The 243793-nt window shown below is 42.4% G+C and overlaps 4 protein-coding genes and 2 long non-coding RNA genes across 8 annotated transcripts; 4 read left to right on the forward strand and 2 right to left on the reverse strand.

The window, feature by feature from the left end:
- Positions 1–722: 722 nt before the first annotated feature.
- LOC129204103 (uncharacterized) lies at positions 723–211221 on the reverse strand. The gene is made up of 4 exons (XR_008576279.1): positions 210723–211221; positions 169369–169463; positions 75391–75505; positions 723–803 (listed from the first exon to the last, which is right to left on the reverse strand). It is a non-coding gene; the product is annotated as an uncharacterized LOC129204103 (long non-coding RNA).
- On the forward strand, positions 171617–193636 carry FERMT1 (FERM domain containing kindlin 1). Its single transcript, XM_054819417.1, has 15 exons — positions 171617–171873; positions 175783–175955; positions 178565–178798; positions 180244–180390; positions 180980–181193; positions 182210–182312; positions 183869–183976; positions 184859–184990; positions 185137–185186; positions 187757–187881; positions 189003–189109; positions 189657–189878; positions 190557–190681; positions 192278–192419; positions 193177–193636. Exons 2-15 carry the CDS (start codon positions 175805–175807, stop codon positions 193348–193350), a joined length of 2034 nt encoding a protein of 677 aa, XP_054675392.1. The 5' UTR covers positions 171617–171873; positions 175783–175804; the 3' UTR covers positions 193351–193636.
- Positions 198631–208297, forward strand: LRRN4 (leucine rich repeat neuronal 4). Of its 2 annotated transcripts, XM_054819415.1 has the most exons (6): positions 198664–199046; positions 199592–199829; positions 200296–201019; positions 202546–202750; positions 204342–204479; positions 205651–208297. In XM_054819415.1, exons 3-6 carry the CDS (start codon positions 200332–200334, stop codon positions 206981–206983), a joined length of 2364 nt encoding a protein of 787 aa, XP_054675390.1. In that variant the 5' UTR covers positions 198664–199046; positions 199592–199829; positions 200296–200331; the 3' UTR covers positions 206984–208297. The 2 variants fall into 2 exon arrangements, with proteins under 2 accessions (XP_054675391.1, XP_054675390.1); XM_054819416.1 differs by lacking the exon at positions 199592–199829 and having other exon boundaries at positions 198631–199046.
- An 8108-nt stretch (positions 211222–219329) lies between the features above and the next one.
- On the forward strand, positions 219330–227016 carry CCT4 (chaperonin containing TCP1 subunit 4). 2 transcript variants are annotated; one of them, XM_054821752.1, is made up of 14 exons: positions 219330–219589; positions 220286–220338; positions 220573–220662; positions 221438–221546; positions 222761–222903; positions 223611–223732; positions 223815–223947; positions 224318–224457; positions 224747–224843; positions 225165–225275; positions 225532–225662; positions 225749–225983; positions 226517–226630; positions 226808–227016. In XM_054821752.1, the coding sequence occupies exons 1-14, from the start codon at positions 219472–219474 to the stop codon at positions 226820–226822; spliced, it is 1611 nt and encodes a 536-aa protein (XP_054677727.1). In that variant the 5' UTR covers positions 219330–219471; the 3' UTR covers positions 226823–227016. The 2 variants fall into 2 exon arrangements, with proteins under 2 accessions (XP_054677727.1, XP_054677726.1); XM_054821751.1 differs by having other exon boundaries at positions 219345–219589; positions 226517–227016.
- A 1800-nt stretch (positions 227017–228816) lies between these two features.
- On the forward strand, positions 228817–238101 carry FAM161A (FAM161 centrosomal protein A). The gene is made up of 6 exons (XM_054821678.1): positions 228817–229026; positions 230289–230536; positions 230979–232163; positions 235695–235794; positions 236370–236521; positions 237137–238101. Exons 1-6 carry the CDS (start codon positions 228907–228909, stop codon positions 237618–237620), a joined length of 2289 nt encoding a protein of 762 aa, XP_054677653.1. The 5' UTR covers positions 228817–228906; the 3' UTR covers positions 237621–238101.
- Positions 230553–242900, reverse strand: LOC129204900 (uncharacterized). Its single transcript, XR_008576528.1, has 5 exons — positions 242648–242900; positions 234291–234471; positions 232450–232592; positions 231212–231307; positions 230553–230643 (listed from the first exon to the last, which is right to left on the reverse strand). It is a non-coding gene; the product is annotated as an uncharacterized LOC129204900 (long non-coding RNA).
- Positions 242901–243793: the final 893 nt, after the last annotated feature.

Consider the following 243793-nt stretch of genomic DNA (forward strand, 5'->3'; position numbering starts at 1 on the left):
TGGGATTTAGGAGTCTGGGGGTTTTAATTGCTATTTTTTCTGAATATTTAATCAACATTTTCCACTGAGGGAGAAAAAATATTCCAGCCAAGTGTAGGTTTCCTTGCAAGGTTGAGAAGGGCAACGGGGAGGAGGGGTCGCTGTATTTTTCCTTAAAGACACAAACATTCTCTTATAACTTAAGTCACCACTGCACTTGTGAGCCTGACAAATTTAGAGAACTTAAAATCAATCAATAAAAAAAGAGCTTGACCACAAAGGAAGTTCTGGTCAACCCTTCAACTTTACATCATAGACAACATTTATTTTATCACAGCCTTACAAAAATTAAAATAGAAAAATGCATCTTCTTGGAAAACAGCAGTTATTTTCTTCCACTGCTCAGATATTTTTATAAGCCCAGTTCCACCAGCCTCACTCATGTTGAGAATCACCTTACCCTGCAGGGCAGACCATTTATTTAGAGGCAAGATATTATGTCCCAAGCAGGACACTAAGATGCCTCCACCCAACAAAAACTCTACTGTGCAGCTGAGCTGGACCAACCTACATCCCAGGTCCAAGTCTGGTTTGAAGCATTACCCATACTGTCTGGATACTGGCCTCTATAAATAAACAGGCAAGAAGGTTTGGAGAAGAGGTGAAGCCCTTCTCATTAGTTGTGAGCAAGGAAGGAAGTTGTACCTTACCAAAGACTGCGGGAATTCACAACTCCCTCCTTCCTTTAATAGCACTGCTGGAGGCAGAGAGGAGCAGGGCAGAGCGGCATTGCAGGGATGGTCCGGCAAAATAGCCAAGACGTCCTGTGAAATGAAATACTGCACATGAGTAAGGGTGGCAGAACTTGCCTGACAGATACCTTTCTTGCTGGCTAATTACAACCACAATTTATAGCTCTTTCCATTAAATCTTAGCAAAAGGACACAATGGCACAGAGACTGTGCAAACGCGTCTTAACCCATATTTGTTCGGAGAATTGGTTCTGATAGTTTATCCCCCCCCAACAAATTTTTTGGTTGTTTATACATATCAGCTTCAGCAAAACTTCCACTGGGAAAAGGTTACTCTGGTCCAGGAGGAAACTTCTGGTCAAAACACACATAAACAAGCCTGCTTAGAGCAGTCAACGGTTTCAGCATTCAGCTGGAGCGCAGAAGATGTACTTTTGAAGGCCTGATAGATCAGGGAGTTGAACTTGGATCTCCTAAATCCAAGAACGGTATCTTAACCCCCAGACAAGAGGCCATTCTTGGATGTTGCTTCCTGTACGAGTCATTTCATATTGGATCTAAGTCATTAAATATTTGCTGGTAACAGCAAGACCAATTCTGCAGCCCAGAGGCCAGAACACAGGAACATGACGCTGGGTCTCCCCTACGCCAAGCGAGTGACTTGGCTATCTACTGGTTTATTGTGGTAATAGGAAAAAAACAAGCCCTTTATGGATCCCGTGTCTTCCAAGCGGAATGGAAAAAACTCACAACATCTTGTGCAACAGGAGAACCATTTCCTACCCGCTGTTACAGGGGGTAGATCTGCAGCGTTTATCACCTCTTGTTGCCAAAGTCAGAATCTGGCCTGCTGCCTTCCACCCTAATTCAGAATGCACTTTCATCTCTAGTATAAACACCGAGAAATATCAAAAGCCCTGTTGACAGTACTGCTCTCATTTTCTGCTTTAAGAAGTTGCCAAAATGTACAAAATTAAACTCTCCGAGTCACAGTAGGCTGTTTTGTCAGTTTATCCAATCGGTAACGTAATACTGTCGTAACCTCTATCATTCTTGCTCTTTTCTTTTTTTTCTTCCCCCACCCCCTTCCTTTCTTTCTTAAACAAGAATTTCCCCTGGAAAGGAACACAGTTCATCCAAAAATTAAATCACAGCATCAAATTTCAAACCCGCAAATATAAATCAAATATCGTTCTGTTGACACTGAGAAATATTACTTTGTGCGACGCATGCTGCTGAAGCATTGTCCAGGCCACGGTAGGTAGACTATGGATATTACCATGCTAAAGGAGCTTCTCTGGGAATTTTCTCTGAAATTGCAGGAGTCAGAAAGAGGAATGCTTCACTGTCTCTTACCTACTACCTCAAAGAGCATATCTGAGGACTGACCCTGTACTTTTTTTCTTTTCTTCCTTGTTCCTTTCATAACTAATAGGAAATTATAGGCCTCAAAAAAATATAGAATTAGGTCCTCTCTTATTTCCTTAACAAGAGCAAAATAAGTAGCACCATTTAACAAACAGCAATTCTGTGGAAAACTTCTAGGAAAACAGGAGCAATGCCAAACGTTTCTCTAGCACCAGAGTTCCTAAGCTGGGAAATGCGTCCCCACAGTAAGGCATGCGTGACATTTGCAAATGACCTTCACTTGAAATCAAAGTATAACGTACATTACCTCAGTACATAATTCATTTTTAATCTATTAATGATATGACTCATTAGCATATTAGTAGCAGTAGCGGTGTTAATAGGAGTAATACTAACGCCATGGCACTGCTAACAGGTTTCAACATACTAGTCCTTCTACAAGCATATAACAAAATGATTTGTGACCCAGCATCACAGAGGTGGTGAGACGAGAAGTTTGATAGCCCTACCAGCTACTCCATGTGATGTATGCTATTATCTCTTGTTATCTCCCCAAGGAATCACAGAAGATCTAAACATGCAGTCATAAGGATTGTTCAGGTGTAAGATCCCTGATGGTATCTTTGCTGGACATGAGATGAAACCCTAAAGAATGAGTTTTTTAATATTCCTTAAATGTTTCTGTTAGTACTCAATCAGGTGTGAAATGCCTTGTAGGACCTACTGAGCTCTTGTAGAGACTCCTGCTTCTCCAGGTTGCAAAAATACTGTCACCTCAGGGAAATGATTTATGAAGTCATTTTCAAAACTTGTCAAGAACTACCAGGGAGGAATAACACACAGACTAAGAAAAGCCGTGTATGTCTCATTTTCTACCCTTAATTTCCTTGCTTGGAAATCTCACCTGAAAGAACTTGAGGAATCGATCTGTTAGGTTGGGATTTCCAGAAGCACAGCTCTCCTGATGTTGAGGGAAGGTCTCCACACAGCTGAGCCCATCTGCAAGGCTCAGCCAGCACTACCATGCACCCAGCAAACCCACAGAGCCCAACAAAAGCACCCTGACCTACAGCCCAGCTCTTCCAGAGAAGCATCAGACTCATGGTGGTTGTATTCTGTAAAGGGAAGATGTTTGCACAGGGCAGTCAAAAGTTACGGTGTGATTTCTGATCATATAGTGCAGATCTGATTTATCATTAAGTGCAAACACTGCTCACAAGATCTGGGGTGACATCCAGGTGCAGGTTTCAAGTATCGTTAAAAATCTGCTGCTTTAAGAATCTAGCTTTGGGGTCAGGCCCTTCCTTGGTTCTAGAAAACTATGAAAAGAAAACTGGACAGTATCCCTGGCTTCACGCACAGACAAAATCTGCAAGCAGAGGTCTGCCTCTGCACCTCCATGGTCATGGCGCATGGGAAAAGGAGCCATTCTGTGATGTCTTGCCACATATCCCTGAATCTGTGGGATCCAAAATCCACACCACAATGGAAAGTAAGACTGGGCAGGCTGGGAGCCACAGCTGGGGTGGAAAATATCCACAGTAGCATTATACAGGAACAATAAAAAAAGCAAGACTGTAATTACCTTCCTGCTCACCCTCACCATGCTGCAATGAAGTCGCTGCCATTAACATCTTATCTACATACAAAGGTAGTACATCTTTGAGTACCTCAGAATAGTGAAAGCACTGCAGCTCTCACCAGAAAAAAAAGCTGTATGATATAACCCGCTTTGACACCAAAATAACTGCATTCACATGAGGTCTCGTCTCACTATAACCAGTGGTAAAAAAATTAATACAGAATTATTTCCTAACCAAAAAAAAAATTGTATCAAGGCAATTTTTCATGTAAGCCAGGCCTAAAAATGGTTCTTAGAGTAGCTGCCAGGAAAATTGCCTAATATTCCAACTCTTCCCCAAGTCTCATGGTACCCAGCACAGCTTTTAAAACCCCCGTCCCTGAAACAGCACCAGCTACCCAGAGACGCTCGAAAACAGCAACGCCGAAGGTGCAAAACCAGGGAACCGATGTGGGCTCCAAATCCAGAATTTCAAAACAAGGAAAACACCGTAATCATAGCCTATTCAGCACTCAGGTGAGCGACTAAAGGACACCCGTTGAGGTCAATGATGACGGTATTGCTCTGGTGCTGCCTCAAGGGAGCTCTCTGGCCCCAGAGAGCAGCTGGAGACGGATCTCCAGCCCCACAGCCGAGGCTGCCACAGCCTTGCTGGAGATGGCTGGGGCCGTCCGAGGAGTTGCCAGTGTTTACCTTCGCAACTGGTTTATCTGGCTCCCACCTGCTGGCTTTTTGGAGCCCCCAAACTATTATTATCAAGAAAATTGTATTAACTACTACGTGCCCAAGTGAGTAAGTAGACAGGCTCACCCACTGGGAATGGGAAAATAAATTCTCAAAGGCAGATCTCTCCTCCTCCCTTTCCTCAGGCTTACCTTTATTTTTAAAGGCAGAATCAAAACCAGCCCAGGTCACCCCATGCCAGGCGGGAGGGACAAGGCCCCAGGATCCTCCTTGCCTGTTTTTAGCCTCTTTCATAGCTTTGTCCAGATCACCCAGATAACGGCCAGAAACCTGCCAACTGTGCGCTTGCTGGAGTAACCTTGCAACCTTGCCATAGCTGTCCGTCTTCCTCCTCCAAGTTAAACGACCCCCTGCAATCTCCACTGGGGTGAAAGATAGCAAGCGGGTTCCTCCTTTCTCACCATCTCAAAAAGAGGAAAAGCTCCCGGATGCCTCTCTCCCCCACTGTACTGCCGACTCTTGATAATCTGTCCTGTGCAAAGAATACACGAAAGGCCCGTGTCTCGGCAGGGGAAATACACCACTTGGATCACACGGTATCACACAGTCACTCCAACAACTTTCTTGTGAGATCTGCAGAGGTATGAACTTTACCTTTGCAAGCACTTTTGTGGAGCCTCTGCTGCTGAATCCTACTCCTCTCTAGAGGTGGGGAAAGTCCTCCCAACGCTTCTGCGCTGTCAGAACATCGGCCTTTATATTCAGGCTGCTTTTATGGAAGCTTTTGAGAGGAGAGCTCCTAAATTGAAACCACATTGCCCAGCCTGAGCCAGAGCCTGCTGCTCCCCGAGTCTTTCCAGTGCTGATCGCTTCCCGGCGAGAGCACGAAACAGTGGGGCTTACAACTCCCGGGAATCTGCCAGCATGGAAACAGTGCTTGGCTAACAGCTTACAAACCTCCACCAGAGCTCTGGGACGCTCTTTCGTCTTTCCAGGGTCTTGGTGGGTGCAAAGTGGTCTGAACAGCTCTTTGTGCCTGTAGCTGCTACAAAAGAAACACCTTTCCTCTTTTTTTTTGTTTTTGGTTTTTTTGTGGTTTTTTTTCAAAAGAGAAGCCGTTGGGACGTGCTCACCATCTCGCTCTCTTCTTATATCCCTTTCGGCATCCTTCCATTTTCTGGTTATTCATTTGTTACCCCTGAAATCTGATTCCTGATCTCAGGCCTCTCTTATCAGCCCCTTTCGCTGAGGAGTTCCAAAGCAACGGGTTAGTTTTAATCTTTGCGCTCTCCCTCTGTCCCCGAGGCCTCGTTTTGCTGGGGGAGGAGGTGAGTGATAGGACTGACGTTTGTGGGGGGAAGGGGCTGCCATCCATTAACTCGCTGTTATCTATCTATTCATCTGCCCGGCAAAACAAAGGTATGATTGTTGCTCCAGCTGACAGACCTGTGCTGGCTTCACTCCAGCTACCGTGGGTCATAGGAGCAGAGGAGATATGGAGACATGGCCCGAGCACAGCCCAGCAACCAGAATGTAAGGCCTCCTGTATGGGCTCTGTGCCGAGGTCTATACAAACACGTCCTTTGCGACAACTGGTACCCAAGCTGCGCTGCTGAAGCGAGCGGGAGGTGAGCCCGTCTTGGCCATAGGCTTCCTCCATTTGGGTGTATAAACCTGCCTGTAAAACACGGGATTGATTCTGCACCACCCCGGCATCTGGCAAACCCGTTTTGGGCTGTGCTCTCATTTAAGCAATTATATAGGATATAGGGTGCTAGAACATGACTTCCCTTATCTCTGTTTCCCACATTACACCCTTTCCTAAGGCAAATTGATGCAGCCCCATTGAAGCCGAGGCACTGATTGACACTAGCTGAAGATTTGGCCCCGATTCTGCCGTGCTTTGCCTCTGGGTAGTCATTTACACCTGTTCGGAGTGCAAAAGGCGACCAGCAGCAACTGCCGGAGCTGCAAAGCAGCGAAATCCCATCCCATCGCCTTCGGAGCCTGACGTGCCACGCACTGATCAGTGGCACAGGGCCCAGTTCCCCTTGCATCGAAGTTGGTTTTGGCGTTGCACATAGGCATCCTCTCTTCAGCTTCTAGTAAACCTCGAGATTGCTGCCAAGTCTCATGAAAGAAAAAGTTGTGACCCAGTTCCTGGAGGGTGACTTAGTGTAAATAACTTTCAGTGGCATGATGACACCCTCATGAAATCTAGCAGTGCGCTTGTCAGTCCATGAAACATGGAGCCAAGAACCAGTCCTGATCCAGCGTTACATGGCGAGTATCTTTTTCTTTCCTTGCACACGCAAAATCCCTGGCAATTTCCGGAAGAACTGTGGTTGTGCAAGCCAAACAGGGCTTGGCTTATTTTCTGAATCATCAAAATAGTGCCAGTTTGCATGGACAACATCAGCTTTTGAGCAAAGCTTGCCAATACTGAAAAAAACCTTTATGCCTGAATTAGACCCCAGTGCACTGCAGTTAGATGACTTTCCTGGGTTGTCTCTTCAGCCAGCTTTAACTTTGTGGCCAAACAGTCCTCCAGGGACTAAGCAGGCCAATCTCCATTCACTGCTTGCAATACACCTGCAGGAATCGAGAGTGAACTTTTCCCTGTCATTTGATCTCAGTGACACCCTGTCTACCTTGGCACTCTTTGGTGGCCTCAGAAGATCCTGTGCAAACGATGGTGAAGCTGGACAGCCACCAACACACATCTTCATGACCTCCATTTTTCTTGGAGACTCCCAGGCATGACAGTCACTCTGCTTTTTTTCTATGGCCATCCAAAATCCAGTGAAATTACCGGAAGGCCTCCGGAACCGATTTCAAACGAAATGGATCCAGCATTTAGATCTAAGGCACGATGTTTAGATCTGCGGGTTGCTTTGGGCTTCTAATTTCCATGGGGATTTGCATAATAAAATACAGTAATAGGCTGGGCAAGTACATCGAGCAGTGGCTGTGAGCCAGGAACTAATGAGCTCCATTGCAGACTGTTTAGCTCTGGACAAGTCACTTGACCTTCCAAAGTCACATCATCCCCATTTGTGAAATGGGGATAGTAATACTTGCCTCACAGGGGTGTTGTGAGGATTAATTAGTTGCTGCTTGTACATTGCTTTGATGATGTTAAGCACTACATGCCTGCTAAGTATTGTTATTGTATCATGGCTGGGAAGATACTGCAGTTAGGGCTAAATCCTGCCCTTGGAAAAAGATGCGTCTTTCCCCACATCTTGTAAAATCAGCTGCTAGGCTTGCGCAAGTAGCATTTATATAATGTTGGTACCAAACATCAATATGCACCTTGTACCTTTGACGTTGCCAAATCCCCAGAACAATAGCCTGCCGGGAGTCACGTGATGCACCATCCCGGTGCAAAGAGCTTTGGGCAGGAGCCCAACTGCAAACTCTTTCTTTTTCTTCCCCCACAAATTGAAGTTAGTAAATGTTTCCACCAGGCATTTCAGCGGTGACCTCAGGTCTAGAGCTCGGTGTGCCATACAAAGCCCACGGGCACACCAGCCCAGGCAACACATGCTACACACTGCCGAGAGGACAGCCCGCGTGGGACGGGGCGCCTGGGACACCCCAAGCACGCTCCTGCACACGGCAAAGCCACGAGGGCTGCAGTGAGATGGGATGGCTGCAGGAAGACGTGGATACATGCAGGAGCACAGCCGGAAAAGGTAAGATCCCCTTGCCTAAACTCTAACCCGTAGGTGGGCGCGTGCTCTCCCATATGCTGCCCTGAAAGCAAAGCCCTTTCGCCTCCTGAGCATTTGGGCCTAAATAATACAAAATAGCGCGCAAAGAAAAGAATTCCATCGACTGCAACGGGCTACAGCTTAGAATCATTAATAGAGCTCAAACCACAGTATCCCGCCTCCTCAAGCAACACATAGGAGTTATGCATCCAAATTTCAGTGACATTTAGTGGAAGTCGGCCAAATGGCTCCCTTTGATTCCTTTGAAATTTGAGCCATAACTGTCATTGTATCTGAGACGTGTGAACTGCTCTGAGAAGTCTCCCATATAGATTAGACTGCGATCAAAGAGTTCCACTAAACTGAATTTTATGAAGACGGAGGGTTGAGGTGAGGCTGATCGGCAGCAATGTTATCTGAAAAAAAATCCCAAACCAGCAAGTTTCAAAGGGTTAAAGAAGAAAGTTGTTTGGGTAGATGGTGTACATTAACTATCATTTTCAGTCAGCATGCAATGACTAGTTAGCAGGGCTTATCATCCCCAGCTATGTGAGGAATTACAATAAATGCCTGAAATGCAAGCAGGTTTCCGGCTTAGGTAGGTAAATAATGGAAGTCACTATTTTTGTCTGAGTTGCAAGAATTCCCCGCACACAGGCTCCCCACCCCCTCCCCAGTGTAACATGGCTAACTCTACTCCCTGCTGTTTGGCAAAATGAAGTCCTTTCATGCATCCTTGGGACTTTTGCTTTGTCTGCAGAAGTAGCCAACTCATGATTTCCTTTTTGGTGGAAAGCGAAAGGTTACATTTTCTGCATTCATTTCTTTTAAATATTTCCAGAATGCGATGACCTAAGGATGAGTGGAAGGAGATACGAGCTGTTCTGAGACAGGGACTGCGTGATTTGCAGGGCAAAAGTACCAAAACAAGCAACCGGAGCATTATTCTGGCACTGTCAAAGCCTGGTAGTAATCCTCCTGTTGCCTTCAGTGACATGAGGCTTCCCTCTGCAGCACCACCCTGCGCAGAAAATACTCTCAGCATTCAGTGATTTGGCTGCTATTCGAACAGCCACTGGAGAAAAACTCTGGCTGCCTCTGAAGGATAGAAACAGGGTAAACTTTGGATAGCACTTAGTAGTAAATAGGGAATAAAGTCATTACAGTCGGAGAGTTTATTCTCATTTAGCCCAAGGCCCTTTTCCCTGCCCTGGCATCCCCAGGCACGTGCCTGACCTGGCCTCTCTCGGAGGCCCCTTTGAGGTTTGTGCGACGCAGCCTTCACACGCCGCTCAAGAAAACATGGGGCTCCCGCCACGGGAGGGGAATCCGGGTGGGATCCTGAGCCTTGTGAAGTCCCTCGTCGATTTGGCCAGGCTCCAGGTAAGCCCATGAGAGCCTCAGCCCCTTCTGCCAGTGAATGCACAAATTGTTTGTGAACCACGGCTGGGGGAAGCCCGGCAGAGGCACGGAGACAATGGTGCCGGGGAAGGGTTAACCAGTGCCACGGCTGGGAGAGCGTCCTCCCTCGCTGCTTCACACATGCCGTATTTCTTAGCAAAGTGAACATATTAACACTGGCATGCTCCCACACACCGCCTTGGCTCTCCTCCAGGAAATCATAACCCAGCTATTTGGCACACAAGGCCGCAATTTTATTTACACAATCAACTTCTTGATAAACATAAAACTTACAAAATATACCACACCCTTAAAATATAAAAGGAAAACGGTGGGGGGGGGGGGGGGGAAGAACTGCAGTAACCTGACCTTCTCGGCCAGGAGGGCCAACCTGCTTTGATTTGACACCCCCATGCCCAACGACATCTGCGGATGCGCAAGGGTTTGCCCTGGCTTTAAGGAAGGGTCCTGCTTGGGGGGAGATACGGGGGGGACTCTGCGGGGCTGGGAGCTGCCACAGTGATTTGGGCTGCCTCAGGCAGGTTTCCTTAGCTGGTCTAACCAACTGCAAGTGGAAGCTGTAGGTTTCATTTTGGGAGGAAAACATTGCCGATTTCATGTGACAACCAGATTTTCTGGAGACACACTCCACTTTGCCAGAGCACGAGTCGATTCAGCCGGGAAGCAGGGAAGCTGGGGAGCATAAACCTTCAGCAGCCCCCCAGGGCACCCGCTGCCTTGGGTGAAGTTCTGCCTAAACATCAGATAAAACTGCATCAGCCTTGCAGTGAACTGAGAGGCACACATATGCATGCTGCTTGTATCTGGGGTCACCTGAACTCAGCTCCGCCACCTTCTCCTTCACCTTTTGAGCTCACATTTCTCCACTGACCCTTTAAAGCAATTGTCTTGCTTGGCTACTTGACAAAAGGCTCACAGCCTCAGTCCATCATCTCTGTAGACACTGGAGACCAGGGTGGCAAAGGGTGCAAGCTCTCCAAGAGCTGGGGCTGATGGTTGTTCTGCTAAGCTTCAAACTGGACACATGAAGACAAGGAGATGCTTAAACATAGCTTAAATCCCACTTGAGACAAACTGCATGAGAAAAAATAATGGGCCAAGGGCATTAAACTGATTTATACTGGCTGAGGATCTGGACAAATCTGCTTTATTCTGTGCAGATAAAAAGATCTGCCTGAGGCTAATAAGCTTTTGATAGTTTGGGAAACAAAGATTGATTCTTTTTTTTTTTTTTTTCTTTTTCCCACAAATAGGAAGAACCACCTTCAAATACCTGAGACACACTGCAATCACTTAGACAGATAAACATCTTGATTCCTAGAGATAATAGGAGCTGAATGGTTGGCCTCAAAACCAAGCATTCGTGACAATTCTTGAAACAAGAACGTTATTACTCTCCATTTCCACAACAATTTACATACAACTGCAAAGAAAACCTTTCTCCCTTTGCAGCTGGAAAATGTACTGTAAACACGCTACCCCGAAGCCTTGCCGTAGTTCCTGCATGCCTGGAGGTGGGTGGGTGAGCAGGTCCCCTGGGCCATTCTCCTGGGTGCAGGTCAGGGTCTGCGTCGGAGCCCAACACACTGTCTGCTTTGGATGAATACCTGGCCAACCTCGGTATAAACATCAGAGATGTGAAAGAAGGCCCGCTCCCAGGAAAGGACAAGAACACTGGAAACTAGAGCTGAGGCCAAGGAAAGAAAGTCTGTGGGACGGGGTAGTCTTGTAGCACGGCAAAAACCACTTCCTTGAAAGGAGAGGAGACCAGGAAGTTTTTGAAATAATCTAGTTGTTGCCTGCCAGACATCTTGCTTCTTTTCGCAGGCTGGGAAGGGAGAACACGGGTCCACCTAAGCAGATTGCAACTGTGATGGAAATTTCTCATGCTATCCATTACAAAACAACTACTGCGCATTCACTCCTCTCTCTCCCTCTCCAAAAAGTAGCAGCTGAAATGAAAGCCACCAAGATCTGTCAAGAGATCTTGCCCTTCGGGGACCGCACCTTGGCTCATGTGGTCGAGTCACAGAGGGATTCTGGGGAGGCTGCAGGAGGCTGCTCCAGCCAGAGAGCTTGGGAGCGCTCTCATTTTTGCGGCATCCATCCCGTAAGAGTTTTGCACCCACCACAATAACAAAACATTTGCAAAGAGTAATTTAGATCTGTCTGCTACATATTCAGCTGCACACGAACAAAAGGCTCTCCTTGGATTGTGAATAATTTCTTCAAATACCAGGTGTTGCCTGATTTCTCCAGAATGGCCAACTCCTACAATTTTATAGTGAGTAGTACTACATATAGTGACTTTCCACTAAAATGATTTTTGTACCTAAGAACCTCATCTCTGATTTAAAGTCAGTTTTTATCCTCTGTGAATGCAGGGACCTGAGTGCCCCTGACGCAAAAACCAGAAGGCAACCTGCGCCCTGCTCTAGGTACTAAAATCTCAGGATTTCTAAAGCCAATCTCAAGATTACACTTTTTTGGATGCTAACATGACTACTGTCATATAAAAAAGAAACAGCTGTCAGTATGCAGGCGGTTCATATAAGAAGTGCTATAAACCGACAAACCAACTGAACTGGTTTGCTGAAAGTATGTTCTACAAAGAGCTTCTTTAGTCCATCTGTTAATCTTACACAGCATACATTACCTCCAAAAACTAAATGTCTTGTCAGGAGTGACACTTAGATACCAAGTATTTCCAGTTGCATGTAACCACTTAGAATACTGTTGTCACTGCTGTCCTGGCCCTGGCACGTAGAAGTGTGCTCCATCCGTAGAGACAACAGCTCACGGTCTATCCTGTTGGCTGTGTGCAGACTCCTGTGTAGCTGCAACAGCATCAGCAGCTTTTCTACAGGGAAAAGGTGGGCTGACGAGAGCCTACAGCTAACAGTCAAACCACCTCACCTAATGCAACCCATCCCAAAAGGATTATACCACCGGCCAACAGCCTAGACCGGCTCCTGCACCACAGCTCTATCTGTTGTTAAACATAGGGAGACAACACTGGCAGGATCAAAAGCAGCGAGCAGTCAGAGCTCCCTTGAGACCTCCCATGTCCTTGCTACCGTTTGCAAAGTTAAAGAGCTTTGCAAAACTGAGCAACCATCGGGAGAAGATAATTTGGACCAGCAACCACTGCCCCTGCAGAGTAATGCTGGGAGAAGTGATCGTCTCGCCACCTCACCTTCACACCTCACAACTCACGCTGTGTTTGCCCCCCTCTCCTCCTGCACTTCTGCCCTCTAAGACTGAGAAGCAAAGACCAGGGGGAGTCAGGGCCCAAACCAGAGGTATCGCAGTTCTGCAAGAAAGGACAGGGACCTTCAAGTTGAGGGATGTTTCCAACAGAAGCACTGATAATTTCTCAGAAACGGGCTCCAAATTAGCCTCGTCAAGCCTATTTCAGAGGGCAAGATGTGGAGGAGGACTTCAAGGGTGCTTTCAAACGAACTGAATCAGAGGTTTACCCAACCCCGCTCTTTCAGAAGTTTCTGAATAACGCACCAGCTTGAACCACTGGAAAGAAACAAATAAATGAGCTGGCAACTTTCACAGGGAGGAGCCTTGAAGCCCAGTTCCCAAGACCACGCCAACCAGCTCGGTGTGACAGCATACAGGAATGAAAATAGGTAGGTAACATTAACAGAAATACACTGAAACTTAATAACAGCAGCTTGTCAGGACATGCACTGAAGAGAAATGGCTCATAATAGCTACAGCCTGTATTATGAATGTTTCATAGCCATCTGGCTAACAGAGCTGCCTAAACTCCACTGATGTTTTGTGTGTGCTGTGGTAATCCGCGGTGCATGCTCTGGAAGGAGACTGTCAAGCCGAAGTCCTAACATCTGTATTAAAAAGAGACACCGTTCCTCTCGTCAGATGAAAATGCCTTAGAATAACAACGCAGCGATGAACAGAGCCCCTAATGAGCTAAGGCTGTGTCCTCCTTTGGCGCAAATTGGGAAGGTTCACTCGGGGCAAATGGACTTATCCCGATTTACACCAAGTATAAGGTCCAGCCCCATCGTATTAACCTCTTCTTGGTTCAGTCACAACTCGCATGTGTCTATTGGTAGTTTAAAGCAAAGGCACAGTTTAAAAGAAAAAGTAATCCCCCTGCCTTTCCTCTCCTGATCTGATTCGCATACAAAATGGGCTTATGAACTCAAAAATTATGGGAGGGATTCAGGGAGGAGGAAAGGGAGACACAAGAGCCCTTTTATTTTGCGTCTTATTCACAATGAAAATTGGCACAGAAGCCAACCACATACATTAACATAGTTTGGGCAAGTTTAACTCTCATGAATACATTTCTGTGGAAAAACTATGTGACTATGGAAAAATCCCCTCTTTTTTGCCACTTGAAAAGATAACAGGCTTCTATGTGGAACGTACCCAGAACCTGCCTGATTCAGAGACATGGAAATACAAAGATGAATAAGGCTGAGTTTCCCATGCTAGGGGCCCATGGAAACTGAGAGGGGAGGAAGAAGTAAGGAGGCCCATTGACTCAGGAGAAGGACTTTCATCCTACAGGTGAAGGAAGTATTTGAAGGCACTAGTAACATTGCAGGCCTGTTCCAGAGCCCATTTAAGTCACTGGCAAACATCTCATTGACTTCACTGGGATGTGGGTCAGGGCTCAACAGTTTTAAAATATAATCCAAGGCTATTTCTACATCACTGTGTAATGAGTGGGATTCAAAACAGTTCAAGTGTGCCCAGCCCTGTGTCTTACCTGTTTTCTGTCCACATTTCTGGCTGTTAGCCTGGCTGCTGCTTGGACTCAATATCGCACTGAGGAAAAGCTGAGCTCAGGACATTTTTGGAGGATTGTCTTGGACTGAAGTGCACACTAGACTGCACCCATGCCTAAGTCAAGCAACCTGGAGGAAGGAGAATTTTGGCCAATTGTACTGGGGCATCAACCGCACTTCTCTGCTCTCTTCCCCTCCTGTATCTCTGGTGCGCCTCTCCACACTCAAGCTGAGGAGGGCTCTCAGTGTGAGCTGGAGGGTTTGCAGAGAGCAGTAGACGTTCCTGTGTTTGATGATGTAAGTGCACCTGGCACCCAAAATCTGGAATTTAAAGCTAGCCCAGCCAGAGCGACTTGCGCTGGGATCCTCTGACCCAACCGCAGTCCAGATGCAGCCTTAAGAGTTCTGCAGAATTTCACAGTTACCCAAAAATAGTGACCCTGCTTCATACATCCCTAACTACAACCTACACGCCATTGCGATTCCCATAAAATAACCTTTCCCCTTTGCTCACTGACATCATATAGTGCTACCCTGCTACAGTGACACATTTATGGCAGAGGATGGTAACCTCAGAATGACTATTTTCTTTTGAATAAACCAGTTTGCTTTATTATTGGCCTATCTGATATGATAGTTTGCATTACAAGTCCTTCATCAGATCACTTGAGAAGGACGTCATTGTGCTAGGCTTTTAATAACTTGTTAATTGGTTTCATAAATTACTAATTGAACTTTTTAAATTACTCATATTGGGATGGTGAGTCTCACCATACAGAAAACTCAGTGATCTCAGAAGAGGATACATCATAGAGTCATCCCATCCTGCTAGGTAACACAAAATTAAACAGTGGGGTAGGAGCAGGACGGGGAATTTTCCTCCACGATTAGCAGTTCAGAGCCCTTATCACTGCAATGCATCTAAGTACCGCGTATTTTGCACCTGCCTAAACGTGGAGTTTCCACTGATGTCAGTGTGTGGAAGAAGCGAGGTGTATAGATCCACACATCGAGGGCAAAGGATCTGCAGAGCAGATCAAAAGGGAACGTTCTCCCTCTGGGACAAGTCCATCCATAGTGCTAGCTCTGTTGCTTTAATGACACTTAATGCACATCGCCACTGATGTCATTGCTAAATTTGGCCCCGCTGGAGAGATGGGGTTTGGCAGGGACCAGCGAACAGGATTTTTTGCGAACTGTCCAATGCTGACCACTTCCAGCAATGCCAAGAAGCTGTCTCTGCCTTTCCCAACACAACTCTCTCCAAACACAGCCTAGGAACAATGTCACACCTGGCACTCGCTTGGCAGCTGGCAAAAGGTAACTGAGCATTTCAGGACCAGTTCTCCGAATGCACAATTCTCTGTTACTTACTGGGCTAGGCTGGCGAGAGGTCAGCAGGGCTTCAAGCAGATTTGTCTGACTGACCCTTCACTCATTGACCTGCTGTTTTTCCCTAGGAGCCAGCCTGACCACCACTTGCCTTGCAGCAAAGGATGGGTTTTTTCTCACCTAACTCCCAACAATGTTAGTATCTACATCTGCTCAGCCACAATCACCTCCCACCAGAGTTAATGGAGTGAGTAGGCGCTTCTGGGGAATAAATCACCTGGCCTACAGCAGATGCATCCCTTAGGATGAGATCAGTATCGCTCCCCGACAGCTGTGAAGAGCATTTAGCTCTAGATCAGCTCTACATGTCCACATAGAGCCGGAGGAATCCCATCCCAAGTGAGTGGTCAGATGCTGAGCTCCTGCTGCAACGAATTAAAAGCACGGTTGTTTTACACACACAACTGGCCTTGCGTGCATCCTATGCTCCTTGCCCACCTATTTTGCCTTGCTCTAATCTGCCTTTTATGACTGACCCTAGGACAGGGAACCCGCTGCTGTTCCTACACCTCCAAAAAGCAACAAAAACATGAAGACCACCACGTGTGCACAGGTGGTGCTGCTCTAACACAAAGGCTTGAAGCAGAACTGGTTAGCCAAGTTCTTACATGTAGACATAAAGCCCCAACAGGGACCTTTGCAAACATCTCTGCTGGTCTCCTGCATTACTGGTCAGTGTTTCGCCCACCAGATTTCTGAACTTAGAAAGCTATACGGTTCCCCGGTATAATTACAGGTGTATTCCCATTGGATTTGGCACCACTGGTTACCCAAACATCATGCATTAGCTCCTAAGAGAAAGACGTTATTTATTTTACCCACACAAGGTTTATCTTGTAGTAGCCATCAACTTTCCATGGAAAGATCACGCTCTACTACTATACATCAGTCATTAAAGGCAGCTCCTAAACTTTAATATCTCCAAAGGAACAATAATTGCGACCCTTTCAATATTTTATATTTGCAGACAAGCGGAATGAACTCACTGGAATCAGCAGGTGGTGTATGTTCAGCTGCTCAGAGCAATATTCGGCTTGCCTATTCCCAGTGAGGGCAGCTGACATCAGAGAAGCAGTGCCCTGTGAATGTACCATTCAGCGGATAGGAGAGCCTCGAGTTTGTATGGTAGACATCAAAGTGTTTTGTAACATGCAGATGTTTTCCATGCAGAGGCTGAGAAAAGCGATGGACAAGATTTTGTAAATCCTGTGCTGTGGTTTTTTCTTCATTTTCTCCCTCACATATCCCCATTTCCTTGCCTTTTCTTATATGGAAGAATGATACCATTAAAAATGATAGGTTATATCATAGCTGATATAATTTGGTGTGACTCCACTGACTTCACAGAGCTATGCCTGTTTACACAAGTTGCAAATTTCTCCCATCAATTTAAATCTATACAGATTTACATCATGGGGAACAGTGCTACATTTTTTTCCATAGCTAATAAGCTTCTCAAAAAAAAAAAAAAAAAAAAGACCCTTGACATCTATTAAACTTGTATTTGGAGATAAAGATTTCAGAGGATGCCTTCTCCTACCCTTTCTCATGTCCTTTATCCTGCTCCTCTGTTTATTGGATGGTCCTCCCAGTGCCAGGTGAGCCAGAGCTGAGCTGAGTTGCTGAGGATAGTGCCCATGGATAAACCTGTGGATGTGCTTGCTGACATGTGGCTCCGTTCCTTTGCCATCTTCCCAGGTAATGCTGTGAATACAACCTGTCCCAAACGTCCCTGAGTCCTCCTGCCACCCAGGTTCACACACGGGAAGTAGGTAAAAATTCCTGCTCTGTTTAATAGAGGGCAGCAAGTTCAATGCACAGCTCCCTCTGCCCAGGTGAATTCCCTAACCAGCAAGGTAACAGCTATTTTTAAAAAGTTCTCCTTTCCTTTCATTTTCATTTCGTGAAACATTTCAAGAGGCCTTGCTTTCATCTTCCTATGGGATAAAAACACATTTCGAAACCTCACCATTTTCTATTAAATTAAATTCTTGTGTTCCCACTTGCCCTAACGAGAAGCACTGTACCACCACGTTTGCAAAACATGTTGTATTGTGCTATGATCATGTGCCCTTCTGCACAGAAACACAATGAGGTTTCACACGACATTACTAACTGACCTCACTCAAAACATCCCTCCCATAAATAAGTGCCAATCTATACATACAGCACACATGAAGACAGACACTTCCCATTAGGAAGCAGTTTGCTGAGCAGGCTGGAGAGCTTATAATGCTTCTGAAAACTCAACAGCAACAACTCTTCTGCTGGACAATATGCTGACTGAGACTGATTTTGGGATACACTGAATTACGCTGAAGAACCAGGTGACTTAAGTGCCAAATTCCTTACCACATTTACTGATTTAATTTGACCACTGAAATTCTCCAGGCTTTTTTGGAAGCCCCAGTTGTGATTTCAGGAACCAGTAAGTCCAAGACAATCCCACAGGTTGAACACTGTCATTAAAAGCATGACCTGTTCCTGCTGGAGGCAAATGATGGAGTCCCTGCAGGAGTGGTAGTGAATTAAGTGGCTGTATCATCCATCTCAGCAGTGGCTCTGTAAGATGAAGCAAGACCCAAGACCACTGGAGATGTCTGAGGCCGTGGTAGAAGTCTTACATTTCTTCCAATAAAAGTTGAGCTCGATACTGCCTAGTGACCTGCAAGACACGTGGGGATACATTTTCTGGATGAATCGAGGAGAGAGCAACTAAGATGATCAAGAGCTGGAGCTCATGATGACCAAGGACAGGCTTAGAGAATTAGATTTGTTCGGCCTCTAGGAGAGAAGATGAAGGAGAGACATTATGTCTGTCTCAGCTACCTCAGAGACAGTACCAAGAAGGCAGAGTCTGGCTCTTCTTGAAGGTGCATAGCTCTGCTGGTCATTGCACTGACAACACGCGTCTCCTAGAAAACCTCCTCCGGCATTATGCGTACGTGTTGCTCTGTATGCTGCTTTCCATACGATCTCCAGCTCTGAGATCAACATTTCCATCCTGTTCCTCTTTCCCTGAGACTGCTAACTTGCTAGAGGTTAAGCTGCGTCTCAAACAGCCCCCATCCCACTTAGCCTACATCCCAGGATTTTCTTTCATGAAAAAGGCACTGTAAAGGCTCCGGACCCTGTGCTATGATTTACACTTTTTCATCTCCTGTAGAAAGCCTGCCGTGTATGTGATGATACCATTCAGCTCCGTTTACCTGAGAACTTAAAAAAATACCATCGGAGGTTGTTTTTTCCATATGGGTAAATAGTAGGGGTGGGAGTATTCCTTATGGGAAACCTGGAACAGTCGCACTCTGTCGGCCTGACATTTCCTGCCGTAATTGAAACCTTTGATGTTAAAAATTCCATTTACACAGTGTCTCTCTAAGCCAGGCGGGGAGAAGGGCAGAGGTGGGCGCAGCATTAGCACACAGTTTCCCCAACTCCCCCACTGCAGCCAGTTAAACTATAGCAGGTGAGATGCATAGATGTAAGGGAAGGAATATGAGGAAGGAAATACCAGCTGAGTTAGGTAATTTGGGTCAGAGGAAGCCAGGCGTAGTTACAGAGGCAGGTACAGATTAAATCAACGTGAGGCTCTAGGTCTCTGCATCTGCCCATACCCCTGCCCAGGAGGGCAAGGAGAGGTGCACCCACATGGTGCGGTGCTCTCAAGGGGTGTGTACCCTGGATGTCTGCGCTCTGCCTTGAGAGGACAGAAAAATATCTCTCTCAGAAGTTACGGGCACCAATGGGTTATTTCTCCCCACCAATGGGGAGAAATAACTTTGACCTCTTGCAAGTTAAAGAACATTTAGCTGAGTGTCTTTTAAAATCCCACCCAATGCTATGCAACCTAATCCTCAACCAAATCAGCCAAACGGCCAAATTCTAATTCCAATCCCGGCCGGCCTCAGGTGGAAATCCAGACAGAAGGGCCCCCTGCCGCCAAACGTAAGCTTATCCCAGCACCAATTCCAGACCCCACTATAACCTTATGCCTGAGAACCAGCACAAACCTGCTCCCCACTCAAGCTAGCCCAGCAGCCGCAGCCAGCATGGATTCAGTTTATCCACAGGGCTCCTTCCCGCTGGGGAAACAGCTCATGGGTCCATAGGGGTTTCACCCAGCACGACTCGCCCGGCCTCTGCCTCAGCTCTGCCACAGCCACCTGCTCAAACCCTACCTCTACCTCCAGCTCTACCCCACCCCGGGAGCTCCTGTCATTCCCAGCCCTCAAGCGAGCCAGATGCCTATCCTCCTCCTCAAAACCTCCGGCAGACTCTTCAGGGGTGAACAGCAGCAGCAAGAAACATCTGAATGCTGGTATCAACACTGGCCCCAGCTCCCGCTAGCAGTACATACACTAATAAGACAAAGTACAGGACAAAGTGGAATCCTTGTAATGGACATAATTACATTAGCTAGTCAAAGTAACTTTATGTTAAGAAATATTTTTGGCATGCCATGAAAAGTTTAAATCCTGTCACACCCCAACAGTTACAAAAGTCAAAGGCAACATAACATGAGCTTTAACTGTTAAGTACATTTGCATAAAAATGCTTCTTCAGAATGATAATGCAACCGTGCTTCCCTGTTTTGTTTTTTACTGTTTTCCCTTTTGATGCAACTTTCTTGCACCCTCAAAGGCACAGAGCAGAACAAGAAACAGTTCTGCCTGCGACTCTTTTCTCAGGCACCTTAAAAAATTCAGGCTCAATGCTTTGAATTTCTTTCACACATCCAAAGACAAGACAGTGAAAAAACCCCAAGTACCTAGACTCACCAATCATTTCTGAAAATTTGGATTTTCATTGTCAAATATGCATCTGACCCTCCAGGCATGACAGTGGCAGCCACAATAACAAGCAAATTGCATTAATCATTATTCGTCCTAGCAATCCTTACAAGCGATGGGCAGCATGGGGTGAGAAAACCAAAGCTGGATCTACAGAAACAGACATTTCAGAAAGGAAACAAATGAGTTATTTGAACAGCCGTTCAGATTAATTCTCATTTCTAACCCTGTAACTTAAATGACAACTAGTACTATAAACTCAATCTACTCCTTGGAGTTCCACAAAAAGTTCATTCAGCAACAGAGGTAGGGAAAACTTTCAGGTCTCAAAAATACTAAAATGCATTTTATGCTGCTGACTTTCTCAAACTCTGTCACCAAAGTAGGCAAAACTAAAACGTAAAGTTAACAGCTGTTACATTTTGATGCTAAATCTAATATACAGATGCTCATTTAAATTTAATTATTTAATTTAGATATTTCTGGGAAACAAGTCTGAATTTCTCCATTCAAAAAGTTGCTTTACTTTTAAATTCACTTTGTTTTTTGAAATAAATAAATTAAAAAGTTTTGAAAACTAATAAATGAAATATTTTGTTTCAGATTGCACAATACATTTTATTTGAGACGAAATGAATCTCTTTTTTTCGTTGTTCTAGTTTTTGACAGAATGAATATCTTGGGGAAAAATTCATTTAGGAAGACCTAAAAAAACCAGAATTGCCAGTGATCCCAGTGCCTACCAGTTGTTCTTTTATGTCCCACCAAGGAATTTTTCATAAGAAAACTCATAGTACACATTCTGGTTTTCCCAGGCAAAGTTGGGATGATGAATTGCACAAAAATGATAATTTTTTCTACTACAGCGGCATCAAGAAGCCTCCTAAGACTGTGGCTCATGGGAGCCCCATTACGCAAAAGGCTGCCCCTTGCTTGAGGGGCTCACAATTAAAAGAGAAACAAAGATGCAAACCAAAAATAAAATTACTTGCCCTCTGTCATACAGCACACTGATGGCAGTGGGGCAAAAAGAGTCTGGTTCACCTCGACTTTTCCTTCAGTGACCTATCTGATAGGACTGTAGGTCAGACTCGCTGGATAAAGCCTTTATTTTGGCTTCTCCCACCTTGTTTCTGCTTCACAGACTGGCAGAGGGTTGCAGAACTTCAGCAAGTACAAACATAATGGTCTTCAGCAGATACCTAGGGGGAACCAAGGAAGATCTTTATCTTGATCTTATATTGATCTTGATTTTCGTCCACATGGAAGAAAGGAGAACTCCCAGTGCGCCACTAGCAGCAGCCACATACCTCAAATTATCGACTGTGAGATAAAGAAAAAAACTGAGGAGGAAAAAAAGATACCAGGTAAATACAAAAAGAAAAATGCTGTCAGGAACTGATGGCAATACTTAGCACGAGAGTTGTGGGAGTCTCTGGTCTACTGCTATAGGTAAACATTTGTCCGAATGACAGCACATGGTGGAAAATTATGTGAGATGGGCCAGAACTAAGTCATGATTGATGAGCCTTGGAAGAGCAGGACCTGGCTCTCCAATGTTGGTTTTGCAACCTTTGATCTTTATAGCCACGCATTATAAAGCGGTTTCAACTTGTAACTAAATTCCTAACATACTCAGCTGTAAAATCCAGACATATCCTGAGTAATAAAACAAATACATAAACTGGAACTTAGGTGAGAGTCATCTTTTACTGTCACTTAATGCTGGGAACACCTAGAGCTTGTTATACTAGATTCAATAGGAAAACATAATTTTAAGAGCAGCATGAAGGGATTTTGGCTGGAAACAAATTAATTGGGCTGTGCAGACTACATCATTAATCCTATCTGGATCACCAGTTTACAGTGCTTCTGAAGAGCATCACAGAAGAGGCACCTTTCAAACTGTTATACATACTGTAACTACATCGCATGATGTTCACGAAATACAGCTTCTATCGCTAGGTGTATCAGAGCCACGGGCCTTCTGCAAAAACGTCATTCTGCGAACTGTGGATATAACCAATAAATCAAGGCAGTTGCACAAGCTACAACTTAGGTGGCATTAATTAGATCAGTGGAAGTTATGATCCAACATAATTATCATTGCTACCCCACCTACGTTTAATTTCAGTGTTTCTTCCTATCTTTCCCCCAGAGGGTCAATAGAAGAGTTAAAGTACATGCTTCAACAGTGTCAGTCTCCAGAGGCAGCACGAAAGAGCAATGTTTGGTAATTATACGAGTGCAAGTAAGGGGAAGGGGACTATCATGAGATGTGATCAGATACCATACAACAAGGGGAAAAAGAAAGAAATTCACCCTTTGCCCCTTACACACCTCGTAGCTTTGCAACCGTACAAGAGGTCGAGGTTTTGGGCTGCCCGATCTGACCCCCCGGGCCCTATTCAGCAAGGTATTTACACACAGAAATCACTGTAAGCATTTGGAGAGTCTCATCAAAGTGAACCCGATTTCCCAAAGTCTTACATACATACTGAAAATGGCCTGAATGGCAAGGCCCAGAGGAGGGGAAGGAGGGTCAATGTACTGAGATGGGGCTCACGGCATCTCTGACCACATCTACAACAGCAAGTAGTGCAGAACAAGAGGAATGGGTACACAGAGAGAAACAATTGGTGCCGAGGACCTGACACCCACACTGTGCATTTCCATTCCGTACGTGCTTTATTTCAGCCTAGCTGCAGTCCAGTGCCAGTAACAACCAGCATGAGCTGTCCCAAAGCACATCTACCAACTTAGTGTCATCCCAGAGGAATCCAGCTCGTGTCCTCCATGGCTGCTCTGCGACATAAATGTGCAGCTATGTGGGGATCACCAGGAGACTCATTTCAGAAGCAGACTGTTGATCTCAAATAAAATGCTAATGCCAGTCCCCCCCTCCTTAGAGGCAATTCCCTGCTGGGCATGGACAAGTGTCCGGGGATACACACGTGCTGCTGACCACCCAATGCTTCAGAGATTTCTGAGCAAACATCTCCTGAGGTAGCTGCAGAGCGAGAGCCGCAGCAGTATAACCAAGTCAGCGTGGCACTGTCGCCGGGCTGTTTCATCCTGCTGAAATAGCGCAGCATAACCCAACCCCGATGTAGGTTTGCACTGGACCAACACAAGTGTCCCCAGGCAGCGCTGCACTGTGTGGCTGTACCGACACACGGGCAGCCAGCTCCCCTGCGCGGTGCGTGTGTGCTCTTCGTCTCCGTCACTCCCTCTGTCAATAGGGACAATTTTACAAGCCTGTGTCTCTGAGGACTGTGCTGCAGGAAGTGAGAGTCATACAAATACAAATACAAATGGGAAACCAAGTGTTTGCAGGGCTGAGCCCTGAATCACAGTCCAGGAAAGACTTGTAATGACAGTACATGGCTGAAGAACTACTGCCTTTGAACTGACTGGAAGGACTTTATACAAAAAGGTGTCATATCTTTCAGGTCACAGCAGTTCTTTCTGATTGAAGGTTGCACCATCACAGTGGTTGGAAGACAAAGAGGTTTTCTGCTAAAAATCCCCAAAGATGCTGTTTTAGCAGGTCAATTGGTTCTCTTCTTCTTTGACCTTTCTTCGATGCATCTGCTCTTCCCTACACTTACAACAAAACATTTTCCTTTGACACTGTGCAGGGCTCTGCTTAAAAAGCTTGGTGTAATCAGGTGTGTTCCTAGTGAACTGCAGCCCGCAGTACAAAGACACCACTGTTTTTCAGAAGGCTGTTCAGTAATGTTCACTCAACAGAAGAGACCAACAGTATGGCAAGATCCATCAACCCCCTGCATTTGCTTGTAATTAAAGAAAGGTGAGTAAGCTGTGCCTTTCTGAGAATCACGCTTACCTTCGCACAGTCAAAAACCAAACATATACGAATTTCACAACGGAAACTTTTGTTGACATCCAGAAACGTGAAACCTGAGACATGAAAAATATTAAACAGCCAACTGTGCTAATCTAATAAGGTTTGTGAAACCAATTTGCCCCCATGGTCGGTTACAGAACTGTTGAGATAATATTTGGTACCTAAGAGCAAACGCTGTTGTGTTCCAGTTTTTTCATGCCTCGCTGCTACAGAAAGGCCCTGATTCACACCACTTCATTATCTTTCCTCATTTTTATAGGCAGCCAGAGGGCATGCTGGATCCTCAGTTTGTTTGTCTGGATCCACTCATTAGTAAATTACATGTAGTGAGCAATGACATGCACCTGGACATTTAGTCTGAGTAGATTCTTTAACATTCAAATTGGTTGTGCTACTTCGGTGAAAAAACCCAACAGATCTTTCTGAAATGTCATTTTTTTCTTTATGCTTCTGTATTTCTAGGAGCCATATCATCAGTGGAGCAGAAGTACCAAAAAGCAAGAACGACAGAGAAGAAAGAAAAGCACAAGACTGCTCCCTATGAAGAGAATCAGTTTGCTGTGAACACAAGGATCCTGCGGCCAAGACCACAGCCACACGATGGTGGCCATCTCGGTGGCAGCATTTAAATTTTTGCTGTATAGTTAGACAAGAAAGACTAAAGAGGAACACAGATATGTCGAGATTCAGCTGGGAAATTTGCAGCAATGTTGAGCGCAAGCCTGACATGTTGCTCTGGAAAGCTGGAAACGACCTAGAAATCTACTTTTAGGGACCAAGCCTTTAACCCTTCCCTGGTTCTCTTGGTGGTATCGCCACGTATAATTTGCTGTTGTAATGAAGGGAACTGGGACAAGGCATGAGGTATTCCAGCAAATTCCTTCTGACACACAACTCTCGGAGACCATGGACAACTGGTGCGAGAATCACAGAGACACAATCCAACACAATCCCCTGCTCTACTTTTCCCATCATTAGCTGGGTACTGCAGGGAACGTAGTTAAAAATGTCTTCTCAAATAGCTTTAAGGATTGGAAATCTGATAAGGCAAATACAAGTGGCAAAGCTCCACTGACGTCAGTGAGACTTATATAAGGGAAGATTTTGTAATGGTAAAAGTAATACTGGAACTGAAAAGTCCTGCACACTGAACAAGGAAGTTTTTCAGGTTAACCTCAACACAAGCCACAGACTTGTCCTCAAAACAGTTTTCTCCCCTCCCCCGCAAATAAAAACTGAACTTGGACTATTTCTGCAAAAATTGTCACTTTGTGTGTACAATCACACAAGCATAATTTACTGCAAAGCTACTCAGTAATAAGCAACTGAGATATTAATATTGAAAGATATTTTTAAAGGTAAATTTTGAATTTATACATATGAGAATTTTAATGAAAAGATATGACTGTAAAACGCAGTACATTTAGCCAGTCCTGGGACAATATGGTGTGGGAGTCATTCTTCCCTCGTACAATTCTTCTTTTCAGGACCATCAAATAAGTTGGTGTGAATTAACACTGGTCATTTGAAATCAATTGAAAAAAATGGAGCTATGCCAAATTACATCAGTGAAGCATCCAGCATTTTGACTTCAAGTTATCCTCAGTTAACACTGGCGTAATCAGAAAAAGGCGACATTTACTTCTCTGCCCAATGAAAATAGCCTGGGTATTGGCTACTTTCAGAGAACTGCCTGAAAACATTCCACAAACCATGAATTATTCACAGTATTAAACAAATAATTGTGACTAGTAAATAAATATTTGAAAGTAATGGCTGGTTCATACACCATTCAAACATAGCGTAAGGGGCAGATATTCATCATATGAATTACCCATTAAGAATTATTGGCTCAGCTCTACTTATAACTGATAAACAGTCATGTGGATAACAAGGCAAGTGTTTGGCAAGTCTTCGGCTTTCATTCTCAGCAATATGGCTTCCTTTTCAACAGACACATAAGCTCAACTATTTATCCCCTTCTACCAGAGAAACGAACTGCCTTCAGTGCACCTGAAAGGCGAGAGCTGGCGCACAGTTTCCCCAAGCCCTACTTGTCTGGTTAAATTCCAGGTCAGGCAACAGCCCTCTGACAGAACCACATTCCTGCTGTAGTTTCAATTACCTAAATTATTCTTCACCTCCTGTCCTAAGCATGGGCATATTTTTGATGGCCCGAGCTGGGAAATGTGAATGCAAACTGCTACCAGATGTAGAGAGGAAGAATGATTTCGTATCGGAGGCGCTAGCCTCTCAGTCAAAATATCTGAGTCTCCGCTGTGCCACAGGCTTTCTGTAAGCCACTTAGGCCCAAATCCCCAAAGGTATTTAGGCTTTTAACTCCTGTTCATTTCAGTGAGAGTTAAAAGCCTAAATACCTCGATGGATCTGGGTTTTAGCCTCTGTGGTTATGTCTACACAGCACGAGGGTATCCATAGTACCGTGTAGGCACATCAGAGCTAACTCTTTAACAACCTGGCTCCGGTGGAAGAGCAATATCCTGGTGTTGGTCTACTATTCAGCCAAGAGTGGAATATAATCTGATTGCGGATAGCTTTCACCACAGCATTCCCGGCTACAGCGTGCTTAGAGCTAGCCTGGATATCTCCACACTGCGTTCTGCTGGGCGGGTACAACCCACATGCCTCAAAACTACACTGCAATTCGGATAACAGCCTGCCTTGTCAGGATCCAGGGAGAATGAGCGCATCCCAGAAGATACGCACGGTGCCGGGGCGTTCTGCTGGTGGGCAGCACGTAAAGCACAGGGAGCCAGCAGGCTTGGTTCGACTGAACGATCCTGCAAATTCCATCTGAATCCAGCTGTTCAGAAAGCAGCTTCCACTGGCCACAGAAAGGCAGCAGGGGGCCGTGCAACATGCTCCCATTTAAGTATCTGGCATCTTTCACTTAGAACACCAGTACAATATCTGACTGCGTCTCCAAAAAGAATCAGAGCAAATGGTTAATGTGCAGTTATGGTAGTTAAAAAAAGAAATGCTTTGCTGCTATTCTATTGTCAGTTTTGGCAAGCAGTGCTGGGGAAGCGAAACACTGATAACATTGCTTTATTGTTCATGTAGGTCCCAACCTTAACATGCTACATCTGTATCTTCTGTCTCAAGAAGTTGCTTTCTTTTCATCAAACACATTCCAGAAGTCAACAGTAAAAGCACTGACAAGAGACAGCAGATTGATCCATTAACTCTCACTCACTGCTAACAGTTCCTTGGCTGAAACCGGACCCTGCATTCCACTTGGGAAGATTTGGTAAGTTCAAAATGTAAACACGCTTGCAGGATTTGGTTACTGCTCTCATACACTGCAGCTCCTGCCTCAGCTTAACAGGAGGTGCTGGGAATCTCTACAGGTGCTGTGCCTCTTACTTTATACATGCGTAATTAAGTAACAAACAGGACAGGCCAAACGAGTCCTATGTGCCTCGTGTTAATATTATACTACATTCTCAGTTAGTGCTAATCAATGTGGTTGCAATGAAGGATATTACAGCATATACCTCTTTCTAATATGTATAATAATAATAATAATAATAATAATAATAATAATAATGTACCCTCCCTTTGCCAGAAAAGATGCAATTAAATGAGCACATATTTTCTCTTTGGAGACAGGCCCTTAAGCATCTTCCTTTTAGCAGCAGATAAAATGAAAAGTCTTGCTTGTCGTGGCTTCGAATTTGCTTTGCAAAACCAGCCTTTGTTTTAAGGTAGATTTATCTACCAATGCTCCTTTGTTGAGCTATTATTCTCCATCTGTATTACCAAAGCATACGGGGTCTCTGCTCACAGACCAACACCCCACTGCATCAGTCACTGTAAAAATGCAAGACAAAATGCCATTTCTTACATCTGCTAACAAAGCTGCAAAGCCCAGTACGTCTCCGAGTGTGGCTCTCTGTCCCCCTCTACTGACTACAACAGTCGGTCCTGGGTCCAATTCCTGCATCCAGGGACACAGCCTGGGGTGCTGTTACCCTTGGAGAGGTGACAATACACCTTCTGAGGGGTGGCAAGATGCTGGCTTATCCTGGGAAGAAGCTGATTTTTCCTGTGCAGCAGCTGGACAAACAGGGTTTTGTCCAAGCAGGCCTCTGAGTTTGGCGTCTGCATTGCTCACGAAACAGAACGGGGGTTTGTGCTGAAAATTTTGATGTGGAGGTAAAACATCGCTGCAGTATTCCAGCCAATCCCTTAACATTGAGATTTGAGATGGTGTCTTTGGTGTCCATCGGAAATGAAATCGTGCTTCTCTTTGACTCTATGGGTCAGGTTCTTGAGATGAATGACATTTTCCAGGATGGTCATCTACTTCAGCTGAAAACTTACTGCTTTTCATGAGTTTCATTTTTGTGACGTGACAGTGACACTTCCCAAAGAAAGCGAGCACTTTTTGAAAGAAACACACCTAATCAAAAAGCCATGCTTCTGGACAAACATGCTTTCAGTGCACACATGAATCTACCTACTACTAGCGTTTGCTTTTCATGCAGACTCCAGTACCATGTACAGTCCTGCAGCTCTTGAGCAGAACCAGTAGAGATTGCTATGGGTAAATGCCAGGAACTGCTCCGTTGACATCACTGGGAGTTTTGCCGCTGATTTCAGTAGAGTCATGATTTCATGCAGGACTCTGCTGCCATTGGACTTGAGGTTTAATTACACAGCTCTTACTAACTGGCTCTCTAGGTTTCTACAATGCTGATTTTCCTCCAGTCTTGCTCCAAGGGTTAGTTCTGACTTGTTACCTGTTTCAAAGCCTGTTTGAAAGCTTCATGTTCCTTATGCTTCTCTTCTTCCTTTGCTATTGTACAATCACAGACAGAGTTCCCTATTCCAAGCATATCTGTGTGCACATCATCCATATTTATATCTTAACACTTCAGGTTTCTCTCCTTTGTTGTCTCAAGTTTCACATGTGTTTTGCCCTTGCCCTGCTCTTCTCTTCTCCATGATCAGGTCTTTAACACCCTTTTGTGACATAGGTCTATGAATAGATCCTATCTGTCAGTGAATGATCTAGTGAAAATGCTTTGTTGTTATTATTATGGCTCTGGATTGGCAATTTGGTCTAAGTTTCCAGATCATTTTGGCCTTCTGGTGTGACCATTAAGTCATTCCACTGTCAGACCCATCTCTGCCTGTACAGAGAGACATCCTGCACATTCGGACTGCAAATCCTTCGGGAACTAGTGCTGATTCTGCTGTCTGTCTGCACAGCAGTGAGAGCGATTGGACCTGAGGTTTGTACAGAACTGAGAGCATCTCCATAATAATTCTTGATAGAGAATACCTATTGCACAAGTTAACTTACAACATCTTAATTCACAGTCACGAGTTTGTCCACCTTGCAGTCAAAGGCACGACAGCAACACATTGACCAGATGCAACCTAGCTACTTTGGATACCTTAAGCGGTGGAGACACAGTGTTCAGGCACCAGCTCTTGAATATGCACGTCGCATCCTGGGCAGGCTTGTCCAGCCTGCCCTAAACCCTGTGAAGATTAAAGCTAGTCCTTATTTGATTATCTGTGCTGCAATCACACCTCCCAGTTGCAATGTAGGTGCAGAGTCGGTGACCAGGGGACCGTTCCTCTCTCTCTGCTGTATTGGCAGAAGCATGCACTACCTGTGCAAGAAGCAAGGGGGCTGGCAGGCTGTACTCAGCTGGTCCTCCCTGCCTGCAGCCTGCCTGGTTTGTTCCAGAGCAGCTCTAGTTTTGTTAGCAGCTCACAAACACTGTGATATTTCAGTCTTCCCCTTTCCTCCCCACACTCTGGAAAAGAAGATAGCCTTAGGACTGGGATAGCTTGAATTTATTTTAGCTGGTTTCTCAACAAGTGATCTGTTAAAGGGAGAGAAAAACACTACTGTATGAAGTTGCTATTTGCATTATGTATTTTAAATCCTGGAATGAGCATGAGATGAGCTATCACGGAGATTTACAGAAATTGAATTACCACCTTTCTTATACCAGTTCAGAGTTTATAACTTGTTTCCACTTACAGAAGAGATGCAAACATCTTTATAGTGACTTTGTCTTCTGACAGGTTTGCTTCACTGAGTGTTTTACTTGTCTCAGATCCTGTGGAGGATGCTGGAAGTCCTGGAACGAGATGCTGAAAATCACTGCACTGCGCTGCTATCTGATGTGAAGAAAAATGCCACCAGCTGCAGCTGAGTTATGCGTGAGCATAACTAATGTGAAATAAGAATAAAGTCTGTGAGTTCCTAAGTCTGCAACTATAGTCTAGCATAGCTAGAGCACCTGCAAATTCAGATCCGTAGATATGGTTATGTACCTTACCTGTACACAGAAGTGCAATAAGAAGTAAGAGAAAAGTAAGAGCAATTTGGACTCTTCAGTTTTTAGGGGCTACACTGAAAGGGCCTCTGAAAGCTAGAGCCTTTGAGGAAGTCTCAAGTCCAAGACAGAGAACTTCAAATTGCAAACCGCTTCTCATAATCTTTGCCTTAATTTGCAAAAGTCAAGACAGGGCTATAGCTGACAGAAAACCAGCTTCCCTGGTCTGGACCTGATTATTCAGACACATTTTCAAAAAGAGAAATACGAAAAAATTAAGCCCAAGCACTTGTGAATTCCTGCTGACCTGCTACATAACTGCTTAGTGTCACACATTCAAAATGGTCCAACAATGTACGCGTTAGCAGGGCTGCATCAAAAGCTTCAGTGTCTGAGTTTGGCTAAGCAAGCGTAAGTTTGGATACTTATTTAAAACTTTTTTGTATCCCTTAGTCCATGAAGCCAGGGTGAAAATTTTGTTGGAATAATCCTTCTCATGAGGTCTCCAATAATACCTGCATCCAGCTGGGCTAGAAAAACACTCGGAGCAACCTTTCAGAAACTTTCCTCGTTTTGCCTTCCAGTTCCAGCTGAGACCCGGAAGAGCAAAGTTTTGTAAGCCCGACCAGCAGTGGGGGAAAGAAAAGTTTGCAAAGTCTCGGTAAACATGTCCGTATGAGCCAGTGTCGAGTGCCTGCATCCGCGCATACCCAAAGTCCAGCATATGGGAGAACCACAAACAAGTGTAACTGGCTATACGAATCATATATTCTCTTGCTAGAAAAATACAACTGCGCATGTGCTTGAGCTTCTGCACTTAAGTAATTGAGGAAAATAAGTCACTTTTAATTTTAAAAAGCTCTCAGCTGTGTCGTTAGTAATTAAGATAGCATGGATGCAATAAATCAGTCCATGTGCCAACCCACAGAGGTCAAATATAACCAGGCAGCAAATTATAGTAAACATTTATGAATCCCTTGTATACGGCACATGACCCCACCCACTCTTTCTGGCACAGAAGTTTGCTGTTGATTGCACTGGTCCTTCTGGCATTTCATGTCCTCATACAAGTCATACCAAGTAGCCTCCCTGAAATATTGTACTTGAACATGATCAGACTCATTTTAATCATTGTGTGTATTTTAAATGATGACTAACACTCCCAGAGGATGAGAGAAACCAAAATGGTCAGGGAGCTTTTTTTAAAAGAGGAACAAGGAAAATGTAAATTGAGATTTCTATTTAAGCAACAAGAAACTCAATGCATCCTTCTGCAGAGGAAGGATGGCCTTGTGGTGAAGGACAGGGCTAGGGTGTAAGACCCTACTAACCCACAGCATGTCTCCAGGTTACAACAGAAACCCCACAGCTGAGTCCCCGTGTGACCAGAGTTCCTCAGCTCCCTCTCTGTGAAATGGGGATAATTATGTTTTCTTACTCTCATCCTTTATCTGTCTTGCCCATCTATACCAAAAACACTTCATTGAAAGGGACTGTCTTTAATTAGGTGTCTGTGTGTGCTTAGCACAATAAGGTGCCCATTTTAGCTGAGGTCCCTGAGTGCTCCTACCTGGCAAATGAAACAGGCATTTACTGCAGGGTTAATGACCAACTCAGATTACTTGATATTATTATTATTTCATTTGTACTGCTGTCACACCTAAGAGCACCAGCCACAGACCTGAACCTGTTCTGTGTTTGCATTTAATGTATACAGAACATAATGACAGTGCCTCTCCCAAACAGCTTAAAATTAAGTTTTACTCTCCCTTCCCCCAGCACCAGCTTGCACTGAGTTTGTTCTAGGGAATGCTTTTCAAATACATCTGCCAGCGTGACAGCTTCAAGTATCTCCTCTGTCTGTTCAGATTAGATACAGGTAACACCTGAGAAGTGCAGATGAGATTCTGATCACAACTAGAATGAAAGTGAGAAATATTTTCTACCAAAAGGTTTAAAGAAACAAAACCATTTCCTGTGTTTTTAAATGCTGATAATTTTTTTTGACAAAAGGAAAAAGAAAATCCAAATAAGAAAGACCTAGGAAGCAATCTGATGTTTTGTCTTCAGAAAAGCAATGCATTTTCATGGAATTTCAGAGTTTTCACAGAGGGCTGTCTTGAAAAACACCATTCCTACTTTGTTTCCCTGTAGAAAGCTTTGACTCCAAAATGTCCATCTGCTGCTGTTCTCAGTCCTGCTAGCAAAACAGAGGCTTCTACACACAAGTTGAGTTTGGGGTATGATATTCACCACCTAACCGCTATCCTGATTTCAGTCTAAAGCCCTTGAAGCTTCTCTTGCATGTTCCAGTATCTTGCGAAGCCTAATACAAGATCGTACATGCTGCGTTTGAGGATACTTGAGGTGCTGAGGTACAGAAGAGCTTCTGGTAGGGGATGAAAGAGATGGAGATGTGAGATGTCTTGCAGTATGAGCCATTTCCTTGCCCTGTGGTGGCACTGATGCTTGACAGAGACTTTCTTTCTTCTAGTAAAAAAGCTTTTCAAAGGAGTCCTTACCAACTTCAGATGAAAAGGCAGGAGCTGGCGTGAATATCTCTTCAGCATCAGTGCCTGCTTTATACTTTGCACGCACCTGGAGAGTCCTGCAATACAAGAGAAACCACCTGCACATCTTTGGTTACCAGAGAAGTTCCTAGAGCAAGTCTGGGACTCTTAAAAACTGCCATTTTACCAATAAGTCACAGGCAGTAGGAATTAAGTACTTTCTCCCTTGCCTTCTTTAAACCGAGCTCGCAGCTTCCTTTGGTTTATGTAGGCTCCTCATCTCGTGCAGAGGTGCACAATGGGGAGAATGGGGACTGAAGAGGAGCCTCATCCCAATACTATTCAGCTTTTCATAATTATCAAATAATGATACTTTCTGAAAAGGAAATCCCTTTTATTTAAACAGTCAGCAACAAAAAGAGAAAGTAACGACATGGCCTTCCATTCTGCCCTGCATTAGTATCTCCCTACTATAAAAACTGCCTTTCAGGCAGAACACCTTCCTGAATATCAAAGCGGATATAAAGCTGGGAAAAAAAGACAACCTGTGATGAAAGCAAAGAATCCCTTTTAGGAGGGACATCATAGCGCCTATTATAGCACAGGATGTTCTCCTACAGGTATCACCACTTGCTATTCCTCACCCAAGGCTCTGACTGAGAATATTAGAAAACATCCAATATGTTCTTAACACGGATTGCTCAAAGTTGCTCATCTAAAATATGTATCTGTAGATATGCAGCAAATTCTCTAACAAAGATGCTGGACATGAGGATTCACATTCTCCTCATTGCCTCAATGGGAGCACGATGGGCCAGTATCTGACATACATTTGAAGAAAGCATGGCAGGCTTTATTGGCACACTGAAGATGAATGATACTCACACTGGACCATATAATCTTCACAAGATTATGCAATTTCCTAGATTGTAATCTCTATCTCATGCCATGTAAGACAAGTTAGAATGATAAAGAATCACCAGCCCCATAATCTGGAAATGTCTAAACCAAGTATCTTCCAAATCATCTCAGATGTTTGTCTTTAAAGTTTTCAGGGCAAGTTATGCTTGAGTTCAGGAGTAAAATTTGAGAGGCCAAAAGCCTCTCTGACAATTTTATTTTTAAGACCTTTATGAAGACCCTATGAATACAGACATGGGTGTGACAATCCAGGGGGTGATGGTCAGAGCTGCTCTGTTAGAAAAAACAAAATAAGTAAAACTCTAATTCCCACAGCTGCATAAAATTAAATACAGAAACATGAACCTGAATAATCACCAGTCGAATAAAACCCCAGAAGACATCATTTACAAACCTCATCATTTTTAACCAGTGGTATGATTTGAGAGGCTTGACTCATGACTTCTTAATGCTTTGAGTTAGCAACGCTAGTTGACAGTTCTAGTGGCTGAAGTGCGCTGTACTTACTATAAAGTCAATCATGTGTCTGCCTGGCAATTAGCCAGGAATCCTAAAATTAACAGCTCATTAGAAACCTGTCTGTGACATATTATTCACATGGACAAGCCCTTGCTCAGGAGCAATCCCTCTGAACCCAGCTCAGGGAACAAGGGAGAGGACCAGTATGCAGCACACATGCTTCCACAACAGGGCCTGCTTCTTCCAGTAGGCTGGACAGCAGCATTTCAGTGGGCAAATACATTGGAAATGGGTCCCACTCATCCTACAGCTCTCTCCTCCAAAGGACAACTAGATTCAGGGTTTGCAAAATGCTTCTCAGTTGTCCTGGGATGTTTTTCTGGAAATCAGCCTCGTGTCTGCAGACGTTACTGTTACAAACATTGGCTCTGCCCCATCAATGCTAAAATGGACCACTGGCAATTTCGACCCCACATTGAAGAACGTTTGTTCTCAGCAGGATCGTTTGATAGAGCAGAAGCAATGTTGGCCACAGTTACATAAACAGAAGCCAGTCCAGAGCTGATTATGTCTTTTCATTGATTGAAGGGGACTTCTGCAGGATCCAATAGTTTTTCCAGCATTGCTGATTAGAACTGGGCAACATTTTTCTGTTGAAGGATGTTGGCTTCTTCAACTAACTCAATTTAACTGTTGACAAAATTTTGGAGTTTTCGTTGAAAACTCAATTTCAATGAAAATCCCAAACTAAACGCTTTGATTGTGGATCGGAAAGTATCTTTGATTAAAAAACAAAACATTATTTCAGATGTTGAAATTCCCCTTTGTATTAGTTCTTGCTTTGTTTCTTGTTGCAACCCTACCACAAAAAATAAGAAAAAATTGGTTAAAACATACATCAAAAATAGCGCAGGAAGGGATTTTTGAATTGTATTTTTCCATGTGGAAAAGAAATCTCTAAAGCAGACCTATTGCTAATACATGTGGAGACAAAGCAGCATTAGTAACATTGCTAACATTTAGGAGACACAGGTATCATTCATCTTGGGCTCTTGGAGAATATCCTTTTTAAAGATATTCAAAGAACTTCAGATGTGGGACAGCAATCTTTGGAACATATCCATGAAAACTAGATGAAAATTAAAGAAGGCAAGCACTGAAAAAGTAATACTGAATTAAAATCCATTGGACTTGACTCAGGGGCTCAGTTCGAATATTCTTACCCACACGGAATGGCATTTTGATTTCAAGCCACTCCACTAGTGAACTGTGGGTGCTATTTAGGAAGTGTAAAGGCATTACAGCCTGGCCCACTGTTATTTAGAAATAGAATTGTAATTGTGTATTGAGTTCTTATCTTAGTATGAGGTAATCTACAGTATGCTGATGAACATTTATCAACTGGGCTGGTAAAGCCCCAGGGAATGACAAAGGGGAGAAAGAATGGGAAGGAGACACATTGGCTATGAAACACTCCTTGCTAGAACAAGAAACAATAGTGCGCTGCAACTGAAAAAGAGAGAGACTTCCTGGGACAAGATACCTTGCTGAGGTACATTACTAAAAAGAGATAAGCGTATTTTCAATGACAGGTTGGGGCATCGAAAACACAGTAATTCTTGCAGCAAGACAGAAGGTCTAAGGTTTATGTTTAAGGTTTCTAAGGTCAAGTGACTCTTGCTCCAGATCAGAAAAGTATTTGTTTCTCAGGTAAAAATGTTTAAAACAACTTGTTATAGAAAGTAAGTACTGAGCAACTCTTGAATACCAGAGACCTGCAAAATCTCTTAAAATAGACACCCAAAATAGCACATCACTTCAGATTTCTCCATGTTTTTCCCATATAGTTGAATCAGTAATTTTCCAGCCAGAAGCTTATCAAAGCATCACACCTCAACATTTTAGTTCTTATTTTCTAGCTACTCTTAACTGACTAATGATAATCTCAATATTAAAAACCAAATTTATTTCAGACCTGCTGCTGGAGTCGAGCTCTCCATAGGAAGGGAGTCCAAATTCCAAACTCAGAGAAGGAATAAATGCTATTCCCACTTAAACATCCCCAGAAGGGGCTTGGGATGGAAAGAGCTGCAAAGCCACAGGAAGAACATGCTAGAACTACAGGGAGATGTTAAAAGGAAGGCAAGAAGAGCTTCATACTCAAAGCATTTCTTTTTTAAAAAACTTTGGCCAGTGCTGGTTAGATTTTTCAGGAAGCATCACAGCGCAGAACAAGAACTCTGACAGCACCTAGAAAGTACATGTCCTGCTTGTACTGCTGCCCATCTTCTTTCAGAAGGAATTTTGCACACCACTCCCACTACCAAATTTGAAAATCTTTGCTTTAAATCCTTAATATAATTTCTATAACTTCTATACAGCCTTCCCATTGACTCAAATAAACACCAGCATCCCGGTATATATTCCAAAGAGGAATACAGACATCACATGAATTAAAGCACATGAAATGAAGATGCAAAGAATGCTTTCCGCACCTTTACCTACATAGCAGCATGCTGTCATATTGGATTAAGGCTCTTTATTGGTGGCATCACACATGGTGCAAAAAGCATACATAGTGCCATTATGCTATCCATGATAAGAGGAAAACCCTCAGCCAACCTCTTGCTGCAAATCCTGCCCTTAAGCAGGGGTGAGGTTCGCTGAGAACTCACTTGCTGAAGTACTACGAATTTCAATTCTTTGGTGTCTGACACAACACAGTTTAAAGGGGTCTGAGTTTTTATAATCCAGTTATCCTGCATTGGGCATCCAGACCCAAGACCCACTATTTCACCAGTGATAATCTTGTTCAGAAGTATGTTCCCTCATTTCCAGCCCTATTTTTTTTGTCAGAGAGCAGGCTACAAAACCAACATCAGCCTCTGCCAGCTGGTTGAGTAACCCTACAGAAATGTGTACACAAAGTTCTCCCAAATCCCATACCTCACAACAAATAACTGATTCCCCTGGTGATGTTTAGGACTCTTTGTCAATCTTGACAGCTCTTTCACAGGCCTAACAAGAAGGAAAATAAAGAGTAACTTCAGCAGAACTTGTGCTTCTTGTTCATGCAGGTCACCACCGTGGCAGTCACCCAGCCACAGACAAACTCCTGCACACATTAGCAGCCCTTCCTACTGCTGAGCTGGACTGCCAGCTAGTGACAAAGAGAGCTACACTGGCACTCAAAGAACTTGCTGAATATCACCATCTACTGGCATAAAATGTGGAGGAAGGAAAGGACAGGACTGGGGACAGCAGGGAAGCAAGGAGGGGAAAGTGAACATGGCTGAAAAAAGCTGGCTGTGAGTGCTGGGCAGGAGCCTGCAGACACAGCACCAGAGCTTGGCTACTGGGAACCATCGCAGCTCTACTGCACGAGGTGCAGGCAGGCCAGCCCGTACCAAGCAGGCTTCTCCACACACCTTCGATCATGCCAGGTGATGTCCTGTGTATCACGGGCCATTACATCTCAAAATCCTTCTTTATTTTAGCCCCAAATCTTCTGTTTGCTTCAGGTACCTAAAAGGGTGTCTGGCCTTAAATGAAAGCCACCAAGAGAAGTTTGGAGTTTGTTTGAACGGCTGGTCACCTCCTGCTTGATGCAGTTCCCGTCCATGCCAGTATCTCAACAGGAGGCTGTTGCCCACAAAGTCTAATCGCTCAGGCCTGGCTTTCTTCCTTGAGATGCTCCTGGACCTGGCAGGGCTGTGGCCAGCATCTCCCGACATATCACAGCCTCTGGATGTCTCTCCACAAGCAATAATGCTCACCTCACTATTGATCTGAGCTAGATAGGAATTTGTCTCCAAGATAGGGAAGGCTCCATATGTCATTACCATACTGCTCAAGTCATCCACCCACTTCGATCTGTAAGGCTGTTATCACACTGATTGCTGTATGTACACCTTCCAGGAGTGACTTTACAGAGTCATCTACTCAGCCAGAGTCATAATTAGAGACAGGAATGTACTATTGCAAAAAGAGATTTAATATTCATTTGAATCCTTAACATTAATTTGATTCAGCTGTATGCCAGCCCCCTTTCCATATTTGCTTTCAACGAATATTTTAAGAAATTAATTTTCTGGCAGGAATATTTGTGGAAATGGTATGCTTTAAATCAGTACTGGGGAATGCTCCTGGGAAAGAAATTTAGTGTTCATAATTGTGCGTATTCTCAACAGAAACCCAATATGAAGTGTTCTGCTTATCCAATCCCACGCGCTGGGCTGCAGTTCAAGAGGCCTCCACTCAGTCCCTGTCTTTGCCAGACTCCTCGTCTGATCCTGGGCAACTCGAGCAATCTCTCCAGCTCAGTCTGCTCCTGGGCCAGCACAGCGACGCACAAGAGCTCAGGGCTTGCAGCACAGCCAAAGCCTAACCCTCCAACGGTGACCGTACAGAGATGTTTCCCAGAGCCAGTAAGAACATGGGTATGGCTGCCTAGCACAGGGCAAGTCTACAAACATGCGCTTTTAATTGGGGCTGGCTAATTCAGGTTAAAATAACAGTGAGGGCTCTCAAGTTGCTTTGGTTTATCTGATTTGATCTGAATTATCTAGCTCAGGTTAGCAAATCCAAATTAAGAACACACCTGCATTTTTTGCTATGGAAATATCTATCAACCCTAATCTTTCCCACCACATTCAAGTCATAGAGGCTATAGGAAAGCCTTTACCTTTCCTCCTCATCCCTAATTACACCATAATCTATTCCCTTTCTAGATCATAATCAGCCCTGAAAGTCTACCTCTTCCCCTACAAAAGACCAAATGCTAAATTAAAAAAAGATATCTCAAATCCCTGGTTTACAGCTCCCTTTGCAAGAAAAGGGCTCAGCCAGGCAAATCAGTGATTTCATCAGTTCTATTTGCAAATGCTGTTTTTTTCCTCTAGATGGGAAAGGTTGGAGAATTAAGGAAATCATATTCCACTTAAACTTTCTGCTGCTGTGACTCTTTCTTCTCTCTCTCTTTTATTTTACCTCTTTCCTCATTCAGCCTAGCAGCATATCCTTTCCTTTATTTTCTACATTAGCCTATTCCTTTTTTTCCCTGTGTTTCCCTCACTAATTTCTACCTCCTTTTTCAGTCTGCACTGTGTCATTCTCAGAGCAATGCAAGAAGAGATGGTAGTGCATTATCCAATTATTTCTGTCCTTTCTCTCTCTGTGGTCATCGCTCTCTCTGGTTTTCCCACTTCAGTCAGACTCTTCCTCTCTCCTCCTTATTTCTCTTTTGTCACCCTGGGCTGTAAGCCAAATGCCTCAGGTCTGATAGTAAAAAAAAAAAAAAGAGAGCGAGAGAGGGAAAAAAAGAAAAAATCCAACTCTAAAGGTCTGCATAGGATTAAACCCCATTTACCCCAGATGGTTTTGAGACAAGAAAAAAAGAATTCAGCCACAGCAAGGACTAGATAGTCAGATTTTCCAAGTAAGCAAGTAACACCAGAAAACATACCAGGCTAATTTCATTCACACCGTACCAATGCAAATTACTGGTGGTAGGGATCAAGGCTGGGATTTTCAAAAGGGCTAAAGCTCATGTTTTTAAAAGCTCTTTACTGACTTTGGAGTCAAAGTCCCATTTTCAAGAGGAAGTTAAGAGCAAAAACCCCCTTCTGAAGCCAGTCCTAATTCTACCCGTCAGACTGGCATTCCCAGATCCTGACTTCACCACCACCTCGCTTTCATTGGGAAAGTCCCCAAGATCTCTCTCAGTGGGTAGGCACAGGTTGTGTCTGGGCAGCAGCTCGGTGCCCACCTCCTGCCTAAATCCCAGGCTGAATCAGAAATCGGGTGATCGCTCACTGACTGGCTCTGGTTAGTGCACAACGAACACACATAAGCTTCACCGTATCCTGTGCTTAGTGTTGCCCCCCCATGACAGGGCTTAGTGGTACCAGTTAGCTGTCCCTTGAACACCTCGTTCAAAGTCTATCATCAGCCAAACCCGGAGCAAGATTTAAATGTGGAGTCTCCCACTTTTAGGAAAGCTTATGCCACTGGCTGCAAGGCATACTGAAGGGTCTTGCCGTGCTCTTCCTGCTGAAGATCCTTTGCTTTGTGTAAAATATTGAAAGATTCACCGGGGCCAAGAGAAACCCAGAATATTCCATAGCCTAGAGATCAACGTTTCCCCAGCGGTGGGAAGCTGGTTTTCAAAGCCCAGCCTTCAGACTCGAAGAATGTTTTGGGAGAGGAAAATGCGTCAGATCTCTTCTGGTTTTCTTGTGGTTTGTTTCATTTTGTTTGCTTTTTTTATATAAGATAAGACTTAAACCTTAATTCTAAGAGAGGATTAACGGCAAGGTGAGGGAAAAGTCATATCCAGAGATAGACACCTACCTCACTTTGGCAATGCAAGGCAGGATAGGGAAGTCCTGTCTTTCCCTCTCACCATGTATTTGTTGGTCTGGGCATGCAAGAGATAACTTAAGAACTCTGGTGGCCGTGTATACTGTTCTGTAACTGCCTACATCCCCCTCACCAAAAGTCAGCGGTACTTGCCATCTCCTAAGTCATTTAGGGTACACATCTCAGAGGTATCTTAGGGCCAGATGTTTGCAGATACTTGCATCTCCAAATGGCACTTACATAAAATATTCCTCAGTGAATTAGGAACAGTCTACTAATTTTCAATTGTCCTAGCGACACTTTTTGAAAATTCTAGTCTTGCAAGTAGAGTTAGCAATAAGCACCAAAAGGCTGATTTTGAAATAGTTCAATCATCCACACTCGAGGACACATTCTCACATGCGCTGTTTCCTGGCTGATACATCAATGAAATGCCCAGATTTTCAAATATGCCAATCACACCTAACCATTCTTCACCACCCTGTATTCCCTTTGCGAAGGGGAGAACTCACCACTGCTTTTCTGAAGTGAGTGTGGTGTTGAGTTCTTTTGAAAATCAGGCTCTACTATTTACTAGTCCTCTGAACAGCTCCAATCTTTTAATACTTACTGGCAGAAACTATGCCTTTGTCTTCAAGGCAGCCTGATCTTCCTTCCCAGCTATCCTTTCTGACCTCAGTAGCAGTAAAGGTAGATCAATCAGTTATTTTGAAAATCCCACCTTCTACACCGTGTCACAGTAACTCAACACCAATTAAAATTTGGATCTTGAATCTTTCCAACAAACTGGCAGTTAATGATCTATAGGCAAAGACTGGTTGACAAGCATGGCTGAAATGAAAAGCTGTATGTGAAAATCACCATCTTTTCACATACAACTTGTGAAGAGAAAGACGAAAATATGAATCAAATTAGCTACCATTACAAATAGTGGTCTGGAAATGAATCACAGATGTTTTGATGGAGAATGTTTTTTTTCGTAACACAATTCTTCTGAAAAGTGCCCATTCTGCATGAAAAGGATCCTTTTTTCCCCCTGAAAAAACTGATTGTTCAAAATATTAAAGTATTCCAACCATGCACAAAGACATTTCTGCATGCCTTTGCAATGTTCCATGGGAGCTGGATTTTGTTCTATGGTGTTCATCTAAGCCAAACTCCTTAAATGAATTACATTTCAAATGTCATATATCTATCATCTTTAAGGGAGGAGACCACAGAGGATCTGTCCAAATAGAAGCCAGGTTTAAAGAAGCTTAAAGAAAGAAGTTTAAAGCCAGGTACTATGGCAGCTTTTCCAAACAGAAATATTCTGGTCTTTCACCTTACATTTTCTTGTTATTCACCACTGTTTTTTTTTCTTCGCTGTAGTTACAATTCTTTTCCTTACTCAGTGTTTATGCTATACATGAGTCAGTAACAGTCATGCAATAAGCAGAAAAGTAATTCGATAAAAGTCCGCTATAATACATATATTTGGCCAGCAGCACTTGGACCCCTGTCCATCTCCATGGCATAATCCTCTTATCCCTGCACAATTCAAATAAGAGCTAAGAGTAGGTGAAATTTCCAGCATGCATCCATATCTCCACAAATACAAATCTCCCTCTAGACAAGTGCTTTCTTCCTTCTCCTAAAAGATAGAGGTTTTTCACTTTTGTGCCCCATTCCTCCCACACCTGCCTCCTTCACAAAGCCACAGCTACTCTCCGAGAAGAATCACACTAACCTGAGATTCAGGACCAGTATGTTCTGCACCTACAACCACTAAGTCTACTAGCTTGTCTCTCATCCAAGCCAGCAAGATGTGGTTTGTAGGTGGCAGGAATTTGCCTTATTAGACCAACTAGTATCATTTGAAAAAGCAGTCGAGCTTTCAGGACAGCTCACAGGCCTTTCTTCCAGATCTAAAACATAAGCAGCAGAATTCAAAACTAAATGCAAACTGAAAAAAAAAAAAAATGCCCAGAGTTTAAGTCACCATGTACCAGTGAGGCCATCTATTTAAGAAACATAACTGGTATATGTGGAGGGTGTTAGCAGCATAAAATTAAGAGTGGCAAGGTGATAATCTTTGCAGGATTGGGGAGAAGAAATAATTTATAGCCAGTGGAATATGAAGGTGCTGTAGGTAGGGTAGGAAATTCAAGTGTACCTTAAAACCTTTGATATTGAACACTTACAGATTTTAGTTCCTAGACATGACAATAGAAAGTGTGGTTGTTTCAGTACAAAACCACTTTGATGATTGAGCTGGGAAGGCTCCACAAGATAAATTATCAGACTGGACCAGTAAATTTGCATGTCTCATTTTGTGGGAACACACAGAGGGACTCTGAACTCCAGGCATCGGTAAAGTCAATAGCAGAGTGCCGGCTTGTCCAGATTCCCTTGTTGACCTGTGGAAGAAGATGCCTGCTCTTCTTTGACACGCCACACGGCTACAGCATGAAAAATCTTTGCGGTTCCTGATCCCTCCAAATGAGGAATGCTATCTGTACAGCCACTCCAAACGGAGAACCAGAACAGTGCATAATGTGGCATGATTCCTTCTGAAAATTTTCTAAATCAAGTAAAACGGAAAAGTGGTCAAGTCCAGAATAGAGCTAGGCTTAATAACTTTTAATAAGAAACAAAGAAAGTACTGTTTTGCACTGTATTGTTCAGGCTTGCCTTTAGGCAGATGTGGAAAAATGTTTACTAAATAACTGAAATACTTAGCAGTGAGATGCATTTTATTTCAAACTGACTTTTCTGCAAGTGTACACATGCCAAAAGGGAAGTAAAAGGTCATCAAATTATTCCAGGTACCAAGTTGTCGGTGCTGTTCTGCAGACGCAAACCCCTCCATTTCACCAAGAATGAACCACATAAAACCCCAAACCAAACAGATTCCTCTCTCCAAAACAAAAACAGAAACAAAAAAAGTGTACCATCCTGCACTGGAATGGCATGGAGGGGACTCATGACTTCATGAGTCATGTGTGTTGTAACCATGCATAAGGGGATTGCCTTTAATACGTGACTAGGGGCCATGATCCGAGTTCAATCCTCACTCTGCCAGGTGAGTAAATGCATTTGAAAAGTGCCTGACTAGAAGAACTAGATGAAGAATACCTCCCTCTGGCCTCAATTAATTTTCTTGACATACTTCAAGCAACACGATTCAGCACACTAAACTCTTAAGCCAGTCCCCAAAACAAATGAAAAACAAGATGCAAATGCCCTCCCATCTCCTTCCCAGTCCTTGACAAATTAATTGTGGTGTTTATAGCTGACTTAATAGAGTTTTCTTTTAAGAAAATATAAAAGATTACATAAAACAATACATCAAAACTGACTCATTACTGCAAAAAGATTTTCACTTCAAGTAAAGGTCTCGTTCTTTGGGAAAAAACGCCTCTCAAAAAAATGTCTGATCTCCTTTGCATAGGACTCTGCATCTTGCCAATCTGACTGAAATACCTGCATCTCTAAGTCACTTCAGAAAATAGAAGTAAGGTGCTTTTTTAGACGTTGTTCTTGCATATCAGATCCCCCACCATCATAATGACATGGTTGAAGTTTGAAACTAACTCCAGGCAAACCTCAGGCAGGGCTGAAAACATCTATAAGGTACAACATGTACCTGCCAGCAGCACTATTTCCAGCTGAAGTCTACAGCCATTTTATCTACTGCCTTAGTCATCTACTACCTGTACTTTCCCATTTTTCTACCAGCCATAGCTAAATCTCAAAGCCTTTATTTAAAAAAGGTAGTACTTACAGCACACTCAACCTTTAAACTATACATTGCTGAACAACTTGCTACCATTTTAAGTAGAATGATCAAAGATACTAATTCCTAAGATAAACACAAGCATGCTGAAGTGACATATTTGAAAATCTTCTGTTGTTTGGAATAATCACCTTTTGAGAAGAAAGCAGTGATCCGAATCCCTGTTAGTAATATTCAGGAATGCTGCCTGAGTATTATCAGTGATCCTGCAGTTACCATCCTAAGATGTCTATAATTAACTACTGCCAAAAACAACACCACTTACCCATTCACAGAATATTCCCACCAACTGCAAGTTTGTTCCTGACTTCAATATCCTTTTTAGTCTGAAAAGAAATTACCACACTGATTTATTCAAAAGATGTGCTTCCTGTGGGTAATCAAAGTCTTTTATAAGCATCTGTAGTTTCAATTGCTTAATTTCTACTGCTGTTAGCACTGGAGAACGCACACGTATATAAAGGAGCCAGCTGGATTCTTCTGGTTGTTTGGGCATCCTCATCAAGAATCATTCCCATCAGTTACACCTCAACTGATCTATACTGTGGTAGGCCCTAGGGGTACCAGGCAAGACCAGAGCACTGTACAAGCATGCAGCAAAAGACAGTCCCTGCCCTGAAGAGCTTACAGTCTACATGCACAAGGAATGGCGGATGCAGCAAGACACAGTGACTCATGAAACATCTGGCAGTAGCAAGTCGAGAATGAAGATTTTCTCGCGAGGGAGTTTTGTAATCTTTGTCGACTTCAAATAGCCTCTTCCCCAGGCAGGTTGAAAGCCACTGCTCTAGATCCTAGGATTTCTCCTTTTGTGTAAATCATTGCAAACCACGATGACGCTTGGGGAATATTGCAAGGGAAAATCCAAAGTAAGATTAGTTGCTACTGGCAGAGCAAGGACATCCAGCTGACGAGCAGCTCCTGTAGGACTCCCCCTTCTAGTTGGAACTAGACAATCTAATGGTTCAGCCCTTTAGAAGATGCAAAGCAAAAGGACTGCTTTTGCATAAGTGGTTTGCAAAGCCAGGACACTCTTACACAATAAAGCTGCCCTCGTTCATGTGGACTAGATTCAAAGAAAAACGTCAGTGAAAGCCACTCCGTTTCTTCAGTGGATTTGAATTAGAAGAACAATTTAGAAAGGTCTTTTGCTTTTCTCCAGTCACCAGACTACATAATGTATTTTAATGCCACTTCCCTTAATTTTTCTTTAAAAGCTGCTACTTTTTCTGAGTTAACAGGAGCTGTGCACTCAGCTGCTTTTCTGTACATGAAACTTGGCTCTAAATCGAATGGGAAGACGTTTGCATTTGAGCTCCTAGGAGGCAGTATTTGCCATTCTCATTTTCCGTCTTTTGAAGAAAAATGGATTTATCCACAAACCAGAGAAAACAGCACTTTGCATATATTTGTACAGAACAATTCAAACACTGAGGAAAAGGGAGAAGTTTTTTAACAGTCTAGAGGCAGAACTAATGTCCTTTGGATACAATGGCATCTGAGGGACGCTGTCAGCTGCTCAGTGTTTAATATGAGACTCTGTCTGGTAGCTGCTTATGGCTTTTAATGCTCAGGCTTGCAATCAAAGACATCAGCTACCTGCCAATCTTGAACAGTAAAAATTCCTCTATTTTTCATTTAAGTATCTATGGAAGGTTTTTTCCACCGTTTGACTTTGAAGGAGAGATGGATTTGTTTCTCAAATATGAGATGGTTTTGTATTTCTAGGAGCACATACTCAAGCTTCTGGTGAGGATGGGAGCTTAGGACATCATCACTACCTCTGGTGAGCAGGACCTGAGTTAGTTAAGCCTAGATGTGAGCAACCACACCACAAATCAAGTGTATCCTAATGATCCTACATCCCCCAACAGTTGCTGAGCCTTCAGGGAGCGCAACCCATGGGTCTCTACAGCACCCAGCAGCTCTCACCCAGGGAGTCACAGGGGAATTGGTATCCCCTTTTAGATGCAGGTTGGGAGCTGTAAAAAGGCACTGAAGGACAAAACAGGCTGGATGACTTACCTTCCGCCCTAAGTGTGACTACTCCAAATAAAATCAATGCCCATACTGTAACTCTCACTCTCAGTAAGGTCTGTCCCTGTTGACAGAAGTGCTAAGCTCACTGCAGGGTTTTGCATGGGACAGAGAGAAGATAAAGTACAACAGCCTACTAAAAGCCCAACCTGACTGTGCAGTGAAGGCACAAGGTGTAGATCAAAGATGCCATCATAAAAGAGAGTTTGAACATTTCAGGGCTTGCAAAGTGACACTTGATGTTTTTAGAAAGTTAAATCTGACAAAAGCGTATCAGTTTTCCAACAGTAACATCACTGAGAACGCAGCTGCAAATGGATGTCCTACAAGGAAACAATCAACTGTGGATCTCCACAAAAAGGAAGCTCTGAGCTTCTCAGATCTCTCTTCAACTTCTAATGAACTATAAAGAACAACAAAATTACAGAAGCAGGAAATCATGCTTCCTATTCTTTCATGAAAATCCTTTGAAACTCCTCCACTACATGAAGATTTAAATAGTTTCCTAGTTACAAAATAATCTCTGCTTGTTTTCATCAGCATGCCAGTTTCAGCCTCTCGGAAAACTCTTCTCTCACCTCAAGCAAATACATACCCACATACAGTTACTGAGATTCATTAGCTAGTTACTTAGATTCATTAGCTTTTGTTTGCTACAGGAAGCCCTTCTAGTGCTGCCCAGATGGGTAGAAAAGGAAGGGCATCTCTGGAGATCTGAGTCAATCAGTGAAATAAGACTCAGGAGATGCAAATGTGGGTTTTGATTCTGTCTCAGGGTACCTGTGTAATCCAGCACAGGTCATGGAGAACCTTGCTCTGCCTTAGTTCTCCAGCTGCAAAATGGAGTGGTAATTCTCTGCCTCAAAGGAATCCTACAGTGCTGAAATCATGAAGGCTCAGCTATTATGGGGCTGCAACACTCATAAATATTTAAAGAGAATGAAATCAGGAGGGAGGAAAAGACAGGGGGGTTTAGTCCACTTCAAATTTACTTTTTTCACTATAAGTACAAGTATGGAATTGGTAAAACCAAGTAATCTGATCTTACTGCAATGATGCCACGACAGGCAATGCTAATCATAACATAAAGGCAGCTGCATGTAGAAATGTGTTTCTTTTTGGCACTGTCTGTTCAGTTGGTTGTCACACACCCCCAGGAGTTGAATGAGTCAAGACATGGAAAAAAAAAATCCCATCAACACGACAACACTCAGTTTGCCTGCTACTTTCATGAACTCTTCAGCTAAGCCTCAGGTTTTCTAACTCTTCAAGGTGTGGACATAACATGTTTGCAGATAGTGCCTCTTTGCTCACACTAGAGTTGGAACTTGTCATCTGGTGGCATAAGTAATAGGGGGTCAGAAATAACTGAAATGAAGCTTAATACTCAAATGTATCAGTACTGACTACATGACACACTCCATCCCATAATGGACCCTGAAAAGGATCACACCTTCCATTTCTAGCACTGAAATTAGCAGCACAGCCTGCCTCTAACGTGATCCAGATGTTTTGGGAAGCCAGTTGCAGGCGTGGACAGGTACTCACCTTATGTCACATCCTCAAGTGATGTGAACTAGTGCTGAACTTCCAGGAGGCTGCAGCCCTTAGCCATGGAGTGCCCAGGAAGCATTTCCATGCAGGAAAGGGTGGGAGTGGGGGACACTAATTGTCACAGGCAGTTCAAGCCAAGGCTAGTATCGATCTTACTGACCAGGCATCATTCCCATGTGCCTTGTGGCAGCAGATTTCTCTTTGGTGATGGCAACCTGACGAAGGATAATAAATCTGCAACTACCTGTCACTGAAGTGCGATCTGGAAGGACACTCACAGACATGTATCCAAGACTGTCTTCTTTCCATTGGCTTTCTGGGAGATTACACAGTACCATGTCAAAGAGCAAAGACTAATCTTTTCTCTTGCAACAAAAGAAAAAAGTTTAGTGCATATAAGCATTCATAGGGTAACAGTGAAGACTAGTGAGCAATTTGGCCAAAAAATCAAGTGACCAGTGGTAATGACAACAGGAGAAAGACTTTTACTTACTTACTGGGACCAGGACTCCTAGTGCCTTGAAAGATAGCAGTGTTCAGTAATTTGAAATACAAGACTTCCAATGGTTAAATTGAGATTTGGTAGCAACACTGCACATGTGTTTTTAAGGACATTAAAACATTCCACAACTTAAGGAGTCATCTTCTGAATTTCCTTCTTTACCGCAGAAACGCAAACACAAACCAGCTTGATACAAGGTCAAGTTGATGTAACTGCTGGCACTCCAGCTTCTGCATTTCCCCAGACCGAGTGGCTCTTCCAAGTAAAATCTCCTTAGGAGAGCGCACACAACTCTAGCAAGAGCGAATTCATTAACCTGATGCACAGTCATACAAAGTGCCTGGCTGCACACAACAAATGCAGCCTTTGTGGCCGTTCAATATGACAAGATCCACGCCACTTCAGCGGCAGGCACTCGATGCCGAATGCTCACATAGGTCTGCTTAGTAGTTATTAAGCACGTGTTGTCTTGCAGAAAGCACAAAGCTAACAAACATAACGGATATTTTTGAGAGAGATGTGCCATGACTGCTTTTTCACCTAATGCCATATGTGCAGAGCTGTGCTTTTTGGCAGTACAATACCCAGCATTTCAAGCCCACAAAGTCACAATGTTTATTGTCTGCCAGATGGACTGTGAAATGTTCATAATGGGATTATGCAAGTTGTCTATTGTGTGAAAAATAATCTGAGCATTATCCTCTGTACCCTTTTAACGGGTTTCCCTTTTATATAAATTAGGAAGTCCAATTTTTCTTTTTAAATACTTGTTGTAGATATCTGCTTTCAACTTTACAAATGATGTTGTATGCAGGCACATACTTCAACAGTATTAAGGGAAACCAAGATTTTTTTGCATGAACAGAAGCACAAAGAACATATTATTGTATGAAACTATACATATTAACTCTGATCATGTACCTGTATTTCTCAGTGTCCCAGAAATAATAAACAATATATGATGGTGCAATTGCTATGAGTTATAGCTGTTAGCCCCAGTGCAAGAAACAATTACCTTTCTGGAAAACACCTAACTTTGGGTATATGCTTGCAGTTCCTGAAGCCAATAAAATTGTGCTTAAATGATTATCTGAACTGAAAATTGTGCAGCTCGCCTAATCTTCACATTATGAATTCTTTATAGTTATTGACACTCCCAAGGATTTGATGGGTTTTAAATACAGACAGCCTTCCAAATTAGGCGATTCCTCATCGCTTGACGGGCAATGCTGTATCAGATTTTCAACTCTTTTGCCAGTCACCAAGAAACTGCACAAATTAAACCACATACCTTAAAAAACAAGACTCAGCATGACTACTGCTGTTCCTTGAGTTATATCCACTGATGTCACCCACCTATCAAAGTCACCCATTTCACAGTCATCCGTTGCTCATCCTCCTCACTGAATCTGGACAGGACGAGCCTTTGAAATCCATTCACACCTCATTCAGCAGTGAATATGGACCATGCACTGGGATACATCTTCAGTGCCCTGAGTGCCAAGCAGGGCATATCTATGTCTTCCACTGCACTCCCGGACTTCCTATGGGATCAAACGGTTTATGTGATTAAGCTCTGGGGCTGGTTTTAACTTATGAAATTTAGTGTTGTTTGGGCATCAGTGCTTTGGAGGACCTTCAAAGCTCACAGAAGAAAAGATTAAAAGTCCTGTTGATTCCCATTTGGTTTGGACCAAGTCTTCTGGAACCATTTATCTTCTTACACTGCCACCATTACAGATATTAGCTAGTTCTCTTGCTACAAGTTCCCAGATTCAAGCTCTGTCCTCTGCAGACACTAGTGGGAACACCTGCAACATATCCTTTCAGTATGAAAAGGCCCTCAAGCTCCGACCTTCAAGGCATGCCAGAAGTAAAGGATACCGGTTGCAACTTTCACCTGTCGAGTCTGCTATATTACTTTTTTATTATCTATAGCTTGAACTAAGGTTATGAACACTAATGCAGCATCAATCTGAAGGTCAAAGGGTGGAATGCCACTGTCACACACATAACTAATGTGACATCCCTAAATAAGCATGAATGAGTTTTGAAACGGTACAAACCAGACATTTTTCTCACTAACTCACAATCAAACCAGCAATATAAACTCTTCCCTTTCCCCTCACCCTGCCATGAAGAATCACAACTGGGAATCACCCACAGGTGGCAGTACTTCAGTGGCAAACACTATCACGCGATAACCACGTCGGGATCCTGCAGAGCAAAATCAGTTGCGAAAGAACATATGTACTTATATTGGTGTTAATCTGGTTCCTTAGTCAAAGCAGCTGTAAAATGAGTGTTAAAAGAGAGTTTTTCTGGTGTAAAGATACTACAAGGGAGAACAAGAATGAATAGTGGCCTGTAGCCACATTTAGCAAGGTAAAAAGTAGAATATTACCTGATTTAAAATCATGAAATTGAAGAGAATTAACTGATAGACATTTTTCAGTTCCTCTCCAACTAAGAGGAACGAAAGGATTTGATAAGCTATGGAAACTCACTTACAGAAAACCACAGCATTAATTCTTGCGATAAGCAAGCAGTTATTTTTCTTGAAAGAGTTCATTGTTCGTAAGTAATTTAAGGACAAATTCCAATTCAGGAAAATACATTTGATATCAAAATTTAATACAACATCCAAGAGTGACAGGAAATTCAGGGCAGCAGGATTTATTTAATTTTTTTTTAGGTCTAATTCTTGAGGTCTGTTTTTAATGTTGATTCATAAAAATGTTGCTTTAGTCAAACATTTTTGAAACTGTGACTTGCTAGCGGTTTGCTTCTTTTGGGGAGGGGAGAACTTGAAAACATTCTTGGTTTGGCCAGAAGTTATGAACTTGTTCTTGCATTTGACCTCCTCTGTACAGCACGGACTCAAATATTGGAGCAAGGCTCTGCTGTGTTAGATGTTGCATAATGGTGATGAGTACTTTGTGTTGGCAATAATCTGCACATCTCCATCTTTTTTCCTCTCCCACTTTCCCCATATAGTGCTCAGGACTTTTTAAGGCATTGACTGTGTGTCTTTTTATTTCCTTCTGAGCCAGCTTTAAAAAGTCTTGTGTTTTCCAGATTTCCTCTACAATCATTTAAAATTGGAAAGTTAAATTCTCCTGTAATTCCTGGAGTTCACGTGTTAAGACAGACCATGACAACTGGTAAAATGCAAAATAAGAAACATATGGCAGACGCATCCCTGTTTTATTATAATCTGCATGCTAAAGAATTGCTTGGGTCCTAGTCAGTTGGAGGCAGCTGAAAGAGGGAACCTGCAACATGGTGGAATCACAATTCCCAGTTGCAGAGCAGGACTGGCACTGCCAGGAGAAGAAAACTCACCGTGCTCAGCCCAGTGCAGAAAGCACTTCCTTTATACAGGATGACAACACCCTAAGAAATGACTGCCACCAGCTCAGGTTCTGCCCGTTGCACTGCAGTTTGGCAGGGTCCTCTTGGAGCTACATAATCAAGCCCTTATTTTCCTGCTAGCTTCATGATGACTATACTTCTCCCAGACCACTCCTTCACTTTCTCATTTTGCCTCTCCATTTTCTACCATTCCTTTAGTAAAGGTTAAGCCAATTTAGAGCTTTCAATAGGCAGCATTCAGTCATCCAGGAGCCTGATCGTGTCTGCTTGTCATCAGAATGAGCACAGAAAAGGCAACAGCAGTGGAAGCTTTTCCATGCACTGTCCCACCCAGGATGCCGAGTACCTTGACCTGCAGGTCTTCTCCCATAAGGACATGAGGATACTTCATTATCTTGTAGCATCATTAGGTTGCTCGGTGTGAGCTACAGTGTCGAACAAGGGTGGGTCTGTCAAATGCTGCCAGTTGGGATGACCATTTGCTTTTACCTAGACTTCAAAGACCACATCGCTTCCAGCCAATAACCAACGTCTACTTGATTCACGCAAATGACCTACAGACGAGGTACTTCACATTTCATTATTGAACCTCTGACCCACCCATTGTCCAGTCCCTATTTTTCCCCTCAGCTGTCCAACTGGATACCCCAAATAAGTTAAAGCACAGTGCCCGAGAGTCATACAGTGCTGACTTTCCACTGCTCTAAAAGGCAAATCCTGCACTCGTATAAATATTTCTAAGCTCCAACTCAATAAACAGGCCCTTCATGAGAGTATAAAAATAACTGAGCCATGCTCCAAACCTTTCACATTGCTGGAGAGGCGCAAAGGGTGTGCAGTGTAAATAAGAATCAGGTTCACAATTTCTATGCATGCTCTTGTTTTCAATTACACTTAGATTTGTTTCAGCTTTAAAATCAAGTTTGAACTGATGCCAGAATTATTTTTTTTCCTTAAATCTCAACACATTGAGGATTAGCTGTGAACAACACTTACTCTTTTCCATTCTCAGCCTACCACAGAAGAGGAGCTCAGATTTAGGCTCTGGTCTAGTGGAGAGGACCTGATCTCTTACAATGAGCACAGGTGCTTCTGTATTGAAGTATTAATCAACCAAAGTCCCATATGACCTTTTTATTATGTCGGTATGGCAAGCAGTCAGCTGTGGGGTTTCTTCAGAAGCTCATGAGATCACTCCGTCTCTTTAAAGCAAAAATAATGACTCTCCAGCAAATAGTAAGAGTTGGCAGCTGTGATGTTGAGATGATGTAATTGTACACAGTGGTGATGTGAGATTTTTCTTGGTTCCTAGAAGCCAATACTGCAGAGGTAACAATAATAACAACAGTATTTGCTTAAAATTTTTAGACAAGAAAGGAGACCAAGTTTCTTGCAAAAACGAACAGTGATCATAGAGAGTGAAAGGTCAGAAACTGGCTGTCAGAATTGGAATCAGTTAGGGCCAGGCTCTGGCGCTGAAAATGCAAGGTAGCAAGCAGCGCAAAGAGCTGACTATTTCTCCTGCACTAACACACATATCTTTATATTCTGAGCACCCCTGGCTACTTCCTTCTCCACACCTCCTCTGTTAACAGCTGGTTATCTTCTTAGTTTTGCCACGGAGAAAATGATGGTATGGAATTATTTACTATTAGTAGGCTCCCCTAGAGTAAATATATGGCACTGTATACCTTGGCAAAATGGGATGGACACTTAACACTGAATCAGTGACTCAAAGAAGCTGCTTTCTCCATTTTATTGGTGTTGGTGAATTTGCTGGAAAACAACTACTAAAAAAAGAGCTATGTTTCTTTTTTCTATAGCTAAAGAGAATGGACTGGAAAGCTTAGGCAGGTTGAACAACTGGATAATGAAAATATCTGGTCACCTTAGTTCTGGGAGGCTTCAGGAGTTTTGCATCTTGTAGTACCCCCCATCCTTCTTTACTTCTTAGGTTTGAAACATAAGAAGAATGCCACTTAACTGAATCAGCTAATGACTGTATGAAAATGCTGGGCCACACTAGTCTGGCCAAGCTACTTTCGCAACGTGGCCCATTCCATTACAGCTCCTAATTACTGCTGCACAGATGCTGCTATTTATAAGCAGGAATAGCAGGCGCACTGCAGCTCCGCTGTAAGTTTCCCAGTCTGCTCTGCTGGTGGAGTTTGAATTTGGAATAGTTAGAGATGGACTCAGCAACCCGGCAAACTAAAAAAAAAAATAAAAAATAAAAAAATAAAGTAAATAGAGGTTACTTTACTAACCCTTAATAAAGTAACCAGGAAATTGCTGTATTTTCTGCAATGATGGCTACTCTGAGTGGCAAATAAAACTTTTGCACTGTGTCACTGTCTCTCACTGGCTTTTGTGCTTTAATGGTTTCTGAGGGCAAAACGTCATGTAGGTATATATAATTTGGGTCACTTTAAACTCCTCCAAGATTCACAGGGACTGAAAGCTGTGCCTTATGTCATCCAAGAGGTAAAAACCCTCAATCCAAAACAAGGCTGGGGTGTGACCTACCAGTACGATTTAACATCACAGGGAACAATTAAACACTGTAGAAAGGGGGAAAAAAAGTTGGCAAACTTTCTTTGCTGCAGATTAGGAAGAACTGTATTCATTAGAAAGTTCTAGTTTTGTTTAAAATCTGAGAGATTACCTGCAAATGATGGTAAGAATGCTCTTACTTGTTTCAAATTTGCTTCAAGTTGTTTTTAGATGTTGTGTGATTTTTTTCCCCAACATTAAAGTTAGCTTAATGAGTGCCAAAGTTAGCTCTAATTACTGTAGAAGTATGAAATGTAGATAATGTAACTACTAAGAGGAGAAGGAAACTTAAAAACTTTTGGATTTGGTTTACTTTTATTGACAGGGCTGGTTAGCATTTCTGATAAAGGAGGTCTGTTAAAGATTTAGGGTTTTTTCCTTTCAGTTGCCTTATCAAGAGCTCTTGACATATATGTGTAACTATATATTTATAAATATATATAGTATATCCCCTGCCTGTGTTTCAAAGCTGGAGGATATAAGGATTAAATATTTGTAAAGTAAAAAAAAGCAAAAATCACACTTGAAAGTAATCTTTCCAGCTATCTCTAAACATCACTCAGAAGCAAAGATGACACAACTCATTTTTTGCAGGAGGAGCTTTTAAAAAAAACCAGTTGGCTGTTGAACTGGCTTTCAGTTTTGATGGGACTATTCTGGCCAAAATTTCAACTCTTTTTGTTTGAAAACATTAGCTGAAGAGAAGTTCTGCTTTAGTTGCCTAGTGTCCCCGTTCTCCCCTCTGGGCCAGGCTCTGCTGCATTTCCCAGGAGATGGCAGGACCCTGGTGCCCACAGCCGTCCCCACCTTCACTCCAAGGGTGAAACAGTGCAGGAGATTCTGGTTCGGATAGAGGAAGACATTCAAACTATTCAGAGGGCAAAGTAGCATCTTTGCATAATCCTAATTATTTTAGTCTAATTATTCTAACAAATTTTACTGTTGACACAAGTATTTATTCCGAAAATTGAGCAAAGCCAACGGACGTGGCAGGTGAATCAGCTACAAAAATACAATAAAATATAAGAGTGAAAGAACAACCATTCAGGGTTGAGAACCTGACTCTAGCAATCGCCATTCTCACTCCCATCTGTCACATAGATGGGGCATGGCAGCACCTCTCCCTTCAGAAGGGGGAAATCCAGAGTTCACATTAGCTGTGCTCTTAAGATTACTAAACAAAGAGTGCTGGAAAAACCCAATATATGTAGATATTTCATATTAGAGCTCAGGACACTGACACTGCGTTGCTGTGCCACATAAATAGAAGTAAGAGTTATGTGGGTTATTGACCACTGTATATTTTCCCACTGAATCATAATTATAGATTCTCTTTTACTGTTGCTGCTAAGTAATTCTGTGATGAATCTGATTCACTGTGCAAACGCAGCATTCACCAGACCTCAAAGTGTCTTGTGTCTTAATAGTGCCAGGCTAGGGCACATGCTAGCTTGTAGTAACCCAGGGCACAGGTCTGAGACTCACAAAACTCCCTGCAAGGTTCACCTCTGAGAAGCAGGCTGCATCAGATGTGTCTTCACATCATGAACAGCTACAGAAATCTCTCATATACTGGTTCCCACATAGGTTGTGTGAATGAGAAGATACTGCCCTGATACCACAGGACTATCAAAATAGTGAGTACCAACGACTAAAGCACTGTCTGAAAGGGAGTACCACTTACCCAGCTCAAAGTGCACAGCATGCTGACAGATGCCTCTCCGGGGGCACGCACAGGGAGCCCACGCTCCTAAACTGAGGCTGCAGACACACAAGTCCTTTTCCGAACTCAAGTTCCTCAATAAAATTTTCCCATTACTTCACAAGCTAAATCAAATGAATGAATATGCCTCACAGTTGCTTTTCTCCAGTTTCCCTCCCCACCACAGAGACTCCTGAGCTGGCACAGGCCAGTGTCATTCCACTGAGGTCAATGGAATGATGCCCATTTATATCAGCTGATGATTTAAACCTCTAGACTTTCGCTCTGGCGCACACTTCTTTTCCACCGAGCCTGGATATAAAGCAGAGTCTAGAACATATGGAGGTGAAGACACCCATAGCTCGTTTAAACTCACACTTCCAGTCTCACAGCTGCATCACAACAGTAGGAGTTTTGCAGAAACTACTTCAATGTAGACACTTCTTCAAAGGGAAGAAGAACAACCCAGCACATACGTCAATGCTAAATAGATAACAGCAAGCAGCGACAGCACAACTGGCATCGAGGTGAGGTTCTGCCTACCACCCAACTTTTCCAACTTTACTTTTTTGCACAAGTAAGCACTAGAACAGCTACAAGGAAGATTCGGCATGCAGAAGTGGGGAAGAGACTGTCTGGGGGGACCTTCCTTGTAAAGAGGAGCTACACTATGAAAAACTCATGAGAACTGTTGGCTGAGGTAACTGTGTAATGCTGTAGCATGTTTGTGGAGGAATTCCAGCTTGACTTCTGCAATGATTGTCTTATGCCCTCAAGCATGAGCTTTTATTACCCTTATCTTGGCAAGTACAACATTTTCTTATTGGCCACAGCCTTACTGTAGAGAAGAAGGACTGGCTTGCTACCATTCCCAACTGGGTGGCTGCTAAACCAGCTGTCCCAAAAATTGGAGGGAACAGAGAGAATGTTAATGAGATCATGCCTCAGCCCATCTACTTCCAGCTGAAGTCACGAAGGAACACAATACAAAAGGAAATAATTACCCAGGGAACCCAAGTGACCAGGCATCTCCTGCGTTTGGAAACCAGAGTCACCTGGCTGGTACACAACTGAAGATGGATGTTCCCACCAAAAGGAGCCATCCAAAGCCAATTCTGAGATCCTGTTTCTGGAAGATTGAACATCTGAAGTCTTTAACAAACTGGAAAGTGCATCATGGCCTGCTGCTCAATAAATGCTGCTTCAACCACATTTGAACGTGGAGCGATAGTGACATAAAGTGGCCCGGTGGGTTAATCACAGGTAGAAGGTGGAAGCATTTCCCAGGAGACCAGGCAGTACCTTACAATGTTATTCTAGCGTGGCATGCTGTAAGAAAAACAAGCCCCAAGTGCTACCTTATTCTTTATAGAAGGGACACCAGAGCCCTCCACATCTGGTAATGGTAAATAGCACAGGATCGCCTGGGAGGAGTTATTTAAAACACTCCATTTCATAGGAGAGGCTTGCAAAACAAGAGAGGCAAGTAGAAAAGCACAAGTATAAGTACATGTGAAAATGTGAAAGGTTGTGACAATATTATATTCCACCCAGATGTCTGATTCTCTGAAAATAAACAATATGAACAATAATAACAAAAACTCAGTATCATTTCAGACCATATGCCCACAACCTGAGAGCCAACTGCCACTGTGGAGATCGGCACGTGTAAAGTGTAGCTGCAGAGCAAGACCAAAAGGAAGGAAAACATGAAAAGATCATGCAACTGTCTGACCTTCCTGTCAGGACCATCTGATCAGTTTAAATTGTCTGCAAATATCGATCAATATCTCAATATTAAATGACATTATTAAATGTCAGCAGAGACGTGCCAATTTTTCACCAGAGTCCTTTGCTGACTATTGTATCTCCATATGCTTATTATTTGTGTGGGCTTTATTCTAATTCTTACAGGAAGAGATTTGTCCCCAGGCGCCATACAGTGCACAGGACAGAATGATCCCCATGTCAATTAAGGTTTCCTCAGGATAATTTGACACACATTTTCTTAGTTAACAGCATTGTAAGTATTAGATCTAATTACAGGGAAAGCCATGTACATTATAAAACATAAATTAAGGTTTGTTTTATAGATTAAAAGCAAATCAATATTTAGCAATAACATTCTCAAAAATATTTTCTGTAATTACAGTATGACACTGATTAGTAATTCAGGCTGGGATTATGGGTCTTGGATTTATTATCCAGTAAACTGATAGGGAAACGCCTACCCTATTAAACCAGAGTTCTTTGGGTGTTTCCTCTCTGGCCATAAAAGATCACAGCTGGGCCCTCGATGGCTTCAGGACAGCTCAGTGCAAGTAGTATCACTTGTGTCCTAACAGCACCAGGAGAGTTCACTGCTGATGCTGTCACTGTTAGAACTATATAATAGCTGGCAACTTCAAAGATTTGGAGAAGGTTATTTTAGAAAAATTAGAATATTTTAATATGTTTTGCTTGTAAGAGCTAAACTTTGTTTACTTCTTTACAAATTTGTACCGTATTATATATTGTCGAGGTAGCACATAGTACAATTCTAAGCATACATACAAGGAAGCATGTCTTACTGGTATCAAGTAAGCATAAATTATTTTTAGCTAATCACAAGTACATGTGCTGTCAGAAATGCCTGTTAAAGTGCTCGTTGTTTGCTTCTGGATATCCCTAGATTTAAAAAACAAAGAAAAATGTCAAAAATAGAAATCAACAATTAATATTCGTGACTTGTAACTAAAAAGCAAAATTATAATTACAACAACCAGAAGTGGAACATAAAGAAATAACCACTGAGAGAAGCTGTTTCACAAAAAATATTGTTTGGGTTTTTTTCTTCTGAAATGTCCAAATTGGTAGGGGTTAAAACAGAAAGCACAAAAATAAAACCAATTTTTTTAGAAGTTTCTTTTTGTTTGGTTGGGTTTTGTTTGGTTGGTTTTTGGGTTTTTTTTTTCCCTGGAGAAGAAAGACTCCATTTCTTTGCTCAAAAAGACTCTTCCATTTCCTTGGACTCTGAAGTGTTAAGCTAGTTACTCTGCTATGCTATCTATTCACACTGTCAAGAATTCCCTAAAATAAATCCAGTGTAAACAGGGTCCATAGGTCCTGATGGGTGGAAATGGTACGTGTGTAGGAGAGCAACATGAGTGAGACAGAGCTTTGAGGTGGATCTGCCTCAACCTTCCGTTCTAAGAATCTCCCCAAGTAAGACTCAAAGAGTCAAGTTTGACTTCAGCAGCAACTATTTCTTTTCATAGTGAAAGCTCATGGCAAGTAGAAGATGAGAAAAAAGGATGTATAACTCCTGATATGAGAGTTATAACTGTAACTCCCTGCCTCTGTCTCTTCTTCCTTGGCTTCAACAGCCTTCTGAGCTGCAGCAAATTGTGCCTCGCTGACTCTAAGGACTCTCCCCAGCCCCCTCCGTTCCCTTGGAGCCTGACTGACAGCTCCCTGCTCCCCAGAGTATCCTCTCCTTCTCCCACCTACTCCTCTACCAATGTTTCCCTCTGAGCGTGCATCTGAGGACACCGTGAGCAAATGTAGCACATAGCATATGTCACAACGCGCAAACAACTTGCGGCATACTAGTGCCCCAACAGGACTTGCTAGAGCTGTTCCAAAAAAACCCCCCCCAAAAAAACCAAAAAAAGAAAAAAAAACCCCACACCAAAAAAACCCCCCACCCAAACACGAGAAGGAGCAGAACTTAGGATCCTCGTGGTGTAAAAGCACCAAGACCAAGGCGATGAAAAATCATCTACATTTTTTCTACTACATCAACTACGGAACATGGACATAAAGATATAAGTGTGGAAAGATGTCTCACGCCCCTGGTCCTGGGCAGATCCCTTTCCAACAGAAAAGGACTTAATTTCAGAGACTACTCACCCACTGAGGCTATGAAAGCAAGCTGACCCCTCAAATACGCATATATGCAGAGAAGCTATTAAACAAGATTGGATAACAATAGAGATCACTGCTGTGATCCATAGCCTTAAAGGCACAAACTGGTTGCAGTTAGAGGCTTGACGCAGTTTTGACCAGAGAAATGATTACGTCACAGCGAAGCAGGAAAAATCCACAAGGCACAACATCTCGCTAACCAAAACCCCATCCATTTTTTCCTGTTTCCTGAGCAGAACATCCAAAATACCTTGTTCTACATTGCAACAAGCCTAACTCCAAAGAGTTTGGACAGCAGAAATAATGACACAGGTTTAAGGAGGTAAAAAATCCTTCCTGCTCTTTGATTAACTGGGCTTCTTGATGGAGTTAAGTGCAAACAGCTGCCTGGACTTCAACTGAAAAGCCTAAATCTAAACACTCAGTGTTTACATAACCCAAACTTCTAATCAGGCAGCTGGATAATCCACCCATTTAAAGTATCCCTAAGAGTTTCAGGGAAATGTGATTTTCTTACAGCTAAGCCAATCAACAACCACTTTAAAAAACTCTAGCTACCGAGTTACTACTTTGGAACAGCAGTCTCAGCGGGATGGGGTCACGACCCCACAGTGAATCACAAAGCAATTTTGGTGGGATCCTTCCCCCTTTCTTTTTCTTTTTTCTTTCTTTTTTCTTTCTCTCTCTCTTTTTTTTTTTCCCCTCTCTTTGAGAAGTACAAATCTGAATCTCTAATTTCCTCTGTATTCAGATGCTGCAAGGTAATAAAGAGAAAAGCATACAGCAGTGCTTACATGCATGCTGGTATTTGCTCACAGGACCTTAATCTAAAATCTCATGAAATCCTGACCACATCCATCCGGAACCAAGAAACTTGGGAAAGGTAAAGTACAATCACCACCAACAGAGTCCTTAATTTCTTAGGGGGAGAAAAGGGGCAGGATCTAGGAACGAGAAGATTTCATGGAAGAAGACAGTATAGATATTTACAGGACCACTTACAGGATTCGATATTCCTTAAATTGACAGACACATTCGTAGGGACTTTAACTGGCCACAGCCCTCCACGTTCACAGCCCTATCTCATCTCACGGTAGTGTTTTACCACCATAACTCGTTATACAGTCAGGCTCTCAGTTTTGTTTTTATGTTTGGCTGAAATATTTTCACCTTCTTGCAGTTTATGATTACTTACCAGATATCCCAATGTTTGTCTGTCTTTTCCTAAGTTAGCAAAGTCCCTATGCTAAATCACATCCAGTCACATCGGTCAGATAATGGGAGGCTGAACACAAATATTTTCCCTGGCCAATACCACAGTTGTTAATAATCTGCTCATCCACGCAATCACTAACAAGATATCTTATAATTCAACTAAATTTTAAGTGTCCCAAAAAAAGGTGATGCTTCTTGGTCTAAGTATAAAAACATGGGGTTTACTTCTGAGTCTACTGCTGAGCGACAGGGTGATCCTGGACAACTAACTGGATACTTCTGCGCCTCCATATCCCTAGCTGTAAAATGTGGCTGGTGATGTTTAGCTTTCAATTTGAGACATGGCGAAGCAAATTACTGTTTTAGTAATGAACTATAATGCTCAAGACTGTAAGTAAAGCTGTATTTTAAAACTAGTGAAATAAATTTAAAACAAGAAAAATATTTCACTTTTTCCAAGCAGAAGTGATCCTTTTAGAACGCATGGTAATAAAAATAAAAGGACATGCTTTTAGACAGAGCTGATACAATCTGGCCATAGAGGAAATAAACTTCATTCAGCATTTCTTCATTTTACCAAGACCCCAGCAGAGCAGCAGAGATACACCACTTGAGATCCAACACTGGAGAAACAGCATTACATGATCCCTTTCAGATTATAGGCCAAATATTTCAATTCGTAGCCAAAGAGGTTGAAAGGTTTGGGGCCAAAGCTGAGAAAGAGCTTTTTTTATTTTAAACTTTCAAGAACTGTAAATAAATACTGCAATGTAGGAAGAAATCTGGCAAATTTTGATCCGGATCTGAATACACAGATGAAAATTTCTTGTGCTTTTCAGTGATAGTAGAGGTCCCTTTCAAATAACTTGAATATACTGGTAGAAAAATGAGCAGCAAAAGCTTGGCTTAACTTTTTATTATTCAGGTTTCCAAGAATTTCTCCTGTTTATGGATAAGTGTCCTTTCCACCAAGAAGCCCAGCAGAGAGCTTTCGTATTAATATCCAGTAACTCCTGCTGTACTAGACAATCACTGTAACAGACACACACTGCTCATGAATCCCTCAGCCAGCCTCTCTTGTCTTTACTGAATGATCTAATAGCTGTTAGTGGACAGCAGTGAGAATAAAAATATTTGACAGAAAAATTTCACGTCCTTCACCTTCATATTAAGAAGCCAGTTGTCGTATCTGCTCTGTTCTTAGCTCTGCCTGGTTCCTATTGGGACTATGTGGCAAATTAGGTGCCCCCAACTGAATTGCACAGTCCACTCCTACCTGCATCCCTAGCAAATTCCTATGCCTTTTTTTAGGAGTCTATAGCTCCTTTCATCTTTCCAGCTTCTTTTCCACTCCTGTGGCTGATCAGCACAGAAAGCAGAAAGTCTGGCAAAAAGAGTAGCAGAGTCCAGCGCTAACCCCACGAGAGATGAAGTGGCAAGTGATAGGAAATTGGAAGATTATTTATAAAACACCAAAATAACTTCAGTTCCCCCCAGTTCTAATCCTGTTTTTCATCTTTGGGATGAGACCACCTCTATTTGCTTTTTTGGAGATGTGTTTGAGTTTAAGGTTCCCATTTAATTATTTTTAAAAGGCTGAGGGGAAGGTTGGAGAGCTCTGAGCTACAGAGACAAAAGCGGTCTATATTTTCCTCTCTGTGTGAGGCTTTAATGCTACACACGCTATGAGGTGAGCAAGAGGCACGTAACTCAGTCTGGCTGTTGTGTTGAGAAGGCATGGCAGAAGGTGACATCTAACTCACCGACTAGTCAGTAAAACACAGCATCAAACGCCGCTTTTCAGCCTTTGCGGGGAACACATCCTGCACTGAAAGGCCAGGACGCAAGGCAAGCGCACACAGCACAACACAACGGAGGATACCTGGAAGTCATAGTCCCAATCCGTCTCCTCAGCCTCTAGTCCATCACCACTGTGCGTTACCCTTCGGCCACAGACCTTCTAGCAATGCCGTCAGGGAGCTCTGTATTCATTACCTTCACAGACTGCAGCACTTCCTTCCTTCGCTGAACAGCACAAAATATTTTCATGAAGAACACCTACAGCATTTGTGGTCCAACTTCCCTCTTGAACATCTTTTTAATTATGTGGCTTTTAAGATAAAATGTCTCAGGCAACTATTTATTTTCATTAAGAGTTCTGTTTGGCTTGCTTCCCAGCAACTTTCTGGACAGCCAAAATAATAGATGTATAGTAATTCAAATAACTGTGTCCTAAAAATAGATACATTTAGAGTATTTGCTGTTGAACAAGCAGCCAAGCCCAAATATTATCTCATTATTTTGAGAAATAAAAAAAAAAATGTAACAAGTTTCAACCTAAATACCCCTTCTACACTCACATCTTTCCACAGTCTCCATTTTCTGTATCTTGAAAATGCAAATAAAGTTTTATAACAAGATGCAAATATAACTTTTTCAGCAACAAATATATCACATCAGACTCATGTAGCCATACACTTAGATTGCAATACACTCTCTGCGGATCCTGAACCTCCTGTTGTATGTGAGAATCTGAGCAATAAAGCCCATTCAAAATGAACCCACTTGCATCTTTTCTAAACCTTATTTAAACCCGTAAAAGACAAGGTAGAACAGCAATGTTAGTCTGTATGTGAGAACGCCGTTACAACTGTTTATATGTATTCACCAATTTCCATTGAGTGGTGTCATGGCAGGCAGTGTAGTTTGGGTTTTTCTCCTTGTCCTGCTATTTCTTAGCTGTGTTAACCTTGGACAACACATTTCACTTTTCCCTTGTCTGGTGAGCAATAATTTACTACCAAAAAAAAAAAAAAAGGGCATCTTGCTTATGTTTCTGTACAATATCTACCCACAAACAGCTCTAGCTAAGACTGCAAATTTAGATGCCAATGTGAGAAGTAATATCAGTAGCTCGGTGTGCGCAAAATGAGGTGCAGGATATCTGGGTGTTTTAAGACAGAAGCTTTCCAGCTCTCAAACTGGCAGGCTCAGCCCTGCCAGCCAACACACAGCGTTGCAGTGTGCTTACAGCTGCTTCAGCCTCAGTTAAATCAAGTTGTTCATACACAGCTCCAAACCCTTTTTAACTTCAATGTATATCTCTGTATTCACACCAACGTGTAAAGGGCTCCCAGCCAGGGGCACGGTGCAGAACCAGATCCTATCTGCTCACTGACTTGATGCGGCACTATCCACAGCTGCAATGTAAATACTGCTTTCATTCTGTAGGGGTTTCTAAGAAAGTTTATTTGAAGTCTGAAAGTGATAAAGGGCAGCTATTCTGTATAGTAAACAATTTTCTATAGCAAACAATTACATATTCAGCATCTGCTTGTCTTGTTCAAAAAAGAGTTTTGTTTTTTTTAAATAAAACCAGTAAGAACTATATTTAAAGATTCGACACTCAGAATTTTTTTAACAAGGTCTGCTTACAGAATGACAGAATGCTAAGGGTTGGAAGGGACCTCTGGAGATCATCTAGTCAAACTTCCCTGCTAAAGCAGGATCACCTAGAAGATTGCACAGGATCGCGTCCAGGCGGGTTTTGAGTATCTTCAGAGAAGGAGACTCCACAACCTCTCTGGGCAGCCTGGTCCAGTACTCTGTCACCCTCACAGTGAAGAAGTTTTTCCTCATGTTCAGGTGGAACTTCCTGTTTCCAGTTTGTGCCCATTGCCCCTTCTCCTGTCACTGGGCACCACTGAGAAGAGTCTGGCCCCATCCTCTTGACACCCGCCCTTTAGATATTTATAAGCATTGATGAGATCCCCTCTCAGTCTTCTCTTCTCCAGACTAAACAGACACAGCTCTCTCAGCCTTTGCTCGTATCATCTTCGTATGAAATTGGAAAGCTTTTTTTTTTTTGTAAAAGGACTATATAGTTTTATCGAATTGCAAGCATCTCTACTAAATGTTTGGCTGTATTTCTGTGCAACTGAAAAGAAAACAGTTACAAAAGAACTACCTCACAAACGCAGAATCACGCTGCCAAGATTAGGTACGGCTTGCTCATAGCTTCAATGGGTGCCCTGTAGTACTTCTGGGGATCACGAAACGTGCTCTGACCCAGACCTTGAAAACCGAGCAAGTGTGTCAAGCCACAAAAAATGAAAAAAAAAACAAAAACCCAATGCAGAATTTTTAGAACAATCAAAAATACCATCAAACTATTTCACATGTGCAACAATGTCCATGATGGAGTATTCCAAGTAACTAGTAGCAACAGGAAAATGAAAAGAAAAACATAAACTGATGTGCATAAAATGGGTTTTCACAAAATAGGAAAAACCAGGTTTCTCACAGGGATTCAAAGTTAAGCTATCTACTATCCAAAAGGAGAACTAGCTACTGTCTGTCATCGGTGCCCTACTAACAGTTTATTAGTCTGCTGACATCTCCATCTAGAAAAAAAACTGGTAAATTGTCTCGGGATGAGAGGCCACAGTGAGTGAAAAGGACTTGCTGTGATGTGGTGGTGGCAAGCAGGATTTTTTAGACATCTACACTTACTTTGTGATAAAATGCCTCTAAGATGGTGTCACTTCCCTCCCAGACAGCCCAGCTTTTCTTAGCGCCTGATACTGAATCAGTGACCTTCTGTGAATCGGAGCTAATCTCAGGATATGTCACATCTGCAGCAGGAGGAACAGCTGAGCAACACTTGTCCAGGCATAATTGAGCCTCAAGATTGCAGAGCAGTGCGTGATTAATTGGCTGAAGGATTCCTGATAAAGAGGAAGAGGATAATGACCTGCCTGGGTCAATGGGTGGTGCTCTGCTTATCTGGAAGCATAACAGGCATTACAAGAAATGCTCCTGATCAAGGTCACAGGGAACGGTGACAGATTCTGCGTGAGTGTGAATTTGAGGCATTTCAAAATCACATTCCATAGATGCGCATGGGGTAAGTGTACTTCAGAAGAGTATTCTAATGCCTTTTATGGTTCTGGTTCCACAATCATTATTCACAAAAGTACTGCCAGGAGCCTAAACTTGAAGGCATCTACAGCTTTGCGAGTACTTCCACACAGACTTGGAAAAGGTAAGCCTAAATCAAGGCAATTCTCACTTGATTTTCATGTGGATATTCTAACTTGTTCCAAGGTCCTCTTAGAAGCAAACAGGCAACGTTCCCACACTGGAAAAGGGGAAAGAGCCACCTGGAACAACTTCTGTGAGCAACGGCCGTGGTGACACACACATATGACTTGTGGCTTAGGAACTACTTTGGCTTCCTAGGATGGCTCAGCTAAGCTGAAAAGAGCAGGTTTCATTTCTAGTCTATACATTTGCTTCTCAGCAACCACGACAACCTCCTTAGTGCACCCTCAGGGAAGGCAAGCCTTGAACATTTCTAAGGATGGACTTTAGAGCAAGTACTTATTGTAAGTCCAACACAGTCTTGTGCTTCAGTCCACCAGGATGCCTTATGCAGATCAACTACATCTTGTGCAGTAAGTTTGCAGCAGCAAAGCTGCTGTAAATATCAGCTGGGTAAGTTCAGGTAAATTTAACAAAAGATGCTAAACATTCATTTAAAAAAATAAAGACAACACCAAACAAAAGATACCTTTCTATAACATAGCAGCAGTCTGTTCTGTCATCCAGAGGAGTCCCTGTGTCTTATGGACAGTGCATCTTCCGATACCTCTCCCTCAACAGCCGAAACAAATTTGACTGTCCAGATGGAAATACCCCAGGGGGTTCACAGTTGGCTGATCTAGCCAGACCTCTTCACAGGGAAGGCTAGGTCTTCCCTTCCTTACTCTTTGGATGAACAACAATTTGTTTACTCAAACAGCTCTCCCTCTTCCCTGGGTTGATAAGAACTCCACCTCCAACAAACAGTTGAACAGTTTTTTCTCTTAAACTCTAAATATTCATAAAAGAGATTATAGGGGAGCTGAGCCCTTTACACTTCATGACTGCACTCCAGCTGCCTCTAGTCTAATGATGTTTTTTTCATCTGCCGCACAGATTTTCATACACTGAGGTTACTGCTCAATTACACTGTTGCTTGTGGAAAATTGAGAGGATGGCAGTTTATTGGAAATAAGTGTGAGGTAGAGTCCTACAGGGAGGAAAGTCACTCTTTGAAGCTTCACTCGGCATCGGTTTATAGAGGCCACACAAGGGAAGGTGTGGTGGGTCACCAGCTGACATATGCTCAGAAGAAATGAAAAGTCATACTGTTTTTGGCACAAATACAAATGGGCAAAGCATCAACTAGAACAGGATTTTCAGTCCTTAATGGAAAGTTTTCCACTTCAAACAACCACAACAAGTAGGAAAAATGAGCTTAAAAGTCATTCAGGACTGAAATAGAGCACGAAAAATAACAACGAAGAGTCTGCAACCTACAGCATTTTCACACTTTTTCTACTCCCTCTCAGGGCAAATGTGCCCATTCCAAGAAATTAACTGTAAGCTGCTAATTGTATAAGCCAGACAAATGGGAGTTGATGGTTTCACACAGTTGCCCCATCCCTTGACAGGCCCATCTGGCAGCATGTATCTTCTGAGCAAACTGGAAACGGCCAAATTGCCATGGGCAATCCATAGCCTTATCCTGAGGAAAAAAAGCAGAATTCAAACTGGGCTGCCCTTGAACAATGTCATGGGTATTGCCCATCTCCAGAGCAGAAAGGATTTGGCTACTTCCTGTTTTGCTCAAAGAAGATTTATAGCTGATCATCATACAATAAGTGCTGGGTAAGGGTTATTAATCCTTCCAAACCCACTTCACATTAGTGACTAATTCAAACTTATTTGGTGCATAAATCACAGGGTACTAAAGCATTATGTTTTCCCTCCTCTTTGGCTGTAATTCTGAATCCTTGAGGGTGTTCTTTTACAAACCCCTAATCTATTCATATGGCTCCAAACATGCTGAGCTGAATTCTAATTTATAATCTCATTTCTTGCTCATGCAGCACTTTCCCTCTCCCCAGCACCTAGCTTTCAAGTGTCCCGCTTGTAGTGCGCTGCTCTCCAATGAGTTCTCAATAATAGAGCTCAAATCCAGCCCTAAAAGCAGCTTCTCTGCCAAAGCTCACTTAGTGCTGTAGAGCATTACAGGGCCCTCATATGCTGCTGAAGCACAGAAGTGAGAATGTTAACTAAGGGAATTTGCAAGGTGTGACACAAACAGAAAAGCTCACCAATGTTTCTGTCTGGGCTTCCTTCTCATACAAATAGTTCGGATGCATTAAAAATACAGAACAGGTTATGGAGGGCATTTTTCTTCAGCCTCGGAGGATTACGGTGTTCTCTAAAATAGAAAGTGATGAATGCATAGAAGTGGTCTTCTCCCTTAGACATGGATGTTCCCTTTCATACTGAAACAACTCACATGGCCAGAGCCATCCGTAAGAGTGAAACACTTTTCCCAATGAGTGTTTTCAATGTTTGCACAGCAGCAGATGTCTGTTGCTGCTCATTTGCACAGCAGTATGCACAGTGGTCCCTGATTTTGTTTGGTGAATCTAGTGCTGCTTTAATGTAGTTTCTTAAAACCTTATTATGTTTTTATGTCTTTTCTTACATGTTTCCTGAATTTCTGTTGAGAAACCTAGTCTGGCCAAAACAGCATGTGTAAAACATAGGAGTTTCATGTTCTCAGAGTTAATCAAGCTTTTACATGAAGACATGCAGATTGCTAATGTTCTGATGCTGCTATTTAAATTCATGGCAACCTATGCATAAACTGCACTGCCGTGAGTGAGGTCCTTCTTCCTGCAGCAACTAGCTGCCACTCTTACAAACTCGTAAAAACACACCAAGAAGGGCACTAATATAAAAATTTTTCTCCCTACCTCACTATCTTTCCATTTTCTTTTAGACAAATCAAAGTAAGTTAAAATCTATCTGCAAAAGCAACTCCCAGTTTTTCACCACATCTCACCAGTAAAAAGTCAACTGCTGCTGCTCACTGCCAGCCAGCGAGGGCAGCTATTTTCTGACGCAGCAGTGTGAAACACACACTAGCAGCTTTTGTTAAGACTCCATGGCAGGATCCAGGTAGTCACAGTAAACTCCCTTTGTGAGCACTGGAGAGAACAGATATTGAAGACAAAAGTAATCTCATCCTAAAACTGACATCCAAAATAGGTCACTTGAATTCATCCTCTAAAATCGTTTTTGCTTATTATAACAGGAGCCCAGGATAAGTAGCACAGATGGAGATACCAGAATTGTAGCAATTTCCAGCAGTTTCTATCCAGGCACTGTATGTATATACCATCTACAGTCTTCATTTGTTTAGAATAAAGACACAAAGCCACAGCCTACCCCGGGTTTGAGAACTGGGAAGACACCTGCACCGGGAGAAGGGACACGCTGGTCTTCCTAACACTTCAAATGAGAAGCATCCGGGAAAAGTCTGGCTTTAGACTAACACCTCTCTCTTCTCTGGTATTTTTCATCTGTGGATCTCAAAGTATCTCACAAAGCAAATCAATGTTATTAATCCTGCTTTACTTGTCCAAGGTCATCCAGCATAGACACAAGCTGAACTCTAGTGCTCTGAAATGGCTCGGTACCACACAAGCCATGCACTCTCCCCTAAAAAAGCATTAATGTTATCTCCAGCAATATGGAAATTTGGGATTCACAGTATGAATCTGAAACTAAGTTTCTAAGATAAATGAAAATAAAATAAAAGCAATTATAAGTGCAAATTAGACAAGAAGCAACTTATCTGGACTGTTTTTTTAGGCATCTGTCTTAAGATTTGCAGTGCAGAAATAACATCTGACATCACAAGTATGTACTCTTGTGCATTGAGAATATCCTGCTGTTTATTTGGATCTTTTGAAGTCTAGTATCAATATAGCTTCTTATTCCCCAGAGCGTCCTCAGGGTTTGAGATGTGTATTTTTAACTTCTGTACTTACTGACATTTCATTCACACTATTTGGCTGTTCTCCCCATCAGGGCTTCATCAGCTATCGCTCTGATTTTGGCACCACAGGCCTTGTTTGCTTTACCGTTTCCTAAATGTCTGTGTGAAGAGGTGTGGCCTGCTATGCCAATTAGTTCACCCACACAAAAACTGTGTTAACTTCAGAGCTAAAGCTCTTTGAGGGCATTTTCCTGGCAATGCAATCAGCGTAAACCAAGGAAATCATCGGTTAAGGCAGGACTGATGCTCAGGCCAGTTGTACACACCATGTTTTACATGCCTTGCTGCCCACACGCTGTAATACCTACTAGCTCTCACTGACCCCACTTCCACACGACAAGCTCACCCTCACCTCCAGGATTTGGCCACCCACAGTGCATCTACTCAGTCCCTGAAGCAAACACACTCACCGTGGTAGGAGGTAGAAGTGGCAGGACAGAGAAAGCCCGTGGGGCCAGCATGAAGCAGTAGCTCAGCATCAGCGGGCACAGGGAGGAGTAGCACTCTGCCATTCGTTTGCAGCGTATTGTATCTCTCTCTCTGAGACATACTGCTGCAGAGCTCAGAGTACACACAGACCACTGTTTGATTCCACTTTAAACAATTTTAGTTGTACTCAAACAACAGATTCACCTAAAGCTTCAAGAATTCCTTTAAAAAATCCTTTGCATCTGCTGCATTTTTCAAATCATGTTGCCAAAAAAGAAAAAAAAAAAAGAGTCATGGAATTTGATGGTTCTAAAAGCCTACATTTTTTTAGTCTGAATTCAGAATATTTTAGAAAGGGTGATGCAGGAAGAGGATAGAAAGTGCTTCATTCATGATTTATACTAATGTTGGATTTCAAGGGTGTCATTGGGGAAGTACAGGTAGTGCCTGTCAAATAAAATGTCACCTTCAAGGCCTGGTATTTGATGCTACCATCGGAAATCAAAGGCAGCCAGCAGTCCTCAAGATAGCACTACTTGAGTCCTCTGTGTTTCACACCTTGATGGTGCATTGCACAGGAAGATTATAACCACGTGAAATTTGAATTCAGTCTCATTGGTAACAGTCTTGATGACAAATAACTATTTTCCCAGCAAAATTCTTCCTTCTGTATGACCTCACTTACAATATACCCATCCTAAAGTACCAGACACAAGTCAGGTCTCGGTGGGGGTAGCTAACTAAGAATAAACACAGTTTGGAAGTCAGCACTGCCCAAGGCATTGCACGTTGTCCTTACAGAGCAAAACGCAAAGAAGAAAAGCAAGCTGGACGCACCAACCAAGTTGGCGGGAGCACAGCGATTTTTTTTTTAGCTGCCATAAAGGCCTACTGAAACAAGAGCTTCCCAAATCTCTGCAGGTATGTCTGTGACTTTTCCATCATCAGTAGCCTGCTGCTTAGGGGAGCAGAGCATTAGGCTTTCTTTAAAGGAGTTTTAAAAGCCCCTCTGTTCACTTTCAACTATTCATCACAGTCATTTGAAGTTCTCTTTTGCACCCCTCCTTCTTCTTACTCACATCTGGTGCTGCATGTTACTATGCTGCAACCATAAATAATGAAGGAACGATACGGAGATAGTGGATGCTCTGTCCTGGTGTCCTCCCAGCCAAGCATTCAATAAAGTTCTTACGTTTCCAGTACAATAAATATATAGGAGAAGGGGGTGAAGGTACAAAGTTCCCCATTCTAGAATACAGCTTTTAAATAGCACTTTATTATAGCAGGGTCAGCAAGGCTAAAAAATAAATAGCATTTTTAAAAAAGAGGATTTTCTCCCTGAGTGAGTACATTCACATTGAAAACTACAGAACAGACAAGATTTAGCAAAAGCATTTCAGGAAGGAATGATCTCTGTCAGTAGTTGGGCCAGTGTCGATGGGTTTTGGCCAGTGGTCATTAAATCGTTCTTTAAATGCACAATTATGGAAGATGGCGCTTCCAGTGGTGTAGGTAAACTGTGCAAGTAGGAGCACTTCAAAGTCTAGAATGGAGCTGCGATAACTATGGTAATCTCCTTTCAAAACTCTCCTTCCCGTATACTTACAGTGAAAAAATCTCCTGAGAATAAATACATTAGGGCCTATTTTCTCTGTAAAAGCTATTTTTGGTTTATCAGCAAGGGTACATATATTCATTCTGGGTATTTTCTAAAGCTGTTTTTGAGTTCTAGTGTCTTGAGGACAAGCACCACTGTAGTATTTATGTACTGGTGAGAAGTGACCACAGAAAAAAATGTTCCAGTTCTATGATGCACAACCCCATACAACCCAGGTCTCGCACACAGGTTAAAAGAAATGAATCTCAAGAGCTTGTCATCACCTCTACAGCTCCCAGGGAAATCACAGGAAATCTTTTTAACTGTCTCAGTGGACATTAGGTCCTTACCTTTCTTGACTGCCCATCTTAATTTCTCAGCTTTGTTTTACTGAATATTGATTTAAAAAAATTACTTGCATCCACATATATAGAAAGTTGCCTGCACACTCGGACAGCAAATGGAATACATGAAACTCAAGAAAAAGGCAAAACTGTAGTAATGCAGGGCAGTAAAGCATTTGGAGTGCCTCCTAGCAGGGAGGCACTCAGGGGTTAAACTGGACTACCGTGAAGGAAATCACTGGTGAAGGGTTCATTTATTTACACTCCCATTAGAGGAGTCTACAAAGACATACATCAACAGAAACAAACCATTTTAGTACATTCATTGACTGAACATCCATCAGTGAACGTGATCTATGCCAGCATGTCTTAGGAGTGACAAGATATTATTATTGTAGTGCCAAAGGAGGAGGGGGGCAGGGGAACGAACAAAAGGGAGCGCTGATCCTCGCCTTAACAATGAGTCCCTATTCTCTTTCACTGCACCTGAGCTCCGAGGCTTCAAAACCAATGAACTTTTTCATTGGCCACTAACAGACACGCTGTGGTTTGCTTCACGCCTGCTAGTATACTAGTCCTCGGTGGTATACTACCTATTTCCTTAAAAGGAGCCCTTCCTCTCTTAGCATCTCTTGCTACTGTATCACCTCTGCTAAATAAAGGACATCATCTCGCCCATCAACCACATGCAGCTTTCCTCCTTCCCCCTTCCCTCCCACTGTTTGCACTCACTGTTTATTTTTTTAAGCACCTAACCCCCTATTAATCCACCAGACAGTACAAAAGATCCATTTGTGAGAGACAGAGATTAGAGCTGTAAGCACTCAATCTTTCTGTGAAACACCTGCTTCATTCAAATAACCAGAGGGAAAAAAGGCAGAAAGCAGGACAAACTGCTGGTGGAAACGAAGCTGGGAGAAAACTCCTTCTGTGATGAGAGCTACCAAACTTTGGACGGCGGTCTTCTTCAATCAGTAGTGCAGAAAACACACACAGCGTCTACAATACCAAACTCACGTGCCTGTCACACTGGTACGGTCCTTATCGACCGCATCTCTGCTCTTCCAACTCTCAGCAGAGTGGAGAAATGTGCAAACTACTTAACTGAAATATTTTATGCAGTTATTTTCTTTATTATTTTTCCCTTTGCCTGAAATTTAAATAAAAAGGGCTTACACCATCTTAAAATATTTCAACCAGCTCCATTTCTGAAATGTCCTCAGCATCAAAACTGGACTTTTCCATTGTCCCAGGTTTTGTGTTTTTTCTTCCAACAGTACCAAACATTTGTCCCAATTTTGAAAAACGAGTACTTTAAGAGAGCAAGAACATGGCTTTGACCTTTCATAGTCATTTTGGTCAGTCATATAAATGTAACAGCAGCCTTCGTATACATAAACACGTACAGAAAGGATCAGTAACTAGATGGCTGTTGGATTTATCTTCTTTGAATACAAAGGTGACAATATACAAACAAAAATACCAAGTGGCATAGCATTGCTCTGAGTCATTCTCTCTCTTTCATGATATGAAAGAAAATTATATACCAAACAGATTGTATAAGCACCACAGGCAATAACTAAAGCTGGAAGAAGGCCAGGCTACATTAATAGCTGCTATTTGATCTAGTTCAAGATCCCTAAACACTCAATACCTGATGAAGTCAGTGGAAAGGCTCCTATGAATTTCAAGAGGTGCTGTATTGAACCCAAAATGGTTGGCAAACAACAGTGCATGGAACAAGGAACAGAGCGGACGCTATAGCAATTAAGCTCATCACCATACTGGAAAGTGGGCTGTGGTAACCCTCTCAGTAACCATATTTCAAGCCTGATCAGCTTTTCCCCTTTCCAGAGTAACCTGTCCTCTTGAGTACTTTCAAGCCTCTGAAATCAATGGGATTACTTAAGGAATAATGCCCCACAGAACCTGAATATTTATGGTAAATCTACCGCAGCCATTTCTAATGTACTGTGATCCAAGAATTCTGAATAAAACATCAACAATGCAAAGACAGATCTTCAACTGATATAAATCAGCTGTTTCCCTTTCAAAGCAATGGAGCTGCAACAATTTGCAACTAACAAAACCACAGCTTACCATTTTAAAAATTTAAATAAATTTTGCAGTATTTACAGCTAAGAGCAGACCCTTGTGTTTATTTTCTTACTGTATAATAATAGCTCATTTCTTGTAAAATAATAGATCATTTCGGTTGCCTCAAAGTGTAATTTTTTTTTTTCCTTATTGCAAAACTGTAGGCATTGTAAGAAACTATTTAGATTTCAGTTGGTTTCTTTTAGGTTGCACTGCTTACACATTAGTAACTTCTTTAAGAAGTCCCCAGAGGAAATGAAGCATGTAATACATAAGCAAGTGTGTACACAGGAATAATACACAACACACGTTTTCTCCTCTTTTCAGAACTCTTTTTGGAACTGATTCTGTTAACATAACATTAAAACAAATACACATACATGTGTGTAACGAGTATATGTGTACGCAGATACATAGGTGTATCTATCTACATGTATTGTTGTAGTAATAGTCATCCTTTCATATGGCTCATCAATAGCAGGCTTTACTCACCTGATGGGCAGTTTGCCATCGGGTCCATCCTGTCTGTCAGCACACCTTATCTGCTATCGTGCCTTTCTTCAGATCCGTAGTTACAAGTAAGAAAAGGTTGGATATCTGTCTCCTCCTAAACACAATAAAATTAAAGCTGTAATTAGCAGCCTGCCCTGGACAACCAGGTTACATTCCACTCCACATGTAGAGGCCGGGTAGAAGCGACAGGCCCCTGGGTCAATACGCAAACCAAAAGGAGAAAGCCCCGATGCGTTCTAACTTAGAACCAGACTAAAAATAAATGAGAGCTAAGCTCATCTTTCCTTCAGGAGGCAGAATTATAGAAAGCAGTTCACCTTGGATGGCACCAGGATTCCCACAAAGTCAGCCGGTATGAAGAAATTTGGTTTCAGAAAAAAGAACTCGCATAAAGTATTTTCCTCTTGATACGGACTAGTTCCGTCAAGGTAAAAATGATGAACAAACATAAAACCAACAAAATATTATTACCTTTCTGAAGGAGGAGATTTCAATAATTTCCCCCAAATTGAAGGAATTAATTAAAAGTACTTCAAATGTTATTAATTCTGCATATATGCTGCATACAGCTGTGCCCTGCGAGGGGCCGCTGGAGCTGGCCGGAACCGGCTGGAACTGGCTGTGCTTGGCGGGAACAGCCCAGCCTCCTCTCCTCACAGCACGGCCCATGCCCGGGCACCCACAGCCGGACAGGGAGCAGCAGCGCTGCCGTTCAGAAATAATGAGAAATTAGCCACAAATGGGTCCTGAAGATTTTTCAGAGAACCGGGGGCTCCCAGCAGTGAGTGAAAACCGCCTGGTTCCGCGTTATCCCTGATCATCTCACCTCTGCTACACAGACCCCGGTCTGGCACTCTGAGGATACTCCTGACACCTAGCAGCCCAGGTAACACTGCAATCTTAAACTTCTAGCAGAAATTTGGGGTTAGCGATGCCACTTCTCAGCCAACAGAGATCATCCATCTTCGTTAACCAAACTCAAGCAAGCAGCTATGTCAAATGAATTAGCAACACGCACACAATCCCATCATGTATATTCTCGTTAGACTATCTGCGCTTCAGCTGACGGATCTGTCATTAATGCAAACATACTTTAGCTCTGCTTATAATTGAAACCTTACTTCTGGCCAGCCATTTGGCTGGGAGAGCCAGGAGAACTACTTTTTCCATGTTCACAAACATCTCCGCTAGTCCTTGGTGTCACCACCTGATTAGATCTCTGGCACCGCCGGCTCCTCTTTGGCAACGAGGAGCGCGTCGTCTCACAAAGCCCGCGAGCCTGCGTTAAAACTTGGACTTGAGGTTGAAGGCAGAACAGAAAGAATGGCAGATGTCCCACGAAACAAACTCGCTTTTCTGCACATCAGCTGGGTTTTTCCTTAGTAAAAAGGAATAATTAACTAATGAGATCAATCAAGAACACAGGGTACCTGAAGCTACTGTTCCTTCTAAACCTTACCTACGTATTTGAACAGTAAATGTGATATAAAAAAACCCCCAGATATGAGTCCCTGGTTCCACCAAACCCTCCTTGAGCAGAGAGAGTTTAGCTGTTGAGCTCTAACACAGAGAATGCATGAACACTACACAAGTTCACACCTTGGCCCAACCAGGGCAGACATGTGGGATACAAAAAGTCCATCCCAGCATCCTGATTTCCAGTCATTTTTAAGGCTCTTCTCTGAAATGGCTGTAACGTATTTTAATGTAAGCAAAATAACGTATTCTTCCCTGTGCTCAGTCGCGGAAACTGCTGAAACATTTCTGCCGATCGTTTCCAAAGAAATTCAGCCCGAAGCAGACCTCAGCATGTACGATTTCAGCATGCATGGTAAAAGTTTAACAACATTAGAGGCTGCCACAATGGAAATTGTTGGGCATCACTGGTTTCACTTATAATAATGAAACTCGGTTGAAAGCTAGGAGCAGTTTGATGCAGTAGTTTTACATAATAAATACCATTTTTTTGAAACCAAATTGTTTTACAGAAACTGACTTCAGCTAAATGTTTTAACTTTCTGAGTTAATCTTGACTCATACATTTTATTCTCACCATATTACTGTATTTCATTGTTTCAACTTCTACATACATTACATGAAAACAAATGATAATATATACCACGTGTGCATACTGTTATACCCTATTCACTATTACACTGTTATACTATACGATAGCATAAAATCAGTATTAACAAATGTCGTATTTTCAAATTTCAGAATCAAAATGTTTTGACACCTTCAAAGCGAAGCTTCTCAGAACATCCACTGCACAGCCAGTGCCCAACTCACTCTAAGCTCAGTGAGTTCCTCATATCCTGATAAGGTACACAAACTCATTTTGAAACTCCAAATTTTACTTCAGTAGAGAAAGTTCTGGTTTCCAACTAATTCTACCAAAACCATGTAACACCTAAATGACCACTTAGAGACTCCAAAGTGCTTGACTAAACAGAAGGTCAGCATCTGTGAGAGACAAATCTAGTCAATGAGAAAAAATTGGGCTTTCTTCCTCTTAACATTTAAAATTGTGAGGTTTTTGTTTGTTTTTCTTTAATACTGAACAATGTTGGCCGGGGAAAAAAAAGATTTAATTATCAATGCTACCTTTGGGCAGTTTGTACCTGTCATTCACCTGGATGTTTTGCAGAGTTCAAGTATTGAAGCTTTGCAACTTATGTAACTCGTTCCACACAAAAAAGGAGCAATAATAACAGTAATCTGGAAAGATTTTCATCTTTTGTTGTTAAACACTAGTAGATCCAACATATCCATGTCCTTCTCTGAGGTTCTCATCACTGACTCTATCCCCGTTACCAATCTCCATCATCTAAGAAATAAGATTCATAAAACACAAACCATGACCACAAAACTAAGACCCAAAGCTTGTGATGAGACATGCAGGGTTCAGCTGAAAATCAAACGTCCTCAGAGGAGCAGCCAGAAACCTGGTCTTGTGAAGCACGTCTGGAGGTCATATTGGCATGGCAGGAGGCCGTGGCTGGAGTTGCCCGAGAGCCTCAATCTATGGACAGCAGAAATTGCCCTGGCTTTATCTTGTCCTTTTGTTCCAACAAGTTCTTGGTTCTTTTCCCACATCTGTCACCCACATTGCATGGACAAGTCTGCTCCTCCCTGCCCATTCCTTACCCAAGGTGTCAATGGCAAGAATGCAAGGCAGGAACCACGTCTAACTGATTTTTTGAACACAGTGAGTATCTTGGGGCATTTCGCTACTATAAGCCACAGCTAATGGAAAGCACCCTGCTATCTTCAGCATGCTGTTGATCAGGCCTTAATACCACATTTAATTCAACCCCGTAAAGATGCATTTTGATTCAAACTCATAATGAAATACAGAGCCCATGTTTGAGTATTAGTGTAAGGTAATAACGCACATATAAATGTACATAAATACATTTATTACTTTAATATTTTACAGACGTCTCCTTTATGTAAATATACATTGGAAGTTCTGTGCAGTTTATTCATGGCAGGTCATTCCATACGCAGCTCCATGCAGTGCCTGCTGGTAACATTCCACTGCTTCTGCTAACAATTCATGAACCAAACAACTATCTGCATATTCTCCATGGGGCTGCTAACAAGGTCCTCCGGTTCTCATTCTTCCATTATTACCACACAGCCAGTTCCCTTTAGACTTTAAAAAAAAAAAAAATAATAATAATCTGGGAGAAAATAAAAGCCATATGGGACAGCTCTGCTGCTGGCATAGATCATCCTAACTCCACTGCAGTCAGTGGGACAGATCTTGACATCGTGTAAAGGGTCACAGTGCCAATGAAACCAAATCTCTTCTCCAGGTTCCAACCTACAAGCACCCTACTTCCCTGCTCAAACGCCCTTTTTTCATCTGATATCAAGAACTAGAGTCCCTCCAGACCACTTGGCTGGCAATTATGGTTATTAGCACGATGCAGGTCATCTTCGAATAAACTTCTATCTGCAATTGCTTTTGTAAACACTTCCTTGGAGGTGCAGCTTCTCCTTCCTGCTTTTTAGCTAGATGAGAAGTGTCTATTCTAAGCTACTTCTGCTCCAACAGCAACAAATAGCGACACAGAGATCTACAGCTCTCTTGGACACCTGTGTTAGGTGGCTTCTCCCTTCCAGGTAAATAGCTCAATACTCAAATCTCCTTTTCATCACTTCCTACGTGATTGCTACACGTCTCCTTGTTAGGCTCTAAGGCTTTCCACAGGCAGACCTGTTGTCCACTTCTGCTGGAGAATGGTTTGTATTAGCAACTCCCTATGTATTGGGGTGGTAGACGGTGTCTTAACTTGTCATAGGCTGCTCTTTCAGAAAGCTTAATAAACTCGACTGAACAACAGTCTAAAAAAGGAAATAAAAGATTTAACAGGCTGGTATTTCTACCCCCTTCTGCTTTCTAAGAAAGACAAAATAAAAAACAAACAAGCAGTGGCCCAAACTGGAGCACGCGCATAGCTTTCCCCAAGAATGCTTCCCCATTAACTCAGTGTTTGTCTGTAGTACCTATGAACCAACGTGGTTTCAATTTAGCTTCTTATTAATCTTGCGCATTTCTTTCAACTGCTATTTTAAAAATAGAAAGTTCATGTTGAACATTTTAATAGCTTTAAGTTTCAAAGGCAACAAGCTGCTGTACTGATTTTTTTTTCCAAAAACTTTATTGCCAGATGTAAGTACGTGTGATTATTGATATTCTTTGTTTTCCCACAGGTTTCTCTTTTCCTTATTAAACAACATATCTGTAGTTAAGCAGCTCCATGAAAGTTTAGTGAGGTCCATGAGAAATCACTAGTCACCAGCCCACAAATCCATCTCACCTGACTTCAGGCACTTCGCTAAACTGCTTAAATTAGGAGTTCACCTCCACTGAACTCCCCCTACAGTCAGTAGAAACAACTAGAGGATCATGAAGACTTTAGGTACTTGCATCCTGTCTAAATTTCTGAATTGTTTTCTGGAAGTAACTATATTTTCTTCACTGACTGCAGAGAGCTCCCAGGCCCACAGAGGGATTAGGTCTCCAACTTAAGCAATTAACTAAGAATCTAATGCAAACTGGGATGAATCCAGACTCTCGGGTCCTCAGCAGTGCCAGCAAACAAGCAGAGGACCTGCCAGGAGCACGTTTTGGTTTCTAGCCCATGTATATAATTTTAAATAAAGGTAACAACTATACTGCAGTTGCAGTAGACTACCTCATCTAAATGACAGTTTCGGTGGTCTTTGGGTAAGATCAAAAGCCTAATACAGTCAACAAATACAACTAAAGTTTTGGTAGGTTTTGGTGCACATCAGCTTTGTGTTCAGCTCTGCTCATCCTTCTCCCTCCCTCCCTCACAGAAAAAACCTAACAAAACCATGCCACAGAAGCCGCTGGTAACTTAGCCAGTGATTTCATAAAGAACAGGATCAACTTCTTTGTCAGTGGAGACAAGTCTGCTAAGAAAAATGGGTATTAGCTCACATGGGGAAATACGGGATGGGAAAAAAAGCAGTGAATTCCCACCCATCACTTTTGCAGTCTGGGGAGATGGGAGTGGATAGTACTGACCCTGGGGAACAAAAGGAAACCTTCACATACAGCTGTTAAATACTAACTGGTTGATCAGTGATGACACTAATTATTTTTTTATAAATTATTATTTTATTAGCAGTTGAAGAGATTCCTTCCCATCCACATCTGATAGTTCCTATCTCTTCCAAGAGGCTGCAGCCACACAAACAGTGGATTCAGCACCCAGCACAGCTTCTTCCACTGGCAGTAGCTCTGCTCCGAGGCTCTGGTGCTTCCCCCATCACCCCCAATAACTCATTCCCACCACCCTGCCAGGCGTTTCCGTTCCTTCCCTTGTGCTAAATGCCAAATCGGCTGTTTATGTAGCTGTGCTCTGAGGGAGCAGAAATTTCTAGTGCTGAGATGGGAGCAATAACCTTGGTTTCTATCAGTGTTTTCCAACAGTTGCCAGGGGTTCTTACAAGGTAAAATAAACAACCCTAATCTCAAACTGTACGGCTTCCCTAATACACAACCGGGACAGGTAAAGGGAGCGTTAAAAGACAGAACTATTCTTTCCAGTGTACAGGAAAAAAGCACCTAATGGGGCTGATCCAAAGTCTGCTGGAAATCAGTAAGTGGACTCCCACTGACTTCAGTGAGCTTTGGATCTGCTCTACAAAGCCAGCCAGCTGCAAAAGCTGCTAGAGTCAAAGGAAAATATGCTACGAAGGAACAGTGGCCTTGTGGTTGAGCTACTGGCGTGGTTTCAAGAGACTTGGATCCAGTCTTCAACTCTACCGTTCCTGACCCTGTGCAAATCATTTCATTTCTCTGCACATCAGCTTCCCTTTCGCAATCTAGGTATGTAAGCTAATGAGCTCAAGTGCGGAGAAATTCAGGGACGTCTGTGAGACAGGAGACAAATGCAAGGAGACACTCACCAGCACCATCTCAGCAGGTGTAACTCTTCCTCTACCCCTCTATGGCCCCAACAGGGTCTGTTACCCCCACAGCAGGGTACAAAAGTGAGTGTCAAACCAGTATCCTTGTTTACTACAGGCTCGCTGAGCACACCTGGAAGCTGTGACTACAGCTTTTGTTGGCATATCCTTTACCCAGCTGGCTGGACGCTGAGATGCATGGCTAACGCAGCATGGAGCTCAGTGCAGGTTTGCCAGATCCCAGTACCACACGCTGAGCTCCAAGATGAGCATGTAACTATCTCTTGAGTGTGTGAACAGACCTACAAAAGTCAAGGCAATACAAATATAATTGCTTTGCTAAACTAGAGGCCTGGGTAAGCTGTTTTCGTGGAGATTCAAGGAAGTCTGTCGGTCTTAACATTATTTACACACTTGCTCAGAATGTCCTCCTACCAACAGCTGGGGCTTCTGGCAGCCAAATGGAAACCATCTATTGTAATATTATTCTTCTGTTGCAGGAAACAAACTCATCCAAGCAGAAGAAATTCTTTAAAAATCAGTCCAAGCAAAGGCACAAATTAAGCCCCAGAAATTAAATACTGAAATAATTTTTACAGCATAGAAAGATCAAACTGCAAACAAGCTGCAAAAGCCATTACTAATTTAACATTCCATTATTCCTTTTTTCCAAAGTGTGATTCTTTTCTTCAAGCCAAGCATACTTTGCTGGGACCAAACCTTCACATTAGATTTCCTGTGCTGTAGACTTGATGAGATAAAGCAGTTACTTAGGACCAACAAATCACTTCATTAAAGAAGCCCGTTTGTAAATATTCTCAACAGCAATTAATGTCCTGGCGTAAGGAACTCATTTTGTGCCGCATTCCTCGCTCAGGCAAGACCTCCCCTCCAATGCCATGACTGCAGGAGAGGGTCCTAATTTTGAAGGCAAGAAAGAAGCCATCCTGGCTCTCGCCATTGCCTCCATGCTAGCTATTTCGGTTCTTCTAGGCAGGAAAAAGCAGCTAAAGGTTGGACAGAGCTGCTCCCTCTCAGTTCTCAAGCCACATGAAAAACGCACCATCCAGTGGTTTTCCAGCTGTCTCTCTCAGGACTCTGGGAACCAGGATAACTTACAGCTTTTCTTCTCAGCAGAGCAAACAGAATTGCTGGTGTCACCCAGGATCCAGGCTGCTCATCTTTGCAGTACCAGCAACTTATAAGAAAGGTATTCCCACTCCTGATAGATTGGAGGAGGTAGAAAGTCTAGTTAAAAAAATTGAAATGGAAAAGGTTTTTTTCACCTCCCTTCGCCTCAGGTAAGGGCCTGTCTAGGGAGCGTAACAGTACACTGACTGGTAGTGTATTAGTCAGCCCCAATACAGCTCTCAAGGCCGTACAATATCCCAGAGTCAGTGTGGTCCCTGGTGAACAAAGATCTAAAGCAGAAACTCAAGATGTATTAAAGCAGGTTACGTTGTGGTTTTGTCTGCAGATATTAAACAAATATATCCCATTAAGATGCAGTATAATTCTCTCTGTTTTGACAGGAATACACAGGCACCATTTTGAAATGGTTACATTAAAAGACAATATGTAATATTCTTCAAAAAAAAAAAAACCCCAGCTTTAGTCCTGCTCTTGTTGAAACAAGCATTCTCATCTTGAGTAACCCACTATTACAATGCACTAAAAAAGACAATATGCTAGAACAGAAAATGAACAAAGCATCGGGATTCAGCAATTTATTCCAAGCCAGTGTTAGCTTACCAATTAAATTACTTCTGAATACTTTATGGGGCTCTAACCTTATAAACAAATCTATGAGTAATCATAAGTGTGCAATTCTTTAAGATATTTCCATCTCTGAAAAGACCCTCCATTTCTGTAGGGGAAATCATCTCCTTGCCATTCAGAAGAAGGAGCTAAATAAATGTGAGTATATGAACTGATTATAAAAAGCCTACTGAACTGGAGTAACAATAATGCCTCAGTCTTGAAAACATACAGAGTAAATGCGATTTTACATTAAAAATCTGAAAACAAACTCAAGGCTAATATTTTCAGGGGAAAAAAAAACTTTGATCTCTTTTTCTTTCCGGGGGGGAGCCAATATCAACATGAGTGATTTTGTACTATATTCAGGAGTCTTTATGTGGGTTAATAATGTTAAAGTTATTCCACTGCTTTTTCAAACTTTTCTGGAATCAGCTCCTTGGTGAAACAGGGCCCTATTGAAGACTCTTGAATTTGCATAGCATGTGCAAGACATTTAGATTTATATTCCATGTTAGGCTTGTGTGTTTAGAGTTTACCCAGGCATATGCAATTCATTGGCTGTATTGTTATCTTCACAATGAACAAGCACACTCACTTCATCTGTAAGAAATACAGCTTTAAATGTAGAAAATTAAATTTCCATGAGAAAATGTGTTCCATGAAAATTTCCATCAATAAAGGCTTCGCTCAAATGTACTGAGATCGCAATACTTTGATTTGAGCCTACCTGGGTACTGTATGACTTACAGAGCAAAACCATAAAATTGTTTGAAAATTACTACTTTGTAATGACAATTACTCACGTTACAGTTCTCTCTCTAAAAGCCTTCAGTTGTCACAATACTGTTGTGTTCAGTGATGAAGTTGCCCACAGAAACTGGCAGATTCTGCCTTGAAAACTTTACAAATTCAGTAGGTAAAGGAATCATAATTATCTTGAGAACACAGAGAATGATGACCTTAGCGATGAAAAATGGAGCCCACTGAAATACAGACACCAGTAACCACAGAAGAGAGCCATCCACTCATCTTCCACTCAAACCAGATCCCGAGCCCTGTGTCAGTGGTGTGGCCCACAATCAGCCTTCTTGCTGGCTGGGAGAGCAACTCCATCCATTACACAAACCATCGTGTGCAGCAGCAACGTACCTCACAATGTCTGTGTTGGCAGGGTTTCCCCAGAAATTTTAGTGCTGAACGCAAAAAGTCATCTAAATACATACGTAGTGGATGGGTTTGGTTTGCTATTTGTGAGACACCATAGTTCATTTCACACTTGCCGCTGTTGGGGGTGGTTTCCAAAGTGACACTAACATTGGTGTTACCTTATGTGGTTTAGTCTTCAGACTAAGTAGGAATTCTGGGAGAGGAAGAGAGCAAAGGTGCAAGCACAATTAAAGCACCGTCCCACAGCAGATGACTGGAAGAGCTTGGCTGTTGTGGCGGACAATGAAAGGCAGAGGGAGTGTAGCTGCTGTCACCATGCATGTCAGAGGGATGCACAGCAGAAAGGAGATCCATGCAAGCTAAAGAACAACTTTGGCTCAGGAACAAAGCGGCATCTATATCCATGAATTAATTTGGGCAAAAAATGAGAAGAAGGTGAGTCACTAGAAAAGCATGCCAAGGGGAGCTGTGAGGACAAAGAAATCTGACAAGCAGTGATGGAGGTTTGAAAAGTTTATGGAAGTGATTTTATGGTGCAGAGCCCATGACAGCAGAAGGCTGGATTTCTGTCTCAGCAGGTCTCATCTGCTGCTTGTGTTCCCAGTTTCCTTCCCAAATCCCTGATCCTGCACCCTTACATTGAACAAAAGATTTACCAACAGGATCAGCCCAACTACTGCAGAACACATGTGCTTTCTGCAGGGCAGGAGAAAGGAATTCATGGATCATAAAGTACTGACTACTGTGTGCTTTTCATTTTCATTTCTTTCATTAAGAACTTAATATTTGTTTTCTTACTGTTTCATTAAACCATAAAACTTTCCTTCAGGCCATTGGCCTTTTCTTCTCAAAGAGGTGGCTAATTTGGCAGTGGAGATGGTGGTCCAGAGGAGAATAAAATTCATCTCTTAAGAAGCTATGGGAGATGTGCATTGCAGCATGCTTTGTAACCGCTTCTGTCTTTACTGAGAAGTTGTATCCACCAAATCAGATTAGAAGACTGGATCAAAATGGATATATATGGATCTACATCATGATGGGATATGTAACATATGAATTTAAAACAAGGGTAATGCGCCTGTTCTGAACTACCGCTATTTTGGATCCAAATGAAACTGTGCTTGCTCAGATGGAGCAGTCAGAGATTTGAATACCATAAGCATTTCAGATGTTCAGCTCCCAATAGGAAATCAGGAAGCAGGTTTACCTTTAAAACCACAGTCTCTCATCAATATAAACAACAACATTAAAGACTCAGGGGGCTTACTGCAAAATCACTCCAGATCCGTTATTTGTGTGTCAGCCACCTGCATCACACCGAGCAGTTCTTCTGTGAATAAAAGACTTGGTGATTATTTTCTAGCTATGCAAAATAAATCAAAAGGGAGGTTATGGGAATAGATATGCCTGTTCTGACAGCTTTGGACTACAGGAGGAAAAGGTGGTAGCTCTGCATCCAAGGGGGCTGCCACCATGCCATGTACCTGTTTATTTTTTAATATAAAATAGTTCACTGACTTCAGCTTTTAGATGCATCTCAGACAGAAGTCTATAAGAAGTCTGGGGGAGTTTTGTTCTGAAAGAATAAAGCTAATAACCTTTAGCACAAGTATTCCCCAGCCCAACTCACTCCCTCCACATTTGTGGAAAGTGGCTACCCCAACATTAGCTGTGGGTGACATCCATATGCAGGTTACAAAAATAAACAATGAAATCCTACAATTACATTATAATGAACCAAAATGCCTGGTTTGCCTTGGTGTAGAGACAGAGGTCACCAGCAAAGTGTAATTACGGACACCTAATAAAGAATATACAAAATATCACCATAGCACCCACATCACAAAATCTGGTGACTATCTCCGTAATGACTAATAGCTTACTGTAAATTTGATTTCATATAATTGAAGCATGTACTAATCTCTTTGGTCTTTGAATAGAAAGTGTATGCCAATCGTAAGATATATGCTATTTTCCTGCAGATCATTAATGAAGAAATTATACATATCCAGGCACCCTGACACATGGCTCACTGCTATCAATCCAAAAGGAGACCTTGTCATGCAAAAATTATATTTATCCACTAGACTTGTTCTTTTTTTGTGATTTGTGCTGCCCTAAACTTTTGTAAATACGGTTTCAGTAACTATATCATGAATGTGCCAAAGACTCTATACATAATGAAATGGATTGGAGATGCAGAGAGGAAAAGAACTGAAAACAGCAAAGGAAGAGAAATTATACCATAGGACTCAGCTGAGAAACACTGGAAGAAAATAACTAGCAAGAATACAAGAAATGCATCTAAAATAAAATAACCAGTAATATAGAGAGTTGATGGATATAGGAAATTGCAGCAAAATCCTATCCCTATAGAACCAGCGAGAATTTTCCACTCAATTCATTTAGGTTGGGATTCCTCCTTTAGAAAGCAACAATTCCAAAGTACACTTAATGTTAATGAGAAGTAAATAAGAAAATGCAGCCCAGCAACCTAAACTGCCAATGAACTGAAAGGAATCACCATAAAGGGGGGGTTCATTGCTGTAGTCACAAAAGCAGCGTTGCTTGGAGCCCTCACAACAGGAGCATATCCGGGATGAAGCTGCTGTCGGTGTCACGATTCTCAGAGAAGACACCTTGCCCCGATTTCAAATGCACACAACGTGAGCCATAATGCCCCGTGCAGCAGAAAGCACTGCTGAAAAAAAGCTCGTGTACGAGCTGCATCATACTAGTTTAGCCCAGTGATGCGAGATTCAGGGACAGATGATAACTGTTAATGTTAGGTTATATCTATATGAGTAAATTAAGTGCGCCTGGGAACATTCCTGGGCATGGAGGCCAGCTGGCACAGAACAGCCTGAGCCTCCGCCAGTAAACACCCTTAACCTTCAAAACAGGGAGGCTGCATGCAAACAGCCAACTGGGGACGGTCCCAGGAACACGCTCAACTGCCAAACCATACGCGAAAACTACCCGGGGCAGCGCTGGTTGGCGCATGCCAAAACCTCGCCAGGGGCTGTTCTAACAGTTTACCAGGGCGGGCAGTCACGCTCCCGGCCCAGGAACATTCCTGCGCATTGTTTAATTTATTAGCAGAGATAGAGCTAGCTCCCTCCTTCCTTCTTCTTGCCTAGGTGAAGCGTTGCTTTTGCGTAGAACACATTTTAGGAGCCTTTCTCACTGATCCACCCCTTCTCCCATCTCAAACCATCTCCCCTCCTGTTCCCACATGCAAAACATACATGGGAAGGGCTGGTTAAAGCACTGGGAATGGTCCGACTTGAACTGCTGGTGGCTTGCCTGCTCTCTGGTTCACAAAGAGGGCTGAAGGGTATACCCACATCACGAGTAAGGAACGGTTATGCAGGAGGCTACGAGCATGGCGTCTTTCCAAACCTGTCCCACCTCCTGTCCACACTAGGACCTCACTGCCCAAAGGTGTCCAGGGTTATCTCATGATTTTTTAAATCATTTAAGTACTATTAATATCAGTAGCACTCCAAAACACAGCCTACCTCATGCTCTTGGAGCTATGGATAGGCTGCTCCATCAGCCTCACTACCTGGATGGTTCTTCGAAAGACAAAGAAATGGTCCAGAATTCTTGTTTTTCTAATGGTCATTACCTTGATGTTCAAAACCAGTTATGCTCAAATAATTGTGCTTGAAAATGCATTTTGATTAATAAAAAGTAATCCATTCCTTTCACTGATTCACTAGAAAAGATAGTAATATTGCCTTATACAGAAGAGGGCAAGAACTTGAATGACAACCTTTACAAACATGTGTGTGCACACATGTGTGTTTATACAACACCCTTATTAGTTTAAATCGTATTTTCTGTTAAGAAGATCATTTACCTTCTAATAAATCCTAATTAGATCATAAGTTCCAAGCCTAGTGAGAATAAATGCGTATTGACAAGTATATTGAGTGCTGGGAATTCACAAGACTCCTACTTACAGTTTGGGATATGTTGATACATGTTGCATGTGTAGGTTAACAATACAAGTGGTGCCTAACCTTTCACTGGTTTGCTGCAATATACAGCGAGTTGCTAGAATTCATTACCAGGAAGTTTTTGGAAATGGGAGAGGAACCCAAGCTGACATGTGCTGGTGACTCACGGATGAAAACTACCCGTTTCAGAGCTGTTCTTGGTGCCTTGAATTTAAAGGAGCCCTCTCCTCTGCAGGAAGTCTTTGGACATCTTTGTCTTAGGGATTCCTGTCCACCCACAGTCATACAGATGGTCAGCCCATTTTGTGCAGGCTCCCTGTATTGCAGGACTGAAGTTGGGTAAAATCCCTGACGTAAAGACAGAATAATCAGAGGTACCTAGACCCCCCAAGATGACTCTGACACGGATCCAAGACACATTTGCTGGACATTCACCTATTTGTGAAAGACTTGCTAAAATCACCCTAGTTCTCTGCAAGGGTTGCAGGCTCGCAGTGCGGGTGCCCTCTCTAAAGTCTTGCTGCCCTCTTGAGGAGACATGAACCTACCAGCCCAAAATGGTGCAGAGACCTGGGATCAAGGCAAGGGTTCGATGCGCTGTCCTGCATGAGACAGTGCCCTGCATCCCCCAAGGAAAAATCTCCCCAGGCCACCTCCCTGATAGCCACTGAGATTCACCATACCCTGCAGGAACATACCTGTTTATATCACCACAAGCCCAGGGGCAGGTGCTACCGCTGTGGCTTGGCAATGTGTGTATGCTGGTGTGAAACAACACGCATGGTGCAAGAGAGGGGAGGGGTGAATCTGGTATCTCTGAGTCATTCAGGTCATTCATTGCTTTCCAGTTTTGTGAAGATTTCTCAGTTTATGACAGGCGACGTTGGTTTGGAGTACACCTGAAAACAGGCCATATTTTTAAAAGAACTCTAGGCATTAGGAAACACTGCCGCCTGAGAGCCATCCTTAAGACCAGCCTAAGGCTACGTTTACATCAGCAGATACTGTGGAGCAATAGAAGAGGATCTAGAAATAAAAAAACCTACCCTACCCCTAAACCTAACCTATGAACTGAATGCCTGTCAGCATTTAGACTATGTTATGTGCACATGTTCTGGCTTAGCCTCATCCAAAAGCAGTCCAGGACCATTCTGTGATGTTAACCAAAGTGTGGCAGTAGAAAGATTCACTTCAAAAGCTCAAGCATGATCCAAACTGAAGCATGGAAGCAGGTTTCCTCTTAGCACCTGTGCAGAAGGCCCCTGGCAGAGCTTGTGGGCAGGCTCCATTTGCACAGCCAGGTGTGCTGAAGAGATTACCTGCATGCCCAAAAAGCAGAGGGGAGCTTCTAGAGTCAAGATCCTGAGTCTAGAACCGTAGCTCGGAGTTGCAGCGATCCACTGGTGATTGCACAGGAGGAAGAGGATGCACAGGCCCAGGAGCGAGCTAACCGGGCTGCCGTTTCCCATCAGTCTGGATGATCAGCACGCCTGCAACTGCCGCGGAGACATAGCTTACGTGACAATCGCCTACGTCCCACAGACAAGCAAGGGGATGTGTGGGGCTCAGGCAGAAGCTGGCAGAGCAGCGAAGGTAGCACAGCCAGTAACAGTCGGGCTGGCACATAAAAATAAGCCAAGAAAGCAGGCTGCAGGTAAACCTGAATGTGCCAGGCTGTAAACGGTGACAGTTCCCAAGCTGGTCAGACATCGCTGTCTCAGGGCAATGATGGCCATCGGAGGGGCAGGGCAGAGACCCGTGGGCAGTAATAACTTCGGCTGCCTCGTTTTAACTGACTGTCATACATCAGTCAGAACCTATACACTGCCAAATCATGCAGATGCTTTTAAAATACTTTCCCTCAAGTGCCCGTGCCAGCACAGTGTGCAAAGGGTTCCTACCCTCTAAGAAAACAGAGTTAGCCATACCAGAACGGCCCCTGGGCTTTGATAATGTCATACCTCATTTCCACGTCTGTCCAGAATTGGACACTTTGGGGTTAAAATATTACCAGGACACAACTTGGGGTCAAACCGTGAGCTTTGCGTTTCCTCTGCTATGCAGTTACTTTCACAGTGGTCCCACTGACTTCTTCCATACTACCCAGGAGAATAACTCAGTCATCATCAACAAAGGTTGATGGTTGATACCCCTGAGGGAGACCAGTCTCTCAGACGTAGGTCTGTGTAACAGTCTCTTTGAACTTTTAAGTCATTCACACAAGAAAGCAAGTCTGACAAAAGCTGCGGAGTCTTCTGAACACCTCTTCAGACAGCAAAGCTGAAAGACAGACTTCGTTTCCTGTGTCATTACGCATACACACACACACACCCTGCCCCAGAATCTGAGTTTAAATCGAGTTCTTTGACACACATCAGAAACCTTCAGTGTAGAATTTCTGAGACACCAAAATCCTTAAAGACAGACCTAACGCTGACAACCATCTTCAAATTGTTTAATTGCTTTCATCAATTGAAAGTATCTTTTGATTCAAGAACAAATGCTTAGCAAGAACTTGGTGAAAGTAGACATAACCTTAGGGCTGGAAAGCAGAGCAACATCTATAATTTTTTTTCCTTTACAGATAAACAGAACTGCTTTTTAAGTAGCTCCTGAGAAGGACATCTAAGCATTGCTCCTGTGAATAAAACAGACAGTTCACATAACGACCAGTTCCTGCCTGCACGCAAAAGCCGCACGCCAGCAAATCTAATTGAAAATAATCTGTGATCTACACAACATTCTTCAGGAAAGTGCTTTTATCCCATCTTTTCCCATCTCTCCTCCTCCCCTCCAATCTTAAATGAATCACATATTGAATCACCGCAGCATGGCTGTATTTGATCATGATTTATAGGGCACTGTCTGCCTTACTCAGTATGCAGTCTTCGTAGGGAGGAGGTATTTTGGACAGAAAAGAACAGGCTGTCAGCACTCAATAAATTATTAGTAACAGCCACTTCCTGAAGTAAAGACCGATATAAGACCAGCCTTCTAAGTGGACAGGTGCACGGAGGTGTCTTACACCAACAACTTGCCCAGCACATAATCCAAATTCTTAGTAACTACACTAAAATGTGGCACTGAGAAGAGCAAGATTTCACTGACAGTTGTTAATAAATAAACGGAGAAGCTATAGGCACTGCAGAACCCATTCAGGGACCAGACCCCACTGCGCTGGGTTGTGCTGCACCACTGTAGGTAGCACAGATTGGCGTCTCTAGTTTCCTGGAGGCAAATACACAAGGCAGGCCTCTTAAAATAAATTTTCTGTCCTCGTTTGACAGAAGTGTGCAACATTATGAGCAGTGAAAACTTCCAAATCTGCAAACTCAACGTAAATCTGCATGCAAGAAACATGAATGTAATTTTTTTATCGTCTCTTCTCAATCATCAGCATTGTTTCCCTGCTTTCAACCTTCAGCTATCACGAACAAGTCTATGAGCAGCAGCATGCACGGACTTCATTGTACGCTAATGTATTGATACTTGTACATACTGATCTGAAGCAGTCATGCTTAATTTGGTCGTGCACCATAAGAAAGAAATAGTTGAAGGAAACTGTCCCCAGATAGGACTAGATAAGGATTATTTAGCTGTATCTTACCAAAAAGAAGGGCAGTTAATATATTTTGTTTATTCACACTCTATTAGAGTGAAGCGGTGACAGCAGACCAAATAGGGCTAAGAAGCAACTACATGGCAGCTATGTCACAACTGCAAAGCTCTTAAAAAGATTTTTTTTTTAAATATACCAAATAAGGAACATTGATTAGGAGACGGGAAACAACGGGTTTGTTTTCTCTCCCTCACTACAGCTTTCCTATGCCTACGCTATTGTTCCAGTTACACGGAAGTAGCGCACCCAGGTGCTTCCAGGCACAAGAGAAGGCTGGTTTTTCACCTCTCTCCAAGAGGGACAATTCATTCCTGATGCATCCTGAATAGCTTCAAGGCTGTTACGCCAGAGATTAATTTGGCTGACTCTTACAAAGACTCTGCACCGTGGTTTTTGTTTGCGGAACACCACCAGAGGGCTCAGCACTGTACAATACACAAAAATAAAGGTCTTGACCTGAAAAACCCTACACCCAGAAACGGTGATTTGTTGGCAAACCCTCTGTAAATATGTTTACAAATTATTGTTCTTTTTAAAATATGCTCAATTTTCAAGACAAGTTACTGGTTTCATGGCAGAATCACCTGGGAAAAATTATTCCTTATTGCTATTTAGGACGTCAAAGCAGACTATCAAAGGGCCTTAAACTATTTATAAAGTAATAGTAAAAATACATGTAACATGCTTCTAAGAAATACATTTTCCATCAGAACACAATGACTGAGAGCTGGTAACTCTTGCAAATTACTGAAAAAACCACAGTCCGTCTACTTCTACTATATACGGTCAATGTATACGGACTAAGATCTTCCTCCCTGGAGCTATACCTCTGGCCACTACTTACTGGTACTGTCTCCAATTCCATCTATTCCATTGCATCTATGATTTCTGATAAATCTTTCTTATAAGTGAATTTTTCATCTTGACTTCTGAGTACTGTGTGATGTATCTGACACTAACAAGACAAAAGTTGGCCCCTTGGGGTCTTGTCAAAAAGCTAATGTAAGACAAAATACTTGTAAGCTTTGATTGAAATACTTCCTCTCTCCCAGCACCAGCTAATGATTCAGAACGATTTTGTTAAGTGTATATTTCACTACCTTGAAACAGATATTGTGTCAAGTAGGATTTATAGGTGATTTAACTCAATCATGCCTTCAAAGCAGCTTCAGCAAGCAACCAACACTGTTATAAAGAGCAGGGAATATTCAGAGGCTGAGCCAGGGTTAAAGAGAGCATCTCTGATCACCAAAGTGATGAAAAGTGGTCAAGAATGGAAATCACTGCAACTACTTGTCCTAAGCTATTGTCTTTCATATTGGAACTGCCAGAACATGTAGGATTTAGGGATGGAAATGACAGCTTACTATTCTGATTCATCACCTGGTGCTTGGAGAGAGGAAGTATTTGAATCAAAGCTTTTAAATGTCTTTGTTTTACAACAGCATTTTCCTGAAAGGATGTTGAGGGGTGGAGGAATTGCCCACCGCACAGGACAACAGGCTAAGGCTAAAAAAAAACCCCACCGGAATTCCATGCTTGGCCGTGCCAAGAACTGCTTTGTGGCAGCAGGTAAAGCCCTTCACTCCTGTTTTTATTTGTTTTCCTTTCCCACTGTACATCTGCCTTGTCTATTGGGAAAGACAGATTTATGAGTCTCTTAGGGATTTAGTGGAGCAAGCACTTCTCCTCTCAAATCTTCAAATGAAGACGAAAACCCCACCCTTTGGCTCAAAGCCTGTTGTTGCAGAGACTTGTACAGCACCTGGTATGGACCTCAGTGGGGACTGCAGGGGCAGATCATAAAAGTAAAAATAATGACCATAACACTATCATCACCATCTATATACAAGCATTTATGGGAAACCAGAGTACCATGACTGTCCACTCAAAGTCAATGTGGAGGTTGAAGCAGATTTCAGTATAAGAACAGTGTAACAAGTCCCAGCAAAAAGTCCATCTAGCCCCTGATTCTGTCTCTGACCACTAGCAGGTACCTAGAGAACAATAAAATAGCCAGGGTACATACGCAGTGATATTTAGCCAGAATCTGTGGATTTGCGACTTATGAATTTCCTGAGCCACAGATGATGTCTTTGCATTAAACAGTCTTGGTGGATTTTTATTCTTGAATTTTCCAGTCTCGAGGCAAGTTAACATGACTTCTTCTAAAGAAAGTACTGAAACATAACCTAGTGAGGTAATGTAATGCAGTACAAACCAGGGGCCAGGACAACAGATGGCATTTTCTGACAATCAAGCATTCAAGGTGATGTTTCAACATCTTTGCGTGAAATGTGAGTAAAAGAATCAGCTTCTGGAAGCTGAAGGTACTTAACTCCTTTAGAAAGCACTCGGAAGTTCCTAGGTATCACAGCCCACCAGTACCAGCCATTTGAATTCACCAGAACAGTTCTGTTCCCAACATGATTTCTCTGAAGCCAGTATGGAACTTGGCACAACCGAATAAAAAGGAGAACAAAAGCCCTCTCCCTTTCCTGACACGAAGCATTTATTCTCATGGATTTTTAAGCAGATACTCTCCTTAGACAATAGCATCCACAAGTACTAAGAGCTGTAAGAGGTATGCATATCACCTCAGAGCCCCTTTTTTTATACCTTCATTCTTTTATGTATTGCACAGACAGACTGCGAGAGATCAGCTACTCTGTCCAAAACAGCTACCAAAATTCGTAGGTGTGGCAGACAATTTCTCCTGAATTTTAACAGGATTTGGGCCAGGTTAACATCTCTTGTGTCACCGGGGAAGTTTAGACAGAAACAAAATTTGAATTTTAAACGCCATTAGAAAAACCTTATATCACCAACCCTGTGCCTGCGTTCAGTAATACCACGCCGGAGCCAACATCCGCATTAGATTCACAGAGTGCAGACCACGCAGTGTCATGCCTCATTACACCTTTTAACAACCCCGTCTTAGTTACCATGCTTCTGCCCCTTATTTAACAAGTATGCTTCCAGGAGTAGATTTCTTTCTCTAAAAAATATAGATAGTAAGACCAACAACTCGTGTGGTCTAAACCATGCTCGGTAAGACGCTGTATTTACCTCCTCGGCATTCCTGGAGAATGAAGACAACATTCTATCAGCGTTCATCCTCCTAATCATAAGCCAAGATGAAATGTTAAGCCCTGAAGTAATAAATTTCATCCAAACTGAGAGGCATCCAATTTAATGTATGCTGTACTTAACAGTCATCTAGGAGATAAAGGACAGAGTTATCATCACCAGAAAGAGATGAGGAAACATTAGCTTCAGCGAGGAGACTCTGAAAGGCACAAGTAGGAGTGTCACGACCACAGACTTGTCTACATGGAGACAACTTGAGGAAATTAATTTGAAGTATACTTTGAACACAGGAAGGATTTTTTTAAACTGTGCTAAATCCTTATGAGAATAGACTGGTCTGACCTCAAAAGGATTTTTCTTCTTTCACTTCCAAACTTAAGGTGAACTGAATTCAAGCATCTTTTATTTCTGAAATAGATTGTTCACCAATAGTTTAAAGCAAGCTACCTTCCTCATTTTTAATTTGTACCTAACAACTAATATGAAGAAATGTTTCTGCATTCTTATGTATGGAGACAAACTTTCACTTTCCAAATTTATTACAGTGTATTTCTGTTAATAATAATTATTATACCAAAGTCACAGCTGAGCTCAAGAACTCATTGTGCCAGGACTTTATATAAACACGTAGTAAGATTCCTAGGCCAGATTAATGGCCAGAAGAGATGATTTAGATCATTTAGTCCTCACCTTTTGTTTAACACAGGCCAGTTTTTCTACATGATTCCACTAGCTTATGTCTGGCTTGAGTATATTTAAAAAAAAAAAGAAAATGCGTTCATTCTTGAAGAAGAAATGATTTCACATGGAGAATCCACTCCTCCCCTTGACAGTTTGCTATACCTCCCTCTAGCTAACATTATATTTTAACAATATTCTACTTCTCATTTGAATTTGCTGAGGTCAGTTCTAAATCCCAGTGGTTCCCTGTTACGCTTTCTTTTCAGAAATTAAAACACTTTCAACACCGGTATTTTCTGCTTAAGAAGTCTCTACGCTGAGCAGCTTTAACTATTCCCACCCCCTGTAATTTATTTTAGGTTCTTATCAAAACATAAAACACAGCAGGGCTTGTGCTGTAAATAGAAACAGTCCACCCTCAGCTAAAATTCATCACTGAATTTAATGGCTATCACTGATTTACATCATGTGGAACTCGGGCCTATATAAACATACGTATCTAGAGACGGACGGGGTCTGATACACTGCATTTCTTTCTATAAACTAAAGCTACTGCTACCAGGCAAGAGAGGCTTACAAGGCTTACATAAGCGTGTGTGTGTATAAAAATATATACGTGTGTGCATGCCATTTAAATGAAGATCTAGTAAACTGGGATATTGTCATATATATTAATTCATACCTGCTGGCCACTGCACGATCCAGTCTGGATCCCATTGCAATTCATAGGAGTTCTATCATTCGCTGCACGTTTTCGAACAGAAATCTTTTCTCCGTATTCCTTCTCCTGCGGTCATTAGGATTGCATCCACCAGCGTGGAAGCTCTTCGACCTCAGACACATTGTGAGCGTTAGCCATCGGTAACTGAGCTCAAACTAAGTGGGAAGTGGGTCTCGCAGACACACAGTGAGACCTTGGTGAGGCAGCACACATACATACACCCACAAATATAAATTAAATAAATCCCATGCAGATCAACTAAAATGCATAGTTGTGAAAAACGCATAGTTGCCAAAATTATCAGGGCTGCTGACACTGACCCTAGAACCCAGAAAGCACTCAGCTTCGGCTCGCGGCATTCTCCAGCGCATGTCCCGTCATTCCCACAGCTGGGACAATGAGCATCCAGACAGCAAAACCTATTCAACTGCAAGATGCTCACCTTGAAATGTCTCCTGAACTTAGGATTCATAGAAGGTTGTTAGTTGAAATGGTGGCATAGTACACCCCCAGATTAGGCTGAGGTGTTTAAAAAGCTACTCGCACAGTGAGTGGGGAATTTTGGTTGGCAGAATTCCCAGAACGAGCTGAGGGCAAGCACGGAAAGGCTGCGCGAGGCCAAAGCAGCAATGCGCTAGACCCAAAGGCCTCCCTTTTGTGCTCAGCATCATCACAGATCCCTGCCTTTGCCGCATTAATCAGAGGGCGTTTGAATCTTGACCTTGGCTTGCAGGCCCTGGAATTGGACTCCATCCTTCTGACCCGGGTGAGGGCAACCATGCGTTATATTCCACTTCTCTTTCTTGCATGTGGACGTAAATATTTTCAGACCTTGATGCAGTATTCCAGGTATACACAATCTCCAGTGAAGAAGCAGAGAGGTTTAAAAAGCCACCAGATGTTAAATTGCAAGGCTTGCTACCAGGCTCCTGAAATGAGTTTTCCTGCAAGGGGCTGGAAAAGGTTGTGTAGTGAACAAAACACGGGTTTTTCAGAAAATCGCTGTACTTGCTGTGGGCCCTGTCCTGGAACAACCCTCACCATCTGGCTCTGTCCTCTAATCATCACCAGCAATGAGCTCTGCTTCCAAAGCTGGGTACAGTGGGCACTTTCACCCAAATTTCTTCTTTTTTTAAGTACTCCTTGCCATGTTGTGGTTTTAGTTGCTGTGGTGATTGATTTGTGTTTAATGAGCTCATGTTATTGGTTGAGATTTTTCTAGGGTGAGTCATGCAGGTTTCATTTGGTAAAATTCACATGGAGATATTGCCATCTAGATCTGCACCAGATTAGCTGAGAACTCCAGCTTCAACTCACCTATTTTAACATTCCCAGGTGAAGTCAACTTTCTGATGAGGAAGATAATTGTCTGCAAAGTAAATATTCAGTTAATAATGTACCTATTGTGCTGTTGATTGTGATGACACGGCAGCAGCAGCCAGTTTTAATTTAACATGACTTAACTATCAAGCGATTCCAATGATATTACAGGAGCTTGTTAAATGAAAATAACACCATTCACATTTGCATGTACATGTGCAAGGGGGAAAAAAAAAAAAAAACCACCAGCTTCTCCTGGGCTGACAGCAACTGGAATGATGTCTTGTTTGAATTGGTGACATTTAAATTGCACCAGTTGAGTTACTATACCGTGAAAATGCAAAGACTCCACTGAGTGCAAACCAATGGTTCTGGTCCAAAGGACAGAACATTTGATTGGGAAATCAAAATACCTATTTCTGAGCCCAGACTTTATCACTCTTCTGGCAAACCACTTTGCTTTGTGCTTCAGTCTCTCCTTCTGTTGGAAGGGGCTAACAATACTGAACTGCTTTGCATAGCACTTTGAAAACTGGTCAGGAAGGGAAATACACGAGCTAGATTTTGTTATATTTTTGCTTAGAGCTTTTCAAAACTTCAACTTTACTTTCAGCGTCTGGGTCACATTAGCAGCTTGTCCTATTTCTATGAGTTAGGTATTGTTTTAAGTAAACAAAAAAGCTCAAACTGCAGGGGAGGCAGAACGTGGTTCCACGTTAAAACATCATTAAGTTAAGCAGATTCTTGATTGACCAAGGTTTCCACAGAGAACAAACCACATATTCAAGGACACCTGTCACTAAAAGCAGTTACTCCTTTTGTAGCAAGGTTCGCCTGTCCATTTGGTGACAAAAGCAGTTACTCCTTTTGTAGCAAGGTTCGCCTGTCCATTTGGTGACCCCATCTTACTATCTTACACTACAGCCTGCAATAGGCCTTCTCAAAATCCATTTTCTGTCTGAGTTTTGGATGTTACAATCCCTGTCCTGAAAAGTTGACAGTCTGAACAAAGCAGAGGAAGAGTAAAAGAAGTGACATTTATTGCAGTTAGACAGATGATTAAAAGTATGCCCAGGGAGTTCGAAGCATCCCTGCTGAGTGCCCTGTTATCTGCTGTGGTCAAATTTCTATCAGATCCCACCAGAGATGCAACAAACTTAAAAAACAAACAAAAAAAAAATTAAAAAATGCAGCATTTGATTTGTTACCTAAATAAGAAAACATCCTAGCTGGCTTGACCTATAGGCCCTATAGGAAGCTTGTGGCAGAGCGAGGACTTAAAACCAGATCCCCTGGGTATCTCTTTCTCTGGCCAGCTTTCCTCATGGAGTTGTGAACCACAACTCTTAAGGGCATAGCAGATGCTCTTGTAATTGCTGAAGCAGCTTGTTTCTAGTCACATTTTTCAGTACTTTTTTTTTTTCTTTAATCACATTGTGAGCCGAATCATAGATTAGTGCCAAAGAGCTTCTAATTACATAGTAACAGTAGCAATTGCATAACCCTCTTCCAGCTCCCTGCAACAGCTCAGCTCCACGTTCGCCAATGGAATGTCACATTTTTCCATGGTTTAAGCATCTCTTTTCACTAACGCTGCAGCCAATTGCTTCTAATATTGCAGAAAAGAACGAAAAATGCTGGGATTAAACCTCTACAAACCCTAATAGTGTGTTTACAATAGTCTTCAGGTTCATTCTTAACCACTAGGTCTATGACCTTCTAGTAAATTATACTATACTGGAAGGTTTTAGCTGCTGTTCCAGCTCCACTGTAAACATGTAAACTTGAGCCATCTGTGCTTTTTTAATATTTCCTGTAAAGCCTATCACTACACCAATCTGCTGTTTCAATTGGCGGCACAAGAAGTCATTGTGTGCTAATTTTTCCCAAGGGCACTTGATGCACTTTATTAAATAGGGGTTTTTTCTTCCTCATTAAGGCCTTTCCCCAACAATAAAACTATATTTTGGATACCCAGGCCAGCAGGCATTGTGCTGTTTTGTATGAAAAACCGATCCCAGCCATGCTATGCTTTTACCAAAGAACAATATGGAGGGAAAGAAAGATTTAAAGACGTTGCAACCTTTTCTTTCAGGGCGCCTGCAGGGAAAGCGTCTTGAAGGCAATACAACAAACGATGGGAAGAATTTGGCCGAACATCCCAGAAACAGACAAAGGATCAGATTCTTTCAGAGGCATCGAAGTTTTGCTGGGTCATACGCTTCTCACACACCTCAAATTGCTGTTGACGGCTGGAGTTTGGCGTGTGCAAGGGGGAACTGAAATGCCAAACTGGATCAGATCCATGGTTCATCTAGTTCAGTATCTTGTTTCTGGGAGTCACACACCAGATGCTGCAGAGGAAAGCACAAGAAACCCTACCACAGAAGCACAAAGGTTTTGGGCCTTTATAAAGATTTTATTTCATTATACCCACTACTACACTGCCCTGACCTTTACTAAGCCTAATTTCTCCTCCTGTCTGTTGTCATAAAACCTGTTAAAATATTGCTCTCATTGTAGAAGCTGTTTCAAAAGACAAAGGCAGGCATTGAGTATGGAAGGAAAAAAAGTGGGATTTTTTGGTAGTTTTAAACTATATTTAAAGAACAGAGTATCAGAATAAGTGACTGAAAAAACAGTGTGGGATAAATGCAAAGTATATATAGGATAGTCTTTGTCGAAGATTTCATATTAATTCATTTCAAAATCTTTGCCTGCATTTAAAATATGCAGAGTATATCTTTTTATTTACTTCTCAGTGATTTGACCTATAATCATGGTAAAACAGTTCACTAATAAACACAGGGGATTTTTGGCCATGTTAGTTTAAGCAGATTCCTAGAGTTTAAGGTCAGAAAGGACAATTGTGATCCTGGAGTTTGACCAGCTGCCTCACACAAAAGAACTGTTTATCATTTTTTTTTCCAAAAGCCATCTTTATTTTCCTTAAAAAAATATTGCAGACCCACACTACACACTTACTATCTGTGACTTTAACATACCTCTGCTCAAAAAAGCCATGCCAGAAGAGGACGTTGAAGCAGGTGTTCAAATACTAAGCACTAGTCGACTGCCCATAAATTTAATCTGACATGCTGATCGGCAAATGCTGGGCAAAACAATTGAACCAAGTCCGGACACTTTGAAGCTGCTGCTACAAAAATCACAGCTGAAAGGGGAGGGAGGGAGCTTCCTAGCAACAAAAAATGTGCCCAAGCCTTGCAGCTGAAGTGTGTGTGTGTGTCACAGAACACCTCGTGGATGCACAGGGTGGGTTTTGGTTGGGGGGGCAGGGGGGAGGCTTAAAGCTTTGAATTTGTCATTTCTTTCTCAACTGGCTTTTAGTTCTGATCCTGAGCGAGAAGAAAAGGGTCCTTGTTTGATAAGAAGGGATGATAACCTGCACCCAAGCCAATAAAAGGGATTAACCCGAGACTGAAGGCTCAATACTGGGTTCTTGCCGATGCATGGTTCAATTAGACTAAAAGCTGTCCTACAGCATTAAGGCAAGTTACCTTCATTTTCAGCTTCAGTGAAACAGACCCCAGATGACAGGATAGGCAAACAAGGACTTTTTCACTTTTCACAATTGCTTTCATCCTGCATTGCCAATATTATTAGACTTTAAAGAAACTGGAAAATCAGAGGAGTGTTCAAAGTAGGTGGTCTCTGCGTATTCATTACATCCGGGCACATCGGGCTGGACAACGCATTTTGTAAGCGCAGCAATGTGGCTTGCAGTTCATTTCTTCAGTTCATTTTCATTTTCACCTAATAAAATCAATTTTCAACCCAAAGTGATGGCCTACAGATATTACTTTAGAAGTCCAGGATGTAAACACTTCAGACAGACATGCACCTCCAGCAACACCGAGCTCCCCAAAGAAGGGAGCCTGTTCCTCCAAGGCAGCCTGCTTTTATCCCATGCACCTGGGTAAATCATGAAGAGGAGTGTCTGGCTCTTTTCAGCAGCAGGGGTCAAAATACTTTCAAAAAAAGAGAAGAAAAAAAAAAAAAAGCCAGGATCATGACTAACTTTTTACACACATGGAAACAGAGGCACAGAGCTATGGTCATCCCCGGTGGGATGGCAGAGCTGGGAATAGCCAGGCACAGGTCCGAAGCACCGCTCTGTGCTCTCTCATCCTGCTACCCAGGTCTGAACACAGCAAGCAAGACTCATCAGCTGATTTATATCTTAGACTTTCATTTTTGTTTTAACCGCGGTGTAAACAGAACAAACGAACATACGTCAGTCTGAAGCACCGGAAGCCTGTTTATGGGCAATATGAACAACTCTTTTGCTATTTCCCTGGTAAATAAAGTTTGGAGACGATTCCTGGAACTATAATCTCTCCATAGATGCTACCAAAGAGTGTCTGTTGACATATCCCAAAACTCAAAAAAAAAAAAAAAATTGTAATGTTTTTCTCCCACATTTCCCACGGAAGCTAGCTACGAGGTTGTTTTCTTTTTTTAATCACTTCTTCCCTCTTCAGGCAATGATAACACCCTGTCTTCAACACAGAGAAGGTCACAGACAGGAATTTTGATCAGCCCCATAAAGAAAGTAAAACAAAAACCTTGAACTGCCCCAGAAGCCATGAAAGAGCACACAGGGCTGGGGTGGGAAGGGCAGAGAGGGAGGACTTGCTCAGGGCAACCAATATAAATTGCCTTATCCCAAACAAGCTGGAAATAGGCCTTTAATTTTAACATAGCAGCAACAACAAAAAGAAAGCCTGAAAAGCTGTGACAATACTCCCACAGCACAAGCATGACATGAAAGACAACCAAAAGACTTTTTCCCAAGCGTGTCCTTGAGATACTTGCATTGAGGCCGTAGCAGGAGTGGGGACAGGGTGGGTGAGATATACAGACACGGGACCCAACCTTGCCTACAAGTAAGCAAGCCCTCCAAGACAGGGACCACTGTACATACACCCAGCACTACTGGGTCCTACGACATTGATGGAAATTGGTTTTCTTTTTCTTTTCACCAGTCTGGGTCTGTGACTAATGGTAAAAGAGAAAGCAAGCTGCAGATTTCAGCTTTCATTGTCTGTGTTACCGTGGATGGAAGATCTCTTCAGAGTGCTCCACTATTCCCCTACTTTTATTTCAGCTTCGTCTGATTCAGTCAAAGCTAATTTTCCTCAATCCCGGTCACCCCGGATGCGATGTGTTTTACAGGGGAGAAAACAGTGTAGTATTCTCAATGTTCATTCACAACCCTGGGGATGTTATTCCAGAAATTTGCTCCAGAATTCAGAAATCCAGAATGAGTCAACAAACTACTAGGCATTAACTGGATGGGCACGCAGCAATACTGAGATGCTGGAGGAATTGCATTGAAAGGACTCGTGCGTCTCTGCTGAACGACACCGAGGGCAATGAAAACTGCTAGTACCATCGCAGTATCTAGCCTTATCGTTGCTATATAATTATACAGAAGTAAGGTAGCATGGATTAAATTAATACAACAGCATTGTAAGCACTAAAAACAGGTCAGAAGGGGCAGTTGTTTGTAAAGAATTAGATCAAGAAAGGACACATTTAGAGGTATTTCATTAGATAGGGGGCTGCACTGACCATTCCTGGAAAAGCAGTAGTTGGAGAACTTAGAAAACAAACTGACCACAACTGGAGTGCTTTCCACTCACGGTTCTGTAAAATGATTGCATGGCAAAGATCCAAACTTTTGATATGCAGGAAAAATATGTTGGAAACTTAAGTCATCCTGATAGCCCAGGGCAGCCTGTTTGCTTGAATTTTCTTGGTGTAAATAGAACAACCGCACAACAGCTCAAGGACTGTCCAAGCGAGACTGCCAAAAGAAACAATTATTTTTTACCCAGATCATTCCAGAAATTCCTTTTTCCTTGGCCTACAAGTGGAACAAACATCCTATCTGCAGGAGCATCCCTACCGCTACAGGCAGGACTCGGGTCTTCCATATTAATCAGTGGTCATCCTGCCCTGGGCAAAAGTTGCTGATTGCGATGTGTGGGAAACAGGAAAAGCAGCTTAAAATAAAATTGTGGGACTGCTCATTTTGTTCAGGCAGACCTGTCTGTGAGAAAAAGAATTTATGAAATGTTGATTTTTTTTTTTTTTCCCCTAACTCTTAAATTGAAGTGTGAAAAATTGCTGGAGCAACATTAGGTTTATAGCCTATCATGTAAACACCCCTGAGATTCTATCAATACAGCTGAACTTTAAGCTGGGCAGTGGTCAGAGCAGAAAGGTCACGACACCCAGAGCTGTCCCTGCCCGGCACTCTGACTGAAAACTGTTTTGGTAACTTTGACTTTCTCCTTCCAAAGCCTTACAACAAACCACAGCTTAACCCCTGGAAGGTGGTTTGATTTCATACATCCATCACCACCAGCAACAGGACTCTTGCCAGCAAATCGCTCACCAAGAGCAGCGTTTTGACTCCAAGAGTGCAGTGACACCGCATTGAGCGAGGCCCTCCAATTTTCATCTCTATCCCACCGTGGCAGACAGCGACGGGGCAGATGTCACCAGGCAGCTCTGCTCCTGGCTGCCGGCAGACCTGTGTCCTAGCGGTGCGCAAACTGTAAAGAAGCCCTGGGCTGTTGTGTAAAGCTCATGAGGACGTTGAAAGATAGATGCCTAGCAAGCGAGCCCGATGTAGAAGACACGACCGTACTCTGCCTGGAAAGTTGATCTACAAAGCCACAAAGAGATGCTGCTGTTCAGCCTTGGCAGCACCCTGCCCAACGCCAGCATCAAGATGCAAAAGTAGAATACAGAGTATAATTAAAAGACAGTCATTAGTCGCATTTCCAAGGAGCAGAGGTTAATCTCAACCTACAAAGCTGCAATTCTATCTTTTTGATGAATACCTTTGAGTCCTGGTTAGAGATGCCCTGGCTCTGTTAGCAGTTTGGGCTAACGTCGTACTGCGCCACCCACCGCTGCCTTCAGGTTCCTTCAGGTTGAACTATTTTTTTTTAACTAAATATCTAAAGCATCTCATACTGTGTAGCCTTTGATCACGAATTTGAGTCTTGCACATTGTTAAAAATAGTAATGACTTTTAATTACATTTTGCTGGCTAAACCTCAATATAACACTAACGTTTGCATGGTGCCTGAGATACCACTCTAACTGGGAATAAATTGATGCTTTTCACATGACTTACCTAAGGATTAATCTTTCAGAAAGGTAAAGTAGGTACACGAGCCAGTGGAGGGTGCTACACTAACAATGTACACTACAGAAATACTGTAAAGTGCTTCAGAGCAACTTACTATACAGAAACACAGGTCTTGAACACAAATGAATCAACCTGATTGCTGCAACCACCAAATCAACCTGGGAACAAGAGAAGCAGCTACTTAAATGACCATCCAACAGCCAAAAGCCCCGTGCAACTGGTAGTGAGCAGGAAAAGTCTAATCATCCTTTTTAATTTCACAATCTATGACCTGCGGCCACAGCAACGTGCTCCAACAGTATTTTAGTGGCAAGGACCTGAATAATAACATGACCTTCACGTTCACAGCCTTCTGGCTGATCATATAACCTGAAGCAAAGGTACAAAGGTTAAGTGCAACGATGCTACGGACATACGATCTTGGGTCTCAGTGGACACCCCCAGAAATACTCCAGTCTTTTACTCTCTCTCATGGATTTCCGCCCCCCCTGAAGTTTGGACCTTCCCTAGTAGCTTTAAGTTCCTGCCATTATCAAAAATGGCAACTTTTTCGTCCAACAAGAAACTGCTGAATTAATTTGGGCTCTCTAAAACATCTCCCCATTTTAAGAATCTGGCCTGGGTCTTGTTTGTGAAAAGAGCCTGTTCAGTGCTAGATTTGTATTGCAGTGACATCTAAATAGGAATAAGCATGCCTGATTTCAAGATGCAAATCTGTTCTCTCATTTTGATTTTAAATTAAGGCTAGTTAGTGTTTTAGTGTTGTTACTGCCTGGCCTGCTGTCATGCAGCCTAATTCTTCAATCCCCTAAAGGGCTGTTGCATGAAATCACCCATGTCATAAATACTGTACTTAAGTGCAAACACTAGGATGACCTTTAATACAAGAGTCAGAGCTGACCTCTACATTTCTTCACGTTGTCAAATATTCAGAAGATACAGGACTAATAGGCACGCTAATGCCCAAGGAAGAAAGTGAGAACTTCAAACTCTTCTTAATGGAGTTAAAACACATTCTTTAAAAAAAAAAAAAAAAAAAAGTCTCTGAGAATGTGGCCTTTCACTAACATAAACAGTTTCAAAGAATGGTTGTGGCACAGGAGCAGTGACTAGAAAATCAGAAAATCTGTATAAGAACTGTTGTCATAGTGGATTTCCCATAGGGATTATTTTAATCTAGGGAAGCCATTAAAGACATTGGTTTCACTGGAGGATCTCAACTTTTTTTTTCTTCCCCCTCTCCAGACACATACATCAAACTCCATTGGGCTGTCATGTTATCTCCAGTGCTCGCTGAAAAATCTGTGGCAGTGTTAAAAAGAAAACATTTGATGGTCTTGTGAACTGCTAAGAGTTATCAGTATTAAGGCGTTAATAACGCCATAATCTGAGGCTGATAATTATTCCCCCCATTGGTAATGCAATTTAGCTGCTTAGCACATGGCAGGTATGATGCATGCCAGATTCATCGCAAAGGTCTTGGAGGAAATTGTCCTAAGAAAAATAAAAAAAAAACCCAGGATTTCAAAGCCCGGGCATGCATGACATAGAGGGTAATAGAAATGCAAGGAAGGGAAGGTGTTATGTAAAAAAATTTTAAAGGAACAGATCTGCTGAGAAGGAAGCAATACAGGCATTGGTTTAAAAAAAAAACAAAAACAAACCAGTCCAAATGTTCACTGTGTTTTAAGTCTCTCAGTGGCTGACATTTGCGTATTCTTTATTTAGAATTTTTTTTAAATCAGTTGTTATTGTAACAAAATTTCAGATTTTTCCTTCTACTGTATACATGGAATTAGTCAATTAATGCGGGAGGTCCCTTCCCAAAACTGATCCTTCTGATCATTTTTCTAACTGCCCTTGAACTGATCCAAAGGAAGGGTTTGACCAGTCCCACCAGAGCTGGCAGGAAACCTTCCATCATCCGTTCAGTGGCCACCAGACAGATTTAAGAGAGATGTACATTAACATTCATTCTGGACCAGGGGAGCCAGAATCAACGAAGCCTTCATGTTGAACTTGCTTCCAGTGAGTAAAATGAAGCTGACCCTCATCACCCGCAAATCAGGGAGAAAACAAAAGAACCGAATACAGTCAAAGGCTCATTCAGCTAATTCAGTTAGGAGCAGCAGTTGTGGGGTGGGGGGGTGAGAGGAGAACTACTTCCCGCTGGTCCCAGGGCAGGCACTCCAAAAAATGCATTTCAAGCCATTCAATTCTTCTGCATGTGATACAGATGAAAATGTAAAAGTTGTCACTAAATCCAGGTTAAAAAAAAAAAAAGGCCAGAAATGCAAAAAAAAAATTCCAAAAATGAACTTTCCAGCCACAGTATTAACTCAGCCACGTTATATATCCTGTATATTGTAAAGCATAGATTAAATAATAAATGGTAACACATTACATTTAACAAGGAAAACTGAACTGGAAAATGCCTGCTAGTCTCACTCTGTATGTGTACCATGGCTGAGTTAGCGATACAAACCACATATTTCAGACTCTCCTCGCTCTGAACTTTGGACTCCTCAGCTTTCATATTATTCTAGCATTGATTTTTGCAATTACTTAAAGCATAGGGGGATTTCCAAGAACTGCAAAATCTCAATGACTTCTTTCATTCATTGTAAAGGTACAACGTTTTAGGAATCAACGCCTAATGCAGCTCTGATGGAGGCACCAGTAAATGAAACATTTTTAACTCTAGGAGCCTTCACCTAGGCATCATTAAGAGACCAAGGCATCTTACAATTGGTAGCCAAGTTCCTTGGTGGAAATTCAGCTCCTCTAAGAACATTCACCAACAGACCTCTACTGGAAAAGCACTTACACAAAATGAGGATAGTGAATAACAGTAGAAGACGCAGGCAAGTAAATCTACTCAGCCACAAATTTGTTCCTGTAACATGGAAAAGGCTTTTCAGATCTTGCCAATAGCAATGGAAAGTCCATAGGAGCCACTGAAGCAGCACTTTTTGTGCTTCTGGTATTGGTGGCATCCAAGAGCTTTAATATACAAAGTCAAGTGGAGTTCAGGTGAAGACCTTTAAGGTATCATTGAAATGAAAAACAAATTGTGTTTAATGGTATACATAGACTAAAGTCAGATACAGGTTGTAACACTTCCCCACGTAAAGACTTGCTTAAAAGTATTTTTCTTTTACTCCGCACATTTCAGATTAACGTTTCTAACCTCTGACTCAGAGGTATAGATCGGACCAATGTGGCTCAACTTTTTTGTAAGGAACACAGAACATTTCAAACTGAGTCTACTCAACCCTACGGCCCCTAAAGCACACGAGCCTCACAGGAATTGTAGCTGAGGACTCCCATCCCCGCACAGAGGGTAATCCCTCACTACACATTTCCAGTGTTCCACCATGGTCTTCTATATGACTTAGCTGTGTGGCACATCATGGACTGTACTGTATTAGTAGGTTCCTGATCCAACTCGGGGATCAAAATAACCCCACACTTCATAAAAAGAGAAATGTTCCTTGCCTAGCTCTATTAAAACAGCCTTTTACTTTCAAGAGTGGCAGGTATGCAGGTGCCTTGATCCTACGAGATTCTAGGACATTTAATCTCCTAAATGTCAGTGTTGCTTTTGAAATGGGCCTAAATCATTAGATACTTTTGAGGATGTCATCCGTCATCTTTAAAGTTGCTGTGACCACACACAGTCACCACAACTCTCGCAGTTCCGTGAACCAGGATATTCTGCAGACATCAATTACGCTGCTTTCTTTCCTTACTCAGGGCTACAAAACAAATTTGAAGTTTCTAGCTTCAGAGACTTTTCAGAATGCAAAGGTTTCATTAAAACACAAGGAGGGAAAAATGTATTTTATTCATGCTCTCATAATTCAAAATCCTCTCAGACTTTCCAAAAAATTCACCTGAGGGCTAACACCAAGCACGGAAAATTTCAGAGCAAAAAGAATTTGAGAAAGTTATTAGCAAAAAGTTATTAGCCAAGAGTGGGGATTAGAACTCAGCCTTAACAACTGCGTTTGCTATTGCAACTACTATAATAATTTTTACACAGGGGCTGCGCAGCAAATTAATTTTCCTAAGGCATTACAGTCAAACTTAGCAACACTATGTTTGTGTGCGCCGACTTACATATTGCCACCTCATCCCCGTCTAACGCAGCGCTGCTTTGGCACACAACACAAACAAATGACTCTTATATGGGCTGCTACGCGTTGGGCTTAGCTCTTTGTTCTCCTTCCCAAACATGTGTGAAATAAATAATTTAGCTCTAAGGCAGTTTACAGAAGCTTTGCTGGTTCTAATGGGTATTATCTGTTTTGCAGCACAACCACAATAAAACAACGCTGCCGTGTACCAACGACACAGTGAATTGTGGCAATGCTGCTTGAAAGACGACCTTGGTTAAAGGAACACAGCGTGTGTCCACGTAGACCATGGACATCCTCGAAAAGCATCCCCGCTGATGTCAGCACGCATCTAGGAGCGGCCTATAATCACTGTTCCAGAGGAAGGTACGATGGGTGGTCCAGAAGTCTGGGTGCTACACGGGGGCTCAGAAAAGCTCTGCTCAGTTCTCCACTTCGCCACATTTCTATGTCACGTTGGGCAAGTCACTTCTGCCCGAAAGGTTTGAAGTATGCAGGTACCCACAAATGCATAGGGATCTGTGCCTTAGTTCCCTACCTGTAAAGTTAAGAAATTATATTTGCCCGACATTTGAAAGGTTTGGGGGAAATAAATATACCGACAATCATGAGCTCCCACGGACCTTCACATGGGTAAAACCCACCACTGGTGCCTGGAATTTCTGCCCAGACCCTGTTACTCAGATATTGCGTTTGTGCCCTGAAGCACAAGGATTTCTATATCTTTCAAAACTTGAAAGGATTTTTTTTTTCCTCTTAACATCATTACTGATGATTCAAAAAGTATCAGATATAACACCCTACCATAGATAATGAAAAATTCTGCAAGAATACATCAAGTTTGGGGTTAATTTGGTCTCAGACCTCACTAGCCTGAATCTATGCAGTAGAAATTTAAGGATAAAGTTCACGAGTCCCTGTGAATTCATTGTACCTCACCTGTAATATCAGCATCTCCAAAATTACACGCTTCGGCGAGAAAAACATGCCTCTCTCCATGGGTATTACTTAATGGTCACGTCTATTTATTTTGTATTTCTTTCTGTTTTCCTGCATTGTTATAAAAGTGTAAATCCTACTTGAAAAATCTCCTTTTACAAGTTAAAAATCTCCAAAGACTTATAAGCTGATGTGAAAGATTGACTTAATTGAGCAGTATATTTTTGATTTACTAAAGAAGCCTTAATCCTTTGACTAAACTGATGTATAGATTTTAGAGAGATTAACAAATCTAAAATGCATTAAATTCCAGGGCAATAAAACCATTCTGACTGTCTTAACATACATAAATGTAAAACTATGCAAAATGCAGCTAGTGTTGCTGGTTACTGTGAGCTCTGATTATCTTTGGGTTCTCAATTAAATTTTTGATTTTGCATAAAACAGATACAGCATTTATTTTACTGTAATTGTTATACGGTACAGTAGAAGTACTTACAGAAATGATTATAAACCTATTGACATCAGTACTGGGAACCCATCATGCTAGCCATTAACCAGCACAAAGAGAGATTCCCTTTCCTGCAAAATTTCCATCAGAAGTTTTGAGCTACAGATACAATGAAGCAACTCATGAAAAAAATAAAAATTAAAAAAAAAATCACAGGATACATTACCAGCACCAAGTTTTGTATGTGCCACTACCAAGCCACACAGAAAAGCAGCTTTAATTAACAGTTATGATGGCAAGGGGATGGAAGTGGAAGCAAAACCCATGAAAACTGGAGGGCTGCCAGCTTTCCGGAGGTCAAAAAAGTCTGGGGAACCTGTGTTTTAGTTTACAGCTAATATCACTAGAGAAACTAGAGGTTTTCTTAAGGCTTGATCTCGAACGCAGCCAAGAGGACCAGTAGACCCTGTGAACGCCTCAGGCTGTGCTGGTGGCCTCGCCGGAGGATGCTTCTAGGTGCCTGACCGCAAGCCAGCGCTGGGCTGCCTGGCTCTCGCGCTCTGACAGATTTTGGGCAAACGGGGCGGCAGCTCGCTCCGGCTGACACCACCGGCAGCACTCAGCCTCCTCGCCGGAGCGCCCTGGGGATAAGCACGCTGATGATTGCAAGGGTGCTCACATCCCACTGTAATGGCAGTCACGCACATACCTCAGATAGATGCTGTCCAAGAGCCAGATAACATTCCCATCTACAAACCCTCCCCAAAACACCAAATAACTCACCCTGGGGTTATTTTTAAAAGGTATGTTTTTGCATCTGGAGCTGCTGGCTGCTTTAGTTAGCATTCTCTGCTGTGACAACGGCTATAGGAAGTCAAGGTGACTCAAGGATCAATAACTTATTCCCCAAGGTTGCCAGCTCAAAAATGGGTCGCTTGCTGATGCAAGGTAGTTACTTCATAGCAAGTTTGTGATCTTCATGTCATCCCTAAGGTAAAATATACCACCTTAGTAGTACATCTAACTAGGCACACCACAACAATTACATGTTAGCTTGCAGAAAAAGAAAGATTAAAAAACCACACACACCCAGATACTTTTGTATTCAAGCTCTCTTTCTATCACACTAAGTCTTCAATTATCTTTCCCTCACCATTACAGCACGAGGAGAAGCAAATCAGCACTGCTTCTTTGGGTATAAATACAACACATAAAATACAATATTAGTAGATCCACTGTGCTACCTTTGGCAAAAAAAAAAAAAATTCTGAAGAGGCTTTTCAGAAGAAAGCATTGGCAAGAAGAGTCGCATTCCCAACACTTGCATGGCCAATACCAGGACACCTCACGTTGGAAAGCAGTGTTATTTGGAGGGTAAAGCACTGGCCCTACACCTTCTGCATGACCTTGGGACTCCCAAGTCTTTTTCCTCCTCTCCTGTCTCATGGCCGCTTGGTTTCTTCAACGCAGAAACTGGCTGTCACTACATAGACAGCACCATGAATTCCTAATACCAGCGAGGGCCCCTCTATTCCACTGGAATGTAAATAAAACGCAGCACTTCTCCTGGACTTCTGCAAGTTAAATAAAGTAATCGCACAGCCCTACCACCAAAACACATGAAAATGCAGTAAGGGATTGATTCCGGTTTGTCTTTGAACTTCCTGTACCCTCATCATAACCTTCCAATCCCTTATTTATTTTTCTTTTAATCTTTTCACCAAAACCCATGTCGGAATACAGAGCAACCAGAAAAGAGGTACTAAAGAAAAGCAAATGAATAGACTAAAAATACTCTTGCCAAACATGCAGAAAAATAAATAGGTGGAAAATAAGCCCAGCTCTCTTGAGGCCAGAGCAAGGCAGCATATACTGACGGGTCACAGGGATAGCTGCAGTAATTACATTTTACATTGCTTTAGGTTTCATTTATGCTGTCAAAACTGTTTTGTCACACTGGATATTTTTTTAATGCATTTCAGATTTTGCTAATCTCTAGAAAATCTATATATCAGTCTAATCAGAGGATTGGGGGGCTCCTTGCTGTATCAAAAATATACTGCTCCATTAAGTCAATCTTTCACGCTGGCTTATAAGTCTTTGGAGATTTCCAATTTGTCGAAGGAAAGGTTTGGGGTTTTTTTCCTGTTCATGTAGTTAAGTTTTTCTAACGATGAATCTTAAAAAAAAAAAAAGTAGACTAAAAGTCACAGTCATTAAAAATGCCTGCATTAACCAAAACTTAGCACATGAGTGCCTGAAATCCCAAATATTTGCACCAAGAACAGAAAATAATTAAGGAATGGTTATCACGGACAAACTCTTGGTTCCTCTTACACGGCATCAGACTGTTTATCTTCATTTTCAGGTTCCTCTTGGCCCATTCTTACCTGCATTACCATATATCACGGACTCCCAGACAGGTTCCAACACCCATTAGCCAGTGGGAACAGCCTCGTGCCCACTTACGACTGCTCCAAACAAGCACCTTCATGCTTTCTTGCAAAGTGCTTCTCAAGCATGGAAGGGATTCATTGTAAACAAGACAAATCCATTCCACTCTCAGCTTTCAAATCCCTCCCTTTAAACTCTCTTCTGCTCCAGTGACTACAGAAACACTTGACTTTGACTAGGCAGCTTGTGGCCCCAAGGTGTAGGAGGGAGCACTTGGCAGACCTTTGGTCTGAAAAGAGTTTGGCAAACAGCAGAAGATGGTGATCATCTCTTCCTCTTCAGCGTCCACCATCATCTCTCCTAAAGGTCGCAACCTCCACAGTGGTGTTGCTCACACGAACACTTCTTAAACCACTACATTCAAAATGAACCAGATTAGTGAAGATAAACTAAACTGGCTCATGTGGATTGAGCCAGATTAGGGTTTGCTCACATGAGTCTTCCTCTGCTGTGGGATCGGTAGCTCCAGCAGAGAGGCAGCAATCAGAAGTTGGGACAGGCTGTGAGCAGTGACTTCTACCGCAACCCAACTGAATACAGAAGAGAGGATCTACTCATAGCCATGGGCAGCCTGTAGACCAAGCAATAAAGTACCAACTCCAGGAGAAATGAAGGTGCAGAGCAAGTGTCACCATTTAAGAAAGCCTCCAGGATAAGAGGAGGTACACCAGTGTTCAAACAGAAACTCACACTGATTTTTCTTGCCACTTTTTGTGACTTACTCGCATCGGGGGAACAGCCAAAAACAACTCAGGATTTTCCTGCGTTAGACGTTATCGGAAAGAGCTAGCATTATTCCTCTTCTAGGAGAAGTTGCAAGGACTGGAGGGCAATAGGTAAAAGACTGGAGACTGGGAGAGAAGAAGGAGAAAGCTGTAGAGGGATGATTTTCTATAACAGTTATATTAATATATCCAAGACATATGAATGTTTTCACTGCAGAATTTTTAAAAGATATTTCCAACTTTTCACTATCCTTTGCTGTATTCACTTTAAGCATAATCCTGCACAGCAACCTGAAACTTCCCTTTACAGTCCCCTATTTTAATGCTAGTTCCTTTCTGCTCCTAGAATAACATCTGTCATACGTACTTCTTTGTTAACACAAATAGACCAGAATCTCTTTAGACTCTCCTGGTATGTTTGTAAAACGCCAAGAAATAGGAAGCATAGTATAGGATTGTCTAATTGAATCCGAGCACAGGAAATAAAAGAATTACAATACTTTACCATCATACTTGGGCACAAACTGCCTACTGGTCTGCCTTGAGTTTAGCTCTCATGCTTAATATCCCTGAAAGTTAGTGATACACAAGCGTAAATTAATTACTGCCAGTTGTTAAGTGCTCTGTCACTGCAAGGTCAATACATTAGCACAGATACAGGATTCCAGCTATACTCTATGGCAAATCCCAGTCCTATGTTCAAAAACTTTAGCCCCAGACTCTTTCAAACAGGATTTCAACTAAAGTCCTGTGAAAATCAACAGAAAATTCCCCCAGCTTTGTTATCAGCTCAGGTCCTCAAAGGACAAACAACGGAAAACCAAACCACACCGTACAGCTAAAAGGACAGTCGGCATCACTGAGCGGTAACGAAACGCTTGCAGCCACAGCGGATGAAACATTAGCCTCTCAGTCAGTTCTTGCAAACCAAAATCCATTGAAAGCAAAAGGATGAAAGTCCACCTGGTGGATTTACAGGGCTTTGTGCTGATATGAGACGATTTAGTCATGAGAGGCGGCCTTTTGACATGATTCAGTTGACTGCCCATGGCATTTGACACACACCTAAGGAGTCTAAGTGGTTACTGCTATTAGCAAAGACTTGAAAAAAGACACTTGTCACATTAGGTCAGCTATCTCTTAACTTCATCCTGTGAAATGTCACTAGTACCCCCGGGCTTCACATTTCTTATCAGTCTTTCAGATATATGTAGTTATTGTTTTAAAGCAGTAAGAAACAGAGAGAGAGAAACAAAGAAAGAAAAGTGCAAGTGGTTTATTGTCTCTTTGATACATGACAAATCAGTTCATGAACCTTTAAGAAAAGAACAGACCATGCTGCATTTGTGCACTATACTTTTATAGGGACCTTTGAACTGCCACAGCTTCTCTCCTGCAGCAAATCTCCTGTTTGGCCTCTTTGCTGAAGACTCCTGCTGTGGTGGGGCTGGCACTGAGACCAAGGGGTGGAGGTCCACAGACCTCCTGTGATGGTCTGAAGACCACAGACCTTAAACTGATGTCTTTGTGCTTAAACAAGCATCATCACTGACATAGTTTAGAGCAGTCTTGAGGGTGCTCTAGTGTAGAGCAACGTCCAGACTGCCCAAGAGCACTTAAAGGAGCATGGAGCACTTTAGCCCTTCTTCCCCGTGGTGGCATAAGGGGCATTTGTCAGGCGCAAGGAGGGAGCCAGGCATAGGAAGCGTTAGCGGACTGATGATGTGCTTCACGCAGATATAAACAAGTACACTGGCAAACAGCAACAGAGTTGTCCTGACTGCTCTGTTTTCATCACTTGTGCTAACCAAAATCAATTCCCCTGAGCCTCCGAAGGGTTTCCTTTTTCTGCATAGGTTATACACACGGTATGCCTCATTTTAAACAAGTATTAACTTGCTTTGCTAATTCAGAGCTAAGGTGCTCAGCCCCTTGCAGAACCAAACTCTAACAGAGAATTACATCCCGTACGCCAAACCCTCACCCGTTACCGTTACTCACTGGAGCGACAGCTACAGCAAAGGCTTATCCAACAGTTCATTGTTAAGACACTGATACCCTACTCACAGACGTGGCTACGCTCAGAGGACATTTTGGGAATCACGTATTATTTTAAGATGTTGCAGAACCTAGCTTTTCTGCCTCGTTTAAGGCCTAGATAATCTAAAGCCTTGAATTCCTGCCTTGCCACACGCTGAACCTCTAAATTGCAATGGGAGATGGATAGATGCGTGCAAAAAAGGAAAGAAATACAGAAGAGGGAGACATAGTTGAAAGTCTTTTATAATATCTTGGTTGCACAAGTTAGTGTTTGACAGCTTGAATTTATGTGAACATTAACAGAATTGATAAGTCAGGGTCTTGCTGACCTTGGTAATATTCCAGAAGTAATATTTTCACTAAGGTGAACTATTTCTGGAGATTTCTCCAATGTACTGAACACAAACAATTTTTTTTTTCTGACATTGGAGTGAGCACAGCTCCTTGTTTCTGTTCTCTGTTGAATGGGAACAATATATTCTTATTGCAGCCAAGGTCATCTAAATTCTTGCCCCTTGGCAGAGATTCACATTTTTCCTGCTAAATACTTTAATAAATGGATCTTGCTTTTCTCTCCTTAAACAGGTTGCATCTACCCCCCAAGACCTCGACCAGTAAAGCCAGGCTTCTCAAAGGTGTGGTCCTGCCCGCAGGAGCCTCAACTTTCCAATAAAACTTTACTTTCTCTTTTTTACCTCGTTGTGTCCATAAGTTGTTTTCCTCAAGCGGCACAAACCACAGCTTCGTTGCGACTATTTATCAGCACTCCTCACCAACTAAAGCACTCCAAACACAAATCATTTTCCTTGGGCTGGGAATGAGTTCCTCAAGCAGGGCAATAAAAGGGATGGAGTTGAAACCAAGATTTCCTGAGACGCAGACCATCTATTTTGCTTTTGAATGTTTTAATGAGCAAATGAACATTATTTCTCTTCAGCATGATTGACACCCGGAAAGCACATAGTACCAAAACCCCAAGGAAAATAAGTGCCTTTTCCTCTCCGTTCTCAAGTGCCGAGGGGCACAGTCTCTTGGCCTGATCACACTCCACTGACTGACAATAAAAGATCACAACATCCAGAAAACCCCAGTGAATGCAGCTCTCCCTGGTGTGAATCAGCCCAGCTCCCTGGCCTCGAGTGACATTGATTTATAGCAATTGAGAATGTCGGCAGTTAAATTCATTTAATAAGCAACCGCAAAACACATTGTATGCAATCATCTCAAATAATCTATAACAACAAAACCTGTATGCTCAAGAAAATTGCTTGATGATACCGCAGATATATACATTTATAGAAGCTAATTAAAAGAGAGCTACTGAAGCGGTAGAGAACATATCTTTAATTACTGGCAATACTCTGAATGGCCCATGGCCCACAAATGTATCTCTATCATAATCATACTCAACCCTTCTCCTCTTCAAAGTGTATCATAATTGTTTACTAATTAATCTTTAAGCTCTTATACCACACAGCATGTTTAGCCTTCTGTAAGCACTGAGTGCGCAGTTCTGGAGAAGAAAAGGAGGGGATGATGTGTTAAAGAAATTACTACATTTCCTGAAAGACTCGCTACTTAGCATTTATTTTTATTAACATCTGTAGAATCCTGAGAGCCAACAGGGATCCATCTTAGTTCTATTCATACAGCTAAAAATCCTGATTTTTAGTCAAGTTCTAGACAGCACTTTAACATAATACCTACAGTCGCAGTCACTGTCTACCTTACTAGATCGCACTCGGGCAAAACACTTCAGGCTCATGGATCACTGAATCCTGCCTCTACTCAAAATAAACTGTACTTAAGTCTTTTTTCTTGAGCAGAGTCTTAAAACTCTACTTGCTCTCATTACAAGCAGTGATATCTTTACTGCTGACATCAACAGGAAATGGAGTAAGCCTTTTATTTTAAAGGTAACAGTAGGTAATGCTACCTAGCACATCCTTGTTTAGGACAGGGTATGACTGAAACAGTTGCAGCTGTTAAGGCGGATTATTTCCAAGTTTTATGTTGATTTCAGGCTGAATTTGTCAGAGAGATCGTTAAGTCATTTCTGTAAATAAGAATACAGAATGAAGTAATTTTGCTGCCAGGTCAAATAACTCTATCATGGTCATGGTCAGAAATAACTTGAAATTGCGCAAAAGAAGTAATGTTCTTTTGGGGAAATTTGAATATGGCTGAGTTACCAAACAAGTATATAGTTTGAAACTAAATTTTAGGGTTTCCGTGTCACCTCCAACATATACTCCATCTTAAGTCAACATTCAACATCAAACAACTTCAGTTAGGAAATGCTGAATTTCAGGTTGTTTGGGCAAGTTCTGCTTAGTTGCATTGTGAGTTTGCACTAGGATGAATAAATGGAGATCATCTCGCATTCTGCCCGCCCCATGTTGCTGCACCAGGTATAGGCAAAAGGAAGTGTCATGTCTTTCTCCCTCTTTCTGAAATCAGACACAAATAAATTAAATAAAATAAAGCAAGGGTTAGGAGAAAGAAGTCACAGTCCTCGCTATCCTTCTCTTTGGTGTAGAGGGAAGCAAGGCAAACGAACAGAAATCACACAGAGCCTGAATGAGCTCTGTACATTGCAGCAGTCACCCTACACAAATAAAATCACACTATTACACGGTGACTAATGGAGTGGGGCTTTAGGAGACAAAAAAAAGACCAATTCTGATGGGAGGGTGAATTTTACTTCTATGAATAGGACTTTTCAAGGGCATACAGCTGCTTGGGCAGGTACGTGTCTTCACGCATGCGTGTATGCAAGAAAAGAGAAAAGTTTCAGTAACCCAACTGCAGCTTTTTGGACCATTTGTGTTCATGTGTTGCTGAAGCTGATGATGTGCCAGTATGAACCAGCTCATCAGATGGGCACAAGCTCTCTCTGTTCTTTCCTACGAAGGTGGCAGATAAAAGACAAGGCATTCAAGTAGCTGACAGGGTAACCTGTAAGTGCCTGTCCTGAGCAATCTACTTGTCAGCTTTCCTGGCTAAGAGAGGAGACGTGTGCCATAGCTGTCAGCTTTGTGTCATCTTTCTTCTTTGCCTTTCATCGTCCTTCATCCCATGAATGGAGGTTTTATTTGACTTTCTTTTTTTGGCCCAGCTCACAGGAGGAGCTCCTTTGTCCTGCTGCCCTAGTGCATCTTGCGAGTGTGCAAATCTGGCCAGTTCCAGGAACGGCTAAACGAAAAACAGGACAGAAGCCACAAGGAAGCCGTCGTCATTCAACAGGCACACTGAGGCCTGGAGGTGTAAATTCACACGCCACTCCGTAGGTGAACTAACGCAGAGTCTGCCCTTTGGGGCACTACAATACACTGGCCATCATACAGGAAGCAGCGTAAAAAAGACAGGGCTCGCCTTTTTTCCTCTGGGTGATTCCAGCAAGCACTTCTTCATCACAGCAGGTATAAATGCCTGCAAAAACAGGGAATCTCAAAGCTGCTTTTATTTAACAATGGCATCAATAACAGACGAAACTAGCTTCCAAGTCTGACACGGAAAATCTCTGTACCTGGTCCATTTCCATAAGTCTCCCCAGGAGAAGCCATCTAGCCCAGGCACTCTTGTTGTTGGAGATTCTTGTGGGAGCAATGAGCACTTAAACATCCACCTTCTCATGAAAGACCAAGGGCTAACTCCTCGACACTTGTTCCATTCACCACAATTATCTAACAGAAGATGTAGGAACAGCTTATCAAAGTCTCTGGCTTTGAGCAGCAAAGTCTATCTAAAATAATGGTCATGTTCTCTAGGCAAAGGGCAACTCCTTGATTCCCCAGAATTGCCAACACGCACACGCATGCAGGAAGGAGACTATGGAGCTCCTGTGCGATTTTAGAAGAGCCATGAAAGATCAAAGATGAAAGTAGCACTAGAGACTCGAAAGAGCACGTATTTAATTTTGGAAAAATAGTATAGCTATGGCTGGAAGACATGAGGAAAAGGAAGAGGAACATTATCATCAGCATGGCACACTGGGAGAAAAAGTATCAGCAGCTGGAACTACAACTCTGATAAGAGGCCATGGTATCGCAAGCAGATGCATTTTATTGTCAAACAGATTCTAATGAAGTGTCTCAATTTAGACATGTCAACAATATTCTACTTTGATCAAGAATACTTCATCATCCCTGGCTCAAAGGTTTTTTCCCCTGAACTTTTTACTCCCTTCCTTTTATAGATATAAAACATGAGATTTAAAGGTATATAAACTTTGAGTCTTCACTCTGACTTAGAATGGAAAAGATCTAACTGTGAAAGCAGCCCTCCTCTGAGCACAGGGGTGGACCCGATGACGTGCAGAGGCTGCTTCCAACCTGCAGTAGCCTTCGATTCTGTGAAGGCAAATGTCAAAGTAAATACTGAAATGTAGCCCTGGATGGAAATTCCAGTTTCTGCTCATATCTCCTGCTGCTTTCTGGGAGGCAACAGGTAGAAGTACATTAAGTTCTCCTCTCCTTTTCAGTTATCCACTAGCTCACTGACCTTTGCTTCAGTGTTAAGTCTGAGCCTGCTCTGTGTTCAAGTGTGGACAAACTACAAGAATAGAAAAAGGAGAATTGAATGAGAGAAAGCATTTACAATATCCCTTGGAAAGGCAAGTGTTCAGGTGGCAAACAGCTCTCAGTTTTCAAGAGCTAGTTGTCAAAAATGCAAGTTCCTGCATGCTGGGCTCTGGGCTTTTTTAAACTATCCATTAGAAAGATGAATTTTTAGATAACTAACGTGACATTTGCTAGGTTCACACTGGTCATTCTGCTTGGGTGTTCCACCCCTCCTCTCATCCCACATCGGCCCGGCCGCCTCTGCCTGTACCTGCTGCCCTTCTCTCCAGGTGAACTCTGCGGGTGTTTTTCACAGTGACGTGCGCAACACAGCATCACTCTTGGTACCTTCTAACCACCACTACAGCCATCATGGCCATCACAAAGTTCAGAAGCAACAAGAAAGTAAAGTAAAAAGCACATTTAACCTATCTTAGGTATAATTACGATTTCCACCTGCAAAACTTATACTACCTGGCCACCTCATAAACTTACCTAGACAGGGAAGTTAGGAGCAGAGATGTTGACCAATCCAAGAGGTGTTTATAGTCCCTGAAATGCCCTTTGGAACTGTCACAGATTCATCCAGTGTCCTAGAGGAAGTCTGTTATTGGGTAGGTAAAGAAGTATTAACATTTTCTAAACTTCCTAAATTTCTAGAGGGAAAACATTTAGGGGAAAGAAAAATTCTGGTTTTGAAAATAACTCTAAAGGACTCCTGCAGCAAGGGTCATGTTGGCTCTGGCTGGAGAGAATGATTTCTAACTGAGTAAAAAGCATATTATGGTTGATGGCTTTTTAACATATAAAATATTGCTTTATGTAAAGTATAAGTTATTGCTTTTATTTAGCAAAGTAAGATAATTCAAAAATCAAGAGAAAGTGAAACTGAAATGTTATAACTTAACTGATTTTCACAGATACCCGCTCACTGTTTTAAACAATAAAGGCCATAGCTAGACCATAGCTGAAAAATGCAAAACATTCTCAAAAGATAATATAATCCTACTTAATACATCATTATTATTTGGCAAGAAAACAAACAAATGCAGCGGTTTTATCACAGCACTTGCATTTGATCAAGAGCACAATAATCTCATTCAAATCAACACCATAATTAGAAAGTAATTGCTGTATAATCAGACATCAAACAGACAAAATCACCCTGGGTGTTTCTAACAAAATCATTTGGTGTCAATTTAATTCTACTCCCTTTGGAGGCTTTACTCAAAAGGTGACACTGCTGAGACTTCCTGAACCCCCCTTCCTAATTCTTTCCTTACAGCAAGAGGGGAGATACACAAATCCAGTGTCAGACAGCTTCTGACCCACAAACCGGAATCGACGGACCACAGCGCGTCGCTGCTTCCTGCTGCAGTACCAGAAATGCACGCACGTCCAGCTCAGCACACTTTAACCCCAGATTTAGAGACTGGCAGACTGCAGCACTGTACTGAGAAGCAGAAAGTATGAGCTAATGAGGGAAAAGGATTGAAGCCTCTTCCCAGGTGATGAGGTGGACATGGTATGGAAGCTCAGGCTTCCTAGCATCCTAGCTGTCGCTGCGTGCTCTCAGTGCAGGACCCAGCGCCAGCAAGTTTATTGTGACACATGGTATGCAAAAGCTTTACCAGTACTCCAACTGCTTCTTCCCTCTCTGAGGAAGGTGCTAGTAGGCAGCAAAACACTTGTGTAGAGCCAGCTTTTATCCACGGTCTCTTATTCTTGAGATCAACACAATCTCAGCCTGGAAGCCCTTTCCTTGGTTTCCGTCAGGCTGATCAGAGGAGTGGAAATCACGGTAGGTGCCAATACGAGCTCCAGTCAATTGCTATACACAAAGGGACAGTTCTACGTGAATATTCTTTTGTACTGTGCATCAAATAGCCTTGTAATAATCGTATCTTTTTCTCTGAAGAGCCTCAAAGCAAACTATTTCAAAGGCAGGAAGAAGCGAATACCTGAAGCTCTCTAATTACAGAGTTTGAGATATGCATGGCAAAGTATTAAAATAAATGATATAGATGAATTATCAGAGAAGAGAGTGAGGCTGATAAACTGTATTTAGTATACTAATCCTGAATGTTTGTTTTGCATTCTTTGAGCCTTTTAAGATGACAGGTTCTGATCAACTGCTTCCCTTAGAGGTTGGCAGCTTTCCTGCTCTAGCATTTAATTTCTGTTTGATGTTCTCAACTTTGTGTCAATGTACAAACTACTGTTAAGATATATAGCAGCGATTAAAATAATTCATCCATCTGGTTATAATTAAAGACCTAGTTAAACGTAATGACAACTTGATCTAGCAAATCCAGCTCTCATCTTTTAAAAGGGCTGTGTACATTCAAAAAATAATGCTGTAAATGGGTGACACACTACTGCAAGGTGGCCATTAAATTCAAGTGAATTAATTAAACTTGTTTCATAAAAAAGTCTTAATGACATTTACTGGCAAGACAAGTAAGGCAGAAATTGCAAGTAGCCGCAATTGCTCCCTATGGTATCTCGCTGCCTCCAGAAGGCCTCGGCAGGCTCCTCCGAGCACCATGGCAGATACTTGAATTGAGGTAAAAGAGGTTTACGAATTTTTTTTATCCCATAAGGGTGGTAACTGCTTAAGTAATAACCGAACAGTATTCTCTGCAAGACAACAGGATGGCTAGTGTTATATGCAAACCAATCCTTACTCTGGCGACCTCAATGACAAACTGCAAATTTAAGTCAATACTGGCTGGTACCCATCTAAGGAACATAAACACAGGGAGAGTACAAATGTATATACGTGACTACTCTGGGCATCACAAACACCGATCTTCTTGAATGAGAAATAATTGTGAGTATCAGAAAACAGATCAGAACCACAGAGCTAGATAAAGATTTATTCATTGAATGAGCTAAAGCAAGGACATTCCCAATAAGCTGGAAGAGTTGGCGTTCCACTTCATGGCTTTGCTTGCAGGCAACAGGAAATCTGTACTACCTATGTAAAACATTGTCTGTTGTGGCAGAAAAAGCACAGAGGACTTCCATCAACTTATGTCAGAGAAAGGATTTCTGTTGTTTTGAATAACACCAGGATCATACTCCGAAGCTGAACTGTATAAATAGCTGATTTTGACTTTGCAGCAGTCTCTGAAAACTGGAGAGCATTGCTTTGGACCTACCCAGTCCAAATGTCTTTCAAAAATTTTAGCAAAGTAGAAAACTGTAATTACTTAGTTTGAGTCCAAACTAAACATTAACTTGATCTGAAGGGATTACTTTATTTCAATTTTGAAGTGTTTTAAAGAAGCAATTTTGAAACATAAGCCCCCTTGAATTGTTAGATTTCAAGACCTACCTGATTTGGGTGACTTTTTTTTTCTTTATAATAGAACAACAATTTGGCAAAAGTGACATCTATTTGTAAAACTATTACTGCAGCTAAATCTGCATTTTTTGCTGAAAAACCTTGTTTACACTGAAAAACTTTCACCCAAGCCAGGAATTGGGAATATTTTTCAGGTTTCAGCACTCACACAGAAATTCTTGCCTGATTCCATTATACCCTTGTCAATTAAATCTGGAACTATAAAAATGCACGGTCTTCACGGAAAACCGAGGCAGCAAAAGAACCTAATCAAATCTTACATGCTTATCTTTGTGATGCTGTTTTAACAGGTGAGTGCAGTGAAGCCTCCTCTAATCCCCACCTTCACTTCTCATTCCAGGTGTAAAACAAGATATTGCTGAAATTTTCACCCGTGTTTAAAGCTTTTTCCTCTTTTGTCCTGCTTGCAATTCAAAAAAAATAGCCATACATAAAGCTCTAATTTCAGCCTCTGTCTTGACTTTCTGATCTTCAAATCAATATATTACCGACTGATTAGTCGGCAATACCTAATTGATAAAGCCACCAATGCATAGTAGAAATAGCGATCTTTTTACATTCTCACAATAAGCTGCTGATTCTACTCTTAATTTGCTTTAAAGTCTCTTGCCAACTGATTTTATTTTAGGACAAGACTCTCAAGCGGGTCCAGGTTTTGGGTTTTTTCTGTGTCTTACATATTTTAATTCTTTTCTCTTGAACTAGCGGACCATGAACAACCTGTCCTCTTTTTCTTCCTTAATAGATGCTGAAGTTTTCTCACTTCCACTCATCTTTTGCAGTTGCAACTCCCAGCAAAATGCCTAATATTATGAGATAAAATTGGCAAACCACAATCTTTTTCTCACTCCAATTCACTCTATGGATCATACACTACAATTACCATGTTCTGCAGCACACAGGCCTCTGTTTCTATGTCTGGTCTAGGTCCAGAAGTAGTGAAACAAAGGCAGCTGTTAACATTTCCAACCGGCCAAGTGAAAACCTGAAGGATAAGACATCTCCTGAGAAGACCTAGAGTCGTGAGATTTCCAGTTAGATAGCCAGACCAACTTTCAATGACCTTTGAGAGAACTGAAAACGTCTGGCTGCTTGTCAAAACTGAACATCCAACCCTATCGCTGAAGGAAACCCATAATAAGAGATAGCCAAAGCAATATCAAAGGCACGAAATCCAGGAGATATAATATAGTTGTTTTGGGAATAGCTTTTTCTGCACTGCACGCTCCATACTGCTTCATAATTATATGCAGACACACAAGTTCCTGTTCTGCCCTAATCATAGAATCGCAATACTTACTGCCTTGAACATACAACCTCAGCGTCCCCTTTCGGACATCTCTTAATGGGCTAAAACTGATCCAAAATGTCAAAACATTACAGGAGAAACCAAAAGGAGAATTGCCAATATTAAGACAGAGCAGTTCTTCCATCAATCCCACTCTTGCCGCTCTCTACATTACAGCCACAACCTCCACCCCCCAAAATTATTTCATACTATTGAACATGAGCAAGGATATCAAAATCTAGCTCCTAATCCTTCCAGACGGGTGGTTCATAGCCTGTATAACCATTCCTAGCAGCATAAGCCCTTTTTTAAGCTGTGAACCAGCATATCCAACCCCTGGCAACCACAGGGCACCTGGATTTGGGATCTAGAGTGAATTGATAGTATAGACAGCTCTGGAGGACCATCCAGAAATGGGAGAGAGCTAAGGAAGGAGGACAAGGTGGTAGGTTCATTAGAAGAGCAACACTAGGGAAAAGAAACAGGGTTTATGGGCATACCGGTCTGAATTTCTATACTTCTGTGACACTGTACCAGTAGCATTGATGCTTTAAGCGCAGAGACAAATTATCTGCTACGGGAACTAGATTCAGAGCTCGCTGCTGTCAGCTCTCCAAAAATAGACACCCCCATTGCCTGTATTGCTCTCGGAGTCCAGAGAAGCAGCTGGGCTTCGACCTGTCTCTCGCTGGTAAACATTCCATTCTTCAAAGATCCAAAGTCCAGGGCACCACGCTCCTGACCCTGCGTAAATCTCTCCCCAAAGACTGATGCTGACACAAATCAGATATCATTAGAAAGTGACGTCAGGTGAGAGGAGTTGTATTTAATTCTGGGGGTTAGCATACTTCAAAAGGTGAATTCTCATTTAGCCTGGAGTTTTGTAGGAAACGGGCTTTCCTGCAATCACACCATCTGACTCCAGACTCCCAGGGTAAGGTTCATGTCTCCCTACGTTGAGACGTGCCAGCTATGGGACTCCAATCCAATCTGCTCTCTGATTCCTTGTGATCCTTATTATTTATGGCAAAGCAACAAATAGAGGTGAATGGACAGATAATCAGAGGTAAGCGATACAACTAAACGATAGCAATGCCTCAGCAGGGAACAGGCAACTGCTACAAAACACTGGCTGTTACTCCGAACACCCTACCTTCTGCCATGCAACAGACCTGCATTCAGAGGACTCTCCAAAAACCAACTTTCAGCCATGAATACAAATGCTCTGGGGACCTGACTCCTTTCAGCCATTCCAGGACCAGCTGGTTTTAATTTATCTCGCTATTCAGAAATGCACCACTTGAATTTGTAATTTTTAGTCCAAACAAAAGGCTCTATATTTTGGGGCTGGGGTGGAGGGAGGAGGGGAAATCTGGCTCACCCTCAGCTGCTGCAGAATTGACCAGCACAGAAGTCAGGGTTAACGTGCAGCAGGAAACAGGGAACCTCAGCTGCAAAGCAAGACCCAAGTCCCCTGTGGCAGCTGCTGTACACCCTCCTCCTTGGATGAGAAGGTCCACCACAAGCTTCCATTGCAAACCTTTCTTGACAGTTGTTTCTCCTATCTCTTTGAGTCCAGCACTATTCTGCTTCACATGAGGTGCCATCTAAATTATCTTTCTTAGGTTACTGTCTGGGACAATGAAAAATATTCCATCTGCTAATTTCTATTACAGCAAATCGAAACCAGTCATTAGGATTTATCAAATCTAAAGGGAACAGATATTTCCAGGAAGTTTCTTTACTGGCAGTCTCGATGTAATTAAAAATTAATTATCTTTGGGAAGTAGGAGATAGAGTGTCAGGACAACATGGAAACGTACACCATGTTCCTAGAATCCTACCAAAGACGAAGACGACGTGACCCAAGCACGCCTGCAGAAAGGCTGACTCTTCAGCAAAGCTTGAAAAATCTGTGGCACCTCTCAGTTCTCCCACCACTGAGCTGCCCCAGCGCACACAGACTGGCACCCTGGGGAGACAGGGCTATGGCATCCAGTAGATCCATCTGCCTTCCTTTCTCAGTGCGACGCCAGGGAACTGCCATCTGAAGTAATTCACCAACACCTCCACCAGACCCTATCGCTGAGAGAAATTCAGCTGAACTATTACCCTAACACCCCTTCCTTTACGCAATTCCTAACTCTTTCTTCACAGGACCTCCTCATCAAAATCTCCTTGGCGCAACCCATGTTGGTCTTCTACCGCCACAGGAAGAAAAAGCTCAGCGTAGAGGCAATTTGTCCTGCGGAGCATACATCATTTCTCTAGTCAACGCATGCATGTGGCCAGGGTTTCTTGGACTGCTTTACAGAGCAGTGGACGCTGTCCAGAGCTCTCTGCTCAGTGTCCCTGACAAGATGGCCATCAAAGACTGGGTTAGGGGTCAGTCACCCAAAGCCATTAGCACTCCAAAGTGATTGATTATCATCATGTGTGGTCTCAATCAAGAACCGGTAATGAGCTGCATTCATTAATCCCATTTATATGTTTGCATAGTCCAGTCTTGAATTTCAGAGAATAAAAAGGCTTCATACTGACATCGACACATTGCACTACCTGGCAAGGACAAGGAGGTCACACAATGGATCAAGGATTTGCATATAATTCTGTATTTTGAGAATTTCAGCCCAGGTATTTCTAAATATCAAGCAGATCGGCTCTCCTGCATGATCTGCACACCTCCAAGCAGCACCAAGTCGCAGGCTCTCTTCCACAGCTCTGTGCTGCAGTTTCATCTGTACTTACTTATTTTTACATTTTCCTTGCACTTTTAAAATCACTTTTTTATGAACAGAGCTATATCCCGTGTTACATCCACTCCAAGTTTCTGTTCCTTTTTAGACCATTGTGGGTTTTCTATAATTTTGTTTTTGATGACCCCTTATTTTCTTCCTATAATCTACATCAAAAACCTTATGTTCTGAATATGCCACCGCCACCACCTTCTTGATTGTCCTGTCTTCCTTAAGCCGTTCCCTTCCGAAAACCTTCTGCAGGGAGCCCCATCAGCAAGTAACTTGACTCCATGCCCTACCCTCAGACAGCATTTTGAATGGGCCAGACTTCCATCATCTGCTGAGCCCTACACGTGAATCCAGGCTCCTTTCGCTAGCATTAGAGCCATGCTTTCCTGCCTCCCCTCCCCAAAGATCCCCTTAAGGAATTATAAAAATAAAGGGTGAAATTCTGGCTTCGCTGAAGTCAATGGGAACGTTGCCACTGACTTTAATAAGGCCAGGACTGACCTCAGCACTCAGAGCTCCAGCACAAGGCTCTGTGTTTCACACAGAAGGATGAGGGGGTTTTCAGCTTCGCCACTTTTGAAAATAATCCACAGATTCTCAGTGAGGACACCTTCAATTTATTTAACTCTGTCAGAAGACGTTCGTATTGATAAACTCATTGACCAGAAGAGAAGAAACGTGCCGGATCTCAAATCCCTTGCAAAACACATTAAATTTGAACCAGTTAACTCTCAAGTAGAAACCATATTATCTGAGAAGATGACTGTGTTGGAAACTGCACCCGCCTTAGACAGCTCAAGGAATTAGCTAATTGCACGGGTGGCTGTCCAGAAGCTGTCACAACTTTTCCCAGAATAAATTTAATACATGATGTAAAAAATAAAGTTTGAAAAAGTTAAGAGGAGCTTTTTTCGGTTTCTTTTTTAAAAGGTTATTAGTTGGTTAAAAATAGATCGGAATAATAAATGCCTTTAAGTGTTCCCAGGCCCCCTTTTGTAGAAAAGATTTTAGCATTTCATGTGGGGGAAAAAATATATGTACCAGTGAAAAGTAATGATATTTAGCCTCTCAACTGAAAAAAAAAAAAAAAGTAGTATGTTAAAGGTGACCATCAAATAATTAAGCAATTAAAAGACTTCACAATTATGCGCTGAAACCTAAAACAAACAAGGTAAAGGTGACATTGACTGCACAGTAAATTTAAACACACCTTTATTTTTCTTTTGCAAAACCTTTAAAGACCAGTCTCACAAGCTCTCCTTCCACATGATGCCACAACGTATGTTGTGCTGATGCTCTACACCACAACGCCCTGCTGGAAGCAATCTGTTGGGGTAGGCAAATGCCATACCCAACACTTAATATCCTTATTTCACACCCATAACCCAGCATAAGGAATTATTTGTTTCTTCAAAGGAAAGACCACCTCTGCTGAACAGTCTTTGACTAACAGCAGAAAGCTAGGAGATGCCTGGGTAATGCCCAATGGATGCCAGGATGAAAAAGCACTCGATGATGGCCCTGCAAAGCGCTGTTCTGTTAGTAGAAGGAGCAAGAGGAACCAAGCTGCTGGAAATGCTACTCTAATAATCTCTAGAAAGGTAAGATCAGGCACAGGCATGATCCATAGAGTTTCTTATAGGGCAGGAAAGGAATTTGAAAGTTTCCAGAGTTGTAAAGTAAAAATACCGATGGGGGGGGGGGGGGAAGACACTGCAATTGCTCCACAGAGAGACAACGACGAAGGAGATAGAACTAGTCTTCCGAGGAGTTTTTTCCACTGGGATTCAGTGACTCAGGAAATCACCCAGTACAAGGTTTTATGGAGTGAGCTACCTGCCTCTTTGGACACATGGGGATAATTGGTCATTCTTCAGAAAAAGCCAGGTGCTGACAATCAGCTGTTGCCTTCAAACCCATCTTCTCAATGAAAAGAGCTAAAAACTTAGAGCTGGACTTAGCCTTGGCATTCAGGAAAGGTCAAACAGGGTAAGGTGAACACAGCAGTTGCAGGCGTACACCATGCCACAGCCTGGCTGTATGACTTCAGGCAAACTGTTTTCTCTTCCTTCTTGCTTCTTCTAGTTTAAATTGTTTAAACTAGCAGCAGGACTACCTTTCCTCTCTGACCACTGCCCTCTAAACTCAGTTTTAGAGACAGTTACAGGGAAAGCAGTGCTGAAACTGTGTTGGTATGGCTGAGAGGGTTTTGCCTATGTCTTGCCTGACCATCTCAGTTCCACAAATGAGTTTAACAGGTACATGTGAGTATACAAATAAACAAGTCTTTCCAAACATACATCCTTATTTCATTAACGCAGAGAGGCTAAAGGAACTGTAGCTTTCCCCTCTCCCCAAGCCCACACAGCAGTCGCTGATTAAAACATAAATACGCAGCCGATCCCAGGACTCGAGAACTATACACCCTCCGTCTGGCTGGTCTGCCTACCAGTGATGTCCCTTCACCTGGGGACACGCTTGCAAGACCCCAGGTTACAGCTATCCCATACCAGATTAGTACAAAATTTACTCTGACTTTTAACATTTAAAGAGCTGTGATGACTTAGTGCTCCATTTATCGGCAAGTGAGCAAATAAGGAGATGGACAAAAAATTCATACGCAACCCTTCTTCAAAAATAGGAAGAAGAGAGTGCTACTAAAAACCATACAAACAAAAAGTCTTAACTGCAACGCTATAGCAGTTTAATGAATAAATCTGTGTAAGAATTCACTACTCACTGGCTCATGTCTGGAAAAATATCTATCATGCTCCTCTAAGTGCAATCCAGTTGATTCTTTAAAAACTCATACGGTGAGAAAACGCTCCAGGCAGCACGAACTCCCAGTCACTTTGGAGAAGAGCACTTGTGTGCACTCACATCACTGAGTTAGGAGTTCATAGAGCTGTTCTAACTTATAAAAAAAAAAATCACAACTGACACTTACAAAGCATGAGATTTTAAATACCCACACAAAGTTTTTTTGTGTTTTCTCAAACCCAGGTCACAGCACCCCCAAGGAGATAGCTGCTTGCAGGCTTTACCTTCAGCAGCACCCAAACGCCCTGGCATGTGTCACTTCAACTATCGGCAGAAGAAAAAGCTCGTAAGAAGACAGTTTTGCTGCTTCGAAGTTAAGCGGGAACCAGAGAAATTGCTCAGAATCACCCCCTCACATCATTCAAAGGACTGAGAGGAAAAATTAAAGGCCCAGTGGAGAGTACATGATAATAAAACTTTGACACCTTTTTACTGCAATAGAGAACCTCAGCCATACAGCAGCTCAGATGTTACGGGTAGGTTTCAGGAAAGGAACAAATTCAGCACAGGAAGGTTCAGGTCTCACGTCTGGTTGTTTCTTTCATCTTTCTCAGCACCCACAACTTGCTCCTCAGCAATCAGTCAACAGCTCCGGCAGTGGAAAGACAGACCATCAGCTTCCAAATTCAGGAAAATTCAGCAGACAAAAATCAATTTTCAACCTCTGTAGTTTCAATTTTACCCTAAAACCACCAGTCTGCAGTTGAAAGAAACCTGGTTAATTATAGAGATGACTGAAAAGAAGCTACTTTGCCGTTTCCAACTAATTTGTGTGTGCCGATGCTAGCATTTTAATGCTAATCAGCAAGTATCTTCCTGAAACAAATCTTTCGGTCATCTTCATTTGCTGTGCTTTGGTTCCCATCACAAAGCAGACTCGGAGCACAAGAGCTGAATTCTTTCTCATGAAACAAACCCAAAAGATGTGCTCCAACTATTAAAGGACGTGAAGTCTACAGGTCCATACTATGTCCGCAGTGAAACCCTCAAGCCGCGTACACTGCGGACATCTGTTCTTCGGCATCAATTTGTCTCCAGATGCTCTCCTGCACCCTTTAACACAGACATAACCGTCAAGGCTAAGAGACAAGCATGCTATAATTTAAACACCGAACAGTAAACAGAGTAAGACCCTCTTCCTGATGTAAATTTACATAGTGATTTTTATATGCCAAAGTTCTGAGATTCTATTTAATTTGGCTTTTTCTTCTTTAAACGGTCTTGTAAACGGCTCCACTGGTGTCCAACTAAGTCTACAGAGTTTAAGTTTGTGCAAAGCTGAAAAGATGGAAGTTTGTAAACATGATTATTTTGATAGACATTCATCTATCTCATCTTCTAAAAAAAAAAAAAAAAAAAACACTCAGGAATCTTCTGTTTCTCAAAGATACAAGAAAATGAAACATAAGACAGAAGGTTCCCAAGTTGTGGAACTTACAAAATGGTTCCTACAAGTTATATTGTTCACCAGAGTTCAGAGAATTCCAGCAGGACATGGGGTGAAAATGAGTCTTATTTGGTTCCAAGAATTCAAAGAACCTACAAAATTTATAATGCTGCAATTAAAAATGAAAACAAAACAAAAAACCCAAAACAAACAAACAAAACCCAACCCCAAGCCCAGATTTGGGTTAACAAATAAAAAGACATAAAAGGCTAAGATGCTCTCCCTAGTTAAACACTGATCTTTTGAGTCCTGACTAAAAGGCGTTTGAAGTCTACAGTATACAAAATTTCTCGATAGATACTGGTGATTCTGAAGCAATTTTTATTCCACAATGGAATTAATTCATGTTTAAAAGATTTACAAAGCAACATTTCTTAGAAAAATTAAATGTTAATATAAAATGCTTACAATTTTTAAAAATCATCTTTTTAAAGACATGGAAAGCTGTTACTTTTTTGTCCCTTCTTACTGTTTCAAATTATATCTAGCATCACTGTTGCTAATCTTTTGTGTTTTACTTTTCTTTATCAGCTTTTTCTTAATATTTTTGTTTAAGTTTTCTAGACTTTCATTTTCTGAAACTTTTTAATGCCCTTATTCAATTGCATCCAGTATCAATAAAGGAAAGGAGGTAGAACTAAAATATCAAAATTCTACAAGATTAACATTTCTGTTTTTAATAAAAAAGCAAAAAGTGTTGTTTCTAATCTAGTAAGAAGGCTGTCTTTCATCACAAATGTTTGGAACGGGAAATGTGAATAAGATATACCGACAACATTTACTTCTATCTTATCTAGCTTTAGTTAACATAATGCTTAACATATTACAAGAAAACAGTTTATACAAGAATTATTAGTGTCGGAAGAATTAAACTACCGCTAGCCATTTTAGGAATAAAAAACCCCCAAAATAATAATAATTAAAAAGATACCTGTTTATATAAGGTGTTTCTACAGACTTATTTACCAGTTAAATATTTCACAGGCCTAAAAAGTATATTACAAAATGAAGCTCTTCCTACTCTTTGATAAGACGTATCATTGGAGAAACATCTAAACTGAACTGCTAAGAATTTGGAGAAGAAAGCTATAGCAGGGCATTGACCTCTTAAGAAAATGCAGAAGTAAAACATAAGGATCATGTTTACTCTGTATGAGTTTCCTGTCGACACTGTTTATTATTGAGCAATAAACACACTTGGATTGTAGAGATATATCTTTAGAAGAGGTATTAAGAATCAAACAGTTTCTGTAAATCTTCTGAGTGGTATTAACATTCAGATTTAAACAAGGTTCCACACATAACACGCATTTGATCATTTAACAGGTCCATGTCCAAAATATTTCTGGCTGCAGATGTACAGTTAGTATCTGATTCTTCCACTTAGCTTAGCCAAAATGCTGAGATTTAGTCTTATTTTAACTAAACATATCCTAAGTTATTTTTATATGTGTCTCTTGGGTCTCGTTTTCACCGAGGCAAATTTCTGCTGTGGTGATGGGCTGTAAATGTTTCTTTCTTCCATTTCCCCTCATTTATTCCGCTTCGTGGCATTATCTGATAAAAATGCTGTGGACACCCTCACTCCCTCATGCAAAACATAAACAAATGGGACATCAAGAAAACGCACCACCACATCACTGTCCCAGCACCACCGTTACAACTGGTTGGAGTCTTGAGCATGATTTATGACACTAAGCTGGTGACATTGAGATAGTTGGGACTAGATAACATTGCTTCCTCAGCACAAAGCAAGCCCCCACAAAACCTGACCCGTTAGCATCAGCACATGTGCGTGACCGACCAGAGCCTGGCCCAGGGAATATTCCTCCACGTTATTCATTCTAATTGTTTATGGTCATTCTAAAAATCAAAACATCTTGGTTTTCTTGTCAAAAGGAAAACTTGGGAGAAAAAGCATTTCAGACTAAAAGAAATGTTTCATTATGTTCACAACTAGCAAGTTGGTTTTTTTCGATTTGAGGGCGCTTCTTTACTTTTAGAGGTTTTTTAATTTATTTATTTATTTTACATTTAATTGAACCTGATCTTGGAACCCCATTTCAAAACAAAGCCTAAACATTTCATGTAGAAAACACTGAAGTGACAGCTTTCACTTCACTCATTTTTTCCAGGGTGGGAAAGTTTGGCCGAAATTGTTTGCCAAGTTTGACAAGGTTGACTGCAAACAGTTTCAGTTGAACTGAGTCTAATTTTTCAGCAAATAAACCAGAGGAATGACTATTTGTTTTGCCTATCTGTAAAAATAATATTGGCAATTTCACCATAAACTTTTTGTCAATAGCTGATAAAACATAACATCTGCGAAGACATGATGGACACAGCCTTGCTTCGACAAGGGCATTGGCCATATGAGAGTGCATGCGGACCGGTGCTAGTGAGAGGTCTAAATACTTATTAACCCCTCCGTGGTGTTGTGCTTGTGCTCGTCCCCTACAACACACGCCAGTCAGCCTACCTCTACTCAACTCTACCCTGGCTCCAGGTCCTCACTATCTGTTACGACTATCGGTTACAGCGCCCAGATACCGCAGAAGTGGACCCTTCAAACCAGTTACATATGTAAGAATAGTATCTAGCAAGTGCGTGTATACAGCCAACCTTCTCCCGCTCCTCAGAAAGTCAATGTTCGGAGCAAACCCCTCCTCTGACTTGTCAACACACACTGCCTCACCGCTTGCCCTTTTGAGATTCCAGGCCTGACGGAAGGTGATGGGAATTGAACTTCGGCTCTCAAGAGCACCTGGCTTTGTTATCTCTAAGGGCCCAGGAAGATTTCAGGCGCTATCACTCCGTGCCATGTCCTGACACTTGACTCACAAAGTGGCACTGGTGTTGGCTTACCTCCAGGCTGTAGATAGCGACTGTCAGCAGCGAGGTGAAAACGAATGGGAATGGAACAGAAGCAGAGACCCTGCTGCTTCTTTTAGGAAAACACTGCATCCAAGATTGCTGAGGAGTCCTCTCTCAGAACATCAAGATCTTCACTACAAAGAGCCCAGGAGGTTGAGTTCACAAATGCTTTTTTAGTTCCTTATCTCTATCTGTGTTGGTGGCCACAGCAAAAAATAATAATAATAATAATAATATTGGTCAATACTAAATAAAACTTGATGGATTTCCTAACAAGACTCCAGGTGGATCCCAGAAACACAGCAGAGGTTGGAGCTATGGCACATGTTCCACGTATCGGTGAAAGCAGGGAAGTTCCCCATTTTCCCCATGCGAATTGTCTCTTCATCCAGAAGATAAATATACTTATTATGTACAGATATATTCTGTATTTACTATTCAGAATGAAGAGACCAAAAGTCCATAACCCTAGACAATGTAACAAATCATAACTGATAATTTGATTTGTTTTGAATACACTTGAGCCAGAAGCTATAGCCTAAAGATAATAGCATGACATCTCTCTGGAAACAGATACCAGACTACTAAACTGATCTTCTCCCCATTGTTGATACTTGCCTGTGTTACGTGCATAAGACAGATGTAGGAATGCCCTAGGAAGGAGGGAGATACTGCTTTGAATGAGAAACCAGATAACAGTGAAGAAAGCAGCTGCTTTAGAGAAACTTCATTGCTTCTAAAGCATTCAGAACTGTAGAGGCATTTAGTGTTTGCTCTTTTATCAGTGCAGCTGCAAGTGATAATTCAACCTCCAAGTGGTCTGCGCTTTTGTTCCATTTGAATTGAAAAATGCCCTAACAAAAATCCCTGCTTTGTATCGGGATTATATGCTTGAAAAGAACCGAACAAATTGCATTTAGAATGATCAAAATGATCCATTTTCCTTACCATGTTGCTAGCAGACAAAGGTTGATATTTGTGAAACAAATTTCACCACTATCAATATTACTGCCTGATGTGAGTGTAGTGATATAGCTTTATCAGTCAAATTCCAAGCCAGATTTACCCAAAAGACAGTTATCTTTATTATCCTCATCTCACAAACAGCAGTTGCCAGTGTCACACACTGACAACACTTCACTAGACATCCTAAGCATCTTTATCATCTCAAGATCCCAAAATAGAATGCCTTTTGTACACTGATGTCTCCACAAGACCACACTTGTAAATGCTGTTTCTCCTTTACCAAAAAAAAAAAAAAAATTAAAAGAATCACTCTTCCAAACTACTGCACCATGAGCATTACTTCTCTCACAGCCTCACTCCTTGTAACATCGAGGTGCCTTACAGAGCAGCTAGCGAGGCAGTAAGGAGCTCCACGCTGGAGAGACAGACTAAGGCCCAGCTTCTTGTATATTTAGGAACCTCATTCCCACTAAAAATCAAGCCTTTATCCTAGTTTGAATTAAATCTCACCTTTCGTGAAAGTGGTACCACTGCATATAGAGCCAAGCGCTCTCCTGCTGAAGAAATCTATATGCGCAACATAAGGTTGGTACTGTATCTCGTGATGTAGTGATCTGAACTCGTTGCCCACCCCAACGAAACAGCATAGCTAGTGTTAGGAAGCTGTATTTAGACAGGTATTTGAGTCCACGGAGAGACTCAGCAGGAAAAACATACCGACAGACACGCCTACTGGATGCTCCCCATTTCCCAAACAACAATTTCCCCCCCAACAGAAATGTTGATTTAAACTATTCATGCTAACATGAGTGCAGGATAAGGTTATGTGATTTTTGGAGCCGCCACATCGGGTCATGAATGATGTAGTAATGAAAAGAAAATTCCTTGCTCATTGCACGGCAAATAAAGACAGGATTGTGAAACCGCTCGCTGCCGTGCTGAGCTCTGCCCCTGCGTATGCACGGAGTCAGATTCTCAGAAAAGCCCAGCGCAGAGGATGAAGGAGACTTTTGAACATCATCTCACAGTCATTCCTCTACAACCTACTGAGTGCTAAGCACTATGAAAATCTGATTATGAGTGTGAGTTCTGATACTTACACCCCTGCTTCAAAATCCAGGCACCTTACCTGTTCCCAGAAACTGATGTCCCCTCGGAGTCAGAAGCTACCAAACCCTGGTGGGAATTACCCCGGGGCATGATGAAATACCTTCCCCACAGCCTGGCAAGCTTTAACTCTCCTAACCCCTAAACAGAGATGAATCCAAAGAGGTTACCAGATAACCCCAGGATTTCCCTGCTTAGCTACTGTACTAAAATCTCTGCCGTGGAAGAAACAGTGACCACACGGGAACAAACGACTTTTTGAGCCTGAATTTCAGGAGTACTGCATACCCACAGTTCCCACTGACTTTGCTTAGAACTAAAGGTGCTCAACAGCTCTAAAACTCATAATAAAGGGTCACCTCCTATGTAGAGTTAAGATTATTTAGATTCTGCAATTCCTCATATTACCATGTCAAGAGGGTTTTTTTCAGGATGTCATTATCTCAAATTTCCCAGGCTTTCAGTGTTTTTTCTAGGGTTAATCCCCTACAATGCGGGGGTTTTTTGATACACACACTGAACAAACTCTTGACTAGGTAGTTTTTATACATGCAATATAGATTGCTTTTTACATAAACTTTCTAAAAAATGCAAAACTCTTCAGTTTCAGCTTGACCTTTAGAGAAGTTGAAAAGCTTTGGTGGAGTGAGGGTGTATTTTTAAAAAGGGGAGCATTAGAAAGAATTGATTTTTTTTTTCTTGGCTTAACTGACCCCAGACTGTAATCTCAGCCAAGCTGATAATTGAGAAAGTAAACTAATTACCACATATGTCCAGAGCCTGCCCTGCCACAACTTCACTGATCCAGCATTCTCACACTGCACCTTCTTTTCCACGCTTTCTCAAAATTCAGTTCAATGAATCAAAGATGCTCCCAGGCTGTGTCATCTGCTACCTTTAGGCATAGCAACCATCACCCCACCACATCTCTGTGCAGCGGTTTTAGAGTATCCGTTGTCTTTGCTAAACAAGCATTTTCATGACAAAAGTCAAGAAATAAATAACAATTTCAAGAAGTTCCTGAAGCCTCTATTTAAAGTCCCTTAAGTTGTAAGTCCAAGGAAGGCAACGCCTTTGTGACAGCACAGCTGTAGATTAAAAAGATTCCCAGGGCCTCCTAGCTATTCTGACTCTTGGTCTTTAGAATTATATGAATATAGGCTTAAGACCACCCAAATTCTTTTTTTTTCTTTTTTTCTTTTTGAGAGGGGGAGAGAAAGAGCATGCACACAAGTACATGAAAAAAAAAAAAAAAAAAGAGACCATTACCCTCATGTTGGACAACTGTAGTTTTACAGTAACAAAGATCTGACAGGCAGTATTGACCTGTGACAGCAGCTGTATTTACATTATAGCCTAAAAGGGAAAGTGTGCTAGAGGGGATGGTATATACACTGCATGATACGGTGGCCTTTAGAGAGATACTTTCACCCACATGTGCAAAATCCAGTTGCAGGAATTTAAGTTCCCTTCCAAAGCACAGCCAGGGAGTAAATGGCTTTTGCTTAGTAAGTATGTGGCTGATTTTGCGCCTAAATCTCAACTCTCTGCTAGGAAACATTCACATAGTAGTAGGATATGTTCTTCTGGAGAGCCAGTATTTGTTCGTGACCAGACAATCCTAGTTGCCGCCTATTTTGTTAGGACCATCGGCATGACTTGATGTGCTGGAAGGAAACAGGACAACGGCACACAAGCTAAGCAGCCTCTGGTCTGCACGGCAAGTTTGGAAAATGGAAAAATAAGAGCTTAAAACCCCAATTCATTCCAAAAAGCTAAACAAACTAGTCTCTTTTCTTAGCAGACAGGAAGGAGGTAGAAGTATTTCAAACACCGCCATTTAGCACCTTATTGAAGCTGATCTCCCTAGACTCCCTGGCAGTCGATGGAGAGAGAAGAGGAGGTTCCTCTGAAGATGATCCAGAGCTGGAGCCCCCAGCTCCTCACTGATGCTACCGTGAATGTAGGGACCCGAGATAAGCACCTGAGAGAGGCAGGGGATGTGCCCCTTTTAGACCAGGCTGAAAAGCTCTATTTCAAACTGAAATTCATTATACAACCTTTTGACAACACTGCTTTGTTTTCTAATTGATTCAGGCTTTCTTAGGCTGATCTCTCAATACAGATTCTAAACAAAGAGAAACATAATCAAACGCTTGCTTTTCCAGTGGGGACCAAAAAAAAAAAAAATCGCGAACATTGCTCTGTCTCACACTGTAGCTTTCCTGTGCTGCTCCCATCTTTATTTATTGTTCTTCCTTCACACCATGGGTTCTTGGATAGCAAAGAAAAACAGTCCCTGTCTTCAAGAACAAAGGTTGGCAGGGAAATCAAATTAAAAACGGCAATCACATTTGCAGCAGTGTAGTCAGCTAAAATAATCAACATTGTTATTTATACCGTGGCTTCACTTCAGGTATCAAGTAGCTCAGAGCCCTATTATGCCAGCACCCTGCAAATGGAAACAGCGCGCTCAAGCATATGGAAAGCATACCTGGCCAGTATCTTCAGGTGCTGAAGCTTTAAGCATATGCACATGTCCCACTGATTCCTTTATTACCAGCTGCTTTTAATCACCTGCCAAAAGCAGGTGCTTGTATACCTCCCTGAATAACAGATGTACTATGCATTTCATGAACCAGGGTGCAAGAGTCAAGATGCGATGGGCAGATGGGACAGGCTGGTGGAGAAGGAAGAGAGGACAAAGTTCAAAGGCACAGGAAGATGTAGTATAAACTTGTCACGTGGAAGACTCCTGCAGACAGTTCTCAGTAGCAGCAAATCCAAACCGCAACGTGTTTGGACATAAGTTTTCAGGCAAGGGAAGTATTCCAGTCTGCAGGACCTGAGTAAAGGCATTGCTGTAGTCAGAGCAGGAATGTGCGGCAAGCTGGGTTCAAGTTTGTTCTCTGCCACAAGCTTTCGTATCGCTTGGGTCCAGTCACTTAGCCTCTGCCTGCATCAGCCCCACAAGAGGGAGACCATGCCAACACTGAGCTCTTGCTTGGATCAGTAAAGGCAGCATGGACAACCAGGAGGTACTCAGATCACCCAGCACTCGAGGTTGTATAGCTTCCTTAGAACCAGCTATCCTCACAAGCCTCTGGGAAAGAGGATAATTACTCCAAAACACCGTTAAAGCCTCCTCATTGATTTGTGAGCTTTTTATTGCTTCTAGGTGAGGCACTTCAGGCCAGTCCCACAGAGCCAGGTAGGCACTAAGCTCTCATATGTAATTTAAGAAATGATATTCTGCTTCCTATCTTGCACGTCATGTACCTTCAAGTACCCGTGGAAAATTTTCCACTCATTCAACAACATACAGCCCCATCACACTGGTCCTGGCTTAGGTACCTGTGGCATAACCAAATCTTGCGCTTCTAGTAAAATAAATTAGAAATGCAGGTTAAGATGGCAGTAATGGTGTGTGAGCTCAAGGGCCCAATTTTGGTTTCACGTACAGTATTAGCAAAAGCCAGCGAGTCAGTGGATACCGACTCACAATTGCCGTTCCTCCTATCTACACTCTCCTCATATACGTGGGGTTGGCTGTGTAGAAGGGAGCAAGACAACCGCAGCTGACACAAGGACCCTCCAGACAACAAGAGCAGTCTTCCAGCAGGGTTCTACCCATCCTCATCACCTGGACAAACAGTGCCCACAGTCTATAAACCCAGAACAGGCTCAGAGAGGAGAGCAGGGAAACTGCTGCAGCTCGGTCACTGACGTAGGTAAACCCACCGCCCCTGCTGCCAGAAAGAACCGTTTCAGGGACTCCTTTCCACGATATTGGGAATTCCTGCAAAACTCCCATTTCTCACGTGCTGCTCTTATGTGAAATATCCGCAGTGTTTGCAAAGAAGTGATTATGAATGACTAACCAACCGTGCATATATTTCAAGAAAACTTGGAAACAACCTTGTTATTTTTGGAAACACGTACACTTGTTCAGGGCAAGCTGGCAAGGAGGAATTACTGTGGAAAGTTACCGAAAGAACAGAGAGTCTGTAGTGCCACCTACTGCTTTACACCGGATTTTAACTTCTGATTTCAAAAAAACCCAACAGAGACAGTAAGTGCCACCCTGGCGTAGGCCCAAGCTCAGACAGTCGCACAGACCTGATTCCTCACCAGAAGATGCAAGAACGCTGTCATGGACAACGCAAGAGCTAATCCCACCTGTGAGCTTTGCAGCCCAAACGCGACAGCCCTTCAAAAAGCACTATTAATTTTTGTTATAATCATGCTGCATATTCTTGCTATGCTCACCAATACTAAAGCTGAATTGGAATCAATACATCCTCAACTTCACCACAGATCACAGCAGTAAGTTCCAAATATACTCCAAAAGGTATTCCAAAGATATTCCAAAGGTATATTGTATGAAAATGTGGTTCATTTATTTAAATATTTGAATTTTTTGCATAATTTAACTTTTTAATGTAATTATAAGCCTTCTGATACACAAGACAGAACGATTTCCTGGTCTCCAGTCTGCTGGTCAGTCATTACTGTATAAACTTTCACTAGGTTCACAGCTTCTCAGCTATTTGCATGGAATTTAAAAAAAAAAAAAAAAAAAGAAATCCAAAAGTGAAGCCCCTTCATGTTTATTTTGAACTGCCCGGTCAAATATAGGACTATTCCTTGAATACATTTCAATTTCCTAACCACAAATTCACAAAACATAGATGATACCACAAAGAAAACAGATACTTCTTTTGGATTATGAATTACAAACCAGAAAACAAAACATGCAAAAATACAAGGGGAAAGTTGCTTTTCCCCCCCCCCAGCTAACAGAGAGTATCAAAGAACCGTAATTAGAATTTGCTACTCAGTACAACATATTATCAAAATCACCAAAGAGAACATATCCATTTATTCATAAATGTGGTTTGGATTATACAGGCATTATAGATACTTGGTTGTATGTGTGTCTGGTCTGTTTTGTGTTGGGTTTGGAATCTATTAATTTAGTCCTTAATTTGCCATTAAGGAACTGATACAGCAAGTGTGCACATTAAACATTTAAATACGGGTGCCCAGAGGCATATATAGTTAAACAACTGCAAGTGGTTATCGCTGAAAGTTTAAACGAGTGATTTTCCTTCCTCTACAAAGAGGAGGTTAAAGGTTGGATGAGGCGACCTCCAGAGATCCCTTCCAACCTAAGTTGTTCTAGCACTCAAGCACGCGCAAGTGCAGGGATACACCACCACCAAGTAGGCACGATGTAGAATATAATGCTCCGGAACATCACTTCCCATTTCTGACCAGGACTGGACAGAGTTCATACTAAGAATTCTTCATACGTACAGGTATTAGGAGACTTCAGTCCACATCTTCAAAAGTATTTCAGTGAGAAACCACCACTGACATCAGTAGGACTTGAGCTCCTCCGTACCTGGGGGGAGGCAGGACCCAGGGTCTCGTACAAGCTTCCAAACTATTGACAGAGCTCAGAGACATCAAGTTCACCATAGTCTCATGAATTTAAGACTTCTCAGTCACCTGGAGCATTAAACACCACCACCAACATACAGTCCCAAGATCTCCGAAAAGCCTGCAACTGCCACAGTATCCTATTTGCTGAAGAAGGGTTAAATCCACTGGAGGGGATGGGAATAGCTGGTTTGCAGAAACTCACTAGTTATGTTTGATTATATTGTATCTGTAGCCTGTAAAAAAACTGACCTGAATCCCTCTTGTGCCAAATGAAAAAGTCTATCTACACAGATTAAAGGGATTTCATTCCATGGCCGATAGGAAGTTTTCTCCATTTATCTTAGCTAAAAGAAGTTCTACATGGATTTTAATAAACATTGAATACTGTCGCACTACTTAGAGCAACATTTTGGTGGAATATAGCAATAGGAAAATGCATCACATTTCTAGTCTGTCCTTCCAGAAACTCCTACAATTTGGCTTTTTTTTTTAAAAAAAAAGCCTGCTTCAGCAACACCAAGCTTTTAATGGCGTCCCAAAGCAACACAGCTTAGAACAGAGACTAAAGAATATCATATCAATACAAGAGAAGAGCTGGGACAAAAGACGTTAACTATCTGTAATGGAAAGAGGACAGCGTCAAAGAATCATCAGGAACATTTCCCCCCTACTCAGCACTGGTGAGGCCGCATCTGGAGTATGTACCCAGCTCTGGGCTCCCCAGTACACAAAGACTACTACAAGCCCAGTGAAGTGCCACAAAGATAGTTAAGGGATTGGAGCACCTTTCACATGAGGGGAGACAGAGAACCAGGACCGTTCAGCCTAGAAAAGAGAAGGTTTAAGGAGATCTTATCACCTGGGATAAATACCTGATGGGAACAAATGAAGAAGAGGGAGCCAGACCCTTCTCACTGGTGCCCAGTGACAGAAAAAGAGGCAACAGGCACAAGTTGAAACACATGAAACTTCATCTGATCAGAAGAAAAATACTTTTTTTTTTTTTTTTTTTTTTTTTTTTACCATGAGAGTGGTCAAACACTGGAATAGGTTGTCCACAGAAGTTGTGGAGTCTCTGTTCTCAAAACCAGAATTCCTGAAACTCCTCAGTTTTCCTTGGTTCTTTTTAAAAGTGCTGATAGAGATCAAATTCTACTCAATTAGGTCACGTCAGAATCATTAAACTGCAATAAAGATGAACAAAAATGCAGAACTCCAGACCAGATGTAGTATATGCTGAAGTACCATGACTGTTTGCATACTTAAGACTGTTCTCCACCTGATCCCTTAGTACATATAGAAGAAACTTTAAGAGGGGGATTCAGACTGAATAAACCCCCACTAAAGTGTTATTGCATAAACTGGACTTATTCACCTATCTCAATGGCAGGTACACATACAAACAGATATCACAGACTAAAAAGACTTGCTTTTACCTCCATGTCTGAATCAGAAGGAATGAGACAACTGTCATCAAATACCGACACAAACTCCTCAGTTTAATTCCATTTGCATTGTTCTTTGGTACAAAATGCCTCAATTTAATAGCAAAGCTTCTAGAATAGAACATATATGTAAGAGTGTCTTGCTCCTACACAGGAACTAGATCTGATCCTGCATCTATTTAAGAAATTGGCAGGATATATTAATTATGTCCCCAAGAACAAGGTTTGGCCAACTATCTTTAGTGCCTCTGTATAACTAAGCTTTAAATAAGTCTGCAGTACGTAGGCAACAGCGTGCAGAAGTCAGCAAGTGGCACTTAAAAAGCACAGCACCAATTCACAGTACTTAGCAAACAGCCATGGTTTCCGTGGTGGTTATAAGGAATTTGCCTTTGAATCTGCATTAAATAGCCAAATTTTCTACATCCTGTTTGATGCATTTAGAAAACATCTGTTTTGATTAACTTGAAATCAGTGCAGCACGTTAACATCTTGAAGGAAATTAGGTTCATTTAATATGGATTTTAAGGCTGTGTTCCCCTTGCTCTAGTGGTATCAGAAAGGGCTTTATACTTCGAAGTTGTGCTTCTGCAATGCCTAGCGATGGTGAAAACTGTACTCAGATACACTGAGCCAAGATACGCCTTGATTTACTTCCGTGGGTGGTGGGGGAAATGGGCCAGATGAGAGTTAAATCCTGTGGGATCCAGATGTCTAAATGGGATCCTAAGTGGTGTAGTTTCTCCTTTCCTGGTTTCCCTTACACAGGCAGAAAACAGTGGGAACTTTCACGAGCCGATCTTCTTGGTTTCAGGCACTCAAGGAAGAGGGGTGACACCAAACAATTCTGAGAAGAAAAGGAAACAAACTGAAGCAAGCTGCCACCACCTTGCGGGTAAGAATCACTCCCAGAGGAAAAGAGCTTTCCAAACGCATCTGTTGGGGTGCAGCAAGCTGAAAGATGGGCTGTCTTCACAGAAAAGGTAATTTTCTTCTGGAGAAGGGGAAAAAAAAAAGCCAAAGCCAGCAGTAAATCCATTTGAAAATGCCATTCCAGTATTACAGGTGGTGTAATTCAGTTGCCTCACATTCCAATACTCTTTTATAGGCAGCTGTCTCTGGTTTGATGATACTCTCAATACAAATCGCTGTCTCCTCCCAAGGAAAAGGACGGCACAGGCATCTTGGGAATCTTTGAGTCTGGTTAACTATGGACATCTAGTTAGGCAAGCCTGCTCAATAGGACCACATGGGCACTGAAACAGGCTTTTGAGGTACCTAGGTTAGTAAAATCAAAATAGTATAGATGTACCATTGCTGGCATCTACAGAAAACCTTCAGAAGGCTGTGATTAAAATATAATGAAAATACAGCGTTAAGCGTACTGCAGGCACAGTTTGGAATGTAGGGTCTAAAGCAAATGCCCGAGGATGTCCATTTGTAGCTAAAGTACATTTTGATTTCCCATTTTCTCAAACCACTTTCATTTTTATCTACTGGATGTTATCAGACATCTGCAGCTAAGATTTTTTTCAAAGCAGCTTAAAATTACGAATGAGTTTCAATAAGTTTTGGGTAACAAAGCTCCCCCGAGCCGACTTGAAAAGCTCTCCTGTGCCTGTTCAGCCTTCTGAGATGAGGACTAATCTATTGTGTTTTTCTTCACACAAGGTCTAGCTCAAAGAGGGCTTCAACTGAGAAGTTGTACCTGTTGCTGTGGTAATGATGGCTAGTCTGAGTTCTCTGATGAAGCTTAGCAGTTGGTGAAGTTTCTAGGGTTTAAGCTTCTTCCTATGGCAATCACAGTAAGGCAATTTTGCAGACCTTAGTTTCATATTTCCCCTTTCATTTCAAGAAAGCATCTAGTTTTCAACACAGCTCTAATGATAACTTCACAAAACTCTGTGGTTTTGCTTTGTAGATCATGTAAGTGTTTTGTCTCAAGTTGCTCCACAGCTCTACTGTGTCAGCTCCAAATGAATCAAAGAAATCTCAGAGCAAAAACTGTTTGAAACTGGTAATATTCTTCTGGATTCTCAGTGTAACCACCAATTTTGTCTGATGAGGTTCACTCGAAAGACTTCATTGACTTAAGCAAATCTTTCAACATGCATGGCAGGAGTTTAAAGTTTCTAATGAACCATGAAACCATAGGAGCTTTTTGAGAACGCTTTTCTTAATTCTAGCTCTGCATCACCTAACAATTTTGCCACCGATCTCATGATGCACAAGACCCGTGGGAGAGTTGTACAAGCTGTTGAGGAAAGCTATGACAACCCTATTAGAACATACAGTAGGCCCAGGGAGACCAGAAGCTATTCACCATCTTGTAGGCCGGAGTTCCAAAGGCCAGTCAGAGAGCAAGATAATTACTGTTCAGAGCAACACTGATCTCCCGTAACAAAGAACTACATTTTTTTTTCTCCTCTTTTTAAACAGGGACTTGTAGAATGCTGACTCATCGATACTAACAATGACACACTTGGATCCAGGATGCAATTTCTGCTTGGAGAGAGGGACTCTGAGTTGCCATGTATTCTCTGGCATGCTTCTGAAGTGGCTTTTAATCTTTCTTTAAAAAAGTGAGCTTAAAAGTTACCGAAAACAATTTGGCTGCTGAAATCCAGGTCAGTGTTTTGCTCTGTCACAGTGTTCCTACACAAATTCATTCCTCTGTGTTCCGTCTCCTCATTTTCCAAGCAACTGAGACTTCTTACTTCATGGAAGTCACGTAAAGATAAAAGCATTAAAGACTTTTCAGTGTTTAGCTGTAACAAGGACCAGGAACATGAATACTTCACGTACCTTACCAAGAAGGTATAAAGTTCACACTGAGTCTCACCGATGCTATCAAAACATACTACTGGCCACTGGTCAACACAGGCATTTTGAGTGAAGTTGAAGGCTTGACGAAGTGGAAGCCAGGATTTAGTTTTTGTCTGTGCTCCACCCTAGAACGATGCTAAACATAAGCAGAGTGGTAATAGTTTTATGTTCATTTTGAAATCCAGATTATGCATCAGCATATGGCAGTTACCTCCAAGCAATGAAAGAACAATCATTTTTATTTCTAATTTAATTGAGGAATTCACATGCAGATTCTTCCACAACAGAGCTTGGAGAGGTCTGTTCAGCAGCAGACCTCCTACAGATCTGCTACTTAGCCACATCTGCTCAGCGTGCAAATACGAGTTTGCTACAGCTCCTACCAGCAACTGCATTTATCTCTTTGGTTACAGAAGCAGGAGCTCCACCAAATTCCAGTTCCCCTTTGCTAGTCAACTCTGGACTGATCTTATACTCCCTTTTACTTCAGCTTAAACGTTGTGATCTGTATTTTCTTTACTTGTTTCTCAAAATTCTTCTAAATCCGTATAGGAAAAGATATGTGAAAGAGAGAGAGAAGCCTTCTGTTCTTTTTAACATATTAACTTAGAGGACAACGATTAGAAACCTCTTGGTGACACAGACTGGAGTCAATTAAGACAAAATATTCCGAGTGCATACTCTCCTCAAGGCAATATCTGCAGCTAGTATGTAATGCAAACCATGTTAAGCAGCTACGTCTAGCCTGATTTCTGTCCAGCTACCAAGGATTCTGACTGAATTTCACCAGACAGAAATGTGCGATTTTTTTGTCATTAGAGAGCACCCAGGGAAGTAGCACAACAAAATGCTTCCTGCTGCCGTTAAACACAGGAGGCTGCAATTTCAGCTCAGTCATCTGCTCTCACATGGAGTAATCCACAAATATTTGAGCTTTCTGGCAGCATAAACCCCCCCCGCCCCAGTAGCAGAGTCTTTTTCTCTAAATGGTCCGAGGCATTTCCATGTCTGCCTTCTAAGGCTATTAAGCAGTTTACTATCAATAGGAGAGGGCATCTGTGATGCTTTTCCTGATTATCGATAACATCTAGAAGGCTTAAACATGGCCTTTCCTGCTTCAGTTTTTAAAGGAGGTTAATTGAGATCATGTACTTAAAGCTGAACTTTACAGCAGAGCAAGTGCACAGTCCAGGCTATGGAAAAAAACCCCATGTTAAAAATATTTGGAGTAGTTAAATATATCCAGATCAGCCACCCATGACAGCTTTAGAGTACTTAAGAAGCAAAATGAAGGACCCTGAGCCATTCCTGGTTATCTGTAGAGTACTCACTGAAGAACTCCAGGAGAACAGAAAGCATAATTTTATTGATTTTTAAGAGATAGGGAAAAGTTTGGGAACATTTAGCCCAGTTGATATACCTGATTATAACCACTACCATACAAATAAAACAGTAAGAAATACCTTGCATACATGCAACAGAAGAAATGAAAATTTCTCCCTTTACAAGAGAGCTGGCCTACAGTATTATAAGGAGATTATACAGAGGCAGGCAAGGCTTTGAGTATAACCCTCAACACAGCTCCCCTAAGAAAACAAGGAAAAAATATCGTTTCACAATGATGTGAAATGATTATAAAGTGGCAAAACAAGTGGTTGAAAAGTTGCGTTCAACAAGTCTTTGTTAACTGTTCACTAGGAGACTGAGAGAACATGTTCACCAGGGTCTTCATCTTACACACATCTATTGCGGTACAATAGCATTCAGAAGTCTTTAAAGTGTTTTTTTTTTTAATTAAAAAAACAACCCAAAACCAAACAACTGGAAAACACCAAAGCAGGAGAGAGTGCAAGTACTTTGGAGGACAAAAAATCAGAATTCAAAGTTACACTGGTCAGCTGGAAAAGCCAGCAGAAAAAAAAAGTTCAGAGACCTGTTAGATACCTTTGGAAAACAGTAAATCGACAGGAATAACAGCAAATTTTAGCAAATCAGAAGATTTAGAGAGCAGGGAGAGGGAAAAGGGGACATCTTGCAGGACACCAAATTTGGGGTGGGGGAGTGTGTCAATTATTTGTTCTCTTTTTCCCCCATGGACAGGAACAAGCGTAAAGGGCTGAATTTTAAAAACAAAAGAAATTCAGTTGAGACGTTAAAAAGATTTTTAAAAGTTAAGGAACAGTTACTTGGAGAGATTGTGAAATCACCTGTCACAGATGTCTAGAACATGTCAGGGTGGTTTAGGCTAATTATTTATTTGATTACAGGTATACCTTCCAGTCCCCCATACCTCCCTTCTGTCCCAGCGCCTCCTCTTGCTCCTTCTTGTCCCCGACATCCCACTTCATTTCTCCTTGCCTCACAATCTCTTCCTTGCACCACTTGTTCCCCTCTTCCCCCAGGGACGGGGAGAGGGAAATCAGACTTTAAGGAATTCCGCCTCAAATGACTAATGAATTAAGTTAGAATTAGTGTCACTAACGAGAACATCTTTCAGCATTTATTAGACCAGTGGCTACAGTGACCTCTTATGCTAGGGTTATACACTCGCTTCCATTCCAGCATCCCTAATTTCAAGAGTCATGAATAACTTGAAAAAACACATACATTTTGGCTGAAATTTTCTAGACATGAGGTAGAATTCGTAGGGACATCAATGGCTCCTGCATTGTGCAGCTTCCAAGCTTTTTCCAGTTCAGAAAAAATATTGTGTCACTGGAGAAATAACCTGTGATCCTAGAGTTAGTCTATAGGATAATAATGCATGTGCGCAAGGCAGCAGAATCATGACTACACGCCTGACTGTAGCATTTCTTACCTCTGAGTGCTTAACTGTGTAACTTTAACGTTGTATTACCGTCAGCTCTTTCTATGGGATCTATTTTACAATGAACTTACAAATGGCATGTGTAACAAATGATATCTATTGCATTTTATTATTCATCTTTCTCCACATATTGACATTTGAGATGTAACCAGGGACTTTGCACAGAATATGTCTGGCAGAAGTGGTGTGTACTGATTAATGTCCTTTCGGTGCTGATATGAAACACATGGGTTATATTAGCAAAGCGATGTATGAAATGATACATTGGAAATTACTTACCTATTCCATGAACATGACTTACCAAAGTCAGGAATGTTCTAGCGATTAACTCTTACCAACGCATGTGAATTAAATGACTTCTTTCTGGGAAAAGGGTTGCATTATCAGCTACCAATAGGCTGCAAAGGGTCAGCCCTAAAATCTTCTGAAGTAAATACCTTTGACAGTACAGTAGTAAAATTAGATATTCAGACAACTAGTAAATTGAAACAAAGGGCTGTTATCATCCCTGTTTACTTTGACAATTTGAAGTTATTTCTTCTTCAAGTTCAGGCCATGGCTGAAAAAAGAATCCTTATACAAGTCCTTAGGCATATACTTAACTCCTATTAAAATCAACATCCCACTGAAATTGTTAAAGTTAAGCATGTGCTTAAATATTTTCCTGAATCTGGCCAGTGGGTACTTATTTGCCAAAGTTTTTATTTTCTTTATTGCTACAATCTTAACTCCAAAATACTGTGGACACATAAATATTAGCCAAAATTATTAACTTTTTCTGGATTTCTTGGCCTTTTAAAAAAAAATCTGGTCTGGCTAGAAGACTGCCTTATCATTAAACCAACATATTAAGTTTCTCTGACAGTAAAATCTATCTATAGACATACAGTAACAACAAATTAACCTCAATCTGACATGAATGAAAACAGTTTCTAAGTGGTTATAGTTCCTAAAACAGAATCTATATGCAATAAATATAATTATTTCACTGAAATTGTTAGCACATGTTTTTTCTTTTGCAACAGACATGTTCACCGTACCATCTTTGGTGTATTGATATGTTCTTTAGTAGCCCGCTCTGTGCCTTCATCCTTGATTTAAATTTATCGTGACACATTTTTAAACAATAGCAGGAAACCTCACTTATGACTTTAATTATAAAATGGTGTTATAAAATTATATCCACATTTCACTTTTGGCAGTTGGCAATCCTCATTTAACATAAATAACCCTTCTTGGCCTCAGCAGCTCTCTTTGGTTGATTTCAATGCTTACTGTATGTAATTGATATAAAAACACAAGGCTTAGGAAGCAGTTATTGGAACTTGTTAAAAGAAGTAGTCAAGTTCATAAACGCAGTCATTTTGCTATGTTACATGCCAAGAGAATTAATAATGCACGTTTGGGAATAAGGGAGAAATTCTGGCTTTTTAAAGAAAGACTGATGTAACTACAGTATTCCACTCCTATGTTAATTGTTTGGCTCACAAACCCACGGCTTTGTTTCTCTTCCACCCACAGCTGCTTCCAATAATCTTCTAAAAACCGACACATACATCCACATTATATGCAGACATCCACTTTTAACTACACATATGCACTAATACCAAAATAATTCTGTTGTTCTATATTAAAGAACAAGAGCAAATATCTTAACCTTGCTGTATAAATGAAAAGACAATCACAGCAGAAGAGGCTGTCCTCAGGAGACTGAAGTTCAGCAATATTAGAGATGAAGCCACTTCAAGTCATTTCCCAAAGCGAATTCCCAAGCAGTTCACAAAAAGGGGCTGATTTTCAACTGAAGACCCCCAAATCTTTGCCTATCTTACTTTTGCACACTGACAGCACTGGTCTGTGAACACGCAAGAGTTACTTCCCTGCGTGAGCAACTAAGTAACTCCAAAATTGAATCCTCTGATGCACAATGGCCATGCAAGTGTATGAAAAGTCCCCTGTACATAGCGCAGGGATAGACCAACATTTGACAAACTGAAGCCTAACATTAAAATGCAACACCTTAACTTGTATTTCACCATCACATAGCATTACTCAAAGGATTAAAGATAAGAATGTACTTAAAAGACTGTTGATGAAATGGAGACAGCCCGATTCTCAGTAGTGCTGGGCCCTCCCCGACCTTCACCAAGCTGACAGGAGCTACTAATCGTCCCTCCCTTTTGAAAACAAATCACTCGGGCCCTACTTAAAGTTTTTCCATCTGCCATTTTAAGGATCCAGCTTCAAAAATTCTAACTTAAAGCTAATTTATGAGAAAGAATGCAAAAACATCAAGAATGTTACTTTTAAGCTTCCATTTCGCTGGGTTTTATCTCATACCTCAAATAAAACACCAGTTTAAGAAGCAAGAAGGGGGCTTTGCACTTTTTACATCAGGATCCACCACCTCAGATAAGAAGGATGTGTCCTACAAGCCAAGTCACACAACAGGACATAGCCACAGCACAGGGCTGCGTTTGTGGGCAGCCAGAGATCTGCGATGCCATAGATGGTCACTAACAAACGCCAGATGTGGATGGCTGGAAGCAGAGGCAGCTGGGGAATTCAGAGGAAAGCTGAGATGCTTAAAACGTACGTGCTGTCAGTAGTACGATGGGAGAGCAGGACGGAGGGGCCCAATGTGCGAGTCTCACATGGAAAGAAAGAGACTAGGCAGACCTGCAAAACAAAGCTAAAGAAAATAACTAAGTAAATGAATGTTTCAGTTATGGGCCATTACCTTGGAGTAAAGACTCTGCTTTAGGAATATGGAAGGGACAAAGACTTTTTCTGCCTCCTCTGACATACCCACATAGTCAGCTGGTTTTATACATCCAAAATGTAACGTAGCTGGTATTTGCTCAGTCAAGGGCATAAATAGCTATCGGTCATATGTAAACCAGCCTCTTAAGCTCAATGAGGTACCAACGTGCCTCCTGCCCCTTTCCAGTGAACAAGAAGAACACACCAATACCATCAACCCTTACAAGAAATGTCTCTCATCTCTAACTTGCCACTTCCAACCAGTGCTGGAAAAAAGAGCCAGCCTGTGCCTTTGGCCACTCATTAAATCACTCAGCCAGGAAAGCTCGAGGACACTTGGATTTCAAAACCTTCTTGTGTCCTCCCTTCTTAGCCATGCAAGGATGGACATGACCCAGTTTCTGTGACATAATAAAGCTCACTAAGTAAATCAGTCTTGGGAGTTTTAATTATTCTCCATCACTGAACTATAACATCCATTTCAACCTCTCAAAACTCATCCTAATTAGCTGAGACCTACTGACTTTAACTGAGGCTCTGCCCAAGAGAGGTGCCAGATCAGCCCTGCTACTTGTAGAAGACCAGAGGTCCCAAAGCCAGCAGCTCCCACGCTAAAAGCAGCACAAGGGCAGCTGCCGACTCCTCAGTTTAAGTAGCCTAGACTGCCCTCTTTCTTCCTTGGGCATCGCCAGGTTTGTGCAAATGTTAAAAGCAAACCTGGAAAAACAGTTGCTTTTTCCCCCGACTGCCAGGCCCTGAGGTTCAGCCAAGGAGGCCATACATACATACTAGCATGTCTCTCTCCCCCACAGATGTTACAGTGTTTCTGAATAAATAGGAAGCTGACTACCTAGCAGTGGAAGAAATTACTTCAGAGGACGCTGAAACTCATGGGACTTCCACATTTCCTAATATAAACTTCGATTTTGCTATTTTTATTGAAAAGGGGGTGTTCAGCAAAGGAGGTGGTGCTTCCTCCTCACACTTCCTATTGCTATATGCAATATTAGTACTTTAACCTTATAATTAGGGATGGTCATATTTTGTGGAACCTGAGGTTTTGCAGACCTCTTGAACTTCTGTGGGGGGAGTAGGAAAGGGAAGTTACAAAGAATGAAGCTCACCACATCTTTCCTTATAAGCCTGTGATTTTCTTTTCCCCTGTGAAAGGAAATTCCATTTTTTTCTTTTTAGCCATCATATTTTTCTGCTTAAAGACCTATCTGCAACACTTGGTCTAGATATACTTTTGAGGCCAAGCCCTAAATTACTGCAAACTGTCAGCGTCCCTGATATCAGCGCTACCAGTCTATACCGACAACCAGCCCCGGCGTGCCTGCCTCCTCGCTTGGCATGGTAAGGGTGAGGTCAATCTCCATGGAGGAATTCACCCATCATTCTGCAGATTACTACTACTATTTAAAAAAAAAAAAATAAATAAAATTTTTTTTTTTTTTTTAAAAGAAGGCAAACAATTGGCTTTGGCAGCATTCAGGAGGCATCTGGCCACAAAATCCCAAAAGAGAACTAATCCATCAGAAGAGCAACATTCGGTCAGTTGTACCCCTCATTTAAAAGCAGATTCCATGCAAATACAAAAAAAAAAAAAAGGCATCCCAGCTGAGAAACTTAGGTTTCCTGACTTAACCAACAACTGAAATCAAAACCCAAAAGCCACATCCTCAGCTAATATAAATATGGTGCAACTGAAGCCGATAGAGCAAGGCCTGTCAAACACATCCCAGTCCCGCCGTAATCCTTTTTAACAGTGCTGAGGCACAATATCTTCCCTAACGCACAAGAGAAGGAAACAGCATTGCTCTTTTTGCATGCTTGGGACAGGAGGCCACGGTTTGGGGTTTGCAGTGGCATGAGGGCGTTTTCATTCCAGCACTTGTTAGAAACAACGTCACGGAGGATGGTAGGCATTAGAAGTGCTGAAGGAGAAGCAGGACAAAGAGTACGTTGGTTGGCTCGCTATCAGAGAGTTGAATCCTCCCTGTTGGCTCAACAGTCTCAGAAGTCCAAAAACATTTCAACTGAAGTCAGCTTAAAACCTTGTCCCCCATCTTAACTTTAAAACTTAACAGTGAATTAGAGGATTGTTCTAATATAGTGAACAATAAAAACATTTTTAAAGCATCAGCTATTTAGCTTTCATATCTCTTTAGTGAGTAATTTAAGAAAATTAATGTCAATTCTTAAAAAAAATAAATTGCTAAATCTCTATTTTTTCCCCGGGGGGGTGGGGGGGTGATGGTGGGATTTTTTGGGTTGGCCTATTTGGTTTTGGCAAACAATGTATTTATGCCCCTCAAGAGTCATCCCACCTCCTAGAGAAGACAATTGACTGGACGTATTTTCTCAGATGAGGGTACAGCTAATTACAGATAAATAAGGACTGCTTTCTAGGTTCATCAACACCTCAGAGTACCTACCCTGTTGTGTACATCGCTCAAGGTTGCCCCATGCCTGCAGGGATTCCCATTTCTCTTGTTGGCCCAATAAAGATTGCTTTATATAATAGACTGATTTTTTTTTTTTTTTATTGTTCCCCAGCTCCCATCTCCACACCAGGTATCAGGGAATGGCTCAATAAACACAATTCTTTCTCCCCCTGAACTTTCTGTGGCAGCATTAGCCCACTTCTGCCAGAGAGGTACCCTTGCACAAGGCACATATAAATTTGCTTTTCTCAAGGTTTAAAAATCCCTCCTTAATTTAACTTCTGCCATTACACCTGCTTATCTCTCATGTGCAGGTGAAAGTTTTGCTAATAATAGATGCAGAATGTTTCCATAGATTTCAATTCCTCCTGCTGATTGCTAACCTGACGCACAGTCCTTGCAGTACTGGTGCCAATCAGCAGCACTTTATAAGCAGTGCTTTACTGGCTGAAAACTGGCACGACCAAAAGGAAAATGAAGCTCGCTATCATTTTGCACAAAAGCGTATTCTACCCACATTCCCTGTTGCTGCAATGGATTCACGATGCGACTGTGTTCTGGTTTCAAATTAGCACAACAAAGCACGAAACAGAGTTAAATACTTTCTGGAAAGATTACCGTGACTCAGAAAAATGCAGGGGCATGGCTGTTGCCAGCCTGAAGGGTGGACTCACTCTTATCTGCCTTCAAAAGCTCATGTTGCACATTTGGTATTGTCAGTTGATGACTGTGATGAAAATCTGGGTCTAGGGACTGGAAACACTGGCGCTTCCAAGCAAGGTTTAAACTGCCTGGTCTTGGCATCAGCAGCTGTGCAGGACAGAGGGCCCAGGTTACAGCACAAGACAGAGACCAATCTGGAAATTTAGGAAGTACTGAGGTTCAAAAACAGCTCCACAGCAGCACAGCCTCAGAGCTATCAAGATCTGAGCTGGCTAGCTCAAAGGCGATCTATATGTGGCCTTGACTCATATCTCATCAATTTGTAGCAAGAAGTGTTCTGAGATGCACTTATAACAAAGAAAGAACAATGGGGCCACACAGACAAGCAGCATCATTAAAACAGAATGACAGTTTTAAGTCTTAGGGCATACTATCAAGAACTTAGACAAACCCCCTCAAAAAAAAAAAGGCAGGGGAAGGGAGAAATTGGTCTTGCATGGACTCTAGTAGATAAATGCTCTTTGTTTATGCATTGAGCAGTATGAAAAATGGACTTAAGATGAAATGTGTTTACGATGTCTTTAAGTAGGTTTCTCAAGGGTCTTGAAGATAATCATATCATTCAAATGACAGTAACAAGGATTTTGACATTTTCCTGCCAGAACAAAAAGCACTCTGCTTCAAGGACCTGGGTGATAGTTCAGTTGCAATTTGTTTTCTAAAGGCTCAGAAGTTTTCATTCATCAAGAAAAATAGGGTCTTTTGTAAGTGTAACAAATTGTCCAAGTACATCAAAACTCTACAAAACGTCAGGCTAAAGATCCACAGCAAATGCCAAAAGACAGCCTCTTGAAGAAATTTATTGAGCAGCAATGTCCTCTGCTGGCAGGAACTAGACTCAACGTATAATGCTAAATAGCAGTACCTTCCCCATGATTCTGGGGAAATTATCATGAATACGTCACTAGATGGTCTGAACAAGAAGCCAGGAATAGAGCAAAATCAACACTATGATAAAGAGCTATTTAGATAGTCTCATCTGGTTTACCTCAAATGAGGACAGAGGCCAGGGTATATTCGATGCATAAACCTCTGATGACAGGAAATAAATTTGAATAGGATTCAAGATTAGCCTATGTGACTTCATGCCCTAGTGAACAGGGCAGCAACATGGAAGTGGAATCCAGATTCTCCTCTCAACCTTACCGCTTGTCCCCCGTGTGTCTCTTCCATCTATTTAAATTTTGAAAGCATCAGCAGAGTGAAGACATCATTTGTCTTCAAAAAGAAGCTGAGGTACTTGCAAGAGCACACAAATGACACGGGAGTCTGAGATTTACTTATAAGTGTTACCCACGTACTAAAGACTAGATTTTCAGAGAACTCATGTTCCAAAAGAGGCATACAGGCCCTTACCTGACCTGGGTGCTCCCAGAAACTCCAGTAACAGCCTAACTCCTGTTAATCCTCTTTAAACATGGTGGAGCTGACAGCTGCCTTGTTGGATTCCACCATGTCCATAAGTGCTGATTCTGAAGAGCCTATGTTTTGGTAACTCTTCCCTTAATTAGTTGCTCCAATTCTCAAAATAAAAACCAGCGTACTGAAACCCAAGTTTAGGCCTACTGCACCAGATTGCTTCTGGAAACAGAGGAAAAAAGCAGCCAAAGGGAAATTTTCCATTTTCATTCTTGGCCAGTGTGTCTCATGCTCCTTCTGTGCCTCAAAAGGGCAGCTGCACAGTTGTACATGACACAAACTCATGAATCCCAATTATCATCAAGACCAAGCATTGTTATAGTTCTAGGCTCTAATCATAATCCTAAAAGCACATAACAACATGGTTTTCCCATTCAGCTTGACAATTCTATTGAAATTCAGGACGGTAAATAAGAATTTATCCAAGAGATTTAGAAAGACTGAACAAACGTTTTGGCTCAGATTCACTTTGTCAAATCCCTTGACGTTCTGAGTGAGTTTGCTCTTTCCAGCTACACAAGCTGGTCTAAGAAAACCCGTTACCTCTTCCAATAAAGTTTGTTTCCTTGATATCCTTCGAGTACTGCAGCTACACCAACAGCTTTTCTGACTTTCTCCAGCAGCCAATAGAAGTCATCAGTGGAAGAAACCTCCAACACCTGCAAAATGACTGCATTGTTACTTAAGAGAGCTGAAGCCGGGCTCAGGATAAGAGGACTGTGAATCAGTGTGACGGCTCAGAATTGGCAGGTTTCAAGTGTCACAATGACGATATTTTGGCGAGGAACAGTGAAAACTGCTCTGTAAGGTTGTATGAGTCAAGGTGATCAAAATTGAGCAAATTTAATCGTGGAAAAAAAGCAGAACTATTTCTAATGATCCTTTAGCTTAGTCACCAATTCTGTTTATATGTTTTAAGGGACCATAAATACTTTTATCTGCACTCAGGACACAAAGAGAGTTTTCCAGTTTCTATATAAAGAAGTCATTTTGGACAGATCAAAACAATAAAGGCACAGGACTCCTGGACGACAGATGCCAGGATGTTAGTAACCATAAATGGTTTTCAAATATGGCCCCATCACCATCCCCCACAGTAGCCCTTTCAAGTGGGAATTACAAATTGCTTACTTGGAGAGGAAATTTCAAACAGGCCACTTATCAAAAAGTGCCAAATAAACCTGTCATTGGGATAGAAGTTACAAACCATTCCTAAACTCTGCAGACATTTCCTGAGCCTGTGAACTCTGATCTTGCCTTCTAATAAACATGACATCAGCTCCCCAGTACTGCAGACACAAGACACATGACCTACCACTATGTTATCGCTTCCTCTGCAGTTTCTTCTAGGATCTGTTCTAAAGCACAACATCAATGGAAGACTTTCCGCTTACTGCAAAATTGGTTTTGGATCAGGTCCTTAAAGGGAGGTCAGAACAAGCACAGCATGGTATCAGTATGTGAGCTACAAATATTATTGCAAGTATCCACTTAAAAGCAATACTGAACCTGAGACTCTGAGGAGTTTTCCAGGTATTGAATTGGTAAGTGGGTTAAGACAAGACTCCTGTTGCTGTCAGACTGCTAACCTCTCATCCTAGAAATGTAACTGAGCCTTTAAAAACTCTGATTAAACATGTATATACTGGATGGCTACCAAATAACATCTCAAAACACGTTAAGAATGATTACAATATGCTAGAAGACTTCAAACACTGGAATGACAGTCACCTTAATTTCCAGAGAAATTCTAGGGAAGGATTAAGACAGCTAAAGCTCTACAGTTTACTTTTTCCATGTAGGCACTTCCTTTGTTTTTGGTTTTGAAACTGAAGTTGGAAAAGTAGATTTAAAAGAAAAGTTCCTGTTTATCTCTGGACCGGAAACTTGACCAGGAACCCTACCTGATACACCAGACAAAAGGGGTCATCAACTCAATAAGCTAAGATATCAATAAGCACCGAACCAGGGCTCTCGGAAAAGTAACTTATAAAACACATTATCAAAAGAAGGTATTTGTAAAGACTATGGAATGTTTATCTAGAAATAGAGCCTCTGCTTCTGCCTAAAGGACAGACATTTCCTTCATACTTGGATATTCCTAAAACAATTCCAGATCAAACATGGCTCAGAGCTGGCAGGTTATAATATGCAATGAGTAAGAAAATTTGTTAAAAAGTTTCATGATTAACACATGAATCTCGCTGGAAAGGACATCTCCAAAAGCCACCATGAATCCTCACAGATGGTAGGTTACAGCAGACACTGATCCAGAAAGTTGTCTAGTGTCTTGGGAGCATGACTGCCCATTTTTCATTTCTGTGTTTTCCTCTTCCATCCTCGTCAGTTCAGAGCCAGCAATTTCTAAACCTAAGACAGTTCCATTGGTCTGTATAGGTCAGAAAGGAGAGCTAGCGGCTCCATAGCATAAACCAACCGCCAACATCTCTAGTCAAGCTTAAAGCAGTTGTGCATAAATAGCATTCTAGCACAAAGCTGCTAGAACATCCTCAAGTCACAGCACCCTTGGCAGATGGCTAGCCTGCCAGCTATAATACAAACATGTCGCCCTTCTCACGGCAGGATACCACCTGCAGTTCACGGGAACACAAAGAGGAGGTCACGCCGTCAAACAGATACACAAGGAGACAAACCTATCTACTGCTATCACAAGACTGAGCAGGCCTGTGTACGCTGACAATCAAAAGAAATTATCCAGTTTACATCATCTGATTATTTACCCGTCTGGTTTCAGAGCTGTAAAAATACATGGATCTCTCCAGTACTAGAAAGGACCGGCTATTCTGTACCAACACCACGAAGCTGTAGCTCTTCAGCAGGAACGCAAAGAGCAAATGATGAAACCGGACTGCCAGGGAGGGGACTGCATGGGGAAGGAGCTTACCAGAGTCAGGGGTTAGTCAGAATAGCCAGGCAAAGCCGCGCTCTTACTAAGGGAGCCAAGTGATCTTTAATGACCAGGAAAAATTCAGTGCTTTGGATTGAATGACTCATGGAGCAGTGCAGTACCTCCTACCAACGTGCTGTGGCATTCATACCCAGAAGGAAGTGTGTCAGCTACTGAGTCATGCAGCTGGGAAGGATTGGCTGTCGCCAATCTAAACACAAACCATGCCCAGCCCTGTTGAGTCCTGACATTACCGTAGCCCAAGGTTAAGCTCATCTCCCAAGAGCTTTCTAAAATAAAAACCTTTCTGATTATACACAAAACACGACTTCCAAACCCAGGCTACCGGGACTGTGCTTGAAAGCCCAGCAATTTCCCTGCGCACACATTTAGCCTTCTAACATCAAAGAGCCTGCAATACAACCTGCCGAAGGGACTGGAAGCAAAACTGATTGGCCACTTAGGAGCAAACTTTAGGAGTGGGACTTGTGTTTTTACACTACTGACCTACATTTGCAAATCCCTGGAGGTAATTTTGTCCAGCCTATAAAAAGGAAGAGCTATAAAGCCAGCTATATTAAGTTGTTATGCAACAGAAAGCACAGCTGCGCTGAACAAAAACAGCCTACAACAAGAGGAGCAAACAAAAGCCACGAAGTTCCGCATAGGAAAAACTAATACGTTTCAGTTAACAAAAGAAGAGACTTTTAATTAACTTGTTCTCATTGAGTGCACAGATAATTAAATTACAGAAACAACCACATTAGTGTAATCAGTTTAGAAGAACCCACATACAGAGACAAAGGATTTTTCAAGATCCATCTACAAAAACAAAAAGAAGCTCTATTTAAACTGCTTTCACTCTTCCTTTGTTAAATGCATTCCTGTGCTTTCCTTTAGAGGAAAAAAGATCCTAACTCAAATTCATTTTAATCAAATGCTTGAAAGACTACCATAACTTCTGATCCAATTCTTCAGATAGTTTGTATTTTTAAGATTATTTCTTTCTTCAATTCATGCAATTACTCAAGAATCTCACCTTTCACTTCATCAAGGTATAACTCCCTTCCTTTCAGCTGCACAGTAAAGACTGACAACGTGACTTGCATGCATCACAAGGGCTCAAAATGACAAATAAAAAACCAAGTGATAAAGAAAATAATGAAACTGGGCAGAGCTAGTTTGATAAACCCAAAATATTGGGGTGGGATTCAATTTTTGGGAAGGTGCAGCTCACTACTGGAGACCTTCAAGGCTTGATAACGGGGGCTTGCTTAACTGCTTCAGAAGGGAGTATATTTGTTAGGATGAACATAACTGTATCAAATCATGAGGGATCCCGCACTGCTTGAACTGCGGTATTCTTTAGCCAAAACAATAGCCCACCTTTCCAGTGTCAGCCACAGTAAAATTCACTCATAGTTTGATCCATGAAGGTCCAAAGAGTTCCTACCAGACCAATGCACAAAGGAACACCTTTAACAAGACCATTCAAACCCTCAAGTTAAGCATCCGTTGAAGTGCTTTGCAGAACTGATCCAAAATACATAGGGAAAAGGGCTCACGTTACGAGGAACTCCAGCTAGGAAAAGACAATTCACTGATGGTGTGCTCCTTGAGGTCTACCCAAACACGTTACAGGTGCTCAGAGCAGAGCTCCTCCACGAGCAGCCACCAAACCCCTGCACACACCTGCCTGGTAGAGATGATAAGATGCGACAGGAAGGAGGCATCTTCCATCTGAAGCAAGTTGAGTGGAATAGCATCTGCAAGCTTGTAGTATTCCAAATAGAGATCGAGAGAACAGACAACTCCTTTTGCTCTTAATAAATTCCACACGGAAGCATGAATGACGTCGACCCGACACCACCACATCCTCAAGTTCTCCTGCCATCTGTACGGTACAGCTGCACAGGTTCTAATCCCAGATACCCTCACCACAGAGTCTTCTAGCAATTTCAGGTCTCGTATGGGGATATGTTTTCTATGAGCAGCAAGTTCTACACTCTGGCTTACGAGGTACTTTTAAAATAGATAATGCTCCAGACAGACTTCAGAGTCAGATGTGTTAAGAATATATATTTATATACACATAAAAATTAGAACTACTGTAGAAGCTGTGTGACTTCCACAATCATTCTTTAAAAAAAAAAAAAACCATACATATAAAAATATTATCATAACCTTTTTTTATTAAATAACTTTTCAATGGAAGATAGTTTCTTCAAATTATCATCTCAATGCTTTAAAAGAAAGCCAAATACAGGTGGCTCTCACTATTTCATGAGCATGCAGAATTAATTATGCAGATGTGTACGTAAGGTGGTTTTACCCCATGTCTACCCTGTACACCGCTAGCATCAGGTGGCGTGGCACACACTGTCATCAGCCAACACAGCTGAGAAGGCCACCAGATGTCCCCTTCCTGGGCTTCAGTCATAGCCCTTTTGCAGTGGCCCCTGTTCATAAGTCTGCAGTGGCATCTACTGGTCACAGCCCAGAGAGGCAGGCAGTATTCTTATCAAATTCAGGAGTTTCCCACATGACAGAAGAGCTTTTCAGGCTTCTTGCACAATTTTTTTTTTCTGCACTGCTATTGCTTATTGTTGTCATTTATTATTGTTGCTGTTAAGTTGCAGATATTACAGCTGCCTGTCATCAATGAAGAGATAAGTAAAAACCTCAGGATATGAACGTATCACTCCAACCAACCCACAGTTAGTCTGTATCCTACCAGTAGTACAACAAAAGTCAGTGCCATTTATGCCTAGATTAGCCAGACTTCTGAGAAGGCCTTCAAGGCCAACTATTTCCAGCCACAGAGCTAGGACATTTGGACCTCCTTTGGTATTTCTGTTTACCACATCATGCAATATTTATATTTGTTCACGTACTCAGAAGGATCTGCATGAGTGAGAGACAGGATGTGATTCAGTTACAGGTAGAGAAGAAAAAAAAAAGCTGAACTCTGGCTGGCATGAACGATTAAGTGAGACTTGTGTACACGTGTGTCAGTGCAAAAGAGTAGTTCGCCTCTAGGGAGTTTTTTTTTTATCGGCGCTTTAACTACAAAACAAAACTAATCGAGGGCCAAGTTTGAAGAATGCAGTTAAGCATCATATTATAGCTCTTGGTTCGTGGAAATTCAAGTAACTAACACTCACTTGATCTCACAAAGAAATCAGAGTTTTCTTCTGTCACAGGGAATAAAATAATAGCTGGTCCAACTGCAAGTGCAAGCACAGGCAAGAAGCCCAACATTGGGTCAGGGCCAGAAAACAAAAGAGATGCAAGTAACCCCACTATTATAACAACTGTTGTTTTAGTCATCTTCAAAGATGACTCCTTTTTAAAGAAATATTTAAAGCAGTATTTCAAGGCTTGAAAACTTTGTCAGTTTTTAAAGAGCCGTGCCCTGATGAGATTTTTTTTTTCCTCTTAAATTAGTTTTTAAATAAGCAATACGATATTTGCTATTTGGTTTGGAACACACTTGAATCATCTTTTCAAATTTTCTTCGCTGTTCTCAAAGTCTAGCCTCACTCTCAGAGGTGAGAAACATGAATTAACATGAGGGTAACAATAAAAACATATGAGTTGGTAATCCAGTCAGAGACTGGTGGGGAAAGAAAAAAGAAAAACCAAGGAAAAAACCTATCCTTAGGCACATGAATCTGCAACATTATTTTTCAGAGCTTTCACTGGTCAGACACAACCATTGTGGGGAACTCCAGGTGCTGCTCAGCCCTTTGAAAAAGGCTGACACTGACTTAGGCACCAAAAGAGAGACAGAAAAGTCTTATTTAAAGCTTCTATTTTCACAAGGCTAGGTCTGGCATTAAAAACAGAGTTGCACGTCTGGATGGCAAAACCAAGTTTAGCAACACAGCATTCACATTGCTTTCATCAGAAATTATTCATTCAGGAGAGTTGTACAACCCCCTTTTGCAGATGCATCATTTTAAAAAAAAAAAAAAAAAAAGGTCTGCTAATGTATTGCTTCATAGACAGATGCAGCCTTCAATTCCACACCAAACTGTATGGACCAGGGACAATCTCTTCACTTGAGATCTTCTAACGTAGGCCCATAAGCCTAATCCAGCCAAGAGGGCACACTTATGTGTTGCAACTCTGCTCTCTCCAGGGCTGTGGCCCAAAGGCCAGGAAGTGGGTAGAGGCAGGAGCTCCTCGGAAGCCAGCACAGATCCCACCACCACAAGACCTCAGGGCTATATCCCCAAACCAGCCTGACCCAGACCTGAGGGCTCTGTAAGACCTCCCAAACTGGAGCAGGGGAACATGTCTACAACCCTACCTCTACCACCTGTGGCTCAAACACTCGATTTACAACTGAACCACTTTGCAACCTCCAGTCATTCTTTTTCTGCAAATGGAATAAGGCCACTTTTACCCTGAGAGGTCCCCCAATTGCAGCTCATCTCCTTGAGCCAAAAGACTGTCTTTAGTCAATGTGCACAGACATACAACATTCAGTTTCATTTAGGTCTTGTAAGTACAGCTGTAGTATTTAAAGCATCTAAAAAGGATGAAGAATGACTTCAGGTAGTATTAATACGAACAATTTTAAACTGAAAAGGTCAAACAAAGGTGAGTCTATTTATCTTAAAAGCTTCCATCCAAATAGCCCCAATCCAGCTTCAGATAATATCTCAGAACGTCACTCCAGCTGAGAAATAGTATCCTAAGGAAAACAGTTATAATAAAAGCAAGTAATCAAACAATTATTTTGAACCCAGTGTTTCACATTCCAGTTTTGGAAGGAATAGCACCAAATCCTATGTTTGCCTTTGAGACTTTTTCTTCCCCTGTTCCTACAGCTAAGAGTACAACTTACCCATCAGACATGATACAGTACCTTAATAATAGACACAGTTCAGCACACCACAGAGTAATACCATATAGATTTCCTCACCCTGAGATCTCAGAATAAGTTTTTAAGCATAAAAGGGCACACTATTATCAAAATTAGTTACAAGTATTAGATTTTTTTATGTACAAGTAGTACAATGTGCATAGCCTTCCAGCTAAAGCTCCAGACTTGACATCAGGATTTTAGCCTTAGCTCCATCCTCTGAAAGGCACGTAACTTTGCACAGACCTGTAGCCACTCCAGTTCTTGTATTTCCTACTCACAGAATGGGAATTGCTCCTCCTTTTCTCAAGTGTACAACGAAACTGTTATGAACATGTTAAAATTTGACTTGGGATCTACCAGAAATTTACAGTGTTGGTGGACAAGGAGGAGCGACTGAGGTCATCTACCTAGAGTTGTGCAAAGCATTTGACACTGTCCTGCACAAGATCCTTGTTTCTAAATTGGAGAGACATGGATTTGACGGATGGACTACTCAGTGGAGAAGGAATTGGCTGGATGGTCACACTCAGAGAGTTGTGGTCAACAGCTCCATGTCCAGTGGAGATCAGTGATGAATGGTGCTCCTCAGGGGCTGGTACTGAGACCAACGCTGTTTAACATCTTTGTAAGCAACATGGACAGTGGGATCGAGTGCACCCTCAGCAAGTTTGCCAGTGACATCGAGCTGTGTGTTGTGGTTGACATGCTGGAGGGAAGGAATGTCATCCAGAGGGACCTTGACAGGCTTGAGAGGTGGGCCCACGCAAACCTCTTGAAGTTCAACAAGGCCAAGTGCAAGGTCCTGCACAGAGGTCAAGGCAATCCCAAGCACAGCTACAGGCTCAGGGGGAGAATGGATTGAAAGCAGCCCTGAGGAGAAGGACTTGGGGGCATTGGTGGACAAGAAGCTCAACATGAGCCAGCAACGCGTGCTTGCAGTTCAGAAAGCCAGTTGTATCCTGGGCTGCATCAAAAGAAGCGTGACCAGCAGGTTGAGAGGGGGATTCTCCTCCTCTACCCTGCTGTCGTGAGACCCCATCTGCAGTACTGCATCCAGCTCTGGGGTCCCCAGTACAAGAAAGGCATGGCCCTGTTGGAGCAAGTCCAGAGGAGGCCACAAAGGTGATCAGAGGGCTGGAGCACCTCTCCTGTGAAGGCAGGCTGAGAGAGTTGGAGTTGCTCAGCCTGGAAAGGAGAAGACTCTGGGGAGGCTTTATAGCAGGCTTCCAGTACCTAAAGGGGCCTACAAGAAAGGACTTGGACAAGAAAGGAAAAGGACTGTTTACAAGGGCATGTAGTGACAGGATGAGGGGTAATGGCTTTAAACTGAAAGAGGGGAGATTTAGATTACATATTAGAAAGAAATTTTTTACAGTGTGGATGGTGAGGCACTGGAACAGGTTGCCCAGAGAAGCTGTGGACACCTCCTCCCTGGAAGTGTTCAAGACCAGGCCAGATGGGGCTTTGGGCAATCTGGTCTAGTGGAGAGCATCCCTACCCATGACAGGGGGCTGGAACTATACGGGCTTTGAGGTCCCTTCCAACCTAAACCATTCTATGGTTCTCTGAAGAACCACAACACAATAGGAGTGCAGACTAAATCCACTGCCAACATTTTATATAATGCTGTATCTTGCAGCCTATAACTTTTATGTACACAGTTAGGCATAATAACTTTTAACTCATAACTTTTATAACTCCACAGCAGGTGTTCCATCTCTAAGGCTGGAGAAGGAAAAGGTATTTCTTTTAATTAACCATGCAGATATGTATTTAAGGGCAGAATTTTCAAAATTGACCAACATTCACTTGGTACCACCTCCTTGTAGCCCTGACTTGATGGGAGCACAGAAAATTTAACACCAAGAATTTCTGAAAGTCTTATACCATCTAGCACATTTGACAACCAAGCCACTATTTTTGTTAAAGCCTGAAAGACAGTCCAAATCACCATTTTTTGCTTTGTGTTGCAATCACCGGACTGAAGGAAGGTAAAAGGCCGAATGCTAGGATGAGTTCATCCTCAGTCATCAAAAAGCACTTCTACTTGCAACTAAAGCTTTGCGGAACTTCATTGCTTCAGCTGAAAGCAGTATGACAGAGGCCCGAGTCATTAGATCAGCTGTCTGGGGAACACACACATTGTTATGGTCTGTTTCAGGCATCATTGTCCTTGGTGTCTTCTGTATAAGAAGACCCCTCACATTTGCCCTTCTCTGTTCCTCATATCGAAGGGATTTCTGATAACACCGTGAAGTGACTCAGACTGCGCTAGACACAGCGGTGTTTCATCATGAGTTGCTTTTCAAGAATGAGACAGCCAGAGACAGAAAGGCAACTTCCAAAATCCTTACAAAGCACCTGCACCCGGAGGGTAGACACACTCTTTGCAAGCTTGACTCATTATGGGTCATTGCTGTCTGCTCTGCAGCAAGGGAAACCCAGTCACATTAACCTCAGGCCCCAGTTCAGATTCGCAATAGAATCTTGAACTCTCCTAAACCAAGAGTAAGATGGGGGGATTTATTTATTGTTCTTTTTAATCTGAGTACCGCTTCGAGGACTTAGATTCAGAGCTGAATTCTTCCAAAGTTTCAGATATTTAGGCCATGGCCGCTGGTTTCATCAGCATAGCCAAGGGATACCAAAAGAGAAATTATTACCATCTCTTATCTTGGCCATTTATTACGGAGGAGATTTTAAATACAGAGGCCTACAGACCCACTGCAGTCAAGATCAGCTTTTCTCGACAGCTTTGTCAGTATTACCTGGTACTCATTGCAGGGTTTGCATTGATTCCCCTCCCTTCTTCCCCCCAGTAATGCGGGGGATACCAGAGATACATACATCACTTCTTCACTTAGAGCAAATATTTCTGTCTAGCACAACAAAAATCATCTGCCTGCCTCATGTGTCTCAGAGGCAGACTTCAGAAATCACATTACAAAATAACACAAATTCTTCACAGGGAGAGAGGGCACCACTCTTTTACATCTCTGCTCTTTGGTTTTGATTCCGTTACATGAAGAACAGGTCTCCAAGAACCAGCTATAGGACACAGGGACCTGACGCTGACATTATCTTCTGAGCTTTAACAGTCTTCACCTGGAATCTGAGCCAAGATACTCAGCACAGCCACAACAGCTTCTTACCTTCAAGGCTCTAGTAAATTCAGAGGTGCCAGATACTTACAAGAACATCTGTAAGTACTTTACAAATGTCTTTATGAAACTTTTGCCTCAAAGGCTACACTCAGAGCCCACCTCCTGCCCTCCAAACTCAGGGCACTCTCATGAGTAATTACTTGGAAAAGCTGAAGTGAGTAAGCTTCTAAAGATAGTTGGGGGAAATACAGCACTTGCAACAAGTTGACAGTCCCCAACCCTCCTACGGTTTTCTTCAGGATCCACTTTTGACACAGCCTGACACACCCCAAGTGGGAAAGTCTGCTTATGGAGAAGGAGGAAGTATAACATCTATTACGTGGAGGATGTGAAGAGAATCTAAGTAGGTTGGATAGGGATAGGAATTTGGAGAATTCATTCATGAACTGAAGCGGTCCCAACAGTGCTCGAAGTTTACTACTGAGCAAAATTTTTTCCCATACTTAAGGTAACATCATAACAGATATACAGAGGCCTACCAAGAAAGGAAAAGACATTTTCTCCATAGCTTGTGTTTGTAAGTAGGAGCATAAACATAAGAAATAGTAGAGCAAGTCTTACATGCCTGCTTGGTGATAATTTAAAATACTAGCCTAGTAAAAGTACAGAGGAGCTGTAGAAAGTGTATTGGAAGAAGAAATACATCTCTTACAAAACATTGAATATTTATTATTCTGTCTTTATCATATTACGTTCCCATGGTCTCAAAATATACGTTTGTCTACTAACAGACTCCTAGCTGTAGGCATTTAGTAGACCCTATAGAAAAAGGAATCAAACTCTAAACAGATCATGATGAGTCTTAGTTGACTAACTCCAAGCATGAAATCATATGTTACCCATATCCAGTAAGCCTCATTCTTGGCTGGAGGAGGGGTTTAGCATATAAACTGATTAAGAAGGTGCAAATGGAGGTTTCCTGTCCTTTTCCATGGGAACTCTGGCAGAGAAAAGTTGTTGCTCAATTACAGTTTTCCCCACTCACCATCTCAAAGGTTGAGAGAATTACAGGTCTCCAAATCTGAGTTCCTCAGCCTCCCGTGAGGTAGCTGAAAACAAGCGTGCTGCCTCCAAAACATACCTTAACTTCGCAGCCCTTCAGAAGTAAGCCATCAATGCCTTTAATGCTGCAGGTATGGTTCAATGCTGACTGAAAATCCATCCATTTCCTGATACCCACACCTTGTAACAGTTTATGCTAGATCCAAAGAGAACTCACCCAAACTTCTTTGTCTTCTGGTTTTTTTCCAGATCTTTTCCTCTTCATCCAGCTCCTCCAGCGTACAGCGAGTGCATTTCTCTCTCAAAGGAGATCTGGCAGATGGATAACAGAGAGTTTTTTCCAGCAGTTCAGAAGGAACATGCACCATAACCCTTCTAGCACAGCAAAACAAGGCTGACATCAAACTCCACAGTCTATTCCCTCAAGTTAGTTATTCACAGGCAGCTAGGGGGAGGACAGAAATAGTGCTTGCACTTAGAAGAGGTTAACACCTGGACCAACCTGGAGATGAGAGTCAATGTTTATTACTACTTTTAGCCTGACAACCACCTTTGCTTGTATCTCTTATCTCCTGAGCATCTTTTTTGCCCAACTTAATCAAGGGCCTGCAGTTTTGCCCACAAGACAGACGCTTTATTTGTTTAAACAACAAAACACGAGGATTTGCTTCTGAGCTGAGCAGCAGACTTGGCTGTTTACAAGCTTCCCTGGACCTCCACATCATGTCTCCACTTAGGCTGAATGGAGCACCAGGAAAAGCTTCTTAGCTCTGTATCCTAGCCAGGTAGGTAAGGGCAAAACAAGCTCATGTAGCCAGTAAGAGCACAGACCAGAATATTCAGGCCCAAGAATAACCTTTTAAGTTTTTTCCAATTGCTTTTCCAACTATTGAAAGCAACTCAGACCTGAATTTTGTATCACCCCATGGCCTTTTCCATGAAAAGTTGTTTGCTCATCTGCATACATACCTGTATTTAAAAAACAGCCAAACAAACAAGACCAAACAGGTGGCTTACCAAACTGTCCTATGAAGATCTAAAAGCCATTGAGTTAAGGAGCTGCCAAGGAGCACCAAACACAGAGCTGCTCCATAGAGAAGGATAAGCCAGGACTGGAGGGTAATCTCTAGTGCTCCCACAACATCATTCAAGGAAGGACTGAACACCTAGCCTGAGCTTAATGAGAACCCCTGGAATTGGTCCCAGGTGAGGCTGGTTGGGGCAATTAAAGGCCTATCTGTGCCCTCAGGTGACTGAGAGCCCCAAAAGGCATGAGCTCTCAAGTCCCTGCCTCACAGGATATCTGCTACTTACACAATCCTGGTGCATGCACAGACAATCTGAAGAGATGAGTATGGCCAGAGCAGCTCAGTGACTGAGCCTAGGACAGCGATAAGGGGAGCAAATATCCTGTGATTTTATCTGTGGTTCGGCAACTTCACATCTGCTCTGTTCTAATGAAAGTAACTGTTTGTTGCCCGTGGAGTGTCAAAGATCCATCCTTTATGTATCTACAGCCTCTGTGGACTCTTCTTCTGGGATATGAGTTTAATTTGAAGGACCTTTTTCCTTCATTTTCTTTATTTTTCTTTCCTGTTGTTTTTTGTTTGGTTGTTGTTTTTTCCCCACTGTGTTTTATCTAGTCACTGTATCACCAAGTTTAAGGCAAAAAAGGCTTTCTATGGGAATCTGCCTCTTGGAAAAGCACTTGCCCAGTTCCAGTCAGTTCAACGCACTTTTATTCTGTGTATCATCACAAATACACCTTTCTATTCTTTGGCATTGCACCCTCAGAACTGAATTTATTTTCTCCCACTAGTCTCAAATCTCTCAACAGCCCCAACCTAAAAACAACAACCCATTGTACAGCCAGTGCAGCTCAACGGCCTTAGAGTTACGGTGTTGCAGTCACACATAAGTGAGGTGGGTTCCCCAACAAGCCCTCCTTGCTACAGCATGCCTGTCACTTCGACCGGTTTCACACCCAACATCCAAAGTCAGACGGGAAGGCTCTCAGGGCAGGAGGAGGAAACCTTTTAGCCATGGTCACTACAGAACGGCTTATATCTACCTAGCTACGTTTTCAAACACTGATCGGTCTTAAAGTAGACTCATAGATGTTTCAATGTTACCCTGAAGTTAAATATTAACTTTTAAATCATATTTCTCGTATCTTTGCATCAGTTCTCACTTCCTGAAAGGGAGATATGGAAGTATTTCAGATATGGCTTTGCCACTCTTTGTTCTTGAGGGCAGCTATCAATTCCCTCCCGCAGCCTCCACCCCTGGCCCAGCCACCAAGAGCTTTTTCACGCCGCTGCTTTCCACTGGCCGCTCCAGCCTCACAAATGGCTCCGGGTCTCCGGTGGCCACTACCGTGAGCAAACACTTGCCCCAAGCGGGCGAGCGCTGCCACACCTGCTGCAGACACACCGTGCAGAACGACACGGCCGGGGCCTGGCACCCCCGCAGCCCCCACGGGCCGCCTCCAACGGGGAGGGCAGCGCTTCCCGCCGGCTTCTCCCTACCTGCCGGCACGGCGGTGCCCGCCGAGCGGAGCGGGGCGGAGGCAAGGGCCGCCCACCCCGGGGGTGCCGGCGGTAGGGCCGGGCCGGGCCGCGCTCCTCCCCTCCCCTCCCCGTCTCTCAGACACCAGGTGGAGGCGAAGGGAGCGGGAGCCGGGCAGGGAGGCGAGGGACGGCGCTGCCTTAGGAGACCGCAAGTGAGTGAAGGAGCGAACGCGGGGAAGGGCTGTCCGCTTCCCCGGGAAGCGCGGGGCGGGAGCCTGTGTTCCCCGGCCCGGCCCGGGCACACCAGCGGTCCCGCTCCCCGCCCCACGGCGCCCCGCGTGTGGCGATCCGCGTAGGGGCTGGAGGAGGAATGCGGGGCAACTCAGATTCTTTTATTTATTTATTTATTTATTTATTTATTTATTTATTTATTTATTTATTTTTAATTACTTTCGAGCGCTTGTAATGGCTGCGGTGCGATCCGATCCGATCCGGGCGCCGGACGGGGAACCGCCTCCCCGGGGTCACTGCAGCCGCGGCAGCCCGGCACTTCCTCAAGCGCCTGCTCTGCCCTCGGAGCGGTGCCTGTTTACCCCTTGCCTCCCTGCAGTTACCTTCTGAAAGATGCCAGGGCGCTACCTGTCTTAGAAATACTCAGAGGAACATCAGACTCTGCTTTTTCCCCCCTTTCCACTTAAAACGGATATTTTCCTGCTCTGGTATGGCTAACATCCTTCTGTATTTCCACACAAAGTTTGAAGTTCGGGGCTGTAAGGGCTAAAATTTGTGGAGAGCTCAATCTGTAGAATAATTGCTGCTTTTTTTTTTTTTAATAGCTGTGTTAGCTAAAACGCTCTGTAGAAATACTGACTAGAGTCAGCAGTAGCCTGAAGACATGTTTCTTGGCCTTTTTGATCTGCCTGTGCCAGGCCATACAGCTGCAACCCACGTGGAGCCCAGGAATTGGGGCGCGTTCCCAGAGCAGATCCAGTCTTGACCTGAAGGTTTTAAGACATGGAGCACGCACAGCCTGCCCTGGCAGTTTGGGTTTGTTTGGGTTTTAATACACCATAGTTAGTTGTCCGTGTTGCTTAGCTTGCCTCTTTGAGACTAGACTTTGTTTGTGCTGCCTTCTGTGGTAGATTTACTAGTGTTTGTGTTTTCTTATCATCACACTGAAACCTCCTGGTCTGAAGAGGAAGTTTGGAAGAGAGTAGCTTTAGGGAATGATGGAGTGCCAGGATCGGCTCCACTGAGGCCATGGTTTTGCAAGCCAGCATGAATGAAAGAAAGAGTTTCGCCCACCCCTTGGGCTGCTCGTTTTCACCCATGTCAGCACAAGCATTTGTATGCACAATTAGACTGGGAAGCTAAATCAAATTTTAAAAGAAAAAAAAAAAATCCAGATCAGCTCCCAAATGTTTTCGCTGGCACAAGCAGGCAGATGAGACTGTTTCTTTTCTGTAACAATACTGGCTTATAGTGGACTAAGTGTGGGCTAAAGTATAGCTCTTCTGCCAGATTTCATACCTATGCTCCTGAAATGAAATCACAATCACATAGTTCTCATGCTTAGGCCAGTTGTAGATTTATTTATTTTTAAAGCTGTTATTGACGCTTAGGAGAGTGACTAGTGGCCTTTTGGATTTTTGTTTTGCTATGAATGCAGTGCAACAATAACCGTTCTCTACACCTTGTACTGCCCTTGTGCTGAAAGCCTCATCTGCCCAGGGGACCATGTCAGGAGCTGTCTCTTGGACACTGTGCCTTCAGGAGAGGCACAGCCCTTCTCCTCCACCGGTACCCCTGCTCTAATGCATACCTGAGCTAGTAAATCCATGTGGCACGCAGCAACGCGAATTCAAAATCCCCAGCTATGGCGGGAGAGCCATAGTCTTTTCCAGTGTCCAACACAATGTCTTTATTTACCAAGGCAAAACAAACAAACTGCTTGGATAAATATCAATCTTTGTTGGTTTAGTAACTGTTTGGTGAAAAGGTGTAGGCTGGCACATCCAAGAACAGAACTAACTATAGTATTTGTTCCTCAGTGTAAATTAGCCTCTTGGAGTCGTATGATTGTGAAGTTGCAGTTTTCTGAGTTAGGGCTGTCTGTAAGTCATCACAAATTTAGAATTTCAGGGCAGACTCCCAGCACTGTTCTAGTGAAACTCTTTGGTAAGGTGATTTTCCCCTAAAAGGGTGGATTTGAGCTTGACAGATTGTGTCATTTATGTTGTCATTCTTTTGGGGGGGTCAATCTAATCTTTATTTGTAATTTATTTGTCATCAATACACTTCCATTTGCTTTACCTTTGGAATCCCTTTTCCTTATTAGTAGAATTTGTCATTACCACCACATTTCTATTATCCCTTTGATATGAAATTTTCCATCAGTAGGGTTGACACCAGGCATGGTCCAGGCCCAAAGGAGTTCAAGGAACCAAGTCTACAATATTACTATTCTGGGAACAGATTTTAAAAGAACTTCACTGAAACAGATGACTTTGATTTATGTTGTACTCTATAATACAAATACTGCATAATAGGTAATATAACAAAATATCACAAGTCTTCCTGTTGAAATCCTTACACCAGAAGACGTTAAGAAACGTGAATAACACCTGAAAGTCTGGGGAAGGTAAAGCTGAAGCAGGCTGGCTGTTGAGTTGCAAGAGCCTCCTCGCACCTCTGGAAAGGAACCTCAGAATGAACATTGAACTGGGCTCTGCCCTGAAGTAGTATCTTTTGGCACTAAAAACCTCTTTTATTATCTAATCAGTAACATAAAGCTTCGTTATTATAAATTCGGTAAATAGGTGAACTTAAATTTTCACCCTGTTTTCAGGCATGCTTTATTTAACCTTTAGCTTAATTTTACATTAGTGTAACCTAAGCTAGTCTGGTCTTGTCCTGCAGTCTGTCCTAGAAAAGGTCATTCTTTCTCTCACTCCTCACCTGTGACGACAGTTCTTGATTTTTCTGGTTTTCACCTAACTTTTAGGCTAAGGGTTTTAACTTACTAAATCCTTCTTTTTACAAAGATCTGCAGAAATCTGTTCAATATTGTTACATGCCCTCCAGCCTTCTTTGTAAACAAATCCTAGTTATTTTGTATGTTAGAAGCAGTTTGCGTATGGCAGCTTTACCACAGTCTCTGTCTGTGACTTGGGTTCTCGAGTATTGCTGAAAGTCTGCAGTAAATGGAAGTCATCCACTTTATTGCCTAAGCTTCAGCTGCAAAGGTTTGTTTCTTAGGATTCTGTGTGACAAGACACTGAGTGCTAATCTGGTGTCTTCTCTCACTGGTTAAATATCACAAATCCCTCCTGCAGCATCAGTCACCTTATACCTACAAGCTCTTTCTTCAGTAATTAGCAGAACTCTGCTGATAATAACCAAAGCTTCTACTTTGAGCATCTTCTCTAGTTTGGCTTGGCATGATTACTGTTTACCTGTCCTGGCAGGAGCCTGGTGGGATCTCGGAGGATTCACCCTGCTGAGACAGGATACATGCCTGCATCTCTGTGCAAGCAGACAGTCAGCAGAAACTGCCTGTTTCATGCCTGGATATTGCTGGCAGACAGCCTCTAAAGTTATTTGTCTCCCCTCGCATCTACCCACATAGCTAAAACTACTCTGGTTTTGGTCCCATGGGACCAAGCTGGCAGAACTGCAAGTTTAAACTTTCATTTGCAGTGAAAATTACAACTGTAAGTGTACAAATCAATTAAATTCCTTGGTTCACTGGACAGATTGCCAAAACGGATCCCACCCACAACTGCAGGCTTTACGGTGTCCAGCCTGGCAGATTAGCATTGTATAGTGGGGAAACCCGGGTGAAACTAGGTTATCTCTACCCAGCTGGAGACACCTGAGTTGTGGAGGGGTTGGAATCAGAATAAAACCAAAAAATCCCACATGCCTATCTTGCAAGAGTAATCGCAAGAGCAGAGTCTAGTTCAGAGGTAACAAGATCAAGATAACACCTCTGAAGTTCCAGCCAAGGCCACTGCGAAGTCTTGGCAGCATGGACCTATTTTGAGACCGTGGGGAGATGCATTTTGTTTTGGAGAGTGGAGGAAAAATATCCTTTTTGCTTGTTTGTTTTGTTTTTGCAGAGCTTACATAGACCTTTCCAGAATGATTTCCTCAAATGAATATGGGTCTGTCTCCTGGGAGCTTTTGGTGACAGTTGATCATCAGCATGAAGAGGTACAAAAGGAATTTTTACTACGGGTCACAGGGGACCTTCATATTGGAGGACTGATGCTGAAATTAGTAGAACAAATCAGTGAGTAAAGACCTGTTTAATTTACACAGTGTTATTAAAATAATACATGCAGCTTTCCTTCTACAAAAAGAGGCTCCTTTTGAAATGGCATTGCCTCGCTTCTTTGTAACGGTAGGCCGAGCATGTAGGTGCTGCAGACTTGGGGATTTTATGTGGCCAGTACCCCTCCCTGTCTTTGACTACAGCCCCTATACTATCACGGTGCAAACAAAACTTTGGTTTCGTCTTCCAGTTAGACAAATATAATTTAAGTAGACTAACTATTCAACTCCCTTTCTGGATAGACTTTATAGGTGGCTATTTTAAGGGGCAATGAAGGTAGCTGATACCCCATTTATCCATCTGTAGCAAAGAGACAGTTATTACTGTTTTACAAGTTACTTTTTCCTGTGCTATAATAGCATTCTAGCCAAAATCTGAGCCATGTTATCCATTGCATATATCCAGTACGGAGCAGCTGTGAAGAACAGAGACTGGCCGAGTCAAAGTTAGGAGATGAAAGGTCTAATACTCTGCGTACTGTCACAGCAAGTCAGCGCTACAGGCAATAAGAGAATCCGGGTTTCTTTAACTCCAAGCCACCAAATGGAGCTGCCTCCCAAAATAATCGTCTGTTCTCTAAGGCTGCAGAACGATAGATTCAGACAAGGTAGTATGGTATTTGATTATTTTTATATCAATACCACAGGGTTTTCATACGCAACTCATTCTGCAAGTATTGTTCTTTTTCCTGGAATTCTTAAATCTAGAAGTCTTCAGTCACCAACTTCACACAGAAAGGAACCTGTCTGCTACACTAGACTCACCAAGGGGAAGCACTGTGAGCTTTGCATTTCTATGCATTGCTCTAGAAATACAAGATTTGTGGCAACAAAAAAAAACCTGTCAAAAAAAACCTCCTTGAAACTTTAGCCTAGCTTGACTTCAGACAAACAAGAAGAGAAAAACTAAACTATAACAAAAAGCTTCAGCAAAGTAGTGTCAAGAAATTTAAAATCGGCAAATTAATAATTTCAGAGTTCTTGCTGCCAAATGAACGGGTTTGTTTTCAAACATGGTTTTTGAAGGAAACAAAAGGGAGATGCACAAGATATTCTTTCTAAAAGGCTCCCATTCAACGGAAGGGCATTTTTACAGGAAAACCCTTCATGATGGAAAAGCTCTACTTGGAGATAGTGACTTTATCAAGGAATCCCTTTTCCAGCATTAAAGCAGGTAGCAAATCTGTGATATGTTTTTACCAACTTCTCTGCATACTTACACACACAGTTCAGCCAGCAAACCAGTGGTAGCTGGAGTTCTCACTGGGTCAGAAGACTAATTTTTCACAGTATTTTTATAGCTAGTACTCAACTGGTGTGAAAAGCTTTCTGTATTAAATGATATTTAAAGCAAATGTGTAACTAAGTGATTTGTGTCAGCAGCTCACTTGAGACACAATTTTTTAGCAAGAAACTCCAAAATAGGATAGGGCTCTACTGTGCTATAGATACAGTGAGGAATAGCCTCTACGTGGCAGAACTAATGAGGAGAAATGAGAAATGATGCAGAAGACTGAAACAACTTGACCAAGGTCACACAGAAACTTCGCCGGCTACTACACATCATTGGCATCTGGGAAGTCATCTAATCTTGGAATTCCCCATGGAACTGAGAGCAGCAATGCTTCATCTCTTTCCTTATGCATCTCATGCTTCTCATGCTGATCTAGTCAAGATTTTGACACCTTTCAGGTCAGGATAGCTTACTGCTCAAGAGTAATCAGAGAAAAGCCACTGTTCTCCCCCTCCCCAAACTCTTTATGTAAGTCATGAACAAAGTCTTCTATCTGTTCTTGATTCAGCAAGCCTTACTTTATCTGTATGTTTTCAAAGTACAAAATCCACAACCATTTTTTACTTAAGCAAAACACAGGCAAGTCCACATTAAACAAGATGGTCATTTCTTGGCAGGCCTGTCTTCTCTGAGAAGTTTTTGCAGGCAACCCTTGTCAGTCCCCGGTCAGTCACACCAGCCTGCCCTCCTGCACACACTAATCAAAGGTTTAACTGTACCGTATCGCATTATGCCCGTTCTACCTCCCTTACAAGTTTCTGCATCCTGTGTGATAGAGAAGGTCATCTTATTTGTTAGAGAGCTTGTTACCTCTTTCCTGATTGTCACAGGGCTTACTCCCAAAATAATAATTCTTTTCCTTGATTATTTAAAGAATGTTGCCACTGTAAAGTCATCCTAAGTGGGCTGCACTCAAGTGGACATCCTTGTTCATCTAACTGTATAGCCACAGAGAAGAGCTGAGAACAGCCCCAGCACAATCCAAGTAGCATTGGACCATGTATAGCACCGCATTCAGGAGATGCACTTTCTCTGTGGATATCTGCAAGATTAAGGCAGTGCCATGGTCAGCACCTAGGTTAACTCTTCAAGGAAAACAAAATTAGTTCCCAGTGAGTGCCACAAGTATTCAGCAAATGGGGTCTAGGTCTCAGGAACTGTAGTTGCTGCTTTAATGTAACTAAATTCTCCTGCTTGCAGAAGACTGTTTCCAGACCAAGTTTTTTAGTATATTTGCTCCATAGTTGTTTAATAACCATTTTGTATTTTCCTAGAAATATCACAAGATTGGTCAGACTATGCTTTTTGGTGGGAGCAAAAAAAATGTTGGCTTCTGAAAACCCACTGGACGCTTGATAAATGCGGGGTGCAGGCAGATGCTAAGCTGTTCTTTACTACTCAGCACAAAATGTTGCGGCTTCGCTTGCCAAACATGAAGACTGTGAGACTGAAAGTCAGCTTCTCTTCTATGGTATTCAAAGCTGTCAGTGACATCTGCAAAATTCTCAGTAAGTAAAGTTAAATCCCCTCTGGCAACTAAGTTGGAGCATTTTATTAGGTGACTTTGTTTTGATGTGAAGTCCTTACAAAACTGTTTAGCTCAAGGAGAAATTTGATTAAGTTGATCCAAGATCAAAAGACAGGTTTTTTTGGTTTTTAGTATCCAGTGCACGTCAATAGTTCTCAGTCTTTGTGATAACTGATGCAAACGTCAGAAATGCGTCCCGTGAGCTGCAGGAGTAGTGGATAGTCAAAGTCCTGTTGATGGTTTTGTAGGGATCCTTGTCCTCCTTGAGTGGGACTAAGTCCTACTTATTCTGTGCCATTGACTAAGAGTCTGAGTTTATCAATCTCCTACGCCAGTCTTCACCATAGGCGATTTTACTGGTGTCTATTGATGTATCATCTATTTTCACTAGCATTAATGATACTCGACTTGGCCTATTGGTTATATGTATTCACGTCAGAAGGAACATGTTTTAAATGTTCGAAACTTTTGACTTCAGGTCAGGGCATACATAACTACCCCGCACAAGCCCATGAATGCGTTGCAGCACAGAGTCCCCACATATCTACTCTTCAGACCAAACAGTCTTCAGAATCCCTTACTTTTAGGGTAAAATGGGGATTAAAATCCTCATTTTAATTCAGATCTTCAAAGCTAAGCCCATTAACCCATTCATCTTCAGAAGAAATTTAACACCTCATGTTGACCACAATGCAACTTTCAATTGCCTCTTCTAGCAGTGGGTTGTGAAAGGTATAGTGTGTCTTTATTATATTTAACAGCTCTGACAAAATGATGCCATAATTGTTCAACTGACATTTGGCCAAATTAAATATTTCTACCCACATTTTTCTTCCAGAATGAGTCAGTACAGGAACCCTGTAACTTTTCTCATGAGTGAATACTGTCAAAAATGTCTTTGCTTACCCCAGGATAAAAGTGTTTTTCAGAAACAAAGTGCCAAGTTTGCAACTGACAATACATGTCTGAATCAGTAGTGCGTTAGGGAACAGTGCATAACCAGGACAGAATCTTGTACGTGAAATATAGTGAATAAGAAAAGGCATGAACTTCAAATATAGTGGTTCCATTTCTGTTCTTGCGTATTCCTAAGTCAGACATTTCGTTGAGGTTATTATGCTCAGAGGTGATTGCAGAGCTGTTGGGGAGAAAGAGGTTTTCCCCTGGTGCTCTAAAATGCAGTTATTCTTGCTGCAAAAGCAGGCTTAAATCCTGTACAAGCTCATTCTCACAGCCTGAAGTCTTTTGCCTTGTAATTGAATTACTGGATTTTCCATGGCTACTGCTTTCAACCTGCTAAAAATAAAATTCAGATTGCAACATGGAGCTTCCCCAAATGCTATTACTAACCATGGGCTTTTTTGGATGTAATCTGCTAAGTTTCAAATGTTTCATCTTGCTTCACTTCCCAAATTGCCACTGTAGATATTAGACGGTCAGAAGAACTCTCTTTGTTGAAGCAATCAGAAGATGCACTCAAAAAGAAAAAGAAAAAAGACAAGAACGGCAAAGAACCAGTTACAGAAGACATTTTAAACCTGTGTAACTCTCCAGTGAGTTCTGGATTATCAGGTAATGAAAAATCAATATGATTTTATTCTTCTGACTGAAAGTCAGAAAGAGGAAGAAATTCTTTGTTACACAATTAAAACCAGGGAGTTTAATGTAGGATGGTAGTCAGAGGGACACAGTTGGCCTGAAATTAGTGCCTTCAAGAAGATACTGAAATATCCAATATATCAATATTTTTCTGTTGTCTTTTTAAATGTTTTTCTTTCCCTTCTTATGAGAAAGGCCATTCCAGAAAACCGGTGATCAGCTGTGGCCCTGCACACAAGATGTGCTGCTGCTCTTTGAAAATGTGAGACCACTCTTAAAATATTCCACAGTTTTGGCAACCTGAAAGGAAAAGGGAGAAATAAAGGCTTGAAAGTATATGTTTCCTATCTCCCAAAACACCTGAGATATCTCACAGAACAAGAAAGAGCACTTCTGTCCCTGAAGTCACTTCACCTGTGAAAGGACACGGCCTACTGTAAACAGCAGAGATAGGAAACTGTCTTGAAAGAAAAGGGTTAATCTTTTATGATGGAAAGTGGTAGATTACCAAAGTCGGAAGGCAGATTTCCCTGGAATAATACATTACTCTCTTAACTTGCAGGAAGTCCGGGTTTATACAGTAAAACCATGACACCCATTTATGATCCCATGAGTGGGTCACCAGCTTCTTCTACAATTACTTGGTTCAGTGACAGTCCCTTGACTGAGCAGAATTGCAGCATCCTTGCCTTAAGTCACGCCAACTGCTCTCCAGAAATACTAGCGGAGATGTACCAGCCTCGGACTTTAGCTGACAAAGCCAAACTCAATGCAGGGTAAGATGCCTCTCTTTGAGATATTTGTTAGCTGGCTTAACCAGGGTGGTATTAATCCAGCTTTTTAAGTGTAAAGCAGAATTTGAAAACAAAGTCCTGATTTATGGCTATATCGATAGATAAAAACATGTTTTGATCTAGGTTTTGTTTCAGAAATATTTACTCTTTTTGATCTTTTTTTTCCTTATTCAACATTCTTGGTTAGGCAATTTTGTTTTAAAGTGGTGAATGATGTAATTGTGCTGGCTCTGGATTAAATTCCATTGTTAGATGAAGACAAATCCAGTGAAGTAAGTAGTGATGTTGGCACAGCTGAAAGATGGTTTGGATAGACGACTCTAAAGGTTTAAATGGGCAGTGGAAATACACACGTGGATAAATTCAGTAAGGCTCTACTGCTTTACCAATAGGTGACTTCTTGAACTATGCAAAACAAACTTTGCTTAGTGTACACCATAGAGGAATACAGAGTACTAGGGGATTTAGTGGTGCAAGTGTTTGAGAGGATTGTCCTTCTAGCATTAAACTATGGGTTGTCATTTTTAGATCTGTGGAGCATTTAACAGTGACTTTGATAATTTCATTGGATTTCACGGGAGAACAGAAGTAGTTACAATTATAGAACAGCAAATACTGAAATGAAAAGTGGGAGTTCTAGATATACAGGTACACTTTTGCTCTGGTTGAAATGAACCTCGCATTGCTGGAGATCAAGAAGAAAGAATCTTATTGGCATACGTCATCCCACAACTACTTACTGCTCAGTTTCTGGCATCTGCTCCTGATGTTTTGAGTAGTGTTGGAGTAAAAATAGGAAGATTTTAGGTATCATGTTTATACAATGAAAGTTGGAAATCCTTGCAAATGTTGCACCTTCTCAAATTATGTGAATTTTCCCCAGACTTGCAGGAATTAGAGCTGTTTGTTCCCACTTTTGTTTCACAAGTACATTGGAGCTCTGCAGGTGTGATAGTTTTTCCTGTACAGATGAATCTGTGGGTTGTTTTCTTCCACAGCTGGCTAGATTCATCTCGATCACTTATGGAACAAGGCATTCTGGAGGACGATCAACTTCTCTTACGCTTTAAATATTACACTTTCTTTGATTTGAATCCAAAAGTAAGAACTTTGTTTTTATTGCTATTCATTGTTTGCCTGCTTTCATGTCAAGGAGCTATAACACAAGGATACCGAATTTTAGCTAGGATTTGTTACAGGCCCTTCAGAGATCAAATTCAGCTTCTTCCCCTCAGCTAAGGCTGCACTTTTCCCCTCTGAACACTGAATCATCGTTCTTCCCCTGAAATAAGATCTTAAGTATAAAGATCAGATCCGAAGAGCACTAGAAACAGCATCCAGATTTCCAGAGGGGCTGGTTTACTTTCCTGCCTCTCTTTTAACAAGAAAAAATAAGGGGAAAATTAAACCAACAGTATCTTAAATGATATAAAGGTATAAGGCCTATTTTTGAAAATGGACTTTAAAATGACATTTGTGTTCCACTGCCCTTCACTAAATATGCAGCTTTTCTGGGCCGAAGCACTCAGTCACTTAAATTTGTTTCAATGTGCCTGGGTGATTAAATACCTTTGGAAAGTTCAGCAAAAGTGTTTAAGTCCCACTTGAAAACAAGACTTAGTCTTCAAAAATCACTGAAATGTTTTTCTCAAGTTGCCTCTCATTTGCCTTTATTGCCACTAAAAGCCAGTCACGGTGGTTGTGTTAAACCAGTGTTTTTACGGCTTGGGTGATACATTTAGTGAAATTAAAGCACGGTCATTGACCAGTGTAAATCAACTAGAGTTCAAATGTGAATTTTAGAGGATTTGGCCTTCACTTTGTTATTTTCTCTCAATTCTGTAAAACTCTTTCTTTTCAGGCATCTCAGATAAACAGAAGGGCACTTTCTAGTTCAGGTGGCATGTTTTTGAGTGAAATGTCATGCTCACGAAAATTCAAGTACGTGTCTCAACTTCAGCAGCCCAAATATTTCCCTTCTCTGCCCCAGCCAGCCATGGAGCCGTAGGATGAAATAACCCAACAAAGCTTCAGGCGACTTAATAGCTCATCACTTTTGGGAGAGGTCACGCTCCAAGGTTTACCCTCCCATCACCTACCTTTCACCAGCTCTGGGGCTTGAATATTTCTGTGAGTCACTTCAGCTTATTAACCAAGTAGATAATAAGAAACAATCACTATCCAAAAAAAATGGATAGCAAATTAAAGCAGTTCACAGCAGGATCTGACAAATGTCAAGCCAGTGCAAAGATAGAGCCAGAACCGAAAAAGCCAACAGCAGAAGAGGGGAAGTAAGGAGTAAGAGTTTCTCTCTTTTCTCTCATATTTCTATCAGCCATGTCACATTATTTTCACTCTCAGCACAATTTCACATTTTGGTTAAGTCAGCCCAAGGCCTACCACCACAAAAGGGGATGTCTTAATCTCCCGTCCTGCTTCAGCCAAGGACTCCTGATTAATTTTCTGTTGGATCAGCAAGCCACTGTGACCCTACACCCAATCACACGAGCTAGTACAAGGATGGGAACATAGAGCAGGGCAGAGGTGGGGGGAGGAAGGCAACAACCTTTATGGCTTCAGCTCAATGTTAGATCAGCCGTAGATGACTATGTATCTTGACGGTCATTAACGACCAATGTTGCTGGTTTTTGCTACAGTATGATGCAGTGCGAATAAACCAAATATATGAACAAGCTCGTTGGGCCATCCTGTTAGAAGAAATTGACTGCACAGAGGAAGAAATGCTGATCTTCGCTGCGCTACAGGCACGTACTTGATCCGAGTTGCAAAACCTGTTTCCTCAGGAGGCAAGGCACAAGCTAGGACAAGACCAGTATAGAGCCCAGGCCAATAGATCTGCTTGGATTGGGGATCTGCTGTTTGAGTGAGAAACAATAAGCAGCATCTATCAACTAAACCAACTAAATTCAGTAGCAGCACACCATTATTCAAACTGGCACATACGATTATGGAACCATTTACTAACATTATCTAAAGCAAACCGTACCCAGGATGGAACTTTGATACCAGTCTATTATGAAGAGGATTACTATGAAGTGTTGCTTCCCCTACCAGCTACCATCCTTTCACATATTCTTCCTGCAAATTTCTCTAATACATAAATACATACGTTCACAACAGACCGAAAAAAAGCTATAGCACGTTTTGACGATAGGAACGCTATGGAGTACGTAGAAATTTAACATGACCTAGCGTGACTTAGTCCCTGACTGTAGGTAATAATGTTTATTAACAATAAATTCCTTCCTTTTAAATGTAAACAGACCTGCCAAAAAATCCACGGCCTGCGACTGCGGAACACCACAGAACCTTGCTGCCAAGTTTCCACCTGGTGTGGATGGCACTTACAGCTGACAGAACTAGGGACACAAATATTAGCACTGAGTCAGCCTGAGAACAGGGATGATTATACAGCTGGCAATTAAAATAGGAAACTGTTATCAGTAATTCCACTGGAGATGGTAGCGGGCGTACCTGTTTCCTTGTGACAAAACCCACAGTTCTGTGCTGCAGAACTTTACGCAGTTGTCCAAGACCCAGAAGACCAAATCGCTCATTTTCATATGCTGTGATTGTGTGCTGCTAATTGATATATTGACTATTTGATATTTGGTGTTTTATTTTAGTATCATGTAAGCAAGTTATCCTTATCAGCAGAAGCGCAAGATTTCACCTGCGAATCAGAAGTAGATGAAGTAGAAGCTGCACTTTCTAATTTGGAAGTGACACTGGAAGGTGGAAACGCAAGTAACGTTTTGGTATGTCCTTTCAGATCCTAGAATTGCTTTCACTGTGTCAAATGTGTTGACTCTGACAAGCCTACCTGGTTCCTCATTTTTTAACAGAGTCAACACACGATTACAAAGTGCATTGTACTAAAATTATTCCTAATTATTCCTGATAGGAGGACATCACAGACATCCCGAAACTTGCTGATAATCTCAGGCTAGTTAGGTGAGTTATTAAAACTAATAATAAAACATAGGAAACAAAAAGCTTAACCATATAAGAGATCTCCTGAGTTTTTCATTCTAATCTAACGCTAGATCCTAACGTTATAAGTCAACACCAGATAGGTCTAACTAGCCTAATATCATCCTCTTCAAATCTTTCTCTTACTGCTTCTGAGCAAGATTCTCAGCAAATCTTTCTAGCTCTTGGGGTGCTGGGGTAGCTATACTTATGCTTATTAAAAAATCAGGCTCTTTATATTTCCTAGTGCTCATCAATCATCATCTCTAAACAAGAAAGTCTACAATTTTGTTTTCAATCACATTTTACTGGGTTTTGCCAATTAAAAACTAGAAAAAAAAACTCAAAAAACTTTCAGCTATCCCTGAGAAGAATTTCTGAAAGTAACCCTGGGGATTTATTTATTTTTTTAAACAAAAGAAATAAACAAAGTACCCCTTTCTAACCAAACATGGAGTCTGGTTATTTTCTAATATCAAAATGAGTTTCAAGTTGGAGTAGCAGTATGATAAACCAGCTCAGTAATACCTCACCTAAATAAGTAAACGGAGGAAAGTACAATTCTGTGATCCCACTATAATATCTTGATTTATGGGTTATTTAAATGACTGCAGTGACCTCAAGTCTGTAATGCCTTTTATCACAAAACAGTCTTTGTGTTTTAGAAAGACAAAGATTTCTGTTGCACAAATATTTATCATTCATTCTGTTGACAATGATACTTGTAGTCAGCAAACTGAAAATTGCACTTGAAAACTGTTAACTGTTGTTAACTGTTACGAATTGTTAATTATTAATTCCCAATTAAGAAATTTTGTTTGACATTCAAATTACTAAGGTGGCTTAAGATGAAAGGGAATTTCAGCCTTTTAAGTTCTGTCAGTTACTCACCTCTAACAATGGATTGTTTATTTTTCCCCAGCAGTAAAGCAGTTTGCTTTTAAAAGCATTCAGCGGTTATTTTTCATCACGAAAAATTTCCTATATACATGATAAATCGCTTACTAAACCTAAGACATTGTAGAAACTATGTAAGGTGTAAAACATTTCTTGAAAGGAACAACAGCATTTTGTTACATTCATTATTTGCTTCATTGTAAAGGTAAATGCAAAGCTCTGCATGTCATACTGCTGGGTATATATTCATATACTGAACTTTTATTCACATTTATTCACAGTAGGTACCACATTAGCACACTAGGAAATACTATTTTCAGGTGGGTCATGATACTGTGGAGAATTACAATACTTTTTTTCAAAAACAACAACAACAAAGCTTTCAGCAACTTTTTTCGGATAGAAAAATAATGTTGTTAGTCTAAAAAAATTATAGTCCCTTATTTTTGAAGAACGTCACTGTATTGGAAAATTAAAAGCCAAAATAGTTGGCAGTTTTGAAAATCCAAGTTATTTTTTTAATTTAAACATAAAAATCACCATTTTCTAGAAGGAATTCTAAACTAGGATTTTTAGAAAGGCTCGGGAGAACACAAGAGTGGGTATAATAAATCAGTGTTTTCCAGCTAGCTGTACACTCTTTGTACCATCATCTTAGACTTAAAGGGAAGTACTAAATAGTGGATTTTTTTTCTTTTTTCTTCTTTTTAACTTCATTGTTGATCTCTGTAACTAGTTGTGAAGTATTTCTCTACTAAAATAGTGCTAATACCTCTTGTTTTCTTTCCTCTAATATATTGAACCTGGGGTTTTATTTTCCTACCTCCCTCCCCCTCTCCCCCCTAGCTTTGTTAGTATATTCTTAGTAGAATTAATTATGATTTTTATCTCTAACTGAAGAGAGGTGGGGCTGGCACAATGATTATGTTTGACTATTAATATCAGTTAATTCACAATTCCAAAGCAGATATTTTTAAATTTACTCTATGAAAGAAATCAGTTTGCATTAGCAAAGTATTGAAATTAAGTAATTAAAATGAGGATTATATCCATCTATATACATGCATGAGGTGCTGGAATAACACTGCCCTAGTGGAAGAAGATGGTTTAAACTATTACTTTTTCTTGGAGTACTACAGAACCTCTATAAACTTAGTGAAGGACTAGAATTTTGTTGTGTTAGATATTATTCAGGTAAAGTCAAAAAGATCATCTCTTCCCCATTTCAATTTAATGAGTACAGGTTAGTTTTATGGGTGCAAATCTTCTAGATAAGGAGCCGTGAAAAACTGAAGCTAATTCTGGTGCATAGGAACTAACTAGTAGGTTACTAGTTACTATTAGAAGGGGAATGGCTTTGATTTAGGACTGGAAAAAATAAGAAAAATCAAACAGGAGTGGAAGAAAAAAAAACCAAGAGAAATCACGGATGGGATTCAGCTAGTATCTGGGTAAAAACCACATCCATACCCAGGAGAACTTGGGTGCGGTGTGGGTTCCGGGCGTTTGCCATGCCCCTTATTGACACAAGTCGGAGTAACCCAAATGAAGCTGTGTGCATATGACCTCAGAGCAATTTGAGACCTACAGTAACACTTGTGAGTGACTCAGCAATTTGTACATTTAAACAAATGTAATTTCTTCTTTTCTTTTAGGCCCAGGAAGCTGTCGCTCAAAGCTATCAAGCCATATTGGTTTGTCTTTAAAGACACTTCGGTATCTTATTTTAAAAATAAGGAATGTGCACAGGGAGAACCTATCGAGAAACTAAACCTAAAAGGTAGGAATTTTCTTTTCCTTCCTTTCCTTTTTCTATTGCATTCATGAACTGAATATATCAAGAAATCCCTGCGAGACTCAGGAAGGCAAGCACAATAGCGTTTAGTCTTGGAACTTTTTCAGTTATCGAGACTCCTAAGCAGGCAGATTGCATCTGCAGAAGAGGCCTGAACAAAAAGGATTCAATAGCTTAGCCCAAATGGAGATTATCTGGACCTATATACTATAGTATATATATACACTATATACTGCTGCGCAGGGACAGCTGCAAGACCCTCCCTGGACCTTGTTTGCTTCATGCATTGGGGATTTCCATAGCTACAACCAGCTTTAGGTCCTTCTGGAGGAGAACTCCTGCGTGCACACACGGCAAACACCAGCACCATATATAGCCTCCATCTACATCTACTCCTGCAGGGACATCACTTGTTCAGCGTCAGCGAACCAGTGATGCCCAGGATTCATCCTAGAAGAAACCTTTGAAATGGAAAGAAGATTGACCCCTGTGAACAAACCTGCAAACCAATCTGCATGGTAAAACTAGCCAGGGTGACGGGAGCCTCACCAAGGAGCCCACAGCCTTGGTGTCCCGTGATACAAAGGGAAACTGTAGCCATCCTCAACTCCAGCTGAATCCAGAAGGCCTGGAACAGCACCATCAACATGAGATACCAGGTTCCCAGGGTTCTCTGGGATCCCAGCATTGGCCAGCTCTGTTGTAGATGTCACCCACATCCCATTGTCACTACTAAGTTGCTTCTGAAAATATAGTCCAGGCTTTCGAGACAATTAGGTTAAAATTTCCAAAAGTGCCTATCTCATCGGCTCCTCTCCATTTTGAGCATTTCCTAGGATCAAGCTGAGGTTTTGAGAGCACTTGCATCTTTTCTCTTCCACATTGACTAACATGCTGTTTCAGCTTAGAACATTCATCACCATGGCAAGCCAGACCAGGCAGTGAACTAGAACAGAAAACTAGAACAGGCCTAAGCTTCAAAAGTCTTGGCCCTTGATCTCAAAGAAAAACAACCATTAAGTACTGTTCTTTAGTATTAATCAGTATTTAAATTAGTGATGTCCTAAATAAATAAATCTATTCCTTCCTGATTCTCTGTAATCTAGGATGTGAAGTTGTACCAGATGTAAATGTTGCAGCAAAGAAGTTTGGAATCAAATTACTAATTCCTGTTGCCGATGGCATGAATGAAGTATATTTAAGATGCGAAAATGTGAGTAATAAGACAAGGGAAAGTGTGTATTCCAGATTTATTGGCAGATTGTCTAGAAGACCCATTGTCTTGTTCTAGAATTTGTATAGAAAAATAAGGATGCTGCAGAGAGTTTATTATCTAAATGTTTAGTAAAATTTAAGAATGATGTGGTGATCTAACAAATACTTTATGGTTGAGGGGACAAAAGGACAGTAATTCTATGCTATCAGTTTCCAAGTAAAGCTGCTGGAAAGAAAAAAAAGAGCATACTATCAAAAAAGTAAAAAGAAATTACAATGTTTTTCAGAGGACTGGGGTTTGGGTTCTGTTCTCTTCTTTTTTCTTAATTAGAACTCTCCCCATTCAGATGAGGGTAGCATGATAAAGATCTGTAGGTGGAACCTCCCAGTCAGGGATAAACAATAGAACTATAGTAACTATACATCCACGCAAATTAAGTGGAGTAACTCCAGAGTGGTTTTATCACACAATGAAAGATGCATGAGCAGTAGCCATCTTCATAAACGGTTTGTCCAAAAATATCAAACAATTCTTTTTGTTGCAGGAGAATCAATATGCTCGGTGGATGGCTGCTTGCGTTTTAGCCTCAAAAGGCAAAACAATGGCCGATAGCTCTTATCATCCTGAGGTCCACAAGATTCTTTCATTTCTAAAGATGAAGAACTGGACCATGTCTCCCCAGGCTGTCTCTGATCCAGAAGGCATAGATATGAAACCAGAATGCTTCGTCTCGCTACGTTATACTAAAAAATACAAGTCCAAGCAGGTATCCTGAGCATGGCTTGATGGTTGGGAATAGGTGGTTCCAATGACTGCTTAGGGGTGAGGCTGGATCGAAGCAGTGTTTGGAAACCTTACGGTAGAATCATCCTGCAATACTCATTTATCCCTTTGCAGGAGGCCTTTTCTTTAAACCAAACACAGGGACAGGTCTCTCGGCACTTCTTCCAAATCCTCCTCCTACATCCACACCACCTCCTAAGTCACTCATCATGTTCTCCTCCTGATTACACTGTCCCTGAAAGTCTCTTCAGAGTAAGAAAGGAAGGGTTTTAAGCACGGGAAGTTACTGTCTGCATCTTAAACAACAGTGTGTTCCTGTCTTCTTGGCCTGGGTGTCTTTCCTTCCTCTCCACTTCATTCCTTTTCCACTGCTTTTGCTGTGAAAGAGTTCAGCCTACCCATCCTCAGGACAGTCTCCAGAGCAGTATGCTGGAGCTAGATCCAGTGCAGTGCAAGCCCAGACGCTAAGACCTTCCTGCCCTGTTCTGCCCTTGTAGCTCAGGATCTGTCCCCAAATGGTCCCTGCAGTACATCTGCATGAACGGTGATGACTAAGTGTCTGAACGTGGCGTCAGAGCTAATGCTGTTTGAGTTAGTGAAAGCAAGGGTATTTTTGTTCTCCAGTCAACTTGAAATCTTTTTCTATTCCTGTGTTTCCCAGTTGGCTGCTCGTATTCTGGAAGCCCACCAAAACGTATCCCAGATGCCTCTAGTGGAGGCCAAGCTGCGTTTTATTCAAGCATGGCAGTCCCTCCCCGAGTTTGGCTTATCCTACTACATTGTAAGGTAATCATGCTGTTAGAGCCGTGTCGAGCTGCCATAATGTGTTCACGGTCAGTGATTTGCAGGAAGTTCTTTGACTCCCTGTTCTGGAAACATTCTCTCTATTTTTTTACCCCCATAGACCTTTTTTAATTCTAGTAACTTCCATATTGCTGGGTTTTTTTCTATTGCAGTAGCACTCAGTAGCTCTGTTCCTGGAGTGAGACTCTCCATTATGTCTGCCTTCATACAGACCTGTTGGGTTTTGCCTGAAGTAACACATCACTACGATTAAACCTTTGTTGACATAAACTCACTAAAATGTAAAAAAATGCACGTCCTGTCGGTGTTCTCAGGTTTGCAATATATTTGTCCACTCCAACTCTTGCTCAGTGGATTGATCAGATTTTTTGGATCAGATTTTATGATAAATTTTATGAGAAATCAGATCACATTTTATGGTAAAATGCTTTTTGCTGAGCATAATTTCTTTCGCATTTCATTAAGAAAACAGCAAACACGTTCCCTTTTTTAGGTGAACCTAGAAGAGCGGTCAGCACAAGAAAGGTCCCGTTGTGTTCACAGCAGTTTCCCCAGACACTGACGTTGAATACGGCAGTGTTATGACCTGCATTCTTTTCTCTTGACGAGCCACCAAAAAACTAAAATTACTGACACAACCGTACTTGGAGGCACCTTAATTTGTGCTTAACACCTCTTCCAGGGCTCCTTAGGCATCCTTCTGTGGTATAAATTGAACCAGCTGGGAGCCATTCTCTGGCACAGAGGCCAGCTGGCATAGAACAGCCCACATCTGTACTATTAAACTCTCCGACTTCCCCAAACCCAGTAGCCTCATGTGAACTACGAGATCGTGTTGGTCCTTGGATGTTCCAGCTCCTGAGCAGTACCTGGGAGTCATTTGAGAGCGCGCTGCTTGGTTGCAGCCAGAATTCTGCCTGGGAGTCTTAGTGATTGAATAGAACACGAGTTCAGTGCCCAGGAATGTTCCCTGTCACTATTTAATTTACTAACATAGACAGAGATGTTTTGTCACCACTAATTCTGTTAAACAAACAAACCCAATGCCTAAACTGTGTTTTGTAGTGTGAGCAAAACATCTTGTGGTGAATTTCTACAAACTGATGGGCAGTATCTCACTGGGGGAGTTAAGTAAGGCACAAATTGTGGTCCAGGTCACATTCTTTCCCCAAGCGCCAGCTTCATCTAAGGAGAGAAGGTTCAGAAACAGGATCAAAAATACTGAAAATATTAACAGCAGTCAGACAAGATTTCCTCCAGCTTTCAGCATGAGGGTAGAGACAGGTAGTTTCTTTACCAGAATAATCTTTTCCTAGCAATTTCTAAAAAGTTCTGATACTATTATATATATATTTTTTCTCTAATCAGAAGAAAGTTGAAATGGCTCAATATTTTTGCAATGATGTGATTTATACTCAGAAACATGCATATGTTGCTAACAGAGTTGTTTCAATAAGTTAATGGTGATATATAAAATATTAAATATATTTTGATATGCTTATATAATTTAGGTGAATTATATTTAGGTGAAACCAGATCTGCTCAAAGGCTTTGTTGTTTGGGTTGGGTTTTTTTCAGGTTTAAAGGAAGCAAAAAGGATGATGTGCTCGGGGTGTCCTATAACAGGCTGATTCGAATAGATATAGCCACAGGAGATCCTATCACAACATGGAGGTTCTCCAACATGAAGCAGTGGAATGTAAACTGGGAAATACGCCAGGTAAAACTCGAACGGCTCTCTGCATTCAGTCATTGCCTTTCAGACACTGGAGGATGCTTTCAGAAAATCTGTTTAAACCTCAGATTGAAAAGATTTTGAATGTGTTGTGACATGTTATTAAATAATCTGTTGATTATTTTTTCTTAATGGAATCTGTAGTCAAAATTCAGAAAGTAAAAGATCTCCAGTTTGAAAGGTTCCTAGCAGGCTTATTCTTTATAAGTTGCCCTTGATTTTGATGGGGTGAAATGCAGAGACTCAAAGGTAAATTCCAACCCATTATGTTTACTGCTCTGTCAGTAAAAATCTCATTATAACTCTCTATAGACTAGCTCATGCATCGTCCTCTAAATTGTGAACTGACAGTAGTTGGAAATCAAAGCCTGGCCCCCAAAAGCAGATTTAAGGTCAGCACATAACAATGAACAGTATTAAACAGTATTGGTTAAGCGTACAAAGAGTCAGGAGTGCCACTCTTGCTCTTCTCATTGTTCTCGCTTAATATGCCACTAGAAAAAATCTAGTTAAAAGCATGGGGGTTTTGCCCGCCTAAACAAGCAACAAGATTTTGACCACAAGAGGGCCCTGCCATAGCAGAAAATAAAGAAACAAGCAGCCAAACACCAAAAATCTTGGTTAGCAGACAAGCACTGCTCTATCACAGTATTTGTGGTCCAGCTGTGCTCTCACACTTGCTCTTTTTTTCCCAGATGCAGCTTATCTCTGTTTCTGATTTTGCCATACGTATTTTCTTTAGGTTGCAATCGAGTTTGATCAGAATGTATCTATCGCTTTCACGTGTCTGAGCGCTGACTGCAAAATCATCCATGAGTATATTGGGGGCTACATCTTCTTGTCAACCCGCTCCAAAGACCAGAATGAAACACTGGACGAAGACCTGTTCCATAAATTAACTGGAGGTCAGGAATGAGGTGATGTAAACTCTCTTCCCTCTGCCTGCCTCTCCTCACAGCTAAGACGACCAGAGATTAAACAAAAATATCTCTGATTGTTAATTGATGGATAATAAATATTGTACATGTTAATCCATCTTGTAATATGACTGGACTGTTAAGATATTGAAGCCAAGGTCACTGGATGCAGTATGGCAACGCCATCATCAACACCAGGAAAATTAAATTGTCTTTGTTTTCTTTTTGTACAGCTAGAAGTTTTTAAATAAACAGTGTCTAGCCACTGGGCATTTTTGAATCTAGTATTTTTAATTGCAACAATCTGTTTAACCATCCAGAACAAGTATCTTGGGGATATTGTACAGCAAATTTTCTTCTCTGTTACAGCCGTGCAACTCCCACTGTTGAACTGGCCATTGTTAATAAGGCCAGCATTTAGTGGAACTAAAGCTGAATAAATACATATTTTAAACCTACATTACTCGTTGAACACTTGCATTGGGACAGAAAACATTCCATTAGTGTTGCAAAGTCCTGCAGACTGAGCTCTCACAACCCAAGTAGTGATTACGCAGTTCTTCAAAAATGTAGCACCCCTGTCTACCTTCATCCACTTAAGTAGTTCCCTGAAAGCCAAAGCAGCTACCAGACACCTAAAACAAAGCATTAATCTTGGCAAAACTGGACTCAAAACGTTGATCTTTTGAGGAACTTTGTTAATTTCCAGCTTGAAAAAAATGCTTTAGGTACTATTTAAAATTATTTGCTTGTTAAAAAGGCCTCTGAGTGTAGGCCTTTCTATTTTCTGTCCCTGTTGCTCTGTTTCACTGTGACATCTAACTCTAAACTAAACTTGTTCGTAAGTTGAGTAAGGAGCTGAAACACCTGTAGAAATGATCTTACTCATGCATATGATTCAGAATACAAAGAGATTACTCAGTGATACTGTGCCTGAGGAACCGGAGCTGGAGCAGCCAGCTCTGTCTGCTGGAGGGAGCCACGCGCATCCACCGAGTTGAAAGGCATTTGGTTCTGCCCAGCAATGCACCGTAATCAGCAAAGCAAGAAGAGAATGAAGCGAGGAGGATTCGTGAAACTGCTGGACAAACCAAAACTGGTTTCACATATCTAAAGAAATACAATGCACAGATGTTGTCATATCACCAAGAGATGCTGCAGAAATCACTGCACAATTCCTAACCATCACTGGGAGCGGATAGCCCTGATTTTTCTGTCACGTCCCCTGCTTTCCTCCAGTGCCTGTCAGTAGGCTGCAGTGGAATCACTCCCGATTTGTGCCAGTTTAAACAAACTATAGCTTTACATTTTGCAAAAGAAAGAGCTGATACAGCCTGCTTCCCAGCCCTCTGCACTTGCCTCTCCTCAGTCCTTTTTACACAGGGCTGAAGAACCTTCCAGTTTTCCTTCAGCAGAGGACTTCTCACTTGCTTGACACAGGCCAAGTATTTTCCCCGCAGTGTGAGAACCACCTATAACGAACAGTCCAAGTCCAAACATTTGCAATACTTAAAACCTGCCCAAGGGTGCCGTGGGGGAACTGAATGCACATCTTCGTGCCAGCACTTCTTCCACAGGCAGCCCTCTTCCAGACTCAGCCTCCACTTTGGCTACTGAGTCGCAGTCGGGATTGTGCCTATGTTAGAGCCCCTCATGTCGCTATGACAGACTCCACAAATTGTTCATTGGGAAGCACAGCCCCATGCTTGCTGCTCTTGGAGCAGAACCTCTCACACGACTGTTGCCCTGTAGTTGCCACCTGTCGTCTAAACGATCTGACCACATGAAGGCAGAGATAAGGGAACTCCAAATGTAGTTCCCGTTCCCGTTAGCAGAGTGTGTGGCTCATTTTACTGCTAAGCAAACACGCCTACTTGCAGTCTTAAGTTGTCTGGACTAGGATTTCAGAGAAACAATCAAATATTTCTGTTTTCTTTCCTGCCCCTCCCTCAATCTCCCTCCATGTGTCACTGCCTTTCGAGTAAAGCCTTCCTGCTGCTCTGCAAGGAGCAGCTCTGCCAGCTCATCCCCGCTGGCTGTAAGCCCCACCCGTGTCGTTTTAGTTTTAAGGGAACGATCCCTTGCTGCTGTCCTGTCTCCATGTTTCTTTAGATCATCAGCTATCTTTCTCCTTGCTGCACTCACCTCACAAGGCTTTTTCAAGACAGATAAGGAACACTTAGCAAAGGAATATGATTTTATCCAGCTGCCTTCAGTGCTGCACGGGGGCAGCGACTGTAGCTCCTTTTCCTACACGTGGCCCCTGGAGAGGTCGAAGCGGGAAGGCACGACCCAGGGCACTCCTGCACCTCTGCAATTCCAGGCTGGATAGGGGGGGCAGCTCCTGAGTGAAGGTCTGCACCAGCCTGCTCTGCCGGGCACTTGCACCAGCCCAGCTCGGGACCAGCCACGGCATCGAGTCATCTTTCATCCCTCCCCACGTCACCCAGCGTGTCCCAGCCAGACGTTCCCCTTAATGCGCGTGGGGTACCACACCCTCCCTTACTCATACAATATCCTGATTAAAATTGGCTTTCGCTTGCACATACCACCTGATTTATACATAGGGTTAGGATAGTAACCAAATTATTAATTGCACAGTGCCAGATGCATGACAGATGTTTTGCAGAGAGAGTAAAAGCAGGACAAAGGCATCTGCCCTGAAATTTCGCAATGTGGAGACAAAATCCTGGACAGGAATGTTGTTTAGATGAAAACAAAAACCTTTCAGAAACTAATACCTCGGCTCAGCTGCAACCCTATCCTGTACATCGTGCTTAATTAAACCCACGTCAGGTCAGGGTAAAACACTACCAATGTCAGATGGTTGCTGTCTGTGCTTACTCACAACAAATTCCACAGGGGATTTCACCACTGCCTTCAGCATGCGTTACTGCAGCAGACAACACGCACACCCCATAGGTCTTTTTCTGAAACCTCAGGCTAAATAATCCTGTTCTTGCATTCTCTCCTTCTTCTCTGTAGGAAAATGTCTTGCTTGTGCTTGCTCTATAGACTGACCTGCAAAATACTTCTTTTATTGGCTTTAAAAGCCATTCTCCAGATTTTTTCAGGATATTTTCATTCTTAACCATCACTTGGATCACGGCCAGCGAGAAACATTCATCTCTTAAACTTTACAGCCTGGTACCATCCTCGCCTTCTGCTCTCCCCGTGGTTCTGCTTATCTTGGTGTCACTAAGGAATGCAACGCTCACCCCTTAGCATTCCTGCAGGCACAGGGGTTTTGTGCAGCACTGAATCAGCTCCGGGGAGGGGGCGTCTGGTTCAGCTCTTTGTGAAAAGGCTGTGAAAAAATGCCTGCCTTTACTAAACGTTCCCCCAGCTTGTCACTGAAACTCTTAGAAAAGTAGAAAAAAGGAGAAGAATAACCTGAAGAAACACAGCGACATGAGAAGATGCCAAAGTGATTCACAAAGGGGAAATCACTGCCTGCTGCTACCAGATGATTTCAAAGAAACTGGTGAGAAAGGGCTGCTGTCTGCCCTGGGAAACTTTCACCAATACCTGGGCAGCTCTTTGAGACGTGGTACCATAGCAGCAATATTCCAGATGATTTGAGTTTGCAGCTAAGCAAAGAGCTGAGAAAATACAATGCCTGCCTCAAAAAAACGGGTATCCAAAAAGCAGAAACAAAAGTGAAAAATAAAAATAACCAAAGCTCATTTTCCACGGGTGCTCTGCTTCTTGCAAGAGGTTCTCCGTATCGCTCAGGAATCAAGCACCGCTGGGCAAAGTCTCCACCTCCCTTCCACCTTCACTGAGTGGCCCGCTTTTTGGGCCGCTTTTCCAGTCTTACAAAGCTGCTTGTCTCAGTCTCCAAAATGAAGTCAGTAAGGTTGAACACGTTAAAGGCAGTGCTTGGTTTACCAGGTTTGATGGTGTAGGTTTTTTTAAGAGATTAAAAACCATTCAATAACCAATGATAATTCACTGTCTGTAAATACTGAGCTAACAGCAGCAAACCCAACATGGACACTCAATAGCCCAAAGCAAAGCGAGGCCACCTCCCTGCTCCCCGGCTTCTCTCAAAGAGGAGCTTTGCAGCCAGCAGGTCCGCAAAGCCAAAGGGAAGGCAGGGTTTCCACTGGCCTGGCAGGGGCTGGACTTTCCTCCTATTATACCAAATTCTTCAGATTTTTTTAACCTGCTCCAATTTGCCCTTTGAACCTAAGAAAGTACAGATCTCTGAAGCTACCTGTTGGTGCGCACGTGCCTGGCCTGCACGCTGCCCTAAACGCAGGCCTGCCAGCTGCTCCACCAGGGATTAATCTGTGGGATTAGCCCCTCATCTAGGAAACTATTTATCTTGTCTTAGAGCCATTCCACACGGGAACAACATGTACATCTCGCCTGGCCTCCAAGGGAACCGCAATGGCTCCAGAGAGTCCTACCAAAAGACCGTATCTTGTTCTGTGGATGTTCTGGTGTTTTTCAAGGCTCTCTCCCCACGCAGATAATGAATGACATGGTCAATAGATAAGGTCTGCGTACATGCAGACTCAAGGTTTTTGGGAAAGCAAGACCTTTACCTGCACTTTAGCACCAAAGCATACAGGTCTGTGCTGCCTTCGTGTCATGGAACTGTTTTGTTGTCCTGACAAATGAAAAGCACTGACTACTGTTCTCCCTGAAAATTTTAATCATTGTCTTATAGTAGCAACTGAACAACCACCCTTTTGCTTTTACTTTGGAACAATCTCTATCAATTCATCCCTTTCCAGTTAGTGGCTTTATTCTCAGCCCTTGACCAGCCTAATTATTATTATTTGAATTGAGGGAATGGTAAGAAACACAGCTCAGGGCAGGTCCCTTGGTGGGAGATGTTTCATATTGTCAGTCTTACTTATCCAGCAAAGGATGAGAGAAGGAGCTGAATGGGAATTCTCCCACACCACGCGGTACAGAAGATGCAGAACAGAGAACACAACCCACACACAGCGGGGCCGGGAGAGGCCTCCCAAGTCCATCAAGCACAGCGTGAGATGCCGCGGGCCCTCTCCATCGGCCGAGAGAATTCCTCTCTGCAGGAGTGGCAGGTGAGAGCTTTGCTTTTCACATTTCCCAAGGGCCTCCTTATAACTTATAAAAGTCATTTGTCCTGCGTGAACATTTCCAGGATTTACTCCCAAGTGCAAGAGTCTTAGAGAGAAATAAAAACACTTGAAGCCTTTTATTGGCACTTAGAGAGCGACCAAAGCCCATGTCAGCAGACAGAGCCTTAGCTTTACATCACCATGACCTGTCAGCAAAGAAACACAGTAATTCCTCTCCCTTCCCCCCGCCAGTGGAAGACGTGAGAGTTGGGACTACAGACACTGATCTTTCCTCTTTACCCCCCTCTGCTTAGACAAAGACAGACACAGAGTAGCCCTGCCTGAGTGTTGGGAAATAAGAGCCCTGCCTCCCACCCACCCACCTCCTGCTAGGGCCAAGGGAGCAGGGAAAGCTGCCTGGAGCCACCCCCTCTCCAGGCAGGGGAAAGCTGGATGCGGGGGAGCGAGCCTGGAACAAACCTCGCCTGCGCTTGTGGGCAGAGCTGCGAGCAGAGAAGGCTGGGAAGAGAAAAGAGGCATTTCACGCTCTCGGCTGAGTCACCGAAGTGTATAAAATCAAGGCCAGGCAATCAGAGCCACACAGAGCAGAGGCACGAGGCATCAGGACTTCTGGACAGGTACGTGCAAGCGGATGCGGTTTAGAGCCAGGGACTACGATTAAATCTAAAATCGGGATCCAGCAGTCCAACTCCTCTCATCCTCTCCCTGCCATGTGCTGGGAATCCAGCAGCTCTGGTGACCAGGAAGCCCTGAGGCTGCTCAGCTCTCACTCGGTTCCAGATGACAAAGAGGGCACAGGCAACCAAACTATGATTTTTTTGCTGGTCCCTACTTAAAACCTGGGATAGCAGCAACAAATGATGGCCTGGGCAAGACCTGGCACCATTCACAGAACAGAAAGTAGCTATTAAGGTTTGGAATAAATCTGAGATATTTCATACTACATAGGGCTTCAGTCACCCCCCCTACACTGTGATATATTTTTGGATGAGGAATGATCATTATGATGCCTGGCAGCACAAAAGACAGCTCAGTAAGTAAAGCACTGGTTTCGGGCTGTGGTTAATTTCCTCTTCTGACACAGATTACCTGTGCAGCCTTGGACAAGTCATTTAGGACTATTTTTTTTTCTTTTTTTTTTTTTTTCTTCTAAATGACAAAGACAAAGCTGGGATGGGACGAAGACGGAGCACAGAGGGAGCTGTAACACTGAATAACATGCTTCTTGGTACCCAAGCTTTGGGGCCCTGATCCCGGAGCACACTCTCAGCTTCTGACCGCTTTGACTGAAATCTGGTTCAGGAGCTGCATTTTCAGCACATCCTTTCCCCAGGAGCTGGAGTGTGTATCACGGCTGCGGCACTCACTTGCCTGGCAGACAGGCTCCAGGGCACTGGAGGGTGAGTCTCAAAGCGCGGCTCTCCTGCAGCTTATCCAGTACAGTACCAACTGGTATATTTATACTGGAGTAGCACCGGCACTCCCTTGTACGCCTGTGTTGCACAGAGGCAGCCCAGCAGAGAGACTGGGGAGCCCACCTCCTACGCTGCTGCTGTTCTGGGTGCCAGACTGGTACCAGGGTACTGGCGTGGGAACCAGACACGTGATACAACTTGGTTGCTTTCTGCATGAAAAACTGTAGGTACACTTAGACTAAGATTATATGATACTTCTGTCCCCAAGGGTTCATGTTTACTTAGGCTTAATTTCAGAAGAGACATTAATTATCATTTCTGCTGTCTGAATGCAGTAGGAAAGGACTTACAAATGTTTCACTTTTAAATAGCTCGTAGCTGCCTGGAGGGATTTAATTTAGCTCTTAATGCTGGTGTTTTGTTTTCCTTTCCCTGAAAAAAAACCAAACAGACCTTGCAAGTTAATTGCAAGCCACTTAGGAGAAGGATGCTTTCACCCTTGCTCATCCTCTCTCTGCTGGTGGGGAACACAGCGTCAGGCCCAGTGAGCAGAGCAGAGCCTGCAGCATCCAGGGACGTCACCACCTTTTTCCAGCTGGCTCAGGAAGACTCTTGGGAGAACGTTAATCTTACCAGCATGTCCTGTGAGGATCAGAAGAACAGCACCTGGATCACCCTGCAGCTGACCAACAACAGCCTGACAGCTTTCCCCATCTGCCTACCGGAGACCCTGGAGACCTTGGATCTCAGCAACAACCTCTTAGAAGAGGTGAACGGCACAAACATAGCAAACCTCCCACGGCTGCGCATCCTCTCACTGAGGCAGAACCATCTCCAGGCAGTTAGATGGGGATCTGAAGCCCTCAGCAGTCTCCTCTCCCTGGACTTAAGCTTTAATAAGCTGTCATCTGTGCCATCATGCCACAGCTCTTCCCTGCCTAACTTGAAGTGGTTGTCCCTGGCTGGAAATCCACTGATTGAAATCCAGCCACTGGCTTTTTCCTGTTACCCTCAGCTACAGTTCCTGAACCTCTCTGCAACGCTGCTCGGGCAGGATGACAGCAGAGGAATTAGGGAGTCTGCTTTTGCCATCAGCACATCTCCTGGTGACGCCACGAGCACACCTGGAAACACCATCAATGTGCTTGATCTAAGCGGGACCTTTCTTGAGAAAAGTAAGTTTCTGGATTTCCCACTGTAAACACGGGGCTTGGTCATGCCGGGGGGAGCAGAAGCCTTGCTGGGACGATGGCTCCCATCCTGGCCGAGCCCAGGGTGGATGGGGAACACCCTGTGCTGAAGCTGGTCCAAGCATGCAAGGCACTCTAGCTAGTCATGTAACTGCTGGGGAGAAACCCTCACACAGACCAGCCTCCCAAAGGAAGGGCAGAGACCAGACACCACCAAAGAGGACTATTTGTCCCACTGTAGTCCCCCACCTCCATCATAATTCCACTGTCTGCTGCTGACAGTCATCCCGCTGTCAGCCCTGAGATTAGTTTTGGGACACGCAGGAGGTAATTCATTCCTCTTTCCAGACACGCTGCTGAAATCTTTCTTTGTCTATCCCCACAGTTACACTCTGCTTTATACTGCTGTATTGAAGTAGCACAGAGAGAGGCTTTGTGTGTCAACCACAACCGACCAAATACTTCCGCACAGTGAGACAATCCCTGCCCTGAGCAATTTACAGCATGATTTTTTTTCTTTTATCTGCCTCCCCTGCCATTCTCAGTTTATAACTGAGGTGCTGAGGCAGAGAGATAGTAGATGCCTGGGGCAGAGCCAGGCCATGCTCCCCGTTCCCCTGCACACCACAAGGTCTCGGCCATGACAGAACCCTTCCTGGCCCATTTATAAGGCCAGCTTACATGTTTTCCTGTCTCATTTCATACCAGTTCTATTCATATAAAACAACGCTCATCTCTCAGGGGTTCTGTGAGATTTCACTGGTGGGCTATTTGTTAACGCTGACACAAGAACCACAGCATGGTGTCATCCTTCCATGAGCACCCAACAGTGGCACTTCTCATGGAGAGGGTGGAAGAGAAGTGACACAGAGAGACTTTTTCCATGTGTATGTGCCCTGGTTCGACTAACCAGCAGCTTAGGGACTCCCTAAGATAGAGGTTTCACCTCAACTCACATTTAACAGATATACCAGCAAATTTCCCCTGTGAATTTGCCTAATCCATCTTGTGGTAGTGAGTTACACAATTCAATCATGTGATGGAAAGGCGCTTTTGTGTAAGACCTATTCTTTCAGTTCCATGTCTATCAGCTCTTTCACCTGTGCTAGGAGGAATAAGTTATTTGACTTTCTCACACCATCCAGGACTTTGTAGGCCTCTCTAATCTCTACCAACCCATCACTTCTCTGAGCAGAGAAATCCTTGTTCATTTAATCTCAACCTAATAGGAAAGCAATTCCATATCTCTGATCAGCTTTATTGCCCTTCTATCTTCCCTTCCTCTGCTCTATGACAGCATGACCAGGCCTGCAGGTAATATTACAAAAATGTGATTGCATGGGTGTTTACATGCTGGTATATTGATTTTTGTTCTATTCCTTTCCCAAAGAGAATAGCTGCAGAAGACCACAGAGATATTTTATATCTCTATGAATTTAAAACATTTTTAGGCAGAAATCCACAGAAATGCTTTATTTAGGCAACAGGTATAAATCTTTTTTCTGCTTCAGTTCAACCAGAGTGGACCAGAGACTTGCCCAACCTCAGATCGCTTCACCTGACCAAGATGTCACGATTAAGAAGCCTCAATACTGACTTCTTCAAGTCCATGCCTGATCTCCAAGAGCTGAACTGTCAAGATTCCCACTCACTGGGTTTCGTGAAGACAGAGATATTCAACAGTGCTCTTCATCTGAGCCAACTCTCATTTGAGAAGTGAGTTGTTTTCTATTTTGTTCTTCCACACATAATACTGCCTTTGCCTCACAGCACCATGCTGCCCGGGAGCTGATTTTTATGCCAAGTTGGAGCTGATTTTTATGCAAAGCTTGCTCGTTATCAAATATTTAGGAAGGGGGAAGGGGGTATGGGCTTGCGTGCCACAGAGAAACACACTGTTTTATACTCAGATATGCCATGTAAAGCCTGCGATGTAGACCTGATACAGCAGAAGAGCTGATACAGCCCAAAGAGGTGGCATGAGACTCGTGGCAGCAGTACAGTTTGCCCGAGATCTCATCCATCCTGCTCCCACTCTTCTGCCTTATCTCCCAGTCCACGGCATGAATTTGTCTAGCGCTGTTAAGATTAGCACAGACCCACAGAAGCCCACTTGCGATACAGACCATGCTTCCAACATCTACAATGGCAATGTCTCACCAGAGAAGCAGGTCACTGGGGATTCCTTGCTCTACAGGGATGAATGCTGACAGTTTCCTAAAATCTGCACCTTGGCAGCAGCCAAAAATCCTGTCCCTCCCACTTTTAATGTGAGAGATTAATGTAGTTCCCTGTTCAGCATTAGTAAAAGCAATGGTTTGGTCCTTACTCTAGCGGTAACACCTCAGTGTGATTTACTTGGTATGTTACACACCTGTTGAAATACAAAGGGAAACAAAAGTCTGAAAGTGATTTATCAAAATAAGAGTAGGTAAACTGCACACAGAAGAGTCAGCACAAAGGAAAAGATTTGGAGAGCACCTTAAGAGATTTCTATGAGATAGGCCTAGATTATAAGCATATCAGAAAGCAAACACTAGATCACTGGCTGTGCTGTAGGAACCAGTTCCAGGAAAATAAACCCATTTAAGCAAAAAACCCCAATGGATTCCACCCCCCACTAGATTGCCACACTGAATTTACACAGCACTTTACAATACCTGCAGGAATACCATTTCAAAGTGCATAAAATCATGACCCAAACTTAAAAAAAACCCAAAGGAGTAGCAGTTAAAGTCATAGACAAAAGAGACCATCTTCTGAGCACTCAGACAGCAGGGAGGTCACATTATCACACTCTTTGTACAGCTAGGACAGCTGAACAGTAAAGGCAAGCAAGGTCTTCCTGTGTTAGTCATTTGACTTTAGTAGGTGAGAGTCTTTATTAACAAAGAGGTAATTAATATGAAGAGGATGATTGGCATAGGGAAAGTCAAGCCATTAAAAGCAGACTGAGAAAGAAGCTAGAGAAAAGCGTAGCTGAACGCATGATGGCAGAGAGGAGACCATCTTTCACAGAAGACCCTTGCCAAATCCTTTCCCTTCCAGCTGCCATCTCTAGAGGTGTTATGCCCTTATGATGCTTTTGTTATGCTTTAACACACAGCAGCTACCCTGTGCGAGTTAGAGAGAGGGGCAGGTATTAGCCTGGACTTTAAAGTGCAGAAATGGTGGTGTTGGTAACTGGCTAATTCCGAGGGAACTGGGAATATTACTTTGTGTCTTACATGTGCGGGGATACTGAGCACGCTCCAGCCCTTGGAAGGTAGCTCAACATTTGCTAATTATCGCGTTTGCCATCTTGTAGCTGTAACCTGAGTTCCTTTAATGCTTGGAACATCAATTCATCGGACAGCATCATCATCAACTTGTACGGAAATCCTCTGTTATGCGACTGCCAGCTCTCCTGGCTGCTCTCCAAGCCCAAGACAATTGTGCTGCAAAAGTAAGTGAGTTCAGGGAGATAAAGTAATGCTCTTCAGACACAACTTAAATGTCTAAGTTATTTGGGGACTAAACATTCACTGTCCTCCAAGTTATTCAAATTCCTTATGTGCTCTTGCCTTCCACAAGAGGCAGAAATGCAAAATAAAGTCCCCTCCAGGAACAAAGCATGGCTGAATTATACTTGAATGTGGACAAATGCGATGGGCACATGCAGAACAACAGTACAAAGTGTTATTAGCTGTGGATTCTACTTTAAGGTCAGAATAGCTTATTTTCTCTATTTCAGTTCATATTTCTCTATTAACTGGAGATAAAGAATGAGCTGGCTTGGTGGCCTTGATGGGCCAGCACTGGGAGCAGAAACTGGAAGACTCTGCAAGAACTTTAGCAAATTATTTACACTTTGCCCTTGCATTCCCAAGGCTAGATCAGCACAGGCAGTCAGCAAACCCCCTTGCAAATAGCACCATTTGTCACCTATTGTTTCCATGCTCTCCTACAGTTTTACAGACTAATTACAATAAGCTGTAGTTCAAAGAAGTACTTTGCATATACATGATCTCTCTTCCTCTTGAAAGACCACCAACTAGATTTGTCATCAGTAGCAGAGAGAGCAGGGAAGTAGATTGTTAAAATTAGATTGTGTCTCATCAGGATGAGCTTAGCAGTTGCATTCTTTACAAAAACATGCGATGTCTGAGTAAAGAAAGAACTCCCAGTTTAGTAATTTAAAAGCACATCCTGTGTCAGCACAGCTCCAGCTGCCTAAACCAGCTGGCTTAAGGATCTTGGGAACTCTGTTCCATCTCACTGCATGTGTTCCCCTCCTAGTGTGGCATTAAAGTCTGACCCTTTACGACAAGTTGCCTTGAACCCCGACACTCTTGCTAAAGTTCACAGTCCTTGGACCAAAGGATGCTTCTTCTCAGGCAAAAAATATTCCTGCACCTTACAAAACCAAAAAGCCAGTCAGCTAAGTTCCCCGTGCTGCATACAGCCATCTGCCAAGCACAGGACTATCGTTAAGACAAGCTTTGATTTAGGTTTCATGTCTTCTTTAACATAAAGACCGGTATTGGGTAGCAGGTTGCCAATTCCAATCCAAGCAGCCTTACAGGAGCTGTAATGTTCTTGTGGATCTTGTCTATTCTAACTTGTCCCCTCTGCAGGGCTTGGGAGACTTTTTGCAACACATCCCAGGAAGATTGGGACAGACCTCCAACATCTTTTTCACTGCTAGAGCTCTACGATAAATGCCAGCCTGAAAGAAAGGTTACGCAGCCTGATTCAAACACACCCCCTCCCGAACGTGATGCTTTCAGCCTTACCAGTTACGATGCCACCACTGTAGTAACAACAACAGACTCTGCTCCACTAACCAAAGACACCTACACCAGCTCCCTAATTCAGAGGAATGTAATGAGCACGACGGCAGCCAACCCAACTGAGCTAATGCTGACAAAGGCAAACAGTTCCTCCCACGAGGAGAAGGCAGTTTCCGAATTCACGAGCAATCTCCCTTCTTTTGCGTCCGTAACCACTTCCCTGGGTTTTCTCCAAGAGCTCTATAGTCAGTCCTCAGATTATGGCTCCATAAGTCAAACCGAAACAGATCAGCTAAAGAGGGAGCTCAGAACAACCGATGGGACATTTCCCCAGGAAGGCCCATTCAACCAGCCCACCAGTGATTATTCTACTAGAGCAACAGGAAACCCCGATGCCACTGACCGTTACATCCACTCCTTTGCCACCCATGCCGAGGAAGGTACACCACAAACGAGCCGACCACAGCTGAACTCCACAAGGACGAATGCTCGGTCAGAGCCTGCATCCACTAGATCACTGATACACTTTGTAGATGACTACGATTACGATGAACAGTCAACAGAAACCCCAGTGCAACTGGCATACACCGCCTGTGACTACAACCCTTGCAGGCACCTTCAGAAGCCGTGCAGTGAACTTCAGAGTGCATCCCAATGTTTATGCCCTGGTGTGTCGGGGGAAGATGAGGTTCCAGATCCACCGAGGCTCAGAGAGGTGTCTGAAGTTACAGACAGCTCTGCACAGATACGCTGGTGCGCCCCAAATTCAGTGGTTCGCACCTACCAGCTGATGCTTCATGCCCAAGGCAACGAGGACAGACAGTTTGTCCTGGACAATATTTATTCCACGGCAAGGCAGTACACTCTGTATAATCTATTACCATACACCACTTACCACGTTTGCGTGACCGCTTCGAACAAAGCAGGGTCAAGCCAGACAGAAAGTCAGGGAATTCCAGGTAATTCGTGCACCAGATTTAAAACGAAACCCAGCTACAAGTCTGTCTTTGCTGCTCTGGCTGCAGCAAGCGGACTTTTTCTCATTTCCACAATTATTTTGTCTGTATGTCTGTGTAAGGCATGTAAAAAGCCTCAGAGCGAGCAATATGGCACACACTTAGTCTCTTATAAGAACCCAGCATTTGATTATCCCTTAAAACTACAAACCACTAATTAGCTCTAGGTGATTGTTCTACACATTCAAAGCCCATTGTCTCTATCACCTTGGTATGTTTTTTGAGACCCTCAAAATGTCCTTCAGCAAAACTGGAACATCAGACTTTAGAGCCGTCATGTTTCTAAGGGAGAGAAAAACACACACACACAAAAAGAAACAATAATAATGAAGGTGGCCAAACAGAAAAAAAGTCTTTGGACTCTTCTTCATGCGCTAAGCAGCAGCACACCTGGACACTAACCTTGAAAAGTTGTTTTTATAACCACCTACAAATGTACTAGCGTACATTTCACACAGCGAGAGGTTGCCGTGCCAGCTCTCTGCCTCCAGTATCTCTCATGGATACAGTCCACTGAGAGCCAGGATGTCAGACGCATCTAGCTAAGCAAGAGAGACACTGCTTTTATTTGCATAAGTGAAGCTGGGTTTTCAGTTTCTTCTAATGTCTGTATAAAGGTAATATCCAAAAAGACAGTATTAGTGGAAGGAGTGAAAGGTCTCCTTGGGCTCAGTGGCAAGGGGCTGTGCAGATCTGACTCCAGTGAAAAATGCCAGTGTCTGCAACTGCTCAGCCCAACTTCCAGAGCAGGAAAAAGAAAAAATGAAGATTAATTGTAAAAACGGAGAGCAAGACACTGCAGGATCCTTAGGGCAGGGATAAATTTGTTCCGACTTTGCATGATGTTTTCCACAACCGAGGCTCCGGAGTGCTACCACAATACCCATTTACAGGCAGTGAGGAGTTTGCAGTGCAGCGGTAACCCGCAGAATGGGGAGAGTACATCAGCATTTGCTTCACAATTGATTTTAGGCAGAGATGATTGCTCAGTCCCATCTACAAATTTAGCAGGCTGCTGATCTACTTTGTACAGAGGCAAAGAGCCAAGTAATGAAACAATTTAATGCGTATGTTGCTGAGACTTGAAAAACTGAAATCCCATCCACAAGCAGCAGACAGTTATGCAGACATTTTTCAAATGTACTTTGGGGTGCTAATTTCTGCTATAAAATAATAACAGATGCTGAGGATCCCAGTTCTTCAGCAGCTTTGCATTTGCCATCAAAAAGATGTTTTTGTAAGAGGAGGCTTTTGTCGCAAATACTTCCTATTCAGAAACCCATAGGTTTATGTTCCAGTAGCCACGTTTCTGCTGCTGTATAGATACAGTATATAAAATCCCCCCAGATCTCAGTGAATGAGGGCTGTTATACAGTGTAAAAGAGTCTCTGTTCTGTCCATTTTCATATTTTTTTTTAATGCTTCCAATATTAATGGAAATAAAAGCTACAGAGTTGAGTTCTGGTTCTTTGTTAAAGACCTAGATCTTTGTGTTGTCTTTACCATCCACAACGTTTAGCCCAAGAAATTAACACAAATATTTTGTTGTTCTGGAACAAACTTTCAGCATAAAGTAATGTTTTCATTATGGTAAATTTGTGTTACCCGATGTCATAAGAGCTGTCTTTTTGTATGTGCATAATGCGGCCCATGCCATCCTCAGCACTACGGGCTTGCAGCCTTTTCATGCAAGTTTGTCCCTTCCCCTACCCCGGTGCTGGGAATGACACCGTCACTGGACAGACGCCCACTGCAAATTCCTGCCTGGAGCTTGGCTGAGCCCCGTGACTCAAAACTCACAACAGAGGCAAGCTGCAAATGAAAAAGCTGGGATGGCGTCACCTATCACTTCGAAAATTTTATTTTCACTTCCTGGTGAAGTTCAGAACTTTCTTAGTTTTTCATATTTATTTCCAGCCTGTTTTTACCTGCATTTTCTGGAAGGTCTAGTGAACAGGCGCGGATGATACTTCATTTGAAGTGAGCAGGAACCTTCAGTCTTTGACTTGTATTATTCCAAACTGGGGCAGGGATCATATACTCCCCTTGTGTTTGCACAACATAGCTCTAAGAGACCTTGACTGGGGTCTCTGGTATTACCAGAAACAGAAACAAAGTGGAACAAAAGAAAAGATTTGTGAATAGCAATTTATATAGTCTTGAAGATTAGGTCTAGAGGAGGGGAACAAAAAAGATACTGCAACTGAAAATATTGTTCCAGCTTAACTATGAGTTAGTCCAAAGCAACAGGACATCATTTAAAATGGGATTTTGAGAGGATACTTCTAACTACCCTTTACAACATGGCAACTCATAATCACTGCAACGCCTAACTAGGAAGGCACAAATCTCAGCAGCAGAAGATATGCCAGTGACAGGACTTGACTTCCCTGAGGGTCAGCGACCAGGGGACACTCCATCCTGACGCTACCCAGAAGTGCAAGCTCGTTATCAACTTCAGTCTCTTGAATCTTTCCCCCTGTGAGATGCAGGCTTACCACAACTGACTTCTCCAACCAGTTCTCACTCCAGCCTTTCCTGAACTTCACAGGCCTGTGCTCCCTTCAAGCCAAGGCAACACGTCAGAGCCTCCTGTTCTTTAAAAGTGCCCTTCCTGGGAGCCAAACAAATAAATACATCACACTCCCACATCTCCCACTTGCTCCAACTTAAAGTAACCTTCAACAGCCCTGTTCCATCTGGGCTGATGAACCATCCCGAAGCGCAGAGCCCCCAGCCAGGAGCAGTGTCTCTCTTGCCTGATCACACTCTACCCTTTCACAAGTGGGATGTACCAGATTTAGCAGCAGGATTCAAAACATAGGATTTTTATTTATCGACACCTATGGTAAGTATCAGTGCTTCAGGGGCAGAAGTTCTTTTTTTTTTCCCCACTACCACTTTATAGTTTCATCAGAGTTTATTTTAGTAATGACTAACTCTACTCTCTATTTTGTTGTCTTTTTTTTCTCTGTTTGAATCAGTGCTTCTCTTACTTGGCTTCTTGTTATTTGTGCTAAGCTACAACCACTCTTCCTTGGATATATTACATATATACACTCTGAAATAATTTTCAAATTAAGAAAGCTAATGGCTTTATTCTGCCATACTTCAAAAATTCCAGTTTGGATAAAAGAGTCCTCCCCCGTACTCGTGTGTCTTTTAAATAGCTGCAGCAGCCCGAGAACAGGTAAAATGGCAATTATTCAAAAGTGCAACTTTCATTTGACTAAGTCACAATATTTTCAAAGTATTCAGGTATAAAACTTCTCTTTGAAAGCACTGCCTATTACTGGTTCTTAAAACCGATGCATACTTCTAGACAAACTGAATCACTACATTATGCCCTCTAGATTTTTTTATTGTAGCTGCACCTACTGATTTAGAAAGTGAAGCCCCAAAAGCAAGCAATATTTTAATCAATAGGGTAAAGTTATCTTGAAGCCCAGTTTCTGGCTTCTACATAATCCAAGTATAACTGCAGAAAAAAATTGATGTCATCCCCATTCCCCAACCTCAAACCCCCGAGCTGTCATTCTTGTAAACACAAATAATAACCAGTTTGGACGTTTCCTGTATTTTCATTACTGTGGACTGACACAAGCAGCGGAGCCAGCTCTCACAGCGCTGCTTGGGACTGGAGCGGTAAGGAGAGCATCCAGGGAGCTAAACGGAAACCTTCCCACCCACACATAAAGCCATGTTAAAAAGTTGCCTGGCTCTGCTCCGCCTGCTTGTTCCTCCCCCTCTTCCTGTTTGTACCCAACAGCGAATCCTATTTGTATCTCCAGACGTAAACCTCTGGCAGCGTGACAGGGATACCCAAACATCTCTGAAACAATTTTAAAAGCTAACAAAAGCTAACCTATTAAAAAAATATATCCGTAATAATCCACTTACTGTTTCACAGTTGAACTTGTCCTGTTTCTCTGTGAGAGGAAGCTCACTTGGGGGAAGCGCGGAGAGCATTTAAACAAGTTTTTTTGAAGAGATAGCGTAATTCTTTTTTCCTGGCTTTTCTTCCTAAGAAGGAATTGTTATCTGCATTCCTAAGAACCTTCTCCATTCACTTGTCAATGTTTTTCTTGTTTCTACAGAGCCAAGTTCAAGCAAAGAAAGTCCAAAATAGCCAGCGGTGCCTGTAGGTGCATCCCCTGGGTGTTATGGCAGGAGCGCGTGCTGCTCCGTCTCTAACTCGGCATTTGAAAATCAGTTACTGAGTCTCGTGGAGTCTCCCAGCAGAAGCACTCTGGGAAAAGGAGCTGACCCCTGAGAAGGCCTCCATATGGAAAAAGCAGCAGGTCTCTACAGGCCAGAACCCACGCAGGGAAAGGCCTTGCTGGCTGCGGGGGAGCAGAGAGGGACCACCTTGTTTTCGGTGCAACAAATGCCGTTTAGGGAAGCAGTCGCCAAGAGCCCTGTCCTGGGCAGCTGAAGCGGGTGGGTGGGAAAGCCCAGAGCAGCAGGACAAGGCACTTCAGCCTGATCCGCCTTGGTGCCAGAGGGAAGCCTGCTTTTGAGAGATGTCCCTGGCCACAGGCTTGAGAGGCATTTAACGGGCCAGCTGGGAGACGGTGCAGCCCAAGGCAGGGAGCTCACAGCGTACCGCTGGCTTCATCGGCCTCTTTGTGGAAGGATGCAAAATCAAACCACCACGCTCATTCATCAAGCACTGCACCGGTACAGACATATTCCTCTGCAGTGATCTCCAGAAAAATGCGTTCATGCGGGGTTAGAAATGAGGATGCCTCTGAGGGTTCAGGATCTTGTTTGTCAAGAAGCATCTGATTCGCACTTTACCTGTAAAATACAGAGATATTTATCACAGGCGCGAACATGTTTCGTGTTTGCGGAAACAGATATTCATAATAGAACATGTTTAAACTCCTGGTGCTTTTTCTTTTTATCAGCTCTCCAAAGTATGCAGAGTTTGTTCTGAAGCGGGGCAAAATATTACAACAGTAATTCCAACCTCTTTAAAAAGTAATCAAGCAAGACAACAAATAACGATATTCTTTTGAAATACATTCAGGAAACAATCCCTTACAGCAAGGCTGGTGTTCTGCTGTCATCTAGAGGGAGAGGGTGGAATCATCTCCCCAGGTACTCTCCCACATGGAAAATACTCAATTCTTTCACCAAAGAACCTGAGCCTGCACCCTACAGACCAAGGCTCGCTAACTTACACTACCCATGTGCTTGCCTGTGTGCTCTGTGTATCCTTAGCTATTTACATTTGAAGGGAAATAAAGCACAAATGCTAAGAATTAACAGTAGCAACAGTCCCAGTCCCACAGACTGTTACCAGCAGCTGATCTGTCCCCGTCTCTAATTCTTTTTGTAGCCTTATGACCAGGACTTTCTCTGCCAACTTGACACTGATAAGCAAACATGTAAAATTTTTCTTAAGAGCAAGGAGGGGATTACTGTCTGGGAAAAGCAAAACTCGTAAATCAGTCTACAAGTGCAATAACATTTCTTTTAAATATTGTAGATTTTGGAAACAGAGATCAGATCACATTCATTGCACTTACAGGAAAAAAAAAGGCAAGAATTACTTGGATTTTTGATTCAGCACAGATAAAGATGAGTAACACTTAAGTATGCTTACGTTATCTGATATCTTGAAGTTCATTTTGCACATAATATTACTGTGGAATATTACAATAATGGGATGGGGATCCTCTAAGCAACTCTCATCTGCTTCAAAAAAACACTGATGATTCAACTGATGTTGATGGATTGTGCAGATCCAGGGCGCAGTGGCCGCTTGCATAGCCCTGGGCAGCCAAACGGGCCACGCGCTGAGCCATCCCTCGGTACTCACGCAGCGTGTCTAGCCAGATGCAGTGTCTCTGCAGCATCTGGTTACTCGGTCCACGAGCAAATCCGTGCTCTGGGCTCATTGATACTTATAATTGATCTGCATGTATGCAAAATGTAGGGTTTTTTGCATGCCCCAGCTACAGCACGTCTGAAGGCTCAGGGGCTGCCAAGAAAGCATGAAATAAATCATCTCCATTTTCACTGCTACAGTTGACCAACCCATAACTTCAAGCTGACATTTCCCGTGCCACAACACGTTTTTAAGAGTACTTTGACAACGTAGCTACCTTTAAAGTACAGTCTTCAAAAAAAAAGGTCTGAATTCATAGGAATCCCTTATAGCAAATTTTTCACAGGATTAGCAATGTTTACCCTAGTGTCTTAGCTGAATAAAATCACCATGAATAGGGCATTTCTCTTCTCTTCCAAACCACAGTGCAGCATTGTATTTTGTGCTGCTGCCTAATCCTCACACTTCAGTGCTGGATGACATTACCTACCAGTACGTGTAAGGAGATAATACTTGTATGGCTCTTTGTGTTTTTCCTGACATACTACCACAGTATATGTCCTCATTTTTGCTAGATCCTTTGCTGAAAAGGCTGGGTGAGCAGCCTTTTCAACTGTTTACCATGGCTCTCAGATTACATTTTTTTAAAAGGAACATAAGGGAGGAAAAAGGTCAGAAAATACTAACAAGAAACGGAGGGAGTGTAAGAAAAGGGACAAAAAGTCTTCACAATACACAGTCCATTGGATACACCCACAGCAGGAGAGAACCAAAGAAAATCAAAAGAAATCAAGTAAAAGAATCCCAAGAAAAATCCATAAAACCCAGGATCCCTCATTCATTGTCTCCTCCGGAAGGTGGAAGCAGCGATGCAGCTATCCTTGCCATGCAGGAGGGCTCAGGGCTGGCAGCTCCTGCAGGGCTCTGATCAGGGCAGGGCACTCGGACACCGAGAGCGATAATCTCTGGGATGAAACTCCGTATAGAAGAGGGGGAAAATAAATAAATAAAATCACACGCTTAGCACTAGGTAGAGACTTTCTTCTTTGAAAAAGAAAAATCTACTTGCTGTGCAAAAGATTTTGTGTTGGGAAGGCATGAGTATTGCATTTATCAAATGTTTAGAAGCTACTCGCTCTTATCAGAGTATGATTAAGTAATGGTACTTAATAACTTGTCTTCAGGTGAAATGATGTCACCCTCTTTGGCAATCATTCGTTATGCTGTCATCCCTACTGCCTTGAGAATACTCAGCAAGTTATCTCCACAAAAAAAGAAAAAACGACCCCATATGAGACTAACGTTCATATCCAACGTGACGTAAGTGCAGTAAGTAGTAAAGATGCACATCACAGGGTTTTTTTCATCTTGTAAAAAGGACAGAGATGCAAATATTCATAGAAGCCCCAATTTGTCCTAATGATATGATTAGGTGTCCACTGACAGTGTTGTATGTTGTGAAGGTTGTTCATGCTGCTCATATTGCAGTAGAACTAGCAAGGTCCACTTGGTATCAGGACTCCATTTGATGAGATGCTGCACAAACAGCTAGTAAAAAAGTTTATTATCTAACTGCACCAGACTAGAAATAGTTGGGGAAGAAAAATCAGGAGACAGAGAGGTGACGTCATCTACCCAGAATCACAAGCACCTTATACCACAATGACTATCAAAAAAGTTTTGTGTTCATAGGGGGTTCATTGCCTCTGCCTGAGTAAAATAAAACTTTGAAAGCCACAGAAACATTGTGCCACCGAGGAACATCCCAGAAAGACTGAGCTCTGTCCTCACGTGCTGGTTTTGGCACTCTGTCCCTGCCAAAACCAGCACACCTTGGTGTGCCTTTCACTAAACATCTCTCTCCTCTGTGCAGCTGCCTATTTGCACAAAGCCAGAAAACACAGAGGGTCTACTACATTTAGTCAAAATTGGCTATAGGTCCAAGTCCTATTTGGAGGACAGAGTACTAAGCGCACAAATCTCATTTTTTCAAGAAACTAAGCTAAAAAATGTATTACAACCACAGGATCATATGTGTGGGTGTTTTCTGTATGATTTGTTATCGTCACGCTGCTCCTTGGAAATGCTGGAAAAGGTCAGAACAGCCAGAAATGATGATAAGAGGGTAAGAAAAACAATATAATGTGCAGGCAACTGCAAGTCTAAACCCATCTGCAAAACAAGGCTGGAAGGTTTCTCTGAGTGCTGGCTCTAAACACAACATAACAAGTTTGGTCCTTCGGATCTGCCATCTCAAACCTCAACCTTCACCCTGACATGAAGTTGAACTTCAACAGCAAGTCTGCTTGATGTTAAGCTATCTCAGATAACTCTCCCACAAGCGACACCAAATTACGAATACCTAAGAAATGTCTATCCGCAACCTTCTGCCTGCATCAACATTAACAACCGACATGCAGGTCAATGGGACGTTGCAGGACTTCTAACTGTAATGCTGCCCTTAATTATGCACAAGAAAAAAAAATCATCTCTATTTCACACAGAATGAAGCAGAAAAGTGAGTAGTAGCCAAAGCCCTAAACAAAACTCAACAGCTTGATAGCCCTACATATCTGCTCATCTAAATTACAGAGAGCAGACACAAAACAAGTAATAAAACACAATGCACACTCCAGGGCAGTCTCCATCCAGTGACACCTAAAAACCTGCAATGACCTAAAGTCAAACCAAACTCTAGCCAAGGAGTTTCTATCGGACGCAGAATGAGGCAGATGAAGACATCAGCAGATGACAACAACCTTTAAATTAGCCAGACAACTCCTTTTAAATCCAGCGCAAACCCAGTCGCACAGAGTAACGCTTATGAAACCCTTCATCCTAACTCTGCCCCAAAGCCCAGCTCTAGAGAAGCAACCCTGCCAGACCAAAATTATCAGTAAGAAGGTAGCTGCTAACCACAGCAGCCCTAAACTTAGCTCAGTGACTTGTTACGTACCAAGTAAAAGTCCAGGCTCTCCACCCAGCAATGGAACAAACACCAACCCCAAACTGTTCTCTACGCTAGAGGGGCTGTTTTTGCCAAACACAGAGCTACGTATAACAAGGTGGCTGTGACAGCATTAGTTCCAACCTTCATTTCCTTCAAAATCCTGAAAAAAACCTCACTCCTAACCCTAGTGCAACATTGAACAGCACGTGCTCACTGATGGTAATGGCACACAATCTACCTGTGCTTTCCTGTCAGAAAACCAGGTCCTTTCTGCCACTCCATGGCATAACCAAACCCAAAGCCCAGTTCAGCACCAAAGATGCAACATCTGCTGCTGCCCAAATTTACACAATACCCATAAATGTAGCTGTACCACTCGTTATATACATCCAGGAGAAACCAGGAACCTCCTGTGGTACCACAACAAACTCTAAATGATCCCTAACCTGAGGCGACGAGGTGGCCAGCTACAACCACCTGAACATACCTCAATAGCTCTTTTAAAAGCTCAGCGCTCTACTGATTCTAGCTTTGACATCGCATTAGTGTTAAATGTCCAGGATTTAGTGCTGGTGCCATTGCTGCTTGATGTACTTTAAGATCAGTGTCAGAGACCCCAATGATCTCGGTCATTTAGGATGTGTTTCTGATGATTTTGAAGGTGATATAAATCCAGGCCAAGATAGACCTTTCCTCTGTCTATGACCTGGATGTGTCTTTACCTTTATACTTAAAATCATTTTCTTCTCTGCCTGTTAAAAATCGAATATAATGAGACAGAAACCACTCACTTCCAAAACCTTCTTTCTCTCTAAACAGTCTGCAACAGACAAGATGGTCAAATCATGTGACTATGGAGTCTTTTTTCCTGTTTTATTTCTGACACCAGAACTGTCCAAATGCTTGATTTTTATGTATCACCATATCACAAAGCTGTTGCTGGCATTAAAAAATTGCTCACCATGAGGACGTGTTTCACTTGCGGTGAGCTCCTGGTATAGACGCAGATATTTGGAAAACAAGCTCCAGAGATGACATCCTTTGCCTGTTTCTTACAACATACTGTCTTACATCACCGGCACCCTACTAGCACAGGGACACATTTCTTGTGTAACTCTCTCTACATGGGAACGCTTTACCAGCACTGCCGTATTATAAATCCTGAGTTTTCACCTCCTGTCAGAAAGAGATATGCCATAAAAATTATATGGTTTAGATATTACTTGGGCATTTGTCTTCTAGTCAGAGCTCTTTTGAGCTGCTGTGTCGTACTTGGTGTCTGACTTTGAACACTGTACAAAATTAATTTCCTTTGTGGATTCACGTATATGCTTTGCATCTAGACTGTGTTATGTTTGTGTTCTGTTCAAGGTAAAGAAAATAATTTAAATAGCTATTCGGAAATCCCAAAAAAGACAAGAGTGCAGGAGCTTCTTACATCAATACAGCAGTGGAGGCAAGATCATACTAAGAGGCGTAAGCTATCTTTCAACTCTGGCGTAATTTTTATTGGTCATTGTCATGGTTTAGGCCCAGCCGGTAGCTGGGTGCCACACGGCCGCTCACTCACCCCTCCCCCAGCGGGATGGGAGAGGAGAAGTATAACAAAAGGCTTGGGTCGAGATAAGGACAGGGGGAGATCACTCACTAATTACCGTCACGAGCAAAACAGGCTGAATGTAGAGAGGAGATTCATCTAATTTATTACTAGGCAAAACAGGGTAGAGCAATGAGAAAATACAATCAAGCCGTAAAACACCTCCCCCCACCCCTCCCATCTTCTCGGGCTCAACTTCACTCCCGGCTTCAACCTCCTCCCCCCTCAGCGGCACAACGGGGCAGGGAATGGGGGTTGCGGTCAGTTCAGCACACATTGTCTCTGCCGCTTCTTCATCCTCAGGGGGAGGACTCCTCTAACATTCCCCCGCTCCAACATGGAGTCTCTCCCACGGGCTACAGTCCTTCACGAACCGCTCCAGCGTAGTCTCTCCCACAGTGTGCAGACCTTCAGGAGCAGACTGCTCCAGCATGGGGTCTCTCCCACAGGGTGCAGACCTTCAGGAGCAGACTGCTCCAGCGTGGGCTCTCTCCCACAGGGTGCAGACCTTCAGGAGCAAACTGCTCCAGCGTGGGCTCTCTCCCACAGGGTGCAGACCTTCAGGAGCAAACTGCTCCAGCGTGGGCTCTCTCCCACAGGGTGCAGACCTTCAGGAGCAAACTGCTCCAGCGTGGGCTCTCTCCCACAGGGTCACAAGTCCTGCCAGCAAACCTGCCCTGGCGTGGGCTCCCCTCTTCACGGGTCTACCGGTCCGGCCCGGACTTGCTCCAGCGTGGGCTTCCCACGGGCCGCAGCCTCCTTCAGGTGCCTCCACCTGCTCCAGTGTGGGGTCCTCCACGGGCTGCAGGTGGAATCGCTACACCCCCTCATCCCTCCTCCATGGGCTGCAGGGGGACAGCCTGCTTCACCATGGTCTTCTCCACGGGCTGCAGGGGGATCTTTGCTCTGGTGTCTGGAGCGCCTCCTCCCCCTCCTTCCTCACTGACCTTGGTGTCTGCAGAGCTTTCTACATCTTCTCACCCCTCTCTCCGGTTGCAAAAGTTTTTTTAACTCTTGTTTTCCTTCTTAAATATGTTATCACAGAGGCGCTGATTGGCTTGGCCTTGGCCAGGGGCGGATCCATCTTGGAGCCGGCTGGCATTGGCTCTATCAGACACAGGGGAAGCTTCTAGCAACTTCTCACAGAAGCCACCCCTGTAGCCCCTCCCGCTACCAAAACCTTGCCACACAAAACCCAACACAGTCATAAAGCCTACCTTCTTATGGTGGCAATACAAGCTCAAATAGGAGTCTCTCAGATGCATGGGAAGATCAAGGTGTTACAAGAAAACATGCAATGTTTCTGCTCTTTTCCTGTAATTCAAATCTAATTTGACTTGCAACAAAGCTGCTGCTTAAAATCCTTTGTCGTAACAGGTTCTGCAAAACATAAAAAAACACCAGGTGCTCAAAACCTACTTAAAACAGCAGCTCCTGGTCTTCGCAGGGAAAAAATTGCGCTAAAATTAATTGCTTTGCAACGGCCGCCTGTCAGATAAAACGCCTCTAATGTAGCCACACAGCTGAACTTCACACAGGTAAGACCACCCGAGTGATTTCACGCTGACAGCGCAAAGAAAGCTCTCTCTCCTCATAACCCCAGACGACTTCCCCTCAGAAAGCCCGCCTTGCCAGCGCTCCGGGGGCGCGGAACCCCACGTACCCCTCCACTCCTCTGCTCTCCACGGCTGGTCGCCTCTGTGCCCCGGCTTCCCCTGAGGGGCAGGCGGAGGGGAGGGGATGCCGCCGAGGCGGAGGGACCCCGGGGCGGGGGGGGGGGGGGGGGAGCGCGAGGAACCCCCAGCCCCGCCCCGGCCTTTCTGCCGCCTCACAGGACGAAGCGGTTCTGCGCCGCCGCGCGCCTTAGCGTCCCACCCGGCCGCGCCCCTCCGCCCCCTAGCGGAGGCGGCTGCGCGGTACCAGCCGCGCCATTGGCGTAACGCCGCGCCATTGGCGTAGCCCCGCCCCCGGAGCCCCGCCCCGCTCGGCCCGGCGGGAAGCCTCCCGAGGACCCCGCGCGGCTGATTCTAGAAGCGGCGGAGGGTGCCTTTAGGTGCCCGTGCTGTTCGCCGGCGGGCAGGCCGGTCCCTTGTCGGTTACCAGGACGCAGGCGCGCGGCGGGCAGCCCCCTCCGCGTGACGTCACGCCCGGCGCCGGCCGGAAGGACCCTGGCGCGTCCTGCTGTGGCGGCGGTGCGTTCTGGAAGGTTCCCGGCGGCGCGGCCGGTACCGCGGGGCCCATCGGTGTCCATCGGCGGCGGGACGCGATGCCGGAGAACGCGGGGGCCAAAGCCCACGGCGGCGCGGGGAACCGGTCCAAGGGTACCTACCAGGACCGGGACAAACCCTCCCAGATCCGTTTCAGCAACATCTCCGCCGGCAAAGGTGAGGTGAGGCGCGGTGGGAGCGCTCCGCGCCCCCCTTTGTGCTGAGAGGAGGCGGCTACCGGCCTCTCTCCCGCGGGCTGCTCGGGGCAGGCCAGGGCCGGGCCCACCGGCAGCCCCCGGGCGGAGGAAGGCGGTGGGGTGCGCAGCCTCCCCGGTGTGAGGAGACCCTGCACCGTGAGGAGACTCGGGGTGGTGGGGGGAGGCCGTGCGGGGCGGGCGGTGCCTTTCAGCGCCGGGGCTTGACAGCTGAAGGTGTGTCGGCCTGGCCTGCTGTCAGTCCGGGGCGGGGGGGGACGGACACGCAGGTATTGCCGCTACGAGCTGGGGTTTGTGTGGCCGTGGGGGTTTCTAGCGGCAGGGATGGGGTCAGGGCGTGCTGGGGGAACGCTGTGTTTTGGTGTTGGGCATAAGCCTCGGTCGGATTACTTGGCGTGTGATATATCTGTGTTACCACTGGTTTTTAAAATGGCTGTAATCAAGTGATCGGATGTTATTTGCTTAAAAAAAAAAGAGCTGTGGAAGTCGGTCGTCTCATATCATTCTACTATCAGGGATGATTTAGTGCTGGCCAGATAACTGGGAACTGCTCAATAGTGGGAGATGCTTTCTTTTCAGAAGAAATATTTAAAACGATGGAGTGAGTGCTTGTAGTTCTTTAGATCAACTTGCAAACGTATTTTTTTTCTCTTCCTAGCTGTTGCCGATGCAATTAGAACAAGCCTCGGACCAAAGGGAATGGATAAAATGGTAAACCTCGTACTTAAATTTTGAAAACATTAAGTTTACTGGAGATAACAAAAAGTCAACATGTTTTACATAGGATGCCATCTTTTGCCTTGGAAAAACTTCTCCAAATTTAATTTATGTAAGGGAAAGTGTGAACTAAGTGCACAAGTCAGGAAAAATATTTTACATTGAGCATCAGATTAAACTAAAGATTTGTAGTTACTGACCAGAACTGTGTTCTTCTTTCCTTCTCAGATTCAGGATGCTAAAGGAGATGTGACGATCACTAATGATGGTGCTACTATTCTGAAACAAATGCAGGTTCTGCACCCTGCAGCCAAAATGGTAAGTTGGGTTTTTTCCCATTGCTTGGGCAGTGACATTTGTTAGAGCTTAATTTCTAAACAAAAAACCATAGTAACATTTCATGTGGATTTGAGAAGTGTTACTCACTAGTTATAGAGCAAGAAATATTGTGCAGTGTGGTCCAGGACTATTTATTTTGATCGTAAGATATACTGAAGAGTTCAGAGCCTTTATTTCTTATCTAGTATTCCTTACACATAATCTCTCTGGCCATGTTTGAAGACATAAAAGAATCTAGCCGAAACCTTCATCTCTCATTTAAGAAAGAAAAGTCAGCGATGTCCAAAACCACTAGGACAGAAGCGAACGAAAGAAGAGAATAAATTGCATTACGCTCAGGTGGTCTGAGGATACAGTAGCCTGTTTTTTTGAGATGTTAAATGTAAACCTGTTAGATTTGATTGTGGTTGGAGATGGAAATGAGCTTCCTGTGAGCCTTCTGCAGGAAGGGAAAAAAGTAGACCTGTTAGATAGGTGGGATCAGTTTTAAGCACAGGAGAAAAGCTGCTTTGCATCTGTAAGTGATGTGTTTCACCATAGCTGTGTTTCAGCCAAATAGGTGCACAAGTCTGGGAAGTAAGTTGCAAAAGGTACAATCTTCGAATTAGAAAAGGCATGATTCATCCTGATATCCAGGTTTATTTCAGTAGTGCTGTGTTCTTGAATATCTCTTTTTTTTTTTTTTTTTTGTAATTGTCAGTGTCTGGAATTAAGTAGCATTATATATGAACTTTTGTCGTAATTTGTCATTTAGTTGGTAGAGCTCTCAAAAGCACAAGATATTGAAGCTGGTGACGGCACTACATCTGTTGTTGTCATTGCTGGAGCTCTTCTGGATGCTTGTTCCAGACTTCTTCAAAAAGGTAAATAAAAATATTTACTATAAAACTATGACTGGATGTAGTTAAGTCCTTTATCTGCTTGCACGTGTATAAACATGAAAGATGACTCGAGTCTTCACATTCAGGTTTCACTCGTGTCCCGCTTCTGATTAAAAATCTGTTCAGCTTTTTATTTTGAGTTGAATGCATTACTGTTGATGCAGGAAATGGTGCCTACATGCTGTGATAAATGTTTGCTTGTAAAAACTCACCTTGATTATGCTTGTACTTCTTGTGTGGGTAGAGAGATAGCATAAGAAGTTATAAATTAAATTTGGGACTGGTGATTCTACAGGGTTTTTAATACTCGGCAAATTTATCACCTCCCATTGCTCATAATATAGGTTACCTCGAGAAAGTCTGGCCAGGAAAAGACATGAATTATGGAAAGCAATAGTTAGTGTATGTTCTGCTCCATGAGCTGAGGACGTTCTCTTGCCGGCTGCTTCTGTGCAGTTCAGGAGCTTTTTTAGCTGTCCAGCCAGATAACACTTCGGCTTCTGTGTGCACTGGGAATACAGCAAGGATAACTGGACTCACAGAGTTCTTTTCTGTCTCAAATCAGGACTTTATAGCGGTTTACTTACACTAGCCTCATCTCGATACGCACCATTTTGCTCATTGTCCTCTTTTTGTCCCCTACCAACGGTTTGCTTACGTTTACTTGCCTTCCTGGAGCTGGTGGTCCTGCTGGACCAGCGGCCTGGCATCCTCTACCGTATGAGGTAGTTACAAGGCGCCTGCCTGACATTTGCCCATAAGCTGCTTTGAAAAGATAAAGGATATATCGCCCACTCCAGAGAAATCGAGGAACTTGATACAGAACTGTGGGTAACCAGTCTTTGACATAAAATCGCTGCCAGGCTCTTCAACAGCAGCAGCTTTAAGAATGCCAAGGGTAAACAAAACTTGGAGAAAGTGCGTTCCTAGGATGTCAGGTATTGCAGGGAAATGTGCTGTACTTGTCTGTGAGGGCAAATTATTAGGAACATTACCGCTTTTTGCCTCAGCTTTAACAATGGAAAGTAATAAGGGAGATCATATAGTCATGAAAAACACATTTTGCTAAAATGTCTTCAATTTATTCTGACACGAGAGTGTCTCTAATCTTAAAATGGAAAGAGAGGGTGAGAAAAAAAAAAACAACATTGGTTTGAAAGCATGACTCTCTAACAACCTCTTTATGCTATCCACAGGAATTCACCCCACCATCATTTCAGAGTCATTCCAGAAAGCTTTGGATAAAGGAATTGAAGTATTGACCAACATGGCGCAGCCGGTTGAACTGAGTGACAGAGAAACCTTGCTGAATAGTGCAACTACTTCGCTGAATTCAAAGGTACGACTGATACTTGAACTTCGTACCTCCAGACTAGCCGAGTCTCCAGCTTTTCCCAGTCCCTGCTACTGTTGAGTTACTAAAAATACCCTGCGCGTCGCAAATCTGGTTGTTTTTCAGACATTGGCTACCTTCTCTTAGACATGTCAGAAAGCCATGGTTGATTGAGGTTAAATCAAAGTGGTCAAACTGAATTTCAGTCTGAAATATTTAGTGATCTTAGGTGTTGGCTGTAAGTCTACGAACAAGCTTCAACTGAGAATAGCAACAGAAAAATCCGGTGGGATTCTGAGAGCTTTTGCCTGCTTCTTGAGTAGACAATTCTTTGTTCATGTGGTAGAAACTCCTAAACCAGCATTGAAATCTGGGGAAATGTGCTAGTTTCCCTTCCAGCAGACTAATCTGGGAAGCTCTCAAAAGTCCTATCTTAAGATGCTAAGAAAGAGAAATTCAAGTTCCTTCTGTGAGTCCTTGGGCATAGGTTTTCCCACCAATGTAGCTGCTCTTTCCTTTAAATGGAGCAGCCCTTAAGAAGATGCCATATTAAGACATCTGGCTGATGGCGGGGGGGGGGGGGGGGGGGAAGAGCTTTGTTTCAAAATTCACAAGTCGAACATGAAAATACGATGACAATATTATTTTGGAATTACTGTTTATCAGTGTTAAATCTCTCAGCATTTTTTTTTTTTTACTATTAAATCCCTTAGGTTGTGTGTCAGTATTCTAGTTTGCTTTCTCCAATGAGTGTGGACGCAGTGATGAAGGTGATCGACCCAACTACAGCTAGTAGTGTGGACCTCCGAGATATTAAAATTGTTAAGAAGTTGGGGTAAGAAAGAGTTTGTAACTAGATGGACTTTGTGGAGTCAGCTTCCCAAAGTGCTAGAGTCATGGATTGGTTTTGTTTCCAGAGGCACAATTGACGATTGTGAACTGGTGGAGGGACTAGTCCTGACTCAGAAGGTGGCAAACACCGGTGTAACCAGAGTGGAAAAAGCCAAAATTGGCCTCATTCAGTTCTGCTTGTCTGCTCCAAAGACAGATGTAAGTTAAACTGTGACTAGAGCGAAACCCTTTGCTGTAGTGCTTGGGAGATGCAAATGTAATGATAACGGTTTTTCCAAGATGATGTGATGTCAGCTCTGTTCCACAGCTATAATGAAGGTCTGCTGGGTAACGCACAGATACTCATAACTCTTACAGAACTTAGAGTTGGGATGAGAAAGAAAATAATACAGAGGTCCAGCATTTCTCATCATTTAAACAATCTCTAACAAGACATATTCTACTGTCCTGCTTGTTTGCTTTGAATCGCAAGCTCCTGAGTTACAGAACGTGGAGCATCTTGATACTTGCTTTTAAAGTCAGCAGTTGTTCATAATACTTGTTTTTCTCTTTTTTTTTCCCCAAATAGATGGACAACCAAATAGTTGTTTCTGATTATGCCCAAATGGACAGAGTACTGCGTGAAGAGAGAGCCTATATTCTAAATTTAGTTAAGCAAATTAAGAAGGCTGGATGCAATGTGCTGCTGATTCAGAAGTCTATTCTGCGGTACGTTAATACCAGTTTACTGGCTTACTGCATGTGTTTGGGGGAACAGTTGGAATTGTTTGGAATACCTGGAAAATTGAAGCCAAATACTAACAGTCACACTTAGCACGAGTGTCAGGCTGGCTGTAATGGTGACCGTACCTAGTACTGTCTATATTTTGAGTTTAGTGATGTCACTACTTCATAGTCTGAGGCATTTCAGCACTGCTGGTAAGAAACGTGCAACTGGCTGATACGACCCGGTTACTAAAACCGCACTGTGGACCGACTACTTCCCTCTTGTTTTTAGGGATGCTCTTAGTGACCTAGCCCTCCATTTTCTGAACAAAATGAAGATCATGGTGGTTAAAGACATTGAACGAGAAGACATTGAGTTTATCTGTAAGGTAAAGTGAGTTATGTAAACGGCTGTTAAAGCAGCAGCGGTGTTTAGAGCTCACCCCAAAGCAAAGTACCCAGCTGGTGCCAGTTTATTACAACACTGTCACAAGTTTCATGTTCTGACTATAATGTAAGAGCAAACGTTTCCCTAAAGAACATTCCTGTTCCGTTGAGCAGTTGCATTTCTAGAAAGGTTCGGGACAGATGTAAAAGCCATAGTTCTAACTGCATTTTACTGTAATACGCAGGAGACCATTACGCAGTATGCTTGCTGACTCTACAGTGTGGGTGCTGGATTAATTTTTTTCCCCCCATTATTTTTTCAGACAATTGGAACTAAGCCTGTTGCTCACATTGACCAGTTTACTCCTGACATGCTGGGATCTGCTGAGCTGGCAGAGGAGGTCAACTTGAACGGTTCTGGGAAACTAATAAAGGTGAGTGACAAAATATTAATACCTACTTAATATCTGCCAATTAATAACAACTGCTTGCTTTAATATCTTTCACTACTGAAGTTGCTACATTTAAGTACCTACTTCTAATCCCTGAGTAGCCACTGACTTGGGAAGTGTAGTGGTTGTGCTTAGCCAGACATCAGTACTGTTCTGAAACTTGCAGATACCAACTGAAGTCTCTCTTTGTCCATAACGTGGGTTTTTTTCAGTCCTATTGTTTGGCTTTATGTTTTAGATTACAGGCTGCACGAACCCTGGAAAAACTGTAACCATTGTGGTACGCGGATCCAACAAACTTGTTCTAGAAGAAGCTGAGCGTTCAATTCATGATGCCCTGTGTGTCATAAGATGCTTAGTTAAGAAAAGGTAATATCTCCATTTGAATAATACAGAAAGCTAATAATTTATGCACTTAAGTGGAATGAGGTTTGATTTTTAATTTCTGTCCTCAGAGCTTTAATTGCAGGAGGTGGAGCACCAGAGATAGAGTTAGCACTGCGCTTGAACGAGTATGCTCGCACTTTGAGGGGTATGGACTCGTACTGCGTCCGCGCGTATGGAGATGCACTGGAAGTCATACCGTCTACGCTGGCTGAAAATGCAGGACTCAATCCTATTTCAACAGTAACAGAGCTGAGAAACAGACATGCTCAAGGAGAGAAAACAGCTGGCATTAACGTCAGAAAGGTAACAGAATTGTATATGCATAGCTTAAAAAAATACTTGGGTGTTAAACAGAACATGCTTAGCATTATGGCTAAAGTAAGGAGAAGGGTGAGTTTGTGTCTCCTGACTCCCTAAAAGTAGTGTTGAGGTAGATGATGGCTTGTTCCTTGAGGCTTTGTCAGCTTCTCCTGAGTATTGATAATAGCATACACTGAAATGCCATACCCACAGGGCAGGGAACTGCATCTGGCTCTTTAAAACCATTATTCCAGCTACAAAACTAGCGCCATTTAGAATGAGCCACCAGTATTATCTGCAGTGGAAGGTTATGTTATGAATAGTGTAGCAGGTTACCTTCTTTTAAATTGTTACAGTGTTGAAGCTGGCATCACTGTTTTAGCTAATTTTGACTGGGTATGTCAAGTGCTTGGGGGGAGGATGGAAGGTTACAAGCCCTTTGATAGTCTAATTCAGAGTGGATTCTACTAAAAGAGAACTTGCTAAATCTAACTGCGGTCTGACTTGCACAAAGTAAAAGCTACTTGTTCTCCCAGGGTGGCATTTCCAACATCTTGGAGGAGTTGGTTGTCCAGCCGCTGCTAGTGTCTTTGAGTGCATTGACTCTTGCAACAGAAACTGTGCGCAGTATTCTGAAGATTGATGATGTGGTGAGTAGTGTTTGCATCATGGGGGTTTTTTTATCTTTTTTCACTGTCATCTAACATGCTGTGCTTCAAAATGTAATTTTGGGGTAGTATTCTCAGCAAAGGATCTTTAAGCAGAGAGGTAATTGTTATGTGTTGTATGAATTTCTTGTGCCTGATTGTGGGAACGCTTCTTTGCAGGTGAACACCCGGTAAGCTGAATAAAGCGAGTGGGGACTGCGCCCTCAAGCTCCTTCCCTGTAGTCTGGAATAGGATTTCCTCACCAAAAGCGCCTGTGTGAATTGTCTTAAAAGTCCACAAAGGCTTATGTACTTCTATCACGTTAATTTAATAAAATCTCTGGTTTCAAAAAGGAAATGCTGTTTATCAATAAACATGCAGTAGCCTACCTGAGTCTTTGCTTTATAATTTTGCTAGAAATAACATAAACTGTTACATGCGCTTTTGTGGTACATGCTCTTATTTAAACTTTTCAGAGCTAACAGCAAATAATTAGCTCTAGTACATTCTAAAAACAACCTTGAACTTGCACTTTAGTAACACGCTAGCTTAAAGCTGCTTCTCTAGGAGTTTTCCCTAATGGAGGGGTATTATTTCCTTTAAATCTGACTGGCTGGAGTGAAGGAGTGTCTTTGCAGTGATGCCATTTAAAATGGTACTCTTACATTCTTTGCTCCATTTTGTCTTCTGCAGTCTGCCATGATTTCTGATGCCGTCACATGAGCCAGCATATGGCAAAGGGCAGTTTTTACATGCAGGTGGTTGTGCAAGTGTCAAAACTAAAGTAGTTCTAAAGAGACAAGGATGATACTACTCTAACTAGGCTTATCTGTATTAACAGGGATTAAATCCAAAACTGGTTTGGATAACAGGTGCATCTCTAAAACAGTCAGAGCTTCTGGTCACTTCTGTGGTGGTGAAGTCTCAGTTCTGTTAGGAAAAGCCCAGGAATGAAGTTTCAGGCAGCTTAAGTAAATCACACACCCACCCCCCTTCCACCTCGCCAAATAACTCGTTTTTCCCAAAGTGTACTATTTTATAACAATGCAAATTATACTTTTCTAAAACAATTAATGGAATATACATTAAAGTCTATCAATACCTGAAGGAAATGGGTACCCCATTGGTGTCACTGTGTTAGGGTGAGCTGTAATGCTGGGGTTCTCCGCCACCAGGAAAAACCCAGCTGCCCTGGGGTTCATTCAGTTTAGACTTAATGTGTTGTTAATGTTACATTTCACAGTTTAGAATAAACATTTTTCAACTTATAATTCTCAGCCTGAAAGGTTGAATTAACCTTTTCATCCTCATTATTGCTATGCTGAGGTACCCAGATTCCTCCCTGAAGGAGAGGATTTCTTCCACAATTCATTTCTATTCACAATAGCTTTTGAGTAAACTTCTACTACTTTGTTGACCAGCTACTCTTGGTTCTGTCCCTATCACTTACAGCTAAGTAGAACATTCAGAATAATTCAAATACCAAAAATAAAGACAATTTAGATATTAATGTTCTGTATCAATTATTTATTGGCTGTTTAAAATTACAAATTATGCCTTACTCCACAGGATTACATCCAGCAATGATCTCTTAGTTTAGGTATTAACTTTGATTAAAGCTTTCCTTCCCCATCATCACAAATTTCCAATTCTTGACAACTTACAACTACTATGTGTGATGTAATATTTTAACCTGTTTCTTTACATAGTAATTTTGGTAATTTGCTAAAATAAGTAGGTCCAACAATCATTAATGCTGCCCTACAGAGGCAGAGTAACACTCCTGCTGCTCCTAGCTTACCCTTGTTCTGTAATTGCTTATCTGTAGTACAAACTTCAAGACAGGAGAAGATTCTTCAAAAATTTGAGGGGATAAAAAAGAAAAAGTGGGTTTGTCAAGGAGAAAACTCCGACTAAAATCCTGCAGTCCAGCAGATGCAGACAGGCGATGGAATCGAGCTCCGGCCGCAGACCCCGGCCTCTGCCACCTCCCTGCAGGCACCCGCGGCCACGGCGGTGTGTCTCGCACACGGACCGGAGCTGCGGGAAGGGTCGCGCTGGTTCCCGGCCGCCGCATGGGGCAGGGCAGGGCAGGATCTGCTGCGGGCTCTCCTGCAGGTCTCGGCTCCCGTCTCACAGAGCGGCGCTGCCAGCCCCGGGGCGGACAAATCCCTCCTCTTCCGCCCAACGGGCCGCCTCCAGCCGCTGCCAACCACGGGCCGTCCCGCCTCCCCTTCCTCGGTTTCCTTGCCCGCCGGCGGGGAGGGCAGCGGTCGCCATGGAGGCGGCGCACCGAGCGGCGCGGCTGGCCGCCTCCTGCCTCCGCACCCCGCTCGACCCGCGCACCCGGGCGCCCGCCGCGCTCTACGAGCGGGGACCGCCGCCCGCCGCCCCGCAGGTACCGCCGGGGAGGGATGGGGGTTGAGGGTGTCTCCCGGGCCCCAGAGCGCGGCTGACGGCGGGTAGGAGGAGGGAAGCGCCGTTGGGGGTTGTTGGGCAACCAACCGGGGGAGGCGGGAGGCCTGAGGCTGGGTGATGGGCTCGCCTTAACCTGGCCCTACCTGCAAACCTGCGGTACGCGCACACACACACACGTAGAAAAACCTGACAGATGGTCCTGCTGCAGCGCCTGTGCAACGCCAATCTCTTAATGAGCTTCTTACCCCGGTGTCTGGAGAGCAGATTTAAGAGTTGGCGATGCCCAAGTCCAGGGGAGAGGCTTGGATCCTCCTGCGGATCGGGAGATTTATAGACAACGTCAGAAGCAGCAGATTCAGGAAGAGGTGGATGGTGCCTTTTGCTGGGCGTTCTGTAACGGCTTTTAAAAATCTGCTTCCTTGATCGTGTAATTCATGTTGCATTAGGTCACTATGCTATAGAACAAATGAGTTCCAGATTTCTGGAGTGTAAGCCTGACAAAACATAAGCAAGACTTTTTGTTAGAATGTCAAAGCTTCTTAAATACCTCTGTGTGGGAAAGTATTATTTTAATTTTTGGATAAAAAAAACTAGTCCTGTAATTTTTTTAAAACACAGTGCTTAAAAATAACATAAAGTAAGCCTTTGTAATGCAGACTAACCTGGTTTTAGTAACTTCTCTAAGTCGTGTAAGCTTTAAAAAATATTTAAAGAACATGCTTGCCTGCACACAGCTGCAAGCTGCCAAACAGTAGTGGAAGTATAAGTGGTACAGGATATCCCTGTCGTTTCACAGTAAGTTATGGAAATGGGAATAAACATTTATACACAGGATATCTAATGACTTTTTAGAATGGAAATGGGAGGCAGAGAAGGTTCTGTTGTGGTTTTGTTTGTTTTTAAATAAAGGCTTTTTTTTTTTTGAGAGCTGTGTAGTAATCAAGGAAAAATTATACTTTATAAAATAGTTAAACTTGCTTTTTTTAAGTTCTTTTGATCATATTTCTTGGTATAAAGATACTGATTATAGGGACAGACTTGGGAATTTTACAGGCTTTATATCCCTTAGGATATAAATTATTATGCAATAAGATTATTCCATGTAACTGCATTAACATTGTATACAGGTATCTCTATTTGCTGTTATTGTATCATTCATTAGACTTAATTAGGATAAAGCAGTATTAAGAACCTTGTTCTCCTTTCTTATAACAGTCAGAAAATTTTAAACATCTCTTCTAGGATGGTTTTGATTTGGATTCAAATACCGACAGAGAGCAGACCCTCTCTCTAAATGAAGACTCTGACTTTGGGATAGACTTTTCCAAAATGTGCAATTCAAATCAAGAATATTACTTGAAGCTAGAAGAGCTGAAGAATGCCCACTTGGAGACCATGGCAAAATTAGAAAGTATGTATCGGAACAAACTATATTTAAAAGGAGTACAACGCTCAGACAAGAAAACTGCTGCCTCTAGTACGTGTTATAGGTAAGTTTGGTGGTGCCTCTTATCTGAAGATTCTTGGTCATCTTTACAGTCACCTGTGATACAGCAGGGTTTGTGCTGGAGCTGGAAAGTGTTACTCTGCCCATTTCCTGTAAGTAGATAATCACAGAAAAGTTAGTTTTAATAAGAAAAATGCTTATTCACCTTGCTAACGGTCTGTGAGATTTACAAGTGGGTGTGCAGCAGAGACTGGACAACACATTTAGTAAAGCATGGTGCCTTTCCTTAAGAAGTGCTGACTTGTTCACAATCAGCACTTACTTAAAAGTGTGATCTGGTGTGAGTGCCCAATGTGCTTCTCTTCTCCCTTCTCTTTTCCACCAGCGCCGTCCATTTTTGTTTCTAATGAAGATACCTTAGTGTGGAAGTTACTGGCAATGTTGAACTGGACTCAAACCAACTTTTTTCTCTCTCTTTTTTAAAGGCCAACTTGGAAGAAGAGCTCATATCAGCCTCTAAACTTGCACAAATCCTTTTCAGACTCTGACTTAAGTGATCACTTAGGCTCAAGTCTATCTGATGGGTCTGACAGAGAATTAGCATTTGAAGAAAATGGTAGTGAAACTGGATCATCTGCATTTGCTAAGCAACAGATTGAAAAAATGTGGGACGGGTTCTCTGTGGAAGACTACATCTCCCGCACCAAACACAGCTTACCGAGCTCACCAGCCTTCAGAATGATACAGAAGAAACAGAAAGAGTGGTCACCAAAAGTCACTGTGCCCAAGCCTTTCCAGATGACTATTAGAGAAGCTAGAAAAAAAGAACAGAACGTCAAATCAAAGTCGCAGATTGAAATGGAAAATAACTTATTGAGGAAACAACTAGAGGAAGAAGCAGAGTGTCAGAAAAAATTCCGAGCCAATCCAGTGCCCGCTGCTGTTTTCCTTCCACTCTACCACGAAATCGTGCAACGAAATGAAGAACGCAGGAGGTCTGTGAGAGAGAGAAGCAAACTCAAGCTTTTGGCTTCTCAGAAGCCATTTAAATTCATTGAACGAGAGAAGCAAAGGAATGAAATTAGGAAAATGCAATTAAGAGACCTTTCCACACCGGAAAAGAAAACAAAACTGTTCAAAGCAAAACCAGTTCCTAAATGTATTTATAGTCCAGCTGTTAATGACAAGCTGAAGGAGGAAGAGCTCTACAGAGGCATCAGGATCAGGATGAGAGCTGAAGAGTTGCTACGCAATGCATCTCTACCCAACAGCAGACTGGCTTTAACAAATGCCAAGAAAAAGAAGAAACACAAGTGCACCGAACCAAAGGAAACAGAACATACGCTCAAGATCAAATCAAATGTTCCAGATTTTGAACTCCTACACCACAAATTTCAGAAACGGCTCCTGCAACAAAAACAAGTGAAACACCTTACAGTCTGTGAACCTTTCGATCTTCGTACCCCTCATATTCCCTCAAACAAGGGGAAGATTTTGAAGGACATTCAAGAGGATGAAGAAAAGTTGAAAGAAACACGCTGGCCATATGCCTCTCCAAGACGTAAACCTCAGATGAGACATTCAAGTGCAAAGTCCCATCTCTCAGGATTTGGAGCATCTAAATCACCAAGAATCACAGCATCCACAAGACAACGGCTACAAGCTGTAAGGTGATTACTGTAGCGTTGCTCTACATTTCATATATACTTTAAGAGTAGACTTCTTTTGTATTTTTACATACGTAGTTAGTTCTTCCATGCGGTGAATATAGGATTTAATAAGTTTTATATTATAATTAAGTCCTTACATTAATGTAAGTCCTATATTTAAATATTTTAATTAGTATTTATGATTGCTAAAGAAACAGTAGTGCGTTGTTCTCAGAATGTCCATAGGAAAGGGACAAATGACTGCTGTTTCCCAGGATATGCCTGAATCCCTTAAAACGGCATATACCTTGTGTCCTCTTATGCTATCCCTGTTTTTCTCTCTTGAATCTCCTTTGCCAAAGCTTCCTTTGCAGTCTTGTTCTCAATTTAAAATTAATTCAGCCTTAGTTTATTTTTCCACCCAGGAATTCACTTGAGGAAAAGAAAAAGCTGGAAGAACAACAAAAAAGGAACAGAACAAAGCAGAGACAAAGAACAAAAAAACTCCAGAAAATTGTAACAGCTCGGGCTGAGGCCAATGACCCACATCAGAGCCTAGCTCAGGTGTCTAAATCCAAATTAAAAACATTCAGGTATTTTGTTGTGTTCACCTGAATCCTGAACCTCTCGTTCTACACTGTATGTTAAACATACAATGTAAAAAAATAGCATAGTTTAAAAGTGGTCCAATTTAGTATTTCAGCTGGGAAATTGTTGCCTGTTCTAATGATTTTGATATATACGTTCCACCTTATAGTATTATAGATTAGCTAACAGGAGACTCCCGTGTTTTCTCACTTGACATATCAACTACAGAGGAAAAGCTAAAACAATGAAAATGAAAGGGAACAGTGTAGTTACAGACTAGCCTTGCACTGCTGGATTGATAGGTGTTGCTACTTATTTGGTACTAGCCATCTCCTCAAGTAGCGAACATTTCACAACTCACTTTTGTCCCAGCAGTTCCCCACTTAAGAGGGAAAATTAGAACAGGAATATAATTTTAATTTAGCATATGTATCAGCAACTAACCAGGAAGCTGCCGGTGCTTAGGATGGGATTCAAAATTACTTTTAGTAGAGATACAAATTCAATGACTCTTTCTACACCACTGAGAAGAGTGGTACACAGGGAAAAACACCAGAGCCTTCTTGGTGTGCTGTAAGCTAGCAGTCCAGATGCCTCCAGCTCTCTGATGCTGATCTAACTCCAAAATTGCTTCTTGACCTTGTGTTTGTGGCTGATTTAACCATTTCTGCTTCTTGTTCTTTTTAATCCTAAAAAGAATAAATTAGTCCTGTTTGAATGAGTCTTTAGTGAGGTTTATAATCTCTTGGCATGATAGCAGTGCAGCGGTATCGTCTGTTTAAGGCATCATTATGTGGAGACTGTGAGAGGTGCTGACTGCTCTGCCCCTGTTGCTTCATGCATAGGCAGGATTCTTGGGCAGCGAGTATGAATCCTAATTTCCAGTAACGAGGCAAACTGCCAGTAACTGACAGTAGCAGGGCAAAACAATACAAGGGTGAATGACCATGAGATACACCAGATTACAAGATTCATAGCCTGGACTAACAGCTTTTAAGTTACCTTCCTCAGTTTTGTAGGGTGTTTAGAATACAGTCCAGGATAGAGATCTTTCTGAAATGAGGGTCGAGGGTAGGGCTGGGAGTTAAAAGGTAACAAAAGAGGTTTCATCATTCTTTTTTGCTTTACATGGGTCTCTTCTTTACAGCTAAAATAGAAAACTGCAGATTTATTCTTAATAGACTTTAAACTCTGGTCTGTTATAAGCAAATCTGCTGAAATAGCATAGCACCACCTGCTAGACAATACTGCACCTTGTTCCACCGGCAAACTTTGTAACGGTTATCTACCACCACCAATGTTGCTGTGCTGTGACCACGAAAAAAAAACGCAGCAGAAGCCAAAGCGTGTGCATTCTCACACGCTGAAAGCACGAAGCGCAGCGGCTCAACAGTGTAAGCCAGGATATGCCTGAAGAAGCAACGAGCATTTTGCTCAGCCACGTGGGCAGTCTGTGACCATCCGCCCATACGTCTATGCCCACCTCCCACCTCCCCCAAAGACCGCTGAAGCCAAAGCGCACGCAAGAAGCAGCGGCAGTCTAGGATAAGCACAGCTTACCTAGGATCCCAGAGAGCAAAGATGCAGTGATAGAGATGCAGGTCGAAAGAGAACAGTCCCTTCTAAGTAGTTTGTTAGAGTCAGAGCTCAAGCATAATTGCTTTTGCAACAGAACCGGCAGTTACTGTTAATAACAGGAGCTTTATAACTTAAGTGTCCTTGGGCAGATGATCTGCTGACTCTAGGACAGAAGCAGAAAACAATTTGAGTTACAGTAGCAAGGTGGAGAATTCAGAGAGACAGTGGGTGTGTTTACAGATTTGAGTTCATTCAAGAGCGAACTTCACATTACAGTATTTAGCTTAATCAGATTTCAGGAGTATTGTAAAACACTCATGCTTAATCCCTGTCTGCACATAAAATTATGCTATTACAAAGCAAGATTACTTTCCTAGTGCTGATGCATTAAGGCTCGTACAAGTGCTTAACTTGATAATGCTTATTTCAGCACAGGCTGGGTAATAAGGTATATTAGCGTAAGTGCTCTTCTAACAGATAATTAGGTTTGTAGAAAGCCGCCTGAGAGAGCAAGCAAGTAGCAACAATGAAGTTCATTCCCTCCAAATGGTGAATAACTTGCCTTAATGCCCAGCCATATTGCTGACTTTCGGAGGACGATAAGGGAAAGAGGCAGGAGACAGAAATGTAAAATGGCCCCTGGCTCTCGTACTTGCCCTTAAGTGTCTGACTTAGCGCTGCTGGAGCTGGCCAGGTACAGAGGCAACGTCACCAAGAAGTGTCTTTGTCACACACTGAGGATTACAACCCATGCTATCTGGATTATCTAGTGCTTGCTGTGACCTGAGGTATCATGTCAGTTGATGAATCAACAGTTTCATCATCCCGCTATATTAACTGGGCCCTTGACAAGCCAACTAAGAAAAAATGATCCAGAATGTGCCCACCTCTCTTGTGAGGCAGACTGGTAAAGTAGCAAGATTCTTATCATCGAACTTTAAATAAAAATCAGGACTTTAAGGTAATGATACTCATTTCCTGTGATGTATTCTTTTTAATTTTGCTTAGAACAACTGGGATATCTGTATGAAATCAGCATTTTAAAAACTAAATATCCAAATTTAAAATAAACAACAACTAAGTATCCAAAAAAACCCTAAGAATCCAAATTCAGACAGCCTCTACTTCACCTCACTAGCCAGGACCTCTCTCTGCTTATCCAAAGCGACTACTTCAGAGACAGTTTTGTTCAGTACTTACAAGCAAGCAATTGCTGTGCAAATGAGACTATAAACCTCAGACCCTGTAACCACCAGAAAATAATTTACCTTTTATGTATCTTTAAGTAGGACAATATTTAGTTTGTTATGAGCAATTTAGCTGCTGTAGAAAATTACTTGTATTATAAATTAATAATAATTTCTCTTGTACTCTTATTTCCCTTAGGGATTATGAGAAGCAGAGAATGCAAGAATATTTGCAAGAGTTGCAAGAAATGGAAGAAAGAGTAAAACAAAGGCCGTTGCTTTTTGAAAGAGTCACTCAGGTTGTCTTGCTTCTGTATTACTACTAAATCTTATCTTCAAATACTGCATAAGACATTTGTAGTCAAACCTTTTCAGAAGATATATGACAAATACTTTTGAGACCAGCATTTGTCCGTTTCAATCTCTGTTGCCCCATCTCCATCTAAATATTACTAATTTTTGTGACTAGGCATTCATGGCATGCTTGTACAGGGAACAGAGGTGGCTGTTGTAAATGTGTTGTCCAATTCAGTTACAACATGAGTAACTAAACACAACAAAAAAATTACAGAAAAAATGTGAGACGTTTAGGTTACTACTTTTTTTAGGGCAGCAGCTCCCAGAGAGGGAAGACAGAGGAGGAGGAGAGGGGATAAAGGAAAAGCAGGGAGCAAACTGGATTTAAACTAGCACAGAAAAGGAAAATCTGGTATAAAGTTTTCAAGTATTGTTTTGCCATTCTTCCCTGCAGTGAATAATCATTCAACTTGTCAGATGCAATTAATGAAACAGAGTATTCATATAAACAAAAGTATTGAAAAGACAGACATTTAATCTATTTAGATAACACATAACCATTGTGGTTTTCCTACAGAAAAATGCCAGAATAGCTGCAGAAAAGCATTACTCTAACAGACTGAGAGCACTGGGGATATGCCCAGAGTTTGTTTCAAAGAAAGGACAGACTACTAAATTGCTACAATGCTCCAGTGCTGAAGATTTTAACTCCATTGATGCCAGAGAAAGGTAGAGATTACTGAAGGCTTGCTTTTTCTTGCCACTACATACTAAGTAATTAGAAAGTAATTTTAGATGTGTAAGTTTGGGTTGCCTTTTTTGTTTTTTTTTTTTTTTTAAATTATTTCTAGTATTTCCCAGGTAAATATTTGACTATGTAGTTAGCTTTACTAACGTTAGCATTAGTATGTGGTTTTTTTATTGTTTTTTCCTGAATTAAATATTATTTCATAAAACAGAGGAGAGCACTGGATACGTTACATAATGCACTTCAAAGACAAATGAAGAAAAACATTTTTTATTTGTTCCTTTCACCAAAAATTATGGGAGGTTGCTGGTAAGTCACTTCATCCTATATTACCTTTACTGAATTTTTAAAATAAGCCTTATTAAAAAATACTTTTCAATATCCATTAGGTGTCATGATTTAAAAGGAAGCAGAAATAATACTGTTGAGTTACTTTCTAGCCTAAAAGGAAACTCTGGTGTGTCCCCTTCTCCTTCCTCAGTTCCACCCCAGCCAAGTCTCTCAGGATTTGTCCTAGATTACCTGAAGGTAGTTTAATACCTACTGGAAAGCATCCTACTTGAAAATAAAATCACATATGCAAATTGTCTTTTCAGAGTCATCAAGGATAAAGTGAAAGAAAGAGAATCCTCTGAGGAAGCAGCTGACAGCAGTCCTTGGTCTGAGCAGTCTTGTGAGGAGGAGGAGGGAGAGAAGAGAAAAGGTGTCAAAACCTCCACTCAGGATGGCCAGTCCAGTGAGCTGGAGGAGGAGGAAGAGGCAAGAGCCAGCCCTCGTGCCCATCGGCCTTGCCGTGCAGGGGAGGATGGGTCCAGCCCCACCTCTGACCAGCACCGTGAAGAGGATGAGGAAGAAGAGGAGGAGGCAAAGGCAGACCTGCCACTGGGCCATTCCCAGGAGGAGGAGGAAGAAGAGGAGTATGATGATCAGTCAAGACCCAGCTCTCAGTCTGACCAGTGCCATGAGCATGAAGAAGAGGGTCAGTCTGGCCCTGAAGCTGAGGGTACCTTCAGGTATGAGGATGAGGGATATGAAAATGAGGATTCAGAAGAGGAACCCAGCGATGAAGATGATGACTGAGAGGAAGGCAGACAGGATGGCCCCGGGGCTCAGGAACCTACTTCATTGCTGGCTGTGAAATAGACAAAGAAAAACTTGGCTTTTTGCTCCTGATATAAAATTCTGTGAATTTTAAGCTCTTAGTATAACAGCCTTTCCAGCACAAACGAGGATTTCAAACAAGCTTTGTCAGGACAGAGTATAATGCAACATTGCTCAGGTGCTAAAAACATGTTCATCGAATAGTAAATACGTTTGTTAGAACTACCAGGTTTGCAAAAGCATCTGCAATGACTAACCATAAGGATTTTTTTTTTTTTTTATAAAATTTTTCCAGTGCATCTAAGGGCACTAAATCTGTTATTTCTTCCTTCTGACTTTGAGAAACATAATTTGGAAGTTTATCATTATTACTTTTATTTATTTTTGAAGTGTGAGCATAACTAATATGAATTCAAAACTTATTTTTTTAGTTAAATAAAATATCCATTGTATATGTCATACATGACAATATTAATCATTACTTCAACAAGGAAAATCGGAGTTTACAATCTCTAGTTATACTTGACAGCCCACAATACAAACTCAAGGTTGGTCTGCTTGTGCTTGTCAGTATTCCATAATTCTGAACACTTACTGAATATGTTACTGAATTCATAGTCATATATTTGCCTCTAGTAAAATCAGTTTTTTAAAGAAGGCAGAGGATCTCTAAATTATGTTTTTCTCAAAGGTTATTTGAAGAGGTTTCAAATCAGAAAAAATTCAGATCTGTTTTTAAGATTTGACAGCACTCAACTAAGTGTTCTAAAAGAATATAAATATATAATTGTTGAACTATTAAAGACAGACTAAAAATATTACTAAAACTCCTTTGAACTGGAAGGACTAGCAAAAAACCCCAATGCTTTTTTAAGGTTTTAGAAGGAGGAGTTGGGGATCTGTGTACAACTTGAGGTTTTCCACTGTATTTTTACTATATTAACCCTCATAACAGAATTAATGAACATTGGTAAATATGATATAACAGGGAAGAATTAGTACAGCTTTTGGAGGTTATGCCTCAACTTTTTTAGCATTTCTGAAAAAGTCAGGCAGAATCACATGGACTAAGGGGATCCAACTGATACGGTTTACCTAGATTTCCAGGAAGCATTTGACACAATTTGTATCAAAGGATCTTAAAGAAACCAACCTTATCATAGGAAAAGAAAGCTCTTCATGAATTAGTAACCAATTAAAAGTTCGGGAAAGAAAAGGTCAATTTTCACAGTGTAAATGCAGTTATCGGCAGACATTCAATGAGATTAAAATTGTTCAGAGTACTCAGAAGGGATCTGTAGTAACAATTCCAAAGGATTTGCTGAGGCCACAGAATTATTGTGAAAAAAATGAAACAGACTGCAAAGAACATGCTGAAGGATCTTATGACCATGATAGAACAGATATAGTTCAGTTTTAATAAGTGCAAATAAATGCATGTGAGGGTAAAAAAAATATATTCCTAACCTAGATATTCAGGGAAGAAATTCAGGGAAGCTACCCTAGCAGGAAGGAGATGGATAGAAAAGTTTCTCACAGATTATTGAATATTCTGTCTGTAATATTTTAATTAATGGCCAAAGCACAAAAGTAGAAACACATTCAAAAATTTGCAAAGAAAATGAGAAAGGTGTATCCAAAAAACAGATTAAAAATACCACATGGGAAGAAGAGGATACTTTTGCATATAGGCTGCAGTATTAAATAAGAATTTAAAAGTGCAAGAATAACATTTCTTTTATGGGAATTCATCACCTGAAGCTGCAAGGAGAGACCCCCAGATGACTTGTTGAGCCACAGATATTGAACCACAAAATGTGACCATTAAAAAAAGCGATGGAATCAAAGGATGTGCCAGGCACAGTATTTCCAGCAGGCTTGGAAGAACGGTACTTGCAAATCCACAAACACTACAGATCCTAGTCTGGGGTTCTCATGGTACTGAGTGTGAGCCATAGCCTTGGTTGGAAATTCTGTACTAAACTTCCCCTGGTGTGTATCTGCTCACATCTGCCACAGGTTTCACTGAGATAAGCTGTAGCCATATCCACCAAGCCGGAGAAGGTTGATGTTACAGGCAGTCTGAGGGGTCAGCATTATCACTTGGCTGCAAGGCACTGGCTTGCAAGCGTATATGATTTGTAGGGAATATACATCCCAGGAAAGGGATACAGATTCTGGAAGTTTAGTGCTCACAGGCAGTGCTTTTGTTATGGAAAAGCTTTAATATAGTACCACTGAACACTTCTTCTAAAACCAAAGCATGCAATTTTGAAAAACGCTGCAAACACCCAACACCCAGCTGGGCTCCAGCATGGCTACAGGAGCAAGAAGAATTGCTACTGTGGATGGTTGTACAACATCTTGAGCTTTGGGCAGACAACAACCCCTCTTCAGGGGCTGTTCCTGTCTTTTGCTTTGCCTTCCAAGTTTACCTGCATTTCTCAAGCATTCTTGGTATATATGATACCACTTTCTCTAGAAACCATCTTCTCATGTATGTGATTACCACAACATCAAGAAGGTTACCTTTGAGGAAAAAATTATTACGTCATTACCTTTTACAGCTGCTCCAAATTAAGAATTTGAATTTTAACAAAATTAATTAACAAAAGAATTTGACTTTTTGAAAAAAATGTTTAAAATCATCACTATTTTGAAATTAATTATAGTCTCATTTGGAATCCTCAGGCTTCTGGAAAGCAAAATATTTGCCTGAGCTTAGCAGATAATAGGCACTCTAAAGATCAAAATACATGTTAAAATTTTTTTCTAAAAGTATGTCTATACAGTTACCCACAAATTTAAGTCAAACATCAGTTTTGTATGCAGAATACATTTGTCCAGGAATACTAACTAGTCCATTATTAGAAGATATGGCAGCTGCATGCTTAAAATGTTAACATGCAGATAAAATTAGAAACAGTTTGATGTCTGTCCTCCTCATCCTTCAGTGGAATTTCAGTCTTACATCTCTGGTTGTATAATGTTTTGATAATTATTTGGCTTTAGGAAAAAAAAAGCCCTTGCATACTCCAGGAAAACTCAGAATTGCTTCTTTCTTCAATAGGAATTTCAGGTATTTGAGGAATGCCAGATCAGAACTAAGATTTACCATAGTATCAGAAACAATCCTGTCCCTATTGTATACTAAAAACACCTAGCAATCAGATGAAGAAACAGAGAAATCCAGGATCACATGAGTAAGGCAAAGCTGAGCGTCTAAAACAGCTTGCATGTGCCCAAAGAGCACAAGCTCTGTCCTCCCCTATCGTTCCTCTTCCTCCTTGTTTTTCAGACACATTCCTTGAGTCCAATTAACTTACTAAAATAGCCCAGGCAAAAGGAGAGGATGAAGTCAGGACATGACAGGGGCAAACAGGACTTCACCCTTTTAGCACTGGCCAGTTATGATCAGTGTCTCACAGAACTGCAACTCAGGATTTGCCACGTGAGAAAATCCCCCACATGCTTAAGTGGCTGTAGTACAGAGAAGACAGATGTTTACGGGCAAGAAATACTGTTATTTTCTGATAATTAAGACTGTAAATGAGACCATGTTTAATTTCATGAACACAAACGGTACTGCGGAAGCCAGTTGCCAAGAGGACTAAACCCAAGTGTATTTGCACTTGCACAGCTCAAAACTTGCTACTAATAGTTAGAGCTTACTAACAATAAGCTGATTACTAACAATAGTTAGGCAGGTTAACAATAAGAAGGTTAGTAAGATTAAGCAGGTTACTGATTAACAATAAGTAACCACATTACTAACACTGCTAGGAAATTCTAGTTGCCAGCATAATGAATTGTTACAAACCACTCCATTACCACATTATTCAGATCATCACTCTGTTTTCAAACACAGCCTCCCACACTCAGAGGTAAACAGTTCTCATGAAGGGCTTCTGTTGACTTGCTATACTTTAATGCATATTTCAAGCTATCTTACATTTTCTAAAAGGGATAAGAGATATACAAGTTGGATTTTAATAAGAAGTAAAAGCAAACAAACAAAAATCAGCTCTTAGAGCTGTTAACGTGTGCATCTCATTCTGATTAAGTTCTGCTCTGGGGAGCTCAGTCCAGTATCTCCTTTATCCCTGGAGGTGCTGGAATTGCCAAGGGCACCATCACAGCAAGTCAAGCAATGAGCTCTCAGATCTAATGCCGAAGGGGCCACACAAACAGCTAGGCGTGAGTTAACACGTTCCTTGATGACAACCAATTTGGGGTTTTGAACTCAAAGTTTTCCAAGAAAAAAAAAGCAACTCCAACACAGCAGAATCTCAGCACAAAGTGCTAAGGCTAGTCTGACTGACACAAAGGGCCTGCTTATGCCACTGCAAAATATCTATTATTAAGAAATAATATTCCTTTAAATCCCTGCCCATTTAATTTCCTCAGTGAGAATTTCCCATATCCCTTGTTTGTTAACTAGATTCATAGGTTATTCCTGGGTGAAACCTTCCTTCTCCTCATACTCTGTTAATGCTGATTTCATTCAGGCCTAGCAAGCTGAGGTTGAGTTTAACTCTCCTCACGTAGCTGTTTGCGTACCTGTTTGCCTGCTCCAGCTCGTTTCTAACTCCATGAAGTAGCACGCTGCCCTTTTAGCATGCAGGCCCTCCTGTTCCCACAGCTCCCTTTCCTCCCTTTCCCACCGAAAGGCAGCTCAATGTTGCACAGAAATAGCCTTCAGCGTCAAACCAGCAGTGCAACTTCACTCACGGGGCTGAGAGGCTTCTGAAAGGAGTATCTACACTTTTCTAATTGATGATAATGGCTAGAGTTATTTGGTACACCCGTTCCTCACTGGATAATATATGCACGTGCATAAAATAACGAAACAGTTTAAAATGGAGGCAGCCAAGTTGCACTGCTCCTTTCGGAAGCCAATAATCACTAGCCACGTGCCATCAGTTTTGAGTCTGGGGAAGAATGAAGCTCTCGGTAACCATACACGTTGCTGAACACAGGCAATGATGCCTCTACAACTTGCATACCTGATGCAACATCCACCGGTCTGTGCTGGGAAGTTGTAACCTCGCTGCGTTCTTATGAACAGATGAGGCCAAGCTACACGACAGAGACTTTCTCAAGGGCTTTCTGTAGCTCTTCCACCTTCTTCAAAAGCAAACTGTTTTCTGTTCTTATATATCAAAACAGAGGTGCTAATACATTAACACATTAAAGAAAACGCTATCTACCAAGCTTGTTATGTTTCTCAAGTTACTTACAAAGCACAGAGATATTGCACAATTATATGCCACTTCGCATTGGCTGGAGACATCATTAAACAGGATTAGCTGGAGAACGCCCACAGTCATTGACACACTTAGCATTGGTGAGGCAGTAAATATACTGGGTAATATTCAACTTTGTATGCAAAGTAACTAGGGAAAAGTCACTTTCACAGACAATAAAATACTAAAGTCTACTGGCTGCCCTGCTCACCCTAATGCTGAGCCAGCAAGTCTAAAATGCTGGCCAAACTCCATTTTAGGCCACCACTGAACTCAGCGCTGCTTACTTGTGACACACACTCAATTTAACACCAAATTAAAAGAAAATCCACCCTGAAAGGTGTTTCTGTGAAATGAATTTCTGCATAACTCCTCTCTTCAGGACAGAGTTGCCATATCCCAAAGGAATTTCCATCCCCTGCTACGGCTGGCAGCTGAAGGGGCAGGAAACCCAAGTGGGGAATGTCCATGTAACCCAAGGGCTTTCTAACATGCAGCCTACAAAGCACTTTCCACACCATTCTCACAAGGCCTGTGTCTTGACACAGAAAACTCCTACAATACCTGCAGAAAGCTTGGAATTCCTCAGGCAGAAGTAGTTCTGGAAGGACCAAGTATTAGGGGAAAAAAAAAGCAAAGACTGTCTTCATGGCAATCAACCTGTAGATGAGATTCCTAATGGTTTCTCAAAGGGCAGCGCAAAACAATCCAAAGAAACTGCACAGCAGAATTTTTTGTCTACATTCGTAAATCACCTTGCAGGAAACCAAGTAGTTTCCATGATGTGGTAAGATCATTATTTTTTAATTAATACTTTTATCAAAACTTCAGTAAAACCATTATCTAAACAGCATAGAGATGCTGAAAACACACTTCCCTTTGCTGCTGCAAGTTGTATTCCTAACT

The sequence above is a fragment of the Grus americana genome, chromosome 3 (assembly GCF_028858705.1).
Source record: "Grus americana isolate bGruAme1 chromosome 3, bGruAme1.mat, whole genome shotgun sequence".
In the NCBI taxonomy this organism is placed as follows: domain Eukaryota; kingdom Metazoa; phylum Chordata; class Aves; order Gruiformes; family Gruidae; genus Grus; species Grus americana.

Coding starts and splice junctions, on each gene's coding strand:
- FERMT1 (XM_054819417.1), top strand. CDS start 175,805: ATGATTTCCTCAAATGAATATGGGTCTGTCTCCTGGGAGCTTTTGGTG. Junction 183,977..184,858: donor TGATCTTCGCTGCGCTACAG/GCACGTACTTGA, acceptor GTTTTATTTTAG/TATCATGTAAGCAAGTTATC. Junction 192,420..193,176: donor TAAACTGGGAAATACGCCAG/GTAAAACTCGAA, acceptor TATTTTCTTTAG/GTTGCAATCGAGTTTGATCA.
- LRRN4 (XM_054819416.1), top strand. CDS start 200,332: ATGCTTTCACCCTTGCTCATCCTCTCTCTGCTGGTGGGGAACACAGCG. Junction 201,020..202,545: donor CGGGACCTTTCTTGAGAAAA/GTAAGTTTCTGG, acceptor TTTCTGCTTCAG/TTCAACCAGAGTGGACCAGA. Junction 202,751..204,341: donor AGCCAACTCTCATTTGAGAA/GTGAGTTGTTTT, acceptor GCCATCTTGTAG/CTGTAACCTGAGTTCCTTTA.
- CCT4 (XM_054821751.1), top strand. CDS start 219,472: ATGCCGGAGAACGCGGGGGCCAAAGCCCACGGCGGCGCGGGGAACCGG. Junction 225,276..225,531: donor GTTCTGGGAAACTAATAAAG/GTGAGTGACAAA, acceptor TTTATGTTTTAG/ATTACAGGCTGCACGAACCC. Junction 225,984..226,516: donor CTGGCATTAACGTCAGAAAG/GTAACAGAATTG, acceptor TTGTTCTCCCAG/GGTGGCATTTCCAACATCTT.
- FAM161A (XM_054821678.1), top strand. CDS start 228,907: ATGGAGGCGGCGCACCGAGCGGCGCGGCTGGCCGCCTCCTGCCTCCGC. Junction 229,027..230,288: donor CGCCGCCCGCCGCCCCGCAG/GTACCGCCGGGG, acceptor CATCTCTTCTAG/GATGGTTTTGATTTGGATTC. Junction 232,164..235,694: donor CAACGGCTACAAGCTGTAAG/GTGATTACTGTA, acceptor TATTTCCCTTAG/GGATTATGAGAAGCAGAGAA.